Here is a 255,843-nt window from a genome sequence, read left to right on the forward strand (position 1 = left end):
CTTTTAAATTTCAGGGTAGTCTTTTAGTATGCTAAGTATTGTTAAATGCTTTTTTTGTTTTCTCTTAGATTTAGCCCCTAAGCTTGATGATGCTGAATTTACAATCTGTGGTAAATGGTTCAGGCAGTGGAAAGGCTGAATGGCAATATACATCCCAGAATAAGCTAAGCATGCCTGGAACACTCAAAATGGGTCTGTGTCTGCCAGGTTGAGTGCTAGAGAGAAAACTGAGAGGTCAGCTCTAGAGAAGAGTCCTCAAGGCAGCTGAATATGGGAAAAGTAATTCACAGATGTTGATGACGGAGTTTGGAATCAATACTGACGACTGATATGATCTAAGTATTGTTCAGTTCAATTAAGGAACCTTTACAACTTGTATAGACACACAGACTCACAGAGCATAGTTGGCATAGCTTCACTGGTTCCCCACAACTGTCCACACGTCCTACTGTCATACATTATTGGTTAAACTGATATCACACAAAGTTGTTGATCGACGTGTGCATCCTGTTATTCCAAGACAACTCTTTGTGGTTACAGCTACCAGTACTTTGTTTTAGTTACACACTGCTAGCCAGCACTATTTTGCTAAGCTGCTAGCTACTTCTACACTTATGCTAAGGATGGCCTACCACTATATCAAGCTCTAAGCTTGTATTACTAGATTGCTCACACTACTTGTTGCTATGAGTTTTCTTTAAACAATATCTATCATAGTATCATAGTATCAGTCAGGGTTGGACGGGACCACAAGGATCATCTAATTCCAACCCCCCTGCCATGGGCAGATTATATCTAATTATATCTAATCTCTATCTCTATCTCTATCTCTATCTCTATATCTCTCTATACCTATATCTATATCTATATCTATATCTATATCTATATCTATATCTATATCTATATCACCTATATCTATATCTATATCATCTATATCTATCTATCTATCTATATATATATAACAATAACAGGTAAGGTTCACAAGGGCAAGGAACAAGGATGGATGAGAGGGGGACAAAGAAGAAGAATACAAAACCAGTCTCTCTCTGAAGAGGCACGGAGGCAACAGGGAGAATGATAAGGCCCAACCACATGGCAGAGGAGCAGGAAAGCAGCACACATAGATATTCAAACAGCGGTCAAGAGTATAAGAGTGGAAGTTGATGCTTTCATTGTCATTTCTTCACATTCACTGACTTGCTGTGTTAGAAGATGCACCATCAAGGGATATACATATTTTCAGTTCAATCAAAGTGAAAGCTCCTGCCTTTTGATATCTGTGTGGGGCTTTTCCCTTTGGAAAAATGGTGATAATGTGCCAAAATACATGTAATCTTCAGCAAGAGACAAAGTCCATAAACATTTGTGTTTATAGCCTGTGGTTGCTTGGTATTTCTGCTGCTTCAAAATCTTGATGATATTTTTGCAGTTTTTGGGGAATTGTTTTCAAATGCCCAACAGAAAGTCTTTGGCAGTATCCAGAAGGCTTTCTGAGATGTCCAGGACACAGTGTTCCAATTCAAAGGCTGAATATGTTCTTTCTTTTAAAGAAAGTACTTTTAAATTCCTGTCTTCAGTACTAGTTTCCAGTTGCTTTAGTTATAGTGATCTGATTGTTGAAAAAAATATGCTAATCTTTCTGGCTTCTTCTGTTTTTTACCTTCTGCCAAGTTACTTGGCTACCCTCTGAAAAGGTCCAGATAAGGTTTTGGCATGCTGAAAACCCTGCTGGATCCCTGAGCAGAAAATATTATGAATAATGAAGGCTTAATTATAGCCTGGATTTAGTATTTCCCCTCTAAAAGGAGCTTGAAGGTTGGAAACCTGTGAGCTACTTCTAGGCAATGATGAAGTGTTTAAATAAAAGGCTCAGAAGGGAAATGCTGAGCCAATAAAGAGCAAACCGGTATTTTATGCAATAATCTTACCACCTGGCTGTCAGGGAACCAAGGTCCTGGCTCATGGCAGAGATAAATTTGTGGGGTTTTTAAATTTTAATCATAGAATCAATAAGGGTTGGAAAAGACCTCAGAGATCATCAAGTCCAACCTGTCACCCAACACCTCATGACTACTAAACCATGGCACCAAGTGCTACATCCAGTGCTTACTTTTAAATACCATCCACCCAATCGAGCATCCCTCTAGAACTGGAAAAAGGGTTTCTGACTCTCTTAGCTCTCTGCCTTACAGTAAGAGGAGAGGAGAGGGCTAAAAATTGTAACTGCTTAAAGAGGTAATTGTTTAATGAATGGAATTGCATGTCAGCTATGGGAGGATGGAGTGGGGAGCCAAAGTGAGGAGAGGCATCCTGACCCCATGCATCAGTTTTTGCTCTTCAATGTGCTTTTAAGTGCCTCAAGGAAACTCTAGAGGATGCAAGAGAAGTTATGTATTGGTGAGTGTAAGCAAGGGGGCTGCCTTAAGTTTCCTGGGACCCACCAAAGTGTGTAACTGGTAACTTCCAGCTGCAAGATTTGAGAGATTAGCCTTGAAACTAGCTCTGTTTTACCTTGTTTCTTTCAGACCACGTTAAACTTTTGCTAACTTCAGTGGGAGAAACCCGGAGAATATTGACCATTTTTATTTAGGTTTCCTAACATGGCCCTAAAACTCTGATTTCTGTTGGCTGGGTGTGAAAATACCAGACCTGTGAGGCATTGTCTGGAATTGCTGCAGTCCACCAGCAGCAGGAACGTTCTTCAGCTCAGTAGAAAAGCCTTTCAGAGCATTTTATGATGAGCCCTTGTGGTTAACAATGTCTCTGGTGCTGAATGGTCACATTTTATGTGGAAGAAAGAACAAGGGAAGAATCATTTCAGGTTAACAGGGCTTTCCTGACTTCCTCTTCTTGGTCATCTCTTTTGCTCAAGACAGTCTATTTCTATTCTATTCTATTCTATTCTATTCTATTCTATTCTATTCTATTCTATTCTATTCTATTCTATTCTATTCTATTCTATTCTATTCTATTCTATTCTATCCTATTCCTACTCTACTCTACTCTACTCTATTCTAATTAGGTCTCCTTAGAGCCTTGTCTTCTGCAGACTGAATAGCCCCAACTCCCTTAGTCTGCCCTTGTATTATCTGGAGTATTCCCAGTCTTTGAGGTCTTCAGGGACCTTTACATTCTGTCAGGTTTTTAGTAGCTGTCTGTGGCAATTTGGAGACTTGATGGGGTGCTTGGTGCCATGGTTTAGTTGATTAGATGGTGTTGGATGATGGGTTGGACATGAAGATCTTGAAGGTCTCTTCCAACTTGGTCTATTCTATTCTATTCTATTCCTATTTCTATTCCTATCCTATCCTATCCTATCCTATCCTATCCTATCCTATCCTATCCTATCCTATCCTATCCTATCCTATCCTATCCTATCCTATCCTATCCATTTTCTATCCCTATTCTATTCTATTCTATTCTATTCTATTCTATTCTATTCTATTCTATTCTATTCTATTCTATTCTATTCTATTCTTTCAAAGACAGTCCCTGGAGTGTCTAACTAGAGCTGCCAGCCTATGTTGCCTGAAGAAAGAATGCCTTTTGAGAAACCCTCTTGTGCATCTGCAACCAAGTCAATCTGGGTTAGGCTCTAAGCATCTACTGCTTTCATTTTCCATTCTGTGAACTCGTGAGTTTCCTGTGTGAGTGGAATGTGTGAACTTTGTGGTTGCTGTCTTTCATTACGTGTCTACACCACCTTCTTGGTGTTGCAGGCTAAGAATGATTTATAGACCACAAGCTAACTTACTGTATCCTAGGGGATTTGCCACCCCCTGCCATTTGGTCTGAAGTCAGTGAAGAGGAGAAGTGATCTTAATGTGTGACCTAGAATGAATTAAGCAAAAAATACTCCTAAGAGAAAAGTGTTTCCATGTAAGATCCATGTGAATGTTTCTATGTAAGATCCATGTTGGTGTTTCCATGTAAGATCCATGTTACTGTTTCCATGTAAGATCCATGTTGTTATTTCCATGTAAGATCCATGTTATTGTTTCCATGTAAGATCCATGTTGTTATTTCCATGTAAGATCCATGTTATTGTGTCCATGTAAGATCCATGTTGTTATTTCCATGTTAAAGCCATGTTATTGTTTCCATGTAATATCCATGTTACTGTTTCCATGTAAGATCCATGTTGTTATTTCCATATAAGATCCATGTTACTGTTTCCATGTAAGATCCATGTTATTGTTTCCATGTAATATCCATGTTACTGTTTCCATGTAAATCCATGTTGTTGTTTCCATGTAAGATCCATGTTATTGTTTCCATGTAAGATCCATTATGTTGTTTTCATGTAATATCCACGTTACTGTTTCCATGTAAGATCCATGTTGTTATTTCCAGGTAAGATCCATGATGTTGTTTCCATGTAAGATCCATGTTATTGTTTCCATGTAAGATCCATGTTATTGTTTCCATGTAAGATCCATGTTATTGTTTCCATGTAAGATCCATGTTATTATTTCCATGTAATATCCATGTTACTATTTCCTTGTAATATCCATGTTACTGTTTCCATGTAAGATCCATGTTACTGTTTCCATGTAATATCCATGTTATTTACTGCTCGTCTCTTTGTTCTCATGAAGAGAGCCAATATTTGTTGCTGTAGTGTTTTGGGGGGTGTGAGTGCCCCATTCTTTGTTTAAAGAGAAAATCAAACATGCCTTGTGACTATTCTGATTGCAATGTTGTACAGGTGTGTAGATGTGGGCGACATCATTCCCCACCGTTATGTGTTGCTAATAAAGTGTGCAACATGCAACATGACTGAAGCCAAGATTACCATTTCCAACAGCTGCTGATACAGATGACAGCCTAAAAATTGTTCTTTTCCCCCCTTAGAAGCTGCCATTTAATGTAGGAAAATTTTGCATATGAGGGGAAGTGACCTCATTAATAGGTATAGTACTATATTCACATAGGTATGTGAAGGGCAAGTGTTGGGAGGACAGAGCCAGGCTCTTCTCAGTGATGTCCACAGATAGGACAAGGGGCAATGGATGCAAGTTGGAGCATAGGAGGTTCCACATGAACATCAAGAAAAACTTTTTCACTGTGAGGGTGAAAGAACACAGCAATAGGCTGTCCAGACTGGTTGTGGACTCTCCTCCTCTGGAGACATTCAAAACCCAGCTGGATGCATTCCTGTGTAACTTATTCCTGGTGATCCTGCTCTGTCAGAGTGAGGGCAACAAAGTTGGTGAGGGGTTTGGAGCACAGCCCTGTGAGGAGAGGCTGAGGGAGCTGGGGTTGCTTGGCCTGGAGAAGAGGAGGCTCAGGGAAAACCTTGCTGTCTACAACTACCTGAAGGGAGGTTGTAGCCAGGTGGGGGCACAGCTTGAGACTGTATCCTCTTGTTCTGGTGTTGCTTGCCTGGGAAAAGAGACCAAGCTCCAGCTGGCTACAACCTCCCTTCAGCCTTATTGATTCTATGATTCTATGATTCTAATGAATGCAGGAGGTGCTGGACTTGCTCAAGCAGAACCCAAAAGACACTGCTGACGTTCTTCATTCCTAAAGGCAAAGCAGCTGGCTGTTGTCTCTGCTAGACCACTGCAAAACAAATAACGTGTTAAGGATTCCCACAGAGGGCTGTCTTGGGGAAAGCTCCAAGGAAGCACATCCTCAAGCCTTTCTTTTATAGCTTGCCTTTTTTTTTCCTTTTTAATCTGCTTTACATATTTATTTTCCCAGTGCTCACACTGCTGAATACATAACATTGCTGTTCTTGGTGGTTGAACAAATCACTCCTGCAGATTTGCATCAAGAGCCATTGCCGTCTTTCCAGGGCTGCATTCTTATCACAGTTTAACCTTGCATTGAATTACTAAACAAATCCCACCTCAGCACAATTTCCAGTCTAGGCTGAAGCCCCAAAGAAACAAGTTTTATTGTCTTTTTCACCAATCAAATGAGGTCACTGTGGCCTTTTCAGGGAATTTTGCAGGGCTGATGTTTGCATGGCAATAATGCAATTCACTTATGACAGGCAACTTTCTCAGCCTGTGTTTTCCTGTTTCCCTTCTGCAAAGCTGAAGCACCTTTGTAAGATTAACCATTTCAGACTGCTGTGGCTTTTCAGAAAAGGCCATTAAGGTCACTGACCCAGCTATAAGAGAAGAGTGTACCCAAGCAGGGGACACTTGTGAGGTACTCAGGTTTCATAGAATCATAGAATCAAAAGGTTGGAAGAGACCTCAAAGATAGAACAGAACAGAACAGAACAGAACAGAACAGAACAGAACAGAACAGAACAGAACAGAACAGAACAGAACAGAATAGAATAGAATAGAATAGAATAGAATAGAATAGAATAGAATAGACCAGGTTGGAAGAAACCTTCAAGATCATCGAGTCCAACCTATTATCCAACACCACCTAATCAACTAAACCATGGCACCAAGCACCCCATCAAGTCTGCTCCTGAACACCTCCAGTGATGGTGACTCCACCACCTCCCCAGGCAGCACATTCCAATGGGCAATCACTCTCTCTGTGTAGAATTTCTTCCTTACCTCCAGCCTAAACCTTCCCTGGTGCAGCTTGAGACTGTGTCCTCTTGTTCTGGTCAACAAGTCCAACCTGTCACCCAAGACCTCATGACTACTAAACCATGTCACCAAGGGCCACATCCAATCCCTTCTTGAACACCTCCAAGGACAGTGACTCCACCACCTCCCTGGGCAGCACATTCCAGCGGCTAACAACTCTCTGAAGAACTTTCTCCTCACCTCCAGCCTCAGGATATCTTCAGACTTTTGCAGACTGCTGTGAGGCAGAGGTAGTGGCCATATTTCCTGCTCCACCAGCAACCAACCTGCCTCTCATACTCAGTGCTGGTACAGAGACCTTCAGTCAGTGTGCACCACTTAGTGTCCACCTTTTGCTGACCTGGATAACAGCACAGGCCCATATTTGTCATGCTGCAACTGATTTGCATCTCTTTGGTGGAAAGAAAGAAGAAAATATAAACTGTCAAGCTTTTGCTCAGGTGCTACAAGACCTTTCCTTGGGTAATGCTTTCCAGCCCACTTTGGGTAGCTTTGCTGTAAAGCAAATCTCAGCTTCTCCCGGCGGGGGCGCTGAAACGATGTGAGTGGTGTCTCCTGTCCCTGATGTATGGGCTACTGGGCCAGCTCCCTGCTGCCTGCCTGCAAGGACACCAAGGCAGATAAACTGGGAGCAGATTTTTGGTACAGCTGGACTGAGACCAGGGAAACCATCACACACCCTGGGCTGGAGGGGTTAGGAGGCCAGGCCACAGAGGCAGGGCTGTCCAGGCAGGTAGGGGCAATCTTTTGCTGAAGTGCTGCTGCCAGTCTTGTGACCCCTCTCAGCTTGGTGCCTCACTGGTATGCCCTGGAAACACAGAGTGTAATTCCCATTCATGGTGAGATGTATTTTAACATGGATCTGTTGACAGCTGAGTTGGGGCATGGCCTTACTAAGATCATAGAATCATAGAATCACCAAGGTTGGAAAAGACCTCAAGGATCATCAAGTCCAACCTATCACCCAACACCTCATGACTACTAAACCATGGCACCAAGTGCCACGTCCAATCCCCTCTTGAACACTTCCAGGCATGGCGACTCCACCACCTCCCTGGGCAGCACATTCCAATGCCTAACAACTCTCTCTGTGAAGAACTTTCTCCTCACCTCCAGCCTAAACTTCCCCTGGTGCAGATCTTACAAAAGGTTGGAGTCATGCTGACAGAGGACCTACAAAGCAGCAAACCCACTGGCTTTCAAAGCAGCAGAGCAGGAATACAGACAGTACATGAGATCTCACAAGCACTCATCACACTAGTGGTCTATATTGCAGCAAAGCCAGCAGGTCCTTCCCCCTCCTGCCCACAGCTCCCTGTCCTGAGGCTGGGTCAGGCTGGAGCTGCTTGCTAGTAAAGCCCTCTCCTGCTCACTTCTAGTACCTGTACCAAGCCAGCAAGAAGCCCTGCTTGGAAACAATGGGAGGAAGCCTTTTCCCAAATAAATCCATAAATTGTCTCTGTGCATGTGGAATACCACAGGGCAGTTAGGGTTTGCTATGTGGCAGGGCTGAGTGCACTCAGCCACTGTGTGCAAGAAGGTGAAGGCTGGGAGAAGGGCTAGTGGGACTCCTTGCAGGGGGAACAGAGGTGACACTTTTGGAGAAGAAATCTTGGAAGAAGTGATGCTGCTGATATCACCTTGGTACAATTAAGAGCTGGTAATTTTCCTGCAGTTGGTTGTGTAATTGCACTGCAGGGCCTTTCAAATGCTGCATTTAAATTAGCCTGCAATTGGAAATAATGAAGGTTAAAACCCTCTTACATGATTTTATGACCAAATTAGCTCCTTTGACCCAGAAAGCAGCTGTGGTAGCAACAAACTCCACATTAGGAACAAGACTGTAGGTTCAAGGTGTTATTCAGAGCTAGCTTTAGGAAGGTACCTCTGTGCAAAGCTCTTGGATTGCAAAATCAAAACAGGTCTGGAGCAGAGGCCAGGCATCAGCCTGGGTGTGAGGGGAGGGGTAGCACTGAGAGTGCAGAAGAAGAGCTGTGACTAAAGCACAGAACAAGGCTCTACTGAAAGTGACAACAGCAAAATTACTTCCACAAGGTGGAAGTCATTGGATACTGGGGGGATGAAGGGGGGCATGCTGCATATCCCACCCTGCTCCTACTGGGGAGGACTTTGGCTAAACCAAGGCAGCATTCTTCTATTTTGACTCTTAATTTGTAGCTGGGAAGAGGGTTTTGCCTTAGCTGTAGGGACTTGAGGGCTCTGCTTTTATTCCCTTATGCCATTGTTTCAAAGTTGCTGTGAGCTTCAGGAACTCAGATAAGTTTTCCATTGCCTGCCCATCCTAGAGCTGGCCTTGGATGTACCATCTGGCCTCTGGGAGTTCAGTCTTTCCCTTTTCAGCCAAAGCATCAAGGAGGAGGTTGTAATTTTTTTCTCTTTTGGTCCTGATCAGAAGAGGTCTGGAAGCTGCAGAGGGCTGTTACAGACAAGGCTGTGGTATCCCAACCTCATCATGCCTCTTAATTGTCTTGCCAGGGACAGTCCTTCCCTCTGGCACAGAGCATGTGCTGGCATGGTGGATGCAGAAGGCTTTGATCTGCAAGGCATATGGCAGCACTCTGGTCTTCGTAATTCCAGGGTGGCTAAGAAGTGGGTGAGTGCAGGAAAGTATGATCTGAGGGTTCCTAACTGCTCTAGTCAGTGGAGCAGCACTGAGACTGTGGCAGCCTCACCATGGTTGTGTGTTCCAACAGTGAACAAGGCCACATTTGACTGCCAGCATCCTTGATTTTCTGCTGCACAATCCCAGTGCTCCAGGCTCTGTCACATGCAGCCTGCCTCTGGGCTGCTCACACATGGCTGCTACCACTTGCACAGTCCCATTAGTCCTAAAATCCAGGCTTGAATGATTTTCAGGTTTTCTCTTGGGCCTGCTCCAGCAAACTTGCAGACTTCCTCAGCTTCTTTCTTCATGCTGCCTTGCCTGTGGCTCCCTTTGCTCCTCAAGAGCTGTCACCTCCATCAGTTCCCATCTGGAGCTCGTCTCTTTGCTCCCACATCTTGCTGATGTGCAGCCTTGTTTGCGCTCCAGGAGAGATGGACTGCGCTGCCCCTGGGATCTTGTTGCAAAAGTCAGCTAGGGGGTGCAGATCGCTTCTGGTAGAAATGGGACACATTTGCCCCCTACTCGCAGTGTTTGCCTGATCATTAGGGAAATTCAGGACATAACAGAGCGGGTGAACACTTCTCAGCAGATCTAAACCCACTCTGATTTTTCCTCCTCTCAGATTTCTTTGCCGTTTCCACACTGAGTCCCACGTTCAGGCGCAGGGGACTTCCCTAGACCAAAATCTCCTCGGCTGCAAGCTGACACTGGGCAAGCTGTGTAAGCCAAAGCCCTTGGTGTGCTTTTGCTGATAGAAGAGCCTTTCTCTGGCCGCCCTTAAGCTCAATCTCCTGATGACATACCATGCGGCTAGGATGCAGCCTCTCGCAGGCTGTATGGGAGCAAAACTCTCAAGAGAAAGAGTGCACTGTGACTAACCTCCCGCCCACTCCGGACGTGGGCACTCAGTGCTCTGACTACTACAGCAGGAAATACTCCGCTGGAGGACAAGCACCACCCTATGAGCCGTCCCTGGCAAAGGGAGGCGGCAAAGAGACCGCAGCTGCTCATCTCAGGGTGGGACAGCCCCATGATTGAGGCGCTCTTCAGCCCACCGGACAGAAGAGACAGGAGAGCCCTGCAGCCTTTCTTGGCAGCCCGCGCCTTCAAGCTGGGATCTCGCTGCCATCACAGTAACACTCAGTAATTAACAACCAGATTTTCAGCTCCTTTAGGAACAATGGAACAGCCCAGCTGTCTTCCGTGAAGAGTTGGATCTTCAGGCGCCTCTGACGGGCCGAGACGCACAGCACAGCGGCCAGCTCCGGGGTAAAGGGCTCTGCCTGCACCGCCTGGCTCCCGTGATCCGGGCCGCCCGGCAGGTGGCGCCTCCCGTCAAGTGTCTCCACCAGTCACGGCTCGTCCCGCCCCCCGAGCCCCGCCCTTCTTTGTTGCGGCCGCCAATAGGAAGGCGCCGAGGGCTGGCGGGCGGCCGGTAGCGTGGTAAGGCGGCGGCATGGAGCGCGGTGTGGGGCGCGCCCCCAGCGCGGCTGGGGCCGGGTTGGGGCGCCGGAATCGAGCTAGCTGCAGTGTTGCCGGGCTGGCGGGCGTCCGCCGCTAGGAAGGGGTCGGTTCCGCACGCACGGAATACGTACACACACACACACACACACACACACACATATATATTGTATATATGTATATATAGGGGGCCTGGGCGACGACGACGCTGCAGGGCACCTCCGGACAGCGGTCCCCGCGGAGCGCCCGGGTTCGGGCATGGCCGCGGGACCATGACGGGCGCGGCAGCGGGCGGCGGCGGCCCCGGGAGCACCCGCCGTGCGGCGGCCGGCAAGGCGGGAGGCCGGTCGCGGAGCGCCCAGCCGCGGGCGGCGGGCGGCGGCGGGAGCGGCGGCGGCTCGGAGGAGGAGGAGCAGCGGGATGGCGGGTCGCTGTTCCTGGTGAACAAGAGCGGCTTCCCCATGGACGGGCAGACCTGGGAGCGGATGTGGGGGCACGTGGAGCGGGTGCATCCCGACGGCGGTGCCGTGGCGGCGGCCATCCGGAGTGCAGCGCGCCTGGCCCGGGTAAGGCGAAGCCCTCGTCCCTTCTGTCTTAAAAAAAGAGGGTGCTGCAAATCCCTAACTCAGGCACCCCGCTTCTGCCGAGCTGTGTGGGCGGCGAGGGGACGGGGAGGCACAAGGGCTGGGCGCCGGGAGAGCTGGGGTGGGAAGGTCACGCCTCGCCCTGGAGGATGCTCTCGGCCCCTGCGAGGGGAATGCTGGAGCGTCTGGTGTTTGGAAATGGATAAAACGGGGGCGTGTGCCGCGGGATGCTCAGGTGATGAAGTTGGTGTCTCAGGAAACAAGTAGAAAGAAAATGATTGCGTGATTTTGGGGAGGAAAACACGGAAAACAAGAATTAAGTCGTGAGGGACTGAAGTGCTTTGTGCAATTTAAAGCGTGTTTTACTCAGCTCGTTGGAACACAAGCATTTCCTAAACCAGCCTTGGTCCTGAAATGTAATAAGGGATTTTAAACTCAGACATTTAATTTCTGGCACATGGAAAGATTCCAAGTGCTTTTTTCTCGCTTATTTCTTCAGTACAATGTCCAAACAGTTCTGCCTGACCCGAGTCCTTTTCTTCCAGGCAGCAAATAAAATGTTATCTGCTGATTTCAAAGGCTTCTCACCACTGTGCTGCATTACTGATCACAATATCTTTAATGCTGTTGGCTTTGGCAGACTTTGAGCTTCATTTGCTCCTCCCACCAAGCAGCATTAATCTGATCTGACCCCTGGATCTGGTGTTGCTTTGTACCCTCTGCTTGCTGGTGTGAGGTGGTTTGGCCGGCATTGTCACAGCCCGGGTTCAGTGATACATCTGCTTGTTCTTTATGTGGAGTAGAAAGGAAAAATTCTGTGTATGGGGAAGTTGGAAGTGTATTGAGTAGGGCTGCCTTTTGAAAGTGCTTGTCAAATAAGATGCAGGCTGAAAAGCCCTTTCATCTCTCTTCTGCAATGTTTAGTTCAGCATAAGTGCAAAAGGGGAGATCTATTTCTGTTCCCTTGCTTCCCTTGTGCTGGCACCAGCCTTTGTTTTGATAGGGGAGTGGATCCATATAAAGAGTAACCTGGTTGTGCAGGGTTTGTCTGTGGCTCATCTCATGCTTGCACAAGTGCTCAAGCTAGAAATGCAGGGGCTAAACTTCTTGTTTCAGCAGCATGAGCAGCTTACACTAAAGAGCCTGGGAAATCTGTTTAGTGTTAAGAGATGGCAAATCACGTGTTGCACTTGATTTCCTCCCATTAATTCCTTTCTGCAAAGCACATAACTCTTACTAGTGATATCTGTAGTGACTGACAAAGCATCTGCTGAGAGACATGCCACTGGCTCCAATGTGCTGGGTGTGCTGCCCGCCGGAGTGCCTCAGATAGCATTGTCCACGGCTGCTTCCTCAGTGCAGTGCTTAGCGTGGCATGTGCTGAAGCTGGCTAGGAGGAAAAATATGTTGAAGTCTGCTTGGCTGTATCATTTGATACTAGCTGCTGATCACTGGAGCATGCTGTAAGAGTTGTACTGTGTTCCTCTAGCTCTGTCCAGCTGCAAGCTTCCTGTCAAAGTGATTAACTTCAAGGGCAGAAGGGTCTGGTGTTACCAGCGACTAATTAGTTCTTGATGGCTAGGCCTGGGACTTGTGGGGTCAGAGGGTGGTTTGAGGATCACCTAGTCTTTATTGAGGCCAGGGCAGTTCAGGTGAGCAAATGAAAGTCGGGAGCAAGTTTGTTTGATAAATTTGTGATGGTAGTTTCTGAGCCAGAGTAGAACTGTGGGTAGAGGGTTGCTTGTTCAATGATGGTATAGCTTTTTTAATCAGCTTGTGCTGCTGCACCCTGCAAAAGACAAGGTAGTGCTGACCAGGAGTGATGAGAGAAACTCGTGCCCGTAAGAAGATGGTTTATAATCAGCTTCCACTGGTAGCTGGTGGAGGCTGGGTGAGTGGTGTGTGCAACTGCTCCATTTTTGCATCTGATCTGTTCTTAATCCCTAATGACGGGCGGGAGCTCTCATCCCTTCCCCAAGAAGCTCCACTTGATTGCTCTAATCATCTTGGTATTAGTCTCAGTGATCATAAATTGCAGGGCGGTAAGTAGCTTCTGTGTTGGCAAAGTTGTCTTTACTGGAATGGAAGCAAACTGCAGGGCTGCAGGGCTGCATCTCTCCCAGGAGGAAGAGAGACCCCATGAAAATCCACCTTGCATGCAAGGGGGGCAATTTCATAACCTAAGGGGTCCTTTGGTTGCAGCCCCTACCTCTGACTTTTGGGTTGAGCTCTGGTAAGGGTGCAGGCTCCAGGTTTGGAAAGTCTGTGCAATCCTTATGTGAAGATGCTTGGGAATTAAACCTCTCACCAGCTTTGAGGGCCCTAGTCTGCCAGCTTCATCTGTCTGAAGTAGCAGCATATTTACAGGGTGAGCTAGCAGAAAATGACTTTCTGGTCATCAGATGAGACACAGAGGAGTTAGACAAGATGAATTTCACACATGTTGTCTGTGGTGACCTGAGACTATAGTGTTTCCAGCCACAGAATAACTATGTCCAGGTCTTCCACAGGGTTTTACACTGTGGTGGCTCTGCTGTGTCTGGAGCTACCAGTGCTTGGAGATACTAATACACAATCAAGGCCCACTTTAGGAATTCATGGTCTGTAGTGCTGTGTTTGCATTTCCTCTTGGCAGCTCTGGCATCTCACTACAACTGCCCACCTTCGTCTGGCTGCTGCCCTGGGCTATGCACCAATTGCTGGAGGGCTGCAGCCTTAACAACAACTTCACACTTTTGCTTCGTTTGTGACATGGTGCAGCCCTGATTTCTGCTCTCTGCTGGCTGGGTGCCCAGAATCGGTGCCCCTGCAGTGAAGGCAGGATTGGGATGGGGAAGGGTTGTATTTGGAGGGAGTGGGAGTGGTGAGTGTCTGTCTGCTGGCTGGTGGCATGGTGCCATGTACTGTTCCCCTGGCACTGTAAGGAGCAGAGTAGTATGCTGTGCTGTGTGTGGGAAGATTGATGGCTGCTTCTCCCTCATTGCCTGACATTTGGAGGGGCTTGGGAGGCCTGCCAAGGTAACTTACAGACAGGTGCTGGGATATGTCAGCCATTGGGAAAACTCTGGTTCTCTTTACCTGAGCATGCCCTGGTGGCTGATGGAGATGGGGAAGCACGTTGCCTGGAGGTCCAAACTCAGCCCCCATGGCTGCTGTGATTGCAAGGGCTGTGTCTGTGTCCTCCCACACTGATGCAGTCCCTATGGGATGCTGTTGTGTCCCACAGCTGGGTATCAGCAGGGGCCTCCATTTTGTAGAGGGCTGCAAAAAACAGTGCTATCCCCTAACTACTGTACAGCAGCCAGACCTCTTGCTGGCTGGGACTCCCATTGCCTTGCTGTGTTGTGTAAGCACAGTGCATGCATCCAGAGCTTCTTTATCCTTGAAGAAAAGGAGTGTTTGTACTGGAACAGAAAAGATCACCCCTGGAGGGATTTGACAGGCCTGCCTTGATTCCCTCTTTCAGCTGCTTGTTGCTCCGAAGACTCAAGCCCTGTCTGGTGCCTGCCTTAGCGCCAGGAGGGACAGGTGGATAATTTGCCCAGACCAAAGGGGCTAAGAAACTTGGGAAGCCAAAAAAATTGCCTCTAATGAAGAGCTTAGGTGTGGAAATGGTGATTAAGAAGTACTAATGAGTCTAGCTTGTAACTCCCACTCGTGAGGAGAGCAAGCCCGTGTGCGTGCGCAGGCGTGCCGGCTGTGGTGCGGGGGACGGCGGCAGCGAGCTGGAGGGCTGGCCATCTGTTTGCTTGTCACTGAAAATACATTTCTGCATGCCAGTCGTGTAGGAGTCTCTGTTTTGGCTTTTTTCCTTTGCTGAGGCGTATTTACTCTTGGGCTGTAGTAACTAGCTACGCGCAGCAAACGCTGGGGCTTGGCTGTCTTACAGCAAACGCACAGTCGCTGCGTTGAAGTGGAAGTGAGAGCTGGAAAGGAAAGTCTTGTGTGGGTAGAGACATCCCCATGCTGCCTGAACTTGCTCTTCTTATCATAGGATCAGTCAGGGTTGGAAGGGACCACAAGGATCAGCCAGTTCCAACCCCCCTGCCATGGGCAGGGACACCCCACACTACATCAGCCTGGCCAGAGCCTCATCCAGCCTGGGCTTAAACACCTCCAGGGATGGGGCCTCAAATGCTGACAGGAGGTCTATATAAACCAGGGATATCTCACTTTAAGGTCTTCAAGCTATTGTGGCAGCCTTGTGAGCCTGCAGATGCCATGTGCTTTTCTTTGCACGCTGTACCACGCCTGCCCAAGTTGCTGGCTCCTGAACTGGAGTCTGCATTTCTATTGAAATAAACTGGTCCCTCCACTAAATTTGTGGGAATTGTACTAACTGGTTGGTTTTTTTTAGCCACATTGCCCCCTTTGACATCTGCTAACCACATATTTTGTAGTCTTGTACTTGAAATAAGGGAACCTGGGAGAAGGTTATGCCCTGTTCCTGTGTGATTACAGGCTCAGGAGCCACAGAGCTGTGAGGATTAAGTATGGATTGAGGGCCCTGTTTCTTAAAGTGCTTAGGCACAAGCAGATGTCTTACGAGATTTTGGCAAAATCCCTTTATCTTGCTAGTCTATATCTTTAAGTGTCTTAAAATCACTAAGTATCTGGGGCCCAGGTGGTCTTCAAGGTACTGTGCACTTCCTGCCCAGGTGGCCAAGAGGACCAATGGCATCCTGGCCTGCATTAGGAATAGTGTGGCCAGCAGGAGCAGGGAGGTCATTCTGCCCTGTACTCTGCATTGGTTAGGCCACACCTTGAGTCCTGTGTCCAGTTCTGGGCCCCTCAGTTTGAGAAGGACTTTGAGACACTTGAAGGTGTCCAGAGAAGGGCAATGAGGCTGGGGAGAGGCCTTGAGCACAGCCCTGTGAGGAGAGGCTGAGGGAGCTGGGATTGCTTAACCTGGAGAAGAGGAGGCTCAGGGGAGACCTTCTTGCTCTCTACAACTACCTGAAGGGAGGTTGTAGCCAGGAGGGAGTTGGTCTCTTCTCTCAAGCAACCAGCACCAGAACAAGAGGACACAGTCTCAAGCTGTGCCAAGGGAAGTTTAGTCACGAGGTGAGGAGAAAGTTCTTCCCAGAGAGAGTTGTTAGCCATTGGAATGTGCAGCCCAGGGAGGTGGTGGAGTCCCCATCCCTGGAGGTGTTCAAGAGGGGATTGGATGTGGCACTTGGTGCCATGGTTTAGCCATGAGGTCTGTGGTGACAGGTTGGACTCGATGATCTTTGAGGTCTTTTCCAACCTTGGTGATTCTGTGTGAATGTTTTACACAGCCTGGGATCCTTGCCTCCTTTTATCTTTCTTTTGTGAGAGAAGAAAAAACCAAACAAAAAGGCTTGAAATGACTTCCCGGGGTGGAAGGACAGCAGAGGCAGTGCTGGGACTCCTCTTATCCAATCTGCCCTATTCTAGAGGGGGAAAATGGGAAGAGCTGACTTCCTGTGCTGAACTGCCTGCTCCCATAGGGTGGTGTTTGAGCGATGACTGCAGCAGAGACGAGCAGTCTGCCGTGATGGGGGACTGCCCTGGCCTCTCCACTCCAGCAGGGATGGCTCTGGCTCTGCTGCGTGGACGGCCGCTGTTGGCAGCAAGATGACTTCCCCTGATGCTTAAGGTAACGTGGAGTTTAAGCCATCTGTGCTGCCACGTTGTGTTGCACTAAGCACATACTGCTGCCAAAGTAAATCACTTACCTGCTCAGCAGGGAGTTGGACCTGTCTAACCTCTCTTTCTTTTTCTTTGTGTCCAGCCCTCAGTGCCTCCAGTGCCGAACTACAAGCTCTCCATGTCAATCCCAGAATGGCTCCAAGCAATACAGAACTACATGAAGATGCTGCAGTATCCTTTTCCAGCACATGGTCACCAGAGAGAAGGCTGGCTTGTGGCTGGTGTGAATTAACAGGGACTTTGCTGAAGCTAGTTGTGAGGGCTTGGGATCATCTGAGAGTGAAAGGATGCCTGTAAGGATTTGTGATAGCACCTTCAGCACTGAGCTTGTCACAGGAGTCCTCTGGGAGATGTAATGAAATGATACTGAAGAATTTGACTGCATTGGTGGGAGCAGAAATGCTTATTTTGAAGTTGGTTTATGAGGATATTGTGATAGAATTGTGATGCCAGGAGAAATAATAGGGTATCTTGTTAAGTGACTGAGGGGGTAGATGATGTTGTGGAAAAACCTTTTCTCCCTTTGCTCTAGCAAGGCCCTGAGGCCTCCCTGAGGACTGCCTACATGCTCAGCTTGCAGGGTGTGCTTCTCATTGGGGTGGGGGTTCACAAGCAGCAGTCCTGACATTGCAGTGAGCAGGCTTGCCTGTGACAAGGGAGCTGACCAGAAGAATCCTCTCTTCTGGATGTCCCACCTTGCTTGGGGGGGGTCATCAGGGGATGTACACATCTATTCAGCCTTCCTATGATTGCATCATGCCTAACACCTGACCATTTCCAGTGCTGACAGATAATGCTGGAGGAGACAATTGCTGACTCAGATACTGCTGCTCTTTCTGTTTTCCTGTTTTCTAAGCTTTTCCTTTTTAGGTGTGTCCTTGTGTGTGTGTGTCTGTATAGGGAGCAGTTGTGATGAGGAATGAATGTGAAGTTCTGGTAGGGATTAAGAAAGTATATGTGTGGCAGCTGGAAGAACATCCAAAAATAGCAAGTGTGGTTAGCCTGGTGGGGAGTTGTGGTTGGGATCAAAGTGGCAGCAGGGCTTGGAGCCACAGCAGCTGCTGTAGGGAGGGAGGCTGGGGCCAGCCAGCTCTGCAGGGGCATGGTGCATTTCTTCATGTTGGCCCAAGGTGCTTACTGCTCACTGGGAGGAGGCCATGTCACACAGAGCTCCAAAAATTGTATTTCCCCCCCACCCCAGTGACTGTGAAATCCTGCACTCTGCTACATAGCAGGAGCAGGCTTTAGGCATGAGATTTGGACCTGTGTTCAGAAAAGCTTAAAAGTGGGCTGGGCAACAGGATCTGGGTTTCCTTTGAGGGCTAGAATAGGCTGTATGCTTTGTTCAGAGCCTTGTGAGTTCAGTTTTGAAGGCAGGAGGGAAGCAAAGCCTTGTTTCTGGAGAGCTCTGAACTAACTTCAGAAAGAGTTCATCCTGATGTCAGCTGGGGTTTTTATTTAGGCAGTGACTATACACACAGAAGCTGTGCTATTTGTCTTGCAAAGTACTCTTTGCCTCCATGGGGTCACTTGTTTCTGCCCTGGTGTTGCCATCTCAGTTTTGCTGGTGTGAGTGTTCTTCTGAAGGTTGTGAAGTAGGCTGGGGAGCAGGTTCAACTGCAAAAATAGTGTAGCCAAAGTAAGTAGGTGGTGTGATTCTACAAGTTTGGGGATTTGGTTTGGTTTGGTTTGGTTTTGTGGTGTGGTGTTTGTGGCATTTTGTTTTGTTTTTACTGGACAGGTTGGTTTCCTGATCTGATTTGCTGCATTATCACTTGAACATCTAAGCTCAAGGGGCATGGAAGAGGCTGCTTTTGGTGATGCTGCTGCTGCATGGTGGCTTGAACCTCTAGGCAAGTGGTGCTGAGGTTTGGTTGATGTGTGACTGCTGGCATCCTTTGTGATAAACTTTGCAGCTATGCTCCTAGTGTTAGTTAAAGTTCTTTAATTGTACTTACATTTCAGGTGCACTGTGGTTTTGTTCTGTGGTTGGTTGGTTTGGTTTGGTTTTTAGACAATTGTTTGTATCTCCTAGGTGTAGATGGATGCACTTGCTATGCTGTTGGTTTGCAGGTTGTGTGTGAGCTATGTGGCTGACTGAGGTAAAACCTTATAAAGGAGATCACAGTATCACCAAGGTTGGAAGGGACCTCAAAGATCACCAAGTCCAACCTGTCACCACAGACCTCATGGCTAGACCATGGCACCAAGTGCCACATCCAATCCCCTCTTGAACACCTCCAGGGATGGTGACTCCACCACCTCCCTGGGCAGCACATTCCAATGGCTAACAACTCTCTCTGGCAAGAACTTTCTCCTCACCTTGAGCCTAAACTTCCCCTGGCGCAGCTTGAGGCTGTGTCCTCTTGTTCTGGTGCTGGTTGCCTGGGAGAAGAGACCAACCCCCACCTGGCTACAACCACCTTTCAGGTAGTTGTAGAGGGCAATGAGGTCTCCCCTGAGCCTCCTCTTCTCCAGGCTAAGCAACCCCAGCTCCCTCAGCCTCTCCTCACAGGGCTGTGCTCAAGGCCTCTCCCCAGCCTTGTTGCCCTTCTCTGGACACGTCCAAGTGTCTCAATGTCCTTCCTAAACTGAGGGGCCCAGAACTGGACACAGGACTCAAGGTGTGGCCTAACCAATGCAGAGTACAGGGCACAATGACTTCCCTGCTTCTGCTGGCCACACTATTCCTGATGCAGGCCAGGATGCCATTGGCCCTCTTGGCCACCTGGGCACACTGCTGGCTCATGTTTAGGTGGCTCTCCATCAGCATCCCCAGGTCCCTCTCTGTTTGGGAGCTCTCCAACCACTCTGACCCCAGCCTGTAGCTCTGCATGGGATAAGTTCTTTCAAGCCATGAATGTTTATTGATGGGTTTTGGTAGACTACAAAAGCTTTCTCTTGCCCACATGGGAGTTGTTGTTTTCAGAATTGTACTGTAATTTTCTGTAATAGAAAGTGAGCCTTAAAAGAGAATTCATAACCCTCCAGTGCCAAATATAAATGTTGGTTTAGCCAATCTTTCCTTCTTAGCACTGTACCTGCTGCCAGTTAATGTCACATAAGAAGAGAAGTGAAAAGATTGCTTTATTTCACAGGCCAGGTTTTCAGCTGTATGGAGAGTCAGTGGGGTTTACATCTTGGTTTCTGTCCAACAGGAACTCGAAACTGAGACTCACTGTGTGCACACTGCTGTTTTATTGTTTGACTGTTCAAGTTACTTTCCTTTAATAGACAAAATTCAGATACAATCATACAGGAACACAGTTCTTTGAGATCAGAAAATCCAGGCCTCTAAGTGGGTAAGTGTCTCAGGAAGTGCTCTGCTGGACCTGCATCACGCTAGCTGATCACCTTAAGCGTGGTTGCACCGTGGCATGGGTGGGCAGGCTTCTCTGTGTCATGGTACCTCTGGCAGGGGCAAAACTCTCCATCTTCTTGCCTTTGTGGGAAGGGTCTTAGCTATCTGGCAGGTGGCAAATGCACCCATCAAGAACCAGTGACTGAAAGGGCTGGTTTTGCTCAGCAGCTGCATGGGAGCTGCATATCTGAAGGCCAAAGCTGAATGGCAAAACTCCCAGGTCTTGCTTGTTGGTGCTGGGAGGGCTGCACTGTTTTTATGGCAACTCTGATATCCTGGTTGTGCTGTAATGCCCTTTGTTGATGGTAGGAGATCACCTTTGCAAAACTCCTAAGGGAATTTTGACATCTCAGGCACAGTCCTTTCCCCTGGAGGATCACAACAGGCAATTTGAATTGTGGCCATGCTTCTGTTGCCATTCATTGGGGTTTTCCTTTCACAGGATGGATTCACATGCTGGTCTGTGATAAGCTGTGCAACACAAGTCTGAACATGTGCACAGGGAGCCTGGCAGCCAGGGTCCCTTGCATCTAAGAGCTGCATCATGCTTGGGACAGCTCTTTTGCAGGACTTGGTAAAGAAGCAGGTCAGGGTGGAAAGTCATGTTGGCAACATGCTTTTATTTTAAGGTGAAATTTAGGTAAGGAGAATGTAATTACTCCTGTAGACTGGCTGTCTACAGGAGTAATTAGTCCTCAGCTGCCTGTCATTAATCTAATGGTCTGTCACTCTGAATTCCAGTTTCCATCTCAGCTCTGTGCCTCAGGTTTTCATCTTGTTGAGAGCAATCTTTCCCACTGCCTTTCCCTAGGTAGTGTTGTGCCTTGAATGATAGATGGGTTTGTAGAAGCTTAAACCAGTTTTCAGGCTGCTCACTCATTCTGAAATTTGTCTCATTACTTTTTAACCAAGGAAGTGGAGGATGAAAACCAATTGTGCTCAGCCCTCACCACTTGAAAGGTCATTGCCCTCCTGGGTTAGATGAAAGCCTGACTTAATAAGGACAGTACTCTTTCCTAGAAGGGAGCCAATATAATGCTCACAGCTGGAGATGGCTTTGGATCCTCTCCTAGGTGCTGCCATTTCCTCTATTTACCTTCCTTAGTGTTATCTTGGGGATTTGTGTCTGACTTCTCTCCTTGTCCTGTTGCTGTTAGAACTTCTGTGAGTGACTTGACATTTAAGGAATTCAGGAACGTGCCTTGGGGCAGCTGCTGCCAGCTTGCTGGGGACAGTTGCCTGTGCCTGGTGTGTACTGGGCTTGCACAGTGTTAAGTCCTAAGACCTGTGCTGCTTTCCTCCTTGACCTGATGGACAGGAGTGCTTGGAGTGTGGTGGAGCTGTTAGGAGTACAGCTGGCTACCCAGATGCTGTTGTACTGGAATAGGGCTTGAGAACCTGCCCTGTCTTGGCTCCTTCAGCTTGGAGAAGGTGAATAACGTGCTGACTGTAATGTTGTGGTGTCCCTGAAGGCTTTCCTTTCCTCCAGCTGGGGTGTGTGGCTATTTGTAACAGCTGAGGGTATCTCCTCTTGCAGTTGTCCTTGGTGATTTGTTCTGCTGCTGCCAGGCCAGTTTTCATCAGAACTCAAAAAACAGCCCAAACCTGCAAGTTTTTTCCTGGGAGATGTGTTCCACTTTGCAAGAAATCTGCCTCCAGCATGACAACAACAGGCATCTTGCTCTGAGGTGACAAGTGCTGCTCTGAGCAAGGTTCTGTGGTGGGAAAGGTGTCCCTTGCTGCAAGACAAACTGTGTATTTGTGGTGTTTGGGCAGGATGCTGAGCACCTCCAGTTGTCACTGGCTCTTGAAAGTTGAGGCTGTTCCCAGAACTGTGATTTAATGCTATTAAGCATGCTCCTTATTCCATAATATGGAGGTGGGGAGATTCAGGCTGGAGGTGAGGAGGAGGTTTTTCACCATGAGAGTGGTGAAGCCCTGGAATGGGTTGTCCAGGGAGGTGGTTGAGGCCCTGTCCCTGGAGGTGTTTAAGCCCAGGCTGGATGAGGCTGTGGCCAGGCTGATCTAGTGTGTGGTGTCCCTGCCCATGGCAGGGGGGTTGGAACTAGATGATCCTTGTGGTCCCTTCTAACCCTGACTGATACTATGATACTATATGAGGGCTCAAAGCTAATGAAAGTATTGAGAGATCTTTGTCAGCCTCTCTCCAAGACAGCAGTGGCTGGACACAAAGAAGCTGAGCACTGGATGGAAATTGAATATTCATAAATTCATGTGGAAGTGTCCTAAAGCAGCCTGGGCATATTAATGAGCCCTTCTATTAAGGGGGAAGGAGTTGATACAGAGATTTGCTGTCAGCATCAGTGTGATGCATGGAAGCTGAAAACACGTGGCTGTGCTTCGGAACAAGAGCGTGAATCGTCTGTGGGAATTCACAACGTTAAGGCTTGCAGGCTTGCTGCAGTTCAGTACTTACAACATCCCCTAAGAAAAAGGCACTGCTAGTTACCAACTGAACTTCTAGACTGCCAGACACCCTGTGGATCTGTCTAGACTCCAGATAACACTTTGGAAAATGTTAAGATTTCTGTTGGCACAGTTGTGTGAGTCAGGGTGGTAGAGATGTGATCCTGCAAACTGTGTGTGGTGTTCCTGTTGGACTGGCAGACTGTCTGAAAATGTCTCTCTGTCTAGCCTTGCCTTGCCTTGCCATTGCTGTGTTTGCATGAAATCTGTATTTGCAGGTGTATCTGCATCCACTGCAGGAGTGCTTTGCTAATAGAGTACACAGGTATCCTGACCCAGGGTGGTGTCCTGCATGTAGCTTTGTGCTGTACCCTTGTCTACTGGGAAGGTGAAGGACACAGTGTGGAGTTCACCTCTGCTGACCCATGATAGGTGTGTGAGTGTGATGGGAGTGTTTCACACACTGCTAGGGCAGGGTTTCCTTTTCCTGTGCAGGATTATGCTGCAAACCCTGCACTGTGGCTCTTGTCAATACAACTGTTCTGATAAAAACTGGTACCTTTACCTGAAATAGCTACATTTTCCAAACTCCCAAGCTTTGATCATGGAATAGCCTTAGAAGAAAAATGTATTAATGGGTATAGAATCATAGAATCACCAAGGTTGGAAAAGACCTCAAGGATCATCAAGTCCAACCTATCACCCAACACCTCATGACTACTAAACCATGGCTCCAAGTGCCACGTCCAATCCCCTCTTGAACACCTCCAGAGATGGGGACTCCACCACCTCCCAGGGCAGCACATTCCAATGGCTAACAACTCTCTCTGTGAAGAACTTTTTCCTCACTTCAAGCCTAAACCTCCCCTGGCATAGCTTGAGACTGTGTCCTCTTGTTCTGGTGCTGGGTGCCTGGGAGAAGAGACCAACCCCCACCTGGCTACAACCTCCCTTCAAGGAGTTGTGGAGAGCAAGAAGGTCTCCCCTGAGCCTCCTCTTCTCCAGACTAAGCAACCCCAGCTCCCTCAGCCTCTCCTCACAGGGCTGTGCTCCAAACCCCTCCCCAGCCTTGTTGCCCTTATCCGGACATGTTCAAGTGTCTCAATGTCCTTCCTGAACTGAGGAGCCCAGAACTGGACACAGGACTCAAGGTGTGGCCTAACCAGTGCTGAGCACAGGGCACAATGACTTCCCTGCTCCTGCTGGCCACACTGTTCCTGATACAGTCCAGGATGCCATTGGCCTTCTTGGCCACCTGGGCACACTGCTGGCTCATGTTCAGCTGCTGTCAACCAGTACCCTCCAGTCCCTTCTGCCTGGCTGCTCTCCAGCCACTCTGACCCCAACCTGTAGCTCTGCATGGGGTTGTTATGGCCAAAGTGCAGCACCTGGCACTTGGACTCGTTGAATGTCATCATGTTGGACTCTGCCCATCTGTGTCGCCTGTCAAGGTCCCTCTGCAGAGCCCTTCCACCCTTTAACAGTTCAACTCCCGCTCCCAACTTGGTGTCATCTGCAAATTTACTGATGATGGACTCAATGCCCTCATCCAGATTGTCAGTGAAGATATTAAAGAGGATGGGGCCCAGCACTGATCCCTGGGGCACACCACTGGTGCCTGGCTGCCAGCTGGCTGTGGCACCATTCACCACCACTCTCTGGGCTCAGCCTCCAGCCAGTTCCTAACCCAGCTCAGAGTGCTGCTGTCCAAGCCAGGGGCTGACAGCTTGGCCAGGTATCTAGTGATACCTGTAACTGTGAGTTCAATACAATAAGCTTTTATGACTGGCTTTGCCAGGAGAAATAAGCTCTTTGCAAGCTTCTGTTGTAGGATGTGGGCATGAGCCACAATGAGGAACAAATACCTTTATTCTTCACAGATGATCTGGGAAGCCCCCAGATAGATGTGGTGTTGTGCTTTTCCTTCCAGTTAAGTGCTCCCCATCAGTGGGACCTATGACTGAAGTAAACACTGTTTGGGGAGGATCTGGAGTCTTTGACAAATTACAGCTCAGAGGCTGCTGTGTGAAGATGGAGAGTGACTCTGTGACTGCAGATGTAATGGGCAAACAATTGCAATAAGAGAGTGTGATAGAAGCAGTCATGTGGGAGTGATGCAATGAAATAACAGTGAAGAGGTGGGGGGGAGACATGGGAAATAATACTGCTTCACCACACCATGTTATTAAGGAACCCTGATGGGGCTGTAAAGAAAAATAGGCTCATAGCATTTCCAGACAATAGACTGCAGAAGGCATTTGAACATCTGCTTCTTTCCTGCACAAAGGGAGAATGCTAGAGATGTGGTGCCATGTTCAGCATAGGATGGGCCATTGGAACAAGCTGTAGCTGCTCTGCTGTTTCACCTCCTCCTGCTCCTGTTGGTGCCTCTTGCTTCTCTCTTGGCTTGATTGGGCAGAGTAAAGCAGCCAGGAGCCACAGAAAAACTTGGGAGAGGGAGATTTTTATGTACCTCAGGCAAGCACAGGGGAAGGAGAATTTTGTGGAGAATGTTCTGGAAGATCTCACTTTTTATTGAAGTCTGGAGGGGTCTTTGTGGGGAAGGTAATGGACAACCTCTCCTCAGAAGTGTATGGTCATCTCTGAAGTGACTTCAGCATCGTGGGTGCCAGCTGGTGAGAGCCTTTAGTTTTGAGCACACCAGAAGTTGTAAAGCTTTTTCTAGCTTGTATATGTTATTGGATACCCTAGGGAAAAATCTGGGAGCAAAAGGAATTTGTGGTTCCCACAGAGAGTGGTGGTGAATGGTGCCACATCCAGTTGGCAGCCAGGCACTAGTGGTGTGCCCCAGGGATCAGTGCTGGGCCCTGTGCTCTTTAACATGTTCATTGATGATCTGGATGAGGGCATTGAGTCCATCATCAGTAAATTTGCTGATGGCACCAAGCTGGGGGCAGGAGTTGATCTGCTGGAGGGTAGAGAGGCTCTGCAGAGGGACCTCGACAGGCTGGACAGATGGGCAGAGTCCATGGGCATGAGATTGAACACATCCAAGTGCCAAGTTCTACTCATTAGCCACAACAACCCCATGCAGGGTTGGAATAGCTGCAGAGCAGCCAGGCACAAATGGACCTGGAGGTACTGGTTGACAGCTGGCTGAACATGAGCCTGCAGTGTGCCCAGGTGGCCAAGAAGGCCATTGGCATCCTGGCCTGCATCAGGAACAGTGTGGCCAGCAGGAGCAGGGAAGTCATTGTGCCCTGTACTCTGCACTGGTTAGGCCACACCTTGAGTCCTGTGTCCAGTTCTGGGCCCCTCAGTTTAGGAAAGATGTTGAGTTGCTGGAAGGTGTCCAGAGAAGGGCAACAAAGCTGGGGAGGGGTCTGGAGCACAGCCCTGTGAGGAGAGGCTGAGGGAGCTGGGGTTGCTTAGCCTGGAGAAGAGGAAGCTCAGGGGCAGACCTTATTTCTCTCTACAACTCCCTGAATGGAGGTTGTAGCCAGGTGGGGGTTGGTCTCTTCTCCCAGGCAAGCAGCACCAGAACAAGAGGACACAGTCTCAAGCTGCACCAGGGGAGGTTTAGGCTGGAGGTGAGGAAGAAGCTCTTCATAGAGAGAGAGATCGGCCGTTGGAATGTGCTGCCCAGGGAGGTGGTGGAGTCCCCATCCCTGGAGGTGTTTAGGAGGAGACTGGATGGGGTGCTTGGTGCCATGGTTTAGTTCATTAGATGGTGTTGGGTGATAGGTTGGACTTGATGATCTCAAGAGGTCTTTTCCAACCTGGTTAATTCCTATTCTATTCTATTCTAACAAAAGGCTAGTTTTGGAAAGGAGAAACTGGTCTTTAAAACCCCCACAAACAAAATGAAACACCCAGCCCAAAACATCTCTACCTAACATTCAGGTGGGGTGTGGGTCAACAGCAGGTTGGGTTGATGACAAAAGTATACTGAAAGTTGGATTCAGAGGGAAATTGGTCTGTTTGTCTTGTGGCATGCTGTGGTGGGCTTAGCTGAAGGACCATGGTTTGCAAGTTGGTTGAAGAGAGTCCAAAGGAAAAGCAAGGCAGGTTGCCCAAGGTCGAGTAAACTTGACCTAAGTGGGGAGCTTTGGAGGGAGAGAGGGAACAAGTAAAAGTAACTAAACACATTGCTCTCTGCTTGCTTGGATTTACAGAGGGGAGGATAGGTTATGGCCTGCTGCAAGAGACAATAAGTCTTGATGCCCACCCCTGGTAGCAGCAATAGCTTCTGATTTAAATGACAAAAAGGGAATTATTTAGTTCAAACATAGGGCACCTTTTTAGATGCAAGGCTATAGGAGATATTGGCACAGGATAGATGAAGTGGTGCATTCCCCAGCTTTTGACAAACCAGTTAAAAGTAGGTTGGAAAATTATCTGTGGGGAGTGATTTAGGTTTGGCTCATGCTACCTGGGCAGAGTGGTGGCCTGGGGATTCTCCAAAGGTTCTGCTTTGGGCAGAGTCCAATGGGATGGCATTCAACAAGTCCAAGTTCCGAGTGCTGCACTTTGGCTACGGCAATCCCATGCAGAGCTACAGGCTGGGGTCAGAGTGGCTGAGAGCTCCCAAACAGAGAGGGACCTGGGGGTGCTGATCGACAGCCACCTGAATATGAGCCAGCAGTGTGCCCAGGTGGCCAAGAAGGCCAATGGCATCGTGGCCTGCATCAGGAATAGTGTGGCCAGCAGGAGCAGGGAAGTCATTGTGCCCCTGTGCTCTGCATTGGTTAGGCCACACCTTGAGTCCTGTGTCCAGTTCTGGGCCCCTCAGTTTAAGAAGGACATCAAAACACTTGAACGTGTCCAGAGAAGGGCAACAAGGCTGGGGAGAGGCCTTGAGCACAGCCCTGTGAGGAGAGGCTGAGGGAGCTGGGGTTGCTTAGCCTGGAGAAGAGGAGGCTCAGGGGTGACCTCATTGCCCTCTACAACTACCTGAGGGGTGGTTGTGGCTGGGAAGGGGTTGGTCTCTTCTCCCAGGCAACCAGCACCAGAACAAGAGGACACAGTCTCAAGCTGCTCCAGGGGAGGTTTAGACTCGAGGTGAGGAGGAAGTTCTTCACCGAGGGAGTCATTCGGCATTGGAATGTCCTGCCCAGGGAGGTGGTTGAGTCATCGTCCCTGGAGGTGTTCAAGAGGGGATTGGATGTGGCACTTGCTGCCATGGTCTAGTCATGGGGTCTGTGTTGATAGGTTGGACTCGATGATCCTCGAGGTCCTTTCCAACCTAAGTTATACTGTGATACTGTGATTTGTACGTGGGGATCTCCTGTGCATTGTCTGCATGTGACGCCTCTGGGGATGGAGAGAGGGCTTTGCAGCAGCTCCTGCTGCCACCAGCACTGAGGAGCCTCTGTGGGGGGATAAAGGAGCCCCATTGTCCACCCTCATCAGTGCTGCTCCATGCTTCCAGCAGTGGGGTTTCTGTGGCTGATTGTCAGCGTGCAGGAGGCAGGCAGACTAATTTGTCTTCTGTACTGCAGGCAGAGTGTAAAGGGCAGTTGTTTACAAATGAAAAGATAATTTCTGACTTGGATAAATGGGACATGGGATGGCTGTGACAGGCTCTAATAGCAGTGAAAGCTGGATGGCCATTTGCACTCAGCACAAGGTCTCAAATGCATGAGGAGGCTGAGTGGGTGGGAAACCCAGATCCTTATGCTTTCAGATAGTGTTGTGGGGTTCTTTTTTCCCTCCCCATCATCTTCTCTAACAAAGAATCATAGAATCAGTAAGATTGGAAAAGACCTCAGAGATCATCGAGTCCAACCTGTCACCCAACACCTCATGACTGCTAAACCATGGCACCAAGTGCCACATCCAGTCCCCTCTTGAACACCTCCAGGGATGGTGACTCCACCACCTCCCTGGGCAGCACATTCCAATGGCTAACAACTCTCTCATTGAAGAACTTTCTCCTCAGCTCCAGTCTAAACTTCCCCTGGCACAGCTTGAGACTGTGTCCTCTTGTTCTGTTGGTGGTTGCCTGGGATATTACTGTTGTTTAATGTTGTGTTTCCTTAGAGGAGGAATCTGTTTACAAAAGCCTTCTCAGGGAAAGGATGTGAATACAGAAGACTTAAAGGAAGTAATCCTTTGGTTTGGTGCTTAGCTCTGGTGTTTTGTGGTTTGATCTCTTTAGTATCTCATTGAATAGTATTCTTCTGACCTTTTCAAAATCTCTTTCCCCTCTCTCTCTCTGTATATCTATATGGTCTTGGGTTCATGTTTTGTTTTGGTTTTTCTTCCATCTCTAGGATTTCAGGATCTGTTTGTGGAAGGGAGATGGGATAGGATGTCAGGTTGGTTGATGGTGAGGTGTCAGTCTGATGCAACAGCTTCCTCAGTTGAGCTTGAGAAAAGCTTACTTGCTTCATAGAATAGAATCAACAAGGTTGGAGAACACCTCAAGGGTCATCAAGTCCAACCTGCCACCCAACACCTCATGACTACCAGACCATGGCACCAAGTGCCACATCCAATCCCCTCTTGAACACCTCCAGGGATGGGGACTCCACCACCTCCCTGGGCAGCACATTCCAGTGGCTAATGACTCTCTCTGGGAAGAACTTTCTCCTCACCTCCAGCCTAAACTTCCCCTGGCACAGCTTGAGACTGTGTCCTCTTGTTCTGGTGGAGGTTGCCTGGGAGAAGAGACCAACCCCAATCTGGCTGCAACCTCCCTTCAGGTAGTTGTAGAGAGCAATGAGGTCTCCCCTGAGCCTCCTCTTCTCCAGGCTAAGCACCCCCAGCTCCCTCAGCCTCTCCTCACAGGGCTGTGCTCCAGACCCCTCCCCAGCCTCTTTGCCCTTCTCTGGACACCTTCAAGTCTCTCAATATCCTTCCTAAACTGAGGGGCCCAGAACTGGACACAGGGCTCAAGGTGTGGCCTTACCAGTGCTGAGTTCTCATCACAGTGTTATCCCTGTCAGCTGATTGTACTCCAAAGATAGAGTCCAGTTTGTAACTAGACTTTGTGAGCTTTCAAGATCCTGGGTATGCAATTTCCTGCACTTCCCAGACCAATTAGGGAGCAGCAGCAAGAAGACAGCTCAGCTTGCACTGCTGTGTGTGTGCAGGCAGAGCTTTGTGCAGAGCAGGCATTGATAAAAAAGGCAGTACATTATTTGTTTTCACCTGTAGCTATAGGCTTATGGAGCCATGTGTAGCTTTCAGGGAGCTGTCATGTAACCATCCTCTCTCCTCTGGTTTTTGGTGGGCTTATGGTGTTTTGGTTTTTTCCAGGGAAGAGCTGGGATTATTTTGAGAGTAAGCTAAACTTGATCCTGCTGTGGGGCTTTGCTTGACTGCCAGCTTTTGCATCTCAGCAGGACTTTGTGTTACAGTCTGAAGTGATGCTTCAGGGGCTGGAAGGCATAAGGATGCCAAACACCCTTGATTTATTTATTTACTAAGTTATTGTGTATTTATTTACCAATCGTCCTGCAGAAGTCAACAGAGCTGTGGCAAGTTCCTGAAGAGGAGAAGCAAGTTCACCAGTGCTTGCTGAAATAAGAACCTGAAATGCCTGGCTATCTGTGTACAAGAGACCACTTTGGCTCCTGTCAACTGCTCCAACTGAAAGGACTGAAAACTTATTTTGTTTCTGTTCTAGGTTAATGGAGACAGCAAAAGAAATGACCAGAGAGTCCTTACCTATCAAATGCCTTGAAGCAGTTATCCTGGGGATGTATCCTTTCACATGCCTGTGACTTTTTCCCCTTCAGTGCTGTTCAATATGTTGCCCTTTCTGGCTGCCATTTGAGATGGTCACAGCTCCTGGTGAGTGCCAGCAGATAGGGGAACTGCCATGGTGCTGACCACCAAGTTGCTGAGTTGCCTGGGCTTGTGAGTAGGAGCTTGGGTGCTGTGTGGCCAGTTCACAAGTGTCATGCTCTGGCTGTGCTGACTTTGCCTCCTGCCCTGATAATCTGCATCATAGCAGGATCTGACCAAAAATGCCCAGATAAGTATCTGTCTACACTGTCCCTGATTTCTGCATTAGTGTTTCTCTAGCAGCTATTGTTACAGCTTGGCAACCTCTAAGGCATGCAGCTTCTGTCCTATATTTGTCTAATCTAATGTTTACATGGCAAGGTCATGTTGTTTTCTATCTCTGAGCTCACAGCTGTGCTTTGTGCAGAAACATGCATTTATGGTTAAATATTTAGGCTTTACCTTAACACAATGCTTTCTTCCTACTCAGTCTCACAGAAAAACCTCTAAGAGTATTTTTGTTTAGAGGCTGACTTGCTTTTTCACCCACTGATAAATCAACCTGCATCATCCTAAAACACTAGAGGAAGGCAGATCTGGCTTAGGGAAGTAATTGTATGTGGAATATGTCTTGCCACAAGTGATGAAGTTTGATTTAAACCAAACCCCAACCAGAAATAAATCCTGAAGGAAAGCCTCTCATGGCATGCCTCTGCAGCAGTTTGCTTGCTGCTGCTGCCCCCTCTCGTGAGAGAAGGAGCTGGCAGAGCCTGGCAGGTAGTGCCTGGTGTAGCCTCCTGAGAGGAGGTGGCTGTTGTGGGCTGAGCCAAGCAGGTGGTGTGTGAGACTCGTTGCTGGATGAGGCCCAGTCTGGGTGCTGCTGGTGGCTGCAATTGGCTCTCCAAGCACCAGGGATGGGCTTCAGGTCCAAGTCTGAGAGGTGGCTCTGTATGTGATGAGTCTTCCTCAACATGTGCTGGCAGGGTCTACATGCAGCTAGAGGGGAGGATAGGGGTCTGGGGGTCTTGATGTCAGCAAAAGACTCAAACCAATGTCCTTCCAGAAACAAATTCTTTCAGTAGATCTGTTGTGCTTACTCCAGTTTCAGGGTTGTGTCCCAAACTCTTTGAGGATGAAAGTGGTGTGGAGAACAATCTTCAGGTGGAGTTGATGCTGCTCTGCAGTGTCAGTGTGGCTTGTAGTGCTGTTATTTGTAGCACTGAAGTGATTATTCTGTATACCACACAAGCAGAGGGGAAACACATTAGTAGTGAACAGATGACAATGATCACCTGAAAGTGTTCTTGTTGATGTCAAACTTATGACTGCTTTATTTTCATTTGAAGGGAGGGTTTTTATCTGCCTTTTCTGTTTGTTTGTTTGAGCAGGCAGAAGCAAAATAGTTGAAAGCAATGGTTTACAACATTTGGTGTCACCTGAGGTTTCTTTGGACTGTTAAAATTTGGATGGATCTTCCTGTCATTGGATGAGACTAGGAATAAAAAAGTAATGGGTTTTATTTCCCCCCTGGTTGAGATTACCTTGTGAGAAGGTTTAGGCAGGGGGTGGCACCAGCCTGTCTTCTATGACTTCACAGTATCAACAAGGTTGGAAGAGACCTCAAAGATCATCGAGTCCAACCTGTCACCACAGACCTCATGACTAAACCATGGCACCAAGTGCCACATCCAATTCCCTCTTGAACACCTCCAGGGATGGTGACTCCACCACCTCCCTGGGCAGCACATTCCAATGATGAATGACTCTCTGTGAAGAACTTCCTCCTCACCTCGAGTCTAAACCTCCCCTGGCACAGCTTGAGACTGTGTCCTCTTGTTCTGGTGCTGGTTGCCTAGAGAGAAGAGACCAACCCCTTCCTGGCTACAACCTCCCTTCAGGGAGTTGTAGAGAGCGATGAGGTTACCCCTGCACCTCCTCTTCTCCAGGCTAAGCAACCCCAGCTCCCTCAGCCTCTCCTCACAGGGCTGTGCTCCAGACCCCTCCCCAGCCTCTTTGCCCTTCTCTGGACACCTTCAAGTGTCTCAATGTCCTTCTTAAACTGAGGGGCCCAGAACTGGACACAGGACTCAAGGTGTGGCCTTACCAGTGCTGAGTTCTCATCACAGTGTTATCCCTGTCAGCTAATTGTACTCCAAAGATAGAGTCCAGTTTGAAACTAGACTTTGTGAGCTTTCAAGATCCTGGCTATGCAATTTCCTGTGCTTCCCAGACCAATTAGGGAGCAGCAGCAAGAAGACAACTCAGCTTGCACTGCTGTGTGTGTGCAGGCAGAGCTTTGTGCAGAGCAGGCTTTGATAAAAGAGGCAGTACATTATTTGTTTTCACCTATAGCTATAGGCTTATGGAGCCATGTGTAGCTTTCAGGGAGCTGTCATGTAACCATCCTCTCTCCTCTGGTTTTTGGTGGTGTTATGGTGTTTTGGTTTTTTCCAGAATGAGAATAATGTGTGGCCTAGCCAATGCAGAGTACAGGACAGAATTACTTCCCTGCTCCTGCTTCTTGCTGTCTTGGAAGTCTCCTGTGTGAGAACAGGGGCTGGCTGCTGGAGTGGGGGTGTGGTAGCAGATGTGTTAAAGTTTAAGAGATCCATGTTTAAGAGATACAACCTAAATATTTTACTTGGGGTGTGGGTACATAAAGAGTGTAGCAGTGGGGAATGTATGGGCCACCTGCAGGTTTGTGCTCTGGAAGTGGCTGTGATGAAGCCCATGCCTGTGCAGAGCCTTGTGATGCTCTGCTGTGTGTGCACTGTGTGAGTTTCTGGGGAAAACCTCTTAACAGCATCTGTGGATGTTGCTGATTTATTTTCTCAACCATGAGATTTTGATCTTCAGCATTGCCCTCTGGATGCAGACATGGTGAGGCCAGCAGCTGTGATTTGATTTGTAAGGTCAGGCAGTTACCAGATAAGAGATGCCCTTACCCTCTCTGGAGTGTCAAACCAATGTCTCCCAGTATCTTCACATATGCCTAGGATGAGCATCCCTCCATGTGTGTTAATCTCTGCTTCCCTTCTCTGTCTCTGGAAATAAAGTATTGGTTGTAATCTCTGTGCTGGCAGGCTTTGCTGTGTTGCTTGGATACCAAATAGAGCACAGCCCTCTACAGAGGACCCTTGGTGTGAGCCTTCATTCAGAGGCTGACTCGCACAGAGCAGCTTAGCGAGATGTCCTTTTAATTGAGCTGCTTGCTGACTCTGCCTTTTGCTGGATGACTTCTTACAAAATGCTTCTGGTAAACCCTTTTGGTGCAGAATTCAGTTTTGTGTAATTGCCTTCAAACTAGAGCTTGAAGCATTTTGATAGGGCAGTGAGTTAAAATCCTGAGCTCTCTTGCCTGCATGCACTGAGGGAACTGCTGCTTGTGGGGTGACTGAAAGCTCATACAGATCTTCTGAGAGTATTTTGCATTAATCTGCACAGCTCTTCTTCTCACAGCTCTTCTTATTGTAGCTGTCTGAGATGAATTCACAGCTCTCTGCTCACACAGGCTCCTCATCAGTGCCTTGCCAGAAGCATTCTTCCTGCTGTCTTCCCCAGGGCATTTTCTCAGTTCAGTTGTAGATCAGCTGAGTAATGATGCACTCAGCCCATCTTTTTCTCAGCAAGGATCCAAAGGGCTTGTGCTCAGTGAAAAGAATAGGAAGCCAAAAAGTGCCAAGAAAATGTTATCCATGCTGTATTCACTTTATTGAAATGGAGAGAGCAAAATATCAGATGGGGGAGGGGGATGCAGCACAGTGCATCCATCCTCAGGGTGTGTCACAGCCTGTCTGTGCTGGGTGAACATAACTCACTCCCATTGCCTTCAGCATGGCTCTCTCAGTTCATGCAAGGTAATGGTCAAACCCATGCAGTGTATTAGACCTCTCCCTGTCCAATGATATTAAATGATGAAGAGTAGAGCAGAAGTGCCTCAGGAGGGAGAATTTATTTAATAGCTTCTGCACTACACCTTCTGTGCATTCAATCAGTGACTGATGTTTATCACTGCTGCATACCTGAGCCTATCCTGCTCCTCCTGCCTAGTAGGCACATCCCTAGGCTGGAAGTGTTTTCAGTGAGGGAGTGTCTTGCAGTCATTACAGGATATTGATGTCCCTGCAGTGCCCTTCTTTGTGTCCTGCGTGCTTGTCCACAGCTTGACCCACTTGCCAATGGAACTGTTGTGTTCAAGTTTTCACAGTATCACTAAGGTTGGAAATGACCTCGAGGATCATTGAATCCAACCTATCAACACAGACCCCATGACTAGACCATGGCACCAAGTGCCACATCCAATCCCCTCTTGAACACCTCCAGGGATGGTGACTCCACCACCTCCCTGGGCAGCACATTCCAATGACGAATGACTCTCTCAGTGAAGAACTTTCTCCTCACCTTGAGCCTAAACCTCCCCTGGCACAGCTTGAGACTGTGTCCTCTTGTTCTGGTGCTGGTTGCCTGGGAGAAGAGACCACCCCCTTCCTGGCTACAACCACCTTTCAGGTAGTTGTAGAGAGCAATGAGGTCACCCCTGAGCCTCCTCCAGGCTAAACAATCCCAGCTCCCTCAGCCTCTCCTCACAGGGCTGTGCTCAAGGCCTCTCCCCAGCCTTGTTGCCCTTCTCTGGACACCTTCAAGTGTTTCGATGTCCTTCTTAAACTGAGGGGCCCAGAACTGGACGCAGTACTCAAGGGATATTGGGCAAGGAGGGTCTTGCTGGTAGCTGGGAAGAAATGGGAGAGTGCTTTTAATTGCTTCCATTGTCATAGTCTAGTCTGAAGATAGTCATCTCAGCCTGCTGGCCTCTTTGGGAGGCTGAGCCAGCTGCTCAAGCCAGTCCTTCATGGGCACTGGAGCTGTTGGGGACAATCTGGGCTCTCTGTGCAAATGACATCCAGATGTGAGCTCAGTAGCACTTTGCCTCACAGTAAACAATCCCAAACCTGGCATCTCATCTTGCCTGGAGCCTGTGGGAGACACTGCCTGACTCCAGGCTGTGGTTGGAAACTTCTCCAAGTGCTTACTGCTGGCAGGCAGAGGCCCTCGGATGTTGTGAGCAGTTGCTTGGGTGCTGGGAAAAAGAGCTCTTCTCTTTCCACTGAAGCCTTATCTGATGGTTTTGAAGCATGCTGGCTCTTTTTACTGAAACCTGGGTGTGCATTGGTTTGTTTGGAGCTGTTGTGAGCTCTGGAGGGCTTCTCACCTTTGGGCTTTGAGGAAGAGGGTCTCTCCACATCCCCTGCCCCTATGGGTCTCTGCAGGTCTGGGTCCCTGTTGGTGCTGCAGTGTGGGGGGATGGTGCAGGGCTGGCTCTTGCCTCCTCACCTGCAGCTGGCATACCCCTTGCACAGTTGCTGTCAGCTTGGAAAAGGCAGCATTCCCACCCCCCCACCTTAAGTTCCTGTTGAAGCTGGCTTAGGTGCAAGTGGGTGAGGTCCTTGTAGTGTGTCCAAAGTGCAGCACCTGGCACTTGCATGTGTTGAATGCCATCCTGTTGGACTCTGCCCAGCTGTCCAGTTGGTCGAGATCCCTCTGCAGAGCCTCTTCTACCCTCTAACTGACCAACATCTGCTCCCAGCTTGGTGTCATCTGCAAATTTGCTGATGACTGACTCAACCTCCTCATCCAGATCATAAATGAAGATATTAAAGAGGATGGGGCCCAGCACTGACCCCTGGGGGATGCCACTGGTGCCTGGCTGCCAGCTGGCTGTGGCACCATTCACCACATTCATTCATTCATTCTGCAGGCTGCTAGCAGTATTGGTGTGCTCAAGAGACCCTACTTGCTAATATAGCCATGCCCCAATGGCCTGTCACCCCTAAAATGTGTTGTATGCTTTGGGCCTGGTGATTCTCATGCTCCTTCGACCCAAACTTTTTTCTTTCAAAATCAACCTTCTGTGGTAAGGGAGCAGTACCACAGTGTCACTAAGGTTGGAAGAGACCTCAAAGATCGAGTCCAACCTGTCACCACAGACCTCATGACTAGACCATGGCACCAAGTGCCACATCCAATCCCCTCTGGAACACCTCCATGGATGGTGACTCCACCACCTCCCTGGGCAGCACATTCCAATGACGAATGACTCTCTCGGTGAAGAACTTTCTCCTCACCTCCAGCCTAAACTTCCCCTGGCACAGCTTGAGACTGTGTCCTCTTGTTCTGGTGCTGGTTGAAGCAGTGCCTTAGTTTACCAATAGAGCCAGGAGCTGAGCCCTGTCACATCTAAATTCACCTGTCACGGGCATTGCTTCTGCCATGGTGACCACACACAGCCTGTGAGTACCCTAGAGAGGGCTCCATGCTCAGTAAGAACCAGGATGGAGGCAGTGAGCATTGATAAAATCCCTTGGGAATGCAGAAGGGGCAAGGAGCTTTGACTTCTCTCTTGACTATGCAATAGTACTTCTGGCCTCAGAAGGTTTCTGCTCTCTTCACCGATTAAAACAACAAAAGAAACAAAACAAAACACACACAAAAAAAACCCCAAGACAAACTCACCCAAATCCCAACCTAACCAACCAGTAAAACCCACTCACAAACATATCACAGTATCTGTATTCAGTATCACTAAGGTTGGAAGAGACCTGAAAGATCATCGAGTCCAACCTGAATTCATCAGTTGCCTGATACCTGCAGTCATGGACAGCAGGCACTGGTGTGTTTGCTGGGTGGAAGAAACTGAGGTTGAGGGCCTTGAGGTTGAGGGCATGAGTCTGCAGAAGAGCTGAGAGTCATCATGGGCAGGGTTAGGGTATCTCTGAGGGACTGGGACAAGAGACCCTGGTGGAGATGCAAATCTTGTGCATTTCCTGGGTGTTGGGGAAGAGGAGGGCTGTTTGTGCAAGAGGTGGCCTGCCAAGAGTTTGAGGTCCCTCTTGTGTGATCTCTGGGGAGATCACTGCCCTTCAGTGCTGGTTTTCTGCTGCTTTGATTTACATGAAGACCCAGGCCACTGAGCTTCAGCTACAGCTGCTTTTTGCCCTCTCCTTCTCTTTCCTGCTTCTCTATTGTGGCACATAATTTACTCCCTGACTCTTCATCCTGCAGTTACCCTCCCAGCTCAGAAGTGTGATTACAGCTGCGGCATCGCTGTGTCGTTGCCTTTTGTTTGCCACAATACAGCTCTCCTCGGGCAGAGCAGAGTGGAAAGGAAATAATAATGATGCATGGATGGAGGGGAAGATCTGAGCTGCCTTTCCAGCCCCTTTGCTGTGTATTTCATCTCGGGTGGGGACTCTCATTAACTAGTCACTCAGCAGAAGCAACTTGTCGCTGAAAGGTTAATTTCCCCAGCGGTTGTTGCTGGGTTATTTGATGGTGGCTAATTTACGTCCTGAAAAGATTCTTTTACTCCTACCTAGTATTTAATGAGATTAAATTGCAACTTCTCTGAGACCTTGTGGTAGAAGTGTGTATGTGTGGCAGGTGGCCACCAAAGCTTTGTGTGAACTTAATAGAAAGGCACTCGGGGAGCGGAGAGGAAATCCTTTCATAATGAGGGGGAAAAATAGTGGTGATGTTTGAAAGCTTCCTGTGTGTTAATAAAAGACACTGCTTTTGCACTTGCACTGAATGATAAATACAATGGGCTGCTGCCAGAATCCGTCTGTAGGACACAAATTATTGTAACATGACTTTGATGTACATAGGAGCTTCCTTTTAAGGCCTAGAGCAAGGTGACCTTTTCAGTGAGGTGACCCTGGGCTGCAGTTTTCCCATGGCTATAATGGTACCGGGCTCCATTCTGACCTTGCAGTGTGTTTGTAATCTGTGATTCTACCAGTGGTGTGGGGATATTCCTTGGAGATGCTAGTCTTAGTGCAACAGTAATCCAGCAAGACCATGGAAGGACATAGAGCTCTTTCTGTTCCATGTCAATGTAGCTGATTTGTCTTTGATGCTGGTGAGACAGCAAATGGATGGAGGTCCTCGACCGACTGGACAGATGGGCAGAGTCCAACAGGATGGCATTCAACAAGTCCAAGTGCCAGGTGCTGCACTTTGGCCATGGCAACCCCATGCAGAGCTGCAGGTTGGGGTCAGAGTGGCTGGAGAGCAGCCAGGCAAAGCGGGACCTGGGGGTGCTGATTGACAGCTGCCTAAACACAAGCCAGCAGTGTCCCAGGTGGCCAAGAAGGCCAATGGCATCCTGGCCTGCATCAGGAATAGTGTGGCCAGCAGGAGCAGGGAAGTCATTGTGCCCCTGTACTCTGCACTGGTTAGGCCACACCTTGAGTCCTGTGTCCAGTTCTGGGCCCCTCAGTTTAAGAAGGACATTGAGACACTTGAAGGTGTCCAGAGAAGGGCAATGAGGCTGGGGAGAGGTCTGGAGCACAGCCCTGTGAGGAGTGGCTGAGGGAGCTGGGGTTGCTTAGCCTGGAGAAGAGGAGGCTCAGGAGAGACCTTATTGCTCTCTACAACTACCTGAAGGGGGATTGTAGCCAGGAGGGTGTTGGCCTCTTCTCCCAGGCAACCAGCACCTGAACAAGAGGACACAGTCTCAAGCTGTGCCAGGGGAGGTTTAGGCTGGAGGTGAGGAGAAAGTTCTTCACTGAGAGAGTCATTCGTCATTGGAATGTGCTGCCCAGGGAGGTGGTGGAGTCCCCATCCCTGGAGGTGTTCAAGAGGGGATTGGATGTGGCACTTGGTACCATGGTCTAGTCATGAGGTCTGTGGGGACAGGTTGGACTTGATGATCTTTGAGGTCTCTTCCAACCTTAGTGATACTGTGATGCTGTGAGGTGAGTGCACAAGGCCTTGGCTGGTTGTGTGGGGGGTAGGGAGGCTGGAACTTTGCACACTTGTCCAGACTTGCTGTCCTACAGACACTGAAGTGCACCAGGAGCTGGGCCCACGGTGTTGTCCGTTCCTATACCCTCTGATATGTTTTTCTCCAGGCTGCTAAAGCTGATGGCATTGAGCATTGAGCACAAATGTGCTGTGACACTGAAGCAAAAAGCCTCCCTGTGGCTGTTTTGACAGATTTTGCCAGCATGTTTCCATTGCCTTCTTAAAAATGAACTTTCATTTTCATACAGAGGTCTAACTCCTTGCTTTTGACCTCAGGTTCTGGGCAGTTGTCTTACTAGTTGGTTTCTGTGTTCACTTGAAGGGCCAAAGTGCGAATATGTGAAATTCAGCAAGTGTCAGGTGGTGCAATATGCCCTTGAGAAGATGTTTTAGAGACGAATTTGAGAGTTGCTGGATGCTGCTCCTGCTTCCCTATAGAGAGAGGAGGTGAAAGGCAGGGTGTGGGCAGGGGTCAGCATCCTGAAGAGTTGTGCTGATGCTGAGGTGGGGTGTCAGGCTGGGCAGGAGCAGAACTGAGTTGGAAGTGTGGTTCACAGTGGTTGGTACAAAGGCTTTTTGTGTTTTCAGTTTCCCAGTTGCTGCTGAACACCTGTGCTGTGCAGACAAAGGAGACTGGCCACAGTCACATCCTAGGGCGTCTCAGCTGTGCAGCGGCTCTGGTTTCACTGCTGTTGAAGACCTCCTTTTTGGGCGTGGGGCAGAGGGAAGAGGGGATGCTGGAAATCCTTAGAGCAGGATTCCTGCAGCTGAAATGGTAGCTGACCCTGCTCCTCAGTTCTTCAGGCTGCCCTGATGCTATCCTGCCTCTGGGGCCAGTGTTTTTGTAGTGGCACCACCCTGACTGGCTGCCTTGACCATGTCTGTCTCTGGGAGTGGCTCTGGGGTTACAGCAGGTGTCTCTGGCTGGAGCAACCCCAGGCTGCAGTGTGTGGCTGTGGCCTTTTCTGGTCATCCTTCCTCCATTCCTGAGCTCTAAGTGGGGGGTCTCAGCTGTAGAGGGGAAGGACACCTGCTGTCCCAGGGGCCAGGTGTCAGGCCAGCATGTGGAGCCAGGGTGGGTTTCAGCTGTTGGGGGATCAGCAGCAGGGAGCCGTGTGCCACGTAGGCACTGACGCAAACCTGCCCGTGTGAGAGAATCTCAGTCTCTCCTCCCCCTGGCACAGGCCAGCAGCCTTCCGAGGAGATGACCCAGGCCCCATGCATAGTTCCCCTGTGAAATCATCTGCTGTGCTCTCGGGGAGCTTGGCCCTGTCGCCTCTGCACGTGGTGCATTTGAAATTGCCAGCCGGTGATGCAGGGAACACGGTTTGCTTTTCAGAATCGTTTGTCCCTGACTGTCTGTCTGCTTAGCTAATTAATTACCCGCCTGGGAGCTTGCCTTTGTTTGTCTCAGCAATGCATGACAAAGGTGACATGCACACACACTCTTGCAGGATGAATGGCCATGCTGAGGGCCGGTTTACAGATGGGAAGGCAGCTTGTCATCCTGAAGAAGAGGTGACATTCAGATGTTGGGGTTTTTTTTCCTACTATTAGAAGATGTGGGAAAATGAGGATCAATAACCTGAGTCATACCAAGCTCCATCATGAAGTGGAGGAAAACACTGCTCCCTTTTAGAAGCTTGGGAGTTTGTTGTTGGGATTAAACGGGGGAGTTGCCACAGATCTGGGGAGGGTGGTTTCTCTTCTGGCATGCTGACACAAACACTGTTGTGCCTTTTTTCCCTTCACCCTGAAATGTGGTTAAGAGTCAGGCCCTTCCTTGTCTGAACCACTGCATTGTGTCCAGTTCTGGGGCCCTCATTTTAAGAAGGGTATTGAGACACTTGAAGGTGTCCAGACAAGGGCAGCAGGGCTGGGGAGAGGTCTGGAGCACAGCCCTGTGAGGAGAGGCTGAGGGAGCTGGGGTTGCTTAGCCTGGAGAAGAGGAGGCTCAGGGGAGACCTTATTGCCCTCTACAACTACCTGAAAGGTGATTGTAGCCAGGTGGGGGTTGGTCTCTTCTCCCAGGCAACCAGCACCAGAACAAGAGGACACAGTCTCAAGCTGTGCCAGGGGTGGTTTAGGCTGGAGGTGAGGAGAAAGTTCTTCCCAGAGAGAGTTGTTGGCCATTGGAATGTACTGCCCAGGGAGGTGGTGGAGTCCCCATCCCTGGAAGTGTTCAAGAGGGGATTGGATGTGGCCCTTGGTGCCATGGTTTAGTTGGTAATGAGGTGTTGGGTGATAGGTTGGACTTGATGATCCTTGAGGTCTTCTCCAACCTTATCGATTCTATGATTCTGTCTTGTTCCCCACGCAGTGAAAAGCGCTTTGGCAGCACTGACTGTTTCTGGGGCACAGTGAGAATGTCTGCCTGTTTGCAAGGCAGCACTTGGCAGTTCAAAATGAAAAGCAATCCACCTGCTAAGGATGTGTTGCAGGTGCCTGCTCCCTTCCCAGCCCCAGTGCCGCCTTGACACAGTGCACACCAGCTACTTGACGAACGGGCAGCCCTCCGTGGAGCGATTCCCCATCAGCTTTAAAACCCACTTCTCAGGGAACTACTTCCATCACGTGGTGCTCGGGATTTACTGCAACGGCCGCTATGGCTCGCTGGGCATGAGCAGGAGGTCAGACCTGATGGACAAGCCTCTGACTTACCGCACTCTGAGCGACCTCATCTTTGACTTTGAAGACTCCTATAAGAAGTATTTGCACTCGGTCAAGAAGGTGAAGATCGGCTTGTACGTCCCGCACGAGCCGCACAGCTTCCAGCCCATCGAGTGGAAGCAGCTGGTCCTCAACGTGTCCAAAATGATGCGCACAGAGGTCAGGAAGGAGCTGGAGAAGTTTGCCAGGGATATGAGGATGAAGGTAGGTGGCAGGGTGTTGTGCAGGTGTCTGAGCAGAGCTTCCAGGACAAGAAGCGCAGCAGGCAAAGGCCTTTCTCACGTTACACAGCAGAGTTCTGCAGTCCGTCAGAGGGCACGTGTGGTGGTTTAGGCTGGGTGCTGCCGCGCAGGCCACACCTGTGATGTCCCAAAAGAGTGGGTGGTCACAGGAAGCCAGGCATTTCATCCCATAATGCCCTGCTCCCCTATAAAACATCAGCAGGAGGTCCTCTCTTCCTCTTTCTTCCCTCACCGCTGCTTAGGTGATGGGGTGAGCAGCCTCTCTTGGGCCTGGCTAGGCCCAAGGCTGGGTTGGGGGGGGGTTGGGGAGAAAGAGCCCTGGGGGGTTTGGGTGTACCCCCAGGTGGGGGTGGGATGTTCTTGGGTATGTTTTGGGATCTCTCTCTCTTTTGTCATGGTGCTTGTGGTTCCCTGTCAGACTTCCATTGTTTGTCCATTCAAACTTTCCACCATGTTTGCCATCCGTTTGTCTGAGTCGTTTCTTTTGCCCATGATGGGAGAATTGGTCTCTCAACCTACCACAGCATGTGTGTCACATCCTAATTGGTTATTTTCTATTGGCATGCATGTAATTAAGGCATACAATAGGCTTAAATAGCAAAACTCTTTTAACACATCCCACCAAATTCTGCCCAGTTTCTCTCCTTCAGTTACAAGATGTTTATATTCTGAGTCAAAGACTAAACGTAGCCTTCTCTACTCTGAGCAAAGGCAATGTGCTGCCCAGGGAGGTGGTGGAGTCACCAGCCCTGGAGGTGTTCAAAAAGGGACTGGATGTGGCACTTGGTGCCATGGTTTAGTATTACATAGAATAAACCAGGTTGGAAGAGACCTTCAAGATCACCGCGTCCAACACCGTAGCCATGAGGGCTTGGGTGACAGGTTGGACTTGATGATCTTTGAGGTCTTTTCCAACCTTATTGATTCTATGATTCTGTGAAATCTTCCCTATAGCTTTCCAAAGCTATCCAAAGCCAGCCCTTCTCCTCCAGCCCTATGAGGAGAGACTGAGGGAGCTGGGGTTGTTTAGCCTGGAGAGGAGGAGACTCAGGGGTGACCTTATTGCTCTCCACAACTACCTGAAGGGAGGTCGTAGCCAGGCAGAGGTTGGTCTCTTCTCCCAGGCAGCCAGCACCAGAACAAGAGGACACAGTCTCAGGCTGCACCAGGGGAGGTTTAGGCTGGAGGTTAGGAAGAAGAGAGAGTGATTGCCCATTGGAATGTGCTGCCTGGGAAGGTGGTGGAGTCACCATCACTGGAGGTGTTCAGGAGGAGACTTGATGGGGTGCTTGGTGCCATGGGTTAGTTGTTTAGGTGGCGTTGGATTGGTTGATGGGTTGGACATGATGATCTTGAAGGTCTCTTCCAACCTGGTTTCTATTCTATTCTATTCTATTCTATTCTATTCTATTCTATTCTATTCTATTCTATTCTATTCTGTTCTGTTCTGTTCTGTTCTGTTCTGTTCTGTTCTATTCTATTCTATTCTATTTCTGTTCTAGTTCTGTTCTGTTCTTCTACATGTCCTTGGGCAGTGCCCCCAGAGGCAGGTGTGCCTACTCCTGTCCTGCAGAGGTTGGTCTTGCTCCATGTCAGCAGGTTGAACCTGGCCTGACATTAAGGTATCAAATGTGCTGGGAGTATGCATACACCTGTCCCTGTGGCTCTCCTACAGGGCTTGGTGTGCTTTCAAGTCCTTAGTTTCCTTCAGCCTGGGAAACACTTGAACTCACCCTTGGCCATCAGGAGCCTATTGCTTGGTTTTTTCTCACTGACTACAGAAGAAGGTCTCATTCATGGTTGGGGCTGTTGCTGGTGGGGTAGGTGATATGGGTGCAGGTTGGGATCTCTGCTCTTTGCATATGAGTTGCAAGAGGTGCCATGAGACAGCCATGTTGGTGGTTGCTTCTGCTTGAAGGACATGCCAGGGAGCTTGCCCTCTGTTACCTGCTGCTTACCACCTCAGGCTAAATCACAGAGTGGGTTATATGGGGTGAGTGAGGCAAGCAAGTCCCTGTCAGGCTGGTGTTTCCCAGCTGGCTGGTTGGGCTGAAGAACCTGGAAGGAAACAGCAGTGAGACAGGGCACACTGCTAGGGGGCTGGAGGGTTTGGCTGCCACTGGGGCTGGAGGGTGTCCCTGACCGTATTTCTGGGGCTGGCATGTGTGAGAAGCTTTTTGTGGTCATGGTGGCAAAGGATTTGGTGCTTTTCCAGCCTGCCACTGGCAGTGAGAGCAGAGCAGGTGTGTTGCTAAGTATGGGGCTGGCTCTTGTGGAGAGGCACGTGGCACTGTGTCCAAGTTATTCTGGGTTCCTGTCCCCTGTCCTGCTGAGGAATGGCTCCTACGTAGCAGCTGCATGCCCTTCTGGCTCAGGCACCTGCCTCCTCCCTCTGACCTTGGAATCAGTGTTGCCAGTGGCATCACAGTGCCTACACTCTGGTGGCACCTTTTCTGCCCTGTCATGGAGTTTTGAGGGCAAATTTGTACCACATTGTCATAGGGAATAGTGTGGCCAGGAGGAGCAGGGAGGTCATTGTGCCCTGTACTCAGCACTGGTTAGGCCACACCTTGAGTCCTGTGTCCAGTTCTGGGCCCCTCAGTTTAGGAAAGATGTTGAGTTGCTGGAAGGTGTCCAGAGAAGGGCAAGAAAGCTGGGGAGGGGTCTGGAGCACAGCCCTGTGAGGGGAGATGAGGGAGCTGGGGTTGCTTAGCCTGGAGAAGAGGAGGCTCAGGGGTGACCTCATTGCTGCCTACAACTCCCTGAAGGGAGGTTGTAGCCAGGTGGGGGTTGGTCTCTTCTCCCAGGCAACCAGGACCAGAACAAGAGGACACAGTCTCAAGCTGTGCCAGGGGAGGATTAGGCTGGAGGTTAGGAAGTAGTTCTTCCCAGCAAGAGAGATTGCCCATTGGAATGTGCTGCCCAGGGAGGTGGTGGAGTCACCATCACTGGAGGTGTTTTAAGAAGAGCCTGGATGAGGCACTTGGTGCCATGGTTTAGTTGATTAGATGGTGCTGGGTGAGAGGTTGGACTTGATGATCTCGAAGGTCTTTTCCAACCTGGTCTGGTTCGGTTCCGTTCCATTCCATTCCATTCCATTCCATTCCATTCCATTCCATTCCATTCCATTCCATTCCATTCCATTCCATTCCATTCCATTCCACTCCATTCCATTCCATTCCATTCCATTCTGCAATTCCATTTGACTACAGATGTAATGTAACTTTTCCCCTTCTTCAATATCATTTTTAGTACCATCTAGAGAAGAAACAATTGCAGCAGGCTCTGGTTAAAGTCCATATGAGTGGATGACTTTCTGAACTTGGGAGACCAGCTCAGTAATGTGTGCTGAACTGTAGCATTGGGTCAGTGCTTGTAAGTGCTTCAAGGCCAGGACCCACAGCCCTGACCCCTTGAAGGCTGAAGGGCTTGACTCTGACTCCTCCCTTGAGTGAATCCAGAACTTGAGCCCCTTGGTGCAAAGAGCTTCCATTGTGAGTGGGCTAACTTTGGAGGGAGGTGGTCTTAAAAACAGACTGGATGTGAGTGTTGTGCTGATGGTCTTCTGAGGTTGGAGGGCCTTGGGGGATGCAGGCAAGCTGCAGACTTGTGAATCATTGCCTTTACTGCAGGCTTTTTCCTTCCCTCCCCCATCTCTTGCAGATTCTGAAACCCTCAAGTGCCCATTCTCCCATGAAGGAGAGGTCACGGGGTAAGTCGCTGTCCCCTCGCCGCCGGCAAGCCAGCCCCCAGCGACGAGCGTGCAGGAGAGACAAGTCGTGAGTATTCCTGCTGCCACTGCTGATGGGTCAGAAGCTGAGGGAGATGATGTAGCATTTTGCTGCATGAAACTTAGCCTGTGGGTGCTGGCATACATAGGAAAACTGCACTGAGTGTCTTGGTTGCTCGAGAGCCTCCAGAACCTGCTGCTTCTGCTGGTGTCATAGATTCACAGAGTTGGAAGGGACCCTCAAAGGTCATCTTGTTCAACTCCCCTGCAGTGAGCAGGGACACCTCCAACTAGATCAGGCTGTCCAGGGCCACACTGAATCTGATCTTGAACATCTTCAGGGATGGGGCCTCAACCAGATCCCTCGCCAACTTGTTCCAGTGTTTTACCACTTTCATTGTGAAGAACTTCTTGCTTAGGTCCAACCTAAATCTACCTTGCTCCAGTTGAAACCCATTGCCCCTTCTCCTGTCACTGTAACCCCTTCTAAACAGTTCTTCCCCAGCCCTCTGGCAGGTCCCCTTCAGATATTGAAAGGTCTCCCCAGATCCTTCTCTTCTCCAGGCTGAACAGTCTTAGTTCTTTCAGTCTGATAATGTCCAAGCATTACTGTGCATACTGCTGCAAGCTCTCCCCAGATCCTTCTCTTCTCCAGGCTGAACAGTCTTAGTTCTTTCAGTCTGATAATGTCCAAGCATTACTGGGCTTACTGCTGCCTGATGGCCTCTGTGTGGTGTCCGTGGAAGCCCCAATGGCCTTTGCTTGGTTCAGCCCTATGGGGATGATGCTGCAAGTGGAAGGGTGGGTTTCACCTTTTCTGCCTTTATACAATCTGCTTTCTGGAGAAATTAACCTAGCCTGGCACACAGGGGACTTGTGCAGGAGGGAAAGCAGCTTGCTCACATTTAAATGTGTTCAGACATAGGTATTAAACCCAGGATGTTGTCTGCTGTTGGTGGGGGGCCTGCCCCGCTGTCGTGGTCACTGAGACAGAAGTAGGATCTTTGTGATGAGCTCTACAGGGCTTTCTGATGGAGTCATTTTCACTGAGGACTGTCCCAACTTAGAGGGATGGTGAAAAGTACACCTTTTCTCTTCTTGCCAGAGTGGAAACATCATTTACACTGTGTTCTTCGAATTTAACCAGTTTGACAAAACCCAGACCACATCCCTTGGGCATTGTAGCTATTGGGTTTGCTGTAATTGCCCAGGGGTGGATGGTCTGTCTAACTCTGTGCCATACCTCTAAATGGATACAACTGAGCTTCCCATTCACAGGCCTTTTACAGCCATTCAGACTCCTATTCCTTAGATGTGGAAGAGTTGAGGTTTAGCTCTGCTGCTGTGTGCCAGGAAGCTGACAACTGCGAAAGCCTATACGTGACCCAGATTAGTCACATATTTATGGTCATTGCTTTTAAATAGGCTCCCAGGCTGGCTCAGCACTTACTTATTTATGTTAACACAGCTAACAAAGACCTTACACTAACCTTCTAAAGATAACTTCAGAATACTTTAGCAGCAGAGGGTTTCACAGCAGGCTTTTATTTCTCCGTGGAAGTTCACACTCGGTCCCTGATGCTGTACTTGGGGCTTCATCACTCAGTGCTCCTTGTTCAGTGCATGGATAATTATAGCTGTAATGGGCTCAGCTGCTCCAGGCTGGTTTCCTCCATGGCAGCTTTGGTTTTCTAGGACAGAAAGACGAGTAAAGTACTGGCTGCCTTGCAATGGCTTCAGCACTTGTGGCCTGCTTGGTGGTTCTGCTGCTTTGTTCTGTATCTAGAGAAGAGGAGGCTCAGGGGAGACCTTATTGCTGTCTACAACTACCTGAAGGGAGGTTGTAGTCAGGCAGGGGCTGGTCTCTTCTCCCAGGCAACCAGCACCAGAACAAGAGGACACAGTCTCAGGCTGCACCAGGGGAGGTTCAGAATGGATGCTAGGAAGAAGTTCTACACAGAGAGAGTGATTGCCCATTGGAATGTGCTGCCAGGGGAGGTGGTGGAGTCACCATCACTGGAGGTGTTCAGGAGGAGACTGGATGGGGTGCTTGGTGCCATGGGTTAGTTGTTTAGGTGGTGTTGGATGATAGGTTGGACACAATGATCTTGAAGGTCTCTTCCAAACTGGTCTGGTCTATTCCATTCCATTCCATTCCACTCCGCTCTGCTCTGCTCTGCTCCGCTCCGCTCTGCTCTACATTATATGTTACTCTAAAGTAAACCCTGGGTCACATTGATATAGCATACAGGACCAAGCTATAGCATGATGTGGGGAGTGGGAGACAGAGCAGAATTGAGACCTGAGACCATTCTCTCTGCTCTGGGGGAGAGCATTAAAGCATCTTGGAGCAGGTTGAAGCTCTTGCAGCATGTGCTTTGTGTCTGTGTGACAGCCTTGTGGGTCCTGCACAGCCCCTTCAGAAGTCTGGTCAGTATGCTTGGAAGGAAAAGGAAAGGCAAGGAGCTTTTGGCAGGCCCAGAGCCCTTGAGCAGACCCAGGGGGCTGCTCTCTGTTAGAAAAGGAATGCTAGGGAGGAGAAATGAGCATACTGATTTGTGTTGTTAAAATAATGCTTCTGAGCAGTGGCACTGGTGGCTTGAGGGCTGACTGTGCTTTGTGCCCCCATGGGAGTAATGGCACAGAGGAGAGTGCTGCCATAGGGAGTTCCCTGCTGGTGATAGAACCCTTTCACTTCCAAAATTGAGATCTGCAACAGGAGGCCTCCAAGTATCTGAAGGGGGAATAGCATTCCTTCATCAGGGATGAGCTGAATGAACCCTGCCAGCAGGCACAGTGCAAGGCAAGAAATACAAGGGGGAAAATTGAGTTATTTTCTTCAGCACCTTGATGGATCTCTGAGAACCTCGTTGCAGTGGAGAGGCCTTTGCTTTAGGCACAGAAGAGGCTGAGGGAGCTGGGATTGTTTAGCCTGGAGAAGAGGAGGCTCAGGGGTGACCGCATTGCCCTCTACAACTCCCTGAAAGGTGGTTGTAGCCAGGTGGGGGTTGGTCTCTTCTCCCAGGCAAGCAGCACCAGAACAAGAGGACACAGTCTCAGGCTGCACCAGGGGAGGTTTAGACTCGAGATGAGGAGAAAGTTCTTCACTGACAGTCATTTGTCATTGGAATGTGCTGCCCAGGGAGGTGGTGGAGTCACCATCCCTGGAGGTGTTCAAGAGGGGATTGGATGTGGCACTTGGTGCCATGGTCTAGTCATGAGGTCTGTGTTGATAGGTTGGACTTGATGATCCTCGAGGTCTCCTCCAACCTTGGTTATACTGTGAGACTGTGATACTGTGAAAGGCTTTCAGGCTTGCTAGCCTTTAGGCTGAAATCCCAGCTACAGAATGACTGTGCTTATCAACGTAGTCTTTCCCTTCTTTGTGGATCTCTGACTCAGTGCTGTAAATACAGCTTTGAGAGTTTGCACGGGAGGGGGTGAGAAGTGTTTTGCTTTAGCGTGAGCTGGCAGGGGCTGAAGGACAGGTTCATTTGAGAGGCTTTACCTGCTGATGACAAGCTGTTACTACCGCCTGGTCTCTGTCATCAATAAAATTGTACAGGCCCTCTGTGAGAAACGTCCCAGTGAAGAATGTGTGACCTGGCATGGTGACCAGGAATGTCTCTGGACTGTTTCTGGAGGACTGTCCTGGTTTGACAATACAGGCACAAAGTCTGAAGTGCTACTTAAAGACAAGTAGATTTTACAACCTCAACTTTCTAACTCATCCTGGTTCCTTGCTAGTTAGGTGAACGCTGGTGGTGGCCACTAGCAAGCCCACATGGCATTTTAGCCTGGAAATAGAGATTCAAGGCAAATAAGGCACATGGCAGGAGGGTGGTGTGCCCTTCATTAAACTGGGCAATTGCAACAGTCTGTGTGCTCTTAGCCCACAGCTGGGGGCACCCTGCTAAAGGTACCCAACAGACAGAATGAATAAAAAGGATATAGGGTGGTGTGAATCAGCCTGGTAGATCTGACGCTTCATTGTGTCCACTTGTCTCTCCTCTGAAGTCCTGAAGCAGGAGGATGCAGTAAAGGGCAAGCCTCCTTGCTGGGACAGGCAGTGCAGGGTTTCACCCTCAACAGAAGTGCTTGGCAGGCTGTGGGAGAGTTGATGACAGTTTGCAAGGGAGTGCCATGTGTCATCCTGAAGCAATCCATGCTCCTATATGTCATATTTATTTCCTTTTCATTTCACACTGAGGCTTAACACATGCATGCTCTGAGTGTCACTGCAACACTGGCCTTGTGTGCTTCTGGTCTCATTTAGCTACTGAAGGGAAAATTCTGTTCCTCCATTATATTAGGACATACCTTGGACCTTGGCAGGCTGGAGAGGTGGGCACAAGCCAACCTCATGAGGTTCAACAAGACCAAGGGCAGGGTCCTGCAGCTGGGTCGAGGCAATCCCAGGCAAAAATCCAGGCTGGGCAGGGCCTGGCTGGAAAGCAGCCCTGAGGAGAGAGACTTGGGGGTGCTGGTGGAGGAGAAGCCCAACAGGAGCTCTCAGTGTGCACTTGCAGCCCAGAAAGCCAATCAGATCCTGGGCTGCATCAGGAGAAGTGTGGCCAGCAGGGCAAGGGAGGTGATTCTCCCCCTCTGCTCAGCTCTGGGGAGACCCCACCTGGAGTACTGCCTCCAGGTCTGGAGCCCCTATTCCAAGAGGGATCTGGAGGGGCTGGAAGGTGTCCAGAGAAGGGCCATGAGGATGAGCAGAGGGCTGAAGCACCTCTCCTATGAGGACAGACTGAAGGAGTTGGGGCTGTTGAGTCTGGAGAAGAGAAGGCTCTGAGGTGACCTCATTGTGGCCTTCCAGTATCTGAAGGGGGCTACAGGAAGGCTGGGGAGGGACTGCTCAGGATCTCAGGTAGTAATAGGACTAGGGGGAATGGAATGAAGCTGGAGGTGGGGAGATTCAGGCTGGATGTGAGGAGGAAGTTCTTCCCCATGAGAGTGGTGAAGCCCTGGAATGGGTTGTCCAGGGAGGTGGTTGAGGCCCTGTCCCTGGAGGTGTTTAAGCCCAGGCTGGCTGAGGCTGTGGCCAGGCTGATGTAGTGTGGGGTGTCCCTGCCCATGGCAGGGGGGTTGGAACTAGCTGATCCTTGTGGTCCCTTCCAACCCTGACTGATACTATGACACAAGGCTGAGCAGGACTGTGTTGGTGCTGTATATTATAACATGATGTACCAAATTGGGCAGATCCAATGCAGACAGCTCATAAATACTGTGTTCCCAGGAGCCATGCAGAGTTTATTCACCTGCTCATTATCATGGCATGTTGTACAGGAGCTGCAATCTGCTGGGCCAGTACAGGTCCCTTGCTTCAGAGGGAGTGTTTGATGTCAGGGTCTGTGCCAGCCAAGGAGGATTGGAGCTGCCATAGCTCTGCTCCAGCACATCTTTGTCTTTCCCTAAAGCCTTAGGAAGGACACTCAGTTGGTAGCTACAAGCTAGAGAAGTAGAAATAGGTGTTGTGTCACCATGGGTGTGCAGTGACTCCCCACCTCTCTTGGATAATCAGAGAAGGTAGATCTATCCAGGCATGCTTTAATTAAAACTCTATTCTGGCCTTAATTAAAGGGAGGGAGAAAAGGGTGAGAAGGAAAGAGTTTTAAATCTGAGGGAGGGAGGACACTGGGAATTTCATGCAATAATGATCCCCAACACCTATGCAAGCTCTGAGGGATGCAGCTTGTAGCTTGTTTTCTGGCAAGTCAGATCCAATCTGCTTTGAAGGAATCAAATGTTAAAATCCAAGTCCTCTCACAAAGATTGCTTCAGGTGTGATCACTTCCTGCAAGTAACAGAGATGAGTGAAGATGCCTTCACTTCTGTGAAGTACTGACAAACTGAGACAAGCAGGAGGCATGGAGCAGGGCAGTAACAGAGGGTGATGGGGTTGTTGATAGCAGTGCTTGGATTAATGGCCAAAACATGTGTTGTGTTCAGTGTGTGACTAGGCAGAAGAGTGAGCCATAGCAGTGTCTCCAGCTCTCAAATGCTGTGCAAATTCAGAGATCCAGTGTTAGCAGCTCTGCTCTTGAAGTATAACAAACACACAGATTGAATCAAACAGTTCAAAAAGGCCTCTGAGGCTCTGCCCCCTGTGTGTGGCTGTGTGTAAGTCATCTATCCCCACCTCTCATGACTGCAGCAGCATGGCTCTTGGGTTGGTGCATGCACCCAGCAGCTTGCCACAGGCAGGGCAGGGCTGTCTCTGGCCTGCTGCACGCTGCCTCTCCCATGGCTGTGCTAGAGCACAAGGAGGAGGCAAGTATCATCAGCCTTGGGTGTGGAAACTCACTGGTCACATCTGGTGCATGAGTGAGGAGTAGCAAAAGAGCTGGAAAACAGGTGCCAGGAATGGTAGGGAAGCAGTGGAGCTGTTTCATGTTGTACTATGAGGGCTTTAGCTGTGTTTTTGCAGTGAAGCAGAGATGCTGTAGAGGTTCCCAGGAAGAAAGGTGCATGTTAAATGTCTTTCTTTAGCAAAGCAAACATACTGCTTAGCATGAAAACAGCTAAGAGCCTGGAACAAACTCTTAGATTGGACACTTCGTAGTATCATAGTATCATTCAGGGTTGGAAGGGACCACAAGGATCATCTAGTTCCACCCCCCTGCCATGGGCAGGGACACCCCACACTAGATCAGCCTGGCCAGAGCCTCATCCAGCCTGGGCTTAAACACCTTCCATAGACTGTAAATCACCAGAACTGTTTTCAGTTTGACAGCTTTGTTGCAGGAGCTCTTCTGCTGCATGCTGACTAGGGAGAGACTGACTGCTCAGTCTCAGGGTTTCATTTGGTTCAGGTTGTGGATATTCTTAAATGACCTAGTAGCAGGTCTGGGTGTGGTGACTGAAGTGAATGGCACCTGGGTGGCAGGGTCAGAATAGAAGGTGCCTAGAGACTGGAGACTTCTATTTTCTATTTGGTGTGCTCCAACCCTTTGCACAGACCTAGCCAGGAGAGAGCAGGTTTGGAGAAACAATGAGCTGTGCCATGTGAAAGGCCATGCCTGTTTGCTCTCAGCTGTTTCCACTTTGGTCTAAAAGCTGGAGTCCTGCTCTGGAGTAGAGCTGGGGGGGATATCACAGAATCACCAAGGTTGGAAGAGATCTCAAAGATCAGCAAGTCCAACCTGTCGCCACAGACCCCATGACTAAACCATGGCACCAAGTGCCACGTCCAATCCCCTCTTGAACACCTCCAGGGATGGGGACTCCACCACCTCCCTGGGCAGCACATTCCAATGGCTAACAACTCTCTCAGGGAAGAACTTTCTCCTCACCTCCAGCCTAAACTTCCCCTGGTGCAGCTTGAGACTGTGTCCCCTTGTTCTGGTGCTGGTTGCTTGAGAGAAGAGACCAACTCCCTCCTGGCTACAACCACCTTTCAGGTAGCTGTAGAGAGCAATAAGGTCTCCCCTGAGCCTCCTCTTCTCCAGTCTCAGCTACTCATTTAGGCCTTCTCTCAAGTTGAAGGGGGAGAGGTGCTCCCAGGTTCAGGTCACAGACCCTGGCATGACTTCTTTTTCGCTGGTGTTTGGCTTGAGAGGCAACCTACACAAGCAGCTCAGTCATGGACGCTTGTGACAAATTCAGCAGGATTGGGCACTCAAAGAGGAAATGAGATCTAGGCAGTAACCCATTCCCAGTTTGACAGCTGCACTCTCCACTCCTGCATGACAGTGTGGGATTGCTGGTGAGCAGTGCCCTCTTCTCTCCTTTACTTGCAGGCCTGCTGTGGTGGACAAGAAAGGAGACCTGGCTACACTGAACGAGGTTGGCTACCAGCTCCGCATCTAGCAAAGCCATACGCCGGACAGAGGGCTTCCCTGGTGCTTCCCACTGCACTTTACCTGCACTCCCTTGGAAGGAAGAAAAGGAATGGGGCTATTTATTAACTTGTGGACTCTCACAATGAAAGTTTTACACAGAAAATACAAGGGGGGGGGCCTTTGGGTTTTGATGGCAGTATTTTTTTCCCCCCAATGTACAGAAAAGACATCAGGACAGAGAAGTGGAAACTGTTTGCCAGGATAGGAGATTTTAGTTTCTTTCCTTTCCCCCACCCCCCTCCATCAGGTAGCAGGTGACTTCAGTGGTGTAAGACTTGTCTTCACAGATAGTTTCTCTGTACAGATGTTGAGTTTGGGCATTGTGCTGGGTGGTAGCATTGGGAAAGCTAAGAGCTCCTACTCTCAGTGCTGAGATGTGCTGGGCTGCAGCACAGTTACAACAAAACCCGAGACCACGTTCAAGTGTTGAGGTTCAATTCAGCAATAAAACCAAGCAGTGCAGCAGTGGCATGACTCCTGAAGGATCCACATTACCTCACTGAACTTTCTAGATATGCAAACCTGTCAGTATTGTTGTTTTGTAACTCCTTTGTACTCTTTCCCAGCACTTCTGGTAGTGTTCAAACCAGCACTGGCTGTTGTACTGCCACCTGGATCCTTTGTGCACGTTGCTGACAGATGTTAACCGACGGCAATGTGCAAAGGTGTTCCTGACCACTGGCATCTCATGAGGCTAAGGATGAGGTCTTTTTGTTTTGCCTAAAAACCAATGAATAATGACTTTTTAACTTTCATAATTTTGGGGTTTTTTTAAGACAGTTGCAAGCTTTTAGCCTTTCCAGACTACACTGTTGAAGCACAAAACGTGGAGATCGCTGTTTGGTAAGGGCCAAGCCTTCACCTCCTAGCCAGCTTTTCTTCTGTGTGTTCCTGGACTCATGGAGAGAGGGGAGAAAAAAAAAATGAAGTCAGTTACTTTCAGTATTTGTGTGTGACTTGGAGCCTTGTCTTTGAAAGGCTGAGCAGTCTCAGATGGTGATGCCTTGACATCTTATATTAAGATCAGACATCACAGATGGTGAACCTTCCACCCTGCTTTGTGGGGAGCTTCTCCCCGGTGCGTTGTAGCAACAACAGCTTGGTCAGACCCGAATAAGGAAGCTTGTATTGGGAACAACTTCAGCAATAAGTTGAATTGTGTGTCTGAAATAGCTGAAAAATTAAGCTGCTTTGCTTCCTCCCTACTCAGTCCTTTTGGTCCAAGACTTAGCTAAGGAGCTGTGATGGACAGCGATGGGGTAAGACTTCCTTTGGGGTCCACCATTTGCATCAAGCATTCGAGTGCTGCATTCCTGAAGATATTTCATTAGGTGCCTAAAGAACTGGATTCTTGTACAAGTCCAGCCTCTACCCTTTGCTCTGTGCTTATAGATGATACTGCCATGGGCCTTGTGTACCTCCCCTCCTGGGCTATTGCTTTTTTTGGGATCTTGATGAAGCTAGGACATTGTCACACATTGATGATAACGCTTACTCAGACTGAGTGACTTAAGCTCCTAGAACACTTGTACCAGCCAGCAACTGAATGGATACAGAAGGAGATGATTACTTGTACACAGACCTCAGTGCTCAAAAAAAGTCAGTGAATCTCAGCTACCTAGGACAGGAAGACACAACTGAGACCAAGCAAACTTCTACAGTGAAAGGCTTTCTACCAACTGACACTTCAGAAGAAGACTTCTAGGAAGAAGATGACACTAGGAAGAAGACTTCAAATGGATGATGATGCTCCATGCAAGATCACCTTGCCAATCAGAGGGAGGCCTTTCCCAGTCCTGTTCCTGCAAACTCTTCCACTCTTGTGTTTGCAGTAGGGTTGGTTTGGTTAAGGAGTGAAACTGAAGAGAGGGAAACACTTCTTTTGGTAGAAATTCTTGTCACATCCGACGTCAGCTGCAGAGTTTGTCTGCAACCTTATGCTGCTCGGTGTCCTGGGACCCAAACAGGTTTTTAATGTGTATCTTGTAGCTTTCTGATGGGTAAAATGATGTCAAAAACTCGACTTTGATCAGCTGTATCCTGTAGCACAAGGTTAGCTGATGTGTCACAAGTTTTTCTTCAATGAAACCATGGCTGACTTCAACTCAATCATGGTGGATGGTCCCTAGTTTTCACTGTTGTCCAGCACAACTTGAGTTGTTTTAACCTCTAACTTAAACTGAAACCTTTCAGTGCTGTACAGGTATGTGATGAACTGCTTTTGGTTCCTCTTCTGAAACTCAGCTGAATGAATTGAGCTGAAACCTTGCTTATGATGGCATTTGTCTTAAAAGTGTGGTTCTAGTGACTGTTCTAACTTACTGCAAAGTGGTCACATAGTGTAGGAGTTCTGCATGACTTTCTGGTTTGGTTTGGGGTTTTTGAATCACTTGTATGTTTACACACAGCATGGAACTTCAATAAAGTATCATGGTAGTCTTTTATTATGGTTACTATTACTTTAACTGCCTTAGGGTTGGGTTTATTTCTTTTGGTACTGTCTAGGTTTCGATTCCAGAAGGAGATGTAAGTCATTTCCAAAGTCAAGACAGGACAAATGGGAATGAAATTAAGGTAGATATCAATTTCTTTATGTTCAAAAAGGGATTGCATGTGGCACTTGAAGCCATGGTTTAGTAGTCATGAGGTCTTGGGTGACAGGTTGGACTTGATGATCTTTGAGGTTTTTTCCAGCCTTATTGATTCTATGATTCTAAATACCTATTTCCTCACTGAACATAAAGCCCCTTTGAGCCAGCAGTGTGCCCAGGTGGCCAAGAAGGCCAATGGCATCCTGGCCTGCATTAGGAATAGTGTGGCCAGCAGGAGCAGGGAAGTCATTGTGCCCCTGTACTCAGCACTGGTTAGGCCACACCTTGAGTCCTGTGTCCAGTTCTGGGCCCCTCAGTTTAGAAAGATGATGAGTTGCTGGAAGGTGTCCAGAGAAGGGCGACAAGGCTGGGGAGAGGCCTTGAGCACAGCCCTGTGAGGAGAGGCTGAGGGAGCTGGGGTTGTTTAGCCTGGAGAAGAGGAGGCTCAGGGGAGACCTCATTGCTGTATACAACTACCTGAAGGGGGATTGTAGCCAGGAAGGGGTTGGTCTCTTCTCCCAGACAACCAGCACCAGAACAAGAGGACACAGTCTCAAGCTGTGCCAGGGGAGGTTTAGACTCGAGGTGAGGAGAAAGTTCTTGAGTCATTCACCATTGGAATGTGCTGCCCAGGGAGGTGGTGGAGTCATCGTCCCTGGAGGTGTTCAAGAGGGGATTGGATGTGGCACTTGGTGCCATGGTCTAGTCATGAGGTCTGTGTTGATAGGTTGGACTTGATGATCCTCGAGGTCATTTCCAACCTTAGTTATACTGTGATACTGTGAAGGGAGGCTGTAGCCTGGAGGTGGTTGGTCTCTTCTCTCAAGCAACCAGCACCAGAACAAGAGGACACAGTCTCAAGCTGCACCAGGGGAGGTTTAGGCTCAAGGTAAGGAGAAAGTTCTTCACTGAGAGAGTTGTTAGCCATCGGGATGTGCTGGCCAGGGAGGTGGTGGAGTCACCATCCCTGGAGGTGTTCAAGAGGGGATTGGATGTGGCACTTGGTGCCATGGTTTAGTCATGAGGTCTGTGGTGACAGGTTGGACTTGACGATCTTTGAGGTCTCTTCCAACCTTAGTGATACTATGTTAAACCTCCTCTCTAGCTAGCAATGGCTTACACAAAGAGAACCTTAAGTCTCTAAGCTCTGAAAGTTCACTGTTGTGGAACAACACACACTGAAAGCTTGAAAACTGATGCTGAAGCTAAGGCTAATTCTCAGTAGCCAAAGTTCTCTATTGCACACCTTCCCTGGTTCAGCAGCCAGGAATGCTGTAGTTTGGCTCTGCAATGTAGACAACACAACTGGGTCCTCCAGCAAACCTCCCTGCTCTTAACACTGCTACAGGTAAACACTGGTTTTAGCTGCAACTGCTGTCTGCCAGAAATGTGCTGTGACCAGTGAAGCCTGTGTGTAGGCAGCAGCTCCAGTTTTGAGAATGCCTGACTTAAGAGTATCTGAATAGGTCCTAGTATTGAATACCTGAAGGGAGGTTGTAGCCAGGTGGAGGTTCGTCTCTTCTCCCAGGCAAGCAGCATCAGAACAAGAGGACACAGTCTCAAGCTGTGCCAGGGGAGGTTTAGGCTGGATGTTAGGAAGAAATTCTTCCCAGAAAGAGATTGGCCATTGGAATGTGCTGCCCAGGGAGGTGGTGGAGTCACCATCCCTGGAGGTGTTTAAGAAGAGCCTGGATGAGGCACTTGGTGCCATGGTTTAGTTGATTAGATGGTGTTGGGTGATAGGTTGGACTGGATGATCTCAAAGGTCTTTTCCAACCTGGTTAATTCTATTCTATCCTTTCTCTCACCTGAGCTCAGCTGTAGCATTAACTTGGCTGTTAACAAGTAGAGGAAAGCTCCTCAGTCACAATTACTTTTAAGAAAACCAGCTCCCATCCAAGCCATTTAAGCTGTGACTCCTTGGGTAGGCAGTCTTGTTTTGCAATGTAACACAAATGTTTATAGGTGCCTTATGACAGTAGACATAAAATCTTGCCCATTCAATACTTCAGGATGTGTGATTTGTCTGAACACCTTGAACATTTTAGTAACTAAATGGAATAAGCCTTCTTCAATGCTTATGAAGCCTCCAGATGTCTATGCCTGCTTTCTTCCTATAATGATCAATTAAGTTCCCTGTAAGCATTCATTGCTCATTAAACTTAGTTTTGTTTCAGGTACTTGTGCTGGGTTACACCCATCCTGGGGGAGGGCTCTTGTTTCTGTTGGGGAGAAGAGTATACTTCTATACTAGAGTCCATTTCTGCAGTTGATAATAGGCATGCTGAGCACATATCAATCAGTATCTTGGTCAAATGCCAGCTATAGCCAACATAGAAGAATACTTAATACTGTCCAACAAAAAAAGTAGACTGAAAATACTGAATCAATACAGAGAAATGGAGATCAGCAGACAGAATTAACCAGGTTGGAAAAGACCTTTGAGATCATCAAGTCCAACCGATCACCCAACACCATCTAATCAACTAAACCATGGCACCAAGTGCCTCAGCCAGGCTCTTCTTAAAACACCTCTGGTGATGGTGACTCCACCACCTCCCTGGCCAGCACATTCCAATGGCCAATCTCTCTTTCTGGGAAGAACTTCTTCCTAACATCCAGCCTAAACCTCCCCTGGCACAGCTTGAGACTCTGTCCTCTTGTTCTGGTGCTGCTTGCCTGGGAGAAGAGACCAACCCCCACCTGGCTACAACCTCCCTTCAGGTAGTTGTAGACAGCAAGAAGGTCTCCCCTGAGCTTCCTCCAGGCTAAGCAACCCCAGCTCTTTCAGCCTCTCCTCACAGGGCTGTGCTCCAGACCCCTCCCCAGCTTTGTTGCCCTTCTCTGGACCCCTTCCAGCAACTCAACCTCCTTCCTAAACTGTGGGGCCCAGAACTGGACACAATAACCCAGCACAATACTCTTAAAAAAAGACATCAATAAATATGACCTATATGTAAGCTTTTAGAAGCTAAAGAAGTAATGTTCAGAATTTAACTATTTGCCTTGCTGTAAAACTGTCCTCTTCCATTGGAAGTCCAATCTTCCAGCCTCTGCCCTGACCACGCTCTAGGTAACTGAGGAAATTCCTTTGCAGAAGTGTTTAGTTTGAAGTGTCTACTTAGAACTGGTGACACATGGGTTGGATGGGTGACCACTAGATGGATAAGGAACTGGCTTGATGGCTGCACCCAAAGAGTGGCTGTCAATGGCTCCATGTCCCAGTGGAGGCCAGGGACAAGCGGAGTCCCTCAGGGGTCAGTCCTGGGACCAGGCTTGTTCAACATCTTTGTGGGTGCCATGGACAGTGGCATTGAGTGCACCCTCAGCAAGTTTGCTGATGACACCAAGCTGTGTGGTGCAGCAGACATGTTGGAGGGAAGGGAGGCCATCCAGAGGGACCTGGACAGGCTGGAGAGGTGGGCACAAGCCAACCTCATGAGGTTCAATAAGAGCAAGTACAAGGTCCTGCATCTGGGTGGAGGCAATCCCAGGCACAAATCCAGGCTGGGCAGGGACTGGCTGGAGAGCAGCCCTGAGGAGAGAGACTTGGGGGTGCTGGTGGAGAAGAAGCTCAACAGGAGCTCTCAGTGTGCACTTGCAGCCTGCAAAGCCAGTCAGATCCTGGGCTGCATCAGGAGAAGTGTGGCCAGCAGGGCAAGGGAGGTGATCCTCCCCCTCTACTCAGCCCTGGTGAGACCCCACCTGGAGTACTGTGTCCAGTTCTGGAGCCCCTATTACAAGAGGAATCTGGAGGTGCTGGAAGGTGTCCAGAGAAGGGCCAGGAGGATGATCAGAGGGCTGGAGCACCTCTCCTGTGAGGACAGACTGAAGGAGTTGGGGCTGTTCAGTCTGCAGAAGAGAAGGCTCTGAGGTGACCTAATTGTGGCCTTCCAGTATCTGAAGGGGGCCTACAGGAAGGCTGGGGAGGGACTGCTCAGGATCTCAGGTAGTGATAGGACTAGGGGGAATGGAATGAAGCTGGAGGTGGGGAGATTCAGGCTAGATGTGAGGAGGAAGTTCTTCCCCATGAGAGTGGTGAAGCCCTGGAATGGGTTGTCCAGGGAGGTGGTCGAGGCCCTGTCCCTGGGGGTGTTTAAGCCCAGGCTGGATGAGGCTCTGGCCAGGCTGATGTAGTGTGGGGTGTCCCTGCCCATGGCAGGGGGGTTGGAACTAGCTGATCCTTGTGGACCCTTCCAACCCTGAATGAAACTATGAAACTGTGAAACTATGAAGTGTCTGCAGAGCAACTCTGCAGTAAAGCACAAGAGCACAAGCAGGGCAAGCAAACAAACTCATCCCCCTGTACTTAAAAGAAGCACACAGCTCTCAGAGAATAATCAGCTTTACTGTGATTTACAATAAAAACCATTTCCAGCATCACTGTGAAAAATAATGCCAGCTTGAGCCTGGCACAGATGTTTCCCATTATCAAAGACAAAGCTAAGGTAAAATCTTTTAAACTCAAAGGACTTCATAAAGTAATTTCAATGTGGTTTCTCTTTTGTTTTCATACTAAAAAGTCTCTGTACAAAGTCAGCTTCCCATGACACTACCTGGTCATCCTGCATGCAAGCTTACTGAAACCAGACCAGCAGTGCTTGAATAAACCTTTTAACAATAAAAATTACAGAGAGGGAAGGGGAAAGTAACTTTGCCTACACAAAAAGTCCTTTGGCTATTACCTTTCAACAAGCCTGAACTCTGCTAGCAAGGGCAAGTGGTCAGAAGAGTTGTTTTCGTTGGGAAGACCGTTAACAGTCCAAAGCTCTTTCTCTGTTAGAAGAGCCAACCTGCCAAGAAGTTGCAGACCTCCAGGGAAAGAATCCTCTGCTCCTGAGTGTTGAATAAAAAGGGAGGGGGAAAAGGAAATGATCATCAGTATGAGCTAAATATCACATATTAGAGTAGAGTAGGGTAGAGTAGAGTAGAGTAGAGTAGAGTAGAGTAGAGTAGAGTAGAGTAGAGTAGAGTAGAGTAGAGTAGAGTAGAATAGAATGGAATAGAATAGAATGGAATAGAACAGAATAGAATAGAATAGAATAGAATAGAATAGAATAGAATAGAATAGAATAGAATAGAATAGAATAGAATGGAATAGAACAGAATAGAATAGAATGATCAGGTGACCCGTCTGGTGGATGTGGGGCAGGCTGTGGATGTGGTCTGCCTGGACTTCAGCAAGGCCTTTGACACCGTCCCCCACAGCAAACTGCTGGCTAAGCTGTCAGCCCCTGGCTTGGACAGCAGCACGCTGAGCTGGGTTAGGAACTGGCTGGAGGCTGAGCCCAGAGAGTGGTGGTGAATGGTGCCACAGCCAGCTGGCAGCCAGGCACCAGTGGCGTCCCCCAGGGATCAGTGCTGGGCCCCATCCTCTTTAACATCTTCACTGATGATCTGGATGAGGGGATTAAGTCAGTCATTAGCAAATTTGCACATGACACCAAGTTAGGGGCAGATGTTCGTCAGTTAGAGGGCAGAAGGGCTCTGCAGAGGGACCTCAACTGGCTGGACAGATGGGCAGAGTGAGTCCAACAGGATGGCATTCAACAAATCCAAGTGCTAGGTACTGCACTTTGGCCACAACAACCTGGGGTCAGAGTGGCTGGAGAGCTGCCAAACAGAGAGGGACCTAGGGATGCTGATTGACAGCTGCCTAAACATGAGCCAGCAGTGTGCCCAGGTGGCCAAGAAGGCCAATGGCATCCTGGTCTGCATTAGGAATAGTGTGGCCAGCAGGAGCAGGGAAGTCATTGTGCCCTGTACTCTGCACTGGTTAGGCCACACCTTGAGTCCTGTGTCCAGTTCTGGGGATTGGAGGGGATTGGACGTGGCATTTGGTGCCATGAGTCATGAGGTCTGTGGTGACAGCTTGGACTTGATGATCCTCAAGGTCTCTTCCAACCTTTGTGATAGAATAGAATAGAATAGAATAGAATAGAATAGAATAGAATAGAATAGAATAGAATAGAATGGAATAGAATAGACCAGACCAGGTTGGAAGAGACCTTCAAGATCATCGTGTCCAACCTATCATCCAACACCACCTAATCAACTAAACCATGGCACCAAGCACCCTATCAAGTCTCCTCCTAAACACCTCCAATGATGGTGACTCCACCACCTCCCCAGTCTTTGGTACTTATGAAGGAGGAAAAGAGTGACAGAAGTCATAATCTGAAGTCATTATTGCTCCATGCAAAACCACCAGTAAGGTAGTTCAGAACTTCCTCTTGTTTACAGTTACTCTCACTGTAGAACTTAATCCACAATGCAGCAATTTGTTGCTGCAGAGAGCTTGGCCTGCATGCAGTAATTAGTATCAGCCCAGAGCACTCCAGCAAAACTGAGCCTCCAGAAATAGAATACAGTAGAATAGAATGGGAATAGAATAGAATAGAATAGAATAGAATAGAATAGAATAGAATAGAATAGAATAGAATAGAATAGAATAGAATAGAATAGAATAGAATAGAATACATTGGAAAAGACCAGACCAGGTTGGAAAAAAACTTTGAGATCATCGAGTCCAACCTATCACCCAACACCATCTAATGAAGTAAACCATGGCACCAAGCTCCCCATCCAGTCTCCTCCTAAACACCTCCAGTGATGGTGACTCCACCACCTCCCTGGGCAGCACATTCCAACGGCCAATCTCTCTGTGAAGAATTTCTTCCTAACACCCAGCCTAAACCTCCCCTGGCACAGCTTGAGAGTGAATATAATACTGAATACCTAAGCATGGCTAAGCACGACATGGGCTAAAGCATGAAAACCTTCCAAACTCCCTCTTTAAATAAGTAAAAGGTTGTAAGCCTAGACTACATTTTATACTTATTTGTTTAGACTTTGATAAGTCTCAATGTAGAGGCTCAGAGCCTGCCTCCTGCACGCTGACAATCAGCCACAGAAACTCCACTGCTGGAAGCATGGAGCAGCACTGATGAGGGTGGACAATGGGGCTCCTTTATCCCCCCACAGAGGCTCCTCAGTGCTGGTGGCAGCAGCGTGGCCACTGCCACCACCAAACCCCCAGTTAAATCATCACAGAATCAACCAGGCTGGAAAAGACCTCAGAGATCACCAAGTCCAACGTAACACCCAACACCTCCTGCCAGCCAAACCATGGCTCCAAGTGCCACATCCAAGCTGCCTTTGAACACCTCCAGGGATGGTGACTCCACCACCTCTCTGGGCAGCACATTTCAAGGGCCAATTACTCTTGCTGGGAAAAACTTTCTCCTCACCCCCAGACTAAACTTCCCCTGGTGCAGCTTGAGACTGTGTCCTCTTGTTCTGGTGCTGGTTGCCTGGGAGAAGAGACCAACCCCCACCTGGCTACAACCTCCCTTCAGGGGTAACCATGGAGCAACAAGATATGAACAGGTGAGTTAAGTTTGCACAGGGCTGCATTCTGAAATCAGAACTCATTTAAATACTTCTCACAGCCTATGTTTGCAGCCAAAGATTTCTATTGCTGTAGTGTGAGGCTTTGTAAGGGTAGGTCCTGCCTGACCAACCTGATCTCCTTCTATGATCAGATGACTGCCTGGTGGATGTGGGGCAGGCTGTGGATGTGGTCTGCCTGGACTTCAGTGAGGCCTTTGACACCGTCCCCCACAGCAAACTCCTGGCCAAGCTGTCAGCCCCTGGCTTGGACAGCAGCACTCTGAGCTGGGTTAGGAACTGGCTGGAGGCTGAGCCCAGAGAGTGGTGGTGAATGGTGCCACATCCAGCTGGCAGCCAGGCACCAGTGGTGTGCCCCAGGGATCAGGGCTGGGCCCTGTGCTCTTTAACATCTTTATTGATGATCTGGATGAGGGCATTGAGTCCACCATCAGTAAATTTGCAGATGACACCAAGCTGGGGGCAGGAGTTGATCTGCTGGAGGGTAGAGAGGCTCTGCAGAGGGACCTCGACAGGCTGGACAGATGGGCAGAGTCCAAGGGCAGGAGATTGAACACATCCAAGTGCCAGGTTCTGCACATTGGCCACAACAACCCCATGCAGAGCTACAGGCTGGGGTCAGAGTGGCAGAGAGGGACCTGGGGGTGCTGGTCGATGGTAGGCTGAACATGAGCCTGCAGTGTGCCCAGGTGGCCAAAAAGGCAAATGGCATCCTGGCCTGTAGGAGGAACAGTGTGGCCAGCAGGAGCAGGGAGGTCATTCTGCCCCTGTACACTGCACTGGTTAGGCCACACCTTGAGTCCTGTGTCCAGTTCTGGGCCTCTCAGTTTAGGAAGAAGGTTGACTTGCTGGAATGTGTCCAGAGAAGGGCAACAAAGTTGGTGAGGGGCTTGGAACACAGCCCTGTGAGGAGAGGCTGAGGGAGCTGGGGTTGCTTAGCCTGGAGAGGAGGAGACTCAGGGGTGACCTTATTGCTCTTTACAACTACCTGAAGGGAGGTTGTAGACAGGCATAGGTTGGTCTCTTCTCCCAGGCAAGCAGCACCAGAACAAGAGGACACAGTCTCAAGCTGCACCACGGAAGGTTTAGGCTGGAGGTTAGGAGGAAGTTCTACACAGAGAGAGTGATTGCCCATTGGAATGTGCTGCCCAGGGAGGTGGTGGAGTCACCATCATTGGAGGTGTTCAGGAGGAGACTTGATGGGGTGCTTGGTGCCATGGTTTAGTTGTTTAGGTGGTGTTGGATGATAGGTTGCACACGATCTTGAAGGTCTCTTCCAACCTGGTCTGGTCTATTCTATTCTGGTTTTGGTAGCTTACAGTAAGCCAGCATTTACTGTGTGTATTATGACAGCTGAGACTCTTATGCACTGACTCTGGGAATTTGCACATTCTGCTCTCAGAGTATGAGGGATGGAGATTTTTTCCCCCCATTTCAAATTCTGGAAACAATGTTAATGTAAGAAAATCAGTTGACATCTGCAATAGGAGCAGGAGTGGAATCCAGGTTTCCTTGTTGTGAGTCCTGCAGAGCCGTTTGTCTGAGAGCACTGCACTGCACAGTGACCTCTGGGGATGGTATAAACTAGAAGTAAGGATGCCACACCAAGCGTGCTGCTCAGAGCACAAGGGCAGGAAGGACAGCACTCTGTCACCCGGCCCATGTGCCCTCAGAAGTACCGTGTCTTTCTTGCACCATCTAGTGAGCGTTAGCTGCAACTGCAAGCAGACAGTGACAACTGGGCATGTGCGAGAGACTGACCGCTCTTAGCAATCCTATAATAGCTCAGGTTGGAAGGCACCTTAGAGATCACCTACTCCAACCTCCCTGCCATGGGCAGGGATGCCTCTCAAATAGGATTGGCTGCTCTAGGTCTCATCCAACCTGGCCTTCAACAGCCCCAGGGAGAAGGCATCCCTGAGCAACCTACTTCAGAGTCTCATCACCCTTGTACTGGAGTCTGGAGAAGAGAAGGCTCCGGGGTGACCCAATTGTGGCCTTCCAGTATCTGAAGGGGGCCTACAGGAAGGCTGGGGAGGGACTGCTCAGGATCTCAGGGAGTGATAGGACTAGGGGGAATGGAATGAAGCTGGAGGTGGGGAGATTCAGGCTGGATGTGAGGAGGAAGTTCTTCCCCATGAGAGTGGTGAAGCCCTGGCATGGGTTGTCCAGGGAGGTGGTTGGGGCCCTGTCCCTGGAGGTGTTTAAGCCCAGGCTGGATGAGGCTCTGGCCAGGCTGATCTAGTGTGGGGTGTCCCTGCCCATGGCAGGGGGGTTGGAACTAGATGATCCTTGTGGTCCCTTCCAACCCTGACTGATTCTATGATACTATGATACTGAAGAACTTCTTTCTAATATCCAGTCTAAACCTACTCTCCCTCAGCTTAAAACCATTCCCTGCTGTCCTGTTGCTAGACACCCTTAAGAAAAGTTCCCCTCCAGCCTTCCTGTAGGATTTCTTCAGGTATTGGAAGGCAGCACAAAGGTCCCACTGGAGACTTCTCTAGACTGAAAAACCACAGCTCCCTCAACCCATCCTCATATCAGAGGTGTTCCAGCCCTTGGATCATGTTTGTGGCCCTGCTCTGGACTTGCTCCAGCAGCTCTGTGTCCTTGCCATGATGGAGACTCCGGAACTGGATGCAGTACTGAAGGGCCACAGAGGTCATTTGCTTGATAGACCTTGCATCAAGACAATATGAAAAGTAACTTCCTAAGGAACAGTTAATGTAGCAGTTAAAATGTGCCTTGTAAATGGCTGCTGACCATTTTGTTGGTTAGATGATTGGAAATACTTCCTTGTCTATGCCCAGCCACTAAGGTGCCACCTGCATTGCTGGTGGCAGCGCTTCTCAGGTGCTGCTGACACTGCTGCTCTTCTACAGCCTCAGCTCTTCTCCGTGCTGAGAGGGCAACCACAGGAATGCTCAGTTAGGTGAGACAGTTTGCCCTGTGTGACACTACAGATCCAACTGTGGTAAGTTCAGGAGCAGGGAAGTCACTGTGCCCCTGCACTCAGCACTGGTTAGGCCACACCTTGAGTCCTGTGCCCAGTTCTGGGCCCCTCAGTTTAGGAAGGACATTGAGACACTTGAACATGTCCAGAGAAGGGCAACAAGGCTGGGGAGAGGCCTTGAATACAGCCCTGTGAGGAGAGACTGAGGGAGCTGGGGTTGTTTAGCCTGGAGAAGAGGAGGCTCAGGGGAGACCTTCTTGCTGTCTAAAACTACCTGAAGGGAGGTTGTAGCCAGGTGGGGGTTGGTTTCTTCTCCCAGGCAAGCAGCACCAGAACAAGAGGACACAGTCTCAAGCTGTGTCAGGGGAGGTTTAGGCTGGAGGTGAGGAGAAAGCTCTTCCCAGAAAGACTAATTGGCCATTGGAATGTGCTGCCCAGGAAGGTGGTGGAGTCACCATCCCTGGAGGTGTTCAGAAAAGGATTGGATGTGACACTTAGTGCCATGGTCTAGTTAGTCATGAGGTGTTGGGTGACAGGTTGGACTTGATGATCTCTGAGGTCTTTTCCAACCTTATTGATTCTCTGATTCTAAGCTGACAAGGCCCACCAGATATCTGAGGTGAGAGCTGACGTTCAAAGCACTGGCACAGACTTCCGAGGTACTTCCCATGGATTAAATTATCACTGCCTTTCCTTTAGAACAGAATCTGAAAGTTTCCCTTTGGCACCTGTGAAAAGTAATTAAAGAGTTGGTTTCTTTACCTGGCTGGGCATCAGAGCCATCACTTGCTGCAGAATAGAAAATGTAATCCACGGTGACAGCGCTCCGGGAGTGACAGGTTGTGACTTCTGGGACCCCACTCTCAGGAAAATAATGGGAGTAGACTGAAGACAGTTTGAAATGGTGCTGCAGCTTTGAAGGTGACCTAAACAGCAAAGAAACACATTTTATTTCCTTTCCTAGAAAAAAAAAAAAAAATCAAAGCAATGAAGGATTCTGGGGTTCTGGGCACAAACAAAACACATTGTCTGGACACATAAAGTGGTGTGGCCAGCAGGAGCAGGGAGGTCATTGTGCCCTGTGCTCAGCACTGGTTAGGCCACACCTTGAATCCTGTGTCCAGTTCTGGGCCCCTCAGGTTAGGAAAGATATGGAGATGCTGGAAGCTGTCCAGAGAAGGGCAACAAAACTGGGGAGGGGTCTGGAGCACAGCCCTGTGAGGAGAGGCTGAGGGAGCTGGGGTTGCTTAGCCTGGAGAAGAGGAGGCTCAGGGGAGACCTTCTTGCTCTCTACAACTACCTGAAGAGAGGTTGCAGCCAGGTGGGGGTTGGTCTCTTCTCCCAGGCAAGCAGCACCAGAACAAGAGGACACAGTCTCAAGCTGTGCCAGGGGAGGTTTATGCTGGATGTTAGGAAGAAGTTCTTCACTGAGAAAGTGTGATTGGCCATTGGAATGTGCTGCTTGGGGAGGTGGTGGAGTCACCATCACTGGAGGTGTTTAGGAAGAGCCTGGATGAGGCACTTGGTGCCATGGTTTAGTTGATCAGATGGTGTTGGGTGATAGGTTGGACTGGATGATCTCAAAGGCCTTTTCCAACCTGGTTAATTCTAGTCTAGTCTAGTCTCTCAAGCATTCAATCCAGTAGCCTTTTGTGTTAGTAGCCTAAACCTCTGAGGGCAGCTTTTCCAAGTAATAGGCAGATACCCAAAAGCCTGTCAAACTGGCTTAACTGACACTTTAAATAACTTTCCCCTCCATCTACACTTGGTAAGGTTCCACATGTCCTCATTCAGCAGTCTCTCCTTAACACATGAGTGAAAGTGTCAATGAGAGCAGCTTATATGACAACAACACTGCACTCATCTAAGCAGGGTCTTAAGCATACAGAGAAAGTACAATATTTGTAGTTGTCCTCCCTTCAGGTAGTTGTAGACTGCAAGAAGGTCTCCCCTGAGCCTCCTCTTCTCCAGGCTAAGCAACCCCAGCTCCCTCAGCCTCTCCTTATAGGGCTGTGCTCCAGACCCCTCCCCAGCTTTGGTGTCCAGCTCCCCAGCTTTGTTGCCCTTCGCTGGACATGTTCCAGTGACTCAAAATCTTTCCTAAACGGAGAGGCCCAGAACTGGACACAGGATTCAAGGTGTGGCCTAACCAGTGCAGTGTATAGGGGCAGAATGACCTCCCTGCTCCTGCTGGCCACACTGTTCCTGATCCAGGCCAGGATGTCATTTGCCTTCTTGGCCACCTGGGCACACTGCAGGCTCATGTTCAGCCTACCGTCAACCAGTACCCCCAGGTCCCTCTCTACCTGGCTGCTCTCCAGCCACTCTGACCCCAGCCTGTAGCACTGCATGGGGTTGTTGTGGCCAATGTGCAGAACCTGGCACTTGGATGTGTTCAATCTCCTGCCCTTGGCCTCTGCCCATCTGTCCAGCCTGTCAAGGTCCCTCTGCAGAGCTCTCCTACCCTCTAACAGATCAACTCCTGCCCCCAGCTTGGTGTCATCTGCAAATTTACTGCTGATGGACTCAATTCCCTCATCCAGATCATCAATAACGATATTGAACAGGATGGAGCCCAGCACTGATCCCTGCAAGTTCCTGCAAGAGCACACACACTCACTCACCATTCTCAGGTCTAGTCTTTAGCTGTCCTATCAGCCTTTTCATGTTGAAATGGACAATGATCTTTTTTGCCAGATGGGCAGATTGTGTTGGGTGAGCATCTGGACACGAGTCCAGAATCAGATACAAGTTTGGCCTAAAACCAAAACAAATCCCCAAAACCAGGAACCAGCCAAGGGCTTCCATTTTTGCTCCCCAAAACCTACTTCTCAGATGCTATTACAATCTCCTGAGTGCTGTCCTGTTTTGCTGCTTCCACTTTTTCTCCTGCAAAATAAAAGCACATTCAATTTACATTTAAGAGTAGGATGTACTGAAGAACCACAGAAAATAAAACCTACCAGAGAAGCATCTTTAAACACACTTATTTCTTGCAAACAGTGTGGTGGTTTTAGGCTATGCCTTTAAAATTTAGCTGCAGATTTTGAGCAGAAAAGTAGAAAGCTATCAATAAATCACTATTTGGGTATAAAAAGGAAAACAAAAGATTATTCTAAACAAACTCATTGGACAAATGTCTGGGGTGAGAGAAGCTGTATCACAACAATTCACATTTCACTTCCATTCCCATTCCTTTTCTCTTCTTCTCTGATCCTGGCTGTTTTGCTTTGCTGGGGAGAAGATAACTGGGGAGAAGATGCTGCTTCTGGCTGGCTTTGAGATAAGACTAACGCTGCTTTCTCTCAGCTCCTCTTTCTTGGTACAGGGGGGTCTGGGAGGTTTAGGGGAGGGGGCAGCGGAGCAGCTTCCCTGATCTCTTTTTGACCAGGAGGCTTTCTGTGTTGTTTGCTAGTTGTAAATATCTATATAACATTGTAAATAGTCTCTACTTTGCACACTTTCATTGCATTCCATTGTGGAGTGCAGTCTCTGCTTGTAAACACAGCTTCATTTGCTTCTAAATGAGTTAGCCTGGCTGTAAATTTAACGTTGGGGGGAATCTTCGAACCCACCACAAACTGGCAATACACAATTCACAAAGCTGGGCTAAATTCGTCTGAATCTAGGTCCCATTCATTTACATTTGGTAGGCTTTTTACCCCCTGTCTCTAAAAAAAGAGGTAGATGAAAGAAACCACTTGCTTTTCCCACTTGCTCCAGAAAGTGCCTGCACTATAACACACACACTGAAGCAGAATGCAGGTTCGTGCTACAGACACGCACTGCTTGCCTCCATCTCTCTTCTCCCAGTCACAGTACAACTGGCTCCCATGATGTATCACAGTATAACTAAGGTTGGAAAGGACCTCGAGGATCATCGAGTCCAACCTATCAACACAGACCCCATGACTAGACCATGGCACCAAGTGCCACATCCAATGCTCTCTTGAACGCCTCCAGGGGTGGGGACTCAACCACCTCCCTGGGCAACCTGCTCGAATGACGAATGACTCGCTCGGTGAAGAACTTTCTCCTCACCTCGAGTCTAAACCTCCCCTGGCGCAGCTTGAGACTGTGTCCTCTTGTTCTGGTGCTGGTTGCCTGGGAGAAGAGACCAACCCCCTCCTGGCTACAACCACCCCTCAGGTAGTTGCAGAGGGCAATGAGGTCACCCCTGAGCCTCCTCTTCTCCAGGCTAAACAATCCCAGCTCCCTCAGCCTCTTCTTATAGGGCTTGTGTTCAAGGCCTCTCCCCAGCCTTGTTGCCCTTCTCTGGACACGCTCAAGTGTCTCAATGTCCTTCTTAAACTGAGGAGCCCAGAACTGGACACAGGACTCAAGGTGTGGCCTAACCAAAGCAGAGTACAGGGGCACAATGACTTCCCTGCTCCTGCTGGCCACACTATTCCTAATGCAGGCCAGGATGCCATTGGCCCTCTTGGCCACCTGGGCACACTGCTGGCTCATATTCAGGTGGCTGTCGATCAGCACCCCCAGGTCCCTCTCTGTTTGGCAGCTCTCCAGCCACTCTGACCCCAGCCTGTAGCTCTGCATGGGGTTGCTGTGGCCAAAGTGCAGCACCTGGTACTTGGACTTGTTGAATGCCGTCCCATTGGACTCTGCCCATCTGTCCAGTCAGTCGAGGTCCCTCTGCAGAGCCTTTCTACCCTCTAATTGACTAACATCTGCACCTAACTTTGTGTCGTCTGCAAACTGACTCAACCCCCTCATCCAGATCATCAATGAAGATGTTAAAGAGCACAGGGCCAGCACTTATCCCTGGGGGACACCACTGGTGACTGGCCGCCAGCTGGCTGTGGCACCATTCACCACCACTCTCTGGGCCCGGCCAGTAAACCCAGCAGCTGAAGTGTTGCACACCAGCTCTTCAAATGGCAGTTCCTAACTGTTGCCTTCTAAAGATTCAAGCTTGCAAATGCTTATATGAACAAATCCCTGAGCCCAACGAGGAAGCTCTGTAAGCTCAAGACTCACTGTTTAGCCCCTCCCCAGAACAGGACATCAGTTTTTCAGTGATATCTGAATGATACTTTCAAAGGATCACAAAAATCACCGACCCAGACACTGACCTGCATCATCTTCTTTTTGCTGCTGTTTTATTTCATACACACAGTTTTGTGAAATACCCAATTTTTTGGGCCAAATTGGGATGGATAAGATTCTTTGTCCTCTGGGGAACTGTTCTTGTCCAGAGACCTAAGAAAGAACACATGAGCTTTTTAGAACCAGAGAATCAGTAAGCTTGGAAAAGACCTCAGAGATCATCAAGTCCAACCTGTCACCCAACACCTCCTGACTAACTAAACCATGGCTTCAAGTGCCACCTCCAATCCCCTCTTGAACACCTCCAGGGATGGGGACTCCACCACCTCCCTGGGCAGCACATTCCAATGGGCAATCTCTCTTTCTGGGAAGAACTTTCTCCTTACCTCCAGCCTAAACCTCCCCTGGCACAGCTTGAGACTGTGTCCTCTTGTTCTGGTGCTGGTTGCCTGGGACATGAGACCAACCCCACCTCGATACAACCTCCCTTCAGGTAGTTGTAGACAGCAATGAGGTCTGCCCTGAGCCTCCTGTTCTCCAGGCTAAACAACCCCAGCTCCCTCAGCCTCCCCTCACAGGGCTGTGCTCAAGGCCTCTCCCCAGCCTCGCTGCCCTTCTCTGCCCATGTTCAACTGTCTCAATGTCCTTCTTAAACTGAGGGGCTGATTTCAGATAGAAATCTGATTTACTAAAAGAACCCAAAACCCCAAACAACCAAAAGCTGAAATGAGTGGACATTTTTGGGTCAAGTTTCAAGCCTCAGCCCCTTAAATACTTTATAAGGTTGATGTCAAACCTCTGTAAAAATAATGGCACCCCTAGGTACACCTCCTTACCAAGTTTTTTGTGGCTACCCAATTCTTTAAGATAGTTCTTGGGACACTAACGTGAGAGACTACTCAGACCATTTGTAGCTGCATAACAGGACTGAGTACATACAGCTCCCTAGCAGACATCACAGCATCACAGAATCACCAAGGTTGGAAGAGACCTCAAAGATCATCAAGTCCAACCTGTCACCACAGACCTCATGACTAAACCATGGCACCAAGTGCCACATCCAATCCCCTCTTGAACACCTCCAGGGATGGGGACTCCACCACCTCCCCAAGCAGCACATTCCAATGATGAATGACTCTCTCTGGGAAGAACTTTCTCCTCACCTCCAGCCTAAACTTCCCCTGGCACAGCTTGAGACTGTGTCCTCTTGTTCTGGTGCTGGGTGCTTGACAGAAGAGGCCAACCCCTTCCTGGCTACAACCTCCCTTCAGGTCGCTGTAGAGAGCAATGAGGTCTCCCCTGAGCCTCCTCTTCTCCAGGCTAAACAATCCCAGCTCCCTCAGCCTCTCCTCGCAGGGCTGTGCTCAAGGCCTCTCCCCAGCCTTGTTGCCCTTCTCTGGACACATTCAAGTGTCTCAATGTCCTTCTCCATGATGCTTCTTACTCTTCTGGGACTACATCAGGTCATTCTGTTGCTTGTGGTTAGTTGTTTCAAGCCCCAAACACCAGTGGGGTTATTTTTTCGTGTTTTCTCCTTCTATACACTCCAGTTGCAGTCTATTAAATAGCATCTGACACATCCAAAGGCTACATACAAGAGTTTGCAACAAAAATCATCTCACCTGCATCTAACTCAATTTTCACTTTCCCAGTTATTCTAGCCACTGTAATTCAAAGTGTATCTAAAATAAGAGTCATCCTTTCAGGGAGCACACAGAAGGTATTTGATTAGTTATTTTATCCTACCTTAAAGACCAGGACACTTACACATAGTGACACAATCATCCTGTGGCTAATGACATTGATGGGGGGGACAGAGAGTCTGCTCAGCAAGTTTGCTGAGGATACCAAACTGGGAGGCTTGGCTGATATGCCTGAAGGCTGTGCAGCCATTCAGCAAGACCTGGATAGCCTGAGAGCTGGGAAAGAGGAACCTAATGAGGTTCACCTAAGTGCATCTGAGAAGGAATAATAAACTGCTCAGTACTAGAGAGCAGCCCCGTGGAGAAGGACCTGGTGGATAACAAGTTATCCATGGGACAGCAATGTGCCCTGGTGGCCAAGAAGGCCAATGGGATCCTGGGGTGCATTAGGAGTGTGTCCAGCAGATTGAGGAAAGTTCTCCTTCCCCTCTACTCTGCCCTGGTGAGACCTCACCTGGAATATTGTGTCCAGTTTTGGGCTCCCCAGCTCAGGAGGGACAGGGATCTGCCAGAGAGTGTCCAACAGAGGGCTATGAGGGAGATTGAGAGACTGGAGCATGTGCCTTATGAGCAGAGGCTGAGAGCCCTGGGGCTATTTAGTCTGGAGAAGAGGAGACTGAGAGGGGATTTAATAAATGTTTACAAATATCTGAGGGCTGGGGGTCAGGAGAGAAGGGACAGGCTCTGCTTACCTGCACCCTGTGATAGGACAAGGGGTAATGGACATAAACTACAGTGCAGGAGGCTCCACCTCAACATGAGGAGGAACTTCTTTACTGTCAGGGTCCCAGAGCACTGGCACAGGCTCCCCAGGGAGATTGCGGAGTCTCCTTCTCTGCAGAATTTCCAGACCCATCTGGATGCATTCCTGTGCGACCTGCACTAGATTCTATGGTCCTGCTCTGGCATGGGGATTGGACTCGATGATCTCCAGAGGTCCCTTCCAACCCCTGTGAATACTGTGAACTGCATGTCAAGACATGCTGTAAGGTGTCCAGAGAAGGGCCATAAGGATAAGCAGAAGGCTGGACCACCTCTCCTGTGAGGACAGACTGAAGGAGTTGGGGCTGTTCTGTCTGGAGAAGAGAAGGCTCCCAGGTGACCTAATTGTGGCCTTCCAGTATCTGAAGGGGGCTACAGGAAGGCTGGGGAGGGACTGCTCAGGATCTCAGGTAGTGATAGGACTAGGGGGAATGGAATGAAGCTGGAGGTGGGGAGATTCAGGCTGGAGGTGAGGAGGAAGTTCTTCCCCATGAGAGTGGTGAAGCCCTGGAATGGGTTGTCCAGGGAGGTGGTTGAGGCCCTGTCCCTGGAGGTGTTTAAGCCCAGGCTGGATAAGGCTCTGGCCAGGCTGATGTAGTGTGGGGTGTCCCTGCCCATGGCAGGGGGGTTGGAACTAGATGATCCTTGTGGTCCCTTCCAACCCTGACTGATGCTATGATACTATGAATGTGTTGGCAAGTATTTAATCTCAGACTGCTGGAAGCAGACACAATATCCTGTAAGGCCCAGCCAATATACCCAAGCTTATTTCAGTAACTCCACAGTAACCTCTCTGCAGGCTGTTTAAAAGGCACTAACACTGGTACTGCAAGGCAAAGACTCACAGCTATGGCAGGCTAGCAGCACTCAACTGTTATCTTAAATCAGCATTAACATTTTTGTTAGACATGAAAAGCAGAGCCTACCTTTCCTATAGCAAGTCCTTCATAATTTAACTTTCCTTCCTTTATAAAGCTGTACAATGGAGAGCCAGGAACAGAATTGAAGTCGCCACAGATGATAATTGGGCAGAAGGTCCCATCCTTCTGAGGGGCAACACTAGCAATCTCTGCCAGGAGCATTGCAAGCTGGGTCAGTTTGATGTCCCCTCGCCTTGGGTTGTACAGGAGATGTGTATTTGCTACACAGATTGCAGCATTGGCCTTACAGTGAAGCCTGGGCTGGAGAAGCAGCACCAGTCCAACGTTGTCCCTGTCCAGGAGGGGAATATCATGGCGAAAAAATTCCACAGGGTTTGCTGAAATCAGGCTGAACTTGGCAGTTTTGAAGCAAATAGCACAGCCATCAGGTTTCCTCCCTGTCCTCATTTTATACTCACAGTGGTACCCTGCAAGAGAGGCAGTTCAAAGCATAAAATACCATTGTACAAACAGAGATTAGTGAAAAATGATAATCAAAAAACGAGAAGTTAGAACCCCCTCACTCTCCTTTTCTGAAGGAGTCTAAAGCATCCAACACTTCACATGGAAATGGGAAACTTCTGCCTTCAGTTTAGTCTACACATTGGCCACAACAACCCCAGGCAGAGCTACAGGCTGGAGTCAGAGTGGCTACAGAGCAGCCAGGCAGAAAGGGACCTGGGGGTACTGGCTGACAGCAGCTGAACATGAGCCAGCAGTGTGCCCAGGTGGCCAAGAGGGCCAATGGCATCCTGGCCTGCATCAGGAATAGTGTGGCCAGCAGGAGCAGGGAAGTCATTGTGCCCCTGTACTCTGCACTGGTTAGGCCACACCTTGAGTCCTGTGTCCAGTTCTGGGCCCCTCAGTTTAGGAAGGACATCAAAAGACTTGAACGTGTCCAGAGAAGGGCAATGAGGCTGGGGCGGGGTCTGGAGCACAGCCCTGTGAGGAGAGGCTGAGGGAGCTGGGGTTGCTTAGCCTGGAGAAGAGGAGGCTCAGGGGAGACCTCATTGCTCTCTACAACTACCTGAAAGGTGGTTGTAGCCAGGAAGGGGTTGGTCTCTTCTCTCTAGCAACCAGCACCAGAACAAGAGGACACAGTCTCAAGCTGCACCAGGGGAGGTTTAGGCTGGAGGTGAGGAGAAAGTTCTTCACTGAGAGTCATTTGGCATTGGAATGTGCTGCCCAGGGAGGTGGTGGAGTCACCATCCCTGGAGGTGTTCAAGAGGGGATTGGATGTGGCACTTGGTGCCATGGTCTAGTCATGGGGTCTGTGGTGACAGGTTGGACTTGATGATCTTTGAGGTCTCTTCCAACCTTGGTGATTCTGTGATGCTGTGAAGTCCACCTGAGAACAGCAATTTGCCAAGTTCTTAATTTTATCTAGAAGTGAGAGGTAGATTTTAACCAGACCTTAACTACATAAGAAAAACTAATGATCTGGAAAGAATATGCAGGTTTTGCCATTGAACAATTCTTCTCTGCACAGCCCATGCCATGTGAATTCATGAAGTACAACCCCCTGAAGTGGAGCAACTCAATCTGCTGAATGGAACAGGGGATTCCTGCTCCTCTCTTCCAGCTCCAGGCTCTCTACTCCTGTCACTTGTTGTGGCACTCCCCTTTAACTCAGTAAGCAAACAAAGAAACGAATCCAGGACAACAAAATTAGTTTGGATAGTATTCTGCTGGACTGCTGGATTTCACCAGGGCAAAGGAGCCACAGAGGGGAAAAGGAAAAGTTACAGCAAGCTCCAGATCCTTGTGTATAGCAGCAGGAAAATCAGCTGCCCTCACAAGCCTGGCTTTACAGCATCATTTTGCATCTCAAGAGGATTTAAAAAGGAGTACTGTGGAGTACTGTTTCTTTACAAACAAACAGTTCTGGGAGTGAGACTACCTTCAACTAACCAAAAACTAAAAGAAGGCATCAGCCCAGTGCTGCTCCTTGAACTGACTTCTCCAGGCACCAGACAAGTAAGAAGAAGGAAGAGACTGGATGGGGTGCTTGGTGCCATGGTTTAGTTGATTAGATAGTGTTGGATGATGGGTTGGACATGATGATCTCAGAGGCCTCTTCCAACCTGGTTAATTCTACTCTAAGAAGCAGTGCCAGGAATAGAGGGGGGCCTTAGGGTTGGATGGAGATGCAAGGCATAAAAGATTTAAATCAGTTTAAACCACCATGGAATCACACCCCCAGCAGCATGCTCCTTCCATAAATTCACACAGGAGAGTGATAAAACACTGCTATTTAGACTGGCTAACAGCACTAGCATAAAAGCTAATGAATACAAACTGAGTAGAGATAAAATATAGTGTTGATATTTGGAAGATCTCAAGTGAGGAAAAAACATTCTAGAGAAGCTACCTGACAGGAATCTTGGTGGAAAACACTATGGTAGTTTCAAGAGAGCACTTAAGATTAGAAAAGGGGGTGTGCAACACTGTTGCATGTAATGGCAGGAGACTTGATTCCTTAGGAGAGGGTTTTTCTGGGGAAGCAGGTGCGGGGGTGAGTAGCAAACACAGTATCACAGTATCACTTAGGTTGGAAAGGACCTCGAGGATCATCGAGTCCAACCTATCAACACAGACCCCATGACTAGACCATGGCACCAAGTGCCACATCCAATCTCCTCTTGAACGCCTCCAGGGACGATGACTCCACCACCTCCCTGGGCAGCACATTCCAATGATGAATGACTCGCTCGGTGAAGAACTTCCTCCTCACCTCAAGACCAAACCTCCCCTGGCACAGCTTGAGACTGTGTCCCCTTGTTCTGGTGCTGGTTGCTAGAGAGAAGAGACCAACCCCTTCCTGGCTACAACCACCTTTCAGGTAGTTGTAGAGGGCAATGAGGTCACCCCTGAGCCTCCTCTTCTCCAGGCTAAACAATCCCAGCTCCCTCAGCCTCTCCTCACAGGGCTTGTTTTCAAGGCCTCTCCCCAGCCTTGTTGCCCTTCTCTGGACACATTCAAGTGTTTCGATGTCCTTCTTAAACTGAGGGGCCCAGAACTGGACACAGGACTCAAGGTGAGGCCTAACCAAAGCAGAGTACAGGGGCACAATGACTTCCCTGCTCCTGCTGGCCACACTATTCCTAATGCAGACCAGGATGCCATTGGCCCTCTTGGCCACCTGGGCACACTGCTGGCTCATGTTTAGGCAGCTGTCAATCAGCACCCCCAGGTCCCTCTCTGTTTGGCAGCTCTCAGCCACTCTGACCCCAGCCTATAGCTCTGCATGGGGTTGCCGTAGCCAAAGTGCAGCACTCAGCACTTGGACTTGTTGAATGCCATCACCTTGGACTCTGCCCATCTGTCCAGTCGGTCGAGGTCCCTCTGCAGAGCCTTTCTACCCTCTAACTGACTAACATCTGCTCCTAACTTGGTGTCATCTGCAAACTTGCTGATGACTGACTCAACCCCCTCATCCAGATCATCAATGAAGATGTTGAAGAGGATGGGGCCCAGCACTGATCCCTGGGGGACACCACTGGTGCCTGGCTGCCAGCTGGCTGTGGCACCATTCACCACCACTCTCTGGGCCCGGCCCTCCAGCCAGTTCCTAACCCAGCACAGAATGCTGCCGTCCAAGCCAGGGGCTGACAGCTTAGCCAGCAGTTTGCTGTGGGGGACGGTGTCAAAGGCCTTGCTGAAGTCCAGGTAGACCACATCCACAGGCCTCCCCACGTCCACCAGACGGGTCACCTGATCATAGAAGGAAATCAGGTTGGAGAGGCAGGACCTGCCCTTCCTAAATCCATGCTGGAAACAACACAAGGATCATCAGAGTTTCATCATACCCAGGGATTCCAAACTTGACTTGATCTCTGCTCTGTAGTGATCTTCTTGGACTTCTTGTAAACAGAGTACCTAAGGTGAAAGTTTACAGTTAAAAGCCAGTTGTGAACACATCAGCATATCAGCCTGTCTTACCTCCATTTGCAGCCTGGGCAGGTATAAATAAACTCAAAATTCAGTGGCCTTTTGTGTCTGTAATCCCATAAAAGAATTCATTGTCCTATGGAAAGTGCTCCTGAAGACTGAAGGGGGCCCCAATTCCTACCACCTTTTCTCAGACAGACATGTATTTTCAGATGTAAATTAACTGTAATCACAATAATGCCCTGCTAATTTAGTCTCATCAGTTTAGGGAGGGGTAGCTGCCAGAGCAGTGATATAAAAAGGCCAAGTAACTACAGAGTGGACAACATGTGTCTGTGTTGTAACAACCTGAACCAAAGCTCAGTCTCAAAATACTTCATTAAGAGTTCTGAGCATCCTGGAGCCTTTGCTGTGCACACTGCAGTAGCACACAGATTTGCAGCCACCTCGGGGCTCTGATGAAGGATTGAGTTCCTGATGGGTAATGACAGCACTGCGTGCAGAGCTGCAGCAACAGACTCACTTCCCCAGCTGACAGCAGCTCATTCAAGGGCTCAAAGGAGACCCAAATCTCTGAACCAGCACCAGAACAAGGGGACACAGTCTCAAGCTGCACCAGGGGAGGTTTAGACTCGAGGTGAGGAGAAAGTTCTTCACTGAGAGAGTCATTCATCATTGGACTGTGCTGCCCAGGGAGGTGGTGGAGTCACCATCCCTGGAGGTGTTCAAGAGGGCATTGGATATGGCACTTGGTGCCATGGTCTAGTCATGAGGTCTGTGGTGACAGGTTGGACTCGATGATCCTCGAGGTCTCTTCCAACCTTGGTTATACTGTGATGCTGTAACTCTCTGTTTCACTTTAAGGTTACAGTTCAAAACAATGCATCAGTTAAAAGTCTGCATCCTTCAGCAAGAAATTCCCCTGCAGAAAGGGCACCTGCACCTACTGGGGTGTGTGCCTGCCATGATCAATACATGCAATACAAGGCATCAACTCTTTACCCTGGTGCTTTGTGCTGTGGCTCTGCAGCGTTTGCTAAGTACCCCAATGCAAACTGCTCTTTGCCAGAGGCTGGCTTTGGCTCCAACACTTCCATCTTGGCAAACTGTCTGTTACCACTAATAGCACCAGGCATATCCTCACCAGAGCTTCTCTGCCCAATGCTCCCCCTGGAAAGCCCACTAAAGTATCTCAGTGTAAAGATACACATGCAGCATGTATACATTTACTAGGGAAGAAATTAACTACTTGAAAAGCACTTTAATCTTCATCTTCCTGGCCACATACTAACAAAACTGCATTTCTCAAATGACACAAAGCAGTTTTAATGTGGCTTCCACACAGCTCCTGTGATTTTGCACTGCTTTGTGGCACAAACAGGTTGGATTCAGTCACAACCTTTTTACTGGCCTGAACACCACCTGAATCAAAAAGCTTACCAATTTGACTTCCTGATTAAGTGATAGGAGTTCTCAAAAACAAACAAAAAACCCCACAGCCAACCCAGAAATGGTAAGGTATATTTTCAGACCCTAATATCAGTTGTATCAGTAAGTTTGTTCACAAGTCAAATGGTGGAGAATATCAGGCAAAGAGAGAAATGAACACTTGAGAGGGATGCTTTTGGATCAGTCTCACACAAATGCTACTGACAACTGCATCTTTCAGCCTTCAGCATTTATCCCCAGATGCTAAACTGCACAGTCTCAGAAACAGAGACTATTCTGGAGCAAGGAGCCTTGATCTCCTGCTGTAAGCACTGGCTCCTGTTACAAACACACCACCAGAGCAGGTGCACCTTCAGTCTGTGCAACTATAGCCACTCCCATGTTCAATGTGTTTTACAGCACTTCACTCAGTGTACTCTGGGCACTGACTGAGAAAGATCTATGTTTTGGCATCATAAAAAACAGTTCAGTGCATCAGCAGAAGATCAAAATCATGTCAAAAAGACCATCCCAGGAGGCTATGGACAAAGAAGGCAAATATGAGTGATGCATAGCGTAGAGTTTGCCTTTGCTGCAAGTTCAGATTGCACAGAATGGACTAATTGCATAAGCTTAAACTGAAAGTACTGCTAGGCATGGCATAACTAAAAGCTCAGCTGGATTCACCAGACAGCCAACCTATCAAGACAAAGACCAGCACAAACTTGCTGCTCCAGTTTATCAGTGCTTAAGAAGCATCTACATGCTGATTTTCTACTCACATCTGCATCCAGCTGCTTGATTTCTTGTAGAATGTTGGGAAATCTGTAAGTCCACGTGAGCAGTCGCTGCCTGCAGTGTTTGTACAGGTGGGAGTTATCTTCTAACAAATTCTGTGAGAGGATGTTGTAAGACATGACTGTAAAATCAAATTTTGCTTCGCTTTCTGTATTGCTCTGGTCGCTTTCTTTGGTTTTAAAGTCCTTGATTTTCATTGCTCTGTTGTGCTGACAGAAGTACTCCCAGTGTCTTTTGATGGATCCTGTTAAAAGCAGACGAAGCAGACAAAGTTATGTAACATCATTCAGTTGGAAGAGGCCTCTAAGATCATCCAATCCAGTCCAATCCTCGACCCAGCACTAACTCATGTCCCTAAGTGCCAGATCTGCTTGCTACTGAAACATCTCCAGGGACAGTGACTCCACCACTGCTCTGAGCAGACCATTCCAACGTTTGAGAACTCTCTCAGTGAAGAAGTAATTCCTAACACCCAGCCTAAATGTCCCCTGGTACATACTGAAACCATTTCCCCTAGTCCTGTCCCATAGAATAGAATAGACTAGACTAGACCAGACCAAACCAGACCAGGTTGGAAAAGACCTCTGAGATCATCAAGTCCAACCTATCAGCCAACACCAACTTATCAACTAAACCATGGCACCAAGTGCCTCATCCAGTCCCCTCTTAAACACCTCCAGTGACGGTGACTCCACCACCTCCCTGGGCAGCACATTCCAATGGCCAATCAACTCTTTCTTGTTCCTAACATCCAGCTTAAACCTCCCCTAGCACAGCTTGAGACTGTGTCCTCTTGTTCTGGTGCTGCTTGCCTGGGAGAAGAGACCAACCCCCACCTGGCTACAACCCCCCTCCAGGGAGTTGTAGACAGCAAGAAGGTCTCCCCTGAGCCTCCTCTTCTCCAGGCTAAGCAACCCCAGCTCCCTCAGCCTCTCCTCACAGGGCTGTGCTCCAAGCCCCTCCCCAGCTTTGTTGCCCTTCTCTGGACACCTTCCAGCAACTCAACATCTTTCCTAAACTGAGGGGCCCAGAACTGGACACAGGACTCAAGGTGTGGCCTAACCAGTGCTGAGTACAGGGGCAGAATGACCTCCCTGCTCCTGCTGGCCACACTGTTCCTGATGCAGGCCAGGATGCCATTGGCCTTCTTGGCCACCTGGAGCACACTGCTGGCTCACGCTCAGCCTACTATCAACCAGTACCCCCAGGCTCCTTTCTGCCTGACCTTGACACCAAGGAGAAGAGCCTGGCCCCCTCCTCTAACCCCCCCTTCCTGTAGCTGTAGAGAGCAATGAGGTCTCCCCTCAGCCCCCTCTCCTCTAGACTGAACAACCCCAGCTCCCTTAGACACTCTTTGTAGGTCATGCATTCCAGGCCCTTCATAAGCCTCATCACCCTTCTCCAGCACCTCATTGTCATTGTTGTAGTGAGGGGCCCAGAACTGAACACAATACTCGATGTATGTCCTCACCAGTGCTGAGTACAGGGGCGCAATCATCTCCCCATTCCAGCTGGCCACAATGTTTCAAATACAAGCCAGGAGGCCAATGGCTTTCTTGGCCACCTGGGCACGCTGCTGACACTGTCAACCAATACACCCAGGTCCCTCTCCAAGTCGCAGCTTCCCAACCACACATCCCCATGTCTGTAGCTTACCATGGGGTTGTTCTGACCCAGGTGGAGGACCTGGCACTTAGCCTTGCTGAACTTTGTATGATTAGCCTTGGCCCATCTAGCTAACCTGTCCAGATCATGTTCTAAAGCTTCCCTAGCCTCTAGAAGATCAACACAGCCACCCAGCTTGGTGTAATCTCCAGGCTTAATGAGGGTGCACTCAATCTCCTCATCTAGATCATTGATAAAGATATTAAAGATGACAGGCCCCAAAACTGAACCCCAGGGGTCACCACTAGTGACTGGGTACTGGGCCACATTTAGCTCCATTCACCATCACTCTTTGGGCCCAGCCATCCAGCCATTTTTTTACCCAATGCAGAGAGCACTTATCCAAGCCTTGTGCCATGGGTTTCTGAAGGAGAATGCTGTGGGATACAGTGTCAAAGCTCTACTAAAGTCCAGGTAGACAATGTCCACAGGCCTTCCCTCACCCACTCAGTGTGTCACCTATTGTGGAAGGAGATCATATGCCACATGACTTCCTACTGCTCTTATATACCATTCTCCTAACAACTACTTGCCTTTCAAAGTATTTAAGCAATTCTCAAAGTTTACTTGATTAGCAGTGACTTAGCCACTCTGTTCAAGATGAACTTTTAATTCTATTTATAACTGGTGCTTCCATACAAAACAAAAACCCCAAGCACAAAAGCATTTATTGCCCTGGATTTCAAACTGCTTTGAAATTAGGAAACTGGCATTTTCTAAGGAGACTGTTGCAGTCAGACTGCACCACACTGATCCCTGTAGACAGCCTGTCCAACAGGTAAACCAAATCCAGCCTGCTGACATAGTCTTATGCTGCCTTCTGCCACTACTTCCTCAGTGCAGATGAGGTATGTCAGCCTGGGATACACCCTTTAGAGCAGCAGATGGACATCTTGTTGATTTCTCTATCCATGACTAATGAAGGGAAAGGAATCAAACAAAGGGTTCACACAATGCTAACCACACTCTCAGATGAAGGCATGTCAAGGGTGGTGAAGAGAGGGCTCAGCAACAAAAGCACAAAGCAAACTCTGTTCCTTCAGTCCCTGAAATTCCTAAGCTTTATGGATATTTGTGTCCAAAAATCCCTTTGGGCTGCTGTTGCTCTTTTCAGTTGTGTTACAACTTTGTTTTGTTAAGGAAGTGATTTATACAATAGGGCCTCAATTTTGACTGTGCCCTCTGCTTCACAGCAGACAAAACCTGTTAATATCCACATAACTCATGAAAATCTGTTAGAGAGTTAGGTAGACATCTCTGTACCTCTTAATTGTGTTTATCTGAACAAGGGCATTTGCTGTTTGCTCTGCCAGTCGTGGTCTGACACAGAACTTCCTAACATGTCAGTGGCTTGAATACAGTTTGAAGAACAACAATGCACTACCACACCTGAAGAAAACACCATTACATCTCACTCCATTAATTCTTAGTTGTCTAGGTCATAGATAACTCAAGTGGCTCAGAAAGAAGCCAGTTCAGTTCCAGCAGGGCTTTAAGAGCTCAGGTACAGTACAAGGAATGAAGCTATACAATTATCAGGCTAGCTCAGCCCTACAGCAAGCTAGCAAAATCTTTACACTTTAAAACAGAGAGACACCTGAGAAAGTTGTCTGAACCAAGGTCAGAACTCCCCAGATGGGCAACCGCTTGTATAACTGACCACATCCAGTGAAACTAGTTCAGGCAGGCTGTTTGACAGCACAAAATGCAAGTTTACAGGCTGAACAGCATCACAAAGCTGTAACATTTTAAAGCCAGGTGTTTTCTTGAGAGAAGTGCCAAGAAACACAGTAACTCAAAAGGTGCAGGCAATATTGCTTATAACCTCTTAGATGTGTCCAGAGTTAAATCAGAAACGAGCAAAGGGCATCTTTTACCTTTCTTGCTGCCATGTTTTCCCTCATTCTGTCCTACAGAATGACACAATGTCTCCTTCTGATCAGGGAACTTTATTTCTTCTTCAGGAGTTGAAGTATCACACTGGCCAACGAGTCTTCTCTTCTTTATCAACGGTTCTTCTCTCTCAGATTTCATACTGGGGTTAGGTAGGTGGAAGCAGGAACTTTGCATGAAGTTATTATCAAGCTGCCAGTTAGAGTTCTGAAATTGTCTCCAAGGTCCAAAAAATGGAGGGAGTCTCCAGTTTGCTGAGAAATCAACTGGAACAGGCAGTGGAAATGAGGCCCAGGGATAGTGTCCAGCCCATCTCATATAGCTGGCGACTGGGCTGTTCAAGGTGAGTATCTGAGAACCATTCCAATGGGCAATCCAGTCTCTGCCCAGCCTCTGCACTTGACGGGGCAGCATGGAGTGTCTACCAGAGAAAGCACAGGTTTCACTGATCACAATCACATCTGCCTAGAGAAGGCACACCACACTACTCATGACAAAGATAGTCAAAGGTTTTTAGATACATCCAAGATGTTTAAACCTTTATCAAAACGATGTGTAAAGTGGAACTTCAAAAAGCAATCTTGTATCGTTCCCACCCCCCATTCAGGTTTACAAATGCCATTTAATCTCCAAATTCCATTCATCTGAGTAACAGTTCAGAGTTTATTTTTCTGCCTTCCTGAAGTCAACCATCAGATTTTTCAAGTCCTTTGCCAAATGACCTTACAAAAGGCTGTGTTTGTATGCTGCATTCACTTTACCATAAGGCTATCTGAAAAGAATCAGAAAACCACTTTCCATTTAGTTGTCAGAAATACGTTTAAAAAGCCACTGACTTCTGTGACTTGGCTCAAACCACCATGCCAACAAGACTGGGAAAGTGGTGCTAACTCTCATGGTATCTCTGGCACTGGTTTATAGACCAAATTTGTATTTTTGCTTCTTTTCCAAGTATAAACCCCAGGATTAGTAGCAACTACAGCCATAAAAACAAGGTGATTTTTCCTTTTTCCCAGAACTAAAACCGTGTCTCAATAAAAGCACAGGAAAGAAGGATGAGTGACCTCAGTCTCTCTCAGCTTCCTCATTGTTTAGATAAGAAAGTGTATTCTGAGCTTACCAGCAAAAGATAGCGAAGCTCAGTATGTCTGAAGTTGAACTAAAGCAAAAACCTCCTATCTGCCACTCGGCCTAGAGAATGAGCCCTAAATGAACTTTCATCACAACGGGTTTGTCCGGGGAGAGCACTTTCGAGCGCAGCGCACCGTACCACACAGTAGCAAAGCACATCCCGGGGCACCGCGGCACTAAGGATGCTCAGAGGAAGCGGCTCCACTCCTTCACGAAAACAAACCAACCTTCTCTGCGCTTTTCGGCGAAAGGAAGTCTCCGTTCTTAACGCCTGATTCCCCACCAAAGGAAAGTCCGAGACCCGCGCTCGCCGCCGTTTTGTTTACCACGGCCTTGCTCTGCCTAATGGCGGGGGGTTAAAACCAGGGACTCGTCAGGCACCCCCAGGCCTCTCCACCGCGCCGGGGCTCTGTTCCGCGGCCAGGCCGCTCGCCGGCCTCCCCCGACACCCACTCGGGACTTGGGGATGTTGATGAGCGCGCAGCTCCAACGTCGCCGAGGCCACGCCAGCCGCGCAAAGCCCCGCACAGCCTCGCACAGCCTGCCTTGGCGCCGGGCACGGAAGAGAGGAGGGCCGGCTGCCGCCCGACAGCCTCCTGCCGCTGCCCCGCGGCTCTGCGCACCGCGCCGCCCAGGCGGCTGCCGAGCCCAGCCGAATCCCAGCGCGCCCCGGAACCCCGCGCTCTCGTTTACCTCCCAGCGGGCCCGGGTGCGGGCCCGGCCCAGGGGAGCCCCGCTACCGGCTCCGCGAAGCCGCGGCGGCCCCAGAAGGGGTCATCCCAGGGCAGCGCCAGCTCCCCGCGCCGCCGCCTTGCTGCCGGCCCTCCGCGTCATCCGCACGGGCGGTGACAGCGCGGCACGCCACCGAGCCTCGCTCCTGGGACTTGTAGTCCAAGCGCTGGGGCCGCGCGCCGGAGCCATGTTTGATCCGGGAAGGGGACGCCGAACCCAGGCCACCATCTTGGGTCAGGGCGGGTTGGCGGGCGCGGAGCCCTCCGGGCAGCAGGTAGCCTCTGGGGATGGTTGAAGGAGGAGCAGTCCCGCGGCAACACAGCAAAAGCGGGTTGTAGGTTGCTTGACTTCAGACTTTACACTCTTTTAAATGAATGTAAGACTCTCCTAATGCAGTAGTTTCCATATCATAGTATCGGTCAGGGTTGGAAGGGACCACAAGGATCATCTAGTTCCAAGCCCCCTGCCATGGGCAGGGACACCCCACACTACATCAGCCTGGCCAGAGCCTCAGCCAGCCTGGCCTTAAACACCTCCAGGGACAGGGCCCCAACCACCTCCCTGGACAACCCATTCCAGGGCCTCACCACTCTCATGGGGAAGAACTTCCTCCTCCCATCCAGCCTGAATCTCCCTGCCTCCAGCTTCATTCCACATGCAGTCTCACCCAGGGATTACTGTGTCAAAAGGTCTCAAGGGAGACCTGCGGTGTGTTTGTTTCAAGGTGCCATTTGAGGGCACACTGAGGAGACCTGGCCTGAGGGGCGCGTGGGAGACCCACCCTGCAAGTCCCATGGATGGATTCACGGCTGCTCCCCAGCCACACGAACAATCTTCTCTTTCTGTTGATGTTGCTTGAATAGTAAGTTGCAATGCTTTCCTGAGGTCTTCTGCCGACAGAAGCTGGCTCTGTTTACTGTAAGGAAACATAGTATAAAGCATATGAAGTATGATAGTGCTGAATAGTGCAGGAACTGTAGTCAAGTTAAATACTGTTTCTCTGTATTCCTTTTAGTTGTGCCAGAACAAGAGGACACAATCTCAAGCTGTGCCAGGGGAGGTTTAGGCTGGAGGTGAGGAGAAAGTTCTTCACTGAGAGAGTTGTTTGCCATTGGAATGTGCTGCCCAGGGAGGTGGTGGAGTCATCAACCCTGGAGGTGCTCAAGAGGGGACTGGATGTGGCACTTGGTGCCATGGTCTAGTAGGCATGAGGTGTTGGGTGACAGGTTGGACTTGATGATCTTTGAGGTCTTTTCCAACCTTGCTGATTCTATGATTCTATGATAAAAGTGACTATAAAGAAGAACAAATTTAAAGTTTTCCCAGGAGTGGTAGGGAGAACTGGAACTGGAATACTGTTAAGACTGCGTTACTCAGGCAACATGTCAACTCTGCTTTGGGTTTTCCAGCTCTGAGACACAAGTTACTCACTGGCAAAAGATAAAAATATCCATCCATTTTATCTTGATTTTTTTTCCACAGTGTAATAGAAGAACAAAGCTACTAGCTCCAGGAGAATAGAATAGAATAGAATAGAATAGCATTAACCAGGTTGGAAAAGACCTTCAAGATCATCGAGTCCAGCCTATCATCCAACACCATCTAATGAACTAAACCATGGCACCAAGAACCCCATCCAGTCTCTTCCTAAGCATCTCCAGCAATGGTGACTCCACCACCTCCCTGGGCAGCCCATTCCAATGGCCAATCTCTCTATGAAGAACTTCTTCCTAACATCCAGCCTAAACCTCCCCTGGTGCAACTGGAGACTGTGTCCTCTTGTTCTGGTGCTGGTTGCCTGGGAGAAGAGACCAACCTCCATCAGGCTACAACCTCCCTTCAGGTAGTCGTAGACAGTAATAATATATATATATGAGCAGCAAAAGATCTCTCAACTACATTTTTCCTCACCTATGTCACTGTGGTAATTTGTTCTTTTCTATACTTTTGGAGTATTCTTATGTACTAAGTATATTTCTAAGATAGAAAAGAGTAACTCATAGCTGTAGTAACAGCAACTGCTGTTATTTTTAGGAGCACACTGCGATGGGTTAGAAACTGGCTGGAGGGCCAAGCCCAGAGAGTGGTGGTGAATGGTGCCACATCCAGCTGGCAGCCAGGCACCAGTGGTGTGCCCCAAGGATCATCATCAGTAAATTTGCTGACGACACCAAGCTGGGGGCAGGAGTTGATCTGCTGGAGGATAGAGAGGCTCTGCAGAGGGACCTCGACAGGCTGGACAGATGGGCAGAGTCCAACAGTACAAGATTTAACACATCCAAGTGCCAGGTTCTACACATTGGCCACAACAACCCCATGCAGTGCTACAGGCTGGGGTCAGAGTGGCTGGAGAGCAGCCAGGCAGAGAGGGACCTGGGGGTGCTGGTTGATGGTAGGCTGAACATGAGCCTGCAGTGTGCCCAAGCGGTCAGGAGGGCCAATGGCATCCTGGCCTGCATCAGGAACAGTGTGGCCAGCAGGAGCAGGGAGGTCATTCTGCCCCTGTACACTGCACTGGTTAGACCACACCTCGAGTCCTGTGCCCAGTTCTGGGCCCCTCAGTTTAGGAAGGAGGTTGACTTGCTGGAGCGTGTCCAGAGAAGGGCAACGAAGCTGGGGAGGGTCTTGGAACACAAGCCCTATGAGGAGAGGCTGAGGGAGCTGGGGTTGCTTAGCCTGGAGAGGAGGAGACTCAGGGGAGACCTTATTGCTCTCTACAACTACCTGAAGGGAGGTTGTAGACAGGCTGATGATGGTCTCTTCTCCCAGGCACCCAGTACCAGAACAAGAGGACACAGTCTCAGGCTGCACCAGGTAAGGTTCAGGTTGGATGTTAGGAAGAAGTTCTATACAGAGAGAGTGATTGCCCATTGGAATGGGCTGCCCGGGGAGGTGGTGGAGTCGCCATCATTGGAGGTGTTCAGAAGGAGACTTGATGGGGTGCTTGGTGCCATGGGTTAGCTGTTTGGGTGGGTTGGATTGGTTGATTGGTTGGACACGATGATCTTGAAGGTCTCTTCCAACCTGGTTTGGTTTATTCTAATAAAGGAAGTTTTACACAGAGAGAGTGATTGCCCATTGGAATGTGCTGATCGGGGAGGTGGTGGAATCACCATCGCTGGAGGTGTTCAGGAAGAGACTTGATGGGGTGCTTGGTTGCATGGTTTAGTTGATTAGGTGGTGTTGGATGATAGGTTGGACACGATGATCTTGAAGGTCTCTTCCAACCTGGTCTGGTCTGGTCTATTCTATTCTATTCTATTCTATTCTAATTTCCAATGGAATGCAGATATTTTCTGTATTTTGGCCTGCATAAAACACTAAAATTACTGTCACTTCAATGGATTTTACATAGCAGTGATGCTGGGAAAATGGAAGAGGTGAAGCTTTGGGTTTTTTTTTTTAATATAAGAACTAATGAAAAGCAGGATATGCCTTGTGTAACAGACATAACAGAAGATAAGGAAAAGACTAACCTATTATAAGGAAAAGACTAACCTATTAATGTGATGCAATTTTTTTTCTCATCTCAGTGTTGCTATTATTTCTTGCTTTGTCCTAAGAAAGTCTTAATAAGGCAGAAACACTTCATTGTGTTTCATTTCTTTCCCTCTTTTAATTCTCATCTAACTGGTAGTTTATCTGGGTTGGCTATATCACATGAAGAGACAGTCTTCAAAACAGATATCTCCAAGTTCTGGTTTGCAACTAGATGCCAAATTCTTGTATGAGTCATCTGAGCTTTCCAAACTCCCTAATGAATGCAGGCTACTGACTCACTGAGGGATGTTTTGATTGATTGTACAGCACATAAGAACACCCACAGTGGTTCAGATCAATGGTCCACTGAGCTCAGTTTCCTGCTTACAAAAAGCAGTTAGCAGCAGATGCATAGAGATAGGCAGGGGTTGGGCAAGCTTAAAACGAACACTCTCCCTGTCTCTGGCTGTTTTCAGCTCACTAGACTTCCTAAGCCTGATGCATTTGTCTCTTTAGTTACTCCTGGTGACTTTCTACCCCAAGTACTTGAATTGGCAGTTTCTGAACTAGCAACATCCTTTGAATTTAGAATTTAGAATAAACCAGGTTGGAAGAGACCTTCAAGATCATCGTGTCCAACCCATCAACCAATCCAACCCACCTAAGCAACTAACCCATGGCACCAAGCACCCCATCAAGTCTCCTCCTGAACACCTCCAATGATGGTGACTCCACCACCTCCCCAGGCAGCCCATTCCAATGGGCAATCACTCTCTCTGTATAGAACTTCTTCCTAACATCCAATCTAAACCTCCCCTGGTGCAGCCTGAGACTATGTCCTCTTGTTCTGGTGCTGGCTGCCTGGGAGAAGAGACCAACCTCTGCCTGTCTACAACCTCCCTTCAGGTAGTTGTAGAGAGTGATAAGGTCACCCCTGAGTCTCCTCTTCTCCAGGCTAAGCAACTCCAGCTCCCTCAGTCTCTCCTCATAGGGCTTGTGTTCCAAACCCCTCAAGACAAGAGTCCTGCAGGTCTAATATTTGTTTTGTGATTAATGATTTAATTATTTTTATGACCACATTCTCACTAGCTTCATTGGCCTCTGGTTCTTGAATTAACAGAGACTGAACATTGTCAGCCATTTCTCCATGACACTCAGGATTTCTTGGACCACCATCATGTCCCCTCCTATTATTCCCTTTTCCATGCTGAAAAAATCACAGACTTCTTCATTGTTCTGCCTGACAAAGTTATTTCATCTGTCTGATCTTTTTATTGTCCTTGGTTCAGGGAGTTATGCACTTGCTGTATACTCTTCTCTGTCTTGTTCTACTGTTTCTTCTCTTTTTCTCCTCCCACCAAATTGCTATCATTTTGAGTTAGATTGCACTTCCCCCCCCCCCCCCCCCCAATATGTATCAGTTGGCTATTGAAATTCAAATGAGATCTATTACACAAGTCATCAAGAAACAGTCAATGATGGCTTCAGTCCCACTGATTTCTGTTCATACCATTCAAACCTCAAAACTACTACTTCTTATGAGACATTACAATTAAGTGCTGCTTCATCAGCAAATTTATACCAGTGCTGTTTGTCTAATCATGTTACTACACAGAACAGATATATAAGCTGCATAATGTAGCAAATTACTAGTATTTGATACATGCTAGAAAATGCTTCTTTACTTGAGCAGTGTAATTTTCAACCAACTGTTTGGTTTTTTGGCATCTGATGCCAATATATCTGAGTATCTGCAAGCTTCTCCTACCTAAAGATGAGAATAAAGAAGTATCCTTGAGATCATTCTTTCCAACCTCTTCATTTCAGATCTGAACAAACCTCAGTTTCCCTCATTTGTACATCAAAATTACTCCAAGCAGAAGATCTTTCAGTTAAACTTCAACTGTATCATCATTTAAGAAAGCAGTTGCTATCTGGTCTCTTCTCTCCCTCTTCTTCTTCTCCTCCTCTCCCTCTTCTTCTTCTCCTCCTCTCCCTCTTCTTCTTCTCCTCCTCTCCCTCTTCTTCTTCTCCTCCTCTCCCTCTTCTTCTTCTCCTCCTCTCCCTCTTCTTCTTCTCCTCCTCTCCCTCTTCTTCTTCTCCTCCTCTCCCTCTTCTTCTTCTCCTCCTCTCCCTCTTCTTCTTCTTCTCTCCCCTCTAATGGAGTTTGATGTGTTTCATTTAGCTTTGGGAATTAGAAACCTATTTTGAAAGAATGACCAAGGCCAAATTATCTCTGATGTGCTCCATTTGATCCTTACTTCTGTGAAGTTAGGTGTACCAACACCTTGTCAAAAGATATAAAAGATCCTCTTCCTCTCACAGGTGAGAGTGACAAATGAGCTTCTAAGAATCAGTGTCCTTTTTCTTCTCCATTCCTTAAGAAAATGATTGCCTTGCAAAAGGATTCTTAGAGATAGAAAGGATAAAGAATCTTTCTAGTAACTTGCTACCTGAGAATGTCAAAGCAATAAACAAACAAAAACATTGAGAGGCCGGATGCTATAAAACTCACATTTGGACTGTTTCTGTCCTATGACATGTTAGGAATAGTCACTGTGTTCTTCACAAAGCAACTTTTCTTTTGAATAGCACTCTTTAAGGAAGCAGCTGCACCTGGATACTGGAACTCTCTGTGTGGAGCTCCTATGACCAGACTTTGCTAGGCTCTCCAGGATTGCCCAATGACCTTTGGTATCTATGTTGGAATTCCCAATAGAATGAGATACAAACTGAGTGAGGGCAGTGTCCAAATTGAAAGTAACAGTAATCTTGCAATCACTTGGCATAAGGGCAAGGTGAAGCTTCCATCAGTAATGCCAACCAGCATCAGGCTGAAACAGCTTAGGAGGACTCAATGGAATGGAATGGAATGGAATGGAATGGAGTGGAATGGAATGGAATAGAATAGAATAGACCACACCAGGTTGGAAGAGACCTTCAAGATCATCGTGTCCAACCCATCAACCAATCCAAGCCACCTAAACAACTAACCCATGGCGCCAAGCACCCCATCAAGTCTCCTTTAGCAGATAATGGTGAGCTTGTGCTCAGATCAGTAGGAGCAAATGGAACTCAGAAAATTAATGTGATTATAGGAGATGGCCTTTCATTTACATAGCAATAATTGGAAATGTTGTAAAAAATAGAATAGAATTAACCAGGTTGGAAAAGACCTTTGGGATCATCGAGTCCAACCTATCATCCAACACTCCTATCACCCAACACCATCTAATCAACTAAACCATGGCACCAAGTGCCCCATCCAGTCTCTTCCTAAACACCTCCAGTGATGGTGACTCCACCACCTCGCTGGGCAGCCCATTCCAATGGCCAATCTCTCTTTCTGTGAAGAACTTCTTCCTAACATAAAGATTCATGATGCAGTTCAGTCACCCTCAAAGGAGCTACCCTTGCTTACTATGAGCTTCAGGATAAGACTCTCATATCTTTTAAGAAAGCGTGATTATTTTTCTTTCTGTCAAAGGCCTGCATGATATCAGAGGCATTAATAACCTCATCATGAAAAGCTAATTTAACATCTGCTGTTAAATGAATGAAAACACAGTGATTAAAAAAAGAAAGTCTCAACAGTTTTATGTAATCTGAAGTGTGATCTCTATTTGTGTAGATCTACATTGGTATAGATCCCACTACAGCCAAGTAAGTGAAAGTGACTATCTTATGGTGCAAGGTTGAGCTCCTTTGAACTGAAGCAATGCCCCATAAATTTTGGCCTTTCCCCACACACAAGTGTTTTGCAGACCTGTCTGCATGTCAGAGCCCAGCTGCAGGCTCTAAGTCCAGGTACAGGCTAAAGAATCTGGAGAACATACAAAACACAATCCATGGTGATTCAGTAAACTTTCTCTTAGTGTTTATCTTTAAAATCTGAGTCATTTCTCCTTACAGGCCTATATATTTGTGGCAGCATGCCTTATACAGCCCACGGCACACCCTGGAAGCAGTGTGCTGGCCCTGTCAGTGGAACGGCTTATGAGATTTGTAGATGCCATAGGGTGCCTGTATTTCAAAGGGCTTTGTGGTCACTGCCCAGTGTCAATTCCTCACAGTCGTACCCAGAAGAATTCCTTGGACAGGCCTGGGCTGCCGCAGGGATGTGTCTGGATAATGGGACCACGACACCTTGGCCTCATCCACGCCACGCAGACTTTTAGACTCCAGAACAGGCGGCCACTTCCTGCCTGTTAGGAGCTGGCGGACGCTGTGTGGTAGGGAGAGGGCTCGGCCGTGCAGCACCACACCAGCTGCGGCACCCTCTGATGACTGAGCCTCGACCCAACTGCTAAACCCACCTAAAGCACACCCACCTAAAGCACACCCACCTAAAGCACACCCACCTAAAGCACACCCACCTTGCCACCCGCACAGCTCCCCGCGGCGCGGCGGCGCGAGGCGGGGCGGGCTCGCCCCCGCCCAGGCCCGCGGCACCACCCGGGCGGGGCGGGGCGTTCCTGGGCGCCGCTTCCGCCTCGGTCGGGGCCCGGCGCGGCGTTCGCGGCGTTGGCTGCGTTGCAGCGGGGCGCAGCATGCTGAGCCCGCGGGAGCGTGGCGGGGAGCTGGCCCGCTTCTACACGGTGACGGAGCCGCGGCGGCACCCCCGCGGGCACACCGTCTACAAGGTCACGGCGCGGGTGAGTCAGCGCCCGGCCGGGTCCCGGCCTCGGCCCCGGCAACCTCCATTCCGGCTGCCCGGGGTGCTGCGGCCACCGCCCTGCCCTTTGCCTCCTTAGTACCCCAGACCCGGGCTGCCGGTGTGTGCAGAATAGAGCCTAGGGCCGGGCTGCCGATGGGTGTCCCTGGCGTGCTCTGCGTGGATCAGGCCGGTCGCGACGTAGAAACCCTTCTCAGGGACACGGGTGGGAGGGAGAGAAGGCTTGAACACTGTGGCGTTTCCTGAGCCGAGCCTCTGTCGCCTCCTGCCAGCTTACAGCTTTCCATCAGGTTGTGCTTGCCTGAAACGCGCTTTGCAGAGAACTGGCATTTTCTTTCATGTTCGTTGCAGGGTGGAGTAGAATAGCTTAAAAACAAACAACTCTTTTTTTCCCCTTTTCTCCTCCAAATCTCTCGGGTAGGTTACAGCGGACTTGCTGTCTTTCCCTCCTGCCCCACAGTGCAGTCATCTCTGGAGAAAAATGAGGGATCGGGGGTGTAAGTACAGCACGCCTATGCTGGAAGTGCAGAGCTGTTTGATGGCCCTTTCCTTAAGGGCTAAATGTGCCTAGGGCTCCCCCCCATTTGGGCAGAAGAGTCTAGGTGAATAAGGCAGGCCTAGTCGGAGAAGCAGGAAAGCTGAAGCAGGTAACTGGGTATTGGACGAGCTGGCTTGGGGCTCGTTTTGCTGCAAGCTCCTTCTGTTCCTCTAGGGACATTTCTTGCTTTCTTTTCTCCTCTGATTTCCTATTTAAGCCAGAAAGAGCGTAAAGAAATACGTGGAGATAGGTGCAAAAGGAGTGGGAGTTCAGGTCACTGGGAAGTTTTGAGAACATCAGCAGGTGGCATAGAGGTACAGAGTTTATTTAAATGGCCAGTGATCTTGTAGTTGCTGCAGCTGTAGACATTCAGCCTGTGAGAGCAATACGTTTGTATGCATCCTTCCTTTAATTCAAAGGATGTGTCTGTTTATTGTAGTCCAACTGTGATCACTTCGTGTGACTTGTGATGTTAAAGAGAAATTAAGTCCTCTTTTGGCAAATATAGTTGTATAAGTATGGGACATGTTTAAAAGGCTTTTTTTTTGTCCAACAAAGTGTAGAGAGAGTGTGTGTGTGTGTGTGTGTGTTAAGAATAAATAAGGGGAAAAAAAGTAAGTTGTTTTTCCCTATGACATATGCAAAACCTTTCTGGAGGTAGAGGCAAGGAGGAAAACAGTGGCATCACGTTCTTCTGCAGCAGCTTATGGTGGGCTAAATCTGCGTGTGGGTCTTTTTAAAGTTAGTGCAATGGGAAGTAATAGGAATGAGCCAAGGATTCTGCTTACTGTTCTCATTGGCTAAGGCCAGTTAAAATACTCTGTGATACTTTGGTTCAGGCAGAATTGTTCAAAAGCAAGTTGTTGCTAACCAGTGAGGAACATCACTTTTCCTCCACGTTCATAACTCCTTGGTACTCTGATGCTTTTCCAATCGAGGCAGCGCAGACTCAGGCAGTGTGTTGACTGCATATGGTTTAGCACAGAGCAAGGAAGAGATCAGTCTGCACGCTGTCCATATTAAAGTGAGCTAACCAGAGATTCTTCAGAGTCTTTTGCTATCTGAAATCCTCAAAGTGGAAAAATAGTCATCTTGTGTAGCTAAAGATGCTTTGGATTCACAAATGTAGAAATAACTTTTGTTTCAGTGGGGCTGTAGCTGGTAATCTGTTGCTTAGCACTTGGAGTGAAGATTGGAGGAGATAGATGCTGAATAAAATGATTCAAAAACAGTCTGATGTACATATCTGTTACCCACCCTTTTTCTCTCCTCCTATTCCTCCCTCCTGTTCCCGCAGTGATCTGGCTCTGGTTGATATCACAGCACTACAGCTGTGTTTGCTGATCTGATGCTCAGCAACTTTAGGAGACTGCCAGGGAAAAAGTGAGGTGGATCTTCCCATTGTGTTGAATACCTTTCTGGCTGAGATCTAGGGTGCTCAACACAAGCCAGGGAAGACTTTTGATTCCTTTCAGTGGTGAATGAATGAATCCTTTGTGAAACCTAGTTAAGGGAGCTTTCTGTTCCAATATAATGACAGGTTAATAATCATGGACGAGAAAGCACTTGTTTAGTATGTCCTAAACACCTCACCCAAAGGCACAACTACCCTTGCAGTCTCTTCTGAGTGCTAAGGTAGGCTATCCTTATTACAGCTTTTTCTTGAAGGTATTGTTTGTGTAGCCAAGAATATATATGTATAATTTTCTTCTCAACTGTGAAATAATGTTAAGTGCAGACAAGAGTAAACGAGCATTGGCTTTTTTATGCCCACTTTCAGAGTTTTAGGAACAGAAAGAGATCATCAAGGAGTGTTCTTTGATGATATCTGAAAATATAGACCGCTAGTGAAAGTTCAGAGGGTTTAGAAGATTACAGTTATTAACGACAATGAAGCTTCTGCTGAGTTACATTGGATATCTGCAGATCAGACAAGGAACAGCATCACCTGAAATATCTTATTCAATGATGAGGATCCTTGTAGTAGCTCTGTTTTCAGAGCCTAATGCAGTTATCATGCATTGCTTAGCTCACTGGTGGGTATCCTGATGATGTTTTTAAAGATAGGTTAAAATTGCTTGCAGTGCAGACTTGCAGAAGGAGCTGACTGCATTGTTCCTTGTGGGAGGATTGAAAAAGTACACTGAAAATTTAGGAGGTTGGATTATTGTTGCCAAGTCTCTAGGTTGATTGTAGGTTGGGTTGAAGGGACAGACCTCTTCTGAGGTTGACCTTCAGAAGAGGATCTGAAGAACAAAGCAGGACAGCACATAAATTATTGTGTACTGACTTAAAGTTGGCAAGACTGGTAGATACAGAGCAGTAGAACAAGTGTGAAACAGGGCCTCTGGGTTTTAGTCCAGATTCATACTATCTGGCTGGGTAATTACTCATCTCTCTGGGTCTCCTTCTGCCCATCTGGTAACTTACCTATCTGCCAAAACTCTTGCAAGGCTGTAGCTAAAGGTGAACTGCAAAGCAAAGCAGTGCCCTTTGGTGTTGTTCTGTGATGCGTAGCCATGCCTATGATATCTTCTTCCCCCAGCTCTATAGGCTCCTTACATCAAGTATTCCAGCTATTAGAAAAGAAGGTTAGAAATATTTCACCAGTTGCATATATGAACTGCCTGGTAGTGAATGAAGGAGCACCAGCTGCCAAGGTTAAAATTTGGTAAAGTTGCCAAATTCCTCAAGAGTTAGCTTACTCAAGAGTGAGGAAAAGTTGAGGAAGGTTTTGTCAATGTAGACTACGCTGGAAGAAGAGGACTTTGATGTGCAAGGTGAGAGAAAGCACTTAGACTGTGAAGGAAAATGTTTTAGGTCTCTTGTGAGATTGCTAGACAAGGTAACACTTCTCTATTCTGTCTTGTCTCCTCCAAAATGTGTGAAAGATTAGAGTGGCTGGGCTGATATTGTGAAATCTGGGAGGCGCTGGCAAAGATTCCTGAAATATGAAAAGGAGGAAGAGAGCTAACTTGTGGGGACTGTGAGGGATATGTTATTGTTGCTTCACAAGAGGCAGGCATAAATCCAGTGACTTGCAGCTTAGAGCTATGTCTTTGTGGTACTTGGGCTACAGTTAGATGGTGTTACAGTCTCTAGGGTGCAAGCAGGGTGGACTCCTTGGGCTTGCCTCTGTACATCACCTATTCACATCGTTCATTATTCTGGCGTGTGCCCGTGTGTGGACAGGCTCAGTTTGGATTGAGAATCCCCTGTTTTGCTTTAGCTAACAATAGGCTAATTATTTTGTTCAACAGCCTTATCTGAGTTATAATGAAGGGTGCACTGACTTGCACAAGATAATTGCAGCTGTGGATTAAAGATGTCTTTATTTGATTTGTTTGTTTGCGTGGATATGCTCTTGCTGCTGTTTCTAAGCCCGACGAAGAGCTTGGATTACAAAGCCTTTTGCAATCAATATTTACTTCAAAGAAGAAGAAAAAAAAAATCCTAATAAAATACAGCCTTCCTTATGGTGTATAGCCAAGCCTTGTTTCCACTGCTGTTTTGCCTCTGGACAGAGTAATTTATAATTAATTAGGCAAAGAGTGTTTAAGGAGAAGCAAATACACAAAGACGTGTGCGCGCGTTGATGGCTGTCAGCAAAGTGGAAGTGTTGTCTTAGCAAATGCAAAGCCTCGCATTCACAGTGAGGTTGTGTGCAACTTACATTAAGCTAGATAACCTTAATTAGCTCTGTTTATTTGGAGTAATGTGGCCTTAATGTGAATTAGTAGGAAAAGAGTGGAAGGATGAAGGGGGAAGGGCTCTGTGAGGCTTTGTTGTGTGAGTGAGATGCCTTCTGTGCCATTTTGCCTGGAACGTACATCTTTATTTCTAATCACAGAGACTGCTGCTAAAATACCTCAGTGTGTGGTGTTTGGATATTGGACTTCTCTAAAACTGAATGAAAATATATCTGGGTTCAACTGTGTGTGTTTTCCAGATTTTTCTTCTGGGCAACAAATGGTTTCCAGGCTGAGGATCCAAACACTTACTTTTTGTTTTTGTTTTGCTTTGCAGATTGTTTCAAGGAAAAATCCGGAGGATGTCCAGGAGGTAACGGTTTAAACTTGTGCAAATGTCTCTGTGTGTCACACTATGACTTTTGAAGCATCTTTGATGTAATTATTTAGCAATTTCTGTGTGTTTCGTGGTTGTGATTGTATGCTTCCATTTGTCTTTAGCTTTCGTAGTTGAAAACAGTAGCTAGCCTAACATGTTGCAATTCTGCCCTCAGTGATGAATGGTGACTTGAAACAAAGTCTAAGGGAGTAAAATCTCTTTTGATGACAAAACTGCTTTGATAACTTTGCAAGCTCTTTTCTCTAGCTGGAATGGGCAAATTGGGGGTTACTTAACTCCTACTGGTAAAATTAGAGATCACTCCACCATCCAAGTCTTAGGTCTCAGCTGTAGGTACTCTTTTCCTCTTTAACCAATACTTCACTGAAAAGCCTACATCATTACTATCTATTAGTGAGGAGAGAAAATGGGGGAGTGTAGTGGTTGAGATTGGACTGCAGATCAGATATTATGCCTTTCTCTCTGAGGCTTCCTAAGTATTTTCCCTTAAGTATTTAACTACTTTGATAAAACTTTTAGAGTTGCTTACTCTTTGCCTCTTCCAAAAAAGGGCCTGATTAAGAGTCTGCTGTATTCTTGTGCCTCTTTAATGCCTCAAAAAAACCTGCCAGGAACCACTGTGTGGAGTCAGAAAAGATACATCCCATGTGCATGGGTTGGGGGTTGGTTTGCAGGCTTGTGTTTTTTTTCTTACCCCCCACATAAACCCAACCTTTTTTCCCCTCTCAATTTCTTCAGAGCTAATGACTGGACAGTGATAGTATTATACTATGTACATGCAAAATCTTCCTTTAAAAGCACAGCCTTGTGGCTTTTCAAACGTTATGTAACGCATGCATGTGTTCAATTTCTGGTGCAGTCTCTTACTACAGTTGAGGAGAGCCTGGATAGTTGATGAAAGAAGAGCCCATAAATGAATTCATTGCATCTCTGTGTGATCAAACATGAGTTACTGATTAGTGGCTTGGCAGAGGTGAGAGTTGGCTAATACACCTAACACTGCTTTGTTGTGTCCTTCTTTGGTGTCTTGAGAATCAGACAAACATGAGCATTCATGCTTTTTGCATGATTTTTTATCTATCTCTGTAAGACTAAAATAGTTTATCAGTATCAGAGATGAGCGTGGGTCTAGTTTCAGATCACATTATGGTAGTTTGTAGCTTGATGTTCACCTTTTCCAGTGAGGCTCCTGAACTGAACCTATTCATGAGCACGTTCTACCATTACCTTAAGCTTCATTTATGGGAAAACCACTTTATAGCAGCTGTTGATGAGCCATTAATCAGAAAAATGTATTGTAAGTGTCTTTCAGTTAGACTATTGCATGAATATATGTTAAGTCAGCTCGTGGCTTGGACAGCAGCACTCTGAGCTGGGTTAGGAACTGGCTGGAGGGCCAAGCCCAGAGAGTGGTGGTGAATGGTGCCACATCCAGCTGACAGCCAGGCACTGGTGGTGTCCCCCAGGGATCAGTGCTGGGCCCCATCCTCTTTAATATCTTCACTGACAATCTGGATGAGGGGATTGAGTCCATCATCAGTAAATTTGCAGATGACACCAAGTTGGGAGCAGGAGTTGATCTGTTAAAGGGTAGAAGGGCTCTGCAGAGGGATCTTGACAGGCTGGACAGATGTGCAGAGTCCAAGGTGATGGCATTCAACAAGTCCAAGGGCTGGGTGCTGAACTTTGGCCACAACACCCCCATGCAGAGCTACAAGCTGGGGTCAGAGGGGCTGGAGAGCAGCTAGGCAGAAAGGGACCTGGGGATTCTGATTGTCAACTGGCTGAACACGAGCCAGCAGTGTGCCCAGGTGGCCAAGAAGGCTGGTGGCATCCTGGCCTTGATCAAGAATAGTGTGGCCAGCAGGAGCAGGGAAGTCATTGTGCCCCTGTACTCAGCACACCTTGAGTACTGTCTCCAGTTCTGGGCTCCTCAAATAAGGATATTGAGATAATTGAAAGTGTCCAGAGAAGGGCAACAAGGCTGGGGAGAGGCCTTGAGCACAGCCCTGTGAGGAGAGGCTGAGGGAGTTGGGGTTGCTTAGCCTGGAGAAGAGGAGGCTCAGGGGAGATCTTCCTGCTGTCTCCAACTCCCTGCAGGGAGGTTGTAGCCAGGTGGGGGTTGGTCTCTTCTCCCAGGCAAGCAGCACCAGAACAAGAGGACACAGTCTCAAGCTGTGCCAGGGGAGGTTTAGGCTGGAGGTGAGGAGTAGGTTCTTCCCAGAGAGAGCTGTTAGCCATTGGAATGTGCTGCCCAGGGAGGTGGTGGAGTCGCCATCCCTGGAGGTGTTCAAGAGAGGATTGGATGTGGCACTTGGTGCCACAGTCTAGTAGGCATGAGGTGTTGGGTGACAGGTTGGACTTGATCTTTGAGGTCTTTTCCAACCTTATTGATTTTATGATTCTATTCTATGATTTTAAGTATTTTTTAAGCAGTGGCAAACCCATATTTTTTTAGGCATTGCTTTGGTTGTTGCTTTGATCTCTGGCTGTAGGTTGGCCATGCAGGAGTCCACAAACTCCAGTCTGTAAGACCACAAATTTGCAATCAACTTATTAATGATTGCCCTTTTATACTCTTTATTATATCAAAGTAATTATTTTGCATGTGATAGCTTGTTAGAACCATAGAATGGCTTAGGTTGGAAAGGGCTTTATAGACCATGTACTCCAACTTCCCTGCCATGGGCAGGGACACCTCTCAACTAGACTCAGGTGCTCAAGGCCTCATCCAGCCTGGCCTTGAACACCCCCAGGGACGAGGTGTGGTGTGATTCTCTTATAAGTAGGCATCTGAAGGTGCTCAGTTATTGAAAGGACTGTCCTAGATGGTAGTTGCCATAAGGGTAGATTGTCATCAGAAAGCCACGTACTTTGGGAGCTTTTCTATTATACTGCCTTTCTATGACAGAACAAGACTTAGGGACAGTCTCTGAAAGAAGAAGAATATACTTCCAACCAATTCCCAATGAAGATAAACTTACCTCAGTTTCCCAGCATGCTCAATTAGAAATTCACACAACCCTGTTGCTTTATGAGCTGTCTTGTGCAACCCTGTTCCTTCACCCATTTAGGAACACTCAGCTGTGCCTTCCTTCTCATTCAGAAGTCCCTTCTAATGCTACTGCTGTGATGTTAGTACATACATATGTATGTGTAGTGTGACCTCAACTCAGTTTTTCTGTCACCTCTTTTAACTGCCCTTTGGAATACAGGTCTTTAATACAATGTCTCTCCCACCAAAGCTGATTACAAATCAAGATAACCTCAACTGCTGTTACTGAGACAGGAAGGAAGGTAAACTTGTAAGGGTTTTATTCTCAAAAGGATGAAAGAAGTTAATGTGAGATTGTGTGTGGAGGAGTTAGAATAGAATAGAATTGACCAGGTTGGATGAGACCTTTGGGATCATCGAGTCCAACCTATCACCCAACACCATCTAATTAACTAAACCATGGCACCAAGTACCCCATCAAGTCTTCCTAAACACATCCAGTGATGGTGACTCCACCACCTCCCTGGGCAGCACATTCCAATGGCCAATCTCTTTTTCTGGGAAGAACTTCTTCCCAACATCCATCCTAAACCTCCCCTGGTGCAGCTTGAGACTGTGTCCTCTTGTTCTGCTGCTGGTTGCCTAGGAGAAGAGACCACCCCCCACCTGGCTACAACCTCCCTTCAGGTAGTTGTAGAGAGCAAGAAGGTCTCCCCTGAGCCTCCTTTTCTCCAGGCTAAGCAACCCCAGCTCCCTCAGCCTCTCCTCATAGGGTTTGTGCTCCAACCCCCTCCCCAGCTTCGTTGAGATACAGACAGGCTAGTGGATGCAGTTTTAATTTCCGTGCTTCTAGGGACTGATAGAGGCAACGTGGTGTGTGAGGCAACTGGAGCTGCTCTTGCCTTGTGGGGGTTTTCCCCTCATTCCTTCATGGAGGAGAAAGGATTGTTCACTGTGGAACAGCTGAGTTGCATGACTTAATAAGGATCTGCTGGCTCCAGCCGTGACAAGCACCTTATTGCGTTACAAGCCTAACATACGTTTTACGCTGTCCTCGCTGTGCTTCGCTGGGTCTCGAAGTACGTGTCCACCCGCCAGATCTGCTTTCTGACGGGTATGTTAGAGTGGGAACTTCATTACCTTTGCTCAGCCACATGCCTGCAAAGGCATGATCTCTAGCAGCTTCTGAAAGGTTTTAGGATGACTTTGGCTGCTTTTGCTGTGCAAGCTGCTTATGGATATATTCCCCCCCCCCCCCCCCTTGTCTGTTGCACAAGTGAGAAATTGATACTTTTGATTTTAGTGGAGTGGAATTTCATGCTTGGTCAGCTTCCCACAATGCCTGACAAGACAGTAACTTAATGTTTTGAGACATCACCATCTTAATCAATTTTATGTTCTATATGGAATAGAATAGAATAGACCAAGTTGGAAGAGACCTTCAAGATCATCATGTTCAACCTATCATCCAAGTTGTTGTCATAGTTGTGTTTTATTATTACTTTTAATTCCCCCCACGAGCATTCAGCCTGTGTTTATGCCTTTTGTACAGGGACATTACATGATATTTAGTGTTGGGCACATGTGGTGTTATTTTTAGAATAGAATAGACCAGACCAGGTTGGAAGAGGCCTTCAAGATCATTGTGTCCAACCTATCATCCAATCCAACACCACCTAAACAACTAACCCATGGCACCAAGCACCCCATCAAGTCTCCTCCTGAACACCTCCAATGATGGTGACTCCACCACCTCCCCATGCAGTCCATTCCAATGGGCAATCACTCTCTCTGTACAGAACTTCTTCCTAACATCCAACCTAAACCTCCCCTGCTGCAGCCTGAGACTGTGTCCTCTTGTTCTGGTGCTGGCTGCCTGGGAGAAGAGACCAACCTCTGCCTGTCTACAACCTCCCTTCAGGTAGTTGTAGACAGCAAGAAGGTCTCCCCTGAGTCTCCTCCAGGCTAAACAACCCCAGATCCCTCAGCCTCTCCTCACAGGGCTGTGTTCCAAACCCCTCACCAACTTTGTTGCCCTTCTCTGGACACCTTCCAGCAACTCAACATCTTTCCTAAACTGAGGGGCCCAGAACTGGACACAGGACTCAAGGTGTGGCCTAACCAGTGCAGTGTACAGGGGCAGAATGACCTCCCTGCTCCTGCTGGCCACACTGTTCCTGATGCAGGCCAGGATGCCATTGGCCCTCCTGGCTGCCTGGGCACACTGCAGGCTCATGTTCAGCCTACCATCAACCAGTACCCCCAGGTGCCTCTCTGCCTGGCTGCTCTCCAGCCACTCTGACCCCAGCCTGTAGCACTGCATGGGGTTGTTGTGGCCAATGTGCAGAACCTGGCACTTGGATGTGTTAAATTTCATGCCGTTGGATTCTGCCCGTCTGTCCAGCCTGTCGAGGTCCCTCCGCTCAAGTAAAGCTAATCATCTAATTTCTGGATATTGGATTAGATGGAAGTACACCATTGAAAAATTGCTTTTCGTAGCAAAATGACTAGTTGGCCTTCCTGAGAGCTTGTCAGTTTTCTTCCCTTGCCTGTTGAACTCCCGCAAATACTAGTTATAATGGAGTCTTGGAAAGGTGAGCACAGTAGTTGGGGCTGAATCTGCTAGTTTCACTATAGCTAAGTTTATAGAGTGTTACCATATTAAAGCTTTTCATATCATAGAATCAGTAAGGTTGGAAAAGACCTCAGAGATCATCAAGTCCAACCTGTCACCCAACTCCTCATGACTAACTAAACCATGGCACCAAGTGCCACATCCAATCCCCTCTTGAACACCTCCAGGGACAGTGACTCCACCACCTCCGTGGGCAGCACATTCCAATGGCCAACTTTCTCCTCACCTCCAGCCTAAACTTCTCTTGAGACTATGTCCTCTTGTTCTGGTGCTGGTTGCCTGGGAGAAGAGACCAACCCCCACCTGTCTACAATCTCCCTTCAGGTAGTTGTAGAGAGCTATAAGGTTTCCCCTGAAAACCTGTTACCTGGTGTTACCTGACACTTGCATTGTTCTATAGGCAGAACTTGCACCTGCTGATATTTAGAAGGGCTCTGACCTTACTGTTTAGGACAAAACCCCAAAACAAACCTAACAAAAATCCCTCCAAAACTCCAAGAAAACAACAGCAGCAAAACCCCACACCCTAAAATGGAAGCTTTTATTAATTTCTAAATCTGGTTTACTTGAACAGAGTAATTTTTTTAGTTACAGTTGCTCATGAGAAGGCAGCCTGGTAAAACAGTCAGAAATATTTGGCATCCTTTATATTGTGGTTAGTTGTCTTAAGCTAAATGAGACATTTGACTGGTAGAGCAGTAACCTGTTCTACTTCACAGTATCACAGTATAACTTAGGTTAGAAAGGACCTCGAGGATCATCAAGACCAACCTATCAACACAGACCCCATGACTAGACCATGGCACCAAGTGTCACGTCCAATTGAATGCCTCCAGGGTCGATGACTCAACCACCTCCCTGGGCAGCCCGTTCCAATGACGAACGACTCGCTCGGTGAAGAACTTTCTCCTCACCTCGAGTCTAAACCTCCCCTGGTGCAGCTTGAGACTGTGTCCTCTTGTTCTGGTGCTGGTTGCCTGGGAGAAGAGACCAACCCTTTCCCGGCCACAACCACCCCTCAGGTAGTTGTAGAGAGCAATGAGGTCTCCCCTGAGCCTCCTCTTCTCCAGGCTAAACAATCCCAGCTCCCTCAGCCTCTCCTTATAGGACTGTGCTCAAGGCCTCTCCCCAGCCTTGTTGCCCTTCTCTTGACACATTCAAGTGTTTCGATGTCCTTCTTAAACTGAGGGTCCCAGAACTGGACACAGGACTCAAGGTGTGGCCTAACCAAAGCAGAGTACAGGGGCACAATGACCTCCCTGGTCCTGCTGGCCACACTGTTCTTGATGCAGGCCAGGATGCCATTGGCCCTCTTGGCCACCTGGGCACACTGCTGGCTCACTTTACTTTACTCACTTTACTTTAATCCCTTTACATTAGTGTTGATGGCTTAGAGGGTCTGACCCCAAATGAGGCCAAGATATAAAATGCTCATGTTAACCTTTTTCATCCTGATAGCAAGCCTAAGTGTAAATTTGTTGCTTATTTCTTTTTCCCTGGCCTCATTTTCCTTTGGGGTTATTCTCCTTCCTCCAATGGCCAGAATAAAAAGAATGGAATGGAAGCAGGATAAGGGATATGCCTGGCTGGGACATGACAACTGCTTCCTGGAGACGATTGGCTGGGAGAAGCTTGTTTAATGAGTCAATACTGTCTTTGCGTTGCTGAAGTTGGAGATTTTTGTCTTGATTATAAAAGGAACATAATTATTGATCAGGGTTATTAGTCATAGAGCATTTTGCTTGGGGCTTGCATTTACCTCTGCTCAGCATTTTGCATAAATAATGAGTCGGTTTGTAGCGCTGAGTGCGTAACGAGTTGTCTTTAAGAATCCCGTACGTGTTTTGATTTCTCTTCCCTGATTTCCTGCTGTTGTCTCTTCTCCATACCTGCAGCTGTGCCGAGCACAGCATGCTGTTAAGCACTGGATAGTGCAACACTGCTATTCAGCATTTCTTCCTCTTACTGGTTCCCTGTGTGGCTAAGGATCTCAGCGTGACTGAAACTGTTTTGCCTTTGCGCTGTTTCCTTCTTTCAGCCTTTACTTTCTTCTTCTGTAGTCGTTGTTAGCCACCATGGAAGCTGGGGACAGATAATGATTGTGGGGTTTTTTTTTTTTCCTGGTTGTTAGAGTTGGCAGTTCAGATTGTGCTTTTTTTGTTAAATGTATTTGCTGAAGGTAGTGGTCTGATTTGCTTGAGAAAATGTACTTGTGGTGTGATGCAGCATGAACAATGAACCTCACTAATACTTCTCTCCCCTCTTTCTGCTTCAGATAGTCGTTTGGAAGAGGTACAGTGACTTTAAGAAACTGCACAAAGACCTCTGGCAAATTCATAAAAACCTGTGCAGACATACAGAACTCTTTCCACCTTTTGCCAAAGCCATAGTATTTGGTAAGCATAATTTCTTTCTGACTTGCTGAAATTGTTGGCTAACTCAGCTCTAGATAAATATGTCATGTTTTGTAGCTACTCGTCTCCCTTTGCTTTTGGTTTGTTGGGTCTTACTTGTAGGTGTGCTGCTATCACAGTTTGGTGCTTCTGTTTATTTGTGACAGAGTATTTATGTCCTTGCTTCCATGTTAGAGATGTGCCCCAAGAAATATTTGAGCTCCTCTGTTCTGTATCTTTACAACGTACATTCCCTGTTTTCAGGTGTGTGAAGTCTACATTAGCTTTGTGAAGAGCACGTGAACACTGAACAAAGATTTTCATATATGAGCTGTCTGATTTTTAGTGATGAGTTATAATGAAATATCAAGATAATTTCTGCTTTTAGGAACTTGATTGTAATTATCAGTTTTATCCAGGTAGGCTTTTGAGATCAGTTTTACGTGCTGGTGGACAGCTGGCTGAACCACGAGCCAGCAGTGTGCTCAGGCCAATACCGTCCTGGCCTGTATCAAAACCAGTGTGTCCACCAGAAGAAGGGAAGTGATCATGCTCCTGTACTCAGCCCTGGTGAGCCCACAGCTTCAGTACTGTGTTCAGTTCTGGATGCTGCAGTATAAGAAAGACACTGAGGTCCTGGAGCATGCCTAGAGAAGAGCAACAAGGCTGGTGAGGGGTTTGGAGGGCATGTCGTAAGAGAAGCGGCTGAGGGAACTGGGATTGTTTAGTCTGGAGAAGAGAAGGCTAGGAGGAGATCTTACTGCCCTCTACAACTACCTGAAAGGGGGTTCTTCACTCCCCACATAGTGAGTCTGGTGTTGTTTTTCTCTCCCAAGTAACTAGCGATAGAATGAGAGGAAATTGGCTTAAGTTGTGTGAGGGAAGTTTAGATCGGATATTAGGAACAATTTCTTTACTGTGAGACATTGGAACAGGCTGCCCAGGGAGGTGGTGGAATCACCATCCCTGGAGGTGTTTAAGAAGCGTGTGGATGTGGTGCTTTAAGATGTAGTTTAGTGGTTGTGGTAGTTGGGTTCTGATCTTAAAGGTCTTTTTCAACCTCAATGATTCCATGATTCTATTTTACTCAAACAACCTGTAAGGGGATTGTGACTCTGCATGAGAAATCCATGGCAAAAAGTAACTTGCTTTTGAAAGTCAAAGGTCTTATTTCTGACATAGATGCCATCATGGATGAGCTATAGATGGACTTTCAGTGAAGGGATGCGACTCTTCAGAGAGCTCTGTCTACTTCACGCTGTTAGTGTTGTGTTGTGTTTGATGGTGTGCTTGGTTGGGTTTTGGCAGCCCGTGCTGTGTTCAGTACAAAACAGTGCTGCTTTTCTGCTGTGCATATATCAGAAGATATCAAGTGGGTCTTAAAGCATTTTCCAGTATTTTCATAGAATAGAATAGAATGGAATAGAATAGAATAGACGAGATTGGAAGAGACCTTCAAGATCATCGCGTCCAACCCATCAACCAATCCAACCCACCTAAACAACTAACCCATGGCACCAAGCACCCCATCAAGTCTCCTCCTGAACACCTTCAATGATGGTGACTCCACCACCTCCTTGGGCAGCCCATTCCAATGGGCAATCACTCTCTCTGTATAGAACTTCTTCCTAACATCCAACCTAAACCTCCCCTGGTGCAGCCTGAGACTGTGTCCTCTTGTTCTGGTGCTGATTGCCTGGGAGAAGAGACCAGCGTCTGCCTGTCTACAACCTCCCTTCAGGTAGTTGTAGAGAGCAATAAGGTCACCCCTGAGCCTCCTCTTCTCCAGGCTAAGTAACCCCAGTTCCCTCAGTCTCTCCTCATAGGGCTTGTGTTCCAAACCCCTCCCCAGCTTTGATGCCCTTCTCTGGACACCTTCCAGCAAGTCAACCTCCTTCCTAAACTGAGGGGCCCAGAACTGGACACAGGACTCAAGGTGCGGCCTAACCAGTGCAGCGTACCGGGGGAGGAATGACCTGCCTGCTCCTGCTGGCCACACTGTTCCTACTGTGTCCAGCATGGGTGGCATGCTGTAGGTGTAGCTTTTCATTGTTTATATAGTACATTGTTTACAGTGGAGTTTTGAAGCTTTTTTCAATGTTTTTTTGTAACAGGTCCAGAATGTTTGGCCCTTTTTTGGCTTGCATCTCTACCATGTGCTTTGTGACTGTTCCTGAGGCATTGCTAACTGTGTAGAATGAGTTTAGTGCTGCTTTTTCCTGGATTGGTTTTTTGTGGGTGTCAGATGTTTGGCATTTTTTGGGCCCAAATGTACCATATGCTCTTTTTTCTTTAGTATGCCTTTTTTTTGGCACGTGTTTTGCTTTCTGAGGTGTATGGGAAGGGCTTTTCAGTTTATGGAGTGTTCTGGGGAGTCACTAAGGCAGTTACTTAGAGTTCACAAGTTGTTGTCATAGTTGTGTTTGTGTTTTATTATTACTTTTAATTCCCCCCACGAGCATTCAGCCTGTGTTATGCCTTTTGTACAGGGACATTACATGATATTTAGTGTTGAGCACATGTGGTGTTATTTTTAGAAAAGAATAGACCAGACCAGGTTGGAAGAGGCCTTCAAGATCATTGCATCCAACCTATCAACCAATCCAACCCACCTAAACAGCTAAACCATGGCACCAAGCACCCCATCAAGTCTCCTCCTGAACACCTCCATTGATGGTGACTCCACCACCTCCCCAGGCAGCTCATTCCAATGGGCAATCACTCTCTCTGTGTAGAGCTTCTTCCTGACATCCAGCCTAAACCTTCCCTGGCACAGCCTGAGACTGTGTCCTCTTGTTCTGGTGCTGGCTGCCTGGGAGAAGAGACCAACCTCTGCCTGTCTACAACCTCCCTTCAGGTAGTTGTAGACAGCAAGAAGGTCTCCCCTGAGTCTCCTCCAGGCTAAGCAACCCCAGCTCCCTCAGCCTCTCCTCACAGGGCTGTGTTCCAAACCCCTCACCAACTTGGTTGCCCTTCTCATGGACTCGTTCCAGCAAGTCAGCCACTTTCCTAAACTGAGAGGCCCAGGACTGGACACAGTACTCAAGGTGAGGCCTAACCAGTGCAGTGTACAGGGGCAGAATGACCTCCCTGCTCCTGCTGGCCACACTGTTCTTGATCCAGGCCAGGATGCCATTGGCCCTCCTGGCTGCCTGGCCACACTGCAGGCTCATGTTCAGCCTACCATCGACCAGCACCCCCAGGTCCCTCTCTGCCTGGCTGCTCTCCAGCCACTCTGACCCCAGCCTGTAGCACTGCCTGGGGTTGCTGTGGCCAATGTGCAGAATCCAGCACTTGGATGTGTTCAATCTCATGCATGCACTTACTGTGTACTCTCATTTTTTGTCAAGGTTTTTGGTGTAGATTTGGGGCATTTTTGTGTCTGGTGTTGGGATGTTGCCATGGCATTATTTCTGTCCAGGATTTTTTTGGGGTGTGTGTGATTGTTTGTTTGTTTGTTTGTTTGTTTACAACAACCCCATGCAGTGCTGCAGGCTGGGGTCAGAGTGGCTGGAGAGTGGCCAGGCAGAAAGGGACCTGGGGGTGCTGATTGACAGCTGGCTGAACATGAGCCAGCAGTGTGCACAGGTGGTCAAGAAGGCCAATGGCATCCTGGCCTGGATCAGGAACAGTGTGGCCAGCAGGAGCAGGGAAGCCATTGTGCCCTGTACTCTGCACTGGTTAGGCCACACCTTGAGTCCTGTGTCCAGTTCTAGGCTCCTCAGTTTAGGAAAGATGTTGAGGTGCTGGAAGGTGTCCAGAACAGAACCTCTTTGAAATTAAAATTAAACCAAAAAGAAACCCCATTGCATTTGAATGAGATTGCTTTTTCTTTCATGTATTCCTTCTGTGGCTCAATGTAAAAATTAATTCAAAATTACTGGTACAGAACTGAAAGGAACAAAGATTTCTGACTCTTCTTCCATTTAAGAATTGTTTTTCTACATAAAGCATAACATTTTAGAATAGAATAGAATAAACCAGGTTGGAAGAGACCTTTGAGATCATCAAGTCCAACCCATCATCCAACACCTAATCAACTAAACCATGGCACTAAGCACTCTATCAAGTCTCCTCCTAAACACCTCCAGTGATGGTGACTCCACCTGCTCCCTGGGCAGCCCATTCCAATGGGCAATCACTCTCTCTGTGAAGAACTTCTTCCTAACATCCAGCCTAAACCTCCCCTGGCACAGCCTGAGACTGTGTCCTCTTGTTCTGGTGCTGGATGCCTGGGAGAAGAGATCAGCTCCTGCCTGGCTACAACCTCCCTTCAGGGAGTTGGAGACAGCAAGAAGGTCTCCCCTGAGCCTCCTCTTCTCCAGGCTAAGCAACCCCAGCTCCCTCAGCCTCTCTTCATAGGGCTTTTTTACTGTGTTTTTCTACACATAATGCTGTGTGTTTAAATAATTTACTTTCAGATCAATCCTAGTATGTTTTTGTACTAGAGGAAAAATGTAATCCTAGTGCCTTTCATGTTTTTGACAAACTTGTGTCCAGTCTCATTCAGTTAGAGGTGAGCTGCAAGGTCTATCTGTATGAAGTGCTTTTGTTTTCAGGCTCCTTTAATAGAGCATTTCTGCAATGTTTCTTCCCTGTGGTGATGTTCCACTTGTGGCAATTTGTAAAGTAGTTGCTCATTCAGTTTGCCAGTAGTTGCTGGCAGCTTGAGGATTTCTATTTTTGTAAATGTATATATATATATATATGCTTTAAATAATGTATATGTATGGTTTTACAGAGAGCACTTTTAAAAACAGAGCATTGATGGTTCTGACAGTTGAACTTGTAGTAGGGGTATTGAACCAGAGCAGAATCTCAAATCTAGTTCAGCATTCAGAGTTTCAGGAGATGGAGAAGAGGAGGCTCAGGGGAGACCTTATTGCTGTCTACAACTACCTGAAGGGAGGTTATAACCAGGTGGGGGTTGGTCTCTTCTCCCAGGCAATCATCACCAGAATAGGAGGACACAGTCTCAAGCTGCACCAGGGGAGGTTTAGGCTGGAGGTGAGGAGAAAGTTCTTCCCAGAGAAAGTCGTTAGCCATTGGAATGTGCTGCCCAGGGAGGTGGTGGAGTCCCCATCCCTGGAGGTCTTCAAGAGGGGATTGGATGTGGTACTTGGTGCCATGGTTTAGTAGTCCTGAGGTGTTGGGTGATAGGTTGGACTTGATGATCTCAGAGGTCTTTTCCAAACTGATTGATTCGATGATTCTATGGTGTTGATGGGATTAAAACTAACTGGTGTCTTCACAAAGGAAGAATTGTCTGAAGGGGGCTTGGAAGAGGAAGGGAGGGGACCCAGACCATTCCCCTTATCTATGTGTATAAACAACAAAGCAGGAGGTGCAAAAGACCTTTATCTTAAATTCAAGGTAAATCAGTGGAAGTCTGTCAGAGGCTGACATGACACTGAACACAGCCTTAACTCTTGAACCTTCAGACCAGTGCTCAAGCTTAATAGATGACTAAATATTAACTGCTCCCCCAGAGTTGTGAAGAACCTAATTTAAATGAACATACAATATATGTATTAGGGGGGCTGCATGTGAAGGGGGACATGAAGGGGTTGGAGTGGCTGGAGAGCAGCCAGACAGAAAGGGAACTAGGGGTACTGATTGACAGCTGGTTGAACATGAGCCAGCAGTGTGCGCAGGTGGCCAAGAAGGCAAAGGGCATCCTGGCCTGCATCAGGAACAGTGTGGCCAGCAGGGGCAGGGAAGTCATTCTGCCCCTATATTCAGCACTGGTTAGGCCACACCTTGAGTTCTGTGTCCAGTTCTGCGCCCCTCAGTTTAGGACATTGAGACACTTGAACATGTCCAGAGAAGGGCAGTGAGGCTGGGGAGAGGCCTTGAGCACAGCCCTGTGAGGAGAGGCTGAGGGAGCTGGGGCTGTTTAGCCTGGAGAAGAGGAGGCTCAGGAGAGACCTCATTGCTGTCACCAACTCCCTGAAGGGAGGTTGTAGCCAGGAGGGGGTTGGTCTCTTCTCCCAGGCACCCAGCACCAGAACAAGAGGACACAGTCTCAAGCTGTGCCAGGGGAGGTTTAGGCTGGAGGTGAGGAGAAAGTTCTTCCCAGAAAAAGTGATTACCCATTGGAATGTGCTGCCCAGGGAGGTGGTGGAGTCACCATCACCGGAAGTGTTTAAGAGGAGGGTGGATGAGGCACTTGGTGCCATGGTTTAGTTGATTAGATGGTGTGGGGTGATCGGTTGGACTTGATCTCTGAGGTCTTTTCCAGCTTGGTTAATTCTGTATTCTGATATCCATTTCTCTGTATTGATTCAGTATTTTCATTCTCCATTTTTTGCTGCACACTATTAAGTATTCTTGTGTGTTGGCTATAAATGGCATTTGACCAAGATACCGATAGAGATGTGCTCAGCACTTCTTTTACCAACCATAGAAATGGACTCTAGTATAGAAGTATACTCTTCCCCCAACAGAAACAACCCCCCCACGGGTATTGATAACTTGCTAGCAATAACTTAGAAAGGTGATTAACACTGTAAAGTTCAGATAAGGGTGAGTTTTGGATTTGAAAGTACCAAATGAAGTAGCATAGGTAAGAGCTGAGTGTCGTGTGTATCTGGAGGTCTTATGAGAAAGTGTTAGAACACAATCCTTGCTAGGTCATTCATACAGATCTGCCCAAGAAAATGAATTGTGCATTCCCTTTGCAGGAATTTACATTTGTTTTTCATGCATATAAGAAATTTGGAATGGCTTATTGCTGAAGGAATAGCAGGACTGTGCTAATGCACTTTGTAGGCTAGGATTGTAACTGACACTGCCGAAACCCCTGGAAAGACATCACAGTATCACTTAGGTTGGAAAGGACCTCGAGGATCATCGAGTCCAACCTATCAACACAGACCCCATGACTAGACCATGGCACCAAGTGCCACGTCCAATCTCCCCTTGAACGCCTCCAGGGTCGATGACTCAACCACCTCCCTGGGCAACCCGTTCCAATGACGAATGACTCGCTCGGTGAAGAACTTCCTCCTCACCTCGAGTCTGAACCTCCCCTGGCGCAGCTTGAGACTGTGTCCCCTTGTTCTGGTGCTGGTTGCCTGGGAGAAGAGGCCAACCCCCTCCTGGCTACAACCACCTTTCAGGTAGTTGTAGAGGGCAATAAGGTCACCCCTGAGCCTCCTCTTCTCCAGGCTAAACAATCCCAGCTCCCTCAGCCTCTCCTCATAGGGCTTGTGTTCAAGGCCTCTCCCCAGCCTTGTTGCCCTTCTCTGGACACACTCAAGTGTTTCAATGTCCTTCTTAAACTGAGGAGCCCAGAACTGGACACAGTACTCAAGGTGCGGCCTAACCAGAGCAGAGTACAGGGGCACTATGACCTCCCTGCTCCTGCTGGCCACACTATTCCTAATGCAGGCCAGGATGCTATTGGCCCTCCTGGCCACCTGGGCACACTGCTGGCTCATATTCAGGTGGCTGTCGATCAGCACACCCAGGTCCCTCTCTGTTTGGGAGCTCTCCAGCCACTCCGACCCCAGCCTATAGCTCTGCATGGGGTTGCCGTAGCCAAAGTGCAGCACTCGGCACTTGGACTTGTTGAATGCCATCCCATTGGACTCTGCCCATCTGTCCAGTCGGTCGAGGTCCCTCTGCAGAGCCTTTCTACCCTCTAATTGACTAACATCTGCCCCTAACTTTGTGTCATCTGCAAACTTGCTGATGACTGTCTCAATCCCCTCATCCAGATCATCAATGAATATGTTGAAGAGGACAGGGCCCAGCACTGATCCCTGGGGGACACCACTGGTGACTGGCCTCCAGCTGGATGTGGCACCGTTCACGACCACTCTCTGGGCCCGGCCCTCCAGCCAGTTCCTAACCCAGCACAGAGTGTAATGGTCCAATCCACGGGCTGACAGCTTAGCCAGCAGTTTGCTGTGGGGGACGGTGTCAAAGGCCTTGCTGAAGTCTAGGTAGACCACATCCACAGCCTGCCCCACATCCACCAGGCAGTCACCTGATCATAGAAAGAGATCAGGTTGGAGAGGCAGGATCTGCCCTTCCTGAATCCATGTTGGCTGGACCTGAGCCCTTGGCCATCCTTCAGGTGCGCAGTTATTGCCGCCAGGAGTCTGCTCCATCACTTTCCCTGGCACTGAGGTCAGGCTGACTGGCCTGGAGTTTCCAGGTTCCTCCATCCGACCCTTCTTGTGGATGGGGACCACGTTGGCCAGTTTCCAGTCATCTGGGACCTCACCGGTGAGCCAGGACTGGAGGAAAATGATGGAGAGTGGCCTAGCTAGCACATCTGCCAGCTCTCTCAGCACCCTAGGATGGATCCCATCTGGTCCCATGAACTTGTGGATATCCAAGTGGCTCAGCAGGTCCCGAACTAACTCCTCATGGATTTCCAGGGAGGACATGATCCCTGTAATGATGTTTCCATGTGTCTAAGATATATAAGTAATTCTGAAGCTAATGTTGATTTAGAATAGAATAGAATTAACCAGGTTGGAAAAGACTTTTGAGATCATCAAGTCCAACCTATCACCCAACACCACCTAATCAACTAAACCATGGCACCAAGTGCCTCATCCAGGCTCTTCTTAAACACCTCCAGTGATGGTGACTCCACCACCTCCCCATGCAGCACATTCCAATGGCTAACAACTCTCTTTCTGGGAAGAACTTCTTCTTAGCATCCAACCTAAACCTCCCCTGGCACAGCTTGAGACTGTGTCCTCTTGTTCTGGTGCTGCTTGCCTGGGAGAAGAGACCAACCCCCACCTGGCTACAACCTCCCTGCAGGGAGTTGTAGACAGCAAGAAGGTCTCCCCTCAGCCTCCTCTTCTCCAGGCTAAGCAACCCCAGCTCCCTCAGCCTCTCCTCATAGGGTTTGTGCTCCAGACCCCTCCCCAGCTTTGTTGCCCTTCTCTGGACACGTTCCAGCAACTCAGTATCTCTCCTAAACTGAGTGGCCCAGAACTGGACACAGGACTCAAGGTGTGGCCTAGCTAGTGCTGAGTATGGGGGCACAATGACTTCCCCGCTCCTGCTGGCCACACTATTCCTGATGCAGGCCAGGATGCCATTGGCTTTCTTGGCCACCTGGGCACACTGCTGGCTCATGTTCAGGAGGACTTGGTAATAGGAATGTCTGAATTGTCAGCTGGGTGTCCTAGGCACCTCTGAACATCTGACTGAGAAGGATGAAGATGAAACTGTTGGGCAGTACAATATTGCTTGAAGCTATGAAAGAAAGGGAGAGGAAGAGAGAGTTAGGCAGCAAATGAAACTGTCAGCAGGGTGCCAGATAGCCTGAAAAAAACAGGGCTGAATTATGTTCTTCCTTCCCCCAATGTTCTTTAAGTAGCTGTCCTGATAGTGCATCAGGATGCTGATGAGCTGCAAAACGTGACAGTGACTCATGTTTCACCAGCTCTGTCCAGACTTTTTTTTTTACTAATTTTTTTTAGCTCAGCTTCCTAAATAACCCCCAAGGCTTGTGCAATTGTTCTGTCAGGAATTCAAACTTCTTACTCATCTGCTTAGTATCAGCTAAATTCGGGAGGGAAGGCAGTTGCAAATGTGATTGTTCCTGCAAAGTCTGTGAAGCAGCAGCTGAGTAAGAAGGGTGTGTGTGCTGTGGTGCCACCATGGGCTTGGCTCACACCCATGAGTCTGCAGCTGCCTGGACAGTCAGTGAACACTCATCAGCATGATGGTGCTGGTGCTGGTGTAGTCTGGAACAATAGAATAGAATAAACCAGGTTGGAAGAGACCTTCAAGATCATCACATTCAACCTGTCATCCAACACCATCTAATCAACTAAACCATGGCACCAAGCACCCCATCAAGTCTTCTAAACACCTCCAGTGATGGTGACTCCACCACCTCCCCGGGCAGCACATTCCAATGGGCAATCACTCTCGCTGTGTAGAATTTTCTCCTAACATACAGTCTGAACCTCCCCTGGTGCAGCCTGAGACTGTGTCCTCTTGTTGGTGCTGGCTGCCTGGGAGAAGAGACCAACCTCTGCCTGTCTACAACCTCCCTTCTGGTAGTTGTAGAGAGCAAGAAGGTCTCCCCTGGGCCTTCTCTTCTCCAGGCTAAGCAACCCCAGTTCCCTCAGCCTCTCCTCACAGGGCTGTGCTCCAAACCCCTCCCCAGCTTTGCTGCCCTTCTCTGGACACCTTCCAGTAACTCAGTATCCAGTATCTTTCCTAAACTGAGAGGCCCAGAACTGGACACAGGACTCAAGGTGTGGGCTAACCAGTGCTGAGTACAGGGGCAGAATGACCTCCCTGCTCCTGCTGGCCACACTGTTCCTGATCCAGGCCAGGATGCCATTGGCCCTCTTGGCTGCCTGTGCACACTGCAGGCTCATGTTCAGCCTACCATCAACCAGCACCCCCAGGTCCCTCTCTGCCTGGCTGCTCTCCAGCCACTCTGACCCCAGCCTGTAGCACTGCATGGGGTTGTTGTGGCCAATGTGCAGAACCTGGCGCTTGGATGTGTTCAATCTCGTACTGTTGGACTCTGCCCATCTGTCCAGCCTGTCGAGGTCCCTCTGCTGAGCCTCTCAACCCTCCAGCAGATCAACTTCTGCCCCCAGCTTGGTGTTATCTGCAAACTTACTGATGATCAACTCAATGCCCTCATATATCTGGTGCTCAGTGGAAGTCCTGACAAGTTGTGGATGAGGAAAATGAAGTTTAATTTGGTTTGATGAATTAGAGCATCTAAAGATCCACGAGGAACAAGCTAAAATACTGTATGGAGTTGCTTTCTTGCAAAGGTTTACCTGTTTCTGGCCTTGTTAGGTGTTTACTTCTTTGCAATGATTTTCTGTTGTTGTGTTGCTGTTATTTTATAGTCCATTTAACTGGCCTGTGCTGCTGTGCTTGAGGGAGGTTGTTTTTCCCCCATAATGTTCTATTTTGTGCGGATTGAATACAAGCCCTAATGCCCCCCCAGTGCTGCTCTGAAGCTGTAAGAAGTTTGATCAGTTTAATAGAGCCCGATTCAAGTCTTACCACCCAACGTGGCAGCATTGCAATTACCTTCTTTCTGCTTGCTTGTTGCTTGCTCTTTTGTGTGGCTGCTAAATCTTGTGCAGCTGAAAGGGAAGGGTGAACAAATCACGGCGATGGTCCGGCTGAAAATTAGCCCAACGATGGCTTTGCTTTCCTTTTCATGGACAAACCCACAGAAGCTTTGTTTGTGATCTTGTGAGTATGTGAGTGTCTTTCTAGTTTTATTTGCTGCTTTTTTTTTTCTGCTGGTGCCACATGGGCAGGAGCTATTTACTTGAAGAATTTCAGGATGGAATCCAGCTTTGATACTTTCTTACGGGATTAGTTTTTTCGCTTAGTCCCGGTATAAATGAATTTTGCCTCTGTGTTCGGTGTTTCTTTTGTCCTCTTCAAAGGTTAATGCCACAGAGCTGTCACAGGTGGTTCTTATTTTTCTGGTCCTGCTGTTACAGCAATACTGTTTCTTGAACTTATCTTTCCCAGCCCTCTGTATAGCTGTTCCAGTATCTGTTCTGTTCCACTCCAATTATTACTGTTAACCTCTACCCTTTGCCTTTTGTAAACTTGCGACTGTTTCAACAACAAAGTGATGTTGCTATGAAAAGCTAAAACAAGTTGTGTGCCATTGTGAAGAATGTGGGTTTAAGGTAGCAATCCAAGGGTTTTCTCTGGAGAAGCAGATCTCTTCAAGTGAACTGTTGGATCGTGGTTTTTTTTTTAACTCTGGGGTTTTTTTTCCCCCTCTAATTGGAACGTCTTGGGTGCTGGGTAGGGGAGAAGAGAAGAATCACACCTTTGAGTAAATAAGCTGCTTCCCAGCTCTGCTTGCCTCTTGAATCCAGGAGATGAGACTCTGTCTGCGTGGAGCTACTTCAGAGAAAAGTTTCAGTGCCTGGTAGCAGGGCTTCACCATCTCCCCTCTGTCTTGTCTCTCTTCCACACATGGCACCTTGGAATTGATGATCCGTTTGGGGGCTTTTAGCAATTCTTTGCTTACTCTCCGCTCACGTTGTGCGCTCTTCTTGAGAATACGTGAAGATTGCTCAGCTCCTTACAGGATTTGGGCCGTAATCAAGGCTGACACTGACTGGCATGTTGTCAAATTGTGCATGTATCATTTGTTGTTAGACAACACTGGACATCCGTTAGCGTCTCTTGGCTAATCAAGAGTGTTGCCTCACATATTCTTACGATGAGGGGGTGAAGGATGCTTATTGTAGCTGCCAGCTTTCATCATCCGAGCGGCTTGCGGAAGACGGGACTCTAGGGACAAATGAGTTTGAAGATCTGCTATGTCCTCCTGAAGCGTTGGAATGACTTGCATAGACTCAGGGCATTGTCTCCAGAAGGTTGCTTTTGTCTTGGTGTTTTGTGTGGGGTTTTTTTGGTGGGGTTTGTTTGTTTGTTTGATGACAGTTGTTACTGCAAAATAAATGTGTGGTTGCTGCTCCACCTATTCAATCTCTGTGTCTATTCCAGGGCGGTTTGATGAGACGGTGATTGAAGAAAGGAGGCAATGTGCTGAAGATCTCTTGCAGTTTTCTGCCAATATCCCTGCTCTCTATAACAGCAAACAACTTGAAGAGTTCTTTAAGGTTTGTTAGCATTTGCAGAAATATTTGCTTCTTACCTGTCTGAGTCAACTGTAGTGCTGATTCTGCTTGGCTTTGTGAACTATGGAGTGCCAGTGAGCTCATCTGACACACTTTGTGAAGTGACTGGGACTTCTCCATTCCCTCTAGAAGTGTGGCTTTTAAAAACCCCACACCTCTGCCAAGTGGAAAGTTTTACAGGAACTTCAGGGGAAGGCTTTTGGAAGTTTTGTTTATTGAATGATGAAAAAACCTCAACCCCTGTGATGTGAAATCCAGGTGAAACTCAGAAAAATATTGTGTCCCCCTATGGTATTTTATGTGGACACTTATAGTTTCAAACCAAAGGAAGGGAGACTGGCTGGGCTGTTTTCTTATGGCCTGTTATGGAGTGAGGTCTGTTGCTGCAAATTTTGCCTTTAACCAGTGAATTGTGCTGCTTGTATGATGGTGTGAAAACCCCTCTCCAAACTAGATTTTAGGACCATACATTGATCCTGACTTCCTCTTTGGTACCTCTAAAAGCAGCTAATTTTCAATAGTTCCTTCAAACCCCTTTATTTGCTCTTCTTACCTGTCTGAGTCAAATGTAGTGCTGATTCTGCTTGGCTTTGTGAACTATGGAGTGCCAGTGAGCTCATCTGACATGCTTTGTGAAGTGACTGGGACTTCTCCATTCCCTCTAGAAATGTGGCTTTTAAAAACCCCACACCTCTGCCAAGTGGAAAGTTTTACAGGAACTTCAGGGGAAGGCTTTTGGAAGTTTTGTTTATTGAATGATGAAAAAACTCAACCCTTGTCATGTTAAATACAGGTGAAACTAAGAAGAATATTGTCCCCCCCTATGGTATTTTATGCAGACATTTATAGTTTCAAACCAAAGGAAGGGAGACTGGCTAGGCTGTTTTCTTATGGCCTGTTATGGAGTGAGGTCTGTTGCTGCAAATTTTGCCTTTAACTAGTGAATTGTGCTGCTTGTATGATGGTGTGAAAAGCCCTCTCCAAACCAGATTTTAGGACTGTACATTGATCCTGACTTCCTCTTTGATACCTCTAAAAGCAGCTAATTTTCAATAGTTCCTTCAAAACCCTTTATTTGCTCTTCTTACCTGTCTGAGTCAAATGTAGTGCTGATTCTGCTTTGCTTTATGAGCTATGGAGTGCCAGTGAGCTCATCTGATGTGCTTTGTGAAGTGACTGGGACTTCTCCATTCCCTCTAGAAATGTGGCTTTTAAAAACCCCACACCTCTGCCAAGTGGAAAGTTCTACAGGAACTTCAGGGGAAGGCTTTTGGAAGTTTTGTTTATTGAATGATGAAAAAACCTCAACCCCTGTGATGTGAAATCCAGGTGAAACTCAGAAAAATATTGTCCCCCCACTATGGTATTTTATGCAGACATAGTTTCAAACAAAAGGAATGGAGACTGGTTAGACTGTTTTCGTATGGCCTGTTATGGAGTGAGGTCTGTTGCTGCAAATTTTGCCTTTAACCAGTGAATTGTGCTGCTTGTATGATGGTGTGAAAAGCCCTCTCCAAACTAGATTTTAGGACCATACATTGATCCTGACTTCCTCTTTGGTACCTCTAAAAGCAGCTAATTTTCAATAGTTCCTTCAAACCCCTTTATTTGCTCTTCTTACCTGTCTGAGTCAAATGTAGTGCTGATTCTGCTTTGCTTTATGAACAATGGAGTGCCAGTGAGCTCATCTGATGTGCTTTGTGAAGTGACTGGGACTTCTCCATTCCCTCTAGAAATGTGGCTTTTAAAAACCCCACACCTCTGCCAAGTGGAAAGTTTTACAGGAACTTCAGGGGAAGGCTTTTGGAAGTTTTGTTTATTGAATGATGAAAAAACCTCAACCCCTGTGATGTGAAATCCAGGTGAAACTCAGAAAAATATTGTCCCCCCACTATGGTATTTTATGCAGACATAGTTTCAAACAAAAGGAATGGAGACTGGTTAGACTGTTTTCGTATGGCCTGTTATGGAGTGAGGTCTGTTGCTGCAAATTGTGCCTTTAACTAGTGAATTGTGCTGCTTGTATGATGGTGTGAAAAGCCCTCTCCAAACCAGATTTTAGGACTGTACATTGATCCTGACTTCCTCTTTGGTACCTCTAAAAGCAACTAATTTTCAATAGTTCCTTCAAACCTCTTTATTTCCAGTAGCTTAGTCCAACATTCTGCAATCATGTAGGCATAAATTTACATGTGGACATGACAGTAACTCTCAGGACTTAAGGAAATGCAGAAGCAGAGTTACAGTGAAGCTTGAGAGTCTTCACTCGTTTTCATTATGCAGCTATTGCAGACTTCTTGTTAAATATATGAAACAATTGACTTCTAAGCTTTGGTGGCAACAGTGAGGGGGAGATGGAATATTTTACTTTTCAGTTTATTTGGATTTGCACTTTTTCAGTTCTTCAGGAATACCTCTGTGGTTTGGGTTATTTCTTCAGAGCTCCCTTCTATGCTTAGCAAAAGTGTTAGTTTTAGCCTTCCATCTTCTGGCTTTGCAAGGGGAGGCAATAAAACTAGAAAGACATGAATTTTTGTAGGGGCAAGTAAATAAAATGAGAAAGACATGAATTTTTGTAGGAGCAACTATATCTACCTACAAGAGGAGCTATGCAAATGTGCTGATTTAGGCTTATTTGTTAGCCAATGTTGTGTCATGTGTTCCTGCCAGATTGCCTTAGGTTTTGATCAGACACTAGCTGTGCTCTTAGGTAGTTGTGTTCCCTTTCAGATTTTTGTGCAAATAGCCATGGAGAGAGAGAGACTTGGACAGTGAAGCCTTAGAAACAGCTGCAGGGAGTGTTGGGTGTGCCTATGGAATATAGACTCTGGGAAAAGCAAGGCTGGCCGGTGTGAAAACGCAGTGGACTGTTTCAAGGCAGATTAGCAATGCCCATTTGCAGTGCTGCTGTGAAGGTGGTGCAGTCTCTATTAACTGGTGTGGAAAATGTACACCTGATGTAAAGCAGAAGTTTAAAAACCCCCAAACATTTAGGTGGTTTCTAGTGCAATTAATTTTTCCTGTTGTTATTTCATTTACCTTTGATTCCCTTCAGGCTTTGGAGGGAATAATGTTCCTCTTGTATGCTGGGATGGCCTTGTCTGCTCTGTTTGTCTAATCTTGACTATGACTGAACTCAAGATAGCAGGTTATAGGTGGGACATTAGTTTGATGACAAACACTCCTGAGTGAGGGATCTGCTGAGCTTGGGAACACCACTGAAGGGTACAAATTGCATGTACTGCAAGAGAGCAGGAGTGATGCTGTTCTCTCCTTGTTTAGGGTTTGCAGACAGACATGCTGCAGCCTGTGTGGTTCAGGACTCTGAGGTTGCGGTAGGCTAGCTGTTTAGACCTTAGACAGTCTGTGGCACCCAGACTTGGCCTCATCAAAGTTCATGTTTAATTTTGCAAGCTAAAACAGTTCAATTAAGTGCCTTAATGCTAAAGTAATGTTAGGAAGGTTTGATTTTGACTGTCACTTCTATATAATGAGACTTTCCATGGAGCAGAGCAGCTAAATAATTCCTTTTCTTCTTTCTTTGCAGGGTGGGGAGGTGCATGATGGGTCTGAACTGATCGGTCCTGTTGAGCCTCTGTCTGACCCTCTGACTGACAACCTGTCTGACTGCAGCTCTGAAGGTTTGCTTTCTTTCCTCATGTAATCTTCTAGTGTCATCTGCTTTGCAGCAACAAGTAAATGGCAAGTGCCATATTTATAGGAGCATTGTCATCCAGTTGCCATTTGCTTGGTGTTACAGAAATGCAGGAGCTGGGATTAACAAAGAGAAGTTGAGCTCAGCAGAGCAATGTTCATGTTGCTGGAGATTTACTTCTAACAGAAAGTTTTCTGGGAATTTGTCTAGTCCATTCTAGAAGCCCTCATGCTCTGTTGCTCAAAAAGAGCTGCTCTTAGTTGCTGTCTCAAGCACAAGCCCTATGAGGAGAGAGGCTGAGGGAGCTGGGGTTGTTTAGCCTGGAGAAGAGGAGGCTCAGGGGAGACCTTATTGCTCTCTACAACTACCCAAAGGGAGGTTGTAGCCAGGTGGGGGGTGGTCTCTTCTCCCAGGCAACCAGCACCAGAAGAAGAGGACACAGTCTCACGCTGTGCCAGGGGAAGGTTAGACTCAAGGTTTAGGCTGGAGGTGAGGAGAAAGCTCTTCCCAGAAAGAGAGATTGGCCATTGCAATGTGCTGCCCAGGGAGGTGGTGGAGTCACCATCCCTGGAGGTGTTCAGCGGGGGATTGGATGTGGCACTTGAAGCCATGGTTTAGTTCATCATGAGGTATTGGGTGATAGGTTGGACTTGATCTCTGAAGTCTTTTCCAACCTTATTGATTCTATGAACTCCCTGGTTTATAGTCCTGCTTGCTTCCAAAAGGCTGGGCAAACAGTGCTGTAATGTTCACTACTCATCATGACCTAAGTGTTAAGATGCCCAGAGAACTTAAAAACTATTTTGAGGTTGATCTACAAAGATGACAGCATTAAACACAAAAAACAGTCTAGGATTTGAGCTGCCCTGTTCATTTCAGAGGGTTGCCATTCAGCTGTTCATGCTCTGGGTGTCATCATGCTTGGTAAAATCCAGAGAGAGTTGGTATTGCATTTTGAAAGTTTGTCTTCTGGATCAAGCATTTGGTAGTGGTGAATGTTAAAGCCTACTGCAGGGCTGGAGTTGAAAGCCAGTTGCTTAATTCTCTTAAGGAAAAAAAAATGCTGAAATGAACTCCCTATTCTTGGAAGTTTTAGTGGTTGTGTGTTAGAGCCAGTGTGTGCTCTGGTTCAGCTGGAAACCCCTTCCTTTAACTTGCTGAAGATTTCTGGTTGTGCTGTGCTAGTGGAGGCTGTGTCCTTTTTTTTGATGTTACATCTTCTTACCACAGTGTGAAGATGTCCATGCTGGCTTGGTTACCATCTCTTCATTAATTGTAGTGGCCCTTCGCTTGCACAAAGTAGTAGTAGAGTAGAATAGAATAGAATAGACCAGACCAGGTTGGAAGAGACCTTCAAGATCATTGTGTCCAACCTATCAACCAATCCAACACCATCTAATCAATTAAACCATGGCACCAAGCACCCTATCAAGTCTCCTCCTGAGCACCTCCAATGATGGTGACTCCACCACCTCCTCGGGCAGCACATTCCAATGGGCAATCACTCTCTCTGTGTAAAACTTCCTCCTAACCTCCAGCCTGAACCTCCCCTGGCGCAGTCTGAGACTGTGTCCTCTTGTTCTGTTGCTGGTTGCCTGGGAGATGAGACCAACCTCTGCCTGTCTACAACCTCCCTTCAGGTAGTTGTAGAGAGCAATACACATGTAAGGTAGGGTCTGTCAGCCCGAATACTGTGCTGGGACTTCTGGCATGCCTGCCTCTGCAGCCTGAGCTGGCTTAAGCCCCATGCCATGTACCATGCAATCTTGTAGGTATTTATGTATTTCTGAGTTATGCTTGGGTCCTTGTGACTTTCCAGAGTTTATTTTCCAATCCCTAGAATTTTCCTGTGGAAGTGTTTTACACTCCTGTATAAATTATGCAGAGTGTTACACAAACATGTATCGAGCTTGTTTGGGAGTGCTTGTTTTATTTTCTTAGCTATGTAGTTTACTCAGGTCTGTCTGGAATAGAACTTGCTTTGGTAAAACTCTTCATGAATAACGAGAGCTGCTTGTGTTTTCTAGTGGTGAGTCCCTGGCTGGTGTATTTTTTTTGCTTGAGGCTGTCTGACCTGCTACTGGGATCTCTCTCTGTGTCAACAACTTTGTGGTTAGTTGTAGAATGCATTCCACATGGGCACTGAATTCTGCATTTGGGTTTATAGTATCTTCTGTGTTAACAAACTAATGCCTCCACAGTAGTTTTTGTTTGTGCTATGTAAGGAGAGGTCTAGAGCTTTTTAATTACAGAGGGGAGTTATGATAAATACTGGTAACTAATTTTAAGAGGGCCTCAGTTCTGTGAAATTCAACATTCCAGCTCCTGACTCTGCACTCACTTTGTACTGTGCCTTGTAAAAGACAAAAAGTGCTTCTATAATGCTTAATGTGAATGTCTCTCTTCTTCATTCACATAAAGGCCTCATTTTGAGGAAGGAGAAAACCACTTCCTTTATGTGAGATGAAATATTGAAAAGCAAAAAAAGAATAGAAAGATTCTTTGATACCCTTCTTCTATATTGGCTGGAGTGCTTCTAGGAAAGACTTGTAACAACTCTTAAGTGCAAGATTTCCAGATGCTGAATGTGACTTCTGGGGAGTTGCATTTTCTGAATCCCCTAAGTGTCTTCCAGCTCTTACTTTCTTATGTTTGAAACCAGATTTTGGGCCCGGCGGGACTAGGAACAGGAAACATCTGTCTTTAAGGCCTCTAGATGGCACTGGCAGTACTCGGCTCTGAATTCTCTCCCTGCCTCTCCTCAGGGCATCCTGCCTGCGTCTTAATTTGTCCCAGTCTTGATTGCGGTGGTTAACGGTGGTTAGCTCACCCTGTTAGTTTTTGTGTGCATTCAAGGGCTTCCACGTGGGCACCGTTCCTTCAGGCTGTTGTAGAAACAAGTATCAAGCCCATTCCTTACTAGCTGCTGGTGTTTGCTTATGAGGGTGTGTTGTGTTTTCTCACTTTTTATCTGTTCTTTTCAGACAAAGTTCATTTTGCAGAAGCTGTGCACGTTAGTGGTAGAAGATGCAAACTGGTGGCATCAGAAATGTGTTTGTACCAAAAGAAGCAATAAATATCTTGCTTGTAAAAGCAGCTTGGCAGTTCATGCTTTCACAGGACAGAATAGAATTAACCAGGTTGGAAAAGACTTTTGAGATCATCAAGTCCAACCTATCACCCAACACCATCTAATCAACTAAACCATGGCACCAAGTGCCTCATCCAGGCTCTTGCTAAACACCTCCAGTGATGGTGACTCCACCACCTCCCTGGGCAGCACATTCCAATGGCCAATCTCTCTTTCTGGGAAGAACTTCTTCCTAACATCCAGCCTAAACCTCCCCTGGCGCAGCTTGAGGTGGTGTCTTCTTGTTCTGTTGGTGGTTGCTTTCCCAGAGGCCAGGTTGCCCAGGCTTTCCAGCAAGTTTTAGAAATGTCATTTAGTCTTCATATCCCAAATGAAATCACACTAGGCAGAGAAAAGTACAGGAATTGATATTTCATTTCAGCATCATGATACTCATCTAGTATTCCTGACAAACAGTCACTTTGTCTTCCTCTCTGGGCATGGGATAATGTTCAAATGTCCAACTCTCTCTCCAAAAGTCTTTCTGTGCCAGTTGCTAAATTCTTTAGAGAAATGTACTGGGAGGTTCATGTCTATTTAATTTTTAAATTCCCTTCCTGCTCCACCCCCCCTCCCACTTTGTTCTACCTTGTTATCTTAGCAGAAATAAGCATATGTGGTTCAGATTCTACCCCTTAGGCTGACTGGAATTCCAATGACTGTGGCTATGTGTTGCCAGACCTGGGGTCTAAATCTCACCTGAAGGAGAGTTTATTAGCTCAGGCTCTGGGCTGTCCTAGCTGTGTTCATAAAGCTTCTGGTCAGGTTGGTTGCAAGAGGAGAGCAAATGTGGTTTTATTTGTACTGGAAGGAGGGGAACTTGCATTTGTCTGAAATCTGCTGTGTGGATGTACTCTTACTCATCTAGTCTGGATGGCCTGCACCCCCTTAGCTCAAATGGTCTCCTATCACTAGGTAGCCCCATCCCTTGCTTTTCAAAGAGTGGCTAGTAATCTGTTCTCCTTCATGTCTTTTCCCTTTCACTCACATTGAAGGGGCTTCTTGCATTTAAAGAAGCAGTATTTCCACAGTACTTTCTTACTCCTCTTCCATAAACTGCAAACTCCATCCAAACACAGTTGCAAAATCAAAGATAAAACTTGAGCTAGTTGCCTTTGATTCAGCTCTTTGCTACTGCAACTTACTGTTTGAAGTCAGAACATTTTGCTTGGTAATGTGGATAAACTCTTCACTCTGTTGATGCCACAGAAGAAATCAGACACAAGGGTTTACCTCAGAATTTAACGTGGTAATGTGGATAAACTCTCCACTCTGTTGATGCCACAGCCACAGAAGAAATCAGACACAAGGGTTTACCTCAGAATTTAATGTGGATGAACTCTTCACTCTGTTGATGCCACAGAAGAAATCAGACACAAGGGTTTACCTCAGAATTTACTTTCTCTGTGTGCAAACAACTGAACGTCTTGACCTTGTTGCCTGTTTTATTGCCTCAGTGGGTACATGTGCCAAGGTGATAAAACAAACTGCTACTTGATATCCAGGTGGCACTGCCAAATCCGTGGCTTGCTCCATATGTCTCACGCAGGGTACTGTTCTGGAATGACATTTTGGAGACTGGAAGCTGGCTTCTTTTTACTTAGTTATTTATTTTCTGGGTGTGTGGGTCCCAGCTTTGAACAAACCCCCGCTTTAAGTCTCGCTTACCTGTAAATCCTCGGAGCAGCGAGGGACAGGCATTGAAGCACTGCAGCTGTTGTTATTAGGGGAGTTGCAATGCTGAGGTTTGATTTAGCTACCCCAAAGCCAGCACTCATGGTTTGGTTTTTAACCTCAGAGGCACTGAAAATAGGCAAATCTAATAGCACTGTCACAATTGGAAGGGTGTGTCAGGGGCGAGCAACTGCTGTTGTCTACCTGGAGCTGAGCAAAGCCTTCGACACTGTCCCGTACCACATCCTGGTCTCCAAACTGGTGACACATGGGTTGGATGGGTGACCACTAGATGGATAAGGAACTGGCTTGATGGCCACACCCAAAGAGTGGCTGTCAATGGCTCCATGTCCCAGTGGAGGCCAGGGACAAGCAGAGTCCCTCAGGGATCAGTCCTGGGACCAGGCTTGTTCAACATCTTTGTGGGTGCCATGGACAGTGGCATTGAGTGCACCCTCAGCAAGTTTGCTGATGACACCAAGCTGTGTGGTGCAGCAGACAGCTGGAGGGAAGGGAGGCCATCCAGAGGGACCTGGACAGGCTGGAGAGGTGGGCACAAGCCAACCTCATGAGGTTCAACAAGACCAAGGGCAGGGTCCTGCAGCTGGGTCGAGGCAATCCCAGGCACAAATCCAGGCTGGGCAGGGACTGGCTGGAAAGCAGCCCTGAGGAGAGAGACTTGGGGGTGCTGGGGGAGGAGAAGCTCAACAAGAGCTCTCAGTGTGCACTTGCAGCCCAGAAAGCCAATCAGATCCTGGGCTGCATCAGGAGAAGTGTGGCCAGCAGGGCAAGGGAGGTGATTCTCCCCCTCTGCTCAGCTCTGCTGAGACCCCACCTGGAGTACTGCCTCCAGTTCTGGAGCCCCTATTCCAAGAGGGCTCTGGAGGTGCTGGAAGGTGTCCAGAGAAGGGCCAGGAGGATGATCAGAGGGCTGGAGCACCTTTCCTGTGAGGACAGACTGAAGGAGTTGGGGCTGTTCAGTCTGGAGAAGAGAAGGCTCTGAGGTGACCTCATTGTGGCCTTCCAGTATCTGAAGGAGGCCTACAGGAAGGCTGGGGAAGGACTTCTCATGATCTCAGGGAGTGATAGGACTAGGGGGAATGGAATGAAGCTGGAGGTGGGGAGATTCGGGCTGGATGTGAGGAGGATGTTTTTCCCTATGAGAGTGGTGAAGCCCTGGAATGGGTTGTCCAGGGAGGTGGTTGAGGCCCTGTCCCTGGAGGTGTTTAAGCCCAGGCTGGCTGAGGCTGTGGCCAGGCTGATGTAGTGTGGGGTGTCCCTGCCCATGGCAGGGGGGCTGGAACTAGATGATCCTTGTGGTCCCTTCCAACCCTGACTGATACTATGATAAATCGATGTTTTTTGATAGCCGGTTAAGAGCAGTTTCATATTATGTACTCTTACCTGTAGTAGGGGTCATGCACTTCCTTTTTTCATGGCAAGTGAACATCTAATCTTGTATAAAAGGATATCAAAAACATTTCTGTCATTCTTGTCCTTTTCAGTTCGAAAGGATTTAAGTGGGCTTGATGATGTGACGCTTACGAGCCAGTCGGAATGCGGAGGTGAGATTCAGAAGTTGCTTCCATCACACTTGTGGAATTTTAATTATTAGAAACCCCTCATTGTGAGTCAGTGCTTTTGGTGGATGAAAATCCTGACAGAATGAAAGTGGTGCATGTGTGAAATATCCTTGCCATTTATTTCCAAATGGTTCTGCTAAGTTGACTGTGGTACAGTTAGTGAGGGCTGGCTTGCAGTAAGTAAACATACTTCTGGATTATGGCAAATGTAAAATTAACTGTGCTAGCTGAAATTTCAGTGAAAGAAGTGCAAGGTAATTCATTAATTCATTTTACCATGTTTTAGCAGTTAAAGGAGGCTGTACATGGTATATGTGAGTTAGAGTGCTGCATGATTCATAAGCTGCAGAGGGACCTCGACAGGCTGGACAGATGGGCAGAATCCAAGGGCAGGAGATTGAACACATCCAAGTGCCAGGTTCTGCACATTGGCCACAGCAACCCCATGCAGTGCTACAGGCTGGGGTCAGAGTGGCTGGAGAGCAGCCAGGCAGAGAGGGGCCTGGGGGTACTGGTTCACATGAGCCTGCAGTGTGCCCAGGTGGCCAAGAGGGCCAATGGCATCCTGGCCTGGATCAGGAACAGTGTGGCCAGCAGGAGCAGGGAGGTCATTCTGCCCCTGTACTCAGCACTGGTTAGGCCACACCTTGAGTCCTGTGTCCAGTTCTGGGCCTCTCAGTTTAGGAAGGAGGTTGACTTGCTGGAAGTTGTCCAGAGAAGGGCAACAAAGTTGGTGAGGTGTTTGGAACACAGCCCTGTGAGGAGAGGCTGAGGGAGCTGGGACTGCTTAGCCTGGAGAGGAGGAGACTCAGGGGTGACCTTATTGCTCTCTACAACTCCCTGTAGGGAGGTTGTAGCCAGGAGGGGGTTGGTCTCTTCTCCCAGGCAGCCAGTAAGAAAAAGAGGACACAGTCTCAGGCTGCGCCAGGGGAGGTTTAGGTTGGATGTTAGGAAGAAGTTCTATACAGCGAGAGTGATTGCCCATTGGAATGGGCTGCCCAAGGAGGTGGTGGAGTCACCATCACTGGAAGTGTTCAGGAGGAGACTTGATAGGGTGCTTGGTGCCATGGTTTAGTTGTTTAGGTGGGTTGGATTGGTTGATAGGTTGGATGTGATGACCTTGAAGGTCTCTTCCAACCTGGTTTATTCTGTTCTGACTGAGTTAATTCAAACCCCTTGTGTACTGCTTTGGGGACACTTCATGTTACTGATTTTAAACTGTGTGTTGGTATTTCTTGCAACAGTAATTTGGCTCCTGCTGGTTGACTTTTCTAATAGCCCTCATACAGAAAGGGTTAGCTTTATAATTTCCTGGAGCCTAAAGATGAACAGACCTTGAAAGTTTAAACTGGGTTGGTATCTTCATCCCCAGGGTTAAAATGAAGGCCAGTGGCTCTGCAGAGTTTGTAGCTGATGTTAAAAAATATGTTTCTATAGGTACCAAAAAATACTTTGTATGACAGCTTTGCATGCAGGGAATTTCTGTGCACAGAGTCTCAAAATGCTGTGGAAGTGAGAAGGAAGTTAAAATCTTTGGGAAGGGGTCAAGAATTTTGGAGATTCCCAAGGTACGTGAGAAATCTAGAGTAAAAAATGCCTTTCTGACTCTGCTTTCAGGCTTCTCCAGTGACAGTGACCTGATCTCTCTGACAGTTGATGTAGACTCTCTTGCTGAGTTAGATGATGGAATGGCATCCAACCAAAGTTCTCCCAGTAAAGCTGTTGGTCTTTGCCTTACTTCTGAACCTGCGGTACCGAGCGCACTGGCACCTGAGCAAGAGTGGATCAAACCTGAGGGAGAGAGGGAGAGCCATAGTTTGTTTACTGGAAGCTTAAAACTCAAGACTGGCAAACAAGATTATTTGGAGAAGGCAGGCGAGTTGATCAAGCTGGCCTTAAAGAAGGAAGAGGAAGAAGATTATGAGGCTGCCCTCAGCTTTTATGGAAAGGGAGTTGATCTGCTTCTGGAAGGTGTTCAAGGTATGGAGCTTCCCATTCTGTTTTGCCTTACCTGTGGGGATGTGTACTTGTTTATGGTGTTTCCTTAGTGAACACAAGCTCACTGGATTGCAAAGAGGTGACATGAAATGCAGAGTGAGCTGTGACTGGCTTTCACGTGCTTGACAGCTGCTGTTGGTATGAGAGGGAGAAGTCTTTAAGACTGAGTGATAATTTGAGGTCTCGTCTTCCAAGTGCCAAATAGCTCCTCTTTTAAAATTGCAGCACAACCTTAGACTCGCAGGTAAGTAGCAAAGTGCTTCACTTTTGCCTCTTTCCTTTTTATTACTTAGTCATTAATTAATATGTGGCACTTGCAGCACTGTTGAAGCATTATTTAATTTACATGGTTAAGTGAGGATTAATTATCCCCATTTTACGCATGGGGAGAGGCAGGCTCAGGTGAACTTCCCAATCACCACAGGATTAGAACTCTTCTTGGCTCTCAGCTTCTTGCTTCTTCCACTGAATTGTTCTCCTTTTCTAGCTAAAGGATGCAGACAAAGGTATATCCCTGCACTGCTGAGAGAGAACAGGAGTTTGTTTGTTTATCTTCTTTTCAAAACACTTTGGTGTATTAATATATTAATATCAGGGGGGTTGGAACTAGATGATCCTGTGGTCCCTTCCAACTCTGATACTGTGATACTATGACTATGTGTCTGCAAAAGCTGTTGCTAACTGCCCAGATGTAACTACATGCAAGTTTCTGTGAAGTCTCCTTGTACCTTGTCTCAGTCCGGAGAGGGAAAGAGACTCAGTTCTTTAAGAATATTCCCGTGGTGTGAAATTAGAGGCACAAACGAGGCCAAGATATCAACAGCTAGACTATTCATTACATAAATTAAGGGGAAATAAGAAGGGGAGAGGGGGAAAATAGAGAGGGAGAGAGAGAAGAGAGAGAGAAGAGGAAAGGAATCATATTACCACACCCCTCACCCCCCCAAGACAGTTTGAGTCTGTGGAGGAAAGGTGCTGCAGGAGATGTTGGGTCTGTAGAGAAACGGTGCTGAGGCTTTGGCTGGAGAAGAGCTGTGGTCCTCTGGGGAGATGTTGGGTTGGTACAGGAATGGTGCTGAAGCTCTGGCTGGAGAAGTGATGTGGTCCTCTGGGCAGCCTGGGTCTGTAGAGAAAGGGTGCTGAGGCTTTGGCTGGAGGAGAGCTGTGGTCCTCTGGGCAGCTCCACGGCCTCTTTTCTCCGGATCAGCACTGTCCTGGGCTTTCCCTTCTCAGCGGCATGGTCCATCTCCTATGTTTTCCTTCATCTCCGTTTTTCTCCTGCATTTTTCTTCCTTTAATCATTCAGTCCGAGGGACACAGTCCCCCACATTTTTCTTCCCCGTTTTTCTCCCGACAAGCCAGTAGTTGCTCAAGTCTTTTATACAGTTTTTAGTCCTTAGGTATGTTCTGGGCCCCTCAGTTTAGGAAGGAGGTTGACTTGCTGGAACGAGTCCAGAGAAGGGCAACGAAGTTGGTGAGGGGTTTGGAACACAGCCCTGTGAGGAGAGGCTGAGGGAGCTGGGGTTGCTTAGCCTGGAGAAGAGGATGCTCAGGGGTGACCTTATCACTCTCTACAACTACCTGAAGGGAGGTTGTAGCCAGGAGGCTGTTGGTCTCTTCTCCCAGGCAGCCAGCACCAGAACAAGAGGACACAGTCTCAGGCTGCACCAGGGGAGGTTCAGGTTGGATGTTAGGAAGAAGTTCTATACAGAAAGAGTGATTGCCCATTGGAATGGGCTGCCTGGGGAGGTGGTGGAGTCACCATCACTGGAGGTGTTCAGGAGGAGACTTGATGGGGTGCTTGGTGCCATGGTTTAGTTGTTTAGGTGGGTTGGATTGGTTGATAGGTTGGACACTATGATCTTGAAGGTCTCTTCCAACCTGGTTTGGTTTATTCTAAAGTTTATTAAGTATCCAAGTATTGTCCCTCAGGAATTCCAGGGCCAGACAATCATCCTTAGGTAAATGTCCAGCTATCATTCCCCAGGAATTATTTTCTGTGCATTCCTGTGTGTTTGGGCAGAGGTCTAGATGGGGGGTGGGGGGGTCCTCCGTCTCCATCCAGACAAGCCCCCACACTCATTACACATCAGAAAAACAGGTGGTGAATCCATTGTATCACCCTTCCCAGGGTACTTGATGGGTGGAGATTATCTTGTCTCATGCATATTCCCGAAGGTGGCCTGGGTCCATTGCTGTCAGGCCAGCTGTGGCCCAGTGAGCAATGTTATCTTTGCACCTTCCAAGAGTCGTTCCAGTGGCTCTGCCCAACACACATCAGCTATTCTCTGGGCAAGCAGCAAGTGATTTTATCTTTGTTGAGTCACACCAAGAGAGACAAACTTTTAGTCTCTCACACACCTTGTCAGTCAGGAAGCAATTTTCCCCCCTTCCATCTCTAGCCCTTGAGAATCTAGAGTGATAACCTCATGTGTTTGCTTTTTGTCCAACAGTGGCTTAAAACTATAAAGCACAGGAAAAGGTGGTTTTTTTTTTCTTTCCTGAAGTAAATTCAGGGTTTTGTGTATTATGCTGCTGTCCCACCCAGATCAAATGAGTAAGATTAAAATTGTGGCTTTGTTTGATGATACACAGCATGGATACGTTGTGCTGCTCGGGATAAATGCTAGTGTACCACAGCACACGTAATCAGAAGCCTGTGCTGGAACTCAGTGTGATGCACAGCAGGGCTCCACACCCTCTGAACAGTTCCAGGAATGAAAGTTACCTGCTGAGCTGCTCTAACAGAGCCTGGAAAAGAACAGTGGAGAGGTTGCTGATGAAAGCTAGAGGTGTGGGCCAGGATACTGCATAGCCTTTGCTTGAAATGTCTTACACTTTTTGCCATGAGTAAATCCACCCCTTTCTTTCCAAGCTCCAGTGGTCAGTAGGATTACAGCTGTGCTGCTTGTTTGTGGCTTTTCAATAGCATCCTGTCTTTCCTTGCCTATGTTGTCAAAAGACTTCTCATTCCTGGTGTTGAATGTGCTGGCAGTTTTTCTATTGGAGAGCCTGGCTGTTCCTTCTTTGCTAATACACCCCTTCCTAGACCTGTGTGCCATTCAGGTGTGGTCTTTTGAAGAACATCCTGTTTTGTCATACCTGCTTCTCCCTTTTTACCATGAGGCAAGGCTGCTATGATGCAGTTTTAAACTGGAATTTCAAGTTTCAGCTTTAAAAATGAATGAAGCTGGAGGTGGGGAGATTCAGGCTGGAGGTGAGGAGGAAGTTCTTCCCCATGAGAGTGGTGAAGCCCTGGAATGGGTTGTGCAGGGAGGTGGTCGAGGCCCCGTCCCTGGAGGTGTTTAAGCCCAGGCTGGGTGAGGCTCTGGCCAGGCTGATGTAGTGTGGGGTGTCCCTGCCCATGGCAGGGGGGTTGGAACTAGATGATCCTTGTGGTCCCTTCCAACCCTGACTGAAACTATGATACAAAAAGCTCTCTCTTTTTGAAACTATTTCAAACTGCTTAAGGCCTGAGCACATCAGTTGAGCTGTTGGTAGCTATGCATGTATACTTGAGTTGTGTCAGGGGTTGAACACATTGGCTTTGAGTCCATGGTAATCTTTATGGTAATATGTTTACCTTGAAGTTGTGAAAGGCTTTACTTGTGTGTGTTGTAGGTGACTCGTTCACTTGTTACACTGGAGTGGGTTGAAGCCTTACTTATGTTTGCTGGTATTTCCTCCAGGGACTTTTCTACTTAGCTGTTAACTAGCTACTCATCCTGCTACCTCAGGTGACTGCTCTTCCTTTTCTCCTGCCACTGGTATCCATGCTTTTCAGGCTAGGAAAAATATTCAAGGAGTCTTATAAAACACTGTGGTATCCTGCCCTGTTTCCCTGATGCCACTCAGTACAGTGGAGCTTCTCCTTTTCCAGCTAAAAGGATGCAGACAAATGTGTATCCCTGCAAATGTGTGTCCTGTGTCCAGTTCTGGGCCCCTCAATTTCAGAAGACACTTGAATGTGTCCAGAGAAGGGCATCGAGGCTGGGGAGAGGCCTCAAGCACAGCCCTGTGAGGAGAGGCTGAGGGAGCTGGGGTTGGTTACCTTGGAGTAGAGGAGGCTCAGGGGAGACCTAGCTGTCTACAACTACCTGAAGGGTGGTTGTAGCCTGGAGAGGCTTGGTCTCTTCTCTCTAGCAACCAGCACCAGAACAAGAGGACACAGTCTCAAGCTGCACCAGGGGAGGTTTAGGCTTGAGGTGAGGAGAAAGTTCTTCCCAGAAAGAGAGATTGGCCATTGGAATGTGCTGCCCAGGGAGGTGGTGGAGTCCCCATCGCTGGAGGTGTTCAAGAGGGGATTGGATGTGGCACTTGGTGCCATGGTCTAGTCATGAGGTCTGTGGTGACAGGTTAGACTTGATGATCTTTGAGGTCTTTTCCAACCTTAGTGATACTGTGAAAACAGTGTGGTATTCTGCCATGTTTCCCTGATGCCACTCAGTACAGTGGAGGTTACTAATAAATTTATAGCGATGGTACCTCTGAGTGGAAGCTTTCCTGGTGGAGGAATAGAGCTACCACCAGCAACTTCTTTGCAGTCCTTAGCATTACATCTGTATAGCACAGGAGGGGGAATAACGGGAATGAGTTGCTTTGGCTGGCATCTTACTCCTTGGGAACATAAATATACACAGGCTAGTTCCTAGTGGTCAGCTCTTCTTTATCTTTTCTCTTTTTGCCCTGAATGGCTCTGAAGATGGAAAGCAAATGAATATTCAAGGCCTGCTGTGCTCTTACACTGGCTTTGGGTAGATCTAGCTCATTGCATTTGCTCCTCTTTTCAGACCTTCTGCAAGGTGACAGTGAGACTCTGATATTCACTTTATAATGACAGGGCTGATTCAAATGCTTCCTAAATATATTTGCCTTCTCATGGTCTATGAGGAGAGTTAAAAAAACACCAAACCCCCCCAAAAACCCAACAAACCCCCATCTGTATCAAACTTTTAATACTACATTGCAAATGTGGCTATTTATCATTGATATGTCAATATTTGCTGTATATTGCAATGAAAAAGTGCCCCTAATCACTTCAGCTATTCAAATAACCTCTGGTTTCACATGCAGAACAACCTGCTTCTTTCAAAGGTAAGGGTGGTGCCATTGTTACAAAATGGCTCTGGTTTTAGAATAGAATAGGATTAACCAGGTTGGAAAAGACCTTTCAGATCATCAAGTCCAATCTATCATCCAACACCGTCTAATCAACTAAGCCATGGCACCAAGTGCCTCATCCAGGCTCTTCCTAAACACCTCCAGGGATGGTGACTCCACCATCTCCCTGGGCAGCACATTCCAATGGCCAATCACTCTTTCTGGGAGGAACTTCTTCCTAACATCCAACCTAAACCTCCCCTGGCAGAGCTTGAGACTGTGTCCTCTTGTTCTGGTGCTGGGTGCCTGGGAGAAGAGACCAACCCCCACCTGGCTACAACCTCCCTTCAGATAGTTATAGAAAGCAAGAAGGCCTCCCCTGAGCCTCCTCTTCTCCAAGGTAAGCAACCCCAGCTCCCTCAGCCTCTCCTCACAGGGCTGTGCTCCAAACCCCTCCCCAGCTTTGTTGCCCTTCTCTGGACACCTTCCAGCATCTCAACATCTTTCCTGAACTGAGGGGCCCAGAACTGGACACAGGACTCCAGGTGTGGCCTGACCAGTGCTGAGTACAGGGGCACAATGACCTCGCTGCTCCATTTTCTGCCATGGATTATTCTCAGCCTATTTTATCTAAAGCACGGAAGTGAAGCACGGTGTTCACATATGCTTGCACGCATAGAAAGTGGCATTGCCTTTCCGTGCACAGCCGTTGCAGACGCTGTGACCCCGAGAACCGCCTGGACGAGGCTTTTGCGTGTGCGATGGTAATACACGGTTTTGCCACGGGGTGGCGCCAAGGAAATAGAAATTGACAGCTGAAAATTGTACTCGGGATGTGTGAGCAGTGTGCTGGGGGGGAAGCAGAACCATCGGCTAGCCTCTGTTTGAAACTCCTCTCAAAATTACCTGGGAAAGGTGATGCCTCTGACTTGTATCTGGAAGATAAGGGTGTCTCTATTGCCAGCCACTCCTTTAGGCTTGGTATAAGATCTTCTTACTGCTTTAAGGCTGCCTCATCAAAACTGTTCATGAATAAGCTTATTACTGCGAGTTTGTAGACTCCTGTCATTAATTTGAAGTCACTGGCTTCCATAAAGGCAGGCAAAGCATCTGTTGCACTTCTGAGGACTTTTCAGCTCTGACCTGATGGCACTAATACTGGATGAGGCAGGTGTTGCATATACTTAGAGCAAAGAAACGTCCATCCTGACTTTCATCTCTGTGTGCATAGTGGTGTTAATTATGCTGTGCAAGGTGCATGTGTATTTTCCTTTGCTAGTCTCTTGCAGAGTTTTAGTACTAAGTCTTCTAATACCCTATTGAAAGTCCTGCCAGAAGGCCTAGGAGTGTGTCACTTGGGCAGTGACTGCCAACTGTGCTCCAAAAGGCTGGTGTGTACCTTAGGTTCTGGGCATCTGCTCTTTATAGATCTTGGGTCTGTTTGTGCTCTGCACATGCATTTTATCTTAAATCTCTTAGGCAGTGGGAAGGATAATGAATACTTGAACTGGCAGTAGAGCCTTTGGATGGCCAGTGGACTACCTGTACCTTCCTATTTCACTTAATCCAGAGCTTTCTTCCATGGAGTGAGAGGGAATAGCTGCCATAATTTCCTTTTTCTGCTGAACATGTACTGATTTTGTTGCCCCCCTTGTGTTTTCTGGGTGTTGCTGTGTGCAGGATTTAGGAGCTTTTGGAAGGCAGGTCTGTAGCAGTTGTATAGGATGGTTAAACAATTCTCCAGCAGATTAAAGAAGATTTAAATTCCGGAAGGTTTAAGCATACTGAGTATGGTAACTGACAGAAACTTTGGCTCACAATCATGGTTTGTTGGTGAGGGGTTTGGAGCACAAGCACTATGAGGAGAGGCTGAGGGAGCTGGGGTTGCTTAGCCTGGAGAAGAGGAGGCTCATGGGAGACCTTATTGCTCTCTACAACTACCTGAAGGGAGGTTGTAGACAGTTGGGGGTTGGTCTCCTCTCCTGGGCAAGCAGCACCAGAACAAGAGGACACAGTCTCAAGCTGTGCCAGAGGAGGCTTAGGCTGGATGTTAGGAGGAAGTTCTTCCCAGAAAGAGTTATTGGCCATTGGAATGTGCTGCCCAGGGAGGTGGTGGAGTCACCATCACTGGAAGTGTTTAGGAGGAGCCTGGAAGAGGTGCGTGATACCATGGTTTAGTTGATTAGCTGGTGTTGGGTGATAGGTTGGACTCGATGATCTCAAAGGTCTTTTCCAACCTGGTCTATTCTATTCTATTCTGTACTATACTATACTATTCTATACTATTCTGTACTATTCTGGAATGAAGCTGGAGGTGGAAAGATTCAGGCTGGATGTGAGGAGGAAGTTCTTCACCATGAGAGTGGTGAAGCCCTGGAATGGGTTGTCCAGGGAGATGGTCGAGGCCCTGTCCCTGGAGGTGTTTAAGCCCAGGCTGGATGAGGCTGTGGCCAGGCTGATGTAGTGTGGGGTGTCCCTGCCCATGGCAGGGGGGTTGGAACTAGCTGATCCTTGTGGTCCCTTCCAACCCTGACTGATACTGTGATTCTATTCTATTCTATTCTATTCTATTCTATTCTATTCTATTCTATTCTATTCTATTCTATTCTATTCTATTCTATTCTATTCTATTCTATTCTATTCTATTCTATTCTATTCTATTCTATTCTACTATTCTATTCCTATCAGAGCACTGGGAGGTCAATGCTTCAGGCCCAGTGAAGGAAAAAATGCACTTATCAATAACAAGCCACCAACTTCTAGGCTGGAAGTTCACTGTGTTTCATGTGAAGCAGTGCTTTCCCTGACTTGGGCACAGGACAGAGTTTATATTAGGAAAAAGTGTATCAGAATGGTGAAATCATGGAGGGCTTTTTATGTAATAAGGGAGGGAGCCTGTTTGTATGAACTGCTCCACTTTTGCAAACTCAAAACTCTTCTCAAGGCATATCCCTTCTAGATCTGAGCAGTCAGAGCTGTGTGATAAACACAGTTAGCACCATTGCTTGTTGCTGGGTTTCAGTAACTTCAAGTACATGATGAAACAGGAAGGCTTGACAAATGTGGTGAGCCTAATTCATGTAGAAAAGTACAGGATCTGTTCCATGCAGATTAGAAAACAAATATGTTCATTGCTGGTCTGTTACACACCAGGCTCCATGTTACACGTTAACATCTTGAAGGGACATGATCCATTTACTCTGTCAGGTTTGGGGTGTTTATTTTCCCATGTGTAGCAGCTGTGGCTGGGCACAATGAATATTTATTTGTTTTAGGGGAGTGCTTTGCCTCAGCAGCCTGCACCTTGTGGCACGAAGCGCGCCGCTTCTTAAAGTCACGGCACCCACAAGCTGTTTTCCAGGGCTCTGTGCTTTGTTTAGTACCCACAACTTCTAGATAAGCCTGCTGGTGTCTTTGAAAGCAGGCTGTGAATGTCAGTTTTGCTCTGCTCTCTGCTGTTTGAGTGTTTGTCCAATAAACAGAGCTGGGAGGAAGGAAAAATTACACAAATGACTGGAACCTTGCTAAAACGCCTTTGACTTTTGACCCAGCAATGCATATACAATGAAATGCTGGGAATACTTTGGACAACTAGATGATATTTGTGGAAATACTGAAAACCAACCAACTTGTGCCTAATTGCTGGGATTATGATGGGCTATGATTTGAAGTTGTGATGGAGCCAGGGATGCAAACAGGAGCGTGCATGACGGAGTGCCAAGAAGACAGTACCTTAGGAAAAAGGCAACAGCCAGGGTTGTTCCACTGCCTCCTTTCTGGCTTGCAGAGTGAAAAGCACCATTTTTTGTGTTTTGAATGGCACTTGTGAAGACAATTTATGTTGCAACACAGTGGCTGTTTTAAACTCCTTTCACTGAAATCTTCTGAATAGTCCTCACAGAATCACAGTATCACCAAGGTTGGAAGAGACCTCAAAGATCATCGAGTCCAACCTGTCACCACGGACCTCATGACTAGACCATGGCACCAAGTGCCACATCCAATCCCCTCTTGAACACCTCCAGGGATGGTGACTCCACCACCTCCCTGGGGCAGCACATTCCAATGGCTAACAACTCTCTCAGTGAAGAACTTTCTCCTCACCTCCAGCCTAAACTTCCCCTGGCACAGCTTGAGACTGTGTCCTCTTGTTCTGGTGCTGGTTGCCTGGGAGAAGAGACCAACCCCTTCCTGGCTACAACCAACTTTCAGGTAGTTGTACAGGGCAATGAGGTCTCCCCTGAGCCTCCTCTTCTCCAGGCTAAACAACCCCAGCTCCCTCAGCCTCTCCTCATAGGGCTGGAGGAGAAGGTAGGAAAACACCTTTGAGATCATGAAGTCCAACCTATCACCCAACACCATCTAATCAATTAAACCATGGCACCAAGTGCCTCATCCAGTCTCTTCTTAAACACCTCCAGTGATGGTGACTCCACCACCTCCCTGGGCAGCACATTCCAATGGGTAATCACTCTTTCAGTGAAGAACTTCTTCCTAACCTCCAGCCTAAACCTCCCCTGGTGCAGCTTGAGACTGTGTCCTCTTGTTCTGGTGCTGGCTGCCTGGGAGAAGAGACCAACCCCCTACCTGGCTACAACCTCCCTTCAGGGAGTTGTAGACAGCAAGAAGGTCTCCTCTGAGCCTCCTTTCTTCCAAAGGAGCCAAAAACTCTCTGTTTCCTGCTATTGGACTGTGAAGATGTTCTAGGACTGTTTTGGGTTGGTCTTTCTAAGCAACCACTCAAAGTACTCTCTCTCCCCTAGTTTTTTATACCACCTTGAAATCACAAGTGCTGCTCTAGAGGGTTAGATGTTTGTGAAAGGGCTTGTTGTTGACAAGCAGCTAGATTAAGAAGGGATCTCAGAAATACTGTGGGCTGCTTAAAAGTAAATAATCTAATCCCACTGTGCTGCCAGTGATGCTGAAACCCATGGTGATATGGGCTGTGAGCTCTTCATAACTGAAACGTGCTGACTTTTAAGCCTGTTGCAGATCATATAGAGCTTCTGAGTAGATTAGCGCTATAGGATCCATCACTGTGCAGTAGATGCTGGATGGATTGCCCTGAGTGATGTCATTCCATATGCAGAAGTACTGGGTTTAGACACTTCATCATGGCAAAGCAGTAAAATACAGCATCTGCCAGTAAAATATGGTGAAGCTGGTTTAGTTGTTTAGGTGGGTTGGATTGGTTGATGGGTTGGACACAATGATCTTGAAAGTCTCTTCCAACCTGTTCTGTTCCTCCCCCATCCTCTTCCCCCATCCTCTTCCCCCATCCTCTTCCCCCATCCTCTTCCCCCATCCTCTTCCCCCATCCTCTTCCCCCATCCTCTTCCCCCATCCTCTTCCCCCATCCTCTTCCCCCATCCTCTTCCCCCATCCTCTTCCCCCATCCTCTTCCCCCATCCTCTTCCCCCATCCTCTTCCCCCATCCTCTTCCCCCATCCTCTTCCCCCATCCTCTTCCCCCATCCTCTTCCCCCATCCTCTTCCCCCATCCTCTTCCCCCATCCTCTTCCCCCATCCTCTTCCCCCATCCTCTTCCCCCATCCTCTTCCCCCATCCTCTTCCCCCATCCTCTTCCCCCATCCTCTTCCCCCATCCTCTTCCCCCATCCTCTTCCCCCATCCTCTTCCCCCATCCTCTTCCCCCATCCTCTTCCCCCATCCTCTTCCCCCATCCTCTTCCCCCATCCTCTTCCCCCATCCTCTTCCCCCATCCTCTTCCCCCATCCTCTTCCCCCATCCTCTTCCCCCATCCTCTTCCCCCATCCTCTTCCCCCATCCTCTTCCCCCATCCTCTTCCCCCATCCTCTTCCCCCATCCTCTTCCCCCATCCTCTTCCCCCATCCTCTTCCCCCATCCTCTTCCCCCATCCTCTTCCCCCATCCTCTTCCCCCATCCTCTTCCCCCATCCTCTTCCCCCATCCTCTTCCCCCATCCTCTTCCCCCATCCTCTTCCCCCATCCTCTTCCCCCATCCTCTTCCCCCATCCTCTTCCCCCATCCTCTTCCCCCATCCTCTTCCCCCATCCTCTTCCCCCATCCTCTTCCCCCATCCTCTTCCCCCATCCTCTTCCCCCATCCTCTTCCCCCATCCTCTTCCCCCATCCTCTTCCCCCATCCTCTTCCCCCATCCTCTTCCCCCATCCTCTTCCCCCATCCTCTTCCCCCATCCTCTTCCCCCATCCTCTTCCCCCATCCTCTTCCCCCATCCTCTTCCCCCATCCTCTTCCCCCATCCTCTTCCCCCATCCTCTTCCCCCATCCTCTTCCCCCATCCTCTATATAGAGCCAGATTCAGCTATGTGAAAGTAACACTCAAGGCAAAGTTCTACTTAAACTGCAAGACTTTTCTGCACCAGGAGGTTGATAAGATCTGAAGTTTAGTACCTGCTGCACAGATTAAAGCCTTACAATCCATGCATTGTGGCAATACCTGTAAGTCAGTGTTAGGATGTGTTGCAGACAGAATATGTTTGCTTAGCATGTGGCTGTTAATGAATAAATAAGGTGAAGTGGGCCTTAAAAAAATCTATCCTTTCTTCCCACTTCTTGGTGTTGATCTGACCTTTCCAAGATTTTTGAGTCTGTCTTCATAGCAGCTTCTTTCCAGGTTGCTGCTCGTGCTCAGCCTTTTTGACAGACCTCTCTTCCTGTCTGCACAGCCTTTCATCTCAGCTGTTGTTAGCCAGCACTTACCTGCAGTGAAGTGCATTTTTTGAGTGTTGCTATGTGGGGTTTCTACCTCCCACCAGAAGGCCTAGTAGGGTTGCCACACTTCTTCTGGCATACAGTGTAGACAGAACAGACTGATCTAGGTTACAGGGCTGCTTCTGTCCTTGGGTGGGAAAACTGAAGTCTCTGGGTGCAGAATGAAATGCCTCAGGCGGTGTAGGTGAGTTGAGGGAAATCGCTAGCTGGAATAGAACTACTGCACAGATATGTTTGAGGGCATGATGCTGTATGGTAACCAGGGCTCTTGTTTTCCCCCTTGCAGCAATTCTTGCATGTACAGCTTTTTTCTTTTAACATCCTCCTGTTCTCTTTTCCTGTTCTCTTTCCCTCTTTTTCCCTTCTGGTATCTTAAAATATCCTCTATAGCTTCAGAGCTGCCTAGAAGGGCTAGTGTAGGTTTGATCTCTACAGGGCCTGACACTGGCTCTTCTGTTTTAGACATTTTAGTGGCTGCTGATGGAAAGATACAATTTCCCATAGTAATACAGAAAAGCACATACAAATGATATCTGACACAGACATGAGTACTATTTGACCACGAGGATTAAATGTATCTTGTAATTAGTTTTTAATTAGTCTTTTCTTCTTTCTCTTCCCACCTCCCCCTCCCAGCCCCACCCTTGCTTTATTTTTCTGGAATACTTTGTGCCTCAAACTGCAGCAACTTTATCTTTCTTGAAGGGATAGGTGTCTATGTCTGTGTCCCTTTTGGTCTGAAACAAGGAATATTTGGGGTTAGTCTCTTCTCGCTGGCAACCAGCACCAGAACAAGAGGACACAGTCTCAATCTGCGCCAGAGGAGGTTTAGGCTGGATGTTAGGAAGAAATTCTTCACAGAAAGAGAGATTTGCCATTGGAATGTGTTGCCCAGGGAGGTGGTGGAGTCACCATCCCTGGAGGTGTTTAAGAAGAGCCTGGATGTGGCACTTGGTGCCATGGTTTAGTTGATTAGATGGTGTTGGGCGATAGGTTGGACTTGATGATCTGGAGGGTCTTTTCCAGCCTGGTTAATTCTGTTCTAATTGTAATTCTAATTTGGACCTGTCCTTTTAGTAAAGATGGAAGGGGGCAGAGAACTTGGAAGATCTGCTTCTCTGTGGTGGTGGCCTGTATAACCTCTTTCCTTGCTCCGACTCTCTTCCTCTTCCTGTGCCGCTTGTGTTGCGGAATCTGCTGTTGCTGTGACCATTTTGTTTCCTCATCTGTGCTAGGGCCTCTGCTTCAGCTTTTGTCTTGCAGTGCTCATAGGGTTGGGGTTTTTCCTCCCTCCTCTTATTCTTAGGTTGTTTTATAGGGAAGTCTTCAAAAATATTTCTCAAATTTTGAAGTCTTACATTGGTAAAATACATTGAAGTTGAAGGCTACAAGTTTTAGCAGATGGATGAGAAGTTATAGAATCAATAAGGTTGGAAAAGACCTCAAAGATCATCAAGTCCAACCTGTCAGCCAAGACCTCATAATTACTAAGCCATGGCACCAAGTGCCACATCCAGTCCCCTCTTGACCACCTCCAGGGATGGTGACTCCAACACCTCCCTGGGCAGCACATTCCAATGGCCAATTACTCTTTCTGGGAAGGACTTTCTACTCACCTCGAGCCTAAACTTCCCCTGGTGCAGCTTGAGACTCTGTCCTTTTGTTCTGGTGCTGGTTGCCTGGGAGAAAAGACCAACCCCCGCTTGGCTACAACCTTCCTTCAGGTACTTGTAGACAGCAATAAGGTCTCCCCTGAACCTCCTCCTCTCCAGGCTAAGCAACCCCAGCTCCCTCATCCTCTCCTCACAGGGCTGTGCTTCAGACCCCTCCCCAGCCTTGTTGCCCTTCTCTGGACACGCTCAAATGTCTCAAAGTCCTTCTTAAATTAAGGGGCCCAGAACTGGACACAGGACTCAAGGTGTGGCCTAACCAGTGCAGTGTACAGGGGCAGAATGACCTCCCTGCTCCTGCTGGCCACACTGTTCCTGATGCAGGCCAGGATGCCGTTGGCATTGCCATTTCTTCCCTGAAGTGGTGGGTGCTCTGTGACCACTTTCTTTTTTCTGGGTAGTCACAGTAGAGTTTCTCTATAAGCAGATGTTGGTTGATTAGTGTTTCTGTAAAAGTTATGTTTCTTATGGTCTTGACTGTTACTGACTCCTTTACTGGTCAATCAAGGACTGTTTAAACAATCACATACATTTAAGCAGATAGAATAGAATATAGTAGAATAGAATAAACCAGGTTGGAAGACACCTTCCAGATCATTGTGTCCAACTTATCAACTAATCCAACACCACCTAATCAACTAAACCATGGCACCAAGCACCCCATCAAGTCTCCTCCTGAACACCTCCAATAATGGTGACTCCACCACCTTCCCAGGGAGCCCATTCCAATGGGCAATCACTCTCTCTGTGTAGAACTTCCTCCTAACCTCCAGCCTAAACCTCCCCTGGTGCAGCCTGAGACTGTGTCCTCTTGTTCTGGTACTGGCTGCCTGGGAGAAGAGACCAACATCTGCCTGTCTAGAACTTCCCTTCAGGTAGTTGTAGACAGCAATAAGGTCACCCCTGAGTCTCCTCCTCTCCAGGTTAAGCAACCCCAGCTCCCTCAGCCTCTCCTCACACGGCTTGTGATCTGTCACAATTCACCCATGCCATTCTTCTGTGTAATCTTCTATGTAACCTTGGTACATATTACAATTTTTCAGCTTTTATACAAGGTGCAGAGTTTGTAACTTCACAGGAAGTGCAGATCTCTGAGTACCTCAGGCGACCTGCATTGAAGGGGATTGGATGTGGCACTTGGTGCCATGGTCTAGTCATGAGGTCTGTGGTAACAGGTTGGACTTGATCTTTGAGGTCTCTTCCAACCTTAGTGATACTGTGATGTATGAAACATAGAATCAATAAGGTTGAAAAAGACCTCAAATATCATCTAGTCCAACCTGTCACCCAAGATCTCATACTATGTGGAGAACCATAGTATGTATATAATAGTTATGAGTACCCTAGAAAGTTGGAAGAAGAATTCTTGGGTGTTCACCCTGCCATGCATTTGTGCTTCAGCATCCAAGGTTTAACCTTTATGTGGCTTTTTTCCCCTTGGTTTTTAGAGTACAGTGTTGTCCTGAAGCTTCAAAAAGCAAGAAGGAATGGTTCTGATAAACGTGGTGCACATTAATAGATTGTTGACTCTCAATATGAAGCAAAAAGGGTGGACAAAACGATCACTTAGAACTCTTTTACCATAGTTGGTCTGGCTTTGATCTTATTTTTTCCATATTTACAGGTCTTTTTCAGCTGCAGAATTTGGCCACCCTCTCCAAAGAACTCTTCATTTTAATGTGATATAGTATGTAGTATACTAGAGATGATGGGCTGGCAGGCTTATTTCACAATGCCAAGCTGCTACCTGCTGTGAAAATCTCTAGCATCTTCCCTTGATGCTGAAGTGTCCATCTACCCCAGCACCTGCCAGGTTTCACTTAAGTAATTGACAATTAAAGATTACCCACTCTCCTGTGAAAGTTGGTGGAGACTTGTTCCAAAATCAGAAGCTCTTCACCTTTCCTGCAATAGATTTTTTTTTGGGGGGGCTATAAAACTCTGTCCAAAGTGGTCACAAACCTGTGCTGGATTATGAATTGCATTGTCACTTACGGCGTGCCTGAGCTTTTGTTTGGCTAATGTGGACAAAGGAGTCCGCTTCACATGATGTAAGAAGTGTTTGCCCTAAGAAGAACAGAGGTCCTCTTGAACCAATTAGGCAAAAATAACAGCTGGGCTACCCACTAATAAGGAAGGTGCTGCTAAACCTCTTTTCATTGTGAGAAGAAATAAATCTTTTAAGGCTTACTCCCTTGCATTTTTATAGAGAGCAATTCTTTGAAAGATCCAGCGATCCAGCTGGGTGATATGTGCAGGAAGACTGTGAAGAAGATAAAGAAACTTGTAAAAATAAAAAATGGTATTATAGCTGTTAGATTTGGCAATTATAAATGTCTCATTGAAGATTTCACTATTTAGAGAAAGTTTTACTGTTTAAATTGTTAAGAACGTGGAGTTTGGGGTTAGCACAAGGCAGTCTCCCACAAGTTCCTTGTAGCTTGTTCTACATGAGCACATTACATCCTGAAGCACGTCTCTTCTGATAGCTTCTTTAAATAAAAGTAGCCCACATGTATTTTTAGCAAGTCTGAAAGAAAAGCAGGAAGATTCAGAATATGGAGGTTACAGAGGATTGGGGCAGCTAATGCTAACTTTTTACCCTTACCTTTGCTGTGGAAATATCCACAGCCCGGTCAAGCAGCTGGTTAGGTAGGGAATGCACCAAGGTAATCCTGACAGATTGGCTCTTCCTGAGGAGTCCCTTTAATGCCTGGTAGGGCATGATTTGAAGGTGGCCAGACACAAAGGGAGCAAGAGATGTTTTGAATTGCTAGGTGGGTGCTATAGGCTGTCATTTACTGACTGTGCTGGTGCTCTCTACTGTGCACTTTAACGTCTTTATTGATGATCTGGATGAGGGCATTGAGTCCATCAGCAGTAAATTTGCAGACAATACCCAGCTGGGGGCAGGAGTTGATCTGCTGGAGGGTAGAGAGGCTCTGCAGAGGGATCTTGACAGGCTGGACAGATGGGCAGAGTCCAAGGGCAGGAGATTGAACACATCCAAGTGCTGGGTTCTACACATTGGCCACAACAACCCCATGCAGTGCTACAGGCTGGGGTCAGAGTGGCTGGAGAGCAGCCAGGCAGAAAGGGACCTGGGGGTACTGGTTGATAGTAGGCTGAACATGAGCCTGCAGTGTGCACAGGCAGCCAAGAGGGCCAATGGCATCCTGGCCTGCATCAGGAACAGTGTGGTCAGCAGGAGCAGGGAGGTCATTGTGCCCCTGTACACTGCACTGGTTAGGCCACACCTTGAGTCCTGTGTCCAGTTCTGGGCCCCTCAGTTTAGGAAAGATGTTGAGTTGCTGGAACGAGTCCAGAGAAGGACAACGAAGCTGGGGAGGGGTTTGGAGCACAGCCCTGTGAGGAGGGGCTGAGGGAACTGGGGCTGCTTAGCCTGGAGAAGAGGAGACTCAGGGGTGATCTTATTGCTCTCTACAACTACCTGAAGGGAGGCTGTAGCCAGGCAGAGGTTGGTCTCTTCTCCCAGACAGCCAGTACCAGAACAAGAGGACACAGTCTCAGGCTGCACCAGGGGAGGTTTAGGTTGGATGTTAGGAAGAAGTTCTATACAGAGAGAGTGATTGCCCATTGGAATGGGCTGCCAGGGGAGGTGGTGGAGTCACCATCACTGGAGGTGTTCAGGAGGAGACTTGATGGGGTGCTTGGTGCCATGGTTTAGTTGTTTAGGTGGTGTTGGATTGGTTGATGGGTTGGATGCGATGATCTTGAAGGTCTCTTCCAACCTGGTTTATTCTTATTCTATTTACTGACTGTGCTATATATGTGTTAGCAGCAAATGATACCTACAGCTGTCTTTGTTACCCGTCAGTAAGATGCACATCTTCCACAGATATCTTCATCCTGAGTCTGTGGAGAAGGACCAGAGCCAGGCTGACAACTTTTATGCATCTGAGGTGTGTTGTGTTGGTAGTACTTCAGGTTATTTGGGAGAAAAGGACAGATTTATTTTATTCCTTGTGGTCCTTACTGCCCAGGTTTTTTAGATTGGAGTTTAGTTGCTGTAACTCCCTTTTAATAGCTCTTTGTGCTGTGAATTTCTCAACAGAAGTAATTTTCTTGTGTGGTAGAATTACAGAAGATTTGATGCCTGAATGAGCAGTTAAGTGAGCTGAACATTTAACACTCCAAAACTTATGTAGCTCAGAAATATCTACTCTTGTGTGGTGCTTTGTGGTGTGAGTAGAAGACTTCTGAATAGAAGATAAACAGAAATATTGCTGGTTTCTCAGATCTTACTGCTGTTTCCCTACTCTGTGGAATTGCTGCTGCTTTGTATTTTTCGTTCAAGTCAGTGGAATATGGGGAAACAAGCAGGGAAGTCTCAGACAGAATAGAATAGAATAAACCAGGTTGGAAGTGACCTTCGAGATCATCAAGTCCAACCTATCATCCAACACCATCTGATCAACTAAACCATGGCACCAAGCACCCCATCCAGTCTCCTCTTAAACACCTCCAGTAATGGTGGCTCCAACTCCTCCAATGATGTGCTGCCCAGGGGTGTGGTGGAGTCGCCGTCACTGGAGGTGTTTAGGAGGAGACTTGTTAGGGTGCTTGGTGCCATGGATTAGTTGTTTAGGTGGTGTTAGATGATAGGCTGGACACAATGATCTTGAAGGTCTCTTCCAACCTGGTCTGGTCCTGTCCTATTCTATTCTGTTCTATTCTATTCTATTCATAGAGCCAGATTCAGCTATGTGAAAGGAACACTCAAGGCAAAGTTCTAATCTCCAGTGATGGCGACTGCACCACCTCCCCAGGCAGCCCAGTCCAATGGGCAATCACTCTCTCTGTATAGAACTTCTTCCTAACATCCAGTCTAACATCAGTCTGGAGAAGAGAATGCTCCAAGGTGACCTAATTGTGGCCTTCCAGTATCTGAAGGGGGCTACAGGAAGGCTGGGGAGGGACTGCTCAGGATCTCTGTTAGTGATAGGACTAGGGGGAATGGAATGAAGCTGGAGGTGGGGAGATTGAGGCTGGAGGTGAGGAGGAAGTCCTTCCCCATGAGAGTGGTGAAGCCCTGGAATAGGTTGTCCAGGGAGGTGGTTGGAGGTGTTCAAGCCCTGGCTGGATGAGGCTCTGGGCAGCCTGATCTAGTGTGGGGTGTCCTTGCCCATGGCAGGGGGGTTGGAACTAGATGATCCTTGTGGTCCCTTCCAACCGTGACTGATACTGTGATACTAAACCTCCCCTGCCACACTTTGAGACTGTGTCCTCTTGTTCTGGTGCTGCTTGCCTGGGAGAGGAGACCAGACCCCACCTGGCTACAACCTCCCTTCAGGTAGTTGTAGAGTGCAATAAGGTCTCCCCTGAGCCTCCTCTTCTCCAGGCTAAGCAACCCCAGCTCCCTCAGCCTCTCCCCACAGGGCTTGTGCTCCAAACCCCTCCCCAGCTTTGCTGCCCTTCTCTGGCCACCTTCCAGCAACTCAACACGGTTATTCTGATATTCGTGGTTTCCCTTTGTGAAATCCTCAAGATCATTTGAATGTTGCTAGGGCTCTCTGGCTTTGTAAAATGTATTGTAGCTGAGCTGTCCTTCGAAATAAAAATTAAAGACCAAATTTGAAATCCTTGGCTGCTGTCCTAATGCCCCTGGCTGCTGTTCCTTTGGTCAGCGGGTGGCCCGGTCAGCCTCTCCCAAGCCAATTTCTCCTGTTCAGATATCTTTATTTCTTTGAAAGCGGCAAAGCCTTTGGAAAATGAGGGGGCAGCCTGCTTGGGCTTGCGTAGAGGAAGGCTTCTGTGGGCAACAAAGTAGCTGTGGAGTTTTTATATTCTGTTTGCAGTAATAGTAAACAGAGCATCTAAAATAACCACTTGCACATTGCAACAAACACATCATCATTTGCTTAAAAAGAGTTATAATTACAGTTGACGAAGCATGGACACCATAAAAAATGCATTAGTTTGGCTTGACACATTAATTACCTGTTTTTGCAGATGTTTTTATATATTGTTGTGTGAACAGTTTACAAAATAATTACAGGAAAGTCATATGGAAAATAAACTAAGTGGGAGGTTTCTCGCCGTCATATTTTCATTCATGTGGATCTGTGAGGCACAGCTGCTCTGCAGCAAATGCAGAGGGAGAGGGATGGGGAATCTTGAGGGGTTTTTTTATTCTAAGGTCTCTATGATGACACTGAGCTGTGTGGTGCAGCAGACAGGCTGGAGGGAAGGGATGGCATCCAGAGGGATCTTGACAGGCTGGAGAGGTGGGCACAGGGCAACCTCATGAGGTTCAACAAGACCAAGTGCAGGGTCCTGCAGCTGGGTCGAGGCAATCCCAGGCACAAATGCAGGCTGGGCAGGGCCTGGCTGGAAAGCAGCCCTGAGGAGAGAGACTTGGGGGTGCTGGTGGAGGAGAAGCTCACCAGGAGCTCTCAGTGTGCACTTGCAGCCCAGAAAGCCAATCAGATCCTGGGCTGCATCAGGAGAAGTGTGGCCAGCAGGGCAAGGGAGGTGATTCTCCCCCTCTGCTCAGCTCTGGGGAGATCCCACCTGGAGTACTGCCTCCAGTTCTGGAGCCCCTATTCCAAGAGGGATCTGGAGGTACTGGAAGGTGTCCAGAGAAGGGCCACAAGGATGATCAGAGGGCTGGAGCACCTCTCCTGTGAGGACAGACTGAAGGAGTTGGGGCTGTTCAGTCTGGAGAAGAGAAGGCTCCAAGGTGACCTCATTGTGGCCTTCCAGGATCTGAAGGGGGCTACAGGAAGGCTGGGGAGGGGCTTCTCATGATCTCAGGTAGTGATAGGACTAGGGGGAATGGAATGAAGCTGGAGGTGGGGAGATTGAGGCTGGAGGTGAGGAGGAAATTCTTCCCCATGAGAGTGGTGAAGCCCTGGAATGGGTTGTCCAGGGAGGTGGTTGGGGCCCTGTCCCTGGAGGTGTTTAAGCCCAGGCTGGCTGAGGCTCTGGGCAGGCTGATGTAGTGTGGGGTGTCCCTGCCCATGGCAGGGGGGTTGGAACTAGCTGATCCTTGTGGTCCCTTCCAACCCTGACTGATACTATGATCCTACTATGATACTATGATCAGCCTTGCTACACTTTTATATCTTCCTTTAGCAGTGAAGTTTTTAAACGTGTAAAATGACATTAGTGATTTAATCCCCGTGATCAGGAAGGGGTGGGGGGTGGAGAAACTTTGATCCTGATCAGATGAGATGTAAATCTTCTGGTATCTAGGAAAATAAATGGAAAAAAATAAATCAATATTATTTTAAGCAGGATGATCTTTTATGAGCAGTTGTAAAGATTCATCCAAAGCTTTGACACAGTTTAAGCATTTCCTGTTTGCTGCCATTTGAAGGAAAATGCATTCCAAGCTTAGATTATCATTAAAGAGAGAGACCTCTTTAGATACCACAGAGTGGAAATAAGAGCTCAATATGCTCACATAATGTTTTAATCAAAAGTTCTTAACTAGGAGTAAAATATTGGTTCTCTTTGAGCATAAACATTGATCTTGTCCAGAGAAGGGCAACGAGACTGGGGAGAGGCCTCAAGCACAGGCCCGATGAGGAGAGGCTGAGGGAGCTGGGGCTGCTTAGCCTGGAGAAGAGGAGGCTCAGGGGAGACATCATTGCTCTCTACAGCTACCTGGAGGGTGGTTGTGGCCAGGAGGGGGTTAGTGTCTTCTCCCAGGCGACCAGCACCAGAACAAGAGGACACAGTCTCAAGCTGCACCAGGGGAAGTTTAGGCTGGAGGTGAGGAGAAAGTTCTTCCCAGAGAGAGTCATTCGTCATTGGAATGTGCTGCCCAGGCAGGTGGTGGAGTCACCATGACTGGAGGTGTTCAAGAAGGAATTGGATGTGGCACTTAGTGCCTTGGTTTACTAATCAGGAGGTGTTGGGTGATGGGTTGGACTTGATCTCTGAGGTCTTTTCCTGATTCTATGAACATATTTATTTATTTAATATCCTATATTTCTTTACAGATTTCTGTGAGATACTGGCTGTGTAGGTGGGAATTTGTTTTGGAATGTAACTTTGTACATTTTCATGGTTAAACTAATGTTAAAAGTAAAAACCAAAAGTGCCAATATCTTGCTTCTTATGGCAGCTCAGCCTGGGTGCCTCTTGTTGCTGCCACACAAGCTACATCTCCTGTGTCCAGAGGCTCCAGCCCAGTAGGTGGACACAGGAAACAGCCTATTTAATACCCATAATATCCTGCGCCCTATAAATCCATCTGCAAAGTCTCTCTCTTCATCTTTCTTCCCTCTCTGCTCCTGTGGGAGATGCTCCCTATCAGGTAATAGTGAGGGAGCATCTCAAGGCCTCTTAGGCCTGGCTGTGCCTAATGCGAGGAGGAGAAGGGGTTGGGGCAGTCTCAGACCTGGCCAGCTGAGACCAGCCTAGCAGTAGTGGGAAGAAAGAGCCCTGGAGGGAGTTGGGTATACCCTCAGGTGGGGAAAAGGAAAGTGTTGGGAGGCTTTGGGTGTGCTGTAAGGGACTCTGTATGCTTTGGGGTTCTTTTCTCACCATGCTTTGTAGCTTCTGTAAAACACTTCCTGCTTTTCCAGTTAAACTTTCCATCACTTCTGCAATCCATTTGTGTGAGTGCCATTCTTTGCCCTTCTTTTGCCCTTGGACGTGGCACTTGGTGCCATGGTTTATTCATGAGGTCTGCGGTGACATCTTGGACTTGATGATCTTTGAGGTCTCTTCCAACCTTGGTGATTCTGTGATTCTCAGGGGGCAAGAGAGGATCTGCCTGGCCTCAAACCAGGACACTTCTATCAGCCTCATTCTCAAACATCCACCTGTTAAGGTATTCAGAGACTGAACTGCTAATGATCTTAATCACAGACAAGATGCAAGAAGTTGTTTGTGAATACACTCCCTCTTCTATGGCTGAAGATTCAACCAAGTGAGCAGTTTGCAAATGTTGTTTAACAAATTACTGAGGAAGGAAAAGTAGAAGGAAGACAGAAATTAATGTCTTGTGAAAGTAGGGAGAACAAAGACAGCTCTGAAGGGACATCCTACTTTGTTTGCATTAATTACTGTAAAATTACTGAGGCATTGAAAAAAAGGCAATAAACATCCAAACTAAATGCACATAGCTAACAATTAAGCAGGAAGCTTGACTTTTATTGTAGCCTTAGACACTACCTTAGCAGTTTTGTAGCAGTCTGCTTGAAGGAAACTGGGTAAAGAGTTTATTGTGGCTGTGCAAATGATTTGTTTTCCCTGAGTATCAAAGAAAATGTGGGCAATCCCCAGTGGATCGCTACAAGAAAGCTTTGTGGTGCTGGAAGATAGAATAGGATAGAATAAACCAGGTTGGAAGAGACCTTCAGGATCATCGTGTCCAACCTATCATCCAACACCACCTAGTCAACTAAACCATGCAACCAAGCACCCCATCAAGTCTCTCCTGAACACCTCCAGTGATGGTGACTCCACCACCTCCCCAGGCAGCCCATTCCAATGGGCAATCACTCTCTCTGTGTAGAACTTCTTCCTAACCTCCAGCCTAAACCTCCCCTGGTGCAGCCTGAGACTGTGTCCTCTTGTTCTGGTGCTGGTTGCCTGGGAGAAGAGACCAACCTCTGCCTGTCTACAACCTCCCTTCAGGTAGTTGTAGAGAGCAATAAGGTCACCCCTGAGCTTCCTCTTCTGCAGGCTAAGCAGCCCCAGCTCCCTCAGCCTCTCCTCACAGGGCTGCGTTCCAAGCCCCTCACCAAATTTGTTGCCCTTCTCTGGGCTCGTTCCAGCAAGTCAACCTCCTTCCTAAGCTGAGCGGCCCAGAACTGAGCACAGGACTCAAGGTGTGGCCTAACCAGTGCAGTGTACAGGGGCAGAATGACCTCCCTGTTCCTGCTGGCCACACTGTTCCTGATGCAGGCCAGGATGAAGGGTAGTGATGAGAGCAGCACTGTTAGTCATGTTATAAGACACTGCCACACACACTAGTGGAACACTGTGGATCTGTTCTCTTCTGATAAAGCCAAATCAAACAATTGAGTGTTTCTGGGTTTTTTTTTGTACTAAAGGGAAATAAGACTGGCAGCCTTTTCCAGGGGAATTTTACCAGGAGAGTCCCTCCAAATGGAGGCTGGTATTAGAGATGCTGAACCTGGCACAGATCCCCTTTGTCTTTAGAATGAGAGAAACTGGCACAGAGCCATAATATTGGATGTTGGAAATGCACTCCATTTCTGACAGTCCAGCTCCTTTCTAAACCAAGTGTAGTCAAAGTTTTTCTGCAGATCAGGACTCTGTATCTCTGTCCAAGGAAGTAGCAATCACTTTTCTTTCCTGCTTGTGAGGTGCGCAGTAAGATTTACAACAGATCACTTCCAGCAGAACTTGAAGCAGACTGTAAGTTTCTTCTACCTGTTCTTGGAATCTGTGTGACAGTGTTGTGTGTTAAGGTAGTTTGTAGTCATAATGTGAAAGTGGTAGGAAGTCTTTATTTAATGACTGAGTCCAAATGACCAGCAGTAGACCATGCTAACAAAGAGCCTGTGCTGCCTTCACACTCTGGTGATTTTTTAGAGCAAGAGCAACCATTCATTTTTCTCTTGCATGGGGCGGGGGGAAAGCAGCAGCTTTAGGAACCTACATGAACTTTCTAAAGAACCTCATGCTTAGCCTTTCATTGTTCTCTGCATTTCTAGAAAGTGTTTTGGGAAATCTTGTGGTAGTGTGAAGGTTTAATCCTGACCAATCAGACAACCTGCTCCTTCTCCTTTGTTAAGGAATTGGTGTTAAAACTAGCCAAAGCTGGATGACTGAAAGATCTGAGTGATTCATCCTACCCTGAGCTGAAGGAGAGAGATGGCTGCAGCTTACCCCTCTTGGGTTCTATCAGGGGACATTAGTGCTGTCCCCCAGGGATCAATGCTGGGCCCCATCCTGTTCAATATCTTTATCAGAGATCTGGATGAGGGGATTGAGTCCATCATCAGTAAATTTGCAGATTACACCAAGCTGGGGGCAGGAGTTGATCTGTTAGAGGGTAGGAGAGCTCTGCAGAGGGACCTCGACAGGCTGGACAGATGGGCAGAGTCCAAGGGCAGGAGATTGAATACATCTAAGTGCCAGGTTGTGCACATTGGCCACAACAACCCCATGCAGTGCTACAGGCTGGGGTCAGAGTGGCTGAGAGCAGCCAGGCAGAGAGGGTCTTAGGGGTATTGGTTGATAGTAGGGTGAACATGACCCATCAGTGTGCCCAGGTGGCCAAGAAGGCCAATGGCATCCTGGCCTGGATCAGGAATAGTGTGGCCAGCAGGAGCAGGGAAGTCATTCTGCCCTGTGCTCAGCACTGGTTAGGCCACACCTTGAGTCCTGTGTCCAGTTCTGGGCCCCTCTGGGCAACAAAGCTGGGGAGGGGTCTGGAGGACAGCCCTGTGAGGAGAGGCTGAGGGAGCTGGGGCTGCTTAGCCTGGAGAAGAGGAGGCTCAGGGGAGACTTTCTTGCTGTCTACAACTACCTGAATGGAGGTTGTAGCCAGGTGGGGGTTGGTCTCTTCTCCCAGGCAAGCAGCAACAGAAGAGGAGGACACAGTCTCAAGTTGTGCCAGGGGAGGTTTAGGCTGGAGGTTAGGAAGAAGTTTTACACAGAGAGAGTGATTGCCCATAGGAATGTGCTGCCTGGGGCGGTGGTGGAGTCACCATCATTGGAGGTGTTCAGGAGGAGACTTGATGGGGTGCTTGGTGCCATGGTTTAGTTGTTTAGGTGGGTTGGATTGGTTGATGGGTTGGACACGATGATCTTGAAGATCTCTTCCAACCTGGTCTGGTCTATTCTGTTCTGTTCTGTTCTGTTCTATTCTGCCCATGCAATTCCCACCTCTTGGTTTTTTATGCTTGACCCCTTCTCTGCCCTGATCCCTCCCTTTCCTTATCTTTAGTATCTCATAATGTCTTGCACAGTGCCAGCATTCCCCCCATGGAAACCCTCAGTATGTATTGCATGCAACATTTACACAGTAAGTTCCCCCTCAGGTGTTCCATAAGAAGTTTGCTCTTTTTTATGAGTCTCATTCTTGATAACTCACAATGTGGTTTTTTTTGTTCTTTCTTGTTTCTTTAATCAGTTACCAGCTTTCTGGTTAAACTTCTTCAAGATTACCTTCAGAGGTTCCTTTCATAGCCCACTGATCAGTGCCTTATGAGTTGTAGTCTTCATTGTTGTCTTTGTTATCTGCTGTTGGGTTTTGCGTATTTGTGTGTTTAATTTATTACCTCTCCTGTTCCTTTCCTTATCTTTCATGCTCCTTTCATTGTCTTTCATGTTGTGTAGCTGTTAGGCAGATATCCTTGCAGTTCCTTGCCCTTTTGGAACATCAGTTTGTGAGAGGTGCTGGCTTGCACCTGGCAGTGCAGAAGCTGGACGCAGCCAAGGCTGTGTTTCTGCAAGTTTTGGATGGCCTCTTTTAGGGCTTGAAGAGACTGTCAGGGCCATGTGAAGTCTCTGCTGTTGTTTGGGCATCTCCTGAGACATTCTCTCTTGATTATTTTTTATCATAGTAATCTTAATTCTCTGCTATATCAGCTTATAGCTCATAGACTTTTTGCTTGGCAGTTGACTGGTTGGGTGTTGTCCTCACAGACTGAGTCTGGTGTGACAATGCTGTGAATGCTTAAACATGACCTAAGTTCTAGAGTGCATACAGAATTGGTGTGGTTATTGTGGCATTCTCACCTTCTGCAAGAGTGTGGGTAAATTAGATGTAACACAGGGGTGGTTCAGCTGTCTGGGAAGTGAAGTGGTTGGAGCAAGTGCTGCTTCCTTTATTCCTGTGTGACCCCAAACCAACAGGCAAGGAGCAGGTAGCTGTGAACAAAGGTTCTTGGCATGTTTCATGTTGTCTTCTGGCTATTGATAGCACTGTTGTCTTCCCTTTCTACTTAAGAAAGTCTGTTATATCAATGTCAGGAATCAATCAGGTTTCTTCATTATTTTGTTGTAAATGTCTTATTGTGTCTTCTGTTATTGAAGGAAGTATCACATTTTGTGTGAGGACAACATTTGGATCAGTGATTTATTTTGATTAATAATCACAGAATCACCAAGGTTGGAAGAGACCTCAAAGATCACCAAGTCCAACCTGTCACCACAGACCTCATGACTAAACCATGGCACCAAGTGCCACATCCAATCCCCTCTTGAACACCTCCAAGGATGGTGACTCCACCACCTCCCTGGGCAGCACATTCCAATGGCCAATCTCTCTCTGTAGAATTTCTTCCTAACATCCAGTCTAAACCTCCCTTGGCACAGCTTGAGACAGTGTCCTCTTGTTCTGGTGCTGGTTGTTTGAGAGAAGAGACCAACTCCCTCCTGGCTATAGCCTCCCTTCAGGTGGTTGTATAGAGCAATGAGGTCTCCCCTGAGCCTCCTCCAGGCTAAATAATCCCAGCTCCCTCAGCCTCTCCTTGTAGGGCTTCAGAATGATTAAGTTCATAGAATCACAGAATCAATAAGGTTGGAAAAGACTTCAGAGATCAAGAAGTCCAACCTATCACCCAACACCTCATGACTAACTAAACCATGGCTTCAAGTGCCACATCTAATCCCTTCTTGAACACCTCCAAGGATGGTGACTCAACCACCTTCCTGGGCAGCACATTCCAATGGCCAATTACTCATTCTGGGAAGAACTTTCTCCTCACCTCCAGCCTAAACTTCCCCTGGCACAGCTTGAGACTGTGTCCTCTTGTTCTGGTGCTGGTTGCCTGGGAGAAGAGACCAAACCCCTCCTGGCTACAACCTCCCTTCAGGGAGTTGTAGAAAGCAAGAAGGTCTCCCCTGAGTTCCTCTTCTCCAGGCTAAGCAACCCCAGCTCCCTCAGCCTCTCCTCACAGGGCTGTGCTCCAGACCTCCCCCCAGCCTTGTTCTTAGTGTTACCATAGGAACATACATCAGATTACAGAAAAATGAGGTAAGACTTTGTGTTGTTATTTTTGTAGACGTCTGAGATCACAGTTCTTGCATTTTATAGGCTGCATATCTGTAGGTTTGGTTATGAATAACCCAAAGGAAATAAAAAAAGGTAGAATCAGAGCAGTCATGAGCTTTGATGACTTAGTACCACACTTTCTTCTTTCCCCTTGAGGTGAATCGAGTCCAACTCGCCGAGAAGCTGTGAAGAGGAAGACTGAAGAGTACCTTATGCGTGCTGAGAAGATTTCCAGTCTCTACCACAAATCTTCTGAAGATGCATCTGGTTCTGTGGTAGGCTTTAATTTCCTTTTTATCTTGAACCAGAATTGAGTATTATTATATTGTCCTGTCTTTTAGCAAAGTATATTTGAGGTAGCCGTTCCAAAACTGTCCTAAAATTTCTCTTGGAAGAGTCTGAGGAGTTTTTTTTTGATGTTATATTTCTCTATATCCATTCTTTCCTGATTCTTCTTGGTTGCAGTTCACAGCATTATGAAGACTGCTTGATCTAATGCAGGCCTGTGTTTTTTGTCACATGCATTCCTTCTGCATAGTTTGTGATGGAATATGTTCAGGTTGGATGTTAGGAAGTTCTATACAGAGAGAGTGATTACCCATTGGAATGGGCTGCCCAGGGAGGTGATGGAGTCACCATCACTGGAGGTGATCAGGAGGAGACTTGATGGGGTGCTTGGTGCCGTGGGTTAGCTGTTTGGGTGGGTTGGATTGGTTGATGGGTTGGACAGGATGATCTTGAAGGTCTCTTCCAACCTGGTTTGGTTTATTCTAAATAAAGGTCTATTCTAAATGTGTTTAGTCATTCTAAAGTATTTAAAGGTTAAGCAGAAAACGTTACCAGAATGTAAGATTTAGTCCTGGGGTCTGTGGTGACAGGTTGGACTTGAGGATCTTTGAGGTCTTCTTCCAACCTTGGGGATTCTGTGTGATTCTGTGATTTCTTTTGACTTAGTATCATAGTATCAGTCAGGGTTGGAAGGGACCACAAGGATCATCTAGTTCCAACCCCCCTGCCATGGGCAGGGTCACCCCACACTAGATCAGCCTGCTCAGAGCCTCATCCAGCCTGGGCTTAAACACCTCCAGGGACAGGGCTTCAACCACCTCCCTGGACAACCCATTCCAGGGACCACTCTCATCTCTACTCTCTTGACTTCTGCATGAGAATACTGCTTGGTCTTATAAGGAGTGAGAAGGCTGTTGGTTTCTTTAGCCTAGCACATAATGGTGTATCAGTCAAGCATGTGGCAGGGGAATGAGATGAATTTCACACAGAAGTAGCACTTACTTGACCAAGGGTTCTTCTTGATCCCTTCAGATGTCTGTCTTGGGTAAGCTTGAGTGATCAGCTTCCTCTTGATATTGGAGGAGTTTCTGTAGAAACTTCCACATTCTTAAGCAGCAGCACCCTTATCTGTACTTGTACAAAAGACAAACAAAGTTTGTTCCAAGACACCTTCAATAAATTTCAACTTTGCCCTTCCCCAAACAGTTCCTTTGGGCCTTACCTCTTCTTTATAGACTTTTACTGCAGGCATGCTAAACTGTCTGTGATTGTCAATGGCCAGCCCACTGTGGTAAACACAAGAGTTACCAACTTCTTCTCTCTCTACTTTTATGTCAAGTGAGGGCAAAAGGGGCAGAAGATTATGGCTTCTGATTTTGCACAGATCCACTCATGTTTGAAGGGTAAGCTTTTGTGTGTTGAGAGCCCCAAAGTGCAATTTGGAAGATGTTCCAAATGAAATATATTTTAGAATAGAATAGAATAGTATTTACCAGCTTGGAAAAGACCTTTCAGATCATCAAGTCCAAGCTATCACCCAACACCACCTAATCAACTAAACCATGGCACCAAGTGCTTCATCCAGGCTCTTTCTTAACACCTCCAGCAATGGTGACTCCACCACCTCCCTGGGCAGCATATTCCAATGGCCAATCTCTCTTGCTGGGAAGAACTTCTTCCTCACCTCCAGCCTAAACTTCCCCTGGTGCAGCTTGAGACTGTGTCCTCTGGTGCTGGTGCTGGTTGCCTGGGAGAAGAGACCAACCTCCAACTGGCTACAACCTCCCTTCAGGTAGTTGTAAACAGCAAGAAGGTCTCCCCTGAGCCTCCTCTTCTCCAGGCTAAGCAACCCCAGCTCCCTCAGCCTCTCCTCACAGGGCTGTGCTCCAGACCCCTCCCCAGCTTTGTTGCCCTTCTCTGAACACCTTCCAGCAAGTCAACATCTTTCCTAAACTGAGGGACCCAGAACTGGACCCAGAACTGGACACAGAACTGGACATTTTGTGAAACTTGGAGCCTTGCTGCTGCTATCAATTGTGCTGTGAACAATTTAGTGTTTTGGACTGATATGAACTCCTGCCAGGTAGTCTTTCTTTAGGTCAAACATCCCTGAAAGTGGAGGAGAATCTGTATTGAATGAAAACCTCAGTGTGTTTGGAAAACCACAGAACAAGAAAAGAAACAAGCCACCAACAGCCCTATTTTTGCCCCTTTTACAAGTTTCAAAACTCATTGTGGTTGGGAAGAAATAGGTTGCATTTTTGTGTGGGAACTTGAGAGGTGAAGTATTTCCTCTTTTATACTCTTATCTTGATGCAAGGAGGGACTTAAGGACTGGCAGTGGTTGCTCACACAAACTCATAGAGTCATAGAAGAGTTTTGGTGGAGAAAGACTGTCAAGATCATCTACCCCAACCATTCTTTAACTCTGCCAAGGCTGGTGCTAAGGGTACTGGTTGACAGTAAGGTGAACGTGGGCCAGCGTTGTGCCCAGGCAGCCAAGGGGGCCAATGGCATCCTAGGTTGTATTGGGAACAGTGTGGCCAGCAGGAGCAGGGAGGTCATTCTGCCCTGTACTCAGCACTGGTTAGGCTGCACCTTGAGTCCTGTGTCCAGTTCTGGGCTCCTCAGTTTTGGAAGGACATTGAGACACTTGGGGGTGTCCAGGGAGGGGCAGTGGTGCTGGGGAGGGGTCTGGAGCGCGGCCCTGTGGGAGGATGCTGAGGGAGCTGAGGTTGCTTGGCCTGTTGAGGAGGAGGCTCAGGGGAGACCTTCTTGCTCTCTGCGGCTCCCCGAAGGGAGGTTGTGGCCAGGTGGATGTTGGTCTCTTCTCCCAGGCACCCCGTGCCAGAACGGGAGGACACAGTCTCGGGCTGTGCCGGAGGAAGTTCGGGCTGCATGTTGGGAGGAAGTTCTTCCCAGAGGGAGAGATTGGCCATTGGAATGTGCTGCCCAGGGAGGTGGTGGAGTTGCCATCACTGGAGGTGTTTAAGAGGAGCCTGGATGGGGCGCTTGGTGCCATGGTTTGGTTGGTTGGATGGTGTTGGGTGATAGGTTGGACTTGATAATCAGGAGGGGCTTTTCCAGCCTGGTTAATTCTGTATGCTGTACTGAATAAGGCACATGCCTTCTTTCCAGATCCATAGGCAAGCAGGATTAGTTGGGGTAGGACAAGGGGAAAAACAGTCATCTAAAAATGGTGAGAAGAGAAAACCATTCTCCTTCTGTGTTGAAAAGTTAGGGCAAAGTTGACTTTGCACAACTGGAATGTTGCACATGGCTTATTTTCACAAAGCAAGCTGAATTTCCATGATCTGGCTTTGTTTTGCCTAAGCCTCTCTGTGTATTTTAATATCCTTTATTTGCTGCTGTCCAGAAAGCATTGAAATGTGCTGGCATCAAGGGCAGGTGGTGCTTATGGGTCATGATGGTTGTGGTGAAGAGCAGCTTGATGGCTGAAAGCTGAATGGGAGAAGGACTAACCTCACAGAGTTATTGTAAGGGTAGTGATAGGAGCCACTGAAAAATTGGTATGCTCTGTGCTTGGGTTTGGTGTCTTAAGGGAAGCAGGGTATGTGACACTGCATGTTGGCTGCTGAGCAGACCTTAGGTGTTGCTGTGTCCTGTTTACTGCCCAAGATAGCTTACACTGAAGTTGGCATGAATTATTCCAATCCACACAATCAGTGATAAGTGCACTGAGGTAACCTGCATCTATAAACTGTGATTTCTGGGAGATGCAAGTGGAAACATGCAGTTACTTTATGTCCTTCTCCTAAGGAAATTAAGTGTAGAGTGTACCAGGTTAGGCTATATGCCTCCCTGTGCTGTCCCTTTGCACCAGCTTGGTGTTTCTCTAACTGCTATTTACATGCCATTGGTCTTGATGGGGTGTGGCTGCTCTGTTACCACTAGCCCCTCCTGCTGCTGTAGGTCATGCTGATGCTTGAGCAGGATATGTATGCTTAAATCATGCTGTGCAATACCCTTTTTTTGCTCACATGCATCTGTAAAGAGTTCTCTCATTAGCTCTTCTGTGCTGGAGGGACACTGAAGTCTTTGAGAAGAACCACTGCACACATGGGAAGCCTTCTCTAAAAGCATGAGCAGGTGCTGCTACACCTGGTAGCCCAGCACAGTTTGCACCATACAACTGAAACTGGTTTGCCAGAAAATGATGAATGAATAGTTTACCCTAGCAATACTCAGGTTGGACTCGATGATCTTTGAGGTCTCTTCCAACCTTAGTGATACTGAAATACTTCTGCCTATATTACAGACTGTGGTTTTGCTGTGGAAAGCATGGTTCAGTGCAGGGAACTTCATGGTCAGTAAGGGTGTTGAGGCTGCTTTCACCTTGGACAAAGTGGTCTGACTAATAAGCAAGCATGAGTGCTTAAGGCAGCATGTTCTTATTCATGGCCTGATGTCACAAGGCAGAAGTCTTTTGTCACACGTGTCTTTGTGTTTCACATTGTGCCCTCACGAGGAACCACCACAGTGATCATCAAAACTAGACTCATCTGTCCTTCTTGAATGTTTACTACTTTTTTGTCCACCAGGCCAAGGAAATGTGCAGAAAGGCAAGAGAGAAGCTCAGAAGTGCAGGTTCAATATTGTCCTGCACCCACACAGCCTCTCTATATCTAAAAGCTCTGGGCTGCCAGCTGTGCTGAGACATGTGCAGTGGTCTCAAGCCTCCAAACAAACCTCAGGCCACCTATTTGCCATAATAATAATAATAGTAATAATAGTAATAATAATAATCACAAATAAAAACCCAGGTTGGAAAAGACTTTCAAGATCATTGCATCCAACCCATCAACCAATCCAACACCACCTAAACAACTAACCCATGGCACCAAGCACCCCATCAAGTCTCCTCCTGAACACCTCCAGTGATGGTGACTCCACCACCTCCCCAAGCAGCCCATTCCAATGGGCAATCACTCTCTCTTTGTAGAAATTCTTCCTAACATCCAACCTAAACCTCCCCTGGCACAGCCTGAGACTGTGTCCTCTTGTTCTGGTGCTGGCTGCCTGAGAGAAGAGACCAACCTCTGCCTGTCTACAACCTCCCTTAAGGTAGTTGTAGAGAGCAATAAGGTCACCCCTGAGTCTTCTCTTCTCCAGGCTAAGCAACCCCAGCTCCCTCAGCCTCTCCTCACAGGGCTGTGTTCCAAACCCCTCCCCAGCTTTGTTGCCCTTCTCTGGACTCGTTCCAGCAAGTCAACCTCCTTCCTAAACTGAGGGGCCCAGAACTGGACACCGGACTCAAGGTTTGGCCTAACCAGTGCAGTGTGCAGAGGCAGGATGACCTCCCTGCTCCTGCTGGCCACACTGTTCTTGATGCAGGCCAGGATGCCATTGGCCCTCTTGGCTGCCTGGGCACACTGCAGGCTCATGTTCAGCCTACCATCGACCAGCACCCCCAGGTCCCTCTCTACCTGGCCGCTCTCCATGTGAAGGTGAGGCATGGTGGCATTTTTTTCTGGGGGCCTGGGGCAGAAAGGAGTGAGACAGACCCTTGCCTTTTCTGAGGCCACATTTCCCCAGAGAGAAAGGCCTGGCATTTCAGAGCTGAGAAGTTAAAAATATCTTTGATGCCCTGGAAACCAAACAAAGGACAATAGCAGAAGAAAAGAAAATTGTTAATTTTCTTACCTGAGCAAAAAGCCAACAGTGTAGCCCTCAAGGATAGCATACTTAGCAACCACCTTGCTGCTAGCAAGTCTGAGTGGTGAAGAGAGGAGTGTAAGTGGAGGCATTTGGAGAACCCTTGGTACTGTTAAAAAAAGGTTAGGGAATGAGGGCTTCAGGGTGGATAGAAGACTTCTTAAAGCTGAATAGGCACAGGGAACTGATGCTACTGTGACTGACCATGAACTGGGAACTCAATTGGCAGGGTCTTGTAAACAGAGAGAGAAGTGTTGCTGCCACTGTAGGAGATGTGGAGACTGCTTCTGGAGGCTGTAAACAGGCATGTAGACATTCTGGAAATACAAGCTGCAGCAAATGCTGTCTTTCCCTTCCTCCTCTGGCACAGCATGGCAGTCTCAAGGGACTTCTTGATGAAGAATGCTGTGTAACAGCAGCAGGCCAGTTGGCAGGTTCTTAAGCTGTAATTTCTCTTCTGCTCCTTTATAAGTAGCACCTCTGGAGAGCCACCTCCAAGCCTGAGTGGAAGCTGCAGCAGCAGCCTGTGAATCACACTGGACTGACCATCAGAAAGCTGCAGTCTTCTGTAGCTGTCAGCTGTAAGGCTGAGCTCAGCTACATGTGCAGACTGTGGATCTATTTTAACTCTGTTGGTATTTTCATAGAATCAATAAGGTTGGAAAAGACCTCAGAGATCATCAAGTCCAACCTGTCACCCAACACCTCCTGACTACTAAACCATGGCACCAAGTGCCACGTCCAATCCTCTCTTGAACACCTCCAGGGATGGTGACTCCACCACCTCCCTGGGCAGCACATTCCAGTGGCTAACAACTCTCTCTGGGAAGAACTTTCTCTCACCTCCAGCCTAAACTTCCCCTGGCACAGTTTGAGACTGTGTCCTCTTGTTCTGGTGCTGGTTGCCTGCTTTTCTGTTTTACTATTTGAAATCATTTCTGATTCTACTTACACTTTTTTTTTTGTATGTTCAGAATTGTGTCTTTTAGCACCACTGTCAAAACTGCTGCCTTTTAAAGTGGCAATTATTTGTTTTGCTTTGTTTTGAAAGCAATTTAGTAGCAAGAGGCACATGCAAGCCTGATGCCCAAACAGGATGAGCAGTCCTTCATTCTTTGTGATTTTCATAAGATATTTTACTTCCAAGAAAGGGAAGGGAGGGGAAGGGGAAGGGAATGGGAAGGGGAGGAAATGGAAGGGAAGGGAAGGGAAGGGAAAGGGAGAGGAAAGGGGAAAGGGAAAGGAAAGGGGAAAGGGAAAGGAAAGGGGAAAGGGGGAAGGAAAGGGGAAAGGGGGAAGGAAAAGGGAAAGGGGAAAGGAAAAGGGAAAGGGGAAAGGAAAGGGGAAAGGGAAAGGAAAGGGGAGAGGGAAAGGAAAGGGGAGAGGGAAAGGAAAGGGGAGAGGGAAAGGAAAGGGGAAAGGAAAGGGGGAAAGGAAAGGGGGAAAGGAAAGGGGGAAAGGAAAGGGGAAAGGGGAAAGGAAGGGAAAGGGAAAGGAATTAACCAGGTTGGAAAAGACCCTCAAGATCATTGTGTCCAACCTATCATCCAGATTCTTATGAAACGAGTGTAGGTTACATGAAATGCCAAGAAAATGCACTGCTCTAGTTCTGTGAGATGTTAATTTGACATAGAATAAGAAATTTGCTCTCAAGGCTTTGAAGAACACATCCAAGATGTGTCCCAGCATCAGGAAAGATACAGTCCCCCACTGGTGATCATCAGGAGCCTTCTGAAGTAGGCCACAGCTCTGTCTGGTTCAGAGGCATGCAGAGATGCAGTGTGGTTTTCTCTTGGTGCATTGTGAGGAGGGGACCAGGGTTTTCTGCCTGACCAGGGGAACTGGAAGACCTTTCACATCCATGGTGTGGAGCTTCGCACCCTAGGCCAGTAGTATCTGCTTCAAAACAAGACATCTTGCTGCAACTGTCTGGCCATCCTACAGGTAGGATAGGTACTGATAGGTACTGAAGTCACCAGATACTGACCTCTGGATGGTGAGGAGGGATCACAATTTGATGAGCAGCTCTGCATTGGTGTTAATGAGACTGCTCTTTATTACTCTTGGTCAAAGGTAGCAGCATCAGCTGTAAAATAATTTCCCTCAAATGGTGTTTGTGTCGCTGGGCTATGGATAGTGCTCTTGCCTTAAATGAGGTTGTGTGATGAGGGCATTGAGTCCATCATCAGTAAATTTGTGGATGACAGCTCCAGCTGGGGGCAGGAGTTGATCTTCTGGAGGGTAGAGAGGCTTTGCAGAGGGACCTCAACAGGGTGGACAGATGGGCAGAGTCCAAGGGCAGGAGATTGAACACATCCAAGTGCCAGGTTCTACACATTGGCCACATCAACACCATGCAGAGCTACAGGCTGGGGTCAGAGTGGCTGGAGAGCAGCCAGGCAGAGAGGGACCTGGGGGTACTGGTTGACAGTAGTCTGAACGTGAGCCTGCAGTGTGCCCAGGCAGCCAAGAGGGCCAATGGCATCCTGGCCTGGATCAGGAACAGTGTGGCCAGCAGGAGCAGGGAGGTCATTCTGCCCCTGTACACTGCACTGGTTAGGCCAAACCTTGAGTCCTGTGTCCAGTTCTGGGCCTCTCAGTTTAGGAAGGAGGTTGACTTGCTGGAACGAGTCCAGAGAATGGCAACAAAGCTGGGGAGGGGTTTGGAGCACAGCCCTGTGAGGAGAGGCTGAGGGAGGTGGGGTTGCTTAGCCTGGAGAAGAGGAGACTCAGGGGAGACCTTATTGCTCTCTACAACTGCCTTAAGGGAGGTTGTAGCCAGGTGGGGGTTGGTCTCTTCTCTGAGGCAACCAGCACCAGAACAAGAGGACACAGTCTCAGGCTGTGCTGGGGGAGGTTTAGGCTGGATGTTAGGAAGAAGTTCTACACAGAGAGAGTGATTGCCCGTTGGAATGGGCTGCCCGGAGAGGTGGTGGAGTCACCATCACTGGAGGTGTTCAGGAGGAAACTTGATGGGGTGCTTGGTGCCATGGGTTAGTTGATTAGGTGGTGTTGGATGATAGGTTGGACACGATGATCTTGAAGGTCTCGTCTGGTCTGGTCTATTCTATTCTGTTCTGTTCTGTTCTGTTCTGTTCTGTTCTGTTCTATTCTATTCTATTCTATTCTATTCTATTCTATTCTATTCTATTCTATTCTATTCTATTCTATTCTATTCTATTCTATTCTATTCTATTCTATTCTATTCTATTCTATTCTATTCATGTTCTACTTCTTTTTCTCCCCCTGCTCTTCTAACCACTGGCAGTGCTTCCAAATCTGAGGCAAGAGTTCTTGCCATATCTCTTTGTATAGCTTGCAAAACTAGAAATCTTCTGAAGGCAAGTGATGGTCACAAGCTGCTGAGTCTTTGCTGAGGCCAGTATCATGATCAGTATCATCTTTTTATACTTAGAACACGATAGCCAAGAGGTAGGGGTGGGAAGGGAGCTGGTAAGTCAGGTAACTCCAGCTGTGCAAAACAGAGTGTAATCTGGAAGTGGTTTTGAAACACATAGATCCTAGCCACAGGAGAGAAGATCTTGGGGTACCTGGGTACTGTGCTGTTTGAACCGTCAGAGAGCCTGCTACTTCCTTGAGGATATAAATGCCTTATTTCTAAAGGCAAATGGAGCTTTGGCCTTTTTATTACCCTCATTCCTGTATTTGTTTTTATTTTTTCTCTCCTCTATTTTTAATGAGAGCTCTGCTTTCTAGTTATTTTTTCTTACTGCTAGCTAGCTGCTGAGCCTGGATCTTGACTCTATCCAGAGGAGTAGGCAGATTCATAGAATGCTTAATTGCTGTAGTTCTGGGAATTGGGTATTTAGAGTTTGCTTCACAACAGAATGTGATGCTTACCCATCACTGAGCTCTACTATCAGGCTTTGCAGCAGTGAAACCCAAGTACTATAAAGAGTCAAAACTAACCTGAAACCAATAAAAATGGAGAAGCTACTGGGAGCTGTGAAAATGTGGGTATGGTTGTAAATTGTTTTGAGGTATGAAGTGACTGTAAAGTGCATACATGAAATCCAGTGTATGTACACAGCATTACTGACTGTGTCCTGATTAGAATAGAATAAAGCAGGTTGGAAGAGTCCTTCAAGATCAGCAGACATGCTGGAGGGATGGGAGGCCATCCAGAGGGACCTGGACAGGCTGGAGAGGTGGGCACAAGCCAACCTCATGAGGTTCAACAAGACCAAGGGCAGGGTCCTGCAGCTGGGTCGAGGCAATCCCAGGCACAAATGCAGGCTGGGCAGGGACTGGCTGGAAAGCAGCCCTGAGGAGAGAGACTTGGGGGTGCTGGTGGAGGAGAAGCTCAACAGGAGCTCTCAGTGTGCACTTACAGCCCACAAAGCCAATCAGATCCTGGGCTGCATCAAGAGAAGTGTAGCCAGCAGGGCAAGGGAGGTGATTTTTCCCCTCTGCTCAGCTCTGGGGAGACCCCACCTGGAGTACTGTGTCCAGTTCTGGAGCCCCTATTCCAAGAGGGATGTGGAGGTGCTGGAAGGTGTCCAGAGAAGGGCCAGGAGGATGATCAGAGGGCTGGATCACCTCTCCTGTGAGGACAGACTGAAGGAGTTGGGGCTGTTCAGTCTGGAGAAGAGAAGGCTCTGAGGTGACCTCATTGTGGCCTTCCAGTATCTGAAGGTGGCCTGCAGGAAGGCTGGGGAGGGACTTCTCAGGATCTCAGGTAGTGATAGGAGTAGGGGGAATGGAATGAAGCTGGAGGTGGGGAGATTCAGGCTGGAGGTGAGGTGGAAGTTCTTTACCATGAGAGTGGTGAAGCCCTGGAATGGGTTGTCCAGGGAGGTGGTTGGGGCCCTGTCCCTGGAGGTGTTTAAGCCCAGGCTGGCTGAGGCTCTGGGCAGGCTGATGTAGTGTGGGGTGTCCCTGCCCATGGCAGGGGGGTTGGAACTAGATGATCCTTGTGGTCCCTTCCAACCCTGACTGATACTATGATGCTATCATCCTGTCCAACCCATCATCCAACACAATCAACTAAACCATGCAACCACCCCATCAAGTCTCCTCCTAAACACCTCCAATGATGGTGACTCCACCACCTCCCCAGGCAGCCCATTCCAATGGGCAATCACTCTCTCTGTGAATAATTTCTTCCTAACATCCAGTCTAAACCTCCCCTGGTGCAGCTTGAGGCTGTGTTTTAGAGAAGGACCCAAAGATATGTGCTGGGTTTTTGGCTCTTCAGATGTGATGGGCACAGAAATCTGATTCTCTAGCATTATTAGCTATTAAGTCCTGTAGAGATGTATGAACTTAATTCATGGCTGAAATATTTATGCAGAAGAGAGAGTTGTAAAAGCCTGGTTATCCAGAAAATGCTTATAAAGCATGCAGATAGAAGCAGAAATCTTTTATAATAGTCTAGAGGATTTGGAAAAACTCTTTCATTAAATGTGTTCCTTATAATGCTTCTGAAATCTTAGAGTGAATAAACTGTGTTAGCAGATCTCTGTTTCAAAGCAAATATTTCATTATTGCAGAAACAGTGCCCCCTCTCAAAACACAACCTAACAAAAGAGCTCCTCTGACCTTCCAACACCTTGCTGGAGTGGGGACTCTAAATTAGGTTTAGAGAAAGAAAAATAATGTAGAGGGTTTTTTTCTTCTTCCTGCTACAAGCTCTGGTAATTTTGTAGAATCTGGGGTGTTTCTCTTAACCACTGTTTGTGCTTTTGCTTGGCAGTGTCTGTATGACAAAGCGCTTTTAAACATCAGGCCCAGTAGGAGAACGCAAAGGAAAGGAGCACTGTTCTCCATGCTTTCTGACCATGTGTACTCTGCATTGGTTAGGCCACACCTTGAGCACTGTGTCCAGTTCTGGGCCCCTCAGTTTAGGAAGGACATCGAAACACTTGAAGGTGTCCAGAGAAGGGCAACAAGGCTGGGGAGAGGCCTTGAGCACAGCCCTGTGAGGAGAGGCTGAGGGAGCTGGGATTGTTTAGCCTGGAGAAGAGGAGGCTCAGGGGAAACCTCATTGCTCTCTACAACTACCTGAAAGGTGCTTGTAGCCAGGTGGGGGTTGGTCTCTTCTCCCAGGCAAGCAGCACCAGAACAAGAGGACACAGTCTCAAGCTGCACCAGGGGAAGTTTAGGCTGGAGGTGAGGAGAAAGTTCTTCATTGAGAGTGTCATTTGCCATTGGAATGTGCTGCCCAGGGAGGTGGTGGAGTCCCCATCCCTGGAGGTGTTCAAGAGGGGATTGGATGTGGCACTTGGTGCTGTGATCTAGTCATGAGGTCTGTGGTGACAGGTTGGACTTGATGATCTTTGAGATCTCTTCCAGCCCTGGGGAAAGAATTGAGAATGTGAGAAGGTAGTTGACTGGCAGCCTGAAGGGGAACCAATATTTGTGAAAGCTTCAAGGAGGTGCTCTGGCCTTTGGCAGTAGCACAACAAGGATGCTGAAGGGAACAGGAAGTTCTACACAGAGAGAGTGATTGCCCATTGGAATGGACTGCCTGGGGAGGTGGTGGAGTCGCCATCACTGGAGGCATTCAGGAGAAGACTTGACAGGGTGCTTGGTTGCATGGGTTAGTTGATTAGGTGGTGTTGGATGATAGGTTGGACGTGATGATCTTGAAGGTCTCGTCCAACCTGGTTTATTCTATTCTAAAACATGAGTGAAAGGAGCACAGGAAATTAACCTAGTTCAGAATCTTCAGTTTTTCCTGGAAGTTTCTGATGGTGAGGGAAGATATCTTGATTTTGCCTGTTACTGAGACATTTAATCCACATCATAATTGCTTCCCAGCAGTTTTCCTTTGTGCTGTGTTTGTTAAACATTTGTCAGAATGCTGACATATTAGATGAATGGCTTTTTCCTCTTAGAAGCCTAAAAACCAGTGAGTTTCACCTTCCTCTACCTCTGTGCAACAAAAGTGTATTGTATCACAGTATCACCAAGGTTGGAAGAGACCTCAAAGATCATCGAGGAGGCCAGGCTATGCTTGAAAAGAGTTTGGTGTTCAACAGTTCTGCAAATAAATCTGCCTTCTTTGTGAAGAAGAGATCCAGGTCTGTGGTTCTCGTGGAAGCTGCACGTTGAGTCTATGGAGAAAGATCTAATGAATTCTCTCAGCTGGCAACTGGAAATGCTCTGAAAATGTTTGTTAATGTGCCAGATGTGTATCTGGTGCTTAAGAGGTTGATTTTGGTCCCAGAAGGCTTCCACTTGAAACGTTGTTCCCCTCCTCTGACACCTGAGCTTTGAGTTTGCCCTGAGAAACTACAAAAGGTAGCATGGAGAAAAATCTCTGCATATCAACTCCTTGAATAGTTAGTGTTAATTTCTGGATTGGTGGTACATAGCTGCAACCTTTTTCTGAGGCACTTTCAGGAATCATTCTGTCTGTGTGCCTTTTTAGAAGGATTTCTTAAACAGAGAGCAAGGGAGCCTGGTTTAGAGTCCTGTATTTTATGTTCCTCAGGCTTACAAAGCTTCTTTTATGCTTTCTCCTCCTTAGTGATGTCTGAATTATTTTATGTCCAGAATACCTGCAAGGCTTTGAATAGATTGTTGTGATGGTCTGAGAACTGAGTAATTGATTACCAGCTTCCATTAAGCCTAGAATGTATGAATGGTTTTTTTTTTCCTTTTTAAAGTTTTTATTGCCAATTTTCTCTTGATTTTTATTTACTTGCAAGTTTGGTTTTGTGTGGCGGTGTTGTGTTGGGGTTGGGTTTTTGTTGTTTGTTCCCCCCCCCCCCAACTAAGGACAAACAGAAAACTTCTCCTTTCATCTTCACTCTCTCTGATTTATGATAAATTTAGTTTCCTTCAGCCTGGCATTTGCTTCAGCAGGCAGTCTTCCTTCAAGTACCACCCTGATTGATGTATAATCTTTGATATCTTCCATTAGCCTCCAGGATCACTAAGTTCAAGGCCCTCTTGGAACCTAAGGAGCCCTGCCGAGGAACTGAAGGCCTTCAGAGTCCTTGGGGTGATTGACAAGGTAATTCTTCAGTGTCTCTTCAAGAGTTCAGTCATAAATCGACTGCATGCTGACATTTTGTCTTTGAAGCCGTGGATCTTAAGGATATGAAACAAAAGGGGAAAATGACTCAGATACATCTGCACTTTAAAATAACAAAAGTAGAAGAAAAAAAGGCTTTTATCTAAGCAATTCATGTAAGGTCATGCAAAATATATTTGAGCTAAAGGAGAAGGTACATGTTTGGTAGCATTCAATAGAACAAGGCCTGTTTTTCAGAAACAAAAGTCACAGTCACAATACTGGGGTAAAGGATGAGTTGAATAATCTGGGGGATGTTTGAAATACAGAAGGGTAGAGATTCCGACTGTCGAGCTGTCACTTGAAATGGGGGCTGGGGAGGCACACGGCCGTTCGCCTTCCCTGAGAGCGTGGAAATGACACTCCCCACCAAGGCAGAGATTCAGTAATGAAGCCAAGCTTTTCTTTTACTTATTGATTATTATTTTTGTTTTAATTAGTGCAAACAATACCTTCCAAAATCCCAGGGTGACACTCCTCTGTGAACGGTCGAGAACCATACGGGGGTTTTTTTGCAAGCGTCGTTAAGAGCCTGGAAGAACTGCTGCAGTGTTTTGATAGTGCTGATTAGTTATCACCTTACCAAATACTTTTAGGATGATGTATTATTCAGCAGTGTGGCAGTGGCTAATGCAGACAGTAAAGGCTCATTTCCTTTTTGCTGTGCCAGTTCCCTTGTGCCTTTTGATAGTTCTTTATGTAGTTCCTGGATTGTGCATGGGGTACTGATGCGTGGACAAGTCATGCATTTCTAACATGCATCAGAAAACCTGTAGCTAGTCTCTTAGGGTCTGCATGTCTCTGTTTCTTTTACTTGTTGTACTGAACCTACCTATAGGGAATGATTTTTTGTTTTCTTTGCCTGTTTTGTTGTAATTATGTGCATAAGTTGATAACTTCTCCTCGGAGGGCTATATGCATTAGGTTTTATGGTTGGTTTTATAGCATACTAGGTTGTCTCAGCTCTGACTTTGTATTCATTGTATCTTCTTCCCTCAGTTTTAAGTACAGAATTTAGGAAGAATAGAATAGGGTAGAATAGGATTAACCAGGTTGGAAGAGACCTCTGAGATCATCGAGTCCAACCTATCACCCAACACCATCTAATCAACTAAACCATGGCACCAAGAACCCCATCCAGGCTCTTCCTAAACACCTCCAGTGATGGTGACTCCGCCACCTCCCTGGGCAGCCCAGCTTGTGTTCCATGCTGTATATGCATCAGAGAGCCAAGCTGGAAAGATCACCTCTCTGTTGGATTAGTAGGCACTAACTAAATTAGTATCCACCAAATGAAGACAGTAGGCATAGAGTTGTGGTTGTAGCCAGGAAGGGGTTGGTCTCTTCTCTTTAGCAACCAGCACCAGAACAAGAGGACACCGTCTCAAGCTGCGCCAGGGGAAGTTTAGGCTGGAGGTGAGGAGAAAGTTCTTCCCAGAGAGCGTTGTTAGCCATTGGAATGTTCTTCCCAGGGAGGTGGTGGAGTCCCCATCTCTGGAGGTGTTCAAGAGGGGATTGGATGTGGCACTTGGTGCCATGGTCTAGTCATGAGGTCTGTGGTGACAGGTTGGACTCGATGATCTTCGAGGTCTCTTCCAACCGTGGTGATACTGTGACTTTGTGAATTAGTCTGACAGTGTGAAGCTACAGAAGTGTTGCATATGAACCAAGAATAGCTTGCTTGGTTTTGCTTTTTTTTGATATAAGATCAATGAATGATGACTGGAGAAGATGTTTGGTGAGAATGAAGCACTCTTGGTGTTGTCAAATCTCCTAGCTCTCTGGGCACAGCTCTGCTAAATGTCCCAGGGGAGAGATGAATGTGTCCAGGTCTTTGAGGAAGAGCTGAGAAGAATCAGGGCTCTGGTGATGACAATAATATAGGGTCTTAGTGTTGGAGATGTGCACCAGGAGTAACAGCCCTGTGTATACAGCTGGTGTACTCATGTGTAAACAGTATCTTAGGGGTTAGAGTTAATGTTTAATTATTGTATGAAAAAAAGTGAGCAATATTATTCCAGGTGTCTTTGAATTCTACATATCTGCTTCCAGATCTTCCTTATTATGTACTTAATCTTATTATCATAGTATCATTCAGGGTTGGAAGGGACCAGAAGGATCATCTAGTTCCAACCCCCCTGCCATGGGCAGGGACACCCCATACTACATCAGGCTGGCCACAGCCTCAGCCAGCCTGGGCTTAAACACCTCCAGGGACAGGACCTCAAACACCTCCCTGGACAACCCATTCCAGGATTTCACCACTCTCATAGTGAAGAACTTCCTCCTCACATCTAGCCTGAATCTCCCCACCTCCAGCTTCATTCCATTCCCCCTAGTCCTATCACTACCTGAGATCCTGAGAAGTCCTTCCCCAGCCTTCCTGTAGGCCCCCTTCAGATACTGGAAAGCCACAATGAGGTCATCTCAGAGCCTTCTCTTCTCCAAACTGAACAGCCCCAACTCCTTCAGTCTGTCCTCATAGGAGAGGTGCTCCAGCCCTCTGCTCATCCTTGTGGCCCTTCTCTGGACTGTCTGTTTTCATGTAGTTTTAAGTCTTCATAAAGTTGTAAGGCAAATGAAAAGCTGCTCTAAGCTCAATGGTTAGAGATAAATGCATGTGAATATGAAGAAGTGTGCACACACATCTGTGTGTTGGCGACTGTTCCTGTGCTTTTGGGTCGGAGCACCATCTCGCTTCCTTCCTCACCATCACTGTTCTTCGCCACCTTCTCTGCTTGCAGATGCTCCAGGGAGGTTGTGGAGTATCCTCTGCAAATGGTCAAATGCCAAGTGGATGACATAGAGTGTGTGTTCTTGAAAATGGATTCTGATGTTCAGGTGCAGTGTGGAAGATGCCATGCTTTGGGCACAAGTCTGTAACGCACTCAGCATCACCTAGAGTTTTGCCTGAAAATAGTCTTCTCCTATTCTAACTCTGAGGGAGCTGCTTTGGATTCAGCAGAAAATGGATGTGTGAATAGCAATGTGCCACTACCATTTTTTTATTGCTGTCTGGCCTAATCCTCTAGAAGACTGGTTTAAACACACTGACTTAAAAATGGTGGCGATTGGTTTGCAGCCTTGTGCTCCCACTGCTGTGTGAAGCCCCGAGTGGTGTCTGCTGACTGCAGTGCTGCCTCGAGAAAACCAGCTGTTAACCTGCACTCCATCAGACGCTGAAAGGTTCAGTGCTTTCCCTTAGAGTAATGTCAGTCTTTGTTCTTCTTTTGAAGCCCCTTGAAGTGTTTTGAATTGGCTTCATTTTCACAGGCAGAATGCTTGTTGCTACCTGAAACTCTGGGTTTTTCAAACTATTTTAGCCCAGGCAGTAGATGATTAGACATTTAATTTTAGTCTCATTTATTCCCAGCGTGCCATCTTTCCCTCTCTCTGCCTTTCCATCTTCCTTGTCACCTGAATAATTTTTGCTGTGTTGACCCTTTTCTGCTGAATATGAGAGATCTTAGCATTATTAGACCCCTTAAAATACTGTGGAAAGTCACAGAATGACCACCTCTCTGCCTTGCCTCGCATCCTTCTGCTTCTGCTCGCCTTCAAAGGTTGTGGTATAAATCTGCCTATTTTAATAGGCCCTAGAGGACCTACACTTTGCTTGAGGAATTCAGGTTTCTTCACTTCTGCTTCTGTGTTTGCTCACTTCATGGTGCCAAAGGTTAACTAGGTGGTGTCTGCAGGTATTGTGTGTTTATTGTGGGAAGAGTCTGAGTAGATTTTTTGTCATTACTATTTCTAATTACAAAAGTTGCTTTTGTCCTGCAAATGTTATGGACTGTGAGGTGCTAGTAATTGGGCAGCAAAGCTCTTCTTAGTGTAACCAGACCGGAAACAAGCTAATTTCTGAATGTTAGAATAGAGTAGAGTAGAATAGAGTAGAATAGAATAGAATAGAATAGAATAGAATAGACCAGACCACGTTGGAAGAGACCTTTGAGATCATCGAGTCCAACCTATCACCCAACACCATCTAATCAACTAAACCATGGCACCAAGCACCCCATCCAGTCTCTACCTAAACATCTCCAGTAATGGTGACTCCACCACCTCCCTGGGCAGCACATTCCAATGGCCAATCTCTCTTTCTATGAAGAGCTTCTTCCTAACATCCAGCCTAAACCTCCCCTGGCTCAGCTTGAGACTGTACTGTTAACACCAACCAAGAACTATCAGTTGTTTCATCAGTTCATGTATCTTAAATCAAAAACATTTCTTACAGAGTAGCACAGAGTTTTGCTTTTGAAATTTGCCTAATTAAAAATTAAGGTTGCATATTCTGTGCTGAGTCTCTGCCCCAGGCAAATCTTTCCTTTGTAGCTACAACTGGCCCCTGAAGAAACAGCTTTGTTACGGTGCTGCTGAATACCTTCATAATGCTGTTGTGAACCAAATTCCTTCTTATTTAATTCCTCTGTTGTTGTTCATTCAATTTAAAGATTAATCTTCAAAGCAGAGTGCATTAGAATAGAATAGAATAGACCAGGTTGGAAGAGACCTTCAAGATCATCGTGTCCAACCCATCAACCAATCCAACCCACCTAAACAACTAACCCATGGCACCAAGCACCCCATCAAATCTCCTCCTGAACACTTCCAGTGATGGTGACTCCACCACCTCCCCAGGCAGCCCAGCCCATTCCAATGGGCAATCACTCTCTCTGTATAGAACTTCTTCCTAACATCCAACCTAAACCTCCCCTGGTGCAGCCTGAGACTGTGTCCTCTTGTTGTGGTGCTGGCTGCCTGGGAGAAGAGACCAACCTCTGCCTGTCTACAACCTCCCTTCAGGTCGTTGTAGAGAGCAATAAGGTCTCCCCTGAGTCTCCTCCTCTCCAGGCTAAGCAACCCCAGCTCCCTCAGTCTTTACTCATAGGGCTTGTGTTATTGAGTAATAACTGTGCCTCTGCAACCCGTGACTGTCTTTTATGTCTCTTCTGCCCCTTCCCCTAGTTCCCCATCAAGCCATAATGTCTATGTTGGCACTGGTGTGGCTGTGATCAGTCCTTCTGTAGATGTCTGTAAGTTTGAGTTTGAGCTTGTTGTTCAATACGCTGTTTGTTAAGCTTTATTCTACAAGCTGAAACCTTATAAAACTCAAACACTCTCATCAGGGCCTTACTGAAATTATTTGGGAGTGTCTGAAGAAGGCCCTGGAATGAAACAACTTATTTGTTGAAGAGTTGAAAGCAAGTCTGTTAATGCTGAGTATAGGTTATTTTGTGTGGCTGTCGTGCTGTTGTGAGAAGTCATAAACCTAACGCTAATACAGTTTGATAAACTGACCACAGAAAGATGCAAAAGAACCACATCAGTGTTATTAATTATTTAGAAAGTGTGATTTCTACTTGTCTGCTTGATGAGTGGAAGTGCCAAAAAGCAGAGGTATAGAAAATATAGAATAGAATTAACCAGGTTGGAAAAGGCCTTTGAGATCATCAAGTCCAACCTGTCACCCAACACCACCTAATGAACTAAACCATGGCACCAAGTGCCTCATCCAGGCTCTTCTTAAACACCTCCATTGACTGGGACTCCACCACCTTCCTGGGCAGCACATTCCAATGGCCAGTCTCTTTCTGGGAAGAATTTCTTCCTAACATCCAGCCTAAACCTCCACAGGCACAGCTTGAGACTGTGTCCTCTAAGGACGTATGTATGGTACATATGTAAGGTTTGCATGGAAACTCTGTAGACCCACAGATGGATTCAAAGAGGTTATGATTAGCTGTATCCTCTTGTTCTGGTGCTGGTTGTCTCTTCTCCCAGACCACCAGCACCAGAACAAGAAGACACAGTCTCAAGCTGTGCCAAGGGAAGTTTAGGCTGGAGGTGAGGAGGAAGTTCTTCACAGAAAGAGAGATTGGCCATTGGAATGTGCTGCCCAGGGAGGTGGTGGAGTCACAATCACTGGAGGTATTCATAGTTTCATAGTTTCATAGTTTCATTCAGGGTTGGAAGGGACCACAAGGATCATCTAGTTCCAACCCCCCTGCCATGGGCAGGGACACCCCACACTAGATCAGGCTGCCCAGAGCCTCATCCAGCCTGCTCTTAAACACCCCCAGGGACAGGGCCTCGACCACCTCCCTGGACAACGCATTCCAGGGTCTCACCACTCTCATGGTGAAGAACCTCCTCCTCACATCTAGCCTGAATCTCCCCACCTCCAGCTTCATTCCATTCCCCCTAGTCCTATCACTACCTGAGATCCTGAGAAGTCCTTCCCCAGCCTTCCTGTAGGCCCCCTTTCAGATACTGGAAGGCCACAATTAGGTCACCTCGGAGCCTTCTCTTCTGCAGACCGAACAGCCCCAACTCCTTCAGTCTGTTCTCATAGGAGAGGTGCTCCAGCCCTCTGATCATCCTTGTGGCCCTTCTCTGGACACGTTCCAGCACCTCCACATCCCTCTTGTAATAGGGGCTCCAGAACTGGACACAGTACTCCAGGTGGGGTCTCACCAGGGCTGAGTAGAGGGGGAGGATCACCTCCCTCGACCTGCTAGCCACACTTCTCCTGATGCAGCCCAGGATCTGATTGGCTTTGCGGGCTGCAAGTGCATACTGAGAGCTCCTGTTGAGCTTTTTGTCCACCAGCACCCCCAAGTCTCTCTCTTCAGGACTGCTTTCCAACCAGTCACTGCCCAGCCTGTATTTGTGCCTGGGATTGCCTCGACCCAGATGCAGGACCCTGCACTTGCTCTTATTGAACTTCATGAGGTTGGCCTGTGCCCACCTCTCCAGCCTGTCAAGGTCCCTCTGGATGGCCTCCCTTCCCTCCAGCGTGTCTGCTGCACCACACAGCTTGGTGTCATCAGCAAACTTGCTGAGGGTGCACTCAATGCCACTGTCCATGTCCCCCACAAAGATGTTGAATAAGACAGGTCCCAGGACTGATCCCTGAGGGACTCTGCTTGTCACTGGCCTCCACTGGGACATTATATATAGATATATAGATATATATATATATTATATATATACTATTTATAGTATAGAGGGGATTGGATGTGGCACTTGGTGCCATGGTTTAATTAGTCATGAGGTGTTGGGTGATAGGTTGGACTTGATCTCTGGGTTTTTTTCCAACCTTACTGATTCTATGATTCTTTGAATAGAATAGAATAGAATAGAACAGAATAGACCAGGTTGGAAGAGACCTTCAAGATCATTGTGTCCAACCCATCATATTCTATGATGATTTTAATCAGAGAATAGGAGAAATGGGCTCCTTTTATGTCTGTGTGTGTGCTGTGTGACTATTTGTTATAAACTTAAATGTCTGGCATTTTAATTTTGAGATGAAGTTAAAGATAGTTGCACTTGTGAGATTTGACCAGAGCAGGTGTTTTCTGTCACCTGGCTCTCAGGTGCACACTACCAAGCATCTTTAGATCATCTTATGGATTTGAATGAGTGACTGTGTACACATAAGAGGTATGGGGAAAAAAGGGGTGTAATGAACAGCATGATTGTGTCCAGACATTCCAGAGAAGGGCAACGAAGTTGGTGAGGGGTTTGGAACAGAATCCCTATGAGGAGAGGCTGAGGGTGCTGGGGTTGCTTAGCCTGGAGAGGGGGAGACTCAGGGGTGACCTTCTTGCTGTCTACAACTACCTGAAGGGAGGTTATAGACAGGCAGAGGTTGGTCTCTTCTCCCAGGCAGCCAGTACCAGAACAAGAGGACACAGTCTCAGGCTGTGCCAGGGGAGGTTTAGGTTGGATGTTAGAAAGAAGTTCTATACAGAGAGAGCGATTGCCCATTGGAATGTGCTGCTTGGGGAGGTGGTGGAGTCACCATCATTGGAGGTGTTCAGGAAGAGACTTGATGGGGTGCTTGGTGCCATGGTTTAGTTGTTTAGGTGGTGTTGGATTGGTTGATGGTTTTGACGTGATGATCTTGAAGGTCTCTTCCAACCTGGTCTGGTCTATTCTATTCTATTCTATACTTTCTATTCTATTCTTTCTATTCTATTCTAGTTTCATTGTGATGCTTAACAGAAGCTGGTTGGAAACACATCATAATGAATTCAACCAGCTAACAAATTTTCCTTATCCAAACATGGCATAATGGAAAAGAGCAGTGGCAAAAATGGTTAACAATCTGAAACCAAGTAATAATAGTAACTATTAATACAAATAAAGTAACTTCTGAGAGCTTGTTTCATGTTTTGATAACCTTTTAGTTTCTTAATTGAGTTGCCAAGTCCTACAAAATCAAATCAACTACAGAGTCGAAATCAAAACTGATTTCTTGGCTCATTACCTTCCTTTCCCTACCTCCACAGGATTACTCCTACACTACAGTCAGGTTTCAAATCACAAGTAACAAAGCTTTCTTTATTTCAAAATCAGGTCTCTCTCTCAGCTAGAAATAGTCCTGTCCCTTTCCCCCTGCCCTCAAACACCTGCCTCTTGTTTTCCAAGTGGCATTTTCTGATTGCTATGTTGTTATAGCACTTAGTCTCTTAGTTTCACCTGACATAAGACAGTCCTAAGACTGGGTAAAGCAGTGCAGATTCTGCCTTTCCTGTTATGAACCAGAAATTAATCCTTTAAATTTTCCAGTGCAGCCTGAACTGTATGTATCTTATGGGCTCCAGAAAGAGATTATTTATGGAGATATTTTTCTTTTAAACTAAAATAATTGCAGTTTGTCTTCCTAAATAACTTACTATGCAGTTGCTGCCAGGCAATTGCTTTGTGATGCTGAGTGGCATTTTGTATTATTGTAAACTGTGTTCTCTAGCAAAACCTGCCAGATATTAGAAATATTAACATAGGAAATATATTTCACTGTTTGTCAGTTGCTGGCCAGGTTTTAGTTTGGTCTAAGAAGGTGGACTTTGGTACCAGCCATAAAAAGTCAGATTTGAATGTATGCTGTTTTCTTAGCACTTGCATTATTGAAAGATTTGCCATTTGTCTTTTGAGTACACTGTTGTTACAAGTCCCAGATTATAGGAGTTGTAAGTTCCATAGTATCATGGTTTGAAAGGAGGAATAGTTGGAAACTAAAGAGAATTCATATTCCACAGGTACGAGGATAAGCAATAATAGTATTTTTTGGTGTACATATTAGCTAAATGTAATCTCTTGTTATAACAACAGAGGGAGATGAGTGAAAGTCTTCCTGGTGTAATCTGAAAAGTGACATGAATAAATCTATGTTAAGTAGATCTTTTAATCCTGCTAGCCTTGACAGCCAGCACAGCTGAAGAGAGTGGAGGGAATTTCATGTCTGCTTCTGTCTCATCACCACAACGGTGCCTTGAGTGTGGCACCCAGCTGCGTGCCAGCCTCTGCTAAGGTTCTCTTGCAGCTCCAGGTACCTCCAGCCAAGTATTAGGCTGGAGGTGAGGAAGAAATTCTACACAGAGATAGTGATTGTCCATTAGAAGGGGCTGCCCAGGGAGGTGGTGGAGTCACCATCATTGGAGGTGTTCAAGAGAGGATTGGACGTGGCACTTGGAGGTGTTTAGGAGGAGACTTAATAGGGTGCTTGGTTGCATGGTTTAGTTGATTAGGTGGTGTTGGATAATAGGTTGGACTTGATGATCTTGAAGGTCTCTTCCAACCTGGTCTGTTCTGGTCTATTCCTATTCTAGTCTAGTCTAGTCTATTCCTGCAAGGATCAGGTCAACAGCTTGACTCATTCCTGGTGGAATGAGATTTTTCCAGCTGGTGAGGTGAACGCAAGGAGTAGAATCCTAGGCAATGTTCTGATATATCTTTGAGCTTGCATAATGTATCCTATGGAATCTATCCTATGATAAATGAGCATTTGTGTAGGAGATAAGGACCAGAATAAATAGATTGCTCACTTGTAGTTTTATTACATTATGTGTTTTCAGTGTAGAATGGCAACAGAGTAAAAGAATTGAGCTGATTTTAAAGTAATCTTTTAGCTCTGGTGTGTCTTTAAAACGTTTGTGGTATCTGGTCCAGCAGCTAGAGTTCCTATTCTGTATTCTTTGATCATGCACAAGCTATTTTTCAGCTCATGTTAATGATCTTGAAAGCCACATTTTTGTAATCAAATGTATTTTGAGGAGTTTGGTTTGATCTGTGCTAAGACCTACTCAAGTAAAGACAAAGCACAGGTCTGTTCTGTGCCACATCCTGAGTGTGGAGACTGTGGAAAAAATTAACAGTATTAGATGTTGGGTGAAGCAAAAAGAAGGGGAAGAAAACCCAGAGAATAAGGGTAACTAGGGAAGCAAATGTCTGCAGTGTCATAGAGGACTGCATTCATGTTAACGCCCCCGGCAGGAGAGCAGCGTGTTTAGAGCAGTCCTTAGTTCTTCCAGCGCTGTCCCCTGCAACCTTGGTTGGGTGGTGAGAAGGGTGACTGATGGTTCACCATGTTCTTTTTCCTGGTGACTTGCCTGTTGCCTGCCTCTGGGTTTGTGATTCCCCTTATGCTGACTTCTGCAGTATTCCTTCAGTCTCTTATCTCAGGGCTTTGATGCATATGTTCTGAAGGTGGCCACCGTGACTTTGGGTGGCAGCAGATGGTAAACCTTCAGGCAGCCACCGGCTATACTGGTGTTAAGTTGGAAACTTAACGTTTGATGAAGAATCAGTAGTGCATATGAAAGGACTTTTATGGCAGAAATATCTTTTAATTAAAATAAATTAGCATACTGAAGCATTTGCTAATTTCTCTGCATTTGAAGGATCCCAGAATTAACTGCTTTCTTAAAGCTAGACTCTGCTTATTTACCAGACAGGTTTTATTTTATTTTGGTCCAATTAATTGCACCTCCTATATTGAATTGAGTTTAATTTATTTTCCACTAAGCTGTTGGATGCACTGTAAATCAAATCTAAGAAGCTAATTTTTTTAAGTAGCTGCTGTCAGCATCAGAATTAACCCTTGACTTAGAGGGGAAAAAGTAAATAAATTACAAGTGGAAACTCCCAGCACCAGAACAAGAGGACACAGTCTCAAGCTGCACCAGGGGAGGTTCAGACTGGATGTTAGGAAGAAATTCTTCATACAGAGAGTGATTGCCCATTGGAATGTGCTGCCTGGGGAGGTGGTGGAGTCACCATCATTGGAGGTGTTTAGGAGGAGACTGGATGGGGTGCTTGGTTTAGCTGATTAGATGGTGTTGGATGATGGGTTGGACACGATGGTCTTGAAGGTCTCTTCCGGTCTGGTCTGGTCTATCCTGGTCTGGTCTATCCTGGTCTATTCTATCCTAGTCTATTCTATCCTATCCTATTCTACTCTACTCCTATCCTATTCTATCCTATTCTATCCTATCCTATTCTATCCTATTCTATCCTATCCTATTCTACTCCGCTCCTATCTTATTCTATCCTATTCTACTCTACTCCTATCCTATTCTATCCTATTCTACTCTACTCCTATCCTATTCTATCCTATTCTACTCTACTCTCTTCTCTTTGGCACCATGGAGGAGTGCTGCCGAGATGCTGCCCTGCAGTGCAGCTGTGTTCATTTGGTTTTTGGGATGTGCCCGAGAGCTCAAGTGCTCGTACAAAATAGGGTTGCCTGTGCTGCTGAAGACACATATTTACATTATAGATTTGTTTGTAGCAATTGCTATTTGCCCATCAGTGGATTTGGCCACACTGAAGTGGTTGCCAATGCAGAAAAATAGGGAAAGAACAAGTAAGCAACAATGCCTTCAAAGCCAGCATGATGTGTGGACCTTGACTCTGCTCATGCATTAGTATTACAAATAGGATTTTGCCTTGTCTCCTTTTGTGTCACAGTCTAGTTGCTCAGTGCCCAGGAATGCCCTGCTGTGCATTCTTCTTCCTCCCCTCTGAGACAGGATGCTGAATGTTGCAGCTGACAGCTTATTGTTAGGAGGTATTAAATATTACAAGTTACACAGTAGTCATCAGCAGTGAAACGGGTTCCGTCAGCCTGTCTGAACTACGGCAGCCTAGCCTAATGGGAATGTCTCTGTTGATCTGCTTTGGAGAAGAGCAGTGTTATGCCATGGGGAATGCTGTGTGGAATGCTGTTGTGGCCCATTGTGCCATTAAGCTAGAGATGTCTCATTTTGCATTTTAAAAATAAGTCTTAGGAAAAGAATTACCAAATCAATCCCTTTTGCAATGGGAAAGAAGTGTGGAGGAGTGCAGACAGGAAAGGCTTGTGTAGCACCATTCAGGCTGGATAGATGGGCAGAGTCCAAGGGCATGAGATTGAACACATCCAAGTGCCAGGTTCTGCACATTGGCCACAGCAACCCCAGGCAGTGCTACAGGCTGGGGTCAGAGTGGCTGGAGAGCAGCCAGGCAGAGAGGGACCTGGGGGTGCTGGTCAATGGTAGGCTGAACATGAGCCTGCAGTGTGCCCAGGCAGCCAAGGGGGCCAATGGCATCCTGGCCTGTATCAAGAACAGTGTGGCCAGCAGGAGCAGGGAGGTCATTCTTCCCCTGTACACTGCACTGGTTAGGCCACACCTTGAGTTAGGAAGGAGGTTGACTTGCTGGAACGAGTCCAGAGAAGGGCAACAAAGTTGGTGAGGGGTTTGGAACACAGCCCTGTGAGGAGAGGCTGAGGGAGCTGGGGTTGCTTAGCCTGGAGAAGAGGAGACTCAGGGGTGACCTTATTGCTCTCTACAACTACCTGAAGGGAAGTTGTAGACAGGCAGAGGTTGTTCTCTTCTCCCAGGCAGCCAGCACCAGAACAAGAGGACACAGTCTCAGGCTGCGCCAGGGAAGGTTCAGGTTGGATGTTAGGGAGAAGTTCTATACAGAGAGAGTGATTGGCCATTGGAATGGGCTGCCTGAGGAGGTGGTGGATTCACCATCATTGGAGGTGTTCAAGAGGGGATTGGATATGGCACTTGGTGCCATGGTTTAGTTGTTTAGGTGGGTTGGATTGGTTAATGGGTTGAATGTGATGATCTTGAAGGTCTCTTCCTACTTGGTCTATTATTCTATTCTATTCTATTCTATTCTATTCTATTCTATTCTATTCTATTCTATTCTATTCTATTCTATTCTATTCTATTCTATTCTATTCTATTCTATTCTATTCTATTCTATTCTATTCTATTCTCTAGAAATTACCTGTTAAGCATGAGGTGAGGAGAATGAGTTGGCATTTGGGTTGATGGCAGGCTTACTGTTATGTCCTTGTGCAGCAACCTGGTAACATATCCCAGAGCTGCTCACCTTTACCCACTCTGGATAAAAAGTCGAGCAAACATACTTGTGACCATCTCTTTCCTGGTCTTATCCCTCCCTCAAATGTCAGGTTGCTGATAGTGATTTATTAATTGATGTAGTCCTTTAATTATTTGGATGAATCTGTTAAACCACCCCTTTTGATATGAATGCATGGTTATACCACCCCCTTTGATATGAATGCAGGCTGCCTCCCTTAAAGCGAGTTTTAGTTTTGATGGGCCTGCTTAAAATCTGCAGTCTGCCAGGGCCAGGTGGAGCATCACCAGGTGAATTTCCAACGTTACTTTTATGGCTGTTCCTGGCTTCTTGGAGACCCTTTTGAGGTAAACAGCCTTGCAGAAAGATTGGCACTGATTCAGCAAAGAAATGTTTTTTTTTTCCATGAATTGATGTAGAGCTGTAGACGAACAGCACTGGGGGAAGGTGTGATGCTGGATGAGAAGGAAAAAGAAGCAAGCTGGTTACAAAGACTGGTTAGCTTACGTAGGTAGTGAACCTCAAAGGCACACAAATATTGTGTGTGGTTATCACAGTTATAAAATTGTAGCTGCTGCTTTCATTTTGGTGTTGTAACACAACAGCAGATGAAGCTAGCCCTAAAGGGACCTGTTGTCCGCTTTATTCACGTTAGTGGCGCTCGATCTATACGTTGTCTTACAGGGCCAGGGCTCAGCAGTCTGCTCTGTTGCACCATATGCTAATCCAGTGCTGATAAGCAAGTGTGAAAAATGAAAGGGAGGAATACATTAATTGTATTTGTGCAATAACGTATGCTATCAAAGGTAATTATTTCATGACAGTTTTAGTTATAGCAGTTGTTTTATCAGGGAATAAAAGATGGCTTTAGGAGCCTTTTATTGGAAAGACAATTGTATCAAATTAGCACCAAATTAGGTTTTTGTCTTTATAAAGGTGAGCAAACCCATGAGCAGTTTTTAAATTGGTGCCTTCCACTCTGCAAATGAACAAATCCTGTTTGAGGGTTAAAGAAGCTATTACTCTGTCCTTTATGCTGACAGCTTCATTACTGATTGGCCTACTGTTGGTATTAAAAAAAAACCCCACACTGTTTGGCTCCTTATGATCTTTGTGCATGCAACTCTAATATTAATACAGACCACGAAACTATTCATTAAGAAGTGACTTTAAATGAGGGTTGGTGCTTGTAAATCTGGAGAGATACAGATGTTAAATGCTGCCGTTCCTTTTCGCCTACAGCCGTGTGGCTAATAATTTCCAAGTGGCTAAAGCTCTTGTTAGCAAGAGTGCTGGGGTGTTAAGAATGGCCCTATAAATAACTTTAAGAACTGAAGTTGAAGGTGCTTCTTTTAAAGACTGTTGTTAACTAAACATTATTGCCAAACAGATGGAAAGCGTTCAGCAGCCTGATGTTTTTAAGTCTAATTATATTATCGCCAGGCCTGTACGGCTCAGTTGAGGAGGTGTATCCAGAGGCCAATTTATAATCATTTAGCCAACACCTGTTTGGTAGATATTGACAGTCAAAGGGCACATTTAGGAAAAAAAAAAATCACATATGTTCTCATATTTATTGCCTCAATGTGAACAGTGTCTGTTTACAAACTTGAGAGAAGGAGAGTGGCTGTAAACACAGGATTGTTTCTGAACCTGCTCGTATCCTCTTTTGGCACGTCTCGGGAAGTGGCTTTTGGTTTCCTCTGGTTGTTTTAGTTTTCTGTGTTGTTTGATGAAATTTTTTAACATTTATTTTACTTTTACACCTTTTGCTTAAGCAAGGATAACAAAACCAGCTTTAAATTTTATTATTTATTCAGCTGGTTTCTACTGTTTGTGGAATAGAATAGAATAGACCAGGTTGGAAGAGACCTTCAAGATCAAGTCCAACCTACCATCCAACACCACCTAATCAACTAAACCATGCAACCAAGCACCCCATCAAGTCTCCTCCTAAACACCTCCAATGATGGTGAATCCACCACCTCCCTGGGCAGCATATTCCAACAGCTAACAACTCTCTCTGTGAAGAGCTTTCTTCTCAACTCCAGCCTAAACTTCCCCTGGCGCAGCTTGAGACTCTTGTCTCTGGTGCTGGTTGCCTGGGAGAAGAGACCAGCCCCTACCTGTCTGCAACCTCCCTTCAGGTAGTTGTAGAGAGCAATAAGGTCTCCCCTGAGCCTCCTCTTCTCCAAGCTAATCAACCCCAGCTCTCTCAGCCTCTCCTCGTGGGGCTTGTGTTCCAAACCCCTCACCAGCTTTGTTGGGAAGCCCCAGGTAAGAGGCTTGAGCATTGGTTTGGCAAACTCAGCAGCCTTTCCCTACTACCATGTCCTTGAAATGAAAACTGTGTGTCATTCCTTTGTCAAAAAATCTCAGTAACACCAACTTTTCTTGACTGCTTGCCTGCTTGTTTGTTTATTTATTTAACCAAAAAAGTCCAGAACACCTTCTAAAATCGGGGCCAACCCCAGCAAAAGCAGAGGCCTTTGTGGTGGCATCTGTCACTTTTATTTCTTTTGGTGAAATTTGATAGAGAAGAATGATGAGAAAAGGATCCAATTCTTCTTCTCTCGCTTGAGAAGATTTGAGTTGTAATGGAAGAGACAAAGGACAGGGTTTTGAATGGGGTGACCCCAAAGAGCAAAGGTTGCTTTGCTGCAGCTGCTTCTTGGGGGGAAGCCAGCACAGCCCTGAGATCCTCCCTGGCTCAGCTGCCCCTGGTCTTTTTGCCTGTCTCTACCTCACCTTGCTGTGGTATTGCACAGGATGGCAGTTTCTGCAGATCCCTTGGTGTGGGGAAAGTCAGAAGGTCAACCTGGTGGATTTTACCCTTTCAGAGACAGCGGCATGACTGCATCACTGCCCCATACAGCTGGGAAATAATGGAGACTGTGCTGTATTCTTCTGTCACCTGATGAATGCAACACCCTGTTTCTCCTGGCACATCGTTCCTCTTTCCTGATGCAAGCTGACTTGGTCTTCACTTGTTGATTGGCTCGGAGTTGCTGCATCAGGTCTATGGAGCTGGGGCTGCTGAGCCTGGAGAAAAGGAGACTCGGGGTGACCTTATTGCTCTCTACAACTACCTGAAGGGGGGATGTAGACAGGCAGAGGTTGGTCTCTTCTCCCAGGTATCTAGCACCAGAACAAGAGGACACAGTCTCAGGCTGCGTCAGGGAAGGTTCAGGCTGGAGGTTAGGAGGAAGTTTTACACAGACAGAGTGATTGCCCATTGGAATGGGCTGCCTGAGGAGGTGGTGGAGTCACCATCGCTGGAGGTGTTCAGGAGGAGACTTGACAGGGTGCTTGGTGCCATGGGTTAGTTGATTAGGTGGTGTTGGATGATAGGTTGGACGCGATGGTCTTGAAAGTCTCTTCCAACCTGGTCTGGTCTGGTCTATCCTATCCTATCCTATCCTATCCTATCCTATCCTATCCTATCCTATGCTATCCTATCCTATCCTATCCTATCCTATCCTATCCTATCCTATCCTATCCTATCCTATCCTATCCTATTCTATCCAACTCAAAGTTTGGTAATGCCAGTAGCTGGTGTTGATTTTGGAGCCTACACATTTTGTTATGGCTGCGTGTGAATATTTATACTGGAAGTTTACAATGTCTATTGTACATAAACAGTGAATGCAGAACTGTGTTCTTGTTGCTAGAGGAGAGTTGGTAGTGGGCTTTTGATGCTCGTGTGGCTGCCTTACACCTGGTGCTTTTCAAGTCCACTTGTGCTCTTGGAGTTTGAAAACAATTCCTGATCAACATGGTGTGAAGACAGAGATGCAGAGGTTTCCAACTCCCTAACAGAGCAGTTTCCTAAGTAGGTATGCACATACATATTTTTGTTTGTTTTCAACACAGTAACAAACAGGACTTGCAGGTAGTCATTATTTAGTACTTCTACTGCTGTGTTGTGTTTAAAATGCATTCAGCAGAGGTGCTGCAAGACAAAAATGGCAGGGGAGGAATGAGCTGGCAGTTGCTAAGCAGCTGCTAAAACTATTTTGTCTTAATAATTTTTTAGTTTGGCTTGATGGAAAACAGGGCTCTGGCCACTTGGAAAAACCAAACAAAACCCAACAACAACAAAGCACAAACCAACCCAAACTCACAAAAAGCCGCCTCTCTGGTAACCCACTGGCAGGCAATGCATTTCATGTATAGGAAGCCTGGTGGCAAAAAGTGTTGCAATGCTAAGGTAGGTATCACAGAGTCAGTCAGGGTTGGAAGGGACCACAAGGATCATCTAGTTCCAACCCCCCTGCCATGGGCAGGGACACCTCACGCTAGATCAGGCTGGCCACAGCCTCAGTGAAGGTACAATGAAGATTTAATGTAGTAGTGTAGGAAGGTCACTTTTTGTGTTTCATTGTGTTGCTACCATTGCATTTCTATAAATCAGGTTCTGCTGGATGGGTGCTGTAATTATAAAGTACTAGCTATTTCTGTGACCAAGTTAAATTAGCTAACTGGGAATTAGGTGACATTCTGGTAGTGCCCTAGATCTATACCAGAACAAGAGGACGCAGTCTCAAGCTGCACCAGGGGAGGTTCAGGATGGATGTTAGGAAGAAGCTCTTCACAGAAAGAGAGATTGGCCATTGGAATGTGCTGCCCAGGGAGGTGGTGGAGTCACCATCACTGGAGGTGTTTAGGGAGAGACTGGATGGGGTGCTTGGTGCCATGGTTTAGTTGATTAGATGGTGTTGGGTGATAGGTTGGACTTGATCTTGAAGGTCTTTTCCAACCTGGTTTATCCTTATCCTTATCCTTATCCTTATCCTTATCCTTATCCTTATCCTTATCCTTATCCTTATCCTTATCTTCTTCTTATCCTTATTCTTCTTATCCTTATTCTTCTTATCCTTATTCTTCTTATCCTTATTCTTCTTATCCTTATTCTTCTTATCCTTATTCTTCTTATCCTTATTCTTCTTATCCTTATTCTTCTTATCCTTATTCTTCTTATCCTTATTCTTCTTATCCTTATTCTTCTTATCCTTATTCTTCTTATCCTTATTCTTCTTATCCTTATTCTTCTTATCCTTATTCTTCTTATCCTTATTCTTCTTATCCTTATTCTTCTTATCCTTATTCTTCTTATCCTTATTCTTCTTATCCTTATTCTTCTTATCCTTATTCTTCTTATCCTTATTCTTCTTATCCTTATTCTTCTTATCCTTATTCTTCTTATCCTTATTCTTCTTATCCTTATTCCTATCCTATCCTATCCTATCCTATCCTATCCTATCCTATCCTATCCTATCCTATCCTATCCTATCCTATCCTATCCTATCCTATCCTATCCTATCCTTCTATTTCCTCAATCATATATCTTTCCTGAAAAAAGACAGGTTGTCTTAAAGCTACAGGGCTTTATTATTTTTTGGTCCCAAATCGTGACTGTGAGAATATTGAACATTAAAGAGCTGTGTTTTGTTAGCTCACTGATGTGAATCTTCAATACCTCTCTGAATACTTTTTGCTAGGTTTTGCTTATAATGGACACTCGGACACAGCAGACTTTTATACTGAAGGTGAGTAAACTCTCTTATTAATACTTCTCTGTTCAGTGTGGCCTCCTAAATTACACCATCACACAAAGATCAATTTGTTTCTAATGTATGGAATTGTCACTGCAATATATATTATGTTAAAAGAGATATCTTTATTATGTGCATTGGAATCCTTTGTGCTGGTATTCAGTTGCTTCCTTTCTTTTCTCTGTAATATCTCTAGGGCTCAGATGTGCTGGTTTACTCACTTGAGTTGCTGCTGGTTATTATTTACCCTAGCAGGCTTTAGGTAAAAAAAAAATCACAGTTTGCATGTGCTGCTTAAAATGTCTATAAAGCCCTGGTGGCTCAGGACACGTGCAGGCTGCTGCTGGAGGTGAAAAATTTCCTCAGCCAAGAACATCCGTAACACTTTGTGCTTGGTCTTCCCTTAACTGGAGAGTATAATATTGGCCAAAGTGGATTCTGGATAAAATCTGGATGACTGGTCTTACTCAGAATTGCCTTTGTATGTTTTACATCAATAGACTGTGAAAACTGAGTTGGATGTTACTAAATGATGGAAGTAAGGAATAGTTAAATGGTCAGAATAAAATTTTTCACATTACTCTTTTGTGTTTCAGAAAGTGCTCAGATCAAGATCCCAATTTGCTCGAAGCATCTGTTCTGCTGAGAATTAGTTTAGTATGAGTATTGTTACTGTGGCCATTATTTCAGGCTCCCCTTGACATGTACTCTGCTGCTGATGGGAGGGAGGGCTGAAAACCTGTCCCCCAAACACGGAGCTCTAATTTAGAGTTAACATTTTGTAACTTTGCTTCAGATCTGCCTTACAACCCTGCCTTAACTTTGTGCACCTGGCTTTTGAAATCACTTGTCTTGACTATCTGCAGTGTACAGAAACCCTGTTTGTTCCTCAGAAAGGATTATTTGTGAATATTGTGTATTAGAACCCCATTTTATCTCCTGGCAGATAAGGTAACATCGAATTTCCCATTTCAATGCTTATGTTTATCAATATTGTAATAGGTCACGCTATTGACTGTTGGTTTTTTTTTCCCCTTTCTGTCTTCCCTCCCTTTCTCCCTCCCACATCAATTTTTTCACTTCTGGCAACTTCATCTCCATGCCACCTCCTAAAAATCATTACCTCTCAAGGAGACTAATCCTTCCCTTTCCTTTTTGTTGCGATGGCTGTCGTCTTCAGTGCAGGGCAGCGGCAATGCGCGGCTTACCTGGGAGGCGAAGGCATTCTTTTGTCTCCAGGAGGGGAAGGTTTTCAGTTGTGCCTTTTGGTCACACACAAAAATAAAATTTTACAAAAAAAGGTCACAGGGAAATAACTGAGTGTCATCCTGATGACTTAGTTCGAGAGAGATTCTAATAAAAACATTGACCCATGTAATTGATTTTAATGGCAGCTTTGTGCCATCTTCTGTTCTCTGGAAACGCGCCAGATGCCATCAGCACAGCCTCGGGGGACCGAGGGGCATAGAGCAGCAGATGAGTGGTTTCTCTGAAGCCCAGAGTAACTCGGATAGATTAGTTTGGTTGATAAACACAGAGCACAGCAGGCTCCAAAGGCAACTGAGGGTACAACTGACCTTTTTGTTCTCTGTCAGGGTCTAAGGAAAAGTAGTGAGTACAGCAGGAGCAGAACGACCATCATCCCCCGCTGTGTGCCCAACATGGTGTGTCTGCACAAGTACATCATCTCCGAGGAGTCTGTCTTCCTTGTGTTACAGCACGCGGAAGGTTTGTCGCTCGTTTAAGTATATTGCTGCAAAGAGTCAAAGGTTTAAGTTTGGATTAATGGTACATTTCACTGTCAAATTAATTTCTTACACCTCTAATTAAAGCATTTCTAGTGTGCTTAAGAGATGTCATGTGAGACACCTCGCTCCTGTCCTCTGTCCCTCCCCCCTTTTCTGCAACTCATTCTGCAGTGGATCTGACTCCCGTTTCAAATGGCCTCAAATCATGATGGGTTACTTGAATTGTAGCAATATTGAAAGCTTCCAACTGTTTGTTTTCTACAGAAGAGTGAGTGCTTTGACTGCAACAACTGTCAGCAGTGTTTACAGTTGTGTCTTGGAGATAAAGTCCTTGGCTACTTCTGTTAACTTTGACTAGTAAATCTTTTTAGCATCTTATTGTTTCAATGGCAAGTATTTACACAGGAACTTAATGACCCTCTGCTGTGCACATGAACAGTTGCCTGTTGGCTAACATTGCAAAGTTATTCTGACCTGGATTTTTAAGAAAATAGCTAGTGGCATCACACAGGAGTTCAAAGCAGAACCACAGAGTTGTGCCTTCAGACTGTTTATGAAATTCCTGTTCAATGTACAGGGAACAGGTGGCACAAAATAATTACATTTTGATTTTTTTTTCATCTAACACCTGGGTTTAAATATCCCCTAAATGTAATTACCCATATTTGTTTAGAATGAGTGCAGAATATAAATTTGGGGTTGCTAATAGTTCTCTCTTTAGGAAGTGTTAATAATTCACTCAGAATGGCTGATGTGTGAATCATAGAATCAATAAGGTTGGAAAGGACCTCAGAGATCATCAAGTCCAACCTGTCACCCAACACCTCATGACTACTAAACCATGGTTTCAAGTGCCACATCCAATCCCCTCTTGAACACCTCTAAGGATGGTGACTCCACCACCTCCCTGGGCAGCACATTCCAATGGCATATCTCTCTTTCTGGGAAGAACTTTCTCCTCACTTCCAGCCTAACTTCCCCTGGTGCAGCTTGAGACTGTGTCCTCTTGTTCTGGTGCTGATTGCCTGGGAGAAGAGACCAACCCCCACATGACTACAACCTCCTTTCAGGTAGTTGTAGACAGCAATAAGGTCTCCCCTGAGCCTCCTCTTGTCCAGGCTAAGCAGTCCCAGCTCCCTCAGCCTCTCCTCACAGGGCTGTGCTCGAGGCCTCTCCCCAGCCTTGTTGCCCTTCTCTGGACACATTCAAGTCTCTCAATGTCCTTCTTAAATTGTGGGGCCCAGAACTGGACACAGGACTCAAGTTGTGGCCTAGCCAGTGCTGAGCACAGGACACAATGACTTCCCTGCTCCTGCTGCCCACACTGTTCTTGATGCAGGCCAGGATGCCATTGGCCCTCTTGGCTGCCTGGGCACACTGCTGGCCCACGTTCAGCCACCTGTCATCCAGTACCCCCTGGTCCCTTTCTGCCTGGCTGCTCTCCAGTTGCCCTGTCCCCAGCCTGTAGCACTGCCTGGGGTTGCTGTGGCCACAGTGCAGCACCTGGCACTTGGACTTGTCCAACCCCCGACTGCAACTGCTGTAAAATCCAATATGCCAGCCTTAAAACGAAGCCTTGGGGATACGAAGCATGACAGAATAAGGGTAGAAGCTGAGAAGAAAGTGAGTTTTATGTGAAGGAACTAAGCTAACTGATAGAGAAGATAATTTTATTACATTGAATATTCTTTTATTTTATTTTTTTCTGATAACTTAGATTTTTGGCTTCTTTTTCCAGAGTAACTTGTCACATGAGGCCAGTTAAAGCTAACTTTACAGCATGACTGTTTCTGCTATGTGTGACTTAATGTTGCTGTGAGCGGTGAGGCGTGAAGAAAGGCCTCGCATTACACTACTGCCTGATGGTGATCCTGAAGGGGGGTTGTAAACAGGCAGAGGTTGGTCTCTTCTCCCAGGCAGCCAGCACCAGAACAAGAAGACACAGTCTCAGGCTGCGCCAGGGGAAGTTCAGGCTGGAGGTCAGGAGGAAGTTTTACACAGAGAGAGTGATTGCCCATTGGAATGGGCTGCCTGGGGAGGTGGTGGAATCGCCATCACTGGAGGTGTTCAGGAGGAGACTTGACAGGGTGCTTGGTTATATGGTTTAGTTGATTAGGTGGTGTTGGATGATAGGTTGGACACAATGATCTTGAAGGTCTCTTCCAACCTGGTTTATTCTATTTTATTCTATTCTATTCTGAAGGTTTAGTCCTGCTCTTTACAGGAGCAGGAGCTCTTTACACACCTCCTGCTTTTCTTGAGGTGTGTGTAATTCAGCAGGATAACTTAGAGACTCCCATAAACTGCTATCTCCACATACACTGCTACATCCTAGTGCATTTTATTTGGAGAAAAACCTAAAAAAACCCAACCAACCAAACTCCCTAACAAGCAAGAAAAACCCCAACCCTTTGTCAAGAACCATCTGCCCGTATCCTGCCTGAAGTATTAGAGACAGGATCAAATAATAATTTAGCAAACCTGTAGTTGTGCAATTTCTGAAGAACTATAGTATCATAGTATTAGTCAGGGTTGGAAGGGACCACAAGGATCAGCTAGTTCCAACCCCCCTGCCATGGGCAGGGACACCCCACACTACATCAGCCTGGCCAGAGCCTCATCCAGCTTGGGCTTAAACACCTCCAGGGACAGGGCCCCAACCACCTCCCTGGACAACCCATTCCAGGACTTCACCACTCTCATGGGGAAGAACTTCCTCCTCCCCTCCAGCCTGAATCTCCCCACCTCCAGCTTCATTCCATTCCCCCTAGTCCTGTCACTACCTGAGATCCTGAGCAGTCCCTCCCCAGCCTTCCTGTAGCCCCCTTCAGATACTGGAAGGCCACAATGAGGTCACCTTGGAGCCTTCTCTTCTCCAGACTGAACAGCCCCAACTCCTTCAGTCTGTCCTCATAGGAGAGGTGCTTCAGCCCTCTGCTCATCCTCATGACCCTTCTCTGGACACCTTCCAGCACCTCCACATCCCTCTTGTAATAGGGGCTCCAGAACTGGAGGCAGTACTCCAGGTGGGGTCTCACCAGAGCTGAGCAGAGGGGGAGAATCACCTCCCTTGCCCTGCTGGCCACGCTTCTCCTGATGCAGCCCAGGATCTGATTGGCTTTGTGGGCTGCAAGTGCACACTGAGAGCTCCTGTTGAGCTTCTCCTCCACCAGCACCCCCAAGGCTCTCTCCTCAGGGCTGCTTTCCAGCCAGTCCCTGCCCAGCCTGCATTTGTGCCTGGGATTGCCTTGACCCAGCTGCAGGACCCTGCCCTTGGTCTTGTTGAAGCTCATGAGGTTGGCTTGTGCCCACCTCTCCAGCCTGTCCAGGTCCCTCTGGATGGCCTCCCTTCCCTCCAGCTGTCTGCTGCACCACACAGCTTGGTGTCATCAGCAAACTTGCTGAGGGTGCACTCAATGCCACTGTCCATGGCACCCACAAAGATGTTGAACAAGCCTGGTCCCAGGACTGATCCCTGAGGGACTCTGCTTGTCCCTGGCCTCCACTGCTGGAAGAACATTCTGTCTCAAGACAGACAGAAAAGTGTGTACAGTAGTAGTGGAATTTAGGGGGAGAGTAGTTATTCGGATAGGGAGAACAAACAATTCAAGGAAGGCTTAATTTGACCAGGTGACAATGGTAATCTTCTGGAACTGATAATTGTGGGGAGATGAGATGCAGCCCTCAACATCAGCACTGTCACAGTGAACGCCACCCACTTTCCCAAACTCAGAGAGATGGTGTATGTGACATATTATCTGGATAACAACCAAACCAATCCCTACCTGAAGTGGAGAAAGACAGGAAGCCCTGACTTTCCTTCCCCAGAACAGTTCCAGCAAATAAGGGATGCTGAGGACCCAATGACAAGAGGGCCTTTCCCATTCCCTTGTGGTGGAGGCTCTGACCCTGAAAGCGTGCTCGAGGTAATTCAGACAACCTTACAACAACAGATAATTTTGTTGTGACAACAGTGAGGAAAAGTAGAGACATGACATGATCAAAACTATTTCATTTTGGTACAGAAACCACAGCTTAGTATTTGACACAGATGGGGTGTTGTCCTTAAAACCAAATTACTTTCTCCCTGGTTTTCTTTCCCATGGTCACCAATCCAGTGAAATGTTCTTGGCCTGAATGTCTTGCTCTTACCAGTATTGACTGTGACGTATTTTGAGTTCTATGGGGGAAAGATCTTTAATTTACTAAGTGCCTTCTAAATCAGCTTTGTGCAACACACAGCTTTGTGTGGCACCCCAAGCCATTTGTTTGGTAAGGCAATAGCAAAGGTGATGTCTGTCAAACACCCTCACTATGGCCAGCCAGGCAGCAAACATACTTGGAAGCATCTACAGCTTACTTAACCTTTCTTCCAGCTGTGGGTCAAAGTCATGCAAGTAGGAAACATGGGAGGGAGATGGGTTATCTTGAAGTGGAATTGGGGAACAAGGTGCTGGTGACATATGAGTGCTTTCTATGGGGAGAGCTCTAAACAGGAATGGTTGTGGAGCATGTGGGATGAACTGGGGAATGTTAGAGAGGATGGATGACTGGCAGGCTGTGCTGGGGAGGAAAGGGAGACCTGCAGCAACCAGAAGGGATTTTGATGTGGGTGAGGGCTGGTGTGATAGAGTAGAGTAGAATAGAATAGAACAGACCAAGTTGGAAGAAACCCTCAAGGGGTCACTCAAGGGGTGACTCAAGGTCATTGAGTCCAACCTATCATCCAACACCACCTAATCAACTAACCCATGGCACCAAGCACCCCATCAAGTCTCCTCTTGAACACCTCCAGTGATGGTGACTCCACCACCTCCCCAGGCAGCCCATTCCAATGGGCAATCACTCTCTTTGTGTGATACATGGGTTCATCTGACTTGACACTCACAGACCTAAACTATAAACTGCATAGGGTTTTCCCTCATTTTCTGATAAAGCATTAAGTAGTGTGGAAATACATTCACCTCTTATCTTTCTTTGCACACCATTCAAAAATTATGTGCTATATGGTCTTTTCCCTGATTATCATGGAATCATCAAGGTTAATTTCTTCAAGGATAGTCATTTGCTTTCAAGACCTTACTCTCTGGGCTCAGAGCAGGCAAAGGGAGAGGAGAGGGAGTGACATATTTTATTCCAAGAAGGGATAGCTGGGGTATAAAGTGATGAGGAAGTTGCCCAAGAATGCATATAAAAAGTATATTGCAGGTATAGGGTCCTGTCCCAAATCTCTAACTGGGGCAATAATTTTGTGTTTCTTCTAGAATTACGTGTAGCCTGTGCACCTCACCCTCTTCCAGGAGGCTGATGCTGCAAAGTGTTTCAGGAGAAAGGCTTCATTTTCTAGCTCTGCATGAATTGAAATAGGGTTAAAGTTATGCTGTACAACATGTGAGGACTGATGTGACTGTTTGCTCACTCTAGTGATGATGGTCTTGATCACACCAGTCTTCTGTTAGTAGCACCCACTCTTTATATTACAAGGATACTAATATCAGGAATCCCTATAGATAAAGCTGTCTTAGAATTGTCTCCATCTCAGGCTAAATATAAATAGAGAAGATGCTTGTAGTTAATTTGGGGAAAGGATGTGTAATAGTCCCTGAAATGTTATTGTGTGACTTTATGAATGCTGTTAACATTCACACTCCAAGTAGTTCTAGTTCAATAAGAAAGAAGACTCTATCAGTCAGGTTTGTAAGTGATGGTGATTTATTATGTTAGGTATTTTAGCTACACCAAGACTCTTGCTCAACTTGAAGATTCTTTTCTTTTGGCAAATCATGCTGCCATATTAGTGGTAACCAACATGGTTTCACCAAGGGCAAATCATGCCTGAAGAATTCGGTGGCTTTCTATGATCAAGTGGGTAAGGGAAGAGCAACTGATGGCATCCACCTGGACTTGTGTAAGGTATTTGACATTGTCCTGCATGACATCCTGGTCCCCAAATTGGAAAAGCATGGACTTGAGGGGTGAATCACTCAGTGGATAAAGAATTGGCTGGATGGCTGCATGCAAGAGAGTTGCAGTCAACAGCTCAGTGTCCAAATGGAGACCAGTGATGAGTGATGTCCCTCAAGGGCTGGTACTGGGTCCAGTGGTGTTTAACGTCTTTGTGAGTGATACAGACAGTGGCATTGAGCGCAGCCTCAGCAGGCTTGTGGATGGCACCAAGCTGTGTGGCCTGGTTGACATACTGGAGGGAGGGGATGCCATCCAGAGGGACTTGGACAGGGGCTTGAGAGGTGGGCCTGAGCCAACCTCATGAAGTTCAACAAGGCTAAGTGCAAGGTCCTGCATCTGGCTTGGGGTTATCCCAAGCACAAATAATGGCTGGGTAAGGAATGACTTGAGAGCAGTCTTGAGGACCAGGACTTGGGGGTGTCAGCTGATGAAAAATTCAACATGAGCCAGCAGTGTGTGCTTGCAGCCCAGAAGGCTGTATCAGAAGAAATGTGACCAGCAGGATGAGGGAGGCAATTCTTCCCCTCTACATGAAGAGAAACTTCTTTACAGTGAGGGTGATAGAGCACTGAAACAGGCTTCCCAGGGGGGTTGTGGAGTCTCCTTCTCTGGAGACTTTCAAAACCCACCTAGATGCATTCCTGTGTGGACTACTCTAAGTGATCCTGCTTTTGGCAGGGGAGTTGGACTCAGTCACTTGAGGTCCTTTCCAACCTTTAATGTACTATGGTACTGTGATACTCTGCTCTCATGGGAATAAACCTGGAGTGCTGTGTTCAGTGCTTGTGCCCGCAGCATAAGAAGGACATTGAACTGCTGGAGCGGGTCCAGAGGAGGGCCACAAAGATGATCAGATGACTAGAGCTCCTCTCCTATGGGGACAGGCTGAAAGTAAAGAAGGGTCTGGGGAGATGTTATGGCAGCCTTCCAGTACCTGAAGAAGGCCTACAAGAAAGCTGGGGAGGGACGTTTTACAAGGGCTTGTTGTGATAGGATGAGAGGGGATGGATCAAAGCTTGAGGAGGCCAGATTTGGACTAGATATTAAAAAGACATTATTTACAGTAAGGGTGGTGAGACATTGGAACAGATTGCCCCCTTCCTGGAGGTATTCAAGGCTAGGCTGTATGAGGCCTTGAGCAACCTGGTCCCGTGGAGGATGTCCCTGCCCACGGCAGCAGAGGTTGGAACTAGATGATCTTTAAGGTCCCTTCCAACCCAAACTATTCCATGATTACATGCTCAGAACTGGAGAGCAAGGTATTGGGGTCTTTTACAGGCTTTTCTCATGGCCACAGCTGGAGATTTCAAGGGTGTCTCAAAAGCACAGAAGTCCATAGAGTTATCTTGTAGCTTTGTTGGAAAGCACTTGGCAAATTCTAGTGTGGTAGAGAGCCAATCTGATATTAATAAGGCCTCACTTCTTCTTGGTGCTACTAACTCCAGAAGTTTTAGAAACAGATGCTTCAAAAATAGGCTTGGGGTCTTCCATGGGACATCAAAGTTTAAGTGGCTGTTAGAAGCTGTCATATCTCTTTAAGCATAAACAAGCTGGAGTTCCTATCAATCTGGAGAGCACTCAAGAAACTTCATGCTGAAGAGGCTTGCTGCATTCAGGAATTGATAGACAGTACCACTGCAATGTTCTGACTTCCAAAGCTGGGGATTTGTCCCTGGGGAAGATGGTGCTAGCTGGAAATGTTTGGCAGCAATGGGTCAGAGTATGGTGATAGGGTCCTTGGCAAGTGACTTTTTCAGGAGGCTTCATTGAAATAATAGCTTTTGCTCAAAGTACATCAGGAAGTGGGAGTTTTGCCAAAACCAGCAGTTTTTTTAGCAGGTTCACCAGCAGCAGTGCAAGCAGCCATGTATGTATAAGTCTTTGGTGTGTGTAACTACTGCCACGTTGGAGATTAGCTTCCAGTACATGCAGTGTGCCCAGGTGGTCAAGAAGGCCAATGGCATCCTGGCCTGCATCAAGAAGAATGTGGCCAGCAGGAGCAGGGAAGTCATTCTGCCCTGTCCTCAGCACTGGTTAGGCCACACCTTGAGTCCTGTGTCCAGTTCTGGGCCCCTCAGTTTAGGAAGGACATTGAGACACTTGAACGTGTCCAGAGAAGGGCAACAAGGCTGGGGAGAGGTCTGGAGCACAGCTCTGTGAGGAGAGGCTGAGGGAGCTGGAGTTGCTTAGCCTGGAGAACAGGAGGCTCAGGGGAGACCTTATTGCTGTCAACAACTACCCAAAGGGATCACAGTATCACTTAGGTTGGAAAGGACCTCGAGGATCATCGAGTCCAACCTATCAACACAGACCCCATGACTAGACCATGGCACCAAGTGCCACGTCCAATCTCCCCTTGAACGCCTCCAGGGTCGATGACTCAACCACCTCCCTGGGCAACCCGTTCCAATGACGAATGACTCGCTCAGTGAAGAACTTCCTCCTCACCTCGAGTCTAAACCTCCCCTGGCGCAGCTTGAGACTGTGTCCTCTTGTTCTGGTGCTGGTTGCCTGGGAGAAGAGGCCAACCCCTTCCTGGCTACAACCACCCTTCAGGTAGTTGTAGAGGGCAATGAGGTCACCCCTGAGCCTCCTCTTCTCCAGGCTAAACAACCCCAGCTCCCTCAGCCTCTCCTCACAGGGCTGTGCTCAAGGCCTCTCCCCAGCCTTGTTGCCCTTCTCTGGACACCTTCAAGTGTCTCAATGTCCTTCTTAAACTGAGGGGCCCAGAACTGGACACAGGACTCAAGGTGAGGCCTAACCAAAGCAGAGTACAGGGGCACTATGACCTCCCTGCTCCTGCTGGCCACACTATTCCTAATGCAGGCCAGGATGCTATTGGCCCTTCTGGCCACCTGGGCACACTGCTGGCTCATATTCAGGTGGCTGTCGATCAGCACACCCAGGTCCCTCTCTGCCTGGGAGCTCTCCAGCCACTCCGACCCCAGCCTGTAGCTCTGCATGGGATTGCCGTAGCCAAAGTGCAGCACTCGGCACTTGGACTTGTTGAATGCCATCCCATTGGACTCTGCCCATCTGTCCAGTCGGTCGAGGTCCCTCTGCAGAGCCTTTCCACCCTCTAACTGACCAACATCTGCTCCTAACTTGGTGTCATCTGCAAACTTGCTGATGACTGACTCTACCCCTTCATCCAGATCATCGATGAATATGTTGAAGAGGACAGGGCCCAGCACTGATCCCTGGGGGACACCACTGGTGACTGGCCTCCAGCTGGATGTGGCACCATTCACCACCACTCTCTGGGCTCAGCCTCCAGCCAGTTCCTAACCCAGCACAGAGTGTAATGGTCCAATCCACAGGCTGACAGCTTAGTCAGCAGTTGTAGCCAGGTGGGGCTTGGTCTCCTCTCCCAGGCTACTAGCACCAGAACAAGAGGACACAGTCTCAAGCTGCACCAGGGAAAGTTTAGGCTGGAAGTGAGGAGAAAGTTCTTCCCGGAAAGAGAGATATGCCATTGGAATGTGCTGCCCAGGGAGGTGGTGGAGTCACCATCCCCGGAGGTGTTTAAGAGGGGATTGGATGTGGGACTTGAAACCATGGTTTAGTAGTCATGAGGTTTTGGGTGACAGGTTGGACTTGGTGATGTTTGAGGTCTTTTCCAACCTTATTGATTCTGTGATTCCATGTGTATGCTTCCGCTGTGGCTGCCATTGGGCTCCTGTGAAACGCTGTATCATGACAGTGCCTGCACGTCTGGTAGCCTTTCAGCCTAGAAACTATACAAGCATAATTTTATATAGTCATTGTATATTAATATGAAGTTTACCAGTAGACATGCCTTTACTGAAATGGAGGACAGTAATTTGAGGCCATACCTAGAGTGTCCAGTTCTGGGCTCCTCAGTTAAAGACAGGCAGGAAACTACTGGAGAGACTCCAATGAAATGATGCAAAGATGATTAGGGGACAGGAGCATCTGTCTTACAAGGAAAAGCTGAGAGACCTGGGCTGTTTATCCTGGAGTATAGAGGGCTATGTGGGGATCTTACCAATGCTTATAAATATCTAAAAAGTGGGTATCAGGGGGATGGGGCTGGACTCTTTTCAGTGGTGCCCAGTGATTGGACAAGGGGAAATGAACACAAATTGGAGCATGAGAAGTTCCACTTAAACATAAGGAAAAGCATTTTTACTTTGAGGCTGATGGAGCACTGGAGCAGGCTGCCCAGAGAAGTTGTGGAGTCTCCTCTGGTGGCTTTCAACCCAAACCTGCCTGGACACATTCCTATGCAATCTGATCTAGGTGAACCTGCTTTAGTAGGAGCATTGGACTAGATGATCTCCAGAAGTCTCTTCCAACCCCTGCTGTTGTGCGATTCTAAGGTTGTTCTTTTTCCAGCAGGGAAGAAAATTAATTCACACAGGGTGCATGACTTATGATTAGTACTCCTGGCCATAAAAAAATTCTTATGCAGTGATGCAGAGTTGGGCCTGGTTTTGGAGAATAATTTCAACAGATGTCTTTCAGTACTCTGTTTTTCTTCCCTATCCGATCACAATTATTTGGAAGCCTGGACTGTCCACTTAAACTTTGTGTAGGATTTCCTAAATACAGGGATTACTGCCACAACTTGAGTCCTGTGTCCAGTTCTGGGCCCCTCAGTTTAGCAAGGACATTGAGACACTTGAATGTGTCCAGAGAAGGGCAATGAGGCTGGAGAGAGGCCTTGAGCACAGCCCTGTGAGGAGAGGCTGAGGGAGCTGGGGTTGCTTAGTCTAGAGGTGGCTCAGGGGTGACCTCATTGCTCTCTCCAACTACCTGAAAGGTGCTTGTAGCCAGGAAGGGGTTGGTCTCTTCTCTCTAACAACCAGCACCAGAACAAGAGGACACAGTCTCAAGCTGTGCCAGGGGAAGTTTAGGCTTGAGGTGAGGAAAAAGTTCTTCATTGAGAGAGTCATTCATCATTGGAATGTGCTGCCCAGGGAGGTGGTGGAGTCACCATCCCTGGAGGTGTTCAAGAGGGGATTGGATGTGGCACGTGGTGCCATGGTTTAGTCTTGAGGTCTGTGGTGACAGGTTGGACTCGATGATCTTTGAGGTCTCTTCCAACCTTGGTGATCCTGTGATACTGCATTCTTAGCTAAATCCCAATTCTGCAGGGAGTACAGGGTAATTTAAGTGTATTGTCCTTTGGAGTAAACTCTTGGGCCAAGCTAGCAAAAGCCATACATTTATTTTGGAATATATCTCCTCAGTCTTTCAGGGTGAAGCCCAAATGGTAAGTGTCTGTGCACTGGGAGAAGTAAAATCCAACAGGTGATGAATTTTTCTTGTCAGCTAAAACAAAAACTAATTTAGGAAACTAAATTTGATTATCATTTAGGTTTTCTTTTATCCTATGATATGTACTCTATAGTGTTTGTGACTTCTTCTCTATGATAATCACAGTATCACTAAGGTTGGAAGAGACCTCAAAGATCGAGTCCAACCTGTCACCACAGACCTCATGACTAGACCATGGCACCAAGTGCCACATCCAATCCCCTCTTGAACACCTCCAGGGATGGTGACTCCACCACCTCCCTGGGCAGCACATTCCAATGATGAATGACTCTCTCAGTGAAGAACTTTCTCCTCACCTCCAGCCTAAACTTCCCCTGGCACAGCTTGAGACTGTGTCCTCTTGTTCTGGTGCTGCTAGCATGGGAGAAGAGACCAGCCCCTTCCTGGCTAGAACCACCTTCCAGGTAGTTGTAGAGGGCAATGAGGTCACCCCTAAGCCTCCTCTTCTCCAGGCTAAGCAACCCCAGCTCCCTCAGCCTCTCCTCACAGGGCTGTGCTCAAGACCTCTCCCCAGCCTTGTTGCCCTTCTCTGGACACATTCAAGTGTCTCGATGTCCTTCCTAAAGTGAGGGGCCCAGAACTGGACACAGGACTCTAGGTGCAGCCTAACCAGTGCAGAGTACAGGGGCACAATGACTTCCCTGCTCCTGCTGGCCACACTATTCCTAATGCAGGTCAGGATGCCGCTGTGGCTCTCTTGGCCACCTGGGCACACTGCTGGCTCATGTTTAGGCGGCTGTCAATCAGCACCCCGAGGTCCCTCTCTGCCTGGCTGCTCTCCAGCCACTCTGACCCCAGCCTGTAGCTCTGCATGGGGTTGCTGTGGTCAAAATAATCCGCTGTCAAATGCTATTAATGCCAAAAAATGTTCAGAAATTTTTGAAATATCATGAAGATCTTGTGAAACTAAGAAGATTCCTATCCAGCTTCATCACTTGGTCACTTTATACTGAAATTTCCTGTTGATTATTTTGGGCACTAACTTTTTAGGCGCAGAGGTACAACCTCTGGAGTCCTGGAAATGCGGTTAAGCAAGGCAATTCGAATAGGTAATTTTATGTTGGATAAGTGCAGAAAAATGTAGAGCTTGGGGATTTTCATGTGCTAATAAAACCAGAAAGAGTGAGCTAGGCTGGGGCATAGAATCACTTCATGGCAGAAGAAAAGAATCTTTAAAATCAGCTATGCTGACGCTGAAATTGTACTAAACACTAAGAAACTTTAGCTTCAAACAGTAGCTTCTGTAGTTGCTTAGTGTGTTAGACTGTTCAACAATGACTGAAGCTTACTTGTTTGGATTGATTTCTGTAATTTTAGTTTTTATAGATTCCTGATACTATATTAGCATGGCTTGCTAATGGGTTTTCTTGATCTTACACAACACATGGGGAGAGGGGGAAAGATTATTAGTATGTCATGTATAAAGGCATAATTACATACCCAGATACAAATATCACTCTTGTTTGACCCTGGATTGGACACTTTCAGAAAGGAATATAAAATTGTTGTTTTTCACTATAAAACACAATTATTGCATAGCATTTATTTATGGATTTCTACTTGACCAGGAGGCCAGCCTCAAAATATTTGTATGTAAACATATTTGGACATAATAAATATCTCCCCCACCCCACCCCATATGTGCTTGCATTTAACACCAAATGGGAGCTGCAGTAAGTGGTCATTTCCACTCTGGTTTCTAAGTCCTAGTGATTATTAATGAGCAACTTCCTTTTTTGTTTTTAAAGCAGTAAAGAAAATACATTTACCAGTGGGAAATGAATAGTTGCTGCAGTTCTGTTTTTACAGGTGGGTAGTGGTGAATTCTTGCACACTGTAAGGATAAAGAGGTGGTTCTGATGTTGCTTGCAAATGATATAGTTTGAAAGGGAACATTTTCAAAGCCATAGCCAAAGCCCTTGGCTCTTCCAGTGATTTTTGTAGTTATTTATTTATTTCCCCCCCCCGTATGGTTTTAAAAGATTGATCTCAACACATCTGTTTTCCTTCCTTAATCCTTCTTGGGGTTCCTAATTTCTTAAGCTACGCTAAGACTTTAAGTAGAGGCCAAATCGAGTCAAGGCTGTATGGAATTTTGCGTGAAGTGAGGCGGAGGGAGCAGAAGACAGGAATTACCCTAGGAGCAGCCTGGCAGCCAGTCAGTACTGGGCCCCATCCTGTTCAATATCTTTATTGATGATCTGGAGGAGGGGATTGAGTCCATCATCAGTAAATTTGCAGGTAACACCAAGCTGGGGGCAAGAGTTGATCTGTTAGAGGGTAGGAGAGCTCTGCAGAGGGACCTTGACAGGCTGGACAGATGGGCAGAGTCCAAGGCCGTGGGATCAAACACATCCAAGTGCCAGGTTCTGCACATTGGCCACAACAACCCCATGCAGTGCTACAGGCTGGGGTCAGAGTGGCTGGAGAGCAGCCAAGCAGAGAGGACCTGGGGGTTCTGGTCAATAGTAGGCTGAAGATGAGGCAGCAGTGTGCCCAGGTGGCCAAGAAGGCCAATGGCATCCTGGCCTGTATCAGGAACAGTGTGGCCAGCAAGAGCAGGGAGGTCATTCTGCCCTGTCCTCAGCACTGGTTAGGCCACACCTTGAGTCCTGTGTCCAGTTCTGGCCACCTCAATTTAAGAAGGATATTGAGACACTTGAACGTGTCCAGAGAAGGGCAACAAAGCTGGGGAGAGGTCTGGAGGACAGCCCTATGAGGAGAGGCTGAGGGGGCTGGGGTTGTTTAGCCTGGAAAAGAGGAGGCTCAGGGGAGACCTTACTACTCTCTACAACCACCTGAAGGGAGGTTGTAGCCAGGTGGGGGTTGGTCTGTTCTCCCAGGCAAGCAGCACCAGAACAAGAGGACACATTTTCAAGCTGTGCCAGGGGAAATTTAGGCTTGAGGTGAAGAGAAAGTTTTTCCCAGAAAGAGAGATTGGCCATTAGAATGTGCTGTCCAGGGAGGTGGTGGAGTCACCATCCCAGGAGGTGTTCCAAAAGGGATTGGACATGGCACTTGAAGCCATGATTTAATTAGCCACGAGGTGTTTGGTGACAGGTTGGACTTGATGATCTTTGAGGTCTTTTCCAACCTTATTGATTCTGTGATTCTTGATCTATTTTGTGCCAATTACATACTGTAATCTGTAAGCTTTTTTTGTTTTTACATGTGCAGTATTTGGAAATGTGGGGAGTCTCAATTTGTACTTTTCAAATTTCACTGTTACTTTGGAGCTGACTTTCTTAGAGTCTTTGATGTGAAGTCACATTTGCCAGTGTAACTTACGGTGTTGATAAATTCTTGTGTAACGCATCAAGGTGTGAAAACACCTGAGTTCTGAAGTTAGAGGGAGGAATACATCCATACTTAATTGACAAAACCCCACTTCTTCAAAGAGAGACACAGATCCTTAAAATGTCCTGCTAATATGAGATAATTCCCTTCTCCTTCCCCAACTTGCTAATTAGTAGTTTTCAGCCTGTCTCCCCTCATATTGCTCACGAGCTTGTGATAGGGAAATAGTCAGTGCAGGCAGAACTGGTGATGGACACTAAAATATTTGATCTTCCCTAGTTTTTGCTTTCTTTTGAGACAGCAGATGGAGAATAGTCACCATCATGCAACTTGAGACAGACTCTGAAATGAGACTTTACTGAAGATATTTTTTCTAGTAATAAAAAAAAAAAAAAAGTGTAATCTCAGATGCAGCTCTTTAAATATTTATGTATTAATACAGATCTGCTTCAAAAACAAGTTGCAGTCCCTGTAATTATTTCCTCCTGAGGTAGCAGATCCAACCTGCTCTATGGGTATAAGGGGGTAGTGCATTCTGGCAGTGAGATTATTTGCCTATTTCATAATGAAACTGATTTTATTTTGAGTGAAATGAAGATGTTTCCCCCCCGCCCCTTCTTTTCTTGCAGGAGGAAAATTGTGGTCTTGCCTCAGTAAGTTCTTAAACAGAAGTCCTGAAGAGAGCTTTGAAATTCCTGAACCCAGGACGTCCGGTTCAACTAAAATATACCTGGAGCAGCCAACACCAGTTCCTAAAGAAATTGGTAGCAGCACTGATTCCAGAGAAAGCTATGGGGGGAGCTCGCTAAAGGTGGTCCCACTAAAGAGCAGCCTAACGCCAAGCTCTCAGGATGACAGCAGCAACCAGGAAGATGGCCAAGAGGGTTCAAAGTGGATGGACTCGGGGTCCAGCTCGGAAGAAGAATGCACTACTAGTTATTTAACGTTATGCAATGAGTATGGGCAAGAAAAAATTGATTCTGGTTCCCTAAATGAGGAACCTGCGGTTAAACTGGAGAGTGAAGGTCTGAATACCAAAGAGAGGAGTTGCTTGCAGAAATGCAGGGTTGTTGGCAGCGATAACTTCACGTCTCAGATTGCATCTCAGGAACAAAGGCTTTTCATTGACGACGATGAGTCAGGAATGGCTAGCCCTACTAGGATATTGGACTCATTGACTAAATCAAAGAGCAGCCCCATGGAACTCTTCAGGATAGACAGCAAAGATAGCACAAGTGAGCTCTTGGGGCTCGATTTTGGAGAAAAATTATACAATCTGAAATCAGAACCTTTGAAGCCATTGTTTTCTGTCTTGGATCATGACAGGAGTCTGGATGCCCTAGAGAACAAAACGGGTGTCAAAGCTCACGACACCATCAGCAGAGGTTCGAATGACTCTGTGCCAGTTATCTCCTTTAAGGATGCTGCTTTTGATGATGTAAATAGCACTGATGAAGGCAGGCCTGATCTCTTAATAAACTTACCTGGTATGTCTGATGAAACGGAAGAGGCAGCAGTGTCGAGGCCAAACAAGTTTACAAAAGCTAGTGGGGACACTTTGGAAGTGAAGTTGTTAGAAACACCTGATGTCTTACAGCTCAACAACTCTGCAGAGCCCTGTAAATCGTTTCATCAAGAGCCAAACCTTGTGGCGCCAGAGCTGGGTGATCCTTCCCCCTGGGAAGCGAATGGACAAAACGGTGTCACTCAGGGAGCTCTTGGGACACTCTTTGTTTCTGACCAAGAGGTAGGTAGTTCAGAAGATGGGGCTCTGTTTCAAGGGCTTGGAGCCTGCTCGGCGAGCAAAGAAGAAAGTTTGTTTGTTCCCAGCTCGCTCTCAGGTGCTCGAGATGCTAGCTTGGATGGAGATCCGTTAAGAACCGAAGCAGTGTTGCTGTTTTCCGATCAAACTGAAGACTTTGGGAAAGAGGAAACGGACTCAGCTTTGTTACCAGCACCTGAAAGTAAAAAGGCAGCACCAAAGAGGGAAGACAACATAGCAGTAGCAGGGGAGAAGGAAATACATCAAATTTTTCAGGACCTCGACAAAAGATTAGCCATAACCTCCAGGTTTTATATTCCAGAGAATTGCATTCAAAGATGGGCAGCTGAAATGGTTGTAGCCCTTGATGCTTTACATAGAGAAGGAATTGTGTGCCGTGATTTGAACCCAAACAACATCTTATTGAATGATAGAGGTCAGGAACTTTTGCAAATGCATTTCTTTTTATTCGCTGTTGCTTCCAATTAACTGAGTAGGCGTTTTATCTTGTAATTAGTATCTTCATTTCCTGTCTAGAGCTTCATTATCAGTGCAGCAAATTCACCCCCAGTAATAGCTTCTAGTACTTAATGATGCCATTATTCTTAATGATACTGTTTTTAGCTACAAAAGGAGTAATTACAGTTCACTTCTGCAGAAAATGGAAGGGAAAAATGTTTTGATTTCTCCTGTCGTTTTGTTTTTAGGACACATTCAGCTAACGTATTTTAGCAGGTGGAGGGAGGTTGAAGATTCCTGTGACAACGATGCCATGGAGAGAATGTACTGTGCCCCAGGTTAGAGCAATCACCTACAATGTTTCACTTGGAAGGTAGACGAGCAGCTTTCATTTTCTCACGGAGCCTCTGTAGCACAGAACTTGAGATCATGCAGTGTCTGAGTTTTCTTTGCTCTTTCCGGAGCGCCTTAAAAAGCTGGAGGGCTCCTAACTGCTTTGTTGTTGAGCTGTGATAATGCTTGTTAGATCACTTCCATGGAGTGTAATTGTATTGAATGTCTTGTTCAAGCAAATTTAAGGGACGTTTTGGTTCCTTGCAGTTATTTGCTGTGTGTGAGTAGATCTTGAGAAACTGACAGGAGCAACTGAGGGAAAGGGCGGACTGAGAAGATGACACGGAGAGCCTTAAAAGTACAAAAATTTATATAAGCAAAGAACATAGAGGGGGAAAAAAACCCCATAGCATTTTGAAAACTACAGCCCTAATAGGCTCAGAGGTACCTCTGACATTTTTGATGAGCTACAGTGGGCTTTGAAATAGTTTAGACAGCTCTTTTCTTAGAACCGCTTTCATCAATCATGAGGGTAATAAAATCAATCTCCTGGGCTTTTGTAGCAAGGATGGCACTTGAAAACCCAGCCCTCCCTCTTTTCCTTTTTTCCCAGTTTATTTTCTGCTAATATAGTGGTCAAATGGTAGTGACAGCCAAAAATCATGTGTTTTACTTGGAATTTAATATTTTAAAGATTTCATAGCTGGCTTTAAACCCTCTGCCCTTAGAGCTGAAATGACTACTGGGAGGTTATTCAGATTTTCAGCTTCTTTGCTATTCTGAGTCTGAAATGCTGACATACTTTTTCTGCTCAGTGCGTGGTCTGGCCAGGCATTGCAGCTTGGCATGCAGGTGTGGTCCTCAAGCTCAGAGTCTGCAAATGTGCTCAGTAAAATTAAGAGTAATAGTCACTAGCAGTGGAAGTTCTGAACTTGGTTTGGCATCCGCTGTTTACCCTGTGACTTAGTCCTGCCATTGAAGTACTGTGAGGAGCTGCTCTCTCTTAATGAAGGTGGTGGGATCTCAACAGAAATCTGAATGCCATCCTCTCCAGACAAAAAGTAACCAAAATATTTTCTATCCAGACACAAGGGCAAGGATTACAGAAAATAATTCCTTTTACCTATCAAAGCAAATCCAACACCTTTTCTTTTAAGCCTTACTCCACTTCAAGAAAACGAAACTCAGTGAATCCCAGCAGTTCCTCAGGTTGTGAAATAGAATTGTGTCCTGGTTGCCAGCATGTCTGATGTCCTGTTAGAAAGAGGCCTCCTGCCTCCCTAATCCAGCCTCCTACAAAGCATTCCCTAGTTGAGCAGTAGCAAAGATGGAAGCGTGCGGCCTTTCCCCACCTTGTCATCATTAATGAGCTGTGAATGTCAAAGCTTACTTTTTCTGTATTTTAATGAGGATCCAAAGAGAGGCTTTTTTAGCCCCCTAAGCCCCAACCAGCCAACTCCTGCAGTAATTAAGTGTTTAGGGAGCAGTTGAAATAATATTTAGAAGTCCCCAAATGCAAGGATAAAGTTTTCTGCACCATCATTATTTCCACCTCGCAGCACAGGTGTGGTTTCCATCGGGCTTCTCTTGGTTAAATTGCCTTCCCCTCTCCACCCTCTCTGCCCTAACCCAAGCTGCAGTTTGCTTTGTGTGTCTGTGACTGGTGATCTACAAGATGAAGATTTGCCAATGCAAATGTTAAATGTATGCAGGGTGGCTGAATGGATGGCTTTATGATTCTTACCTTTTGTCTTTCTTTCATCTTCATGTTTTATCTGTGAAGTGTTCTCTCATTTAAGTGTAGCTATTTCATGCCAATTTTTGCATAGAAGAGTAACACCTGGTATAACTTAGCAGTGCAAAATGGATGTTGGAGCCCAACTGCCATTCTGTTCTGAGCAATGATTTAATACCTGTGTTTTCAATACTGGAGTATAGCTGAAGCCAAAGAAGCTTTCTTAGGGCTGCTGCTTCTTGTAAATTTTGCTCTAAAACTTTCAATCAGTATTAAAAAATCCAGTGATGCTAGTGGGCTTACTTCAGACTTCAAAACCTCCCTTTTTTGGATGATAAGAGGTCTCAAGCACAAGCCCTATGAGAAGAGGCTAAGGGAGCTGAGGTGGTTTATCCTGGAGAAGAGGAGGCTCAGGGGAGACCTTACTGCTCTCTGCAACTACCTGAAGGGAGGTTGCAGCCAGGTGGGGGTTGGTCTCTTCTCCCAGGCAACCAGCACCAGAACAAGAGGACACAGTCTCAAGCTGTGCCAGGGGAAGTTTAGGCTGGAGGTGAGGAGAAAGTTCTTCACAGAAAGAGTAATTTGTCACTGGAATGTGCTGCCCAGGGAGGTGGTGGAGTCCCCATCCCTGGAGGTGTTCAAGAGGGGATTGGATGTGGCACTTGGTGCTATGGTTTAGTAGTCATGAGGTGTTGGGTGACAGGTTGGGCTTGATGATCTCTGAGGTCTTTTCCAACTTTATTGATTCTATGATTCTAGGATGATGTTCCACGTTGAGTTTGCCATGTCCCTGGTACCCATGCCTTTATCATGATAACATACCTCCATAAACTGCTTCCTGGAGTGAAGATTCTGAAATGATCTTTGTGCTCAAGTTCAGTGCACGAAGAGGAAATCTGAATGTTTGGTGGTTTAAAATTCTTTTTGTTTTAAAAGCCCCTGATTGTAAATGTATCTCTCAGCTTTATTTTCTCTGAAGGGAGGATTGAAGGTTTGTTGAGGTGAACAAGTGATCTTCACAAAATTTAATCAGGTCTCATGATTTCTTATCATAACAGAACACAGTGACTAAAAAGTCATTCAAAGTGAGTCTTTATCTCATTTTGAATTTCCCCAGTACTTCAAATATTGTGAGCTGTGTTGCCCTATCTCTGGATACTCTGTCATCCCTCTCCTTTTCTCTCCTAACTGAAGGATACAGAGAAGCTTGGCTTGTGAAATTTTGTCTCTGTGTTGTTTAGCTTGATGTGTGTTTTCAGAGTTCAGGGTAGAATAGGAGTTTTATAGGATAACTTTTTATATGATGACTGTGAGATGTAGGTAATGTGATTTTGATGTTATTTAAATACACTGTTTAGAAGTATGCAAGAAAGGGAAGATGTCATCAAAACACTTCAAAGGTCTGGTGCTGGAGACTGAGAACAGATGATGATTCCTGGGATGTGGTTCTTTTTGTGCATTGTGTTATTGAGGAGCAAATTTTGGAGGCAGAAAAGGGAAAGGATGAATGTGGAATTTTAAAGCAGCATATAATCAATTTAATATAGGTAGAAAATTGTGCTGCAGAATTATGTGAAACATGTAAAAATGTATTTGAAACAATTTTGTCTTTAATTAATTGCATTTCAAGTGTTACTTTTAGACAGAGACAAGGTCTAAAGTGTTGAGCAGTGAAGTGCCTAAGGATATACTTAAAATTTGTTACTTTATTGGCTGAAGGAAAACATGGAGTCTGTGTTCTACAGTTTATATATCAAATCTATTTCCTGGAGAGGCTAGGGATAACACTGTGTTAATGAAGAAGCTTTTCAGACTCAGAGGAGAGTGGAGTTGCAACTATACAGTTTGCTTGGCAGGATCTAGGCTTTTGTATTTGAAACTTTTCAGTACCTCAGGCTGTAATATGTATTAAAGCAAAGCAAGGTAGTCGTGGTATGGAAAGAGTCACCTGGTCCTTGCCATGGTGAATAGCAAAGCCTTGCTCAGCGCTTGTTGCCCTGTGAAAAGTGGAGCGGCAATGCAACTGCATATGCAGAAAAGGGATGATGCAGTGTGCATAAAAAATGCTAGAACAAATGCAAACGTTATAAATGGAGACTTGTCAAAGAGATGAGAGAAGAGAGAGTTTTAAAAGCTCCATTCGTTCCCTGCTAGTAGTATGATTAATTTTGTATGAAATAGCAGTTGTCATTTCACATCGTGCATAAATTAAAAGCGGGGCTGGAATGTGTTGCGCGGAGTGGCACTTTCCCACTGTTGACGGCAGGTGGCATTGTACCATTAATGGATTTCGCTGTTGCGCTTAGCCGGCTCGAATTTGCCCAACTTCACATGAGGACCGGAGCCGGAAGATGGGCTTTATGTGTAATGATTTGCATCGCAAGAATTGGGCTCGCACGCTCAGAGTCGCGGTGTTTTCTAGTGCTGTTGAATCTCTTGGTAGAGCTGGGTAACTCTTTACTGCTGCATGGTTCCCCTAAAAAAAAAAAAACACCAAGAAAGCAAAAGAGAAAGTTCCTGCTGACCCAAGTGCTGCAACAACAAAGCTATCTGCAGACGCTTAAAAGTAGCGCCTGTGCGATACTTTTGATGAATGGCCAAGCTAAATCTTTGCTGTTCACCTATGATAAGTCAAATGTTGTTTCTCTGATCCACAAGGGAAGTGATGGATTATAAATCATCTCCTATAAACTCAACCTCACTTTAAGTAAAAGTGGGGGGGGGGGATTTGGCCAAGAATAACCAATTTGCCTTTAAAGAAGAAGTTAAACACTTGTCACTGAGAATTTCTGCTGTGTTAGTGTGGTTAAAGGGAGGTTGGTGGTTTGTTTGTTTATTGATTATTTCCCCCCTGTTTCTAGTAGTTTTGTTTTCTGACTGTTTTAAAGTAAGCTGAGCAGCTGATGTCTGAAAACAAAATTATTAGCAGATCAGATGGCAATGATTCACTTCTGTTTAAACAGCCCTTTGCTCTCCGTGCCCCGTGAGAACTCTTATCACTGATTTGTCAAAACCCCCCCCAAAAAAAACCTAACAAAAATCCCTCCCTTTATCCACCTGCCTGGTGGCCGATGGTATCAGCAATGTACCTCTTTATCTCTCGCTTAATGTGCCTTGGTATTCTGAAGGGGGGGAAAATTCCAGTAACAGATTCAATTTACACAGACAGAAACTTGAGCAAATGCCAGCCTAGCAGGGGGGCCATTATTCTGCTCCATAAATAAGTTTAAAAAAAGAAACAAACACACAGACAAACCTGTGAATCAACATGTTTTGGTCTAATTGAGGGAGAAGCAAGAGAGATGAATTTTGAAATGCAAATGATCACCTTCTGTTGTTTAAGTATCAGTTTGGTCGACTTTGTGATCTTAAATATAAAGACGTGTTACATTTTAAATGGAGTAATAATTATATTCCAGTCTCAGTAGCCCTGCTTTCAAAAATCAAATTGCTAAGTTGTTTCAAAAAGCTCCTTCATGGCCTGCTTAATACCTGTGAGAGAGGCAAAATCGTTTACAGCCCCAGCCTAGTCAAGACTGTCTTCAGCTAAACCAGATTAAGCTGAGGATTTACTCCTAAAGAGAAATCTTTTAGGTACTTTTTCAATCTAACCTGTGAAGTGTCATGTTGTTGAAGCAGCTTGCTGGTTTAATATCTTGTGTAAACAATGATGTGTGAACGAGATGTTTTATTTACACTCTCTGAGTTCTTGTTCCAGCAGCAGGGATGCGTTCTGTTGTATCCCTGTGGTGTGTTCGGAGGGTAAGATTTCCGAACTGGGCTGCCTTTGGAGCCTTTCTTGTCCAAACAGTGATTTTGTTTTGCTAGGCTGAATTTACTAAGAGCTGGACATTTGCTTGTGGAGACTGTAAAGCCAAAGAGAGCTCAGCTTCATAGAGTATGTAAGTAGGAAACTGACCATCACTAATGCATCCTATTATTCCGATACTTTCTTAAGCTGTGTGTGGTAATCAAGGTTTATTCACAGCAGCCCACATATAAATACCTGATATATTTGGGCTTTATCTAGCCTGCTACTAATTGTTCACAATGCAGAACCTAAGCAAAGAGGAGTTTTGGGGAGTGAATGATTTTTGTCCCCCCCCCCAAAAAAAAGACCCAAATGTTTCAGTCTGCAACCTGATTTTTATACTCCCCAATGAAGATGTCACTTCATGATCTTGAACGATTGTATATGCAGATGCAGAGTGCAGCTGATAACCTAAAGCATATGGCATGAAAATAAAAATTGCTAGGTTGCTATTATTAGCCTGTGCTATAATTTTTATTTACTGAAGAAGGGAAAAAAAATGGTTTGCCTCTGTTTACCAAATACATATTTGATGCTGGAAAACCTGCATATTACTCGTGTGTGTTTTCCACTAGGAGTTTGCAGGCACTCATTAAATCTGCTGTTCTGTGTTGCAGGGATTTAATTGGAGTACTTTGTTTAAGAAGCAAAATAAATGTAGTAGATTAGAGGGCTGTTGACCCTGAGAGGTGTTGCAGGGTGGACTGGTTTTAGTGTAAGACTGGACTAGATTTTTATCTCTGCCTCTGCCCACACAACGCTTTTTGTGTGGCATTGTTTCAGGATAATCCTAAAAAGGAAAGGAAAAAACCAGGGCAGGTGAAAGGAGGTTTGGGTGGCAAAGGCAGAAGGATGGGCTAGCTTGATTTGACAAGCCCAAGCAATAGGAAACAGGACTAAACATGAACATGAAAAATATATGGCTGGAGTGAATAACTAGGAAAGGTCTGGAGCCACAAAAGGTGCTAATTATTGTGAAGCTGAGAGTAACAGCTTTACAACATCCTTTGGTAGTGGTACAGCTCTCCAAAGACTTCTGGTCCTGCAGGAAACAGTGACAACTGATGCTCCCAAAATATCACAATGACATGAACCTGGAGTAGGCAGTTGAAAGCACAAGTCTGGGGAGAGAATCAAGTATTTTCTGAAAACAGTCTCATGTGGTTGGCACTCAGGCTAGATGTTTTCAGGTAAAGCACAGGTTCTTGTGGGGCTTTTGATACACTCTGTAACTAAAGTAAGCAGCAAAGTGTACCCAAGCTGTTGATTGGTAACAAAAAATAATCCAGTGTTTTATCTGCCTGGCATAAAAGGCAATTAATAACTGTGGAAGAAACTGTAATTTATCCATGTGGTATGGCTGCTTTTGGTTTTTAGTTTCTATTTCTGCTTGTAAAAAAAACTGTTACAGATGGAACTAGCTGTGAGGTGAATGGAATGGAATGGAATGGAATGGAATGGAATGGAATAGAATAGAATAGAATAGAATAGAATAGAATAGAATAGAATAGAATAGAATAGAATAGAATAGAATAGAATAGAATAGAATAGAATAGAATAGAATAGAATAGAATAGAACCGAACCGGACCAGACCAGGTTGGAAGAGACCTTCAAGATCATCGCGTCCAACCTATCATCCAACACCACCTAATCAACTAAACCATGCAACCAAGCATCCTATCAAGTCTCCTCCTCAACACCTCCATTGATGGTGACTCCACCACCTCCCCAGGCAGCCCATTCCAATGGGCAATCACTCTCTCTGTGTAAAACTTCCCCCTAACCTCCAGCCTAAACCTTTGGTTTGGTAACGGAGCAGTAAAGTTTCTTTGTCTCTTTTGTCACCGGATTGTTTGAAAGGAAGTTTTAATTCCATCTTGGGCTGCTAAGAGGAAGAAAGAAACTTCTCTATATCAATTCCCTTTTTTTCCCTTTAGTGACACAAGGTAATTTCTTCTAAAGAGGAGCCTAGATGCTGCCATGCAGAGCTATAGGCTGGGGTCGGAGTGGCTGGAGAGCTCCCAAACAGAGAGGGACCTGGGTGTGCTGATCGACAGCCACCTGAATATGAGCCAGCAGTGTGCCCAGGTGGCCAGAAGGGCCAATAGCATACTGGCCTGCATTAGGAATAGTGTGGCCAGCAGGAGCAGGGAGGTCATTCTGCCCCTGTACTCTGCTTTGGTTAGGTTGCACCTTGAGTACTGTGTCCAGTTCTGGGCCCCTCAGTTTAAGAAGGACATCGAAACACTTGAAGGTGTCCAGAGAAGGGCAACAAGGCTGGGGAGAGGCCTTGAACACAAGCCCTATGAGGAGGGGCTGAGGGAGCTGGGATTGTTTAGCCTGGAGAAGAGGAGGCTCAGGGGTGACCTCATTGCCCTCTACAACTACCTGAAGGGTGGTTGTAGCCAGGAAGGGGTTGGCCTCTTCTCCCAGGCAGCCAGCACCAGAACAAGGGGACACAGTCTCAAGCTGCGCCAGGGGATGTTTAGACTCGAGGTGAGGAGGAAGTTCTTCACCGAGCGAGTCATTCGTCATTGGAACGGGTTGCCCAGGGAGGTGGTTGAGTCATCGACCCTGGAGGCGTTCAAGGGGAGATTGGACGTGGCACTTGGTGCCATGGTCTAGTCATGGGGTCTGTGTTGATAGGTTGGACTCGATGATCCTCGAGGTCCTTTCCAACCTAAGTGATACTGTGATACTGATACTGTGATGTTTTTGAATACCCTTTCAGCTGAAAATTCCTGTTTTCCTAATCCAGTTGATCTTCGCAGATGTTCATTGGACTTGCCTCACTACTTTATTGTTTAAAGACCATGATAAATATTTATTTTTTTTATACTTAACTAGAGATGGCTCAATATTATATCTTTTAAATTGCTAAAGCATTTTAGGCAAAGCATTATGGCCAGCTTGCTTGTGTGATAGGTTATTTAGAGGCTGTATCTTGCGGTCTCTTGGCTGACTGAATCTGCCTGGAGTAAATGAGCTTAGACGCATTTTACTTGGTTCTCTGCAAATGCTTCTTTACATATATATATAGATATTAAGATATGATAAAATAGTGAGCTTTTAAAATTAAATGAGTGCAAAGTAAATAGACTCTCTGAAGCGACTCTAATGGGTTTTTGTGCAATGCTGTTTATCTTAATGGCCACAGAAGGGGGAAACATTGTGTCTGATGTTTTCAGGATGTTGGACAAGTCCATTTCCTTCTGAACACACGTTTCCTTCAGACACCTGATAGTAGTTTAGGTTGGTCTCTTTTTTTTTTCCTCTTATTAGTGCAGAAATGATACTTGAACTTGATGCTGTTTCTATTTGAGGCATGGGCTAAGGGAAAGAGCCTCCTCAGGGTTTGAAATTCTGACCAATCCACCAAGAGTCAGATGATTCCCTTCTTAATGGCTCAAAGGTGGGATGTAGCTCAGTTGGTAGTGGATAAGACCCTTCATGGGAAGGTTGTGAGTTCAAGCCTGCAGTGGGCAGTAGTGTCCTCCCTACTCTACTCATGAGGTCTGTGGTGACAGGTTGGGCTCGATGATCTTTGAGGTCTCTTCCAACCTTGGTGATACTGAATACTGAATACTTAATTTCAGGAAAAGCACCTCAATGCAAAGCTTTCCTGACTCTGAGGTGTTTGGAGAAGCAGGATTTCTACCTAGAGTCTATTTTCTTGTGAGCTGAATTCAGATGTTTGTGGGGTGGGTTTTTTTTCTCATGTTAATTTTATTTTACAAAGTTCTTGACCGAGTGTTTGTTCTTGGTGAATTGGAGGCCATCTGGGCTGAGTTGCACAGTGATTGTCTAAGCCCACCTTTAAGTCTGTCTTTTTTGGTTGTTTTTTTTTCTGTATTAAGTAGTGATTTTGTGTGCTGGTCAGGAGGCCCTAATTGTGATCCCTCAAGGAAACTATTTGGGAGAAAATGTTTGAGGCCTGGTAGCAAAAGCCTTTGGGTTGTCCAGGGAGGTTGTTGAGGCCCTGTCCCTGGAGGTGTTTAAGCCCAGGCTGGATGAGGCTCTGGCCAGCCTGATGTAGTGTGGGGTGTCCCTGCCCATGGCAGGGGTGTTGGAACTAGATGATCCTTGTGGTCTCTTCCAACCCTGACTGATTCTATGATACTATGAAATCCTTATCAGCGTGAAGAGTATATTTCAAGTTAAGCAGCTGTGGAAAGAATGAGAACATCAACCTTGGTGTTACAGTTAAAAACTTTGTAGAGGATGTGTGTTCAGGAGAGGTAAAGTTCTGCTTTTTCACTGCAGAACTGGCACTTCTGCTTGAAAATGCAAAGTGATGTCAGCTAGGCACCCTTATCAGGAAGTAAGATATTATTGTGTTTATTGTAAATGTTGAGATAAAGAAATGGCCTTTCAGTTGAGACCAGCTGCTCTGCAAGGAGGATAGGGCTGGGGAGTGAAGGTGTTTACCTGTACCATCTGTCTCTAGCTGAACCTGATAACACTTTACAAATTTCCTTCCCTTCAGTTACCTCAACAGCTGATGCTGAAATTGATTCTGTGCAGGAATTTAGCATCGCTATTGATGTGTGCTGCTTGGTGCTAGATGTCCTAAGGGCATGCATCCAGAAAGCTCTCCCTTTTAATGAAGTTGCAGGAAAGTTGGAAGAGCTACTGATTATTAGGTTTTTAATCTTTTTTCACCCTACTTTTATTTCTCCCATTCCAAAGGACTTTGTATTTGAGAACAATGAGACTTAGAATAGAATAGAATAGACCAGGTTGGAAGAGACCTTCAAGATCATCGCATCCAACCTATCATCCAGCACCATCTAATCAACTAAACCGTGGCACCAAGCACCCTATCAAGTCTCCTCCTAAACACCTCCAGTGATGGTGACTCCACCACCTCCCCAGGCAGCACATTCCAATGGGCAATCACTCTCTCTTCTTCCTAACCTCCAGCCTAAACCTTCCCTGGCACACCTTGAGACTGTGTCCTCTTGTTCTGGTGCTGGTTGCCTGGGAGAAGAGACCAACCCCTACCTATCTACAAGCCCCCTTAAGGTAGCTGTAGACAGCAAGAAGGTCTCCCCTGAGCCTCCTCTTCTCCAGGCTAATCAACCCCAGCACCCCCAGCCTCTCCTCACAGGGCTGTGCTCCAGACCCCTCCCCAGCTTTGTAGCCCTTCTCTGGACACCTTCCAGCAACTGAATACCTTTCCTAAACTTATTTTTATGATTTCCTGCAAATTTTGTACTGCTAGTCCTAGAAACAAGCACCATGTACACGTGTGCACAGGTTTATACAAAATGTGAATCAAGCCCTTGATTTCAAGGCTTGTGAAGTAAAGAACTGGCACAAATATCCCCATGTTATTCACTTAAGCTCGTGGGTCGCTACCGTTTATTGTCTAAATCACCGATGAATTGAGATGAAAATGTTTTCTTAGTGAAGGCGGATACTGCAGCTCAGATTTATGGCCATATTAAAGCTTTTAAAAAAGCATATGTTCTGTGTGGTGTATTACATTAGCTGCCTGCTCTGTATCACTGGAAAGCACTTCATAAGCTATAGCTTCTGCCTTTTCCCACGGTGTGTAGTCAAGATAAACTGCAGTGGTATTGACGTGATATCCTGCATTTATTATGAGCAGTGTTTTGCATCAGGAGAAATGTGACCTGTTTGAAGTGAGGGAATGTAAACAGCATATGTTTATTTCTACTATTCACAGTGATTTTATATAGAATAGAATAGAATAGACCAGGTTGGAAGACACCTTCAAGATCATCGCGTCCAACCCATCAACCAATCCAACCCACCTAAACAACTGAACCATGGCACCAAGCACCCCATCAAGTCTCCTCCTGAACACCTCCAGTGATGGTGACTCCACCACCTCCCCAGGCAGCACATTCCAATGGGCAATCACTCTTTCTATGAAGAACTTCTTCCTAACCTCTAGCCTATACCTCCCCCGGTGCAGCCTGAGACTGTGTCCTCTTGTTCTGGTGCTGCTTGCCTGGGAGAAAAGACCAACCTCTGCCTGTCTACAACCTCCCTTCAGTTAGTTGTAGAGAGCAATAAGGTCACCCCTGAGTCTCCTCTTCTCCAGGCTAAGCAACCCCAGCTCCCTCAGCCTCTCCTCATAGGAATTGTGTTCCAAACCCCTCCCCAGCTTTGTTGCCTTTCTCTGGACACCTTGCAGCAAGTCAACCTCCTTCCTAAACTGAGGGGCCCAGAACTGGACACAGTACTCGAGGTACAGCCTAACCAGTGCAGTGTACAGGGGCAGAATGACCTCCCTGCTCCTGCTGGCCACACTGGGACTATTTGTTCTTCTTTTTTTTTTAAAAGCAAGCATTTGTTTTAATCTGAAGTAAGGAAACTTTGAGTTGTAGGCAAAGCAGCAGAAAAGCAGACATTGGGTAATAGGAGAAAAGTTGCTAAAATGTAGTATTTGTACAGAAGAATGCTCAGACGTTCCCCTCAGCTGAGTTTTCCATTTTCCATTCTCTGTTGGTTCGGGTACCTTGTCATGCAGTTTGTGCTGTGTGTGCATGAGAACCCAGCCAGAGCCTTTCAGCACAGGGCAAAATTTGTATTCTTGACTGCTCTCAGTTTATCCTGCTTGTGTCATTTCGGTTATGGTCAAAAGTAAATGGAAGAGTTCATAGCGCTGCTGTCTTAAGAGATCTGCAGTGACATTTGTTTTGACTTGGCATATATTGAATGTGTTCTTACACTTGAAAATGTGAGCTTGGATTTTGAGGAGTAGACTTGGCTTTTGGACTGTTGCTTTGTGTCGATTTCTTCTATCAGTGAAGTAGGGTAGATTACATCAGCTCTGGTAGTGAAGTGTGCCCCTGTATACTGCACCGGTTAGGCCACACCTCGAGTACTGTGCCCAGTTCTGGGCCCCACAGTTTAGGAAGGAGGTTGACTTGCTGGAACGAGTCCAGAGAAGAGCAACAAAGTTGGTGAGTGGTTTGGAACACAGCCCTATGAGGAAAGACTGAGGGAGCTGGGGTTGCTCAGCCTGGAGAAGAGGAGACTCAGGGGTGACCTTATCACTCTCTACAACTACCTGAAGGGAGGTTGTAGACAGGCGGATGATGGTCTCTTCTCCCAGGCACCCAGTACCAGAACAAGAGGACACAGTCTCAGGCTGCGCCAGGGGAGGTTCAGGTTGGATGTTAGGAAGAAGTTCTATACAGAAAGAGTGATTGCGCTATGGAATGGGCTGCCCGGGGAGGTGGTGGATTCACCATCATTGGTGGTGTTTAGGAGGAGACTTGATGGGGTACTTAGTGCCATGGGTTAGCTGTTTAGGTGGGTTGGATTGGTTGATGGGTTGGACACGATGATCTTGAAGGTATCTTCCAACCTGGTTTGGTTTATTCTAATAATAAAGGTTTATTCTAATTCTGTGAAACAATGCAGTGTAACTTTGATGCTTCAGAGAACTGGATCAGCATCTGTGATTGCCAGCATAAAAGGAAATAAGAGCAAATCTCAGAAGTTAATTTATGGTAATATTTCTTTCCCCTCTCCTCGGAATTGTTTTCTTTTCATCCTAAGAATTTTTTTTTGTAACTTTTTTTAATGTATATACTGGTCTGTAACTAAAGAAGCCCATGCCCACTGAATGTCTTTGGGGAATAGAATAGAATTAACCAGGTTGGAAAAGACCTCTGAGATCATTGAGTCCAACCTATCAACCAACACCATCTGATCAACTAAACCATGGCGCCAAGTGCCTCCTCCAGGTTCTTAAACACCTCCAGTGATGGTGACTCCGCCACCTCCCTGGGCAGTCCATTCCAATGGGCAATCACTCTCTCTGTGTAGAACTTCCTCCTAACCTCCAGCCAAAACCTCCCCTGGTACAGCTTGAGACTGTGTCCTCTTGTTCTGGTACTGGTTGCCTGCGAGAAGAGACCAACCTCTGCCTGTCTACAACCCTCCTGAAGGTAGTTGTAGACAGCAATAAGGTCACCCCTGAGTCTCCTCTTCTCCAGGCTAATATTTACAGGACTAAAGCCACACAGGAGAGAAAACTCTGCTCTAAAGGAACCTAAACTATTTTGGCTTGCATTTCACTTTCCATTCATGCTATCTTGTTTTTTGAATGTACATTATTGGCACAGGCAGTGCTAGGAAATCACCATCAGCCTAGCAATGCATTTCCATTCAGCAGATTTCACCGAGAGGTGCTGTGAAAGCCTTTCACCAGCTGGTTCACGTGGATAATCCTGAGGATAGTTTGGTTTTGTTTGTTAGAATTCTTTGAAGGACAGTTACTGAGAAGGTCTGCCTTTCTGAAAGGATGGAAAATTAAGTTGCAAGACCAGATTTGCACAAATTCTCTCAATTGACTAGAATTTTAACTTCATCTGGATGCTTGCCTTGAAACATTAGGAATGGATGTAATTACGCTGATGCAGTTCCTCATGTGGCTGCCATTATGGCTTTGTAAAAGTTTCTCTGTGCTGATAGAAGTATTTAATCTGTAAGGAATGGAATAAATTCTAATGTGTGGCCCCCTTATAGTGATGTATTTGGCATTCAAACACCATTAACTGGAATAAACTTTTTATTGTGAGGGATGTCTTAACTACAGGAACGATGTCTGGGCCATCCTTCCTTGTTACTCTTGCCACAGCATCCTCAGCTTAGTCCTACAAGGTGCTTGGGTATCATCCAGATTGTGTGGCAGCTGCCTGAGGGGGCAGCCCCCTGCACATTCCTGTGCTCAGTGTGTCTGTGTGTGCCTCTCTGCCTCTAGGGAGATCTGGGGCTACCACTTTCCTTTCCTTGACCCCGGAGTGTGACTCATCTGTAGTTCTCCTTGGCCATGCTCATATTAAGCTTCCTAAAATGATGAGCAAGACTTTTCCAACGTGCCACAATGCTTTTCACAGCAACAACTATGTGACTGTATGCTAATTGTTCTCCTCTCCTGGGAGGCTGGTGTGGCTTTTGCCACCAAAGCTATTTTAGTGCAACTTCTGCATATTTTTATTTGACAATCAAAATGAAGATTTAATCTTCATTGCAATCTGTTTTTCTGCCTGGTTTAGAGCAGGCAGGGAGGTGTGTGTTTATTGAACCATTTTTGTAGTTTAAATCCTGAGTCAGTGAAGGCCACATTTTCTGCATGCACCATGCTATTTGGTACATGAATGTGTATGGCAGGGAACTCCATAAAATCCCATCTCACCTCCCCAATGTCTCTTGTGCATGGACAGCAAAAGAGAGTCTTGGGTGCTGAGTGGAGGGTGAGGACCTTCAGGTAGTTGTAGACAACAATAAGTTCTCCTCTTTGCCTGGGGAAGAGGAGGCTGTCTACAACTACCTGAAGGGAGGTTGTAGCCAGGTAGGGGTTGGACTGTTCTTCTAGGCATCCTGTGTCAGAACAAGAGGACACAGTCTCAAGCTGTGCCAGGGGAGGTTTAGGCTGGAGGTTAGGAAGAAGTTCTTCATAGAAAGAGTTATTGGCCATTGGAATGGACTGCCAAGGGAGGTGGTAGAGTCACCATCACTGGAGGTGTTTAGGAAGAGATTGCAGGGGTGCTTGGTGCCATGGTTTAGTTGATTAGATGGTGTTGGGTGATAGGTTGGACTTGATGATCTCAAAGGTCTCTTCCAACCTGGTCCGGTCCTGTCCTGTCCTGTCCTGTCCTGTCCTATCCTATCCTATCCTATCCTATCCTATCCTATCCTATCCTATCCTATCCTATCCTATCCTATCCTATCCTATCCTATCCTATCCTATCCTATCCTATCCTATCCTATCCTATCCTATCCTATCCTATCCTATCCTATCCTATCCTATCCTTTGCACCCTGGTACAGTTTGGATTGAGCTGTAGCAATACACAGTAGCTGGCTGTGGTTATGCTATGTGGAGTAGATTTAGCATCTCTGTTACCCAAGAGATGAGAGATCATGGTGAAAAGTCTCCCATGGTGATTCCAGCAAAGGCTGTGGCTTAGCCATGAGACAAACCCTGTGGTAAACTGTTACAATATCTCTTGTGCTGCTTTGATAGATAATTCAGGATACTCATGCTGCACCAGGGGATGTTTAGGCTGGATGTCAGGAAGAAGTTCTTTACAGAAAGAGAGATTGGCCATTGGAATGTGCTGCCCAGGGAGGTGGTGGAGCCACCATCACTGGAGGTGTTTAGGAAGGGACTTGATGTGTTGCTTGGTGCCATAGTTTAGTTGATTAGGTGGTGTTGGGTGATAGATTGGACTTGATGATCTCAAAGGTCTTTTCCAACCTGGTTAATTTCTATTCTATTCTATTCTATTCTATTCTATTCTATTCTATTCTATTCTATTCTATTCTATTCTATTCTATTCTATTCTATTCTATTCTAATTCTACTCTACTCTACTCTACTCTACTCTACTCTACTCTACTCTACTCTACTCTACTCTACTCTACTCTACTCTACTCTACTCTACTCTACTCTACGCTATCCAGCTCTTCTGACCAAGGGAAATTCTCTAAAGGTAGCATCATAGAATTGGTTTGCTTGGAAAAGACCTCTAAGATCATTGAGTCCAAGCATTGACCTAACACCACCATGACCATTAAACCATGTCCCAAAGAGCCATCTCCACATGTTTTTTTAACACCTCTAGGGATGGTTAGTACACCACCAAACTGGGCATCCCATTCTGACACTTGATCACGCTTTCAGTAAAGAATTTTTCCCTAGAAAGTACAGCTGGTTACTGAGCTTGGCTGTGAAAAACTAGAAGTGTTTCCTTATATTTTTCTGTGCATTTAATGGTGGGAGATGGGAAGTTCATACTGGTCTGAGAGTCTGTTTCTGGGATGGCTGATTTAATGCATTAGAATAATCAGATCAATAGTTCTCTTTAAGCAGTCAGGCAGGTCATTGTTAATTCCATTAAGACAAACATAGAATCATAGGATCAATAAGGTTGGAAAACACCTGAGAGATCATCAATTCCAACTTGCCACCCAAGACCTCATGACTACTAAACCATGGCTTCACGTGCCATGTCCAATCCCTTTTTTAACACCTCCAGTGATGGTGACTCCACCACCTCCCTGGGCAGCACATTCCAGTGGCCAATCACTCTTCCTGTGAAGAACTTTCTCCTCACCTCCAGCCTAAACTTCCCCTGGCACAGCTTGAGACTCTGTCCTCTTGTCCTGGTGCTGGTTGCCTGGGAGAAGCGACCAACCCCCACCTGTCTACAACCTCCCTTCAGCTAAAGGCAGCTTTGCAAACCTCTTGGCAATCTTGATTATGTATTTGAGCTTTTTTCTGTCAATCAATATTTAGTTCCAGTTTGCACTTCCTAACACAACCAAGGGCTCTATTTATTTTGTTTTAGTATGTTTTGCTTTACTGTCTGTTCCTGTCCAGTTTTAGTCCAGTGTAGAGGAACCCTGACTGCAATGCCCCCAAGCCTTGAAAGTGCCTATGTATGCATGGGCAAGGCAAATTATGCATGGAACGCGTGGTGTTGCTGTGTTTGAACAATGCAATCTGTAGGTGGCTAAAGGGCTAACTAAATTGCAGGCATAATGAAAGCTCTGTGGTATTTAGTATATGTTCTGTCAGCATTAAGCAGTCACCTTGTAAATATATGTTAATTTTGAAGGTGTAGCTGACCTTTTTAATATTAATTGAAATGTCTCATGTTTAGAGGTTGGCACCATCCTAGAAGAGACAGAAGCCTGTGACTGGTGGAGCCTGGGTGCCATTCTTTATGAACTCCTCACTGGGAAGGTAGGGCTGGGGGCAAGTTACTTGATAAAACTGACCTCTTGGCCAGTAGTTTCTCACAAGTGGTGTGCCCAGTTGTGATTTCCTTGCTTGGCTCTCTCAGATGTGCTTTGCTGACTGGAGTACCCTCAATTTGCTTGGTCTGCTACTCAGTCTTTGGCAGAAGAACTTGACTGAAAATGTAGAATCATAGACTAGAATCATGGAATGCTCTGGGTTGGAAGGGACCTCTGGAAGTCGTCCAGTCCAACCCCCTCTGCAGCGAGCAGGGGCATCCTCAACTAGATCAGGCTGCCCAGAGCCCTGTCGAGCCTCACCTTGAATATTTCCAAGGATGGGTCCCCAGCCACCTCCCTGGGCAACCTGTTCCAGTGTTCCACTGCCCTCATAGTAAAGAACCCATTCCTAATATCCAATCTAAATCTGCTCTTCTTTAATTTGAAGCCATTGTCCCTTGTCCTGTTACTACAGGCCTCTGTAAACAGTCAGTCTCCATCCTTCCTGTAGGCCCCCTTCAGGTACTGGAAGGCTGCTATTAGGTCTCACTGCAGCCTTCTCTTTTCCAGGCTGAACAACCCCAACTCCACCAGCATGTCCTTATAGCAGAGCTGTTCCAATCCCCTGATCATTTTTGTGGCCCTCCTCTGGACCCTCTCCATCAGGTCCATCTCCTTCCTGTATTGAGGGCTCCAGACCTGGATGCAGTACTCCAGGTGAGGTCTCAGAAGAATAAAATGGCAGAATCACCTCTCTGAATATGCTGGCAACACATCTGTTGATGCAGCCCAGTCACACATCTTGTCTTCATGTACAGTGGGAGGGACTTTGCCTCCCTGGTCTCCAACTTGTGGTCTGACAACATGAGAGCCATGAGGAGAGGGGTTGTGAGTGAAGACCAAGGCAAAAAGTTGTTGAGAGTCTGCATTCTCCTTGTCTGTTGTGACTAGTTCCCCACTGTTGCTCATCAAGGGGGTGCACATTTTTTAGCCTTCCTTTTCTGGTTAATGTACCTGTAGAAGCCTTTTCTTGTTTTCCTTTACATCCCTGCCAAGTTCAGTGCCAGCTGCACCTTGGCCTTCCTGACCTTGTCCCTGCACAGCCAGGCAATGTCCCTGTACTCTTCCCAGGATGCCTGTCCCCTCTTCCACTGCCTGTGTAGTCCTATCTTGCCTTTCAGTTTCACCAGCAGGTCTTGACTCAGTCATGGTGGTCTCTTGCCTTCCTTGCCCAGTTTCTGATGCCTGGGGACTGAGATCTCTTGTGTTTTATGGAAAGCATCCTTAAAGATCTGCCAGCTCTGTTCCTCTCCCTTGTCTCTGAGGGCTGTTTCCCATGGGGTCCTATCTACTAACTCCTTGAAGAGCTGGAAGTTTGCTTTCCTAAAATTTAGAGTCCTGACCACTTCTCATGGGCTTCATACCCCTTAGGACAGTGAACTGCACTTGGGCATCATCACTGCAGCCCAGGCTGCCTTCAACTTTGACATCCCTGATGACTTCACTTGCATTTGTGACCATCAGGTGCAATAGTATATCCCTTCAGGTTGGGCTGTTAATTTCTTGTCTTAAGAAGCTGTTGTCTAGGCACTCTAGGAGGCTTCTGGATTGCCTGCAGCCAGCCATGTTGCTTTTCCAACAGATGTCAGGGTGGTTAAAATCCCCCAGAGGGATGAGAGCCTGTGATCACAATGCCTCCTCAAGTTGGAGTAAGTTCATTGATGGGCTCTGCTTTGTCAGGCAGCCCGTGGTAGACTCCAGCCACAAGGCTTCTCTTGTTGTTCTGATCCCTAATACCTACCCATAAGCTTTTGACCTGCTTGTGGCTATTCTTTAGCAACTACTCTTCACACTCTATCCACTCATTTACATAGAGGGCAACACCTCCATCCCTTCTTCCTCTCATGTCCCTTCTGAATGGCATGTAGCCATCAATAGCTACACTCCAGCCACAGGATTCATCCCACCAGGTTTCCACAATTGCCATTATGTTGTAGCTTTCCTGTAGCAGGGTAGCTTTCAACTTCTCCTGTTTGTTGCCCATGCTGCATGCATTGGTATTAGTGGCACTTCAACTGGGCTGCCAGCCATGTCACCTTCTTAGAGGGGTACCCCATTGTTCCCCCAAGGTGTTTCAGGGGAATTACCCTCCTGTCTCTTGTTACCTCAGAGGCCCCTGGCTCAGCTCTGTAAGACCTTACCTTTGCTGCAGTGTTCACAGCATGCTTCAGGGCAATGGGTTGAAGGCCCTAGCTATCACCCCATCCTTCCAGCCCTGCTGTGTTTCCTACCACTTGTCACAGACAATTTTGATACTGTCACCATCTTCCACCTCAAGTGAAGCTGCAGACTGAAGGCTATACAGGCAAATGACCATGCTACTCTCTTAACCACAGTGAAATCAAAGTTCTCTCACATTCCTTCTGTAAATTTACAAATCCTGCCCTGGCAATTTCAGTGTTGTCTCCTGGAACAAGGTAGCAGCCAGAAGTTCCTGTTACACCCTAATTTCATATTTTGAAACTTGAGTGCCCAGACAAATGAACTTCATCTTTAGTTGACAGTTCTGCATGAAGAAAGCAAAGTCCACCAAATTCCCACACTGTACAAGTTTAGGCAATGTAGTACAGCCATGAAGCCATAAATGTGCTAAAACTCTATCTGCAGGGGGACATCACTGCCTGTAGATACTCCTCCTAAAAGCTGTACTTGAGACTAGGCAGCATTGACATTTTTTGGCTGTGTGTGTTCATTTGCATGTATCCTAGGAGGTACTCCAACACTACAATGGATTTGTTTTTTAATTACTAAATGTGTCTGCTTGCTTTGCTTTTCTTTCTTCTCCAGACTCTGGCTGAGTGCCATCCATCAGGAATAAACACTCACACTTCTTTGAGTATACCAGACCATGTATCAAAGGAGGCCAGATCACTGATTCAGCAGGTAATTGAGGGGAAATTTTCACAGAATCACAGAATCACCAAGGTTGGAAGAGACCTCAAAGATCATCAGGTCCAACCTGTCACCACAGACCTCATGACTAAACCATGGCACCAAGTGCCACATCCAATCCCCTCTTGAACACCTCCAGGGATGGTGACACCACCACCTCCCTGGGCAGCACATTCCAGTGGCTAGCAACTCTCTCAGTCAAGAACTTTCTCCTCACCTCCAGCCTAAACTTCCCCTGGCACAGCTTGAGACTGTGTCCTCTTGTTCTGGTGCTGGTTGCCTGGGAGAAGACACCAACCTCTGCCTGTCTACAACCTCCCTTAAGGTAGTTGTAGAGAGTGATAAGGTCACCGCTGAGCCTCCTCTTCTCCAGGCTAAGCAACCCCAGCTCCCTCAGCCTCTCCTCATAGGGCTGTGTTCCAAACCCCTCACCAACTTCATTGCCCTTCTCTGGACAAGTCAACCTCCTTCCTAAACTGAGGGGCCCAGAACTGGACACAGTACTTGAGGTGCAGCCTAACCAGTGCAGTGTACAGGGGCAGAATGACCTCCCTGCTCCTGCTGGCCACACTGTTCCTGATGCAGGCCAGGATGCCATTGGCCCTCTTGGCTGCCAGGGCACACTGCAGGCTCATGTTCATCCTACCATCGACCAGCACCCCCAGGTCCTTCTCTGCCTGGCTGCTCTCCAGCCACTCTGACCCCAGCCTGTAGCACTGCATGGGGTTGCATGGAAGAAAGGAAACTGGTAACAGAAAGATCTGCATTTATGTTGTTAGATGGTAGCAAGTTGTTCCCCCCACCCATTTGAGCTGGACTCAAATAGCTAAGGGAAAAGCAAAACCACGCTTGCTGAAAGGAATTCCAGTGGTTAGGACTAGAAGGGAAGACAAATGAATTTGTCCAGTCCACTTCTCCCTGCCAGTGTTGGATTGTTCTTCACTGCAGACTAATGTATTGCCTGTTTACAAATACGCCAAATTAAAGTGGCAAATATATCTCTGACACTCCCAGATTTATTACAAGGCTATATCTGTTCAGACAACAGTAACCTCAGTGTCTGTTAGGTTAAGCCCCTTCTAGTGTAGTGTGGTGACTTATCTGGTGGAGCTTCAGCTATATGAGCTAGTAAATCACATTTTTGTTGTGTGACTATCCAAGGAAGCTGCCATTCATTGTTGAGGAAGCCTTGTCAGGAAAAGGAAGAAAGCTTTCTTGGCATGGATAGCAATTTGTCATTGTGACTTTCCTTCCCCCCACTGCCAAGGGTAAACAGGTCAAAGCATCACAGAATAACTCTCTGGGATCAGTGTTCAGCTATACAGAAATTCGTGTCAGACGTTGTCTCCTGCTGTGGCTTCCAGTGCAGGTGACTTCCTCGTAAACACCTCCTCCATTTAGCCAGCTTCGAAGAAAACAGAGATGAGTTTATTTCTGGTGAAAGATGAAGTTGTTATTTTTATGTTGGTTTGGTATTTTGCGCCTGGTATTTTTTTTCAGACACATCCAGGCTCTGCTCCCAACAAAACAAGCAATGTGACTTTTCACTAGGTATCTATCACAGCTTTCTGTTGCATCTGCTTTCTAAGATTAAAATTCATCCTGGAAGCAAGGACTCCAGAAAACAAATGCCCATGCTGCCTTTTCCCCATGCTGGTTCTGGTTGTATTTCCAGCAGAAGGGAGAGAGCTTCTGGCTGTATCTGTTTCTGCTGGCTTATGGAAGACAGCAGTGCAGCACTGTCACTGACCTACCTTTACTATGTGACATTATGACTGCAGACAGCAGAGCCACCTTAAAAGTGTGTAAATTCCTGTGGTTATGGATGTAGGCTCACTTAGATGTTGAGTGCATTAAGATACGAATACACATTGTTCCAAGTGACAGCTGGGAGAAGTTATCCTATTAGCTGTTGTCAGAAAAAGCAAGAAAGAAGTCATGCCTTTGTACTGGCTGTAACTGAATAGAGTATAAACAGTTCCCTGAACCGGCAAAATATTTTTGTGTGTCTTTATTAGTCTCTTTGGAGTGTTACCTTTGCATTCCCTTTCATATGGATTGGTGTCTTTAAACAGATGTAAATATTGTGAGTTCCTTTTCACACGAATCCAGCATATGATGTACAACTAAAGAGCAAGTGAAGTGCTGAGCTTTAGGAAGTTTCCATGATGCTGTTGCGCTGTTTTCTCTCTTCCACCGGGGTTTGGGTTTTTCAGTTTGTCTATTTGCAGGGCTGTTCAAAACTCTTCTGATTTATTCCCCCCTCAGTTTTAGTCCACTGGTGGGACTCCTCAAAACTCTTTTCTTTTTAGGAAGCAGAGAACTGGCTGCAATATCCTGATATTTTAGCACCAACTTGCAAGTTATGGAGTGGAAAGTTACAGACCGCCGTGGCCGATGTAGCCATAGCAGTGGTGTGAGCAAAGGTTAATACCAAGCAAATGCAGCGTCCAGAGCTCTGCCCGTGCAGGTTCCTTTTTCAAAATGAGAGGTTACACTTGAAATGAAGTCCCAGTGTGCAGTGCTTCAGGGAATTGCATGCTGTGATCAGTAGTCTCTGAAGACTAACACTGAGACTCAAGGAAAGGAGAGAGTCGTCTTCCAGTTATTCAGTTTTAGGAATTTCAAGTGTGCTTTCGCCCTCTTGAAAGTAATTCATAGAGCTGAGAAAACAGTAGGATGTCCCTTACCTTAGACCTTTTGGGAACTTTTAAGTAGCTGTTTTTGTTCTTACTCACTTAATCCTTTTTTTTCCTCTCTTTTCTCCTCTCCCCCCCCTTTTCTTTTTATATCAAGCTTTTGCAGTTTAATCCTGCGGAGCGTCTTGGTGCTGGTGTTGCTGGTGTGGAAGACATCAAATCTCATCCATTCTTTGCCCAGATAGAATGGGCAGATCTGCTGAGATGAGATGTGTGCCCTCTGAACAAACTCAGGTCAAGTGGACAAGTTTCTCTGGCACAGAAGCACCCTGACTTGCTTCTTTTGGATGTCCCAGACACACCGTTCGGATGCGATGACTGAAGGACGCTGGAGCAATCGGGCCAAAAGTGAAGGCTTTTAACAGGAGTCACTGGTTGTACAGGGTGCTGGCTTATTTTGATGACAACTGGTTGCTACAGTGTGCAAGTGTTGTGATGGAGCTCCTGGGCAGCACGTTTAGTGCTGCCAGCGTGTTGGCTGAGTAGAAACAAGAACGTTCTCCTGGTGCTATGTCTGATGGTGGAACTGTCTGTAGGCTGTGCCAGTTGGAAGTGTCTTTTATAGTGTCAATAGACCATTTCCCTGTTCTAAGTACAGCTCGGGGGGTGAAGGGGCGGGGGGGGGGGGGAGGTGGGTGGGGAAGGAGCAAATAATTTATTAATGGTATATGCTGAATAAAATACTAAAATGCTTTATGCAAGAGTTGACACATTAAAAATAATATATCCATTAAAAATTAAGAAAGCTGTTGCATAATACTGTGGTGTGTGCCTTGAAAATGGCATATCATTTCCCACCGTGGAAAGAGCATCTAAAAGGCAAGTAACGCTGTCAAGTGTTGTACTTTGTGGGCTGGCAGTGCCCGCTTAAAACCTTTGACTCCACGGTATTTGATGAGCTACGTGTTAAAATCACTACAGAAAGGGAAGATCTTCTTTTCCTCAGATGGATGAACGCTGCTTTAGCACTCTGATAAAGGAGGGAGAAAACAGAATGTTAAATAAATGTACAGATTAAAGAAAGGGAAAACTCTTCTCTCATCACCGCAGCCACCACTTTTATCACTTAATGAACTTTACTTCCTCTAAGTGTCCTATTTGTAGCTGCTACTTCAGGGAAAAAAAAAAAAAAGCCCTTTTTGCTCGTGCTCATGTGCTTGAGGAAGCTTCTGAAGTCTCCTGTTTGTTTGTTAATAGTCTTAATAAATCAAAGAAAGCCTTCACCCACTCTGCTGCTTGAACAGGAAGAAGCCTGGGTGTTGCTCATGCCAAATGACTAAGTGGCATCTCTGAGCAAACCCTAGTGGGTTAGACTTGGGTGTGAGCCAATTAGCTGACCTGTTTGTTTGTTAGAAAGGTCTGGAGAATGGGAGAAGAATATTGAGACATGCAGAATATTCTGCTGTGGCTGCTGGTGCTGTTAAGCAGCCACGCTCGTGTGGGTTCCTGGTGTACAAATCCTGTACACGCTGAGGCTTGTACAGTTCCTAGGTCTGTGAGGTTTTTCCTAAATGTTCCCTTTGCTCTTCTTTTTTTTTTCTTTCTTTCTTTTATTCTTTCTTTTATTTTCTTTTTTCCTTTCTTTTATCCTTTCTTTTTCCTTTCTTTTTTTCCTTTCTTTTTTCCCCTTTCTTTTTTCCCCTTTCTTTTTTCCCCTTTCTTTTTTCCCCTTTCTTTTTTCCCCTTTCTTTTTTCTCCTTTCTTTTTTCCCCTTTCTTTTTTCCCCTTTCTTTTTTCCCCTTTCTTTTTTCCCCTTTCTTTTTTCCCCTTTCTTTTTTCCCCTTTCTTTTTTCCTTTTTTTCCCTTTCTTTTTTCCTTTTTTTCCCTTTCTTTTTTCCTTTCTTTTTTCCTTTCTTTTTTCCTTTCTTTTTTCCTTTCTTTTTTCCTTTCTTTTTTCCTTTCTTTTTTCCTTTCTTTTTTCCTTTCTTTTTTTTCCTTTCTTTTTTTCCTTTCTTTTTCCTTTCTTTTTCCTTTCTTTTTCCTTTCCTTTTCCTTTCCTTTTCCTTTCTTTTTTCCTTTCTTTTTTCCTTTCTTTTTTCCTTTCTTTTTTCCTTTCTTTTTTCCTTTCTTTTTTCCTTTCTTTTTTCCTTTCTTTTTTCCTTTCTTTTTTGCTTTCTTTTTTGCTTTCTTTTTTCCTTTCTTTTTTCCTTTCTTTTTTCTTTTTCTTCTTTCCTTTCTTCATCCTTTCTTCCTTTCTTCCTTTCTTTTATCTTCTTTTATCTTTTTTATTTTTTTCTTCATTTTTTTTTAAATTTATTTTTCCTTTCTTTTTTATTTCTTTTTGTCTTTTGTCTTTATTTTCTGTCTTTCTTTTCTGTCTTTCATCTTTCTTTTTTTTTCTCTTTTTTTTTCTTTCTCTTTTTTTCTTCCTTTTTTTTGTTTCTTTTTTTATTTTTTTTTTTTTTTTTTTTTGCTATTTTCCTTTTTTTCTTCTTTCCTTTCCTCTTTCTTCTTCTCCCCAGCTTTATCCGGAGAACAAAGGGTGAATTCTCTGGGGAGAGTGAGGTGACAGCAATGATCACTGGATTTACAACTCAAAAAAAAAAAAAAAAGCAGCAGCATCCCTCCATTTGTATTTTAGCAGTGTATTTTATGGGCACTCCCAAAAGCGCATCTGCACAGTCTCCATCTGTTAGACACTAGGTCTGTGTGTTCAAATAAAGTGGAAAAGGAAAATGCTTCACTTAAACAAAGGAAATCTGGAAACTTTTTTTCCCCCCCTTTTTAAATTATTCCACTCCCCTCTTTTTTTTTTTTGTTTCTTCCCTTTCTTGTGATCACCAGGCCAGCAGAGGGGCTGTAACAACACTGCAGGTTGTAACCAGGTCACTAGTATCACTGCCGACGGAGTGCTGTCCAAGATTACATCACTCGCAGACACTGTGTTTCAACCTACCACCCTCTGGCTTCATAACAGGAACTCCCTCAGGTGAGCCACAGGAACAACTTCCTGCGCCGAGAGGGTCGGAAATCTCTAATGCAGAGACCAAGCTGATCCAGAGCTTCCTTCCAGCACTGCCCGGGCTAGAGGGCTCATTGCTCAAGGGAAGCCTCCCTTCCCTCGGCCACCTGACTCCATCCCTGGGGCTCTCTAGCCTGGCACCAGATAATGTCATTGCCTGTGTTGATCTGTCCCATTGCGTTTGCCTGGCGACAGCAGTTAAAAAGATACTTTCCACGTTACTTGAAAATGCTCTCTTGTTCAGGTTGTGTCTGCATGCCAGTTGCAAATAAGGCAGGATAAGATAGCATGGAGCACTAGCTAGTTGCAGCAGCAGAAGGAAAACGCTGTTTGAGCAGAAATGGGATGACTGGTTGCTCTCACTGCAAAGCATTTGGTTCACCTAACAACACAAAAGTATTTCTTTCTCGAGTGTGTTGGTCGTGAGGAAATACAGGTCACGGAGACTAGAAGGAATGGGCCACTTGGCAAGATGCCTTGCCAAAAATGAGCCTTTGAGATGCTACAGGTTTTCATAACCTTACCACTGACTCAGATAATGGTTTAGCTAATGTCTGGAGCTAATTGCACACAAAAAATCCTGCTGGTTTGGTTGGTTGGTTGGTTGTTTTCCCTTTAACATGCATTATGTTATATTGGTGTTTACCTGTATTCCTTTAATAAACAAAACCTTTCCAGCCTAATTTAGACCTTTGGTTTCTGAACTTTCCATTTAATTCTTGAAGACAATCCAGTACTTACTTTCTCTTTTATGACTTGAAATGTTGTAGATGTCTTCTTTTTCATGCCTCTTACGAAGCCCTGTGGTGTGCATCTCACTTTTGCTGGCTGTTGAGTAGTGCAAAGTCCATTCCACCTTCCTTCTGTTACACCTAATGGCTGGCAGCAAAACAAATCAGTGCCATTTTGCTCACAGGAATTAGTGAGGGTCTATGTAAAACACAGTAAAATAAACCTGCAGATTTTCCTGCTTTCCTGTGGGTGCTTAGGTAAGGCAGATAACACACAGAGGGCATCTCAAAGTGGTGATTCATCACAGCTTGTTGAACTACTCTGTAATGTTTTTGTGTCCTACTAAGTAAAACTGGGAGACAAACTACTTGAAGGCTTACACTGGGTAGAATTGCTGTGAGGTGAGCCAGGGCCCCTGCCCCGACCCACAAAAGGAACTGCATCTCATGAAATACAAGGGGCATAACTTTGTTTGCTTTTAATGGCTGTATTCACAGCTTCTGTTCTTGTAGCACAGCTCCTATATCTCCTGTGAAAATCACCTCTCAGACAGCAGTCACTGTCACGCTGACTCCCTGCACACCTTTGGGATGCTGAGTTGGCAGGGTTACCTGCGCTGGAACATCCACTCGACTCCTCTCCCCAGTGCTAAACCTGTTCCTTGGTGCGTCCCTGCAGCGAAGGGCACTGGGATGAAGAAGGCTGGGGAGGTCAACCTTCTCTAAATGAAGCACTCAGCATAACAAGGTACAGGGAAGTGCAAAGTAAACCACTATGGGAATTTTTTTTTTTTGGAGTGTGGTGTCATTTGTTTTCTCAAGGACACCGAGTAGGAAGCTGGAGAAACAGAAACTTCCTCTCGGGTGAGATTTATGATAGGTAGTTTAGCAATAAAATGAAAAAGTAACATTTGTTGATTTCTTCAGCTTTGTGCTCTCTGCGTTGGCTTTGCTGTCAAGTGAGCTCTGTGGTTCTTGGTTGTGGCTTGACTCTATGCTCTGTGTGAGGGGGGCTTTACCTGGGCTCCAGCCCACGAGGCAAGCCAGCCTGCAGCCCAGGTCTGTCCGTGACAAAAGACAAAAATCCCTCACCTGAGCCAAAGAACTGGCTCTGCCTTCTTCTGTGTGATTCCAATCTGAATCTACCCATTTCTGTTGCTGTTCCATCCCCCTCACTCCTGTCACTCCCTGACACCCTAAAAAGTCCCTCCCCAGCTTTCTTGTAGGCCCCCTTCAGATACTGGAAGGCCACAATAGGGTTGGTTGGAAAAGGTCTTTTGAGATCATGAAGTCAAACCACTACCTTGTTTCCACTAAGAGTTGCTCTTCTGGGCCACCTGAAGGTAATTCTTCTACCTTTACAGCTCTGCAGTGTCCACCCCTCTACCATGTTGACACAGGCCACTAAGCACTCTCCTTTAAAGACACCCTGAGCAGCATTTCCTGAGCAGCTCTGTGGAAAGCAGTTAAAGTGGAGTCTCCCTCCCTGGAGGTGTTCATAAGAGGCTTGGATGTGGCACTTGGAGCCATGGTTTAGTTGTCAGGAGGTGTTAGGTATTGGGTAATAGGTTGGACCTGATGATCTCTGAGGTCTTTTCCAGCCTGGTGGATTCTGTGATTCTGTGATTCTGTAGCTAAGCACCCCAAAGTCCTTTTCCAGTCAACAGTATCTGTGGCTGAAGAGCACCTCCTACAGCTGGCCCTCAGTTTTGTGTCTTCTGAGCTTCTTGCAGCTTTCAAATGAGAGCCCTGCAGGGCTCTTTGCAGGGTCTAAGAGGTTGTGTGGACAACATTATTTTGGCTTTCTGCAGCAGTTGTCTGTCAAGTGCTGCCCCTTCCCTCATCTCACGCCTCAGGACTGCTTGTCCTTCTGCAGGGCTTCATTGGGGTACAGTTGGAGATGCCACTGGAGAGGCCCTTCATGTTTCTCACTGGTGGGGTGGGTGGACCTCCTGTGGGCTCTTGCTCTGCAGTGCTAGGTGGCACTGTGTATGTAAATGGTGGTTGTTTAGTCCGTTACCCGCCAAAAATCAGCAGGCTGGGGTGTAGCCAGGACCAGCCTGGGCCTGGGGCTTTGGCCACCCTGAGTGACTAAGGAGTTTTTGTATGATCTCACCTCTTGGGTTGGATTCCACAAGGGTGCTGCAGGAGGGCACGTGTCTTGGCAGGGTCACAAGTCTGGGACACAGCTCATGCTTACATGGATGTGTGTGGAGGCAGGCTGGCAAGGGTGAGGGACTTTGCCAAACAGTGGCAGGGATGTGGGTGCCTGCAGGGGGGGCATAGGGTGTCTGTGAGGGGCTCAGGCAGCCCCCAGGACAGGGTGCATTGTGTGGCTCCAGCTGCAGCTTGGGAAGATGTGGCAGAGCCAACTCCCAGAGGGGGAACAGGACTTGCTTAAAAGGTGCCGAGCAGCTGCTGCTGGCAGGCGCGGTTTAAACTGGCAGCGCGCAGCCATCTCCTGTGCTGCAGGGCCAGTGGAAAGCTGGTTGCTGCCTGAGCCATCTGCAGGAGCAGAGCTTGGGGAGTCCTGGCTCAAAGGTGAGTTGTCCTCAAGAAAATCCCATCTTCTGCATGGCATAGCAGTGGAAGTGGTCCCACCTCCTACTAGTGCCATACAGTGAAATCTCCTGTCCCCCTGCTGCCAGGCATAGGAGGCTAATCAAGGCACAGCAGAGAGGATGCACCAGACGCCTGACAATGGGTGGCAGTTTACTATGCTGCCCCAACAGGACCTCACTGTCTCTTGGCAGACCAGAAGCTCCCCTTCTCCCAAAGGCAACCTGATCTCCATCTTCCTGGCCCAGGGATCCATCAGGAAGGATTAGAACTGCTGCTGGAGGGTTGTAGTTGCACCGTGACGGGATGGAATGCTGAGGAAGAATGCAGTGCTGGGCAGCGGGGAACTGGCAGCCTCTTGGGAAGGCTGCCGGCAGTTGCCTTGATGCTTTGCTGCTGAGATCCTAAGGTTGGCAAGTTTGGGAAGAGTCCTGGGTGCAATGAGCTAGATAAGCCAATTGGCAAGTGGTGGAGCTGCATAAAGATGGGCCAGCTAGGGAAAGAGCAGATGTTGTAGGGGGTCATCTGTCTTCCTCAGTAAAGCTCTGCTAACCTCATTTTACTTTGCCTTGGAGTTGTTTTGCCTTGATACAACCTTACCTCTACCAGTGTCCTCTGTTCTATCCTTCAGCCCTCATCATGTAATTTCTTCCCTCTTTTGTGACTTAGCTTCTGAAGTGTTGTCCCCAAAAGCTGGGACAAGGAGTGGATTATTTGATGCAGCTGCTATCCCCACATACTGATGAAAACAAAGAGAGAGGATTAGTCCCACAAAATGAAAGCATAGGGGTTGTGAAAGTGTTAGGAAATTGCTTACCCCAGCAGCCAGTGTAACGAGAGTTTTATGGTATCTCGTGCAGTGGTGGGATAACGATGAAGGAGCCTCCATGAGAGGGGCTGTGATTTAGAGCACAGTGCTGGCTAGCTATGCTCCACTTGCGCTCTCACTTGTGCACTGTGGTCTGATATTTGCCAGCTCGTAATCATCCTTTACGAACCAGGCATGGAGAAGAGCTACTTGCACAGTGTGGATGAAAAGCCAAGTAGCATATATCCTTGATCCATATTTTTAATTTATTATACAGCACACCCCTCCCCCCCCCCCCCCCCCATCCTTCCTCATTGCTCTGCCACCTTGGGCTCATTCTTTTCCAGCTTCATGCCTGCCTTGACCTCAGAGAAGCCTCGGTGATGACCCTCTGGTCTCTCATGGTGTCCTGCTGGGCCCAGCAAAGCTGAGAACCAATAAAGTGAAGTGAAAGGTGAGCTCCCATGAGGAGGACCTTGACTGGTCCAGCTCCTTGCAGGCACCTCAGCAGGTTGCCTGTGATACTGCAGAGAGTCCATAGCTTTCTAGGGTAAAGTAAATACACAGTATGAAGTCCCAGCCCCATTAACATCACTGGGAGTTTTCCCATTGACTTTGCTGGGGTCAGGAGTTTACCCTCCAATTACACAGAGAAGCCAATTTCATGAGAACAGATATACAGAGCTTATTTGCTTTCCTACTTTAAGCATACCCATGTAGTTTCAGCCTGGGTGTTAGAGAAATGAGCTGCCTTTGTATTCATTTATTTATTTGCTCTGCTGGTGGGTGCAGCTAACACAGCCATCCAGGCACTACTGTTCCTGGCTGGGGCAAGGTCTGCAACTCTTCTCCCCCAGCCTTTGCTGCGCTGCTAATTGACTGTGTGAACCTCCCCGTAAAACAGGGAGGACATTTTACTGAGTGGCAGAGATGGGATGAGTTAGTTAGCGCCTGCCCTGCGTTTTTAAGGCTGAGGAGTCTTTGATGAGCAGCACTGCACATGCCCTATTAGGGTGACGGCACCACAGAGGTCTGAGAAAGGCAGGCATCTGGTTTCCTCATTATTTCTTTTCATAAATAATCCCTTGTCCTTGCACCTTGGACTCTGACAGCATTTAGAACATGTCGGGTGTGGGGGGTTTTTCTCTCCCCTACCCACCACCCCCACCCCCCCCCCCCGTCTGAAACTTATTCATTTGGAGAGCAGTTAAACAATAGGGTTTTGTCTAAATCTTTACCAGTGAAATTGTCAGGAGAGATTTCCGCCCCCTCTCCCATCTATCCTCCTTTTGTCTCCTTCAGTCGTCGGGGTCAGGATCCGCCGCCAAATGGAGAGCGCGGTTGCTTTTCCAGGCCCCAGATGCCAATATGTGGCAGCATCTGGCTGGTTGGCAGGCGCCGGGGCAGTGGTGCTGGCTGCGCCGCAGCCTGTCATGCGGCGATGGCGCTTGATGGGCACCCTGCTTCTTTGAGAGTACGGTCCCGACCGAGGAAACGGGTAACAATTAAATCAGCTGAAGGAGCTGCAGTATTGGGTAGGGTGGCTGCCCTCAGAAGCTGCGCCGACTCCCAGCCCCGGGGGGTTTGTTTTGTCCTCTTCGGCAGCGCCTTGCGCAAGCTCACCTTCTTGCGCTGCGAGCGTTTCGGGCGCCTTAAGGCATGGAGCTCCTTGAAAGAGAAATACAAATCACTAAAAATGTAGAGATAAAACCCTCTCCTTAGAGGCCATGTGTTTGGCATGGGAAACACATGATAACAGCTTGCTTTAGAAAGGTGACATTTCCACTGAAGGCTGAATAATAAAAAATGCATTCTAAAAGCCCAGCTTTTCTCTCCCTTCTGATATATTAGACTTTTGTAACGGAGACAGCTTCTGGGACTAGGGAATCTACTGCATCCTTGAAATATGTGCATGGGACTCTCCCCGGCCCTAATGGGTGTTGCATGTGGATCTGGCCGCGTTAATGTTGCAAGCTCTATGAAAAGGGATTGTCTGCAGCCCTTCACGCGCTGTGTGAATCAAAGCTGTCTTTCCCTAACTTTGCTTTAGCTCAGGCTTGCCCCTGTAGACAGACTTGCTGAGGATTAAGTCACTTTTAATATTAAGATGGATAGAAAAGAGTCTAAAGTGTGGCTGGTTTTGGTGCTGTTGGGTTGGGGTTTTTTTGTTGTGGCTTCCCCCCCCCTCCCCAACGTTTTAATTCAGAGCTTGCTGGTGAAGGACTCTGGAGGGATGAGGAAGGAGGAGACAGCCAGGCAGCTTAAAGAGGCCTCTGAGGGTCGTGTTGAGTCTGTGCTATTATGTTCCAGCGAGGAGAATGGCTTTATTGACAGACAGCTGTTTGACTCCTGCAGCCGTACAGTATTTGCTGCAGATCCACATAAATACTGAGCCCATGTTGACAAATTCCTCACCAGTGAAAGACAGTTAAACCTGCTTGTTTAGTCATTTGTGTGCTCTTACCTCTGCAGCTCTGAAAAGAATGAGCCACTGTTTTACAACACCATGCATGAGAAACCTGTAAATGCTCAGGGCTGTTTCACATGAGGTTTTCAGGGTGTCATTTTTATTCACACTCTCTTAGAAATATAGTATCATAGGATCAGTCAGGGGTGGAAGGGACCACAAGCATCATCTAGTAGGGTGTCCCATGGGCAGGGACACCCCACACTACATCAGGCTGGCCAGAGTCTCATCCAGCCTGGGCTTAAACACCTCCAGGGACAGGGCCCCAACCACCTCCCTGGACAACCCATTCCAGGGCTTCACCACTCTCATGGGGAAGAACTTCCTCCTCACCTCCAGCCTGAATCTCCCCACCTCCAGCTTCATTCCATTCCCCCTAGTCCTATCACTACCTGATGTCCTGAGCAGTCCCTCCCCAGCCTTCTTGTAGGCCCCCTTCAGATGCTGGAAGGCCACAATGAGATCACCAGTGCTCTGGTTTTATTATGGTTCAAGGATTTTTCTTCCTTTTTTTTTATCCCCCCCTTCTACAAATGTTTGTTTTGCAAATGAAAAAAATCTGGCAAGCTGGCTTTATAATAGAGGTAGCAGCTCTCTTGGCAGAACTTAGGTCCTGTCTGCCACCATTGGGACAGCCCCCTTTAGAGTCCCACACCGTGGCTGCGCAGCACGTGCGTGGAGGCACGTGAGGATGTGTGCTTTGTTTTGGCTTTTCTGGCACAGGGGCATGGAACCTCTCTCCTCCTGTCTGTAGCTTGCGGGGTGGCTTTTTGACCTGTCTTCCATTTCACAACAACACCCACCTTCATACCAGCATACTATCTTGTCACATTGTTGGTCTCCTCTCTGGAAATATAGTATCTAAAATTAAGGCTTTGTTTCCGTTTTGGAAATTTCGAGTTGACCTTTGTCACTCGAGCAGGGAGAGAATGGTGCCAGCCAGGGCTCCTGCACACAGTCAATGGAGGGAAAGATAAGAACACCTTCTGAGACTTGTTTCAGACCCCTTTTACAGTGAGCTGTCTCTCTCTTTTAAATATGCTTCTGGGTGCCCAGGCAGCCAAGAAGGCCAATGGCATCCTGGCCTGCATCAGGAACAGTGTGGCCAGCAGGAGCGGGGAGGTCATTCTGCCCCTGTACTCAGCACTGGTTAGGCCACACCTTGAGTACTGTGTCCAGTTCTGGGCCTCTTAATTTAAGGAGGACATTGAGACAATTGAATGTGCCCAGAGAAGGGCAACGAGGCTGGGGAGAGGTCTCAAGCACAAACCCTATGAGGAGTGGCTGAGGGAGCTGGGGTTGCATAGCCTGAAGAGGAGGCTCATGGGAGACCTTCTTGCTGTCTACAGCTACCTGAAGGGAGGTTGTAGCCAGGTGGGGGTTGGTCTCTTCTCCCAGGCAAGCAGCACCAGAACAAGAGGACACAGTCTCATGTTGTGCCAGGGGAGATTTAGGCTCAAAGAGAGGCAAAAGTTCTTCACAGAGAGAGTTGTTAGCTATTGGAATGTGCTGCCCTGGGAGGTCGTAGAGTCCCCATCGCTGGAGGTGTTCAAGAGGGGATTGGATGTGGCACTTGGTGCCATGGTTTAGTTAGTCAGGAGGTGTTGGGTGACAGGTTGGACTTGATGACCTCTGAGATCTTTTCCAACCTTATTGATTCTATGATTCTAATCAAAAGGCCAAGTACTGAGGGGTGAGAAAAAGAGAAGACCTCACTGAAATGGGAATTTATTGTTCAGTTAGACAAAAACTTAAAACTGAAATGTCAAATCAGTACTTGACATTTCCAAAGAATGTTTATCACTGATAGGCACCCATATATCAACATATGTAAGATATAAAACAGTATATGGTAAATATATTTATATAAGATGAATATAGATCACAGTATCACAGTATCACCAAGGTTGGAAGAGACCTTGAGGATCATTAAGTCCAACCTGTCACCACAGACCTCATGAGTAGACCATGGCACCAAGTGCCACATCCAATCCCCTCTTGAACACCTCCAGGGATGGTGACTCCACCACCTCCCTGGGCAGCACATTCCAATGACAAATGACTCTCTCGGTGAAGAACTTTCTCCTCACCTCCAGTCTAAACCTCCCCTGGCGCAGCTTGAGACTGTGTTCTCTTGTTCTGGTGCTAGTTGCCTGGGAGAAGAGACCAACCCCCACCTGGCTACAACCACCTTTCAGGTAGTTGTAGAGGGCAATGAAGTCACCCCTGAGCCTCCTCTTCTCCAGGCTAAGCAACCCCAGCTCCCTCAGCCTCTCCTCACAGGGCTGTGCTCAAGGCCTCTCCCCAGCCTTGTTGCCCTTCTCTGGACACGTTCAAGCGTCTCAATGTCCTTAAACTGAGGAGCTACTAAGTACAGTCACAGTGTGTTTATGTGGCAGTGAAGGAGGTGGACATTTCTTACAGGATCATGTGCAAGGCCTATCTCCATAGTGTCATTGCAGTGAGGTCTTCTGTTTTTCTCACCTCTCAATACTCAGCCTTTTGCCAGAAGCTTCAAGCTGTCTGTCCTATGGCTGTGACTACCAATGGGGTTGAACCTGGTGGTGCTGCTGGTTTCTGAGACTTTATCATTTTCCTGCTAGGTGCAGGGAAAGCAACCATTATGTGACAAATTTAGTTTTTAAATACTGGTGTCACTGCAAGATGTTAGTTATGATGAAGATTTACAGTTGCATGGTACACACTTGTGAAAAATCTTGTCTATCCTATGAAAGGACACTTAGCCTGGTCAGCTACCTCTGATGAGGCTGCAGAGATCATAGAATCACAGAATCAATAAGGGAGGTCCCTTCCAACCCTAACAATTCTATGATTCTATCACTACAAGCCCCAGTAGAAAGTCCCTTCATGCAGAAGAAACGAAGTTTCCATTGTTTTCAGAGCATACAGATACTTTTGGGCATTGATTTAACTAAAAACCCCAGTGTAAGAACATAACCTTATGAGTATGGAATAGCTTTGCCTACAGACCAGGCCAGGCAGTCTCAGTTGAAGCCTTAAGAGCTTGGACAGCTCCTGTATTACTTCTAAGGGAATTACCTTCTTACAGAATCACAGAATCACCAAGGTTGGAAGAGACCTCAAAGATCAGCAAGTCCAACCTGTCACCACAGACCTCATGACTACTAAACCATGGCACCAAGTGCCACATCCAATCCCCTCTTGAACACCTCCAAGGATGGTGACTCCACCACCTCCCTGGGCAGCACATTCCAATGCCTAACAGCTCTCTTAATGAAGAACTTCCTCCTCACCTCCAGCCTAAACTTCCCCTGGCACAGCTTGAGACTGTGTCCTCTTGTTCTGGTGCTGGTTGCCTGGGAGAAGAGACCAACTCCCTCCTGGCTACAACCTCCCTTCAGGGAGTTGTAGAGAGCAAGAAGGTCTCCCCCTGAGCCTCCTCTTCTCCAGGCTGAGCAACCCCAGCTCCCTCAGCCTCTCCTCACAGGGCTGTGCTCAAGGCCTCTCCCCAGCCTTGTTGCCCTTCTCTGGACACCTTCAAGTGTCTCAATGTCCTTCTTAAATTGTGGGGCCCAGAACTGGACACAGGACTCAAGGTGTGGCCTAACCAGTGCTGAGCACAGGGGCAGAATGACTTCCCTGCTCCTGCTGGCCACACTTTTCTTGGTGCAGGCCAGGATGCCATTGGCCTTCTTGGCCACCTGGGCACACTGCAGGCTCATGTTTAGGTGGCTGTCAATCAGCACCCCCAGGTCCCTCTCTGTTTGGCAGCTCTCCAGCCACTCCCACCCCAGACTGTAGCTCTGCATGGGATTATTGTGGCCAAAGTGCAGCACCTGGCACTTGGATTTGTTCTTCCCCTCTCTGTACCTATGCTTCTTGGGGCTTTTCCAGTTATTAACCATGTAATTTATAGAATGTTGCTTTTATTGTTCATGTGACAGCAGTCTTGACTCTTGGTTATTTTTCAGTCTTCTTCCACGGGACTTGGTTTAGAGTTGCCTCCTAACCACTAAAAGGCTGGTTTGCCGCAGACATTTTGGCTTTCATTCCATTCAAGGACCTTAACAGCATATTCCCTTCTTTTTAGTCCATCCCCAAGCCTGAGAGTTGTGCAAGTTTATGTGGCTAATGAAATATTTTTCAGATAAATGTGAAATATCAAAAAAACAACCCACATGCTGAATATGATTTAGGAGGTTTGAAAGTAATAGAAAATCCTTGGACACAGGGCATAAGCCAAACTTCAGCTAGAAATCTTTTTAAACAAAAGATTTTCCTTCCCTCCTTCGTCTTTCATCATTGTAAGAGGAGTAACAGCCTGGCTTTACACATAATTAATAACATGGTTCAGTTTGCCATGTAATTTTTAAGTGCATGACAGTCACTAAGACCAACAGACAAGTTAGGCTGTTTTTTTTGGGGGGGACACGACTGCATAAAGGTAACTGCAGAGATCTGTCATATTTAGTTAAATTTGGAGTCCACCTTCAGAGCAGAAGGTTCCAGAAAATGGCTGAAAGCAGATCAGATTTCTTCTGGTTCTACTTTTCAATCCTGCTGGTGGTGATGTGGTTGTTGTCTCCATTATTGTTTTAAACAGGATTTTTGGTTAAGGGCTAAGTTCTTTTTTTGGTATAAAAAACAAGCAAGAATAATTTCTGCTTGTAGTAGATCTGGTGTGGTCTCAGTCCCAACCAAGCATGAAATGGATCTGCTGGAGAAGGACACCATGTTCTGGGGCCCTCAATTTAAGAGGGACATTGAGACTCTTGAATGTGTCCAGAGAAAGGCAATGAGGCTGGGGAGAGGCCTTGAGCACAGCCCTGTGAGGAGAGGCTGAGGGAGCTGGGGTTGCTTAGCCTGGAGAAGAGGAGGCTCAGGGGAGACCTTCTTGCTCTCTACAACTACCTGAAGGAAGGTTGTAGCCAAGTGGGGGTTGGTCTCTTCTCCCAGGCACCCAGCACCAGAACAAGAGGACACAGTCTCAAGCTGCACCAGGGGAAGTTTAGGCTGGAGGTGAGGAGGAAGTTCTTCCCAGAGAGAGTTGTTAGGCATTGGAATGTGCTGCCCAGGGAGGTGGTGGAGTCCCCATCCCTGGAGGCGCTCAAGATGGGATTGGATGTGGCACTTGGTGCCATGGTTTAGTAGTCATGAGGTCTGTGGTGACAGGTTGGGCTTGATGATTTCTGAGATCTTTTCCAACCTTATTGAGTCTATGATTCTATGTCCCAAGGCTGGGGGATGAGGTGAAGAACCCTGTCTCGTGCTTAGACACATATAATTATTTAGTCTTTATGTTGTGGTCTTCTACAACTCACTTGCAAGCCTGAAGGAAGGAATGTCCTCAGAGAACTGGCAGTTCAAATGGCCTCACATCAGAAGGCCTGAAAAAACAGAGTTGAAGCCACAACCTTTGGTACAATTGATCATGCTAGGAATGGGCACTTCAATCTCTCCTTTGGGTGCTTGATATTTACCAGATGCTTCCCAGCACAGCTCATTCTAATAAGGAAAGTGTAGATGATGTATATTTGCCTCAATTTTCTTAGTTGTTTTCATTGTTCCTGAACAATGCAAAACCTGTGCTGCCCAGGTGCCTCTGTGGTGGGAGTCTCACAGGACGACGTAGAGCAGATCTCCTCTGAGCCGTGGGTGACCACAAGCACCCTGGGTAGGTCACTGAGATTGCTGCCATCCCTGCCGTCAGGAAGTTGGGATGTTTTTCAGCACAGGACATGACGGGGCTCTTGTGCAGTCATGGAGGAGCAAGCCTTTTCCTTCGACGTGTGCAGCTCGTTTGTTACGAAACAAGCCCCGCGCCTGCTGTGCCTTTCTGCGCGCAGCACTTATTTATTACAGCCCCTAATCAGAGCCGGGTCAAATCCACCTAAGGAAAACACAAATGTGTTACAATGGGTATTTTAGCAATTAAAATTGCAACTCCTTCTCTGAAGTCCTAATTAAACAGTGTTAAATGTCACAGCGCTGCGAGAAATGTCCATTACCAACAAAAATCAAACCAGGTATAAACCGCTAAAGGAACTTTGCCTGCGGTGGTCGAATTTCAGCGCAAACACAAAGGGTCAACTTGTGACACTTGGCTCCTGTATTCTGCTGGTAAGCATCCTGGCATATTTGCTTTGCTCCCCCTGTCTTTTTCCTCCTCTGTTCCCTTCTCCATATATCAGTGTCAGGGAGTTCAGACATCACAAGGGCCGATGGGGTTTTTATTATTATTGCAGTGGCTAATGTGGAATTTTGCATGAGCAACACTCCTTCCTGCCGGGGCTTGGAAACTCTTTCGTGTTACGTCCGTTCTGCCTCTGAAGTAATCACTCAACTGTTTCTAGTAATAAAATACTCCTCTCTAGGTCCCTCAGACATGTTAGAAAGATTAGTGTGAGATCTGAAGGCCTTCTCCAGCTATGTTCAACAAAACTTCCATGGGCTTTAATGTTCTGGTTTGATTTCACTGCGGTTATCACCAGAGGACACAGTATAGGAAAAGGCACCCAGATACTGGGGTTGATTAGCCTGGACAAGAGGAGACTCAGAGGTGACCTTATTGCTGTCTACAATTACCTGAAGGGAGGTTGTAGACAGGCAGGGACTGGTCTCTTCTCCCAGGCAACCAGCACCAGAACAAGAGGACACAGTCTCAAGCTGCACCAGGGGAGGATCAGACTGGATGTTAGGAAGAAATTCTACACAGGGAGAGTGATTGCCCATTGGAATGTGCTGCCTGGGGAGGTGGTGGAGTCACCATCATTGGAGGTGTTTAGGAGACTTGATAGGGTTCTTGGTTGCATGGTTTAGTTGATTAGGTGGTGTTGGATGATGGGTTGGATGAGATGATCTTGAGGGTCTTTTTCCAACCTGGTTTGTTCTATTCTGGTTTATTCTGGTTTATACTCCCTGATAGATGCAAGCATGCACTCTATGGAGAGGCTGTGCGCTGTCTGAGTGACACAGCTCACAGCAGTGACCTGCCAAGGCACAGGGACATAATGAACAGGAGTCCCTGCATATTTGAACCCTTCTCTTCTATGCCTAATTTTTGTTAACCACAACAACAACCAACCAACCAACCAAAATCCCTGAAGGCTTGTTAGGGTGCTGGGAGTGGGACCTGCCTCTGCTGTTGGCTGAAGTGGCAGTGCAGTTCTTGTTCCTCCACAGAGATGGAACTAAGGAAAGTGTTCTCAGTAAGACAGCTTAAAAAGTCTTAATTAGTACTCAAGACTGTGGGATGGAAGGTTTTCCTAAGTATTTAAATATACACCTGACTAACAATGGGAGAATTTATTTCTTTTTACTTCCTGCTCAAGGAGTATCATGGAATCATAGAATCAATAAGGTTGCAAAAGGCCTCAAAGATCACCAAGTCCAACCTGTCACCCAACACCTCATGACTACTCAACTGTGGCACCAAGTGCCATGTCCAGTTCCCTCTTGAACACCTCCAGGGATGGTGACTCCACCACCTCCCTGGGCAGCACATCCCAATGGCCAACTACTCTTTCTGTGAAGAACTTTCTCCTTACCTCCAGCCTAAACTTCCCCTGGCACAGCTTGAGACTGTGTCCTCTTGTTCTGGTGCTGGTTGCCTGGGAGAAGAGATCAACCCCCACCTGGCTACAACCTCCTTTCAGGTAGTTGTAGAGAGCAATAAGGTCTCCCCTGAGCCTCCTCTGCAACTGGTAATACTAGTTGAAACAATAATGAAGAGAACCCCAAAGAAGCGAGAAGTGACAGCCATACAGAATCACACAGAATCAGAGAATCACCACGGTTGAAAGAGACCTCAAAGATCATCAAGTCCAACTGTTCTTGTTGCCAGTTGCACTGGCTAGAAGTACAGCACAACCTGAATTTGTTTTCAGTGGTTGCTTTGACCTGACTTAGGAAAGCAGGGAGCGTGTTCTGTGGGAAATACCAAGTCCTCTGGCTGTCACAGGGCACCAGCTCCTTCACGAGGTATGGTGCTAGGGATGAAACCGCTTGCTCCTTGGCCTTTTTGTGGTCTGTCTTCAGCCAGATGCAGGCTGTTACTTCAGTCTGGAGTTTGGGGGGGGGCGGGACCTGGGGGTACTGGTTGATGGTAGGCTGAACATGAGCCTGCAGTGTGCCCAGGCAGCCAAGAGGGCCAATGGCATCCTGGCCTGCATCAAGAACAGTGTGGCCAGCAGGAGCAGGGAGGTCATTCTGCCCCTGTACACTGCACTGGTTAGGCCACACCTCGAGTACTGTGTCCAGTTCTGGGCTACTCAGTTTAGGAAGGAGGTTGACTTGCTGGAACGAGTCCAGAGAAGAGCAACAAAGTTGGTGAGGGGTTTGGAACACAGCCCTGTGAGGAGAGGCTGAGGGAGCTGGGGTTGCTTAGCCTGGAGAAGAGGAGACTCAGGGGTGACCTTATCACTCTCTACAACTACCTGAAGGGAGGTTGTAGACAGGCGGATGATGGTCTCTTCTCCCAGGCAGCCAGTACCAGAACAAGAGGACACAGTCTCAGGCTGCACCAGGGGAGGTTCAGGTTGGATGTTAGGAAGAAGTTCTATACAGAAAGAGTGATTGCCCATTGGAATGGGCTGCCCGGGGAGGTGGTGGAGTCGCCGTCATTGAAGGTGTTCAGGAGGAGACTTGATGGGGTGCTTGGTGCCATGGGTTAGCTGTTTGGGTGGGTTGGATTGGTTGATGGGTTGGACACGATGATCTTGAAGGTCTCTTCCAACCTGGTTTGGTTTATTCTAATAAAGGTTTATTCTAATAAAGGTTTATTCTCACATGATGAAATCTCTGCTCCCAAAGAAGGGCTCATGCATGGGGGACTGCCCGTGGCATGGCCATCCCACTGCCCTACTCACTGCCTTTCTCCCTCCTCCTGTCTCCTGTGACTTTGGCTCTGAAAAAGAAGTTTACTTCGGTTTGGCAATATTTTTGTGCACTACCTTTTCTTTTTGGGTTTGGTATTTTTTTTTTTGGACTTTTTTTTTTTTTTTGACAGCCATGACAGCCTCTCCTCATTATTATGGAAAATATAGGGTTGGTGGTAATTACTATCTGAGTATGAATGGGAGCAGAAGTGGGCACAGCCTGCGCTGGCCTTTCTTTGACAAGGTATAACTTTCTTCTGAATTTCTGTGTTAATGAATGCTTATTTGAAAACCACTTTAATTGGCAGTAAACACCTCAACTTTTTGTACTCATTAAAATGCACCCATTGATGTGTGATGGATTTTTTAAAGCTTAATTAACTTTCTTCCTGTATATATAACCTATAATAATGGCAAATACTGGAAACTGCCTCTCCCCTCCCCACCTCCGCTTTTGGTCCTCCCCCCCTGATGCACCCATCGCTTGAAGAAAGCTGCAAAAATCTGTCTTGACTTGGCCAGGGTGGGGAAGTGTTCTGGGAAAGGCAATTCAGGCCCTCTCAGAGCCCTTGTGGAGCATGGGACAGTGGGTGGGGGGCTATGTGCTACTGCCCTGCCTGCCCATGTCCTGTCCCACAGCTGTGGTTGCGGTCTGAGATGCCCACCTTGCTCTTGCCCTACTTCCTCCTGGGCAGAAGTTGGAGTCTGCCATCTTGACTGTGTGTTGTTGATTCTTCACTGAATGTCATTGATAACCTTTTTCTAATTTCTTTTAATTGAAAGTGCTGCTTGAAAGTTTTTTTTTCCAAGTAAGCTTGCAGGCCTGCAACAGGTTCAGGTGCATGTGTGCAAGTACCAATTCAACGGAACTGAGGAACCTCTACAAGTGCTTTTCCCATTCTCCAATTCTTAGCCTGTACCTATAGAGTAGAATAGAATAGAGTAGAGCAGAATAGAATAGAATAGAATAGAATAGAATAGAATAGAATAGAATAGAATAGAATAGAATAGAATAGAATAGAATAGAATAGAATAGAATAGAATAGAATAGAAAGAACAGAATAGAATAGAAAGAATAGAATAGAATAGAATAGAATAGAATAGAATAGAATAGAATAGAATAGAATAGAATAGAATAGAATAGGAGTAGAATTAACCAGGTTGGAAAAGACCTTTGAGATCAAGTCCAACCCATCACCCAACACCATCTAATCAACTAAACCATGGCACCAAGTGCCATCATTTGAGTCCATCATCAGTAAATTTGCAGATGACACCAAGCTGGGGACAGGAATTGATCTGTTAGAGGGTAGGAGAGCTCTGCAGAGGGACCTTGACAGGCTGGACAGATGGGCAGAGTCCAAGGGCAGGAGATGTAACACATCCAAGTGCTGGGTTCTACTTATTGGCCACAACAACCCCATGCAGTGCTACAGGCTGGGGACAGAGTGGCTGGAGAGCAGCCAGGCAGAGAGGGACCTGGGGGTACTGGTTGATAGTAGGCTGAACATGAGCCTGCGGTGTGCCCAGGTAGATAAAAAGCCAATGGCATCCTGGCCTGGATCAGGAATGGTGAGGGTAGCAGGAGCAGGGAGGTCATTGTGCCCTGTCCTCGGCACTGGTTAGGCCACACCTTGAGTCCTGTGTCCAGTTCTGAGCCCTTCAGTTTAGGAAAGATGTTGAGTTGCTGGAAGGTGTCCAGAGAAGGGTAACAAAGCTGGGGAGGGGTTTGGAGCACAGCCCTGTGAGGAGAGGCTGAGGGAGCTGAGGTTGCTTAGCTTGGAGAAGAGGAGGCTCAAGGGAGACCTTCTTGCTTTCTACAACTCCCTGAAGGGAGGTTGTAGCCAGGTGGGGCTTGGTCTCTTCTCCCAGGAGAAGTTGTTAGGAAGAAGTTCTTCACAGCAAGAGAGATTGGCCATTGGAATGGGCTGCCCAGGAAGGTGGTGGAGTCAGCATCACTGGAGGTGTTTAGGAAGAGACTGGAGGGGGTGCTTGGTGCCATGGTTTAGTTGGTTAGATGGTGTTAGGTGATAGGTTGGATTCAAAGGTCTCTTTCACCTCCAGTGATGCTGACTCCACCACCTCCCTGGGCAGCCATGGAACAGGATGTAGTGTAAAAGGCTTTAGCATGATGAAGAGAACAACGATTCCAAGCTTTACTCTTAGAGCGTTTTTGGACTATGAAATTAGGCTCTGGAATCACTTCTGAATGTGGGCTGTGATGTTTTTTTGCAACTGTGACCCTTTGTAGACAATGGAAATTACCAGCACGCAGAGTGTATTATAGTAATTCATGCAAAATACACAATTTGCTTGGTTCAGTTATTGCACACAGATCGCTTCTCAGCTCTCCTTTTGCAATTTCTGTAGCATTCTTGCTTAAGGTGGGTAAATGAGAGGTTTTTTGAAGTGAGGAATCTGGTTTGTGAAAGGACCTCTACTGAGTACAGTTTAGATGTATGAAGCAGTGATTTCATTTCCAAAAGTGTTTCATTTAAAAAAATATATTAAAAAGTCAAAACTCTACCTTCAACAAAATGTAAACTTGCTTAAAATACCTTGTAAAGGATCCCTTACTCTGTCCTTTCTCTGACCCAGCTGATAACTGTACAGTTCCTTTCTCTTTATGTCTCAAGGAATGATGAGGCTGACCATCTAAATTCTCCACTGCAATAATCATAGAATCAGTAAGGTTGGAAAAGACCTCAGAGATCATCAAATCAAACCTATCACCCAACACCTCATGACTACTAAACCATGGCTTCAAGTGCCACATCCAGTCCTTTTTTGAACACCTCCAGGGATGGTGACTCCACCACCTCCCTGGGCAGCACATTCCAATGGCCAACAAGTCTCTCAGTGAAGAACTTTCTCCTCACCTCCAGCCTAAACTTCCCCTGGTGCAGCTTGAGACTGTGTCCTCTTGTTCTGGTGCTGGTTGCCTGGGAGAAGAGACCAATCCTCACCTGGCTACAACCTCCCTTCAGGTAGTTGTAGAGAGCAATAAGGTCTCCCCTGAGCCTCCTCTTCTCCAGGCTAAACAACCCCAGCTCCCTCAGCCTCTCCTCACAGGGCTGTGCTCCAGACCTCTCCCCAGCTTTGTTGCCCTTCTTTGGTCATGTTCAATTGTCTCAATATCCTTCTTAAATTGAGGGGCCCACAATACATATGCAGAGATATTTCCTCCCCTTCTGTAAACTCTTGTGTGCTGGAGCTAGCATCAATATTTTGTGGCCTCAGCATCTTGTCAGCTTTACAGGAATCTGCCACTCTGTGCTGATGGACGTAGATCTTTATAGCCACAGCTTATTGTTCCGTAAAACACCTGCTTTTTGGAAGTGTGTAAACAAGTATACTATTCCTCTGGGGATAACCAATCTTGTTCACCAACTTATG

At 47.0% G+C, this 255,843-nt stretch overlaps 3 protein-coding genes across 12 annotated transcripts; 2 read left to right on the forward strand and 1 right to left on the reverse strand.

The window, feature by feature from the left end:
- The first annotated feature begins 10,259 nt into the window (after positions 1–10,259).
- VASH2 (vasohibin 2) lies at positions 10,260–56,125 on the forward strand. Of its 3 annotated transcripts, XM_068169609.1 has the most exons (8): positions 10,260–10,332; positions 10,838–11,216; positions 16,990–17,078; positions 20,153–20,209; positions 30,290–30,364; positions 41,685–42,066; positions 45,768–45,883; positions 53,580–56,125. In XM_068169609.1, exons 2-8 carry the CDS (start codon positions 10,923–10,925, stop codon positions 53,647–53,649), a joined length of 1,083 nt encoding a protein of 360 aa, XP_068025710.1. In that variant the 5' UTR covers positions 10,260–10,332; positions 10,838–10,922; the 3' UTR covers positions 53,650–56,125. The 3 variants fall into 3 exon arrangements, with proteins under 3 accessions (XP_068025710.1, XP_068025709.1, XP_068025711.1); XM_068169608.1 differs by lacking the exon at positions 10,260–10,332 and having other exon boundaries at positions 10,628–11,216; XM_068169610.1 differs by lacking the exons at positions 10,260–10,332; positions 10,838–11,216 and adding an exon at positions 16,773–16,854.
- On the reverse strand, positions 47,391–86,669 carry ANGEL2 (angel homolog 2). Of its 5 annotated transcripts, none has more exons than XM_068169604.1 (9): positions 86,590–86,669; positions 84,750–85,186; positions 81,192–81,451; positions 78,900–78,969; positions 75,097–75,518; positions 71,732–71,858; positions 69,467–69,527; positions 67,401–67,564; positions 47,391–47,525 (listed from the first exon to the last, which is right to left on the reverse strand). In XM_068169604.1, the coding sequence occupies exons 2-9, from the start codon at positions 85,177–85,179 to the stop codon at positions 47,437–47,439; spliced, it is 1,623 nt and encodes a 540-aa protein (XP_068025705.1). In that variant the 5' UTR covers positions 85,180–85,186; positions 86,590–86,669; the 3' UTR covers positions 47,391–47,436. The 5 variants fall into 5 exon arrangements, with proteins under 5 accessions (XP_068025705.1, XP_068025706.1, XP_068025703.1 ...); XM_068169602.1 differs by lacking the exon at positions 47,391–47,525 and adding an exon at positions 60,602–61,108; XM_068169603.1 differs by lacking the exons at positions 47,391–47,525; positions 86,590–86,669 and adding exons at positions 60,602–61,108; positions 86,124–86,486.
- Positions 86,670–94,613: 7,944 nt separating this feature from the next.
- On the forward strand, positions 94,614–234,671 carry RPS6KC1 (ribosomal protein S6 kinase C1). Of its 4 annotated transcripts, XM_068169595.1 has the most exons (16): positions 94,614–94,763; positions 99,348–99,383; positions 107,316–107,436; positions 119,926–120,041; positions 123,607–123,700; positions 130,024–130,083; positions 131,719–132,081; positions 159,690–159,808; positions 173,389–173,481; positions 192,213–192,260; positions 193,862–193,994; positions 209,212–210,780; positions 211,052–211,141; positions 228,336–228,418; positions 231,259–231,354; positions 234,160–234,671. In XM_068169595.1, exons 1-16 carry the CDS (start codon positions 94,659–94,661, stop codon positions 234,268–234,270), a joined length of 3,237 nt encoding a protein of 1,078 aa, XP_068025696.1. In that variant the 5' UTR covers positions 94,614–94,658; the 3' UTR covers positions 234,271–234,671. The 4 variants fall into 4 exon arrangements, with proteins under 4 accessions (XP_068025696.1, XP_068025697.1, XP_068025699.1 ...); XM_068169596.1 differs by lacking the exon at positions 130,024–130,083; XM_068169597.1 differs by lacking the exons at positions 94,614–94,763; positions 99,348–99,383 and adding an exon at positions 100,296–100,383.
- Positions 234,672–255,843: the final 21,172 nt, after the last annotated feature.

Source organism: Melanerpes formicivorus, unplaced genomic scaffold, assembly GCF_026170545.1.
Source record: "Melanerpes formicivorus ecotype bairdi unplaced genomic scaffold, bMelFor1.0.p_v2 SCAF_205, whole genome shotgun sequence".
Taxonomy (NCBI): domain Eukaryota; kingdom Metazoa; phylum Chordata; class Aves; order Piciformes; family Picidae; genus Melanerpes; species Melanerpes formicivorus.

What these genes read in the sequence shown, in the direction of transcription:
- VASH2 (XM_068169609.1), top strand. Translation starts at nt 10,923, where the DNA reads ATGACGGGCGCGGCAGCGGGCGGCGGCGGCCCCGGGAGCACCCGCCGT. An exon ending in AAATCCAGGCCTCTAAGTGG is followed by an intron (nt 20,210 to 30,289) that starts GTAAGTGTCTCA and finishes TTTCTGTTCTAG; the next exon opens with GTTAATGGAGACAGCAAAAG. An exon ending in CCAGGGATATGAGGATGAAG is followed by an intron (nt 42,067 to 45,767) that starts GTAGGTGGCAGG and finishes CATCTCTTGCAG; the next exon opens with ATTCTGAAACCCTCAAGTGC.
- ANGEL2 (XM_068169602.1), bottom strand. Translation starts at nt 85,179, where the DNA reads ATGCTGCCCCGTCAAGTGCAGAGGCTGGGCAGAGACTGGATTGCCCAT. An exon ending in AAAACATGGCAGCAAGAAAG is followed by an intron (nt 81,452 to 84,749) that starts GTAAAAGATGCC and finishes TGCTTTTAACAG; the next exon opens with GATCCATCAAAAGACACTGG. An exon ending in GCAAAAAGAAGATGATGCAG is followed by an intron (nt 69,528 to 71,731) that starts GTCAGTGTCTGG and finishes TTTATTTTGCAG; the next exon opens with GAGAAAAAGTGGAAGCAGCA.
- RPS6KC1 (XM_068169595.1), top strand. Translation starts at nt 94,659, where the DNA reads ATGCTGAGCCCGCGGGAGCGTGGCGGGGAGCTGGCCCGCTTCTACACG. An exon ending in GAGCCAGTCGGAATGCGGAG is followed by an intron (nt 130,084 to 131,718) that starts GTGAGATTCAGA and finishes CTCTGCTTTCAG; the next exon opens with GCTTCTCCAGTGACAGTGAC. An exon ending in ATGAACTCCTCACTGGGAAG is followed by an intron (nt 228,419 to 231,258) that starts GTAGGGCTGGGG and finishes TTTCTTCTCCAG; the next exon opens with ACTCTGGCTGAGTGCCATCC.